The sequence below is a fragment of the Archocentrus centrarchus genome, chromosome 3, assembly GCF_007364275.1.
Source record: "Archocentrus centrarchus isolate MPI-CPG fArcCen1 chromosome 3, fArcCen1, whole genome shotgun sequence".
NCBI classification, from domain to species: Eukaryota; Metazoa; Chordata; class Actinopteri; order Cichliformes; family Cichlidae; genus Archocentrus; species Archocentrus centrarchus.
In genome coordinates this window covers 20,799,190-21,042,982 of record NC_044348.1, presented here as the reverse complement: position 1 = coordinate 21,042,982, position 243,793 = coordinate 20,799,190, and the positions used below count along the sequence as shown (strand labels likewise).

The 243,793-nt window shown below is 39.2% G+C and overlaps 10 protein-coding genes and 1 pseudogene across 18 annotated transcripts in view; 3 read left to right on the top strand and 8 right to left on the bottom strand.

Annotated features, from left to right (window-relative positions):
* Window positions 1-5,450: 5,450 nt before the first annotated feature.
* tacr2 (tachykinin receptor 2) lies at window positions 5,451-18,747 on the top strand. Its single transcript, XM_030720203.1, has 7 exons — window positions 5,451-5,585; window positions 6,706-7,001; window positions 15,831-16,025; window positions 17,574-17,724; window positions 17,823-17,942; window positions 18,022-18,098; window positions 18,265-18,747. The coding sequence occupies exons 1-7, from the start codon at window positions 5,451-5,453 to the stop codon at window positions 18,575-18,577; spliced, it is 1,287 nt and encodes a 428-aa protein (XP_030576063.1). The 3' UTR covers window positions 18,578-18,747.
* A 2,576-nt stretch (window positions 18,748-21,323) lies between these two features.
* LOC115773447 (hexokinase-1-like) lies at window positions 21,324-40,601 on the bottom strand. The gene is made up of 21 exons (XM_030720191.1): window positions 40,539-40,601; window positions 34,058-34,220; window positions 31,026-31,174; window positions 30,818-30,937; window positions 30,563-30,658; window positions 30,343-30,442; window positions 30,013-30,196; window positions 29,663-29,818; window positions 29,465-29,552; window positions 29,077-29,222; window positions 28,683-28,875; window positions 28,482-28,593; window positions 27,914-28,062; window positions 26,665-26,784; window positions 26,324-26,419; window positions 26,137-26,236; window positions 25,862-26,045; window positions 25,596-25,751; window positions 25,321-25,408; window positions 24,896-25,041; window positions 21,324-23,210 (listed from the first exon to the last, which is right to left on the bottom strand). Exons 1-21 carry the CDS (start codon window positions 40,599-40,601, stop codon window positions 23,063-23,065), a joined length of 2,757 nt encoding a protein of 918 aa, XP_030576051.1. The 3' UTR covers window positions 21,324-23,062.
* A 7,213-nt stretch (window positions 40,602-47,814) lies between these two features.
* Window positions 47,815-69,653, bottom strand: hkdc1 (hexokinase domain containing 1). Of its 8 annotated transcripts, XM_030720122.1 has the most exons (37): window positions 69,202-69,653; window positions 68,897-68,974; window positions 68,494-68,601; window positions 68,285-68,399; window positions 68,021-68,189; window positions 67,695-67,806; window positions 67,291-67,368; window positions 67,076-67,167; window positions 66,759-66,939; window positions 65,835-65,928; window positions 65,441-65,560; window positions 65,266-65,365; window positions 65,093-65,173; window positions 62,948-63,124; window positions 62,181-62,329; window positions 61,762-62,017; window positions 61,672-61,692; window positions 59,013-59,175; window positions 58,721-58,878; window positions 58,502-58,624; window positions 58,270-58,365; window positions 57,975-58,074; window positions 57,036-57,219; window positions 55,631-55,786; window positions 55,319-55,552; window positions 54,358-54,499; window positions 54,042-54,198; window positions 53,718-53,866; window positions 53,416-53,535; window positions 51,870-51,965; window positions 51,608-51,707; window positions 51,444-51,497; window positions 51,114-51,243; window positions 50,764-50,919; window positions 50,553-50,640; window positions 48,107-48,252; window positions 47,815-47,956 (listed from the first exon to the last, which is right to left on the bottom strand). In XM_030720122.1, exons 1-37 carry the CDS (start codon window positions 69,479-69,481, stop codon window positions 47,821-47,823), a joined length of 4,899 nt encoding a protein of 1,632 aa, XP_030575982.1. In that variant the 5' UTR covers window positions 69,482-69,653; the 3' UTR covers window positions 47,815-47,820. The 8 variants fall into 8 exon arrangements, with proteins under 8 accessions (XP_030575982.1, XP_030575991.1, XP_030576000.1 ...); XM_030720131.1 differs by lacking the exons at window positions 61,672-61,692; window positions 61,762-62,017; window positions 62,181-62,329; ... (12 more) ...; window positions 68,897-68,974; window positions 69,202-69,653 and adding an exon at window positions 60,375-60,437 and having other exon boundaries at window positions 51,114-51,280; window positions 51,385-51,497; XM_030720140.1 differs by lacking the exons at window positions 61,672-61,692; window positions 61,762-62,017; window positions 62,181-62,329; ... (12 more) ...; window positions 68,897-68,974; window positions 69,202-69,653 and adding an exon at window positions 60,375-60,437 and having other exon boundaries at window positions 51,114-51,277; window positions 51,385-51,497.
* Window positions 69,654-71,749: 2,096 nt separating this feature from the next.
* Window positions 71,750-84,155, bottom strand: vps26a (VPS26, retromer complex component A). Its single transcript, XM_030725265.1, has 9 exons — window positions 84,061-84,155; window positions 82,934-83,083; window positions 81,618-81,693; window positions 81,031-81,187; window positions 79,777-79,941; window positions 79,564-79,670; window positions 79,288-79,389; window positions 79,026-79,135; window positions 71,750-73,708 (listed from the first exon to the last, which is right to left on the bottom strand). Exons 1-9 carry the CDS (start codon window positions 84,061-84,063, stop codon window positions 73,592-73,594), a joined length of 987 nt encoding a protein of 328 aa, XP_030581125.1. The 5' UTR covers window positions 84,064-84,155; the 3' UTR covers window positions 71,750-73,591.
* Window positions 84,156-85,640: 1,485 nt separating this feature from the next.
* On the bottom strand, window positions 85,641-92,183 carry srgn (serglycin). Of its 2 annotated transcripts, none has more exons than XM_030722505.1 (4): window positions 92,026-92,183; window positions 90,221-90,362; window positions 86,474-86,709; window positions 85,641-86,379 (listed from the first exon to the last, which is right to left on the bottom strand). In XM_030722505.1, exons 1-4 carry the CDS (start codon window positions 92,078-92,080, stop codon window positions 86,279-86,281), a joined length of 534 nt encoding a protein of 177 aa, XP_030578365.1. In that variant the 5' UTR covers window positions 92,081-92,183; the 3' UTR covers window positions 85,641-86,278. The 2 variants fall into 2 exon arrangements, with proteins under 2 accessions (XP_030578365.1, XP_030578369.1); XM_030722509.1 differs by having other exon boundaries at window positions 86,513-86,709.
* Window positions 92,184-98,605: 6,422 nt separating this feature from the next.
* On the bottom strand, window positions 98,606-106,793 carry kifbp (kinesin family binding protein). The gene is made up of 13 exons (XM_030722474.1): window positions 106,284-106,793; window positions 105,833-105,931; window positions 105,646-105,725; window positions 105,485-105,543; window positions 105,165-105,289; window positions 103,559-103,652; window positions 103,191-103,303; window positions 102,737-102,886; window positions 101,598-101,672; window positions 100,709-100,871; window positions 100,412-100,586; window positions 100,152-100,337; window positions 98,606-99,942 (listed from the first exon to the last, which is right to left on the bottom strand). The coding sequence occupies exons 1-13, from the start codon at window positions 106,791-106,793 to the stop codon at window positions 99,804-99,806; spliced, it is 1,968 nt and encodes a 655-aa protein (XP_030578334.1). The 3' UTR covers window positions 98,606-99,803.
* Window positions 106,794-107,924: 1,131 nt separating this feature from the next.
* mpc1 (mitochondrial pyruvate carrier 1) lies at window positions 107,925-111,405 on the bottom strand. The gene is made up of 5 exons (XM_030722477.1): window positions 111,203-111,405; window positions 110,314-110,317; window positions 109,734-109,830; window positions 109,200-109,332; window positions 107,925-108,792 (listed from the first exon to the last, which is right to left on the bottom strand). Exons 1-5 carry the CDS (start codon window positions 111,271-111,273, stop codon window positions 108,768-108,770), a joined length of 330 nt encoding a protein of 109 aa, XP_030578337.1. The 5' UTR covers window positions 111,274-111,405; the 3' UTR covers window positions 107,925-108,767.
* A 1,865-nt stretch (window positions 111,406-113,270) lies between these two features.
* Window positions 113,271-116,447, bottom strand: LOC115778212 (globoside alpha-1,3-N-acetylgalactosaminyltransferase 1-like; annotated as a pseudogene).
* Window positions 116,448-123,203: 6,756 nt separating this feature from the next.
* On the top strand, window positions 123,204-134,677 carry ddx21 (DEAD (Asp-Glu-Ala-Asp) box helicase 21). The gene is made up of 16 exons (XM_030722468.1): window positions 123,204-123,366; window positions 124,241-124,465; window positions 124,690-124,827; window positions 124,928-125,000; window positions 125,300-125,478; window positions 125,568-125,685; window positions 128,877-129,062; window positions 130,196-130,341; window positions 130,691-130,840; window positions 130,992-131,153; window positions 131,455-131,574; window positions 131,957-132,030; window positions 132,585-132,744; window positions 132,992-133,126; window positions 133,654-133,698; window positions 133,845-134,677. The coding sequence occupies exons 1-16, from the start codon at window positions 123,283-123,285 to the stop codon at window positions 134,109-134,111; spliced, it is 2,262 nt and encodes a 753-aa protein (XP_030578328.1). The 5' UTR covers window positions 123,204-123,282; the 3' UTR covers window positions 134,112-134,677.
* A 2,607-nt stretch (window positions 134,678-137,284) lies between these two features.
* chs1 (chitin synthase 1) lies at window positions 137,285-162,147 on the bottom strand. The gene is made up of 34 exons (XM_030722467.1): window positions 162,101-162,147; window positions 157,742-157,877; window positions 156,392-156,577; window positions 155,966-156,167; window positions 153,430-153,590; window positions 153,226-153,301; window positions 152,172-152,284; window positions 151,158-151,335; window positions 149,991-150,087; window positions 149,633-149,729; window positions 149,315-149,436; window positions 148,710-148,805; window positions 148,029-148,193; window positions 147,796-147,943; window positions 147,622-147,687; window positions 147,352-147,527; window positions 147,091-147,149; window positions 146,190-146,390; window positions 145,883-146,051; window positions 145,557-145,672; window positions 143,941-144,120; window positions 143,742-143,846; window positions 143,512-143,629; window positions 142,298-142,379; window positions 141,982-142,217; window positions 141,614-141,723; window positions 141,384-141,465; window positions 140,944-141,097; window positions 140,676-140,780; window positions 140,210-140,320; window positions 139,248-139,385; window positions 139,038-139,117; window positions 138,665-138,731; window positions 137,285-137,365 (listed from the first exon to the last, which is right to left on the bottom strand). Exons 1-34 carry the CDS (start codon window positions 162,145-162,147, stop codon window positions 137,285-137,287), a joined length of 4,260 nt encoding a protein of 1,419 aa, XP_030578327.1.
* A 51,007-nt stretch (window positions 162,148-213,154) lies between these two features.
* LOC115773049 (CUB and sushi domain-containing protein 1) overlaps window positions 213,155-243,793 on the top strand; it is a 454,304-nt gene continuing 423,665 nt past the window's right edge. The window contains exon 1 of the mRNA XM_030719557.1: window positions 213,155-213,290. Coding sequence (XP_030575417.1) covers window positions 213,155-213,290 — 136 coding nt within the window. The remainder of the gene's footprint in view (window positions 213,291-243,793) is intronic.

The window sequence follows — 243,793 nt, the reverse complement described above, 5'->3', positions numbered from 1 at the left end:
TGTTTATGCATGTCAGCACACAGATGCAGTCTTTGAGATGTGCTCAGGTGCAACTTTTAACAGAAGTGAAAATTGACTGAGCCACTGCAGGAATCTGGTTTTATCTTTGCTAGTTCAAGCAAGTGAAAATGAATTTCATCCATTTCTGATTAGTTTTTAGACCCCTGATAGCTATCACTGTGATTCTGGGTCAGATTCACTCAGGAGACCACATTTATGAAGTCCTACTACACCTTTTCAGAAACATTTCATTTCTTGGGCCTGCATCCTTCAATGCCCTTCACTAGGCTAACATGCTTGTGTGATCACGTGAATGTACACACAGCCTGTGTACACAGTACACAATCAACAGACTCTACATGTATCCATTCTTTTGTGCAATCACATGTATGATCACATACAATAGAGTTTACTGGCAAGGGAGGAATGTGAAGAGCAGGTATGCAACAAGAAGCAGGTAACAAGGTCAGAAACTGCTGTAAAAACACAAATTAGAAAAATATACAACAGTAATAGAGACACTGAAAAAATATTGCAAGTGTCACCGTCTACTTGTTTACATTATAGAGTATGCTGTTGAACTGCTTCAAGGATAAACTCAAACTCAGTGCAATAACCAGAAATTTTTCCAAACAGTGTAAAAGAAAGTGTACATGGAGTGTCCTCAGAGGCACCATTTAGTTGGTGATAAATAATGTGGATAGAAAGCACAGCACACACTCTTAGCAAGAGGGGCAGGGAATAAAAGTCAGTTTCTGTAACTACACAAGCCTATCCTCGAGGGCCGAATATTTGAGCACAAGGTAACTATGTGTATATTTTTCAGAGCAAAAAGATTACATATTCCCAGGTGGTACATGGTACATATTTGCGGTGTTGCTTTGAATTTTAAGGTGCAGTATCAGAAGACACACTGAGTGGAGATAAATACAAAAAGAAATTCATCTATCTATACATTTTACTTTGAGGTTTTAAGGTTTTTCTGTTTAAGCATTTAATACTGAATACAGTTTCATTATATATCTGTTTTTGTATCAGCAAGAAGGTCCGGTGTTTGATTATTACTGTGGCCTTTGTTCTGTGGCCTTAGGTGCAGATGTGAGATAAATAAAGCTTTGAATTGCCAGCAAGACTACAGAAGTGCTAAGAAAATGTCAGTCTTATGAATGAATAATAATATAAATTAATGGTTACTTTATTTTGCACCTTTTCTTAAAGGTCATGTTTTGTACTGTTGCATTAGGGAAACAATTTTCACCAAAGGTTAAATACTGATCCAAATAAATACCCCCTGTCAAGAACCTGCAGGGGCCAGAACAGTAAAACTACTTCATGATAATATAAGCACATATAAGTACACATAAGCCCAGTCTCAAAACTTCTACAGTACTGTTTAAAAGTTATCCACCCCTCATTTCTTTATAATATTGATAGGAAAATGGGTGCAGCAGTTTATTGAAGCATGTATAAACATACATGCAAATATAGTATATAAGGCAGAGACAAAGTCTTCACAATTGTAACAAGCTTGAAAGTCAATATTTGGTACAACCACCTTTATTCTTCAACAGTCTGAACTCTCTTATAATTTCTTTCTTATAATTTCTTTAAGTAGTCTTCAGGAATAGTTCTCCATGCTCCATTCAAAGGTCCTCTTTGGGTTTTGGCTGCATTTTGTTCAGTTCTATTACATTTTATTTATACAGCACCAAATCACAACAAACAGACACCTCAAGGTGTTTTCTGTCAAAACGATCTCACTTCAATAATGTTGAGGTTCGGGCTCTGGGGAGACCGATCCATGACTGATGGTGTTCCATTGTGAGTTTTTTCTATTTAGGAATACTTTTACTGCATTGACATTGTATCTACCAAACAGATGTTTTCCAGATGGTACTGCATGGTGGATCAAAAGCTGATGGCACTTTCATGTGTTCGTAATTCCATTAATTTCGACAAGATCTCCAGCACCACTGGCAGAAATGCAGCCCCGAATCATGGCAGAGACTCCACTGTGTACCTCTCTCCTGACTTCCTCCATACATACTGACAATGATTTCAAAAATTTGGCATGCCTTTTCTCCATGTTTCCCTTCCTTAAGAAGGGTTTCCTGACAGCCACCTTTCTACGGAGACCATTTCTGATGAGGCTTCAGTGAACAACTGATGGATCAACTGAAGGGCCAGACACATCACTCAGGTCCTGTGTCAATTCTTTTCTGGATTTTCTTCCCTATTTCACAATGACATTACTTTTAGATACTGTTTATCTGGCGCAGAAAGTTCTTTTAGGCCAACAACGTCTTCTTTTGTCCTCCTCTTGTCCAGTGCACTTCAAAAAAGTGTATTGCCCAGAGAGCAAAACCGAGATGCTTAACAGTGCAATTTTCAATGCAGTTCAGTTCAGTTTTATTTATATAATCCTTCAATAATACAGAGAAACTTCAACAATCAGATGGCCCCCTATGAGCAAGCACTTGGCAACAGTGGGAAGGAAAAAACTCCCTTTTAACAGAACAAAACTTCCGGCAGAACCAGGCTCAGGGAGGCGCAGTCATCTGCCGCAAATTTTGACAATACATCTCAGTTTTTCCACATTCACTGAGTTAATGGATCACTGGATTCATGTGCATTACCATTTACAGATTGCAGTGGGTTTATAAAGGCATAAATCCTTCACATGGAGTTTTGAAACGCAAACAATATGATTCAAACTATTTATCTAGATGGAAAAGTACTTTGAACTTTCAGTACATTTTCATTCTTGTGAAGAAATCCTTGCATCACATCAACACACCAGGAGCAGCAGTAAATCTTAATGAAAAACACTGAGTGCACAGCAGTGTTCAAACTTTGCAAAGCCAAAGCCATTCAGTGGGCCAGATTGGATCTTCTGGTGTTCTGGCAGCATGTATGACACCCCTACCACCCCAGGGACAAAGTGTTGTACTCATTAAAGTACTTGATTCCTTAAGACTGTATATTTCTACTGTCTAAACACAGATAGACAGTGCCCGGCCTTCACGTGAAGAGAAACTATTTCAGACCAACACACAGACTGTTCACAAGAACAACACTCACGCACATTTAAATACTTTTATTTAGGTTTACATTATCCAGCAATCCAGCAGTTTGGAGGTGTATCGATCTCTTGGGGACTTGAAAGTGTTTTGTCATGTTTCAGAGCCACAGTTCTAACTGAAAGTAGACAACTGCAGCCTGTTTTTTTTAACGTGTGACATTTCAGTAACTGCAAACACAGAGTTGTACTTTGCAAGTATTTCGGCATGGGTATTTAACCCCACTTTCAACTCTGCAGTCAGTTTACCTCTGATAACAGCAGTAGATTGCATATCAAAACTGCTACTCATTGGAGCACCTTTTTGCTTTTCACTGGGAGAAAGTGCTCATTAAAAGACAGTGTGAACAGCGTGCTGGTAAATACTGGATTTCTGTTGTGCTAATTTTTAATAACTAAGAGGTAAAAACAACGTGAAGTATGACCTCAAATAAATTTATAGATGCATCAAATGAGACCACATTGCTCAAAACTCAACAAGACCAGCAAAAGGATGCAAAACACAAGTGAGCAGACAAGAGAGGCTCACAATCCTTGCCAAGTATTCATGAGCAAAGAAAAACTTTACAGGCATGCCAAAACGCACAAAAATAATTGATTGGGGAGGATATTCATGCTTAAATTGATTTCTAGTGGTTGTAGACGATGTTTGTGTGGGTATGCAGGTTGAACACCTCAAGAATCCAAGAGATTTTCTGTTGTTTTCAGAGTTGCATTGAAAACTTAATTGAAGAATAATTTTGCTTAAGAAATTACATTCATGTGGTTGTGTTTTAGCACAGTTAAATTTACACACACACACACACACACACACACACACACACATATATATATATATATATATATATATATATATATATATATATATATATATATATATATATATATATATATATATATATATATATATATATATATATATATATATATATATATATATATATATATATGAACAAGCACAGCTCTTACAAGCTCTCAGTCTGACAGCAGGAGACGCAGCATGTATCTCCTGCATGCTGTTTTTTTGTAGACATAGAAGATGGGCCGTGATGATGAGTTCGGGCAATTTCAGAGAAACCGTCACAAAAGTGCTTCAGAGTCTAACAATTGATGGCTGGAGAAATTACATGTAGCTGTCGAATTCAGGAATGAACTGTCCCTTTCCTTTTTCTTGGCCCACCTTAGCTTTCTCATTCTCTGTCCACGCTCTTAGTTATTTTTTCCCCTTCCCTTGTTGATATTCAGCTGTCTTAGAGATGAAGTCATAAAATTATGCACTGTCTCCGCTGCTCCTTCACCCTCTCTTCTTTAAATGTTTAAATTTCTGTTTTTTTTTTTTTTCATCGCATTTCTCGTTCTTGTAAGACGTTTGTTTTGGCAGGATATTACAGTTTAGATTTTACAGCTCACACCTGTCTTCATCTCTCTCCCTCTGCTCCTGAAGGAGCTCTACGCGCGTTGGAGCGTGCCTAAACGGCTGCGCTTCTCACTCTCAGATCAACATGAGCAAGTCACACATTCCAGCAGAGACAGGCAGAATATATGCGTCTAAGAAGGAGAGAGAGTAAAATCCGGTGAAATGCCTTAATGGATTATTGGATGGACCTGTCCTTTACGCAGAAGGAATCTAATTTTCGGACAATAGCCATGGACTGAGTTTAGAATTGACCACTTAACCGCGTAAATAGAGAGGTAAGAAATTTGAAACTAATAATTTGATTTTTCTTTATCCTTGGAAAGAAGTTTTTTTTTCTCCTGCTGTCGTCCAGTGCATTAATTTATCACTTGTGCAGTTACGGCATATTGTGTGTGACAAATGTGCGTAATGCATGCTCAGTCATGCATGCATTCGGCTAATCTTAAAGCACTTAAAAAAGACAAAAAGAAAGAAACTAAGTACTTTTTTAATTTGATGTTTTAAAAGAATCGTTTTCTACTGTAAAGATTAGGCTATCCGGAGAGCGGAAGTTGTCACCACAGTGATACTTGCATGCTGAGCCAAATCCCGTCACAACGACTGATGTCGTTGGCTTAAATCTGATTCAAAAACTTTAATATAAATTAAAACCGTTCAAAAGACGATATGAACGCCAAAGAGATTCTCACATTCACACCTTGTTTCGGACTTAAATGTGCAGCTTAAATGTAGTGCGTAATATAGTGTCAGAATGAGTTGGTGGCTTTAATAGTTGCTTTTATAGTGCAATTATTTTATAGACATAATGATACACAAACAATATCTTTACTTATAAGCCACGTAGAAGAGAATAGTTTTTATTTAATCTGTCCGTCACTGTGGCTTATTACGCACGACGCACAAGGTACATACATTTATACACAGGTTCTGTCACCAGCCAAACAGAGAGCCAACATGGACGCTGATAGTCTGATACAACATATTGAACGAGACACGGAGACCACTTCATGGCCATTATCGATGACCACTGAGTGGTTGGAGGACGGGAACGAGACAACCTGGAATCAGTTCCAGCAGCCCGACTGGCAGGTGAGAGAAAAATACTGAGATAAGAAATGAAACTGATTAAAATCAGAACTGGAGAATTGAATTGAAGTTTGGCATTTACATGAAATCCTGATAATAAAAGAAGAGGAAGAATCAGTGAAGGAAACGGGTCTATTATTTTTTCCCCTTATTTTTAAAATTGTATGCTTGAAGGACAAAAAGCATGTCTGTGACATCACTGATGTGAAAGCCAAGTAAAGTGGCTAAAATAGACAAAAATGAAATGGAAAGAAGATGAATGTGATTTGTCTTAAAGACAAAACAATATTTCCACTTTATATACTGTATATTAGTTAAGTTAGCTGAGGGCTTTTTGTCCATGTGCTATACTGTCACACTGTTTAAACATGCACCACAGCCTACAGGTTACTGTGCTCTCCTCTTATCTGTGCTTGGCTGTCTAAAGTAGCTCATCTCTTTACATTACTGCGACAGTGGTTGGCTGGGTATGGACAGGTGATGGATGGCAGGGTTTTTCATTTTTGGCTCCAGATAAAGTGCAGCATGCCTGTCTCATTGATTTTCTTATAGGTCAGATAATGAAAGAAACAGGGTCTACAGATATTGAATGTTGTTGAAGACTGGTGGCTGCTTGTCTCAGACTAGAGTTTGCCCATTATAAATTGGATGCAGACTTGGATTCTGGTTTATCTTTGGAGGGACGAGATAAACTAGGAATGTCCTGTGTAAAGTAACTTAGAAGTCAATTTCTGAAAATGTTTGTTGCTTAGGGAGGCTGTCTTAGGAGGTAGTGCGGGGTATCTACTAAACAGAAGGTTGGTGGCTCAATCTCCGGCTCCTCCAGTCTGCATGTTGAAGTATCCTCGAGCAAGATACTGAACCCTGAGTGTTAGGTTAAAATCACTTAGGCACAGAAAAAGGTGCTTGTGTGAATGGGTGAATGAGGCTTCTAGTAAGAAAATGCTTTGAGCGCTCAAATAGATTGGAAAAATGCTTTCTAAGTACCAGGCCATTTGTTGTAGGTGTGCTGTGCAAGGATGGGTTGTGGTTTGTAAACATACATATACATGAATTCTGTTTTTGTGCATTTGTCCAACTTTAAATAAGAATTTGACAATAAAGATCTCATCTCCTCTCCCAGGTGGCTCTCTGGGCTATAGCGTACTCCCTCATCATCCTGGTGTCCATCACTGGGAACGTCACAGTGATCTGGATTATCCTCGCTCACAGGCGAATGAGGACTGTGACCAATTACTTCATCGTCAACCTGGCTTTCTCTGATGTCTCCATGGCGAGCTTTAACACCCTTTTTAACTTTGTCTATGCGCTTCACAATGACTGGTACTTTGGCCTGGGTTACTGCAGGTTTCAGAACTTCTTCCCCATCACCGCCATGTTTTCGTCCATATACTCAATGGCTGCCATCGCAGTGGACAGGTGAGAAAGCTCTCGTACAGACTGAGTTCAGAATATGTGAGTACAGACGACGATCTACAGTAGAAAGTGCACAGGCAGATTTAAACCATTAGACTGAATCACGAGCTGTTGGCTAGCACAGGAGGTAATCTGGTAATCTGGAGTACAGGGAAAACAGTGGGAGCACATAAAGTGCCACAAAATCACAAAGAGCTAGACTTGAAAATACAGTCGAGTCTGAACATGTCTACTGGAGCTGCTGAAGTGTAAGTTCTGCTAGAAATTATTGTAGGTGAGTGTGTCCAAACTTTTGAGTGGTACAGTAGGTAGCAGGGTTGGTGGAGATGAGAGGAGAAAAAAAGGGGGATCAGCACTGAAAGCATAGCGATCATGTGAAAAATATGAGGTCAACTGCTATTAAAATGAACACGTCACTACATGAGAGAAGCTTTTGTACCATCAATCAGACACTAATGGGGTGACTGATCTCCATCTTATGCAAACACCCATTTAGGAAGTGCATTATACAGTCAAAAAAGGATTCAATACTACTTAATGAAAAATTAAACTCAGCAGCATATTGTGATTAGCAAATAACCCTGTGTTGCATTTCTAGCCTGTGATGTATTTATGCTTATTTACTTAACTTTAATCATGGTGCATTAATGTGGCAAACATACTGGGTTGATGAGGACAAACTATCCTGAAAGCCACTTGTCATTCCATGGTCTTTATTGGCAGACCTAGGCATGCCCAGTACACTGTATTTCATCACTTTGTCTGCAAGAACATGGATCATTTTCAAAGGGTCTGTGAGAGTCAGGGATTTGGCATTTGAGATCAAACAACAGCTCCTTGAGTAGCATCATTTGCTCTCATCCTCAGAAGGTGGTACAGATGAAAATGCTGCGTGAAGGAGATATGGGTCAGCAGGCGAACACAGATGAGACACAGATGCCATTATTGCTTACTAGAGCATGAATGGTCAGCCTGTTATTAGTATAAAATCTGTGCTCAGTACATGATATATGTAGATAATGAGCTACAAGTTTATAGGACCATGTGTACAACCTTATGGCAGATGAAACTTATACAATAAACACTGATGTGTTTTATGTTTATTGTGAGGCTCAGCATTAAAGAAGGGTGTTTCTGATGTTTTGTCCATACAACCTCACCCTAACAACTTAAATGACCATAGAGTTGAAATTACACAGTGGAAACACAAACATTATACATGTTATTAAGATCTTATTGGCTTTTATTTTGTTAGTGTTTGTTTGTTTTGTTTACCTTGGGCACACATAATAAACTCCTAAATGCAGACCTTTATATCATGGTCTCTAAACCATGTGGACAGTTAAACTAATTTCAAACTCATATGAGTTTAATAAGACAGCATCATAAAATAAACTAGTGTGGAATCCGGAGAAACTAGAAGATATCTGAGTCAGAGTGGCCCTCTCAGAGGCCTGACCTAAATCTCATAGAACACCTGTGGGCTGTTGAAAAATGTCAGATCATTGATGCTTTGGTGAGGTTGAGCTGACAGCTTTGCTGACTGAAGCATGAAGGAAACCACAGCTGTCACACAAACTGTTTGATTCTGTGTCCAGGTGTCTTCAGGTAGTTTAGCAACGATGCTGAACTAAATACTAAAACATTATAACAGCAATCTTTAGTATTAATAGGGAAGGTCTGGACAGCTATGCTTAGACTGCTGCTCTTGTGACCTGGGCCTGAATAAGCAGTATAAAATGTATTAAGAACTCCCATTTTAATTTTAATTCTGAAAGTTTGTATTTAAATAGCATTAATTCATGCACAACCGTCTTCTTTATTTGATTATGGTGCTGTATACTTTGAAAATAAATAAGTTTTGGTGTGACATTTTTTTTATCTGATGCAGTTAATGCTTTTAACAAAGCATTGTATGTTGCAGTACAGTTGTTCAAGGAAAGGGAGTTACATTAGAGTATTTCATTATGCTTTCATGTGAGAGTACAAGATTTACACACTCAGTTTATTAAGTACACCTTTTTAGTACTGGTTGGAGCCATTTTTGCATTCAGAACTGCCTTAATTCTTCATGGCACAGATTCAACAAGGTGCTGGAAAATTTCCTCAGAGATTCTGGTCCATATTGGCATGATAGTGTCATACAGTGGCTGCAGATTTATTGTCTGCAAATCTATGATGTGAATCTTCCATTACACCACATCCTAAAAGCTCTGTCAGACTGAGATCTGGTGACTGTGGAGGCCATTCAAGTACAGTGAACTCATTGTCATGTTCAAGAAACCAGTTTGGGATGATTTGAGCTTTGTGAAATGGTGCTTCATGTTGTTGGAAGCAGCCAGAAAATGGGCACACTGTGGGCATGAAGGGACAGAAAAATATGGAACAATGGTCAGCAACAATACCCAGGCAGGCTGTGGCTCAATTATTATTAAGAGGCCCAAAATGTGCCAAGAAAATATCCCCCACACCATTACGGCAGAATGGATCCATACTCATGTTGTTTAAGCCAAATTCTGATGTGTAGCCTAAGTTTCCTGTTTGTAGCTGACAGGAGGGGCACCAGGTGTGGTCTTCTGCTGCTGTAGTCCATCTGGTTCACGTTTGGACATGTTGTGTGCCCAGTGATGTTCTTCTCCATACCTTGTTTGGGACAAGGGGTTATTTGAGTTACTGTTACCTTCGTATCAACTTGAAGCAGTCATTCTTCTGTGACCTTTGGTATCTATGAGGCATTTTCAACCAAAGGACTGTTGCTCACTGGATAGTTTCTCATTTTCAGACCATTCTCTGTAAACCCTAGAGATGGTTGTGTGGGGAAATCCCAGTAAATTAGCAGTTTCTGAAATATTCAGATCAGCCCATCAGGCACCACCAACAATGCTATGTTCACTTAAATCACCTTTCATTCCCCGTTCTGATGCCTGGTTTGAACTTCAGCAGGTCATCTCGACCATGTCTAGATGCCTAAATGCATTGAGTTGCTGTGACTGGCTTATTAGATATTTGCATCAATGAGTAGCTGAACAGGTATAGATAATAAAGTAGAGGGTGAGTATATATTTTACACAACTCTGTATGCTGAGCAGAGATGTAGTGACAAGTGAGCCATATGCTAAGAGCAGTCCAGATATAAAATCTACTTATAATATAAAAATTCCTCCTCATGAACTTCTCATTTATTAGATCAGTGGCTTGTTCAGGCCTTTTGTTTAGTACCACTACAGCGGGAGAAAGCAGGAAACATGTTCATCCTTGGCCCCTGTGGGACATGGTCATGAAATCTGCCTCCGGCTACCAGGGGGCATTGTTGAGGCTTCTCACCCTCGTTATTAAGTAGGGTTCACGACAAAGGCATGCAAACACCCCCAAAGTACAACACAACACAACATGATTGTCTGTGTATTTTTCTTTCTCTTTCAGAGGCTGTGTGCTTGTGTGTGTGTGTGTGTGTGTGTGTGTGTGTGTGTGTGTGTGTGTGTGTGTGTGTGTGTGTGTGTGTGTGTGTGTGTGTGTGTGTGTGACAATCCAGCACATAACAGCAGGGTATAAGATGCTAGCAGGCAGGGCATAGATGGAAGGCCATATCCAAGTGGCTGGCATAGTATACAGGAACATCTGTGCTGAGTATGACCTGGAATTCCCAAGGTCAAAATGGCATACGCCTCCACGGGTGGTGGAGAATGGTGGGAGCTACGATCCCGTAGCTAACCAACCGGACATAGTAGTGGTGGACAAGCAGAGGAAAAAACCTGTAGCAATACCAGGTGATGGCAACATCAAGACGAAGGAAGACGAGAAGCTCAATAAATACCAAGGGCTCAGAAAAGAGCTAGAGAGGATGAAGAAGGTGAAGGTAACAGTGGTCCCCGTGGTAATTGGAACACTTGGGGCAGTGACCCTCAAGCTGGAAGAATGGCTCCAGCAGATTCCAAGGATGACAGCCGAGAACTCTGTTCTGAAGAGTGCAGTCCTGGGAACAGCTAAGATCATGAGCAGAACCCTAAAGGGTGAAGACCTGGGGGACAAAGGCCGTCCACAGGGCGAGTGGGATTTTTTTAATTAAATTTTTTTTTTATATTTAAAAATAGTTATTATTATTTTAACAGGCACTGCAGTTGGTGAACCATTTTATGTTTCTACCTGTGCTCTGTCCCCTTATTTCTCCAGTTTTCTCCCCCTTTTCCTTTTTTCTCCTTGCTCTTTGTTCCTGCCCGTCCAACCTGGCAATATTATATTACACATGCACTTGTGTAACTAATATTAGACATGAATAAATAAAATAAAATAAAAATAAAAACGTTAACAAGAGGAGCGTATAAAGAATTTATAGAGCTCTTATAGTAAAAGAAAATATGTATGGCACAATAGTGCATTCAGATCATGATTCTGATAGCAAAAGCTGCCAGACAGGATAGGCTATATAAAAAAAAAAAAAAAAAATACATACAGTGAGGAAATAATTATTTGACCCCTGCTGGATTTGTAAGTTTGCTCACTTCCAAAGAAATGAACAGTCTTTAACAAGGTCTCCCATCCCATGCATGAAACTGTTGCTGAGCTGGAGAGCTCCTTCAGTGACAGACTGCTGCATCCTAAATGCACAAAGGAGCGTTACCGCAGATCCTTCCTCCCAGCAGCTGTAAGACTTTATAACCATCACTGCTCCCAACAAAAACCACAATAGCCTACACAATGTAGGATAATATATAATATACTGTAAATAGTCCGGCCTGTTAAGGTTCAACACACAGGCACATCATGTACATTGTATATAGTGTTATTATTAGTAGTATTAAGGTTAATCTTGTTTGTTGATTTTATATATATTTTTATTCTTTTCTTAATAGTGTGAATTATTATATTTTTACTTATATTTATAATAACTGCGGCTGCTGTTACACCCAAATTTCCCCTCTGTGGGACAATAAAGGCTGTTTCTTCTTCTTCTTCTTCTTCTTTTACAGTGCCTTGCGAAAGTATTTGGCCCCCTTGAACTTTTCAACCTTTTGCCAATTTCAGGCTTCAAACATAAAGATATAAAATTTTAATTTTTTGTGAAGAATCAACAACAAGTGGGACACAATCGTGAAGTGGAATGAAATTTATTGGATGTGTCAAACTTTTTTAACAAATAAAAAACTGAACAGTGGGGCGTGCAATATTATTCGGCCCCTTTACTTTCAGTGCAGCAAACTCACTCCAGAAGTTCAGTGAGGATCTCTGAATGATCCAATGTTGTCCCAAAAGACTGATGATGATAAATAGAATCCACCTGTGTGTAATCAAGTCTCCGTATAAATGCACCTGCTCTGTGATAGTCTCAGGGTTCTGTTCAAAGTGCAGAGAGAATCATGAAGACCAAGAAAACACACCAGGCAGGTCCGAGATACTGTTGTGGAGAAGTTCAAAGCCGGATTTGGATACAAAAAGATTTCCCAAGCTTTAAACATCTCAAGGAGCACTGTGCAAGCAATCATATTGAAATGGAAGGAGTATCAGACCACTGCAAATCTACCAAGACCCGGCCGTCCCTCCAAACTTTTATCTCAGACAAGGAGAAGACTGATCAGACATACAGCCAATGGATGAACTGCAGAGATCTACAGCTGAGGTGGGAGAGTCTGTCCATAGGACAACAATCAGTCGTACACTGCACAAATCTGGCCTTTATGGAAGAGTGGCAAGAAGAAAGCCATTTCTCAAAGATATCCATAAAAAGTCTCGTTTGAAGTTTGCCACAAGCCACCTGGGAGACACACCAAACATGTGGAAGAAGGTGCTCTGGTCAGATGAAACCAAAATCGAACTGTTTGGCCACAATGCAAAACGATATGTTTGGCGTAAAAGCAACACAGCTCATCACCCTGAACACAACATCCCCACTGTCAAACATGGTGGTGGCAGCATCATGGTTTGGGCCTGCTTTTTGTCAGCAGGGACAGGGAAGATGGTCAAAATTGATGGGAAGATGGATGGGGCCAAATACAGGACCATTCTGGAAGAAAACCTGTTGGAGTCTGCAAGAGACCTGAGACTGGGACAGAGATTTATCTTCCAACAAGACAATGATCCAAAACATAAAGCCAAATCTGCAATGGAATGGTTCACAAATAAACGTATCCAGGTGTTGGAACGGCCAAGTCAAAGTCCAGACCTGAATCCAATCGAGAATCTGTGGAAAGAGCTGAAGACTGCTGTTCACAAGCGCTCTCCATCCAACCTCACTGAGCTCGAGCTGTTTTACAAGGAAGAATGGGCAAGAATTTCAGTCTCTCGATGTGCAAAACTGATAGAGACATACCCCAAGCAACTTGCAGCTGTAATTGCAGCAAAAGGTGGTGCTACAAAGTATTAATGCAAGGGGGCCGAATAATATTGCACGCCCCACTTTTCAGTTTTTTATTTGTCAAAAAAGTTTGACACATCCAATAAATTTCATTCCACCTCATGATTGTGTCCCACTTGTTGTTGATTCTTCACAAAAAATTAAAATTTTATATCTTTATGTTTGAAGCCTGAAATGTGGCAAAAGGTTGAAAAGTTCAAGGGGTACGAATACTTTCGCAAGGCACTGTATTTAATGGAGAGAGAAAGAATATCAAACAAAAAATCCAGGAAACACACATTGCTACTTATTTAATTTACTTATTTATTTTTATTTGCCAAGGGACTGCAGATGGAAATTATCTAAGAGCTAAATCAGGTACAGAGCATATTTTCCATTTATGTCATTAATGTTTTTTGTACCTGGTCCCTGAAAGAAATAAATTTTAAAAAATGTAGCGAACCCCTTGTTTATAGTGGTAAGACATTTATTGTATTTTGTCACCAGGTTTGCACACATCTCAGGAGGGATTTTGGCCCACTCCTCTTTACAGAGACTCCTTTAGGTTTCTTAGCTGCTGCTTGGCTGTGGAGGGAGCTGAAGCTTTCTGTAGGACTGAGGTCTGGAGACTGGCTTGGCCACTCCATGACCTGAATGTACTTCTTCTTTAGCCACTCGCTTTGTTGCCTTGTTGGTATGTTTTGGGTTATTGTCATGCTGCGAGACCCATCCACGACCCATCTTCATTGTTTTGTCTGAGGGAAGAAGGTTCTCATCCAAGAATTCATGGCAAATGGCCCTGTCCATTGGCCCCTGAATGCAGTGAAGTAGTCCTGTATGTTTAGCTGCAAAAGGCCTGAACATGTGCCTTCTTGAACAGGGAGATGATGATTTCAATCCATTACAGTGTAGTGTGTTACCAATGATGTTCTTGTTGGCTGTGGTCCCAACTCCTCGTGTAGCTTTGGGCTGATCCACCACCTTCCTAGTGATCATCCTCACCCCATGAGGTAAGATCTGTCATGGAGCTCCGGACCGAGGCCGACTGATGGTCATTTTATATTTCTTCCATTTCTAAATAATCACACCAACAGTTGTCACCTTCTCACCAAGCTTCTTGCTGATGGTCTTGTAGCTCATTCCAGTCTTGTGCAGGTCTACAATCTTGTCCTTTGACAGCTCTTTGGTCTGGCGCCCATGATGGTGGAGAGGTTTGAATGGAATAAATTGATTCTGTGGACAGTTGAGATCAGGAGTATCTGTAATTGACTAATTGGTTGTAAGCAGTGTGCCACACGGGCACAAAGCCACTCTGTTGGAGCCCGAATTCTGGCAAGGTTGCACGCACATGTACTTATTTCACTTAGTGACATGCAAATCAACTTATAAAATGTAAGTGTTTTTTCTGGATTTTTGGTTAATATTCTGTCTCTCTCCATTAAAAAAAATTAGAGACTTACAAATTCAGCTGGGGATCAAATCATTATTTTCACCCCTGTATGATTTTTCTGTTGTTTCAACTATGCAACATCAACCTTGAGAGTTTCTGAGCCCTTTGATCTGACACGTGACCGTGCCAGTCAAAACAAGTTAAAACGTGGGGCTGCTGGAAATGAAAACAACTGAGAACTGGATAATAAGGTTGACATAAAAGTAAATAAAAAAATAACTTCATCTTTGTCTGAATGGTTTTATGGAAGATCTCATGAAACAGTTATTATCCACAAAACATTCACAAAATCAATGCATTATAATGTAAATTTATGATTCATAACCACAGCTGAAAGATTTCACTGTAATGGTGACAGTACTATGTAACACTGCTAAGCATAAAAAAGCAGACTGCATAAGAGTCAAGATGGGTTGTCATGGCTACCACATTCATTGGCATTTATTCATATTATTACACCTTCATTAGTACTTTGAATGAGGCAACCTCTGTATTATACAGTAGAGTGCTGCAATGAGGGGAAGGAGCTTTAATATATTATTATTAACTCAAATCACAGGAAGTCATTGATAAATAAATTATTTTCTATTTCATTGTTTTTCAGTGTTTAAGAAAAAAAGAATATTGTATACTTGATACTAGTATCAAGTATACAATCAGTATCAGTATCAGTCTAATGATACTGGGCTTTTATCCCCTGACAATTAGTGTATGTTTCACAAATAATTAAATATTTTAAATACATTTTGTTTGTTCAAAATATGAAAAACACTTTTGAAACAGGCTGTTAAAAAAAAAAGACACTCAACATGAACCTTTTGATTAGTGTTGAGAGACACACTTTGAAACTGTTGTTGAGTAGCTAATGGTTTGATGGATGAGTGGGTAGTTTTCTGTCATAAAAAAAAAACAAAACACTTTTTTTTGCGTTATTGTGCGCATTGATGAGTGCTATCAAGACTTGCACTATTTTCCCTATCAATGCACCATAACTGAATATCTTTTGACAATGGCACATGAAGGTGTAACTGCACAAAGTTTCTATCTTTTTCAGGTACATGGCCATCATCCACCCTCTGAAGCCTCGCCTCTCCTCCACCTCTACAAAAGTTGTGATTGCCCTGATATGGATTGTGGCGGTATCACTGGCTTTCCCTCAGTGCTATTACAGCGTGACAAGATTCTATTACCCCAGAACTGTGTGCATGGTTGACTGGCCTGATGATTATGGAGGAACACATCAACTAAGGTAAAAGAAAGTTTTTACACACACACACACACACACACACATAGAAAGATAGACGGTCACATCTCTAACATTGCCTTTATTTTCCTGTAATGCAGTATTTAAAAGTGGAAGAGGTTGATTAGATTTTTACATTTACCAGAAAAGCAGGTGAGGAGTGGGTATGTTAAATGTTGCCATGGCTGCTGAGGTTAAATCAATCTCTTGTTCATCTAAAACATTAAGAACTCCAAGTCACTCTTTTTTTAAATAAATTTTTTTAAATTCCCTAAATGCCAGTCATGTTAACTTTACAACTTCAAATTCATTTCAGCATATAAGACTTTAAGAAGAACATATTTCTTTGAACAATTCATCTTTTCCTGTGGTTTTTCCCCCACTGGCAAACTTTTAAAATTTTTCTTTAAAAAAAAAAAGAGTGACTTGGGGGACAAGGGTAGACTCAGACAATAAATATACGCCAGAAGGTAATTAGGCAAGGGGGAAACAGCTGGTGAGAACGAGACACAGGTGAAATAAATCACAGCAGAAGAGACAAAGGAAGCAAAACTAAAGGCAAAGCACAAGAAATACAAACTGTCAAACCAAAGCAGAAAGTGCAAAGTAAACAGGGAAACCAGACACATGAAAGAACTTAACATAGAAGACTTGACACAAGTGGAAGGGACACTAAACTCTAAAGAAACCAGACTCTAGAAATAAAACTAAATACACTAAAGAACACATGAAGTAAATATAGACACTAAACAAACCAGGAATCACAAGGAATTAAATAAACAGAACTAAAAAGTCCAAAAAAATTGAAATGCTGGGTACGCTGACACAGGACACCTTCTGCTAATACAAAAAATATTTTTAATAACATGACTCATTCATATTTTATCATTCAAATAACCCTTCAGTTTAAAAGTGTGGCAGAAAGTGGGCCCACAACTTCCCAATATGTGATGGACATAAGTTAAAGCTGCAGCAGGCATACATCCAGGAAAGCTGAGAAAAACATCCCTCCCACTAAAGAAGAATTGGCATATGCATGTGCTTCATACATGATGAGTTTTGGCTTCATCATTGAATGACTCTCTCCTTGGAAAACTCCCTCTCCCTAAATGCAAATTTTTTTACTCATCTGATCTCTGTGAAAAGATCTGTGATCAGCTTAAGTCGCCCATAACAAGCTAAATTCTCTAAAGCTGGAAAAAGAAAGACAAGCTCAGAGTCTAGGTCTCTCTCGGGCCACTAAAATTAAAAGAGCTGGAAGGTTCAAATGGTTTTTTTTTTCTTGCCTGATCACACCAAAAACATTTGCCCAGCTTTAAACAATTAAGCATTCACTCATGTTAGCACATTTTTTCTAAGCACATTTCCAAATTTGATCAAATGATCAAGTAGTTAAAGGGAAGTTATTGCTGAATGAAAGGCATGCAGAAAAGCATGAACCGAAACTAGATCACTGGTATTTGAACACATGACATGGGATTTATGGTGCTGGCCGTGGTGATAACAGCTGAAGGTTGAATGTTGTTATTTTATTGTCTCTCCATCTCAATGCAGTTATCAGTTTGCAGTTATATTGCTGATCTACTTGCTCCCTCTGCTGGTGATGCTGGTGACCTACAGTTTAGTCGGCCGATCGCTGTGGGGTGGACACATCCCCGGAGAGGCATCAGACCATTACCACAGCCAGATAAATGCCAAGAGAAAGGTTAAACTGTTTTTTATTACTACTCAGTCTGACAACCAATCTTCTGAGCTGACCTGACCTTATATGTGCTGGCTTATATGTCTTCTGATTTTCCATAGGTGGTGAAGATGATGGTTGTGGTGGTGGTGACCTTTGCCCTCTGCTGGTTGCCCTATCATATCTACTTTATACTGGGCTCATTTAACAGAGACATTTATAAGCAACATTACATTCAGCAGGTTAGCGGCTGCCTCTCTGTTTTATATTCTTGAGTCTGTAATTCTGTGTTTGCTCACTATTTGTTTGTGTCTTTATCAGGTGTATCTGGCCATATTCTGGTTGGCAATGAGTTCAACTATGTACAATCCTATTATTTACTGCTGTCTAAACCAAAGGTAAAAAAAAAGAACAACCCCAAAACAAAACAAAAAAAACAATAACATATTCAAATGCACACACACACTGTATTGTCTTATATCCTCATTAACTGTGCCAAATTAAAACAATATTTGTAACTTATATAAATCAGTAAATCATACATAAATCAAACTCTCCCTGCAGGTTTCGTGCTGGTTTCCGTCGTGCATTTGCTTGGTGTCCCTTCATCAAAGTGTCAGAGGAGGACAAGATGGAACTGCAGCACACACATACCTTCAGAGTCACCATGACACGCATCCACCATAATGACACATCATCCATTAGAATAAACAACACATACACCTCTAATACGCTTGCCACCAGTGACCTGGTCACAGAGAGAGATGCTCGCAGGCAGCTTAAGAAGAACACATACAACACACACAACACACATTTGGTGAAGAAGTTGGACGTTATTAAATCCCCAACTGCTGTACTTATGGAGCATAATGAGTGATCGCTGACAGACATGATGATGACAACATTCTCAAAGGGAAGGCTGAAGGCTTTTCTGGCAGAAGAGCTGTGAATAAAAACACTACAGCCAGTGGAGACAGAGGAGGGCCTCCTGAGTACTGGACAGAGTTATTTAAGACATTCATTCCTGTGGAAATCATTGGACCACTAACTTTGCTTTGGTGATATAATACATGATAGATGAATGTGACTATCAAACTAATGCAGAAGATACAGCCATGTGAAAATATACTTCTGTCATTGGAGCATTTGCTGCTACAGTGTGTAGATTAATCCAACCGTAGTTTGCTGACACTGCTCCAAAAAAATGAAGGGAACACTTAAATGATAGATCCCATCTTGATGAATGAAATATTTAAGTTAAATAATATTTGCTGATACACTTTGTGTAATTCATTGAGAACAAAACAATGTAAGTCAGTAGCGTTTACGGCCTTCGTGTACTCCCAACTCTGTCTGGGCATGCTCCTGATGAGAGCAGATTGTGTACAGGACAATCGCTGCCCAGATTTGGTTCAGGGCGTCAGTGAGTTACTGAATAGTCTGTCTGGCAACGTTGGATGCACCATCATACATAACATCTCAGAGGTTCTCAACTGGAGAACCTGAGGGCCAGTCATCCAGGATCTGCATTGTCCTGCACGGGGAGGGATCCAAGGCTGACTGCACCAGCGTAAGGTCTGACAGTTTCATTCTGGTATCTAACAGCAGTCAGGGTACCATTGGCTAGCAAGTGGACATCTGTGCAAATCTTCAAGGACCCACCTGCCCAGATCATCACTAACCCACTACCAAACCTGTCATGCTGGATAATGCAGCATCATGTTCATCATGGCATCCCCAGTCTCTTTTCCATCTGTCACATGTGCTCAGTGTGAACCTCCTCCCATCTGTAAAGTGAATGGGGCACCAGCACCAGTTCTGGTGTGTTCTCTGGCAAATGCCAGTTGATCTGCATGGTGCTGGCAGTGAGCACAGATCACACTACTGGACACTGGACCTTTGGGGAGTCTAATTCTAACAGTTTGGTCAGCAGCATGCACATCAGTAGCCCACTGAAGGTTATTTTATTGGGCTCTGGCAGTGCTCGTCCTGTTCCTCGTTGGAGCAAAGGAGCAGATGTCGTTCCGGATGTTTGGTTGTTGCCCTTCTATGGTCCTGACCAGCTCTCCTCATGTTACAGCCAGTCTCCTGGTATCTCCTCCTCACTCTTGTGACTGTGCTGGGATACACAGCAAACCTTGATGTGCCATACTGGAGGAGCTAGACCTCTGCAACCCGAATGGGCTGCAGGCATTGCCTCATGCTACCAGTAGTGACAAGGACACTAGCAAATAGCAACACCAGAGACAAACCAGTGAGGAGGCATAAGGAAAGAGCAATGATCTGCGGCCACCACCTACAGTACCATTCTCTTTTGGGGAGGTTTCTTGTTGTTGCCTCTCCAGTGCACATGTTGCCACTTTCATTTGCACCAAAGCAGGCGAAATGGATTTACACTCATTTATGCTTCCTAACTAGACAGATTGATGTCCCTGAAGTTGAAGTGACTTTGTATTTTAATGCAATGATTGAGTGTTCCCTTCATTTTTTTAGTAGTGTATTTCACCGCAAAGCCTCCTCCTCCATTGCTTTTCCAACCTCTTAATGGTTTCTTTTCTCTATTTAACTGTAGTTACTGGTTTTCTTATACTGACAAAGGATGAACAGTCTGAGGCACAAAGCCTTATTACAAAGCCAATGTTGTATATGTGACTTCTTTATTTGATATGGGACTTCTGTCAAAATACTACTCGAGTTTTCTCTTTCATTTCTCTTTCACGTTAATACTCGGAGTAATTCACCCATTGTTTCAAACTTGCTGAGATTCTGAACTTTCAGAATTAGCAACAAAAGCTCAGCAACTCCTTTAGTCTGGCTTTAAGTCATATTGATGACTCATAAAAGATTAACTGTTAAAAAACCAACATCTCACCAGTTTCAGAGACCAGTTCAAGCTCAAGTTAAAAATCACTGGTAAAGCCCCCCCTTTCTTGCCTTAACTGAATTCTCAGTTGTCTGTTTGCATGTATTTGTTACTGTGCAGTACTTTTACCCTTCACACATTTGTTCCACAGTGCGAATTAATACTGTATTTTGGTTTAATATTGTGATTTCACTGGATCATGCAGCTGTAACATTTTTAAGTCTACATTAAAAATTCAAGTGCCGCTACTTAGTACAATCTAATGTGAAATGTAATGATGCTATCTACTGGATACATTAAAAAATATATATGTTGATGATGTAAATATGAAACTTGTGGTTGTTGCACAGTTAAGAGTCAGATCATGATGCTTTAAATATTGTAGCCAGTGAGCATTCAATTTCAGAACAAAGTGAAGAAAAAAAGAAACTTTTTGATGTTTGCACTGTGACAGCTTGAAACATGTTTTTGTTATCCAGTACTGATGAAGATTTTTGTCATTTGTGACCAAAATAAAAATGTTTAAATAATGTGACCATGCTAATAAAGTTCCAGTACAGTAAATACCTATACACCTTATTTGTGCCCCACTTAGGTTCTGTGAATATGCACACGACCACCTACGTTATAGCTGCACTGCAGGGTTATTTGGAGCTTTTGTTTACATTGAACATATTTGTAACACCACAAAACAGAGCCTCAAGTGTACGAGTGCTAAATCGCTAATGCACAAAAAAAAAAAACCAAAACAAACATGAGATTGTTTTGATAGGTCTGATTTTATTTAGCGACTGATTGACAGTGTTGAACAGATACATCCCTCGTGAACAGAATCACACAGATTAAGGTGTTTGTGCATGACTGGACATTCTGGGGTTAATCTGAAGGCATTTGGAGTAAATTAGAGCTATGGTCTTCTTTATCATACAATTTAAATAAAAGGTAGCAAAGGACATTCTTCTAGCTTGGTTGGTATCAGTTTAAATATTTAAAATACACTTTCACATCTCAACCATATCCCACCCTCCATGGGCATCACTGATCTTAGAACAGATATTTTTCTTCTTAAGCTCTCTAATAGATTCATAATGGATCATCGTTGACTTAGTTGTGATATTTTTTTTTGGCTTTTAATACAGCAAAAATAAATATTAATTTGCATAAATTATGCTACATGAATGAGCCTTACAGTAGTTACCTTAGACATTCTCCTGAGCTTTTAGGAGCTGGTAATCTAAAAGGGGTACAGTATGTGCCTTTTTCCCAAAACATTAAAAGCCCTCTTAAAAGTTCTTTATTTGTATATATATATATATATACAGAATATTGCTGCTGTTGTTCCTCTGGCATCCATGTTAGCACCACATTCCTGTTTCATGGTTAAGTAGCTGTTAACGTCTCATCGCAGTGATGACCGCAACCAGGTCTTCTTAAGAAATCAATATACTGTCAACAGCTGTCATTGGTACCAATGACAGGACACAATTAGACATAACTTACAACAAAGTACAGACAATAAAAGAGACTGCTCTATTAGATCAGACCAGTGGTTCTCCAACTGGATGAGCATGGAGCCATTGCAGGTCAGCTGTATTGGACCAGAGGAAAAATATGAAGTAAAATCCAGGTGAAATGTTTGGGTTTTTTTGTTGATGAAAGCAGTGTAGGCTGTGGGGCATTAACTTTGAAAACCACTGGATCAAGCAACATGAAACAACAATTTCCTGCTGATTAAGTCATTGTAAAAGTCCCTCTGCTGTCATGCTTCAGCATTTAAATACAGGACAGGTACCATCTGAGGGAACTTCTTCACTGGCTTCCTTTGTGTGTATCATTTTTGCAACAGTAACACATTTCTTCAGCATATCCCAGTATATAAAAATACAATAAATAACAACAATGTATGTATAACATATTGTTTTATATGTGGGTAAGATATCAAACACCAAAAAAGCAAAAAAAAAAAAAAAATTCCCTTTCATCTCAGGACACATGAATATAATCACACCTCTACAGCAGACACACTTCAGTGACTTTGGTCAAAAAGAGTTTTTATGACTTTGCTTCAACTAAACATGCTGCAAAAACCAATCTGTTTCTCTGCAACTGGCGTGCTGACCTGGAAGTTTTAACAGAATGCAGTTCCAGAGAATTCCTCCAGATGGAGACAGAGGAGGGTTTTTTTTTTTTAAGAGCACGTGACTGTCCTGCATTTAAACGAGTTGAGTGTGCTTTTATCCATAGAGAACACAAACCTGCAAAAACCTTAAGAGTCTGGGTGGTGTCACAATTGTTAATAAATCTAACTACAACAGAGAACCTCTGCCATTCAGCACAACAGAGAAAATCTCCCTTTTTCTCTGTGTCACGTAGACGGACTAAAGCAGCTATTGGAGCATGATATGTCGGCTGGACTTGTTTGGTTTAGGAGGAAAGAAGACAATGGTTGAGAACTGGGGGAAGAGGGGGATGAGATAACAGTGAGACAGAGAAAATTTTCTATTTGCCGTTCAGTTCCTGTCTTAGCCGGCAGCCCACGGCTGTGATGAGTGCGGCTCCTTTTCCGCTTCCGTCCTCTGACAGCAAGAAGTTGACGTTACAGTTTGGAGCCAGTTCTTTAACTGTCTGGTGCATGATCAGGGAGAAACTGCACAGAGACAAAGGATTTGATATAACGTTAGGAGAAAAGTGAAAAGGAGCCAGTCTAAATGTGATGATAAGGTGAAGGAGTGTGACAGCGACACTATACTGAACTTACTGTGCAATATTATATTATTCATACTGAACAATATCTGACATTCCTATATTGTGTAATATCCAGTATTCATTCACTAGTGCAATATTCATTCACCAAGTGCAATATTCATCATCTTCATTATTATATGTATACACATATTTACTTTTCTTACAATGTACAGATGCACCAATGTATGTATATATTTTTATACATTCTATTTTTTGTATATTTTACACATTGTTTATTTCTGTATATCTCTTGATTATATTGATCATACTAGATTATAATATTTTTATTTTAGAGAGTTTGATTTTCTGTTACATGGCACTGAACAGGAGTGGCCCTCCAATCTCATTGTACATCCTGTATAATGACAATAAAGGCATTCTATTCTATTCTATAGTGAGAGAGGTCATGGTTTACCATCTTTCACCTAAATAAGATAAAAAAATTTTAAAAATCTGGAAAAACTGCTTCCTGTTTAACACGTTTAACAACAAACAACATCCAAAACTTCCCTATCTAACCAGGAAACAGGCTTTTCTGCATAGCTTAGCACAAAATAAAGTTGTTCTCACACTTAAGCTCCAAAAAACATAAAGTGCAGAAGAATCAGGTATGAGCACTGTGTGAACTTTTCCTTCCTCATTTTTAGCACAGCAGGAAATAAATTTGTGTCAGCTCCATTGTCACGATGGAGATGCCGGGTAGAGCGTGCAGGAGGCACAACACGGGATGACTGCTTGATAGCTTTGAATTCACTTAAGTATTATCTGTACTACTTTCATAAATCTATGCAATTGGACATCACAGACTTTCCACTAAAGGCTAATAACAATATAAAGTCTGATCCTACTGCATCATACATTTGAGTCCTCACGTGCACCACTTGATAACTGTCTAGGAAAGCTCAGACCTGCAGTGCATGTGTGAAAACAGCTAATGCACAATACAGCAATTTGCTCATGATTTGTTTTCAAAGATGTCCAAACGAATCACAGATTAACGGCCATGTAAAGTTAGTAGTGCTCTTGAGGTGACACTGGAAATAAAAAAAAAAAGCTCATAAAGTATTTACTTAACCTGAGTTATTTCTCTTGTATTGTGCAACACATGCACAACATTTATGACATACCTAAAGCTAGACTCAACTTGACACACAAGACATGTACGATAAATTATTATAAATTATAAATTTTTGCTAAAACAGCCTGCTTGCTTTCTTTCATACTGTGATCTCTTAGCATCGCTTAGCACAGCATCATTTTATTAGCTATAGTGACTCAGTGGGTAGCTTACATGCACTTAATTTATCACCATAGCTGAGAAAAAAATTCTTTCATGTCACTTTTCAAAAAGTAGAAAACAAAGATGCTTTTGTTACCAGCCTGCAGCTCTTCCCATTAACTGGATGAGCCTACTTTTGTTTTTATTTTTCCATGTTTTGTGTAATAATTTCACCACAGGGATGCACTCCTTGTGAAAATAAGGTGAATATATGAAGCATTAGCTAATGAGATCACCATATTCCACTTTGCTTCAGTTGCCAGTGAATTATTTTTAACATTCATTTTTAACAGCTGGATTAAACTTACTGTGGATGTAATTTGTACAATGTCCCGTCTACTCCTACGGTGATGTCCAGATGGTCCAGTCCACGGTTCTCTCTAATCTTATCGACCACTGCCGCCATTCCTGCGCCACACAGCTGAGCGGCACGACATGATACTGTCCCACATACCTGACAATAAAGACCATTATCATTATTGCAACAGGTTTTTGAGACACACAAATGCATATCAGTCATCAAACTTTGAAAACAAATACAACTTAAAAGTATCAGTTTCGCTCCTACTCCTCTAACGTCACATATTTCTGTGTTTTTCATAAGATCGGGCTAACAGAGTAGTGCTGTGGTTCTCTTCCAGTGTCGGTGTTTAAGTATAAGGCTATGACCACCTTAAGAAAAAAAAAAAGCACTTTAATCTTTGTTATTCACACTCTGCTCTGTCTACTTTACCTCTTTGACTATGATACTGTCATCACAGGTACTGTCCAGCCCTAAGTGCTGCAGGATTGATCGCACCTGTAGCAAAGCCAATCTGTCACTGTGGAAAGACACACACAAAAAGGCGTTAAAAGATGAGAAATTAAGATTAAAAAAAAGAAAACAGTAGCATGTTATCATTAAATAGAGAATGCAGTGCCGATGGAGTACAATCTCCTGTCAAGATGACTTCTTATCTTCTTGAACAATCAACAGACAATCTTATAGACACAAACTCATTTTTTTACCTCTCTATCTGTGAGAGGAACTTTGTTTCGAAGATGCTTCTGGTCTTCAGTGTTTCAGAAATCTGTCCTCTGAACAGGAATCCTTTTTTGGTCATGTCTATAAGGATGTTCCGCACAATTTCCCCGAGGTACATGCCACTGCACATTTTCTCATACCTAAAATATAAAATTCAAGCAAGGACATAAATATAAAAAAGTATATATCCTCAAGATATGAATGAATGGACTTCTGTCTTTAAAAGGATGGAGTGGTGTGTATGGGGCACCTTTGTTTGCCTGGATTGAGAGACAATTCATCCACAGTCCGGTCATACTCTGTCCTAATATCGTCCAGACACCCGTTGTCTCCAAAAGCTCCCCACTCCATGTTGACACACATCTGTCCCTCATCACCCTCTACCATCTCAATGTTCTTCATCTCCTCCATGTAACATGCATTACTGCCAGTGCCTGTAATCAGAGAGCCGCATTATATGGATAGAGCACAAAAAAAGCTGAAAATTTTATTTTTAAAAATTATGTTAGTATAAGGTGAACTAACCAGCAATAAGTCCAACCTCACAGGTGGGTTCTTCGTAGGCACAGGTCATCATGGTTCCCACCGTGTCATTTACAACGGCCACCACATCCAGATCAAATTCCTTAAGATCAGATACACAATATGATACACCACAAAATACCATGATTTCATGTTGTACTGAGAGGTGTTGCTCCTCATGTCCTCATACCTCTCTCCTTTTAATGGCCTCCCTCAGCAGTCCCACCACATCTTCCCCTTCACAGTCTGTTGCCTTGAAGCCTTTGGTCCATGTCATCAATATGCCCTGTGCACAGACACACACAGGTTTGGCATATCATTTGACAATTTCACGAATGGCTCAGGTGTCAGTTCATGAAACAGTTACGTTAATATTCAGGAAATTTTGTTTGGCTTATGTGTGCTTATGAGCGGACAAATTATGCAGCAATCACAGGTTTAGTTTGCAGCGCAGCAGGTTTAAGACTCTAAGGGATTTACAAGAAAGTACAGTATTTATATAAGAGATGAAGAAGCAGGTGTGTTACTCACAGCATCCAGGCTGGTTTGTAGGCAGGGGAACGAGAAGGTGAAGCCCAGAGGAAGACGAGCATTCTTCATCCCCATGTAGTCCAGGAAGTCACTGATACAGTGTACAATGTGATCAAACAACTGGAAGAAGAAAAAATATGCAAGAATGTAAAAAAAAAAAAAGTACTGGTATTTATAAAGTGCATCTGTAGTCTTGCTGACCACTCAAAGCACTACGATTCAAGCCATATTCACCCATACAGCACTTCAGCTCCTGAGCCACAGAAACCAAAAAACAACCTCTTTGCATGTACTGAAAGTAGAGTAAGTGATATATATTAGTGCTTTTAAATGTGTGGCACTACTTTGTAATTTAGATATGTATGACAGAGAATGGTACGCTTTAGAGAGTTGCTGTTAAATCTATTGTTTGTGTGAGATGCAGGGCGTGACACACAGAAACAACAGCACTGCCAAGCACAACCACAGTCCATCAATACTGGCCAGTAAAAGAGTGATCACACACTGAATCACACGGGCAAGAGAACTGCTGCTGCATTTTCCAGCATGCTGTACTCCCACCCCTATTAGTGGTTTTGGAGTTACCGACAAACTAAAATGGGTGCAAAGAAAGAAATTATTAAGGCCAGATTAGTAGATTATCACTGAGAAACTTCTAATTTGATGCATTGTGTGTGAAATGCATAGTAATATTCAAAGAAATTTGAAATGATCTGTGTCCAAATGAAATTCTGCATTTATTGGTAAATATGATCATTTAAATTATTCAGTGCTTTGGACAATGGGGCCTTGAAGAATTACTGTGAAATGTGTGATGGCAAAATATATAACAGACTATAAAAATGATTTCAAAAATTGTCCTATTGGTTGTCCTAGAGGTTTAAGTGCGCCTCCAAACATCAGTCAAATATTGCAGTGAATTAGGTTAAAGCCTGACTGTTTTGATGGTGAGTGAGAGTGAGGCTAGAGGTCAAAGGTGACTGGATTAGCCTGTTTTAAAGATTGTCAACTCGATGCTAATCTCAGCCAGTCCACTTTTCTAATTGCCAGTCTCTAAACTTTTGACCTTCCTCCCAGCTTCTATCCTGTTTACTTATCTCTTAAGCCAACAAGCGTCAGATCCTAATCTTTACTTTACCCTCAACTTAACAGAGATTACATTCAAAGATATTCACCAGTCCTTCTTTCAGTCCAGTTACCTGCTGGTATAATTTTACTCAGTTTAAGGTAGATTAGAGATTTATCTCACCTCCTCTCCTGTCCCCTGCATTACTTCGAGAGGAATAGCATAGATCTTGTTGTGCATCTCCACTGATCTCCTCTTCCCAGAGCGAATTTTGACCAACAGAACTCTGAAGTTGGTTCCTCCTAAATCTAAAGCCAGGAAATCACCATTCTCTGGGCACATGAACAAAAAGAGGAAAGCATAAATAACCAGGTGCCAAAACATTAAACCTTACAAGAAAATGACTTAGTAGGCCCGATGATGTAATCTTGTTAAACATTTACTCAAATCGATATCCTGTGGAAAAATGTTTAACATGTCATTTATACAGTTACCCAGCTTGGTTATGTGTATGTTGCCATGTAAGAACAGAGTTGTTATTTTGTTACAAAAAAAAAAAAAAAAATCTGTGTGTTAAATAATTGAAAAAAGAAAAAAAAAGCTGCTGGAAAAGTTGCAGGAACAAAAGAAGAGGTGGGCGATGTGATGCCACGTGGAAGCTGCTTCTTACTAGATGTGCAGTCAAACTATCAGGTTACATATTTTCATATGATGAAACGTGTGTGTGTGTGTGTGTGTGTGTGTGTTTTACCTGTGCCGTCAGGAGTGCTTCGTACAAAGGTTGGCAGCATTTTGACAGTGGCAATGTCCTGAGTGCTCTTTGAAAGGCCGTTTTGGATCTCTGTCGTCATTCTCTTCTTCACCTGGAGAAATGAACATTATATTGTCAGTGTCATCTAAATTCTGCACTAACACATGGTGATACAATAAACACTGCAGGATCGCTTCTTACCTCCAGCAGCTGTTCGGTTGTCAGGGAAAACTCAGAAAGTATTTGGGCGATTTGTCGTGATTGTTCGGCGAGTCTGTAGGCCACAGCGGTCACCATGGCGGCACCCTTTCCACTGCCGCTCTCCGAGAGGAGGAATCGAACGTCGCAGTCCGGGACCAAACGTCTGACTGTCTTATGAAGACGACGAGAATATCTGAAACAGATATATAACTCTGCTGAGCTCATTTTTTAATATGATATGTGGCCTTCTGTAGTCACGCTCAGACAAAGACGATAGGTGCAATGAACCCCAGAACGCCTGATAGCAATTCAGTTACAAAACTAAATAAAGAGCGAGAGAGCAGTTAAATAAATAAAAGCCCAACATCCTGTTTTTAAACTTAACAACACTCACTGTGGGTGCATCTTGTAGAGAGAGCCATCGATACCAACAGTGGTTCGAAGACGTTGCACCCCTTTGTTCTCCTTCAGCCTCATCAGGATGCCAGCCAGTGTGGCAGCGACCAGGTTGGCAGAGCGGAAAGACACAATGGCACAAACCTGAGGGAAGACGGGCAGCGAAATTCATCAAGGAACACATCCAAATTTGTTATGTTGAATGCATATATGTGTAACTATCTTAAATAATTCACCAGCCCTAAGGTGTACCAAAACACAACCACAACGACACTCTTGTATGCCACATACTCTCCTTCCGTTTATATAATCTAATTAAATATACAATTTAATCCTCTAGGATTAAAACATGGACTAAAAGTGCTTTTTTCAGTAGCAATACACACATGTTGCACAGCGATGCAGTCATCCGCTGATGGCTCCAAACCAAGTTTGCTCAAAATCTCTCTTGCCTTGGTCAGCCCTTCCTTACTCCTAAACAAACAAACAAACAAAAGAGACACAGAAACAAAAACATGATTACAAATTCATTTGAAATTATTCAGCTTTGTGCCTACTCGATTAAAGACTGTGGTCTGACTTACTTCTCTATGGCTGAGATGTGCTTTGTCTCAATCTTCCCTTTAGTGAGCAGCTCAGGGGTGATCCTTCCCTCAAATAGCAAGCCTTCTCTGGCCATCTTCACCAGGATGAGACGAACCAGCTCCCCCATGTACATGCCACTGACCATCTTCTCAAATCTACAGCACAGAAAAGAAACTTCAGCTTGTGATTTGGATAACAGGTCGCTACCCTGTGCTTTTCCCAATGGATAGCTGTTAGGCAGCTCATGTTTTTCTGGTGGTCATTAGGATATTCTGCATTTTTGTTGCAGCTTAGGTCTTCATTTTAGCTAAAATATGAGCAAAGCTGTGATGTTTTCGGTCTGACGTACAGCTGCTTGCCCGGGTTGAGAGAGCCTCTGTCTATTTCCCTGTCAAACTCTGTCCTGATGTCTTCCAGCCTGCCGTCGTCGCCGAAGGCTCCCCACTCAGTGTTGACACACATCCTGCCCTCGTCTCCCTCCACCAGGTCAATGTGACGCAGCTCCTCCATGTAGCACGCATTAGTACCTGTACCTAAAAACACAGAAATATACATGGTTACAGTTAAATCAATTTGACTTAACCTGAGTACAATTATCCCCTTGCCTTTGTTTGTTCCATATATGTATCTAATTTCTATTCTGCTTCTTTGATTTCTATTGACAGTAAATGCGTAGTACCGATGATAATGCCGACTTCGCAGCGCTGGTCATCGAAGCCACAGGTCATCATTGTTCCCACAGTGTCATTTACCACTGCCATAATGTCAGCCTCATAGTCCTGAAACATAAAAAAGCCAAAATATGTAAGAGAGCCTTTTACCAATATTTGTGTCATACTCCATCCCAGTTTTAAAGCAACTAAAGTGTAGTACCAAGAAAGATAGAAGACGACACTCACCCCTCGTTTCTTGATAGCTTTGTTAAGCAACTGGACCACATCCATCCCCTCTACTCCACTGGCCTTGAAACGCTTAGTCCATGTTATCAGATAGCCCTGATGGCAACCACAAAAAAAAAAAAAAACCAGAGGAGAGAACAAGAGATTAAACTCTGAGTTTAGTCTTTGCTTCCTTGGGCTGAGTCTGGCAAACACAACTGTGAGGATTCATCATGTAACAAGACTGAAGTGTAGTTTGTTGAATGTGTAGCTTACCTCATCCAGTTTGGTCTGTTGGCAGGGAAAGGAGAAGGTGAAACCAACCGGGAGTTTCTTGTCTTTGATGTTGTGTTTTTCCATGAAGTCGCCGAGACACTCTGCCACATGGTCGAACAGCTGGAACAGAGGTGGAAAGAGGAAGAAGTTACCTCAGGTGGAGGTCAGAATTAACCGTTTCCACGTGTTTACTTCACTATAAACCTACTCTCGTTCCAGTGCCGTGAATAATGTCCTCTGGCGTGTCGTAGATTTCACTCTCCATCTGAACAGTCTGTTTCTTCTCATGGCTCACTTTGACACGGAGGATCCTAAAGTTACTGCCTCCCAAATCAAGTGCAATGAAGTCTCCTTTCTCTGTTGTGATAGAAACAGTTGGAATTTGGAAAGGGGAAAGAGCGGAAATGTCAATTCAATTCAGTTAAATTCAGGTTTATTTATAATAGCACCAATTCACACCAAATAAAGTAAAGACCCTACAGTGTTGGAGAAAACCTTAATAATCAAGCGACCTCCTATGAGCAAGCTCTTTGCAACAGTGAGAAGGAAAATCTCCCTTTTAAACAGAAGAGGTGAGTCAGTGCATTTAGGTGAATATAACTCAGTAATGTTTACAGCAAATATCATTTATTTGGTGAACGATATCAGCATTAGCGTTTGGGACTTCTTCCAAAGGAAAAAGTTGAATGTGCCTTGCATCATTGTATGATATGCCTTTTCAGTACAACTAATTTCTGTTAGCATAGTAAACAAATACAGCTCTCGCAGTGAATTAATGTCCCACAGTGTGTGACCTCTAGTGAAGATGAGGTAAAGATAAAGCTAGTCCAGAGAGCCTTTTAGCAGATTTATGTCATGTCTTTGGGCAAAAACTCACATCTATTAACTGATCCAAATATACGCGTATATACAAATTATGCGTTTTTTTCTTCTTCATGTGTATGAATATCTCAGGTTTGCTTTGCTCTATTCTGTCCTGCTATAGCTTCCTGTATATTCATTGGTTAATGATTACCACCACCAGGGGCATTATGATCAAGGACATGCATTTACAAGGTCAGCAGCTTATGAGAGATGGTTTTCATGAGTAAATTAAACTATTATACAGCAGGGAAAAGCAGTAAACCTAGTGATAAACCAACCCAAACCAAACATTAAACCTAATCCTAACTCCTAAGAATATCATGGAAAATAAGGCCTTGTTGTGTGAATACAGTGGGCTGTGCTGCTGTTGAATGTGTCTGTGACCTGTGAAAGAGTACTACTTATTCTCGCCACTGAAATACTTTAAAGTCCAGTGTGTATATTTAGCTCATGTTCATATTTGGCTGAATACTGGGACGGTAGATTTTTTGGTCTGTCTGAATAAGGAACATAATTGGTTTTCTAGCTTTCTGACTAGATGAACTGCAGCAATAATAGCTGATTCATCATGACTCGTTCAAATTCAAAGCATACTGACCCTTGACTGTTCTAATTCATCACATAAGGTCTGTTCCCGTCTTTTCCTTCCCTAACTTTTACTCCCCGGCAGTCCGCTACAAACAAATCAAGCTGTAACTCTAGAAAGTACAAACCAGAGACCACGTTGCGATGGGGTCACTCCAGCAGTGAAGCCAGTGAGTTCTCGGACCACATCCCTCTTTGAAAATGTTTTTTTGTTTTTACAACAGATAAAGATACATCATGTGGAGAGTTAAAAGCACATAAAGCATGCAAATAAAGGCTGTGGGACTGGCATGTGGCAAGGGACAGTTAACTTGGCTTTCATTTTGAGCTACATACCTGTAGAAAATGTTTTAACTTAATCTTACATGATTGAAACACTGTCACTAATTAACTAATAATGTTAATGGAGCTATCTGGTGCACCATTTAATTATCACAGCTGAGTTGAGCTGCATTTTTTTCCACAGCTGTTCAGTGATAGCTGTGCACATTCTAAAAAAAGCAGATGATGAAACAGCCTTGCAACAGACTGGTGACCTAGGGTGTCCCCGGCCTTTCACCCTACGACAGCTGGGATAAGCACCAGACCCCCAACAACCCTGAACTGATAAGTGGAAAAAAAATGGATGCAAGGGTGAAACGTTAAGCAGTGGCTTGCTGTAGAAATTAGTTCACTTACTACCACACATTAAGCTGCCCTTACAGGTGACTCTCTTTAAATACATGAACTAAAATTCCTGTCGCCTTTCTCTGTGACTCTGAGTTAACTATACTAAAAAAAAAAACATTTATTTATGAATAATATAGGTAGAAAACAGTGCAACAAATCAAAACTATTACACCTTGTCTGCAGGTGCAACAGTAAGCCATTTACCACAAAGGTGTGAATTAAAATCAACATTTTGTTATATAACTAATCGATTACACATGCATTTCTGTGATTTTAGGACTGGCTTTCACAGTCACTGTCTTCTCCAACAATGGCAGCAGGATTAGTGCTAATCTCTGATTTGTGTATAAACTGTGTGAGGACTCACAGCTCCTACACTGAAGAAGAAGAAGAAGAAGAAACAGCCTTTATTGTCTGTTTCTTCTTCTTCTTCTTCTTCAGTGTAGGAGCTGTAGACTAACACTGTAGACTAAAGCAGACTTGTTGCAAACTAGAAATTTTGTGTTCCTTTACAGAGCTTTGCTGTCATTAATGACAGCTTTGCATAAGTAATAAATTCTGTCCCTTCATTGGACGGACTGTCCCGGACGTAGAGCGTGTAAAAGATAAGAAAAAAAACCTCTGACTCACTTTCAAGTGAAGGGCAGAGTGACTGCAGTGAAGCAGAGTTAGACAGCAATGACACAACAACTGAGAGAAAAGGGATTTGACGCACAGCATTATACTGAAACAGCTCGAATAGCTGTCATCACTGTGAACAAATGACTAGACATGAATACTTAATACAGGCAACAGCAAGGGACCGTCTGTCACCTTCCCCCTCATATGGCGCGCTCTCTGCAAAACACCCTATCCCATGAGGGTTTTCTCTGTAATTCACTGGTTTCCATCATAAAAAGATCATTTCTGGAACCCCAACTCCATGGTCAGTGTTTCTGGATCCAAGTAGTAAACCTCTGTGCTTTTCTACACTCTCTTTGTTTTCTTCCACAAACCAAAAGTAAAGAAATATGATGTAAATAAGCACAACTGCATAAACTTTACTGAGTTCCTTTGCTGACTGTGGAGTCCAGTTCCTGTTCCCTGATAGGGTGATTGAAAAGTACGTTCAGAAGTACTAACCTGATCCATCAGGGATTGACCGCACAAATGTTGGCAGCATCTTCAGTGTTGCAGTGGCATTAGTATCCCGACCCAGCCCTGTGACCAGCTCCTTACGAAACCGCTGCGTGATGTCCAATAACGTCTCGTCAGAGAAACGCATGGAGTACAGGTATTTATCGATCTGAGAATAAAAATCAGAACAAACAAAACCACACACTTATTTTATTAATTAATCATCCGTCTGTAACAAAAATACTTTTAATCTGGATTTTTACTCACATGAATGCATACAGCACATACAAAAATACACACTCACTAATGACTACACATGAGGAGACTGTAAACATGACTAACCACCCATCTCATGATGACTGCACTCATCCATGAAGATAATGGATTTCAATATCATAAAACGTTGGGAATGACCTATAGCTGCATAATATAATGAAGATTTTTATATTGCTTTACTGCAAAATAATCACATTAATTTCTCTGATTGGAACCATTGCACTGTGATCACATTGCACAGTCTGCAACAGCATCACTTTAGTGACAGACACAGTGAAACTGGGAAGTGCAGGGTGTGTCCTGGCAAAAGCCAATACTGCTCCTTGTGGTTTTATTGCTTGAAGGACAGTGATAAGGCCAATTAGGAGATATACCGAGAATTCAGGCAGACACTATTCTGACCAGGAACAGGAGCCAGAAAGGTGTGCCATAAACCAAATACCATCAAGTCTTGAAATTATAATGTCTGCCTGTTGAAACTTCCCACTTTAGCAATTGTACACAAAGGTTGAGCTGTCTGACCTTTCAGGAACAGCATGTTAATCTGATGAAATCCAGTGCTGCATCAAACACTGTGATGAAGCAAAGAGATGCTTTTATGGTTTGAGAAACCAAAAGCAGAATATATTCACATACAATTGTAGTTAAAAATCACATTCGTGTTGGCATGACTTGTAAAGAGCAGGATTAGCTCTTGGAAGTCATCAGTAGGCCTCATGGATGGATTTTATACATAACAATCACACAGACATGGCACATAATCAAGCTCAGCCTGCCCATCAACATGTTGCCCCATGAATAGTACCAAAGAAATGTGTCCAATGGAGTTCCTCCATTGGCCATTTCAAGCTGGCGCCAAGAACAAGTCAGTTCCCATTGGCTCCATGTTAATACAGACCATTATTATGGTCTTCGGTGTGGCAGAAGATCATATCGCTGGAGTTAGCCATTAACCATGGAGGTGGCCATAAAACATGAAGTCTGAAACCAGTCGGTGGCTTACAACAAAGATGGACAACACACCCATCTTTGAGTTGTTTCTTATATTCTCAAGAGTGCTACATTTTGTCATGATGACACACACACACACACACACACACACACAAAAAAATACTAGCTACGGTAGTGTAGCTGGTAATTATTCACACAGCTTGTTGTACAGGGATGTTAATGCAATACGATAACTTACTGGCATCAGAAATTGTGCAGTCCCACAGGAATAATCACAGAGGAATGTTGTAACTTCCTCTTTTAGGAGTGTTATATTACCTGTATTTCCCTTATTACATAACAATGATGGTTTGCTGTGTAACAGGAAAAAGTCTGCTTGCCACTGAAATGGGTTTTATCCCATTTTATATCATATAAAACATGTGTCATGAAACTAAAGCGTAATCAGTAGACATTTGGCTTTCTTACCAGTTAGATTTCTTTACAAAAATGAAATATGTAATACAATTAAAGGGAATAGCCACTGTAAATTGATGGGAGATTCTGGATACTGTAAATCTAAACAACCGCTATCTGTTGTTTCACCCTGCAGCCAAGAAGCTTAGAGCTAAGTGGTAGGATAACCACATACATGACAACAGCACTATATCTACAGTAACTGTTAAGTACTCTAAGTGAGGTGTTACTTTCATCATATGGGGCCTAAATGTGGAGCATGTGGGATGAAAGCTCATTAACTGCGCAACCTCTTGTCAGGCAGGATGCCACAGCTGAGTAAATGTAACCTGTAACCTGAATAAACTTAGTACACAGGGACAGGAAACTTGTTGGATAACACCACAAACAAGTCCACACCTGTGCTGGGCTGTATTTTACACTTAAGACTAGTCAGCAGTTTTGCTAACATGAAAGGACTGTTTAACACCAGTGACATGTTGGTGCTTGACAAAACTCTCCCCTCGTACCTCTACAGTGTGTCCTCAGCATCTGTTATTTCATTTACAGCAGGAACAGACACACACACACACACACGCCTTCCATTCAGTTTTTCACATACATATTGGAAAGAAATATACAGGGATTTAAAATCAAACTACACAGAATTGATGCAGTTTACATGCATTCCACAAATACTCATGTATGCATGTAGTGTGAACAAATGTTTCTTCAAAAATCTTTATTTTTAAGTTTTTTTTTTGTTTTTTTTTTTAAACTTATTTTTACTGGAGAAATGTCCAAACATTGATCATTCTCCTCCATGCTTTCATGTACTTCTACACCCTGCTGGTCATTGCATTCACAAAGCTTTGAAACATGAGTCAGCCGTCCTTTCCTTAAGACGACTGTAAACAAGACACAACCCCAACAAGCTAAGTGACGAGCTTGAAGGTGAAAAGAGGTTGAAAAGAATTCTTGCTGTTTCACTTCATTGCTTATGGAGGTCATATGAATGCTATACTCACTAAACTATTCACAGTAAATTTTGACCTTGTGGTCGGGTTGCTCTGTCTCAGATCTGCTTTCATTTCTCCATGTTGCATGTCTGATCTCAAACCAAATGCAAGGACACCTAAAAAAAAAAATGCAACTTTTTTTTTTGTTTTGTTTTGTCTTCAGCTTTAAGTTATAAAAGTTAGGGCTTCTATACCACAAATTCCATGACAGACTAACTTAAGAGGGACGAGCTAAAGGTTTTGGGGTGGCTCTAACGGTCCACCAACCTACATATGACCAAAAAATATGAACCGCAGAGAGTGGGTGCAACAAGACAGCCCCAAAATCTTACTGAACTAGAAGCCTTTAGAAGGCAGCATGGGAAAATCTTCCAAACAAGAGCTTAGCTGCTACAAAAGGCCTAAGAAGGTTCATGCAGGGGGTCAAACCTCCTAATTAGCTTTAGGCTGTTTTCCTGTTCCTGTTCCTGTGATGGAAATCTATTTGTAATCTTGCTTAAAATATTGTGAAAATGTGCAGTCTTTAACTTTACACCTAATTCTGGAAGTCAGTTCATCTTTTACCAATTTTACTATGAATATATGTGTGTGCTCCACATGCCCTAAACTCCATTGATTATCAATACTCATTTGGCTGATTTGTGCTGTTTCTTTTGGTTCATTGTATCTAACTCTTCATTTTACCTTTGAGCATCATATTTCAGCAGAACGTGAATAACTGCTGAAAGGCTATGTGGCACTTTTTAATAATGAAAACTGCACAGGCCAACTTGCTTTCCAATAGAGTGACTCTTGCCATAAAACAGAAGCTATTTTCCCCAAATTATCTTTCATCCATTAGTGAGCCTGTTAATGTGTCCATAAAAATGCAATAAGCTGGTATTTAGAGTCTGCCTTCTGTGAATAAAGAAATGAAAGCATTTCTTTATTTAGTGCAGCTCATGTGCACCACACTGTCAGCTGATGTAAACAGATCCATTCAAGTTTGCAGCTCTGAGCTATTTAATCTGCCAACCTGCTGCCAGCCCAGCCAGTGTACCCGCACAGTGCTGCTCTGAATGCTTATATCTGTCCTATCATCACAGCATCTCCTCCTGTTCTGGTTTCTACTTTTTCATGACTGCTGCTGCTGGCAGAAACTTTACTGCAAATAGCAAAACATTTGCATAAGCATTCATGCTAAATTTTTTTAAGTGGTTTCAAATTATGTTCTCCACCACCTGGCCTTACTGTAAGTTTGCTCTTGGCTAACCTATTTGCATGAGACTCTTCCTATTCAGTTGACTTGTTTAAAACAATCTGCTCCCACTTTGCTAAGCAAATTAGAAAGCATTCTTGGGTCTACTTAAAAAAAAATGTGTCCTCAACTGTCCTGCTGGGTCCTTGTTTACAAAGAGGATTAAAAAGTTGCTTCACACTGACCTAACAAATATCCCCCCAAAACCCAGACTGAAATTTACCAATTCAGGTCTTTCCAAAGGAAATAAACGCCATCTCTGACTCAGCAATCTGCACCACTAAATCATGTCTAAGCACTTCAATCACAGCAGGGCACTATCTGATATGATATTGCTCATAAATAAAATATATCTACTTCTGTTTGTAGAGAAAATACTGTACATGGTGACTATGAATCTTTATAATTCATGGAGAACTTGATTTTCTTAGTTGTGCAATCTCATCTAGTGAGAGGAGACAGGAGGCATGAGTTTGTAAAGCTTTCTGCGACACCACCCAGAGGTTGAGGCAAGTTTCAGGAAGAGGTCACTCTCTTGTTCCCTCCCTCCTTCTAATTCTCCCCTTTGTTTGCATTCCTCCTCTCAACAATGCCACTAGGTGGCTCGAGGAAGCACTGAAACCTGACTCCACTGTGTGTGTGTGTGCATGTGCATGACACTGCGCACACTGAGCCTCACTATGTGGAAAAATACTGTCCTCTATACCCCCACCGCCTCCTGCAGGTTCCCTTATTCCACCCCATGTGCACCAATATACTCGCACGATATGCTTTGGATGCCCTAACAGGTCACTGTACAGTCAAGGACACGGTGGTGAATTGAATGGACAGGAGAGACACTCAGCTGATTGACCCTCTTTGGCAACCACAGGTCATCTAGAAACTCATTATTGATTAGATTGTTTGTACACTTTTAATTATAGCTGTTCAAATATTGAACTGCATGTTTCACAATTTCACAACTAGAGAAGCCTGGCAAGTCCTACACAAACCCTGCTCTTTGAAAAGCTACAAAATAGTTGGCATCGTGTATCTGTGTATGTGTGTGTGTGTGTATGTGGGTGTAAGCCTTCTCCTCCTGCTGTCACCTATGGTCACATGGTTCAAAGCTGGCCTATTTTAGGGAAGCAGGGAGAGGAAGAGAGCAGGAGTAAAGCGGGAGGGAGATGTGTTGTATTACACCAGATCCTGGCTGCTGATTAATGTCTTTTACCTTTACAGACTGTGCTCTTGAGTTTTGCACAGCACAGCAGGCACAGCTGGAGATGACAGGGCCTCAGTGTGAACAGCCCACACAGTTTAGACCGGCTCAGGATGAGAAAGTAAAAATGGAGGAAGGATGTGTGGCACCAGTGAACTTTTTTTTTTCTCTGCCACATTTGCACAGAAAAACGACAAGCAGCTGAATCTGCGGCTTATCTGTGACATCATCTGCGAGCGACCTTAAAGGGACACCATTCTGCGTGTGAATTAAGCACACGATGAGACATGGCAATTTCAAATTTAGACATGAAGACTCACAAAGATGGCTACAACACAAGTTGGTCTGACTTTACTTTAACCTCCTCTGATGCTGTTTTACATGATGAGGCCACAAGTCTGTCTGGTGACTGTGGCAACAACATCTTATCGTGTATTCAATCAAGAGGTGCTGGAAAATGAATGGAAAAGACCAACTTTTTGATCACACACACACACACACACACACACACACACACACACACACACACACACACACACACACACACACACACACACACACACACACACACACACTCTCTCTCTCTCTCTCTCTCAGAATCTGGTCCTGATGGACACCTTCCTGGTGTTCACATTATACCACTCATCTTTTATGCTTAGTTAGTGTTTAGACACAAAGGGAGCAATTTTTCCTCATTTTTATTACTACTATGCCTCGTTCTTTTTGCTGAGACACACATTAATATTACAGAATAAAGACTTTTACAAAGGCTGGTAATATGGACGTGTCCTGCTCTGTTGGGCTCCACTGAGGGAAATGAAAGTGTAAGCATCATTTTAACGAGAGCATACGAGAAACTTGGTGACCCATGAAATAACCTTCCTCACTCATGTTAACTTCTACCCTCATCCCTCTGCTCATGTGTCATTTCATCTACTCACTTCCTCGCTTTGCCACACCCCTCAGATCTTACATCACGGCAAAACCACACTCATACTGGGACTACCCCTGTGCAGTTTGTCACGTCTCACTAGGCCACGATTATTCTCATTAATTAAAAACACAGGTCCGTGATAATAACAGGGGTGCATCAAATCTGTCTGTTCTCGCGACAGGATAAATGTTTCATTCACTTCCTTGAAGAGCTGGATCAGATACCAACGGATCCCTGACACGCACCGCAGTGGAAGAGGTCACTCTGAAAAGTTATGATGGAGATAGCACGGTAAACTCAGTGACCTCTCTCATCTTTTATAAGCTCTGCTCCTTCTTCTTCACATCATTCTCCACTAACCTCTCTTCTTCATTTCCTTCTCTCTCACACAAACAGAATCAAAAATGGAGGCAGAAGAAACAGAAAGCACTCACCTTTTTAACCTGGTCATCCTTGAGCTCAGTGAAGTAATAGGCGAGTAGCTGGGCCGCAATCATTCTGGTCCTTGTTCTGGCTCTCTCACACACTCATACAGACTCACTCAAACACACTTTATCTTTCTCTCACACACGTTAAGCTACAAATGGATTTTTTTAAAAAACCCCCAAAGACAAGAAGATAAAACAAAGTAAACTCAGAGTCTTCTCTCGCACAACGCAAGAAGATATAAAGATATCCTGAGTCCAATCCAGTGTGGTTTAAAATAGCCAGAGCTCCTTCATGTGTGGCTAAGGCGTTGCGGGTCTTTCTTCTCTGTGCATGTGAGTGAAGCCAGGAAGCATGAGTGATACAGCAAGTTAGGCTGCAGGAGGCAAAGCGAGAGAGCGAGGGGGAGAGGAAGGGAGAGGGTGGCGGGTAGGGCCACAGCATGGGCCCCGCCTACTTTCTGCGAGCTTATTGGCTAGACAGGGCGAGTGCCATATCCTCTTGCCTGTCATTGGCTGGTCTGCTGATGCCTTGGAGGCAAACCCAGTGATGGAGGAAGAAGAGGGAGGGGATGCGTAATTACGAGCAGAGAGGAGAGGATTTGGGCTTTACAGCTTCAAGGAAGTAGTAAAGTTGCGTTCTGTTGAGCCTGTGTTAGTGAGGGAATGAGTCACACAATTGTGATATTACTCAGAGTGCTATGAGGTTTTATTTTAGTCGTTGCTGTCGGCTAGCTGTGAGGAAATTCAAGGGAAACCTGTGATCTTTGCTTTTCTAAGCTTCAGCTCAGGGACATATTAGGAAGATGAGGGCATAACAATGGAAATGTTTCCTGTGGGCAGGGTGTAGATGGAGACTCCTACAAGGGTTACATTGTGGGCCCTAAAGCCATATTTTACCCATTTACTGCAGATATGGACACATTTACTGCAGTGTGGGTGCATTTTGTCCACATATTATCTGTCTGCGTGTTTCTGAAGGAGCCTGTGGAATACACATTTATATGTGTGTTATAGAAGCTATTTTGCTAATCACTTCATTGTTTCCAAAAAAAAAAAAAAAAAAAAAAAAAATATATATATATATATATATATATATATATATATATATATATATATATATATATATATATATAATGTACCTTATGACCCCACGTTAATGATCTTTTTGCCTTTCTGCCCCAGTTAAAACATGTCTATTGTTCTACAGTTCCTTTGTTTTACTCACAATGGGGGTTTCTGTTTTCTGACCCACCTCCCCCATGGGCGAGGGTATTTGTTCTGTGTGACCGAGCAATAAGCTGGATGTTTGTGATGCAGATACGTGTGAGGTGATGCTTAACTTGTTTTTGTTGGCCTTTCTACCCCTTAAAAATGCTGAGTAACCCAACAGAAGGACACACACACACCTGCCACTCCTTTTGTTCACTATACCTGCTTGGCCATAATTTAAGTAAAATGAAGGCCATTCATTCACTCTGCCTTCTTTCTCAAGTCACCCATCAGACTGCTGCTTTCTTTCCTTTCAAACAGCTGTAACATTGCCACTGCAGCAACAACAGCTGTCTGTTGTCTGAACATTCTAGAGAACATCAACAGACACGGGAACTGTAATCTTTAGTATATCCAGTAAGTTGGATGTGAAGTAATTCTACCTTAACTCCTTTTCTTTAAGGTAGCAATGAAGTCCAAGTCCTCAAGTGTTCTTCAAAGAATCCCTGAAAAGTTTTTAAAGAAACTGGAAACTAGTTCTAATTTGAACTGCCTGATTTTTGACATGTTCAGCTTCCAGTGTATAGAGAATAAAAGAAAAGAAAATTGGGATTTTTTTTCAGCTGTTTTATGGCATTTCTGCTTTTTAAAGGCAGAAAACAACAGAGACATGAATTGGTAATGTTAATAGAAACTCCTCTTTGCCCTTTACAGCACACAGCAGCTGTAAAAGTTTATTAATTAATTCTAGATTCCCGCAGTAGTCTTCTTTGTTGTTGTATCCATCTGTCTCTACAGCTTTTGAATTCCTCATTCCCCAGGGTACATTTGACAGCCTGACTGCCAGCCTGCCCTGTCTTGTTGTACTCGTGTCTGCACTTAACAGCAGTGAGAGTTGTGCTGTTTAAACAAAAAATAAACTGCCTTGTTTGCATTGTATATATGACTCATGTGTATATCGAATTTGTCTATGTGTGACTGGTGAACACTGGAGAGAGATGGTGTGAAAGCAATAAATTTGGTTAACCTTACTGTTGATATTTTAGACATTAATATGGTTTCTTTGATGAAACTTTAGCTGGAGGTCAATTCTCTTTGTCAAAATCATTATATTAGTACAATAAAGTGCATGGATTAATTGGGAAATATGTTCAGATCCCATCAAGATAAGTACTTTATCCAGCAATGTGCTACATCAAACATAAAGCAGCCAGAGTAGCAGAATCATGTGGCAGTTATTTAAGTCTTAACCTGCATAAATCATACCACTGTTAGGTCTGTCACTGTAAACATTACAGGAACTGAACACATCGAGACACTAACGATTATATTGTAGGTCAAAGCATACCAAACACGGAAGGATTAGCATACAAAACAGTTTCTTTACTTTCCAGGCACGGAGAAACCAGTCAGCAATGATGAAATCACTGTTATTTGTCAACTGACTGTAAATATAAATTTAGTTTTAATTTTCAGTGTATAGTATTGTGAAATTTTTGCAGATATGGACAGAATAGCTCCTTGCTTCCTACTTACTTGAAATGGAGAAAAACTGAGATGATTTTTACAAGCTTCACAACAAATTAGCCGCAAAAATAATTAATTAAAAAACTTAAACTTAAAAATATTCTAAAAAAAAAAATTCCTTTAATACACAGGTCAAAGGATTCAAGCTTTAGCAAAACTTAAGTTCTACTTTAGTGGTGTAAATTATTTAACAAATGTGCAAATTATTTGGAACTGAATTATCTGACGTGAACCTGGAGTTTTTGGTGCTCCTAGACAGTCACCCACTTTGCCCAGCTGGTTATGCATTATAAATGCCAGTTAGCCACCCTGTTGCATGCTAAGACACATGACAGTGACATAAAGAACACGCACAATTTAGCATTAGCAGCACAGTAAATAACAACATATAATAATTTCAAGCTCTGTAGTTCAGGTTTGCCTAAACCTTGTGCCTTGTCTGCTCCTTCTTCGCTCCATCATCCATTTCCACAATATGTTTGTCACCTCTTTATTCAAACTTAGAGGTCTTTCAGCTTCCCATGGATAAGTCAGTTACCTTAATGGAAAAATTCTCCCCATGATCCAGCAGAGCTGCTGTCCAACAGCTGTCATCACACTGATGTCTTGATGCCTTGTGGCGTCTCATTCTTCCACGGTCTCTCCACTCCACTTCACACTTTGATTTACCGTATCTTTGAAGAGAATGACTCAGGCTGTGAAACTAAATGGAAAGTCTGTTTTCCCTGAAAACAAATGCATATGGAAAAAATGCAATACAAAATCCAGAATAAGATCAGTGCTCACCCCATTGTAGGCCGTGAGGAATCAGCAGGTCAGTTCTGCCCATCTACTGGTGAAAATGTGTGTGTGCGTGTGCGTGTGTGTGAGAAAGCTCTTATTGTTTGTTTGCAGGGGAGACAAAGACACATATTCACAGAACTTTCAAGTCAAAATACACATGAAAGACACCTTGCTCTCTAAGGAATGATCATTCAGGGAGCAAAAAATTCAGAGAAACATGACAGGAATATCTTAAAAAGAGAGAGAGAGAGAGACAGATGAAGCCAATTACTGAGGGGAAGTAGAAAGAAGAATGACAGCAAGCTTATCAGAAAAGAAAGCACACCAGCTTTTTTTGTTTTTTTTTAATCAGCCTCCACTTTATTCTAGGCTGCAGGAGCTGCAGTTTGAGGAGGTCAGCTGTGAATCTGCAGTATCACTGCCTGTGCAATTCTACTGTGAAGACAGTAGCGTCTTACAAGGACAGCGTGGGATTATTGCGTGTATGTGTTTGTGAGGATGACGTAGCCCTCAGCTGGTAGCATTCTCACATGTTAATCCCTGATAGATTAGCTACTATTTCACTCCCGTTCCCACGCAGCTTTTCCTTCTTTTCCTCCCTTACATTAACGCCTTTTCATTCATCATCTTCCTTCACTCTTTGTCTTGATTTGCTTTTGTTGTGCATTTTTTTCTTCTTTCACACTCCTCTACTCTCTTCTTGCATGTCATCTTCAACACATCATCTAATCTGTCATGAATGGATTAGCCTCGTGCTGATCCCTGCGCTTCTCATTACCCAGTGCAGTATCATCAGACCAGTAGTTTTAAATTATATACAGAAATAAACAAAAACACCTATTTTAAGTTTTTCCTACAGAGATGAATTTTTAAAAAGTGTCCTTAGACTGAAATTTCTATCAAAAATCAAACTATCAATCTTCAGTTCTATTTTTACATTGAATAAAAAATTGTCAGTAGAGGTCTGTCACTAAATTTCTTCAGGTTGTTGCCTTGACTGCTAATGCACCAAGCAGCCCTACAGATAAAGACACAGGAGATTGGGCAAAGCTCCAGCCAGACAGATAAAGGGGACAGAGAGAATGACTAAAATGGCACAGATGGACACACACAGAGACAGACTGCTGTGAGTCCAGAGTGACTGAACAGAGCACTGGTTGTTTTTATTGTCAGGAAATGTGAGGAGCGGCATTCCAGTCCTCCTCCTGCTCTTCATCAATAAACTGAGAAACTGCTGACTATCCCCCACAAGCACTCACACACACACACACACACACACACACACACACACACACACACACACACACACACACACACACACACACACACACACACACACACACACACAGTTTATCCATGCCTTGCATTCACTTCCTGGAGAAAAACCTTAAACATAAATACTAGAATGGGCAAAAATTTCAGTCACTAGATGTGCAAAGCTGGTGGAGACACACCCTAAAAGACTTGCAGCTGGAATTGCAGCAAAAGGTGGTTCCACAAAGTATTGTGGAACCATCAATACTTTTGCACACCACACTTTTCAGTTTTTTATTTGTAAATTTTCTTTCCACTTCACAATTGTATACCACTTTGTGTTGGTCTTTCACATTAAATTCTAGTGAAATATATTTATGTTTGTGGTTGTAATGTGACAAAATATGGAAAAGTTCAAGGGGTACAAATAGTTTTGCAAGCCACTGTTTCTTGATCAGAAATGGCAGTGACAAATTTAGAAGTAGAATATAGATCTTTAAGACATGCCTATAGTTTAACTGTTTTGTTTTAATAGACAGATGGATGTGTAAGACAGATAAGAACTTGTAGTTGTATAAATCTGATAATTTTGTTCCTCTCTTTTATTTAAACATCTAGAGACACTCTGCATCTATTGTATTGTATAACAGTCTTTGTCTAACTACTTTAATTTGCACAATTTTCAACTCTTTGAACCAGATGATTTATATAATGTAAGTCTGTGTAGAAAATATTTAATATCCTACAACAGAAAAAGTGTAGGTACACTCTGAAATTCCATAAATTCCAGTTTGTGGTTGTAATGTGACAAAATATAGAAAAGTTCAAGGGGTATGAATACTTTTGCAAGCCACTGTATGTCCTTCAGTGCACATGATAAACAAATATGTATGCCTGCATTCTTTCATCTGATAAATACTGCTAAAATTAGAAACATCCTGTCTTAGAGTGATGCTGAAAAACATCACACATTTGTGACTTCTGGGCTGGAGCTGGACAAATGTAACACATTATCAGACTGTTGTAAAAGCTCATTTAACAGCCTCCAGTTAATCCAAAACACTGCAGCGAGAGTACTGACAAGACCTCATAGTGCCATATTATCAAACTAGAGCACTTTGCTCTCAGACTGCTGGCTTATTTGTAGTTCGCAGAGTTTCTAAAAGTAGAATGGGAGGAAGAGCCTTCAGCTATCAGACCCTTCTTCTTTAGAATCAGCTCCCAGTTTGGATTCTGGAAACATATATACTCTCTAATTTAAAGATTAAGTTTGACACTTTTATTTTTGAAAGCTTATATGGAAGTTAGAGCTGGATCAGGTGGCCCTGAATCATCCCTTAGTTTTGCTGCTATAGGCTCAGGACGCTTTGGGACAGAGCATTTCTTCTCCACTCCCCATGTCTTTAAATATAATGTTTTTTCTTTTCTCTCATACAGCTTGGTTTTTGTTGTTGTCTCTCTATGCTTCTCCTTTTTCTCTTCTCTTTCCCCCTCAACACAAAGCTGGTCACAGCAGATGGCTGCCCTTCTGCAAGCCTGGTGCTGCTCGAGGTTTCTTCCTTTTAAAAGGATGTTCTTCCTTCCTACTTTCACCAAGCACACCAAGTTCATAGAGGATCATCAGATTGTTTGGGGTTTATCTCTAACATTTTAGGGTCTTTATCTAACAAAATAAATTGGCAACTGTTGTGAATTGGCATCATATTAATACATTTTAATTCTAATGAATTACACAGTTTCCACCACTGTCTCGTGTGAAGGGCCAACTTTGAGTAGGTTTAGCGATATTATTTTGCAATATTTATTTATTTTTTTTTTGCATTTATCAAAACCAAGTATTCAGCATTGGTGTTGGACACCCAGAGTTTAATCAGTGCATTGCAAACACTGGCATGTGACCACGCAGCTGTAACTGCCATGGTTTCCCCACAGCTAACTTGGTAATGACTGGAAAGTAGAGAGCTTTGGTTTGAAGCATATATTACACCACAGAGGGGGTGTCTTTTATGCCAGGTTTACATTTCACTTGAACTGAGAATGTCCATTTATTGCAAACACAGCTAACCTTAGACCAACATAGAAGGGCTTATCAAGTTACAAATATTTATTTATTTTCATTTTATTGTGAGCAGTAAAGATAATAGAAGAAAATGTCCTGGATCAAACTGTCAGATTAAGTTAATCAAGCTGGTGCAAACTCAGTGTGTTGGCTGGCACAAGAAAAACTGTTGAGAAGCATTTATTGTATAAAAGTTCCTGAAAGCCCAATGAGTAAGCACAAAACATTTACCCTTAATATAAATATAAATCCATTAAACCAATTCCAGTTCTTTAAAAATTTATTATAAACAGGAATTTAATCACTGACAACAATGCTCCCATCTTCCATCCACACAGGCTGAGGTTCAGACCAACACAGGATATTATAAAACAGCAGTGCAACTGAATGAAAACAGTAGAAAAACAAACAAACAAACATATCTTTGGACATTATTTCTTTTTCAGACATGTGAAGTTAACAGTTCTGCTTCTGTCTGGCTACAGCAGTAATGAGGGCGGCACCTTTCCCACTGCCTTCCTCTGATGGCAAGAAGGTCACATTACACTGGGGAGCCAAAGCTCTGGTTGTCTCTTGAAGGACTCCGGAAAAACTAGAAACAACAGGAAGTGTTCAACTTTTATCAGTCTATTGGAAGAATTATTAAAATAAAGGTTCAAATTAAAGTAAATCACACACCCGACACACACCCAACATATCACTGCACCAAAAATTAAATTAAATTTCAAATAAATGAACTCACTGTGGATGCAGTTTGTAGAGGGCACCGTCTACCCCTACAGTGATGTTCAGATGGTCCAGTCCTCGGTTCTCTCTGATCTTATCGACCACGGCCGCCATTCCTGCGCCACACAGTTCAGCTGCTCGACGTGATACCACCCCACATACCTAAACAACAATGGAAACCTTTATCATTATTGCAACAGTTACCAGTCTGGTGGAGCCACAGTTTTCTGAGCCAGACAATGCACCACTCGAATAATAGAAAAAAAAATCTTACACAACCTCTAGATAAGGTTGAAGCAGACGTGTTTCTATGGACCAGTTCCCAAACTTAATCTGGTGGATCCCAAAAGTATGGAAGCTTGTTTCTGCCACTGAATTTAAAAAAAAAAAAATTGCTGTCTGTGAGTAAAAATTTCAAGTTAGGTATCTCACAATTTAACTCAAAATTTTGAGTTAGATATCTTGAAATTTTGAGTTGAGTATCTCAAACTTGAAATTTCAAGTTAGGTATCCTGAAATTTTCCTAGAATTTTCAAGATAGGTATCTCGAAATTTTGAATTATGTATCCTGAAATTTATTTTCAGTTATTAAGTCAAAATTTCAAAATATTAACCTAAATTTTTGACTTATGGATGGCAAAAAATAAATAAATTCAGTGGCAGAAACAAACTTTTACACTAAAGCCAGATGGACTGAAGGTCCCCTCCAAAAACACCACCTATTGTTTGCTCATTTAAACTTATTTTAAACTGGATATCTGGACTGCTTTTATGGTTAGTAAAACTACTTATCCACTGATTATGTTGGTTTAGTGTTACAACTATTAGTCCACTATATTTAACAGCTATCTAGTATTTTTCAGCAGCTCATCTTTCATGTTTAGCCAACAGCTTTGTTTGTCATTCCTGTTTGCAAATAATTTCGACAGTTTATCAATTATTTTATTTGAGTTCTGCTTAGAACTGTTCAGGCCCCATCCAGTCAAGTCCAGGAAACTCTTTTAAATCTAATTAAACAAATCTGTCCTGGATCCTCTACTGTACCGGTACTCCTGACTGCTATTGAGGTTTTGCAGACTTGTGACCACCAACCATGTGACATTAACTTGTCTGCCATTTTGGACATGACAATCATGGTGACAATGTACGATCAAATGAATACGTCCCCAGTTACACAGGCCTAGAGACTGATATGTGACCATCTGGCAACCACCTGTCATGAGGAAAAATGTATATTACCCGACCAGTTGCAAGTGAATGCTGGAGGTTGAGGCCAGTCGCTGATTGCTAAAGCCCCAGTCACACAGGTCTAGTGATGGTCAGTTTGGTCACTAGCATATTGTTGTGGTCACCTGTAGTTTGCATGGATGTGACAGACGTCTCTGCAAACCTTCTCCATTTCCAGTTGTTGTTGTTTGAACTTTAAATACTGCTCAGCTAATAGTTGGCGAGTCTTTTCAGACAAACATGAAAAACTACAGGCAACTATGGCATTCTCTTAGTGACCAACACAATCACCAAGAGGCTTTTGGTGGAGTATATTCACTGCGACCAGTTTCACCCAGTAAGAGCCAGTAACCTCCAGGAACCACTGCTAACTCACTGGGGAATACATACTTTTCTCTAGCAACTGGTGGTTGTATCATGTTCAATGTGGCAAACAAATCTTGAGCCATGTGTGCATGGCAAAAAGTGAGAAACTTCAATAGACATAGCTCAAAAATAAAATAAAATGATTCTATCCTTTCTCTACTACTATTGGATTGAGACCAGAAGTAGGGATATAATTATACTACCTTCCATGTACAATGCTTAGCTTCAATAGTTGTTGTCAAGGTTCAAAAGTCTGATCGTCACAGTCCTCCAGTTTCTCCCTGAAATTAGACTTTTTCATGCTAACAAGCAAAGGTGTAACCAACAACAGTAATTCATTTCATGTTAGTGTACTCAGAGTTTGTCTAGTCTTTCTGTTGTGCATGTTGGCTCACCAGCATGGCTTAATGACAGACCTTAAAACAGGAGTTCCCATAATTTTGGTGACTGACTGTCAATTTAAGCCACTCTACATACTGTATAATTAAGAACCACACAAGAAAAATGTCAACACTTTCAGTCAAGGTAAAACCAAAGAGAAACGCTCCCTTTGTTTCTATCTAAGGTGCTACATCACAGTACAACATGAAGTTCAGAGCCACCTTTGGCCACAAGGTTGCACTTTGCAAAACCCTGCAAAACAGCCCGTTATTACTGGTTACACCTCTGCATTGTTTGCACTACATCAAAATATCTGCCAAAGTAAGCCTAATGGTCCAGGTCAAAATACATAGAGAGTGGCTTAATTTGATTTCTATACCTGTAAAGAGAAAAACACTGAATTTGCGGTGTAGTTTGTTAGAGGTTCCTGATGTGGTTAAAAGTGATGAGGTCTGATCCGTGTGAAATGTTGTTTTTCTGTCTCGTACCTCTTTGACAATGATGCTGTCGTCACAGGTGCTGTCGAGCCCCAGCTGCTGGAGAATAGATCTGACTTGCAGTAGAGCCAAGCGGTCACTGGAGGGAAACAACATAGTTACACACATAAAGGCAAAATACAGCCACACATTAACATAGGAGCAAATGCAGATTTAAGTTAAATATATGAATACTTTAAATCATACACATGTGTTGTCCTACCTCTCTATTTGTGACAGATATTTAGTTTGGAAAATTCCAGGTGTTTTTAAGGTTTCAGTGACGCGTCCTCTGAACAGCAAACCTCCCCTTGTTAAATCCAGTAATACCTGTCGGACAATTTCACCTAAATACATCCCACTGGTGAGCTTTTCGAACCTAAACGCACAAACAAAAACCTGTAAAATGTTGTGCGACCACTCCAACTTGCTGCAGGTTATCAGACAGCTTAATAAGAGTGTGAGACACATACCTATAACAGTATATCAGAAAACAGTATATCAGTCATCAAGCACGTTACTGCATGTGTGTTGACCAAGCAGGTGTCATCATATTTACACAGTGTATCTAACCTTTGTTTTCCAGGATTTACTGAGTTTTGGTCCACCTCAACATCAAAAGGTGTGATGATATCATCCAGAGATCCATCATCACCGAGGCCCCCCCACTCTGTGTTTATACACATCTTTGACATCTCAACATCTCCCTCCTTCTTATCTCCTTTCATTCCATCATCCTGCTGAGAGCAAAACAAACACACACGCGCACAAAGAGTTCAATTATGTTTTAACATATGAAAATGCATTTATAGCTCACTGACACACAGCAAGCAAGTTCCTCCACCTTATCTTCCACTGCATCTTGTGGCCCTTTGTCTTCTTGCGTTTTTCCTTTCTTTTGACCAATCTTCTCAATGTTCTTAAGTTCCTCCATGTAACAAACATTTGACCCAGTTCCTGTGAAACAGACTTGTATAGCTTATTTCTGTATTTCTGTATTACATTAAATGTTAAAATACTGTTCTTAGCATTTAAAAAAACATTCCTTCACTCCTAAGGTCACATACCAGCAATCAGTCCAACTTCACACTGAGGGTCTTCATAGGCGCAGCTCATCATTGTCCCAACTGTGTCATTGACTAATGCTACTATGTCCAAATCATACTCCTGTGCACAGACACGCACACAAATTACTGCAGGAAGTGTCCCTATAAGCCTGCATGCATTTAACTGATTTAATTGTTTAAGGAGAAACATTTATTTTTTTCACATTATCTGTTTAAAACCTGATCACCACCATCAGTCTCTACTCAGTTTTTACTGACTCACGTTACGTCTTTTAATTGCCTCCCTCAGCATGTTAACAACATCATGTCCTTCACAGTCTGTGGCCTTGAAGCCTTTGGTCCAGCTCACCAGGATGCCCTACAGAACATAGAAAGGTTGAAAAAGATTACAAAAATCTACAAAATAAAAGTTTGAGAGTCTGATTATGTATTTCTTTTACAGAACAGGTCTGTAAATTACATTGTAAGACAGTCTAATCCTCGGCTAATGGTGTCCTAGCACCTTTCCTAACCCAATATTAGCCTGCTGGGTTTTGATAGTGACATGATATGTCTTCATCAAGTGGTACCCTGCAGGGCTGAAAAAAAATAAGCAAAAAAAGAAGTGCCAAAAACTGCAGTTCTTCTAATGGCCACCTGAGGCTGGTTCCAAAAAGAGCCAATCCCCATTAAAATGTCCAAATTTACAGCATTAAAAAGCATGTATACAGCCTAGTACAACCTTTAAAGATAGTTTTGCATGTCAGAACAACTCCAGTGGGATGTAAAGGGAGGGTGGATTATTATTATTATTTTTTTTTTTTTTATAACTTATAGTTGTAGGCACTTTAATTGGCAGGCTACGCATTGTCTGCTAAGCCTTCCCTCCACTTATTGGATTCATGAAACCAGTCTCAACTATCTTTGTGTTGTTGGTCTCTTTTGGAGCATTTCTAATGAAACTATTGTAAGTAAGTAAAAAGGTATCTATAAAACACATTTAAATACAGCTTTCACTGATCAAAGTGCTGTACAGAGTATATATACCTATGTATACACACACACACACGAAACTACATTAAAAAAAAAAAAAAAGATCTTTGCCAGTAGCTCTGAGAGTCTTGGGAGCTGAATGAAAATTAATGAGATTGTCGATACAAATTGGGGAGACGGGTGGATTGCGTGATGTCTGCTATCCTCCTTCATCTATCTGACAAATAATATGTCTTCCTGGATGACATGAGCTTGTCTGACAAGTTTGCGCTTCAGTTTTCAATTCTGGTCTTCTATCAGATTATTAATTAGCATTTATATGTTTCCCCATGCAGGTTATAGAAGGAGCTTCCTGACCAACCTAGCTAGTGTTAACAGCTCCAAAATACTAACATGTTGGTGGCCAAAACCTTGAGGCTTCAAAATGCAGACTTCCAAAACCAGTGAGTGATCTCAGGTTCCTTCTACAATGTGTGACACTTAGTGCTTTAAAAAAAACAAGCTACTACGTACTACACTCCACAGAACAACATCCAGCCTAGAAGGGAATCAACTATGTGAACCAATGAAGTTTGTAGACACTGTTAAGCTACTTTTTTTTTCTCCTAATGAGCAATACTGTCTAAATATTGTATATTTTTATCAGCACTATATGACGTTTCTAATTAGAACAGGTGTAAGGTGTTTTTAATTCCCTAATGAAAGTGTTTGCTTACTGTCTAATAAGGATTACTTTTATCAATCCATCGCAGAGCATATTATTTCTTATTTAGTCTAATTTGATTCAAATAGTGCAGCCACGTTTTCTGTGACTGTGACAAACTATTCTGACGTACCGTATCAATCGCTGTCTGCTCACAGGGGAAAGAGAAGGTGAAACCTGCTGGAAGATGTGCTTTCTTAATCCCCATGTAGTCCAGGAAGTCGCTCACATACTGCGCTAAATGATCAAACAGCTGGAGACAAACAGAGAGAGAAAAAACAAAAGTGTGCAATTTTGATTTTGAAGATTAATTTGACCCTACCTCATTTAGACAACACTGCCAGCAGTGTACAACTTCTTATGATTAATTTCATCACTTAATCATTCCACTGAGTTTTATACTTTCTGTGCTGACAGTATATGCATGATTCTCACCTCTTCTCCAGTCCCCTGCATTATCTCCAGTGGTATGGTGTAGATTTTATGGTAAAGCCGTGTGTTATTCTGCAGACCTTTCTTGAATTTCACAAGCATAGCTCTGAAGTTGGTTCCTCCCAGATCCAAAGCAAGATATTTTCCACGCTCTGCATGAAAAAAAAGGATAATTATGATGTTTTTATATTTGAAAAGCAAGCTTTAAAAAAGTTTTTTTTTTTACAAAGAAGTTACTTCTTTGTGAAAACTAGAGGTGACATTGAATTTGTTAATTGTGTAGCTGCTGTTCGGCCTTAATTAAGGAGGTTTAAGAATGTCTGTGACCTGTGCCATCAGGTGTATGGTAAACATAAGAGGGCAGCATCTTGACTGCAGAGGGCCCTTTACTCTTCAGCCCTGCCTCCAGCCCCACTCTCATCCTGGCCTTGACCAACTGGAGCTGCTCTTGATTCAGTCTGAAGGGAGCCAGAGTGTCATCCACCTGGAATACCAGTCGTACTGTATGTCAGATTTTCAAGCCTTTTTTTTTTTTTTTTTTGCCTCTGAAGACAGACACACACACACACACACACACACACACACACACACACACACACACACACACACACACACACACACAAACAACTTGCAGCAACCTAACCTGTTGTTTCCGTGATGCCAAGCGTTGGGCAACTGCTGTTACCAAGGCAGCCCCTTTGCTGCTGCCGCTGTCTGAGAGGACGAATCTAACCTGGCACTCAGGAAGCAACCGACGCACCACTTTATGGAGACGTTTAGGATACCTGAAATAGAAGTAGCAACAGCATCACCGCCAAGAAAGTTTAAGACATTGTGGCATGCTGATTTAAAATGGGGAAGACAAGCTTTTAAGGGGTTTTTGTTTTTTTTGATTAAACTACCTCATAATGGCATTTCACTATATTGTAATTCAAGTTGTCTGAAGTGGAGGACCTCCACTAGTATATTAAGGATGTTGTGGTGCAGTGAGTTAAACAGATGAGCCTCACAGATGAGCAGGATTTGAATCTAAATCAGCATTAATTTACTTATGCATATAAAAAGCATGTGCCCATACACAGCTCACCTGGTGGGAGGGGCTTGGAACAGCGAGGGGGCACCTGCATAAAGAGGTGCATATTGATTTTTTTTTTTTTTAATCAACACCACCTTACCGTATGGGTTGTGCACCCTGATAACTGTTTATGTCTTTGTTCATTTAAAGGCTGCAAGGCACCTTCCTCTGCTTCATTTAGCAGCTGCCATTGTTGGACTAACAGTAGCCTGTGGAAAAGTTTTGACTTGTTTCCCAACCCTATTTTATATGCAAGGATCTTTGTCTGTGAAGTTCAAATGATTTTGGTTCAAACTTTTACTTATTTTGGATTTTTAAAAAAATGTCTGAAATTTTTTCAAAGCAGACAGTAGTCATAGTTAGAAAAGAAGGAGTACTATTGATAGTACTGGCTCATGAACTCTAATGGACCGATGCAACAAATTACATTCATCTGTCATTTGTTTTTATTTGTTTTTTCCAAAAATGGCTTATTAATGTGCAGCAGTAGTAAATGTGAGTTTGGGTGATTATGTCCACAATGACTTACTGTGGATGTGTCTTGTACACAGTGCCATCCACACCCACAGTGATCCTCAGTGTTCTCAAATGGCGGTTTTGCTTGATTCGGGTTAAGATGGCAGCCAGTCCTGCAGCCACCAGATTGGAGGACCTGAAGGACACGATGGTGCTGACGTGTTGAACAGCAATGCAGTCATCTTCTGATGGGTTCAAACCAAGCTCCACGAGAATGTCTCTGGTGTTCTTCAGACCAGTTTTGTACCTGAAATAGATGAACATTTATAGCATTGTGCTGTTGATAGATAGACACCAGTGACTCAGAGAGATAACAGTAACTTACTCCTCCATAGCTGCCACATGTGCTGTGGTTATCTTCCCTTTGGTTCTCAGAGCATCAGACACACACCCATCAAACAGCAGTCCCCGTTTAGCCATCTTTAATACAACCAGCCTCACTAACTCACCCAGATACAGCCCGCTGACCATCTTCTCAAAGCTGCAATATAGACACCAAACTGTTGATATGAAGTTGGACAGTACTGTGCACAACTCTTGAGCCACCCCTCATTTCTTTATATTTTGCTTCTAAGGAGATAGATTTTCTTTTAATTTTTAAAGTGGTCTTGAACAATAATTCTCCAGGCTTTCTGAAGGCCTTTCAGAGTTTTTCTTTGGACACACTGGTTGATTTTTCACTCATTTTCAGTCCAGTACTCATACCTGACCATTTTTATTGGTTTGTTTGTTTGTTTAAGCCATTTAACACTGACCTATGAATCATTCAAGTATTAAAAAGACACCTAACTCAAGAATGAGCCAATGTTGTGTCTACAAATAACAGACAACTTAGCAAAGAACCAGTTTTAAATTGTATCTTTAGGCACTTTGTTATTAGCAGTTTGTCAAAACAAACAAACAAACACAATTTGTTCCCATTTCTTTAGTGTAATCTGTGAGAAATACCAAAGATAACAGTTTTCCAGGCATAAAATACTAATTTTACACTAACAAGGTGAATCCCAAAGAGCTAAAAACTTGGCATGGTTTGCAGTGTGTCCTTAAAAAACTGAGGAAACTGGACCAGTGGAAGCCAAAGGTAGAAGTGGCAGGCCTGAAAGACTGTCTACAGCTGATGAACAGCATCTGAAAGTCATGTCCTTAATACATAGGGAAAAATTTAGCAAAACCCACAAAAACAGTGAATATCTACAGCCATCTATAAAATGTGGTGGAGGCTCCATCGTAGTTTTTGGCTGAATTTCAGCCAGTGGTGCTGGGGATCTTGTCAAAATGGAAGATGTAATTATGAACACAGAAAAGCAGAAAATGATCCCAAACACACTGGCAGTGCAGTAAAAGCATACACGGATAGAAAAACACACAGTGCAACACTATCAGTCATGGACCGGCCTCCATACAGCCTGGACCTCAAAATTATTGTGGGATCATCTAGTCAGAGAAGGAAACAAAAGGCAGCCAACATCCAAGGAAAAGCTTTGAATATCAGGAAGCCTGGAGAACTATTCCTGAAGACTACTTTAAAAAATTCCAAGAAAGTTGCCTAAGAGAGTTCAGGCTGTGTTGAAGACTGGTTGAAGGTGGTTATAGCAAATACTGAATTTCAGGCTTGTTGGAATTGTGCAAACTCTCTGCACCTATTTCCTGTTTATTAGCAAATATAAAGACTCAAGCTGTGCCACATGATGTTATATCATAAGAAACAAAGACCAAGCTGCTTTCCTCACATTTGTTTTCCAGGATTGATAGAGGCTGCATCAACATCCTGGTCAAACTCTGTTATGAAATCATTCAGGGCCCCATCGTCCCCAAAGCCTCCCCACTCAGTGTTCACACACATCCTGCCCTCATCTCCCTCCACCAGGTCAACATGACGCAGCTCCTCCATGTAACATGCATTGGTGCCTGTGCCTATAAGTACACAAACACACAGGATACATAAACGTACTATATTAACATTATAACAGGAAAAAGGTTACTTTAATGTTCTTTCTTTTGTTCTAGATGTCTACACTCAAAAACTGCTGCAAAACACAATATGCGCACAAAAAACTGCCTCATACATGTGCACAAACATAGTTAACCACTAGAGGTCGCAAGATGACTAAGGGTAAGTGAGCCTTCTCTTCCAGTATATTGTCAGGTGTTTCAGCCTGTGTACATAACAGCATAAATAAACATTGATCTAAAATATTTAAAAAGATATTTTCCAGAAATTACAACACAAAGTTGGGAGTAGATTTGCAGCATCAGTTGTCAAATGAAACACTAGTAGTGTAAGAAAAGGGAAGAAGAAAATAGAAGAAATTGAACTACTTCTTTAGTTCCAATAATTAATACATAGTTATCTATGATATTGTTAGATAATTGTACATCAGTGTTAAGAGGTTCGACCCCTCCAAAGGGGCAGATCAAATAGAAATAAGAAACAAGAATAAAACCTAATTTCTAATACAGATATTTGGTTTCAAATTTGTCTCTGGATTTAAGGTGAAATTTTTGCTTTGTTTTATTGAAATCTGGATAACTTTACCCTTACGGGAATTCACGGATATTTAAATGAATCTATAAAAGAAGTTTAGCATGAAACTACTTGTATACATGTCATAATTACACAAAACGCTAGTTTCTATGAATTATTCAATGAATTATGTGAATGTACTTACCAATGATGACTCCTACTTCACAGTACTGGTCATCAAAACCACAGGTCATCATTGTTGCCACAGTATCATTAACCATAGCTAACACTTCTATGTCCATGCCCTGCAGAGTGATACGTCGGGTTATACAGTTCAGTTTATATAATGTGTATTGGTTAGTCACATGGTTAAAGAGCTGATTGCATCGTTCACCTCTTTATTTTTCACTTCATTTTAACCTATATTTCTCCTCATATCTCAGTTTCTGCTAATAGTTCATGGGTAAAAAAAAAAATGGTAGCAAACACTGGCAACCTACCCCAGTTCTATCAATAGCATCTCTGAGAGCCTGGACCACATCTTTCCCCTGAAGGCCCCGAGCCCGGCAGTTCTTACTCCAGCTCAACAATAATCCCTACAGAGAGGAAATAAGTGGTTCGAAGGATTATGGGGTCTAAATCTAAAAAGACAGACAGATGTCAGCATGCAGAGTATAACAGACTGCAGGTTCGGCTCATGAAAACCAGATGTTTGGATATGGAGAGTCATACCTTATCCAAGCGGGTCTGTTCACAGGGAAAAGAAAAAGTGAATGCCAGAGGATGTTTCTTCTCCAAAATGATGTTCTTTACATGAAGAAAGTCCTTCAGAGACTCTGACACATGGTCAAATAACTACAGGCAAAGGGACAGAGACAGTGAAGAGGGAGAAGTTCAAACCTTGTTTTCTCTGTTGCTGAATTCTATCACTTGTAATTGTTTTATTTTTACCTCTGGTGCTCTCCCATTGAGCAGCTCCTTTGATATGGGGTAGACCTTCTCCTCCATCTCCACACCTCCCTTCCTAATTCCCATGCCCTCTCTCACTTTAACTTGGAGCACCTTAAATTTGGAGCCTCCAAGATCCAGTGCCAGAAATTGCCCCTTCTCTGAGGAGTGGGTGAAAGAGGAGGAGGATTTTTAATCCCTTGATTTTTCTTCTTAACTATGGCAGTCTTTTTTTTTTCAGGATCTACTCAGCAGCTTTAATGCAATAAACCAATAAAAAATTAAGATGAGTAACCTGAGCCATCAGGAGTGGAGCGGACATGTGTCGGCAGCATTTTTACTGCTGCGGCGGCTGAGCTCTCAGCTGAGAGCCCCTTCTTCATTTCTGCCTGGAAACGAGCTGAGATGTCAACTAACTGGTCATCATGTAGACGCATTGCATGCAGAAACCTGTCGACCTGAAAAAGGAAGACACCGAATACAGACAGCAAAATGAAGTGAGCTGCACAGCTGTATTTCCACCGACTGGGCTCTAACAAAAACGAGTCAAATAGAGAATAATATATAGTTCAAGACAGATTATGCCTCATCAAAGTTTCATAATATTACAAATGTACATCCGACAGCATCAGTCTGAGTATCTGATCAGCAGACAAACACAGCAGCTGTATGAGAAAGGCTTCTCAAACAGAAGAGAAAAAAAAATGAAATATGAGTGAAAATAAGTTTAGTCATGTTGGATGTTTTTTTTTATCTGTTTTTCTTTTTACATATGTTTCAAATTAGGGGTGTATTAATGTGAATTTGAAACTCAGTGAAAATTATAATTTAATGTATATATATATATATATATATATATATATATATATATATATATATATATATATATATATATATATATATATATATATATATATATATATAAAGCTAAAGATCATCAGCCGCACCCCGTAGACTGTATTCTCAGCTGAATTGTCACTGTGGAGCATGTGCTCGTGGGACAACGCCCTGAGGAGTTTAAGCGTGAGTGTGTGTAGTGCAGCGAGTGTTGATACTTTGTCCCTGTGAGAATGTGTGATGATCCAATAAGAGGAGCAGTGACACTGCCAATGAAAGATGTTAATGATTGCTCAGATAGCAATAAATGTTACGCAGTTATGCAGTGACTAATGATCTCACATTTCACCTTGATTGGTTTTATTACTGTACTGACTTTTCTCTTTGACTTAGTAATGTTCATGTCTGCAAATCCTTAATTATCAGAGGTTGGTCATTTTCATCACTTAATTGCCTAAAAAGTAAATCATGAAACAAATCAGAAGTCTCCTCTGGGCTGTTCAGTAAATGTTTAGCATTCACTGAATGAGATCAATGAAAGCAGATGTTTGGATGTGGAGAGTCAATGAAAGCAGATACGTCTTTAATGGTGAATGTGGCCTGAGTTGCATATAAAATGTAATTTACAATCAGAAGCCAAAACAAGGCCATAATCCCAGTGTATTAGCAGTTTGCACATTCATAATTAACAAGGCTTTAAATAATTGGGGAGCTTCAAACTCCATCATTACCAGGGCATAATAATTATATGTAATTTTTCAAATATTCAACATATTAAGTCAACCTTTAGTGTTTGACTTGCGTGCAAAGTGGCACTCACCTTCTTCGTAGGGTCCTCCTGAAGTTTGGAGAAAAAGAAGGAAACAAGATGAACAGCCAACATCTTGATTGATTAAAAAAAAAAAAAAAAACAGCACAAAAACTCTTCCAGGTAGTCCGTGTTACTGTCAGTATAACAGGAGCATACGCCTCAGTGAAATAATGAAAAAAGGGCTTTTCCAGATACTTTCCCCTCTGCTAGGTACTATTTTTTATGTTTGTGTTCTCATTGTCACTTTCCGAGTCCACTGAGCAAACAACAACCTCTGCACTAATTCAATGATTAACAGCAAGCCAAACCCCTTTCTACAATCATTTTCTTTAATCTGCCCAACACGGGCTTCCTCAGTCTTTTCAGTCACAGCAGTTCAGTTGACATCCCTAAACTCTGGGCTAAAGATTTTAAGAGTCTCTAAAATATTTGAAATTCATGCCAAAGTTACTGATCAAAGGTAACAGAAACAAAGGCATCGATTATTTTTGCTCTATGATGCACAGTAAGTGATATACTTTCACCTCATAAGACAAATTAATGATGCATCTTTTATCTCCCTTGCATGATCCACTTAATACACTATGAACATCAAGACATTTAAAATATTGTTTTTATTAACATGTCATCATTTTAAACATACAAACAAGAGAAAAAATAAGGAATCTCTATAATGACAACAGGCTTGCCACCCAGTTCAATTTGTTATCTTCTCGTCTATGATGAAACGCTCATAGGAACAACATATTAGAGTGCACTGTCTGAACTGAAGGTAAAAGCATGCAGTCAAACAGCACGTTTGACACTCATGATGTTTGACAGTTACTGGTTTCTCAGAGAGGACATTTCTCCCACTGATCCATCACAATGCGCCCATTTCTTTAAGGAGAAGTCAGTTAGGTTTGTTGGCAGGTGATGTGACTGCTTCAAATAATCCTTCATGGACAGAGCGGCTCACAGTAGCTGGAACTATAAACATCTTCCAGCTTTAGTTGATTTGCCCATTTGTTGATTAGAAGTAAACATATAGTGAGAGTAGCACAGGGAATAATGTGAGAACCTTAAATGAGCGATTATGTTAGAAATCTCCATCCATAATTACAGCACTGCTGTCATGTAGGTGTTTTTTTTATTTTTAAAGCTTATTTGGAATAACTGCGTAAAACTCAGGTTCAACAAACCACCAGACCCTTTCCGAGGCTAATATCAGTTTTTGTTCTCCATTGGAGCGAAACAAACAGGTCCTTCATTTCTTCTTTTTTCTTCTTTTCCCTTTATTGTTATTGTGATGCTCTGCACTGAGTGCCCTCTGACTGCTGTTGTCATGCTTCTGACCTTTAGACCACTCCCTCTGCAGCTGCTGGAGCAAATCTGGTGTCAACAGCCCGTCTCTCACCAGACGACTGGTCAGAGAGCTGTCCATCATCTGTTCTGAGGCTCTCTGTCCCCTTTGACTTCTGCTTCCAGTCCCACTATTGCTACCTGTCCAGCCATGCCTGTTGCTTTGTGTCTGTAGTGTGTCAGTGATTGTTGGGTCAGAGGCTCTGATGAGCCGGGTGATATTTCGGACACCCTGCTGGATGGTATCGTCAAGTTCCCGCTGGATTTCTCGGATTGAGGCCGTATCTGGAAACATGTCCATAAAACGGTAGCTATAGAGGGAAGCAGATATCAACAACAAAAATCAATGTGAATAAAGAAGAGTTCATACAACCAAAATCACGATGATTTAATTAAAAAAAAAAAAAAAAAAAAAAAAAAAAAAAGGTATAAAACAAAAGACAACCTGCCAGAAAGGTGGAAATATAAAGTTACCTCAACCAGAGGTAGAGATCCAACACGTCATGAACAGCTTCCAGGTGAACCAGGTCTTTTATGTTTTTGGGTGGAGCCAGAGGCCAACCGACGTGGCGACAGACCCAGTCAAACGTCAGCGGTTCGTCTCGACTGAACTGACGGGCAAACTGGAAAAGAAGCAAGATTCAAACATCAACGGTGCAGATGAACAAGACCAGACGTGATAGCAATCAAAGCTTAACAAACATTAATTTCCCATCAATATTTACACCTAATCACAAATAGCTTACATACGCCAATTTACTCCCTATAAGTGGATCATTACTGCTCTAAACAAATGAAATGCTCTGGTTTGTATTTATACTGTAACAACCCTTTGCAGCCATGAACAATAGGAATATGCAGAACTTAATCCAGAATCTCAAAGGTTGCTCATTCATGGCAATTTTATCTGTTTTATCTAGTCATTTTATCAGTGTGATATGACCACAAAGGGCAAATCATGAGAGCATACAGGACGGTTTTTATGACGCTCTCAATGGATGAATTTTCTGAACAGAAACCATTCAGTGTCAAACTGAAAATAAATCTCTACTAAAAGAATTAAATGTAAAAATCAAAAGTGTGTCTCATTTTTCAAAGTCTTTCCTTCACCAATAAAATTCTGCTGTTACCCTTATTTAATCATTTTTACTTTCCCCATCAGCACCCTCTACTGCTCACTTCTGTCCTTCCACCATTTACCTCAACTCTCAAGCAGCCTTCTCATTCATCCACTCACTAACCTTAAGGAAAGAGGTGCAAACAAAGGGCTGTTTTTTGTTGATGGGAGCAGTGCAGAAGACGTAGCGTGACCTCAGGTTAAGCGGTATATGCTGAATCATGTCGGCCAAAAACTTAAAGTCGTCGATGTTGCAGACAAAATACAACCCATCCACCTGAGAGAGGCTGACAAATATGTCCTGAGAAGGAAAGAAGAGGAGAGAATGAGACCAATTACAGACTTTGGCTGGATGAGAAGATCAGGCTACAATTAACAAGCTGATTTTAGGTTTCTTTTATTTGTGACATATGGCTATAACAACAAGGGCCTGTCAGGATTTTTCAGTCAGCATTTTTAATTTCCAGTTATGACCAGTTAATGTGCAACTCTCCCTTCTGTTGCAATATTTAAAATGTCCAACAATAAAGCACAAAAAGAAACAAAACTGAAATACACAACATCTTGTGTTTTCTTTGATGTACCTACTCACACCTTTAAAGCATTTCTATGATGATTGTTTAGCTTCATTATTAAAGCATGCATGCTGCAACTCCACTTTAAAAAGAAAACTTTGTAACTTCTTCATGAAAAGTAATGACATAGCTTGGCTTTTAGTCTTAACAAGCCTACACAGAAACACATATTCAAATGTTACTTCAGCTATAACAGGAAATTGTAGATGTTCTATGTTGTGCCATTCGTTTGTGAAGAGGCTGTTTGGTTTCACCAATGTAGAGGTCCGAGCACTCTTCACTGCACTGAACAGCATACACTACATCGCTGATCTTGTGTTTGGCGGGTTTGTCCTTGGGATGAACCAGTTTTTGTCTTAGGGTGTGACTTGGTTTGAAGTATACTGAGATGTCATGCTTGGAGAAAATTCTTCTGAGTTTCTCTGACAAGCCCGACACATATGGGATGACAATGTTGTTCCTCTTGTCCTTCCCATTCTCTGTAGTTTGTGTTTGGCCTTCATTCCTGTGCATCTTAGCTGATTTGATGAAGGCCCAGTTGGGGTAACCGCATGTTTTGAGGGCTTTCTTAATGTGTGTGTGTTCCTTATACTTCCCTTCTGCCTTAGAGGGAACACTTTCCGCACGGTGTTGTAGGGTCCTGATCACCCCAAGTTTGTGTTCCAGAGGGTGGTGGGAGTCAAAGAGGAGATACTGGTCTGTGTGTGTGGGCTTCCGGTAAACTTCAATGTTGAGGCTTCCATCTTCCTCGATAAGCACCGCACAGTCCAGGAATGGTAACTTGTTATCTCTGGTGTCCTCCCTGGTAAAACGTATGTATTTATCCACTGAGTTAATGTGACGAGTGAAGGCTTCTACTTCTTGGGTTTTGATTTTGACCCAGGTGTCATCTACATATCTGTACCAGTGGCTAGGTGCCATCCCTTTGAAAGAACCAAGAGCTTTACTTTCCACTTCCTCCATGTAAAGGTTGGCTACAATGGCTTACAGTGCTGTCCTGAGCTCCCTTCCCAGACGTCTCAACCCCCATTCACACCTTTGTTCCAGTGACCTCAATAGGCCACAGGAAACAATGGAGCGGAGTCCTAAGTTGGTTTCAACTGAAACCACTGATTAAATATGACCCACGCCCCCTTCACACCTGGGCACATGTGTTCAAGCACATGATCAATAGAGGGTCATAACCACCTCCAGGGGACTACGCCCACAGGGGTTTAAATACCTGGGTCTCTCCACCATTTGGTTGAGAACTGAAGAAGCCTTTCGGATGAGAGGTGAAACGTCTTCAAGAAACAAAAAGAAGTCCAGTCGCCTTTTTCAAGCTCCAGAGACTACTATGACCTGGATAACTGAGAATCTACACAGACAAATAGAGAAACCTTCAGGAAGCTGCACAAACCTTCTCAAATGAACAAATGCAGCTCCTGAGAAATACCCCAAACTGATGCTCCAGTGAAATTCCACCAACTGTTTCAAGCAGCATCTCTAAAGATTGCTCAGGTATTGTTTTAACACACTACCAATAATTTACCACTTACAAACTCAGTAAACTGATGAAGACCCTGAAATGTGGCTGGAAGACATTTTTTCCCCTTTTATAAAAATGTATTTTAAATGCTGCTGTTTGAAGGTCACGAATGAATGTTTCAGTTCTCGCACTGTGCATGGATCACTGCATGCACAGCTCTACTCACAAGAAGGTTGGACAGCGTTGCATCAGGCAGATGATAAGCAAACATCTCTATCTGCTCTGCAGTTGGATGGAGTCCTGCAGTCTGAGACAAAGAATAAAATTTGAAAAATCATTGGTATGTGTTATTGAAGAAATGCTGAACCTCGGTTTTGTGTCTGCGTGTCAAATGACCACCTCTATAGGATCGACAGAGTGGCTGAGTATTTCCTTGAGGACAGGCAGGTCATCTCTGTACATGGTTGTAACTTCTCCCTCTTTAAACTTGGAGGAAAACCTGCAGAAGATGAGTTTAACACATCAGCCGACAGAAACTCAAAGGGCGTGTATCAGACATAGAAATGAGGCTGACCTCCCAGCACGACCAGCAATCTGCAGAGCCTGAGAAGTGCTGATGGTCTCCATCTGTTTCTCCCCTTTCTCATTAACATTAGGCTTCACCAGACTGTTGAAGATGATGCGTTTTATACTCCTGGAGAGGGAGTGGGGAGGAAGAACAGAAAGGCAAGTACACTGATGTGAGCTAAGTGGATTCAATATACCCACACTAATGATTGTAATTTGTCACTGTAGCTACAGCTGGAACCATTGAAAGATATTAGAACTTGATGTATTCTAGTGCTACGCGCTGAATCTCCCAGCAAACAATAGTTCAGACCTCATTACATATGTGAAATAAAGAATAGCTAAGAAAAGAAAAGCTACTTGATATGGCTCTAATATTAGTTCATAAAGTATGCACTTACAGGTTAAGGCCCATGCCTATAGCATCTGTAGCAACCAGAATTTTGCAGGGGTCATCGGGGTCATTAAACTTCTTGGCTTGGGACAGCTTGGTGCCTGTAAATCAAAGATTTAACTGTTTTTGCTTCTAAAAACTGATTAACGGGTCAACTCAACACAAAGAAATCCATTCACTGGCCACTTCATTAGATATACGTCTTCAGCTGCTCATTAATGAACTGTTGCCATCACAAGGCACTAATCCATTAATGAGGCACATACACATGGTCAAGACAACCAGCTGAAGTTCAAACTGAGCATCAGAAAGAAGAAGGTGATTTAAGCCACTTTGACTGTGGCATGTTTGCTGGTGCCAGATTAGCTGATCTGAGTATTTCAGAACCTGTTGATCTTTCTAGGATTTTCCCACACAACCATCTCTAGGGTTTACACAGAATGGTTTGAAAAAAAAAAGAAAATATCCAGCAGTCCTCTGAGTGAAACTGTCTTGTTGATGTCAGAAGAGGATGGCCAGACTTCTTTGAGCTGACAGGACAACCAAGGTATGCAGAAGAGCATCTCTGAACACACAAAACATCAACTTTGGGGTCCTTAGTAACAAATGAGCACCATTTGAATATTGCTGCTGAACATGTCCACCCCTTTAAGACCACAGTGTACCAATCTTCTGATGGCTGCTTCCAGCAGGACAAAAGGCACCATGTGACAAAAGTTCAATCACAACTGTGTGATGCTATCATGTTAATATGAACCAAAATCTCTGAGGAATGCTTCCAGGACCTTGTTGAATCTATTCCATGAAGAACTGAGGTAATTCTGAAGACAGAGAGTAGTCCAACCCAGAATTAGAAAGGCGTACTTAAAGAAGTGACTGGTGAGTGTAAGTATTCATGTGACAAATAGACCTTCTCCTGACAACCACTCACCTGGAGGTAGGCTCCCATAAATTACAGCACATTCTTGCCCTCTAGCCTCAATCTGCCTGCTTATAGAGTAGATGTCATTTTTACTAAAACACACAATACAGTCTCCTGGTCTCAGGTTGTCTAATGACTCCACAGCATGATCTAGTATTGAGAAAGGTGTTAAGCGTTGGTAGTTGTGGACCTGCAGAGAGATGGAAAGGGAGACCAGGTTAAGATGAGATAGAGAGAGACAGAGAGAAAGAGAGGGGAGCGCCAAAGATGAGGTTAAAAATATCCAGAATATTTTCTTTCAGATGTTACATATATCACAGTCTCACCTCCACTTCCTCTCCAGTGGTGTACATCAGCTCTCTGACAAAGTCTATGGCTGCAGATTCCCCACACACGTGGATCTCCTCTGCACAGAGTCCTGCACAAATACACACAATAACAAAAGAAAGGCTTAGAAAATGCTCAATAATTTAGCTTTAGGTCAAATTAATCATAGGATGCAGGAAAAGGAGAGTGTTCCGTGTTTCTGTGTTCTACAAACCCAGCAGGGCTCTGGTCCACGCCCATCCTCTGGAGGGATCTCTGATCATTTGAATTTCGTCAATTACAGCCACCTCATCTATAAACATTAAAAAACAAAAAAACAACATCATTATCTATCTTTAATCAGTTAACAGACACAAAATTTCCAATGGTGCCTAACACGAGCATCTCTAATTAAAAAGGCAAATGTATCCTTTCTAGATGATTTCAATATAACTGCAATCATTTATCAGTGATATGCTTTATAGTATTGATCAGAAATGTTTATAGCTGTCCTATTTTCTGTGAGTGACTATTTATATCACAGAAACTCAATCAGACAAAGAATATCAGAACAACTCTTAAAAAGTTACACTGCATGTAAACAAAAAAAAAAAAAATCATGATCATAGGTGCACTTACATGGTGTGGTGACGCTGCACATCTCAATGGTGCAGGCCACATGACCAGACGCTCGACCTTCTGGGTCTACAAAGGTCCTCTCCTCTCCAGTAACTAGGTCACATGGTACGCCCTGAGAGTACAAATGAAGAGACAAAACACATTTAATGTCAGTAAAGACATAAAATAAGACAAGATGATTGTATGTATTCTGCATTAACAGTCTGCTTGGAAATCTAGGCAACTGAGATTTTGCAGAATTCCTTCTAAAATCATTTTTGCATGATTTATTCCATACATATGAACTCCTGGAAGTACCAGCACTGTATTCAGAGAAGCACACTTACAGCATCATTGCTCTTCTCAAAGATCTCGTGGGCCAACAGTTTCAGAGGGCCACAGTACACTCCAGACTTAGCAGCCAGGTAGCGCTGGATGGCATGGTAGGTTTTACCACTGTTAGTGGGCCCAGCGTGGAAAATTACCTTCCTCTGGATGGCACGAGCTTCAGGGTACCTGGTGAACACACAAACGCACATGCAGGCTATAGCACTGTAGTGGAAGCCAGAGAGTTAAACGCGATGTGTGTGCTCGAACTCTGTAATACACACCAGTTGGCCGGGACTCTGAGGTCTGAGATCTTTCTCAGGTCATCCATGCAGTCCAGCATGGGAAAGATCTGCTTGGCGTGACGCATGAAGTATGGATAGATGTCATCTATATGACCTGAAGAAAATCATACAGAAATATATTCCTTTATATAACGGTTACTGAACAAAATGCTTCAATTAAATAACAGTTACTATATGAAGTGAGGAACCTGCTCCGCAACAGATGTCGTTGAGGATGATGTGCAGGTCGGCGGGGAGTGATGTCATCTCCAGGATATACTTCCTGAAGCTGATGAAGGCCTGGTGGAACAGACGAGCTGCATGTGCAGACAGAGAAAACATGCAAAGGAAAGACGTCTAGTCTTAGATTTCTGCTCAGATTTCTGACTGATGAGCAGCAGCTTCATGCTAACCTCGGCTACATTTTTAGAGGCAGCAACTGAAGCTGTGCTCTACTGATTTTGTCAGTAGAGCACAGTTAAAATTGGGGTATTTTGGGCATGAATGCAATGGTAATTGCGGACTTTTAATGATTTCTTTGAATCAGCCCCCATGCCTGGGTTATTATGACACAGTTATAATGACAAACAGATAAATAGTTGATTTTCTCACCGTCCAGGCCCTGGTCTGCTGCCAGCTTCTGCATTTCCCTCCTTTTGTAAAACCGATTCAGAAGCTTCAGAAGCTCATCTGAATCACAGACACACACACAGCAGACACACGCAGCTGTTACAGCACTCTGAAAAATTCACCCCACCTATATAATAATTCACACGTAACAGCACCAGCTGCACACTCCGTAATACTATTTTATTCACAAAATCTGAAATCAACATCAGTGGTGTGTTATCCATCACATCATTCCCTGAAGTTCAGAGTAGTTCCACTAACACTCAGCGTAGGTTTCGTTTACTCACTTTTATCCAGCGGCTGGGTGAGTTCCATTCCGACGCCGCCGTCTGCCGAGGGGTCTGCCTTCAGGGAGACGGGGACAAACAGCGAGGTGTCCGGAGATTTCGGAGAGGAGCTGTTAGACGAAACATCTCTGATGCAGACCACGGAACCAGGCCGGTGCTGTCCGTGTAACAAACCAGACCCAGAAGACACATGACAGATGCCGGCGGTGACACGATGAGTTCGGGAGTTAAAGTGGCGCTGAAGCCGTGAAATAAAACAAGCGCAACGGTTCATCGACATGGCGGCTGTGGGTTAGACCCTCAAGGAGAGCAACCCCTGTAGACTACACAAAAGGTGTGACGGGCTCACTCCATACAGTCCAGCAGGTGTAAATATGTGGATTATAAACTGGCAGAGGACGATCAACGCACTTCTCTTCCTAAACTGCTTGTAACACAACGTGCTGCAGGACCAGCCGTTTTATAGGTGCCCACATATACGCCTGACTGAAATTGAGCTACAAAAAAGGGCTTTTATTCAAGATTCAATAACCGTTGTCGAGAGACACGAAATTATACACAGGCAAACTGCAGGACTCCTCCGTAACTGAACCCGAAGATCGTATATGTATGGAAGAGGTTTGCCTCTCTATCTAAAAGAAAGTCCTGGTTTTTGTGTCTCTGTACTCTGCGCTGCTTTATCTTAACACGATGTTGCCATGGATACAAATGCAAAATTTCAAGTTAGTAAAAAATAAACCGAAATTAATCAAAAACGTAATAACGTTTATTGCTTTTTTTAAATTTATTATTATTTAGGTCCGTTAAAGTGGTGTCATACTGCAGGTATAAATGTACAAAAAGTCGGATGAAGTTTGTCCATCTCTTTCTGTGAATGTCTAATAATAAAGTTTATGTAAAATAATTTCCTATTTTTATATTGTGCGAAACGTGGACGGAAAAAAAGAGTATTTTGATGAAGCAAATGGCTGATTGCTTCTTCTTACAATCCAGATAATTAGATGTGCAAAGCTGGTGGAGACATACCCTAAAAGACTTGCAGCTGTAATTGCAGCAAAAGGTGGTTCCACAAAGTATTGACTGAGGGGGGCTCAATACTTTTGCACGCCACACTTTCCAGTTTTTTATTTGTAAAAAGTGTTTTGGATCATGTAGAATTTTCTTTCCACTTTACAACTGTATACCACTTTGTGTTGGTCTTTCACATGGTTGTAATGTGACAAAATATGGAAAAGTTCAAGGAGTATGAATACTTTTGCGAGCCACTGTGTGTGTGTGTGTGTGTCATATATATATATATATATATATATATAGTGGCTTGCAAAAGGTCTTTTTTTTACCATACATAAGCAGAAATTTTGATTTAATAAACTGAAACTTTGAGATAATAACCCAAAATCTGTATTTTTTTTTTTTAAAAACCCGAGCAAAGAGCAAAGAACAAAAAGCTTTCAGTGGTGTAAAAAGCTTCCATATCCAAAAACAACAAAATACATGGTCCCAACCATTCCCTATCCTGACTTCTACTACAGTTCACGAGACAAAGTGAAGTAATTAGCTACGTTTTAAGGAGTTATCAGCTGGCTTGTAGGCAGAATTCATCACAACTGCAGTCTATAAAATGTCTCCGACTACCCACAAAGAAAACACAAGTGATTTTATTTTTTTGAGCTTTATATTCCTATGGTCCCAATCATCCCATTCATAACTTTTAGTTACTTCTCATTTAAATTACCTAGTGTTTGAATCACTATCAACTCTATTCGTATACACCCTGGTATATTTGTACCCAGGAGAGCAGCTATATACTTTGAGGTGTTCGCGGACACATCTCCAAAAAAAGAGCAAAAAAAGTAGTTCAGTATAAATCAGCTTTATTCATGATTAATTTTTAGCTATATATCTGTGTTTAGTGTATATATATATACACACACACATTATCATACACACACGCACACACACACGCACACACACACACACACACACACACACACACACACACACACACACACACACACACACACAATGGCATGATCAGACATTGTGTGAAGATAAAACATGCAGTAGATAAGACGGGGCAGAGTGTTTTGGCTTTTAAGTGTTTCTCCTCATGAACTTTGATAGTTCTTAAAGTAAACCAAAGAAACCCTACTTGTACAGTATTCAGAAAGACAGCAAATATTCCTGACAGGCAAAAAAACAAAAAACAAAAAAAAAAAACCAGACTGCAAGGCCGAACAAAGAAAAACTGTAGTGCAGCTCTGCATTCAGACTTTTCTCAAGTGAAAAGCAGCACATCAACATGATCTACATATGAAAGATGGAGAAAAATCAAAAGTTATTGTACATGAAATAAAATAATCAAAAAATGTAGTGAAATATAAATGAGTGTATAATTGCTGTTACAGACTCAGGAGATCTCTGAGGTGAAGTTGTCTTTGAGTGATGTTTAGTTTCAGCGTCCATGCCCCTTTAGTACAAAGGTGAGCATGGCAGGGGGAAAGTGCAAATGGATCAAAGCTGAAGGGCAAAAATCACCCAAAACATGGGACTGATAACAGTGTCTTTAAAGCAGGACCTAAACTGCAGGTCTGAGCATCACAGTGGAACATCGTTGGATTTTACAGTATATCCATACTGCAACTCTTCCGGTGCTTACAGCAGCAGACATGAGCCGTTTATCACATTAGTATTTCAAGCACAACAATTCAACAGGTTAAAATAATAAGAACAAAAAGCAGCATGAAGAAGAACAGTGAATCTTCATCATTAACCACTTTGTTTCTGATGAATCATTCAAGATGTCAACACAAAAAGTGGTTTTGTGGTAACAGAACCGTCATTGTTCAGTCATTTTTCTGAGCTTTAAATATTACAAATTTAAAAGGTTCAATTCACCCAAATTACAAAGACCCATATTTCCTTCAAATTTTAATGCATCTGACTGCTGAGTTTCTTCCTCCAACCCAATATTAAAGGAGGCCAGTGGAATTTCATCACAGTGCACAAAACACTGAGCAAAAAAATGCTTTTCTTATTCGGAACATGGGTGAACAAAACCTTAAAATATCAAAGATTAAAGTTTAGTGACAGAAAGCACTGTAACAGTTGAAACTGAACAATGGGTGCCAGTGCAGCCTAAGACACAAACAGAGAAATGACACCTTTAGATATTTGTGGAAGAATTCCTGTTCTAAGTTGCTGAAAACAGACATCCTCAGTGAAATCTGCATATATTACGACTGAAATGTTGTACTGATGATGCTTGTGGTATTAGTCGATCAATCAATGAGAGAATCAAGAGGAAAGAGAATCAGTTTTGATTATCAAATCTCCAATGTGAGGATTTGATGCATTTTGCTCTACTGTATGATAGTATATTGAATATATGTGTGTTTTAAAAGCTATAGATGCTAACTCAGGTCTGGGCATTGTGTGGTGACGTCGATATTTCAGACTTATTGTAGATCAGTAACAAAAATTAACCGTTAGCCAAGGTGCTAGGTGATGGTTCTATGAATAAGTGAACCTGATATGATCATGTCCATGTAGAATGAAAACATTTTCTTGAATGAAATGGAGCTAGAAATGTGTAAAACATCAAATATGGGATCAGGTTATCATTTGGCCAGAAGAAGCAAAGTTACAGTAACAAAAATGCTTTTCTTGGAAAATTCTTCTTTTCCCAGCTCGGTGGATGAATGAGAACTAATATTGTGAATAAATACAGATCCTGTGTGCTGACTCACATTCTTTGTTTGGGCTGATCCCCCACATCATGAATACTTTCACTTACAGGGTCCATCGAGACTCTGGAAAGTGCCACTCTGCAGAAGATGTGGGAGAGGGGATGCTATAGAGGAAGTCCAAGAGAAGTGCTGTTCAGTATGCAAACAAAAGAAGCTCCTGCTGCAGAAGAACAAGATAAAATGGTGCGAAAGTCTGTAGCAGTCTCCTCTTTTCTGTCTTTGCTCCTGTTTCATTCTGCATTCAGCTAACCGACTGTATGGCTTCACTTGTGTGTGCTCGAGTGTGTTTTCAGTCTGAGACGACAGGATGAAAAAGGCTGTCTCATTGTTCGTTACTTGGGTTGGTTTGTTTTGCACGCTTGCCTTGACATGTAGCATTCAGCAGACTTTGATTGTGTGCATCTGTATGTGAGTGTCTTTAAGTCCGGGGGGAAGGGGGGGGGGGGGGTCGGCAGCTCACACCTGAAGCTGTGAAGTGGTGAGGGGGGGGAACGGGGATGCCTGAAGGTATGTTATGTGTATTTATGAATACAGACATTTCTCAGTCCAGGGAGACAGTGGGGCAGCCCTCACACCTCTGGCTGTTCAGCAGTGACGAGCTGTGGTGCGTCTGCGTGTATTTTCAGTTCTTAGTCCGGCCTTCACATCTCTGGCTGCTCTGCAGTTACCGGCTGGGTTCGGGACTCGGGAGACTCATAGCGCTGGTGGAAGTTTCTTTTCCTCAGCTTCTCTGGAGCTTTTCGCCATAAAACAATCTCCTACACACAGAGACAGAGGGATAATTAAAAAAGAAAAAAACTTACAGTAATAACTATCAAAAGAAGCATGATAGAAAAAAATAGATGCAAACGAAATATTATAAACAATCTGATGAAAAAAAAAAAAAAAATGTAGGAATGTATGCTTGGATTTGTCATATGTAATGTCATATGGAATACGGTGAATGCTTCAAAGCATTCACAGTATTGTTCTTCAAAATAGATTTTTTCTTACATACGTTTTTTGGTTATTAATAACTTCAGCACCATTTGTGCTATAGAAACCATTTTGGTATCAAAATGGAGATTTATGCTATTACTTTTCTTGTTTGTAACTTTTATAATTTTTTAAATACTAAGCTTTTTCTGAATTTTTTGCCCCATTTAAATGAATGGAGAAATCTTCAAATCTCTTCAAACCCACCCTATTTGGAAATGTAACTACTTCACCATACTTTCATCTAGAGATACCATTCAAGCTTTAATACTAAGCCAAGACTTTGAACTGTTTAGGTATTACTCGTTTTGTTGATGTCTTTTATAGTTTTTGAATAGTGACAATTTAAGTTTAAGGATGTTTTTCACCATTTTCAGAGTTTATAATGGGTGTGTATTGCATTGGCTACAGTGAGAGCTCCAACTGTCAGAGTGGGAGACTTCAAATCTTCATCTTAAAAATTTCTATTTAAACTGCCGCTGTGTCCACAGTATTCGGTCTACAGTCATTATTTTACCATCAATACGTAGAGCCGCTCTTCTACTTTCAAACAATGTGTGTCTCGACCCTGACAAATGTAAACTTTTTAAACTGTGAGGCTTCAAGCAAAGGGAGTACCCTCCACCTCCTCCATTAAGCTCCATAGTAAATTTCGGGAGGAGACTTTCTCAAAACCTGCAAAGAGCCCTTTTTTAAACTGCAGGGCTTTCAAATTATGCTGGCGCCAGGTGCATTTTCCACCTACTCCACCACTCTGCGCAGTCTACTTTTTAATTTTCCTAAAAGAAAATTTTTGCGCTGTCCACCGTCTTCATTTCCAGCGCCATGTGGACGCACATGGCAATATTTACATTCTTTCAATCTGAGCCATTTGATTGGTTCACGACTGCCATGTGACTATTCATATCATCTGCTGCTGTCATGGCTTCCTCGGTCATAAGGTGCCTGCTACTTTGGTATGCCCCCCTGCTACTCCAAAACAATTTGAAAGCCCTGAACTGCTCCCATGACCACATTTTTTAATGCAGGAAAATACAGTGTTGCCAACTTAGCGACTCTGTCGCTAGATTTAGTGGATTTTCAGACCCCCCCAGCAACTTTTTTTCCAAAAAGTGACTAGTGACAAATTTAGCGACTTTTTCAGGTTACGTTGGTGACTTTTGGAAACCTGAAATCCTCCGCTGTCGCCTTATTTTGTGCACATTCGTACTACATCCGTTCGTTTGCTTTGGCATCGTGCAGACCCCCAAGAGTACCTGGCTGTTGGTTTGTACCATAAGTAATGTTACCTTAATAGCAGAAGTGGGTCTTATTTGTGTTCAGATGCAGCCGGCGGATACTAGACGCCACATTGAGCAGGTGTCTGTGCTAGTTAGAATCACAATCCTGCTGACTGAAGGATGGAATTTTGTTCATTCAGTCTGTTTACATGTTTTGTTATTTTCACAGAGTACTAGATGTACAGGAGTACACACAGGAGGAAGCACTTTGGAGAAGTCTACTTCATTGCAGACTAGCTTTTTAAAGAATAAGTCAGCCTTTTGTTGTTTTTGCTCTTTATCTTTTGTTTACAATTTAATAGCATAGCTGTGAGTCTTTTGTTATGAAGGAAAAAAAGCATTAATTTATTTGAGGACCATTATTATTTAAATAGGTCAATAGTTTATTTTTGAGCAATTTCTCATGTACATCTACAGCTGAATGTTAATAAATTTTTGTTAATGTTAATATTTTGATATCTGTATATAGTGTTTTGATGTGTGTGTATATGTGTAAATGTGTGTATTGACATTGATATATATATTTATGTATATAGTGCTTATGTATATGTGTATAGTTTTTTTTGCTATTTTATTTTATTTTATTTTATTCTATTCTATTTTAGTTTAGTTATTTGTTCTTACTCATCCTTTTCATTTTTCTCTGTACTGAGCTGCTGTAATGCGCAAATTTCCCCGTCGTGGGATCATTAAAGTTTTATCTATCTATCTATCTAAAAGTGCCTGTGTGATATTTGGGACATGTAGTTTTTATTTAGAAGTGCCTTTTTGTTTATACCTTTTGGGAAGGAAAAAATATCGAGATACACACTGCTCAAAAAAATAAAGGGAACACTTAAACAACACAATATAACTCAAAGTAAATCAAACTTCTGTGAAATCAAACTGTCCACTTAGGAAGCAACACTGATTGACAATCAATTTCACATGCTGTATCAGGTGGTTGATGAAGGACCTCCAGCTGTTTCCCAGTAAAGGTTTTAAGGTGGTCACAGGAGCAAACACTACCGCTTTGGACATCTTTGGATCCACCTGAGTGCACCTCCTCAGTAAAGACTCTGCCTCTTTGTGCTACATAGGCTGCCATGACAGACTGCTACTTCCCCTGTCCGGTTTTATATTTCCGGTTACCCAAAGTCAGAGCCAGAGTTAATGACAAAATTTGGTTACTTTGTGCTGTAACAGGCGACTTTATTAATTGTAACATGAGCTCGGGTTCAACTTGTGCTGTTGTCAGTTGTCACTACACCAGTCTGTACATTTTTTCAAATCATTTTATTCTGTAAATTTGTTCTCTTCCCCAAAATTATACTACCCAGTTGTGCATCCTATTACTGTATTTTTTCCTTATGTTTTAAGTTTTCTTTTAATGTAAAGCTTCTCATTTTTTTTTTTTTTTACATTATTTTAGTTATAGTGTGACACTACAGCATACAGCCTACACAAAGCTTTAACAATGCGTGGCTTCCACATGTAAACAAGTAGCAGTTAGCAAGATGTCTCCTTGATCACAGCCTCCGGCCAGGACAGTGTTTGTTTCAGTGATCTGAACCTTCTGATATCCAGATAAGTGATTTACCTTCCACAGAATAGCTGCCGCATCACTACATGATTTCTCTAATCGGGCAATGCAGGAACAGCTGACTGTCTCCACCACTCCACTTTCCCTTAGCATGCCCCATGCTAAGTGCTAAGCTTGGCCAATGCTCTGGCTCGGCTCTACAGCTGCTTTAAGGAAAATAACGTTGCCTTGTTTGTTCAGCATTCCTTTAAGATTTTATTGCTTTTAAGGTAATTATTCGTCCCGACGCTCTTATAATTAAGCGATTCCTCGCCATCAACACCTTTGGAAAAAACAAGCATGCATTTATGAGTAGATAATAATCAGGCACAATTGAAATCCAGTTCACCTTTTTATGCATGACATAATTGAAAAATGGCAGTATTCGAGAAAACATGATCCTTTTGTTGCTGGAGGGCTGCACCAAAAAATAAATAAATAAATAAAAAAGAAATGTACAAGTTGCATTTTTCCCTATCAGCAGATAACTTTTTACTAATATCACAGCTAAGGCGGACTAAATCATTCACTGCTGTATGTGAATGAGATCAGTGCTCTCCTGCTGGTATATACACTCACCAACCATTACGGAACTGTTGGTTATTGCAAATACTGTACCTATTTAGCCAAACATACGGAAGCAACTCATTGCATATATACATGTAGACATGGCCAAGATGACCAGCTGAAGTTCAAACTGAGCATCAGAATGGGGAAGAAAGGTGATTTACGTGCCTTGGAATGTGATATGGTTTTTGGTGCCGGAGTGTCTCGAGTATTTTAGAAAGTGCTGATCTACTGGGATTTTCCCACACAACCATCTCTAGGGTTTACAGAGAATGGTCCAAACGAGATAAAATATCCAGTGAGCAGCAGTTCTCTGGGTGAAAATGCCTCGTTGATGTCACAGGTCAGAGGAGAATGGCCAGACTGCTTGGAGCTGATAAAAAGGCAGTTGTAACTCAAATAACCACTTATTCCAACCAAGATATGTAGAAGAACATCTCTGAAGGCAGAACACATCAAATCTCGAGGCAGATGGACTAAAGCAGCAGGAGACCACACCTGGTGTCACTTCTGTCAGCTAAGAACAGGACACTGAGGCTACAATTCACATGGGCAGCAACAGAAGATTGGAAAAAATATTGCCTGGTCTCCTGAGTCTCAATTTCTGCTGCAACATTCAAATGGTACTGCCAGAATCTGATGCAAACAACATGAAATCATGGATCCATCCTGCCTTGTATCAACGGTTCAGGCTGCTGATGGTGGTGTTGTAATGGTGCGAGAGATATATTCTTAGCACACTTTGGGCCACTTAGTACCAACTAAACACTATTTGAATGCCACAGCCTACCTGAGTATTGCTGCTGACTATGTCCAACCTTTATATTCACAGTGCACCCACCATCTGATGGCTGCTTCCAGTAGGAAAACGCACCATGGCATAAAGCTAAAATAATCCTAAACTAGTTTCTTGAACATGAGAATGTTTCAGCTCTGGGGAATGTTTTCAGCACCTTGAATGAATCTATGAGACGAAGAACTAAGGCAGTTCTGAAGGCCAATCAGATCCAACCTGGTACTAGCAATTTGTACATAAAGAAGACGGTGAAAGTCAAAGTGAAAATGGAAGGAAAATCAAAGTGGGGATTAAAACTTCCTCATGTTGCTCTCTGCCTTGCTTGTCTCTTTTCCTGTGTACACTGCACACGCAGCCCTGCTGTTCTGTCTGTGCCACTGCATATTTAGCAATTAATGTTACAGCAGTGGCTGAATCATGCACAAAATTATTTTGGTACCGAATCCCCTCCTCAATCTCCCGTTGCAGCTACAGAATCTAATAAAAACCCTGCCCCTCTGTCGAGAATATGCAATGCAGCTGCATCTAATTTCAATATCACACATATATAAATGATTGATTAGGGAATATTTCAAGCATAAATCCCATGAGTGCAATACCAACACAATAAAGCAGTCGTCGTACTTTTAAAAAAGCTTGCACGCCTGGTTGCATATTCTTAGGATGCACAGTCACACAATGTCTATGTAAAAACAAGCAATGAAATAAACAGTATCTTAAAGTCAGTATTTTAATTCAGGTAAGACCGTGAGTAAACAACAAACAGCTACTACTGTAATTCCAAATATCTGTGCAAATGTTTGTTACGAAATGTTCCCTATTAATACTCTAGGAGGAAGATACAGACATTAGCTCAGTGATGTTGAATACATTTGCTGGATGTGGTGGTGAGTTACCTGCTGTTTAAAGTATCTCCTGTCCTCCTCGTCCACCAGCACCAGATTAAGGAAGTAGCGCACAGAGAATTTCTTGTTGACATCCCTCATGGTGGGTGTCAAGTCATATCCTGTAAGGAAACATAAGTGTTGCATGAAAAAAAAACAAAAAAAAAACAGGCCTGAGTGAATGTTCTATCATGAGGGAAAAATGATATCCTGATGATACAAGTGTGGATAAGCACTCAAGATAATCGCTGCCAAAGAGGAGGCCAGTTCTTACCAGCCAGGAACAGTCTGATGGGGATTGATTCTCCTTTAACTGGAGCGCCGTCCATGATTTCATACTTAGCAACTGTCTCTGTCTCTGTGGTAGTACTGGGACCTGAAAAGGAGGACAAGGATTTCATAAAGTAAAACAACATGTAAAGTAGAGCAACGCAGACAAAGGTTTTGATAGCTCTTAGTGGGACCCAATTATTCTACAGAAAATAAAGTGGTTTGAAAAACTGAGAGGTTACATATTTTATTTTTATATGTAGCTGCCCTGGATTCTTACCTATGCCTGTTATCTCCTTCTTGATGAGCTGTAACTCCATGTGCTGGATCTTGATTCTGACCAGCAGGAAGTAAATCTTCCCAACAATCACATCCTTGAGATGGTATCTAACAGAAAGACACAAAAATACAAATAAGGGCAGCTCTTATTTGGATTTGTGGTTCTGCACAGACTGAGAATTAATTTGAAAAGTTAAAGTCCTATTGCTCTTACTTGGATTTATTGTATTCAAACTCGATGTGGAGACAGTCTTCTATGCCAACCTCCATTTTGATCGAATTGTTGACATCAGGGTAGGTGGCTAACTGGTGCACGATTAACTCGTACTCCTTCACCAAGTCAGACAGGCGCCGAACTATTGTCACCCTGAGGAAGTATCTGCAAGTCGAACATGCCAACACGGCAAGCTATAAAAGTCTGACTCAAATGATGCAGAAAATTTTTATTTATTTATTTAATCTTTATTTTACCAGGTAAAATGTTTGAGAACCAGTTCTCATTTACAAGCATGACCTGGCCAAGAGGCCCCAATAGAATCAGGTTCACCACACATAAATACACATAAACATAAACCAAAAATGAATAAATAAATTCGAGATTAACATGGAGCAAGCATGTAAATCATGACAACTGGATAAAAAAGCAGGAATGAGGAGAAGAATAGGTGAGTTAGCATAAAGGGGATAGCAGAAAATAATTTCTCTTTTACAAATAAAATGTAAAAAAAAAAAGAAAAAAAAAAGAAACACCTCCAGTGGGGTGGCTGCACAAAATGAGCTAAAGAAAAGTTCTCCTGACAACTGTTGGATTTCCTGACACAGAACATGGACACTAGATGCTGTAAGTCCTCACTATGTGTGCACAGAGTATTCAGAGTGACAGCCAGTAGTTGGCCAGCTGAGGCATTACTCAGCATGGTTTTTTTTTTTTTTTCAATTTATGTATTTAGTTAAAATTATCATCAAGACCACAACAGTTTTACATCGCCATTCCCCACATATGACAGATAGTTGTGTCACAAAACCCACACACGCACATCCGGACTCAGACCATTAAACATTTTGACGTGAATGTGCATGTGAGGAGTGGCTACGCTGATCTATTACAAGATTAGAGTACACAAAGGGTGTGTCTGTCTGATTTTTAATTAAATCTCACATGCACTGTACTCTCCACATGCACTCCACTCTGCAGTAGAGAACAAGACAGGTAAACTGAAAATAGCACAACCTGAGTTGATGACACTTCCTTATTTTGCTGTAAGTGGGGGGGAACCCCCCCCCCCCCCAAAAAAATGTTAGTCTGTCCCACAGAGATGTCATGACCCCTGCCCCCAGTCAGGAGTACTAAGTAATGGCAATCTGACAGAGTAGGACAATCATGCAGAACTACACAACCATAGTGCAAACATTACATAAAAACACTACAAGTGAATTAGAACTTAACCTGCTGCTTGAGTTGTGTTACCTTAGCCTGACGTTGGCTCCAGTATAGGACTCGTAGGGTTTCTCCACCTGCATGAACTCAAAGTCATAACTTCTGTTCTGGGTGAGCTCTCCTGGTAAAGCCAACTCTTTGACAAGGTCCACAAACTCATGGGTGTTGCTCTTATCAGAGAAAAGCTCTAAAATGTAGCAGAGAGGATTCAGAGTGGATGAAGGTCTGGTAGGTGTAAATTCAAGACACTTTAAAAACCCTACAGAAATCTGTATTTATTAGTTTTATCTCAGGATTTCATTCTCTTTCAACACACTGCACTCTTTATCCTTGTCCTAAGGCAAATTCAGTTGGAGGAGGGTTAGCTCCACTACGGCAGACCGCACATGACGGCCACATGCCCTGTTAAACCTTTCAGTCATGTGGGAAAGCCAACAAAATACTGATGACATTTTAAATATTTCATGTTAGCTGAATGAAGTATCTTTGAGGTTTTACAACATTAAACAGAATATATTTGGCAGTTTGATCCAGCTAACCTCACAACAACAGGGAAAAGGCAGGAGAACAAAGCGGCAGCAGAAAGGGATAAATGCACCACTTTCCAACACACTCACCTATCTGTCCAACAAACTCAATGCGGATCCCCTGGTGCTCCAGTCGCTTTCCTCCCTGCTTCACATTGAGATTCACCTGAAGAGGAAACATTTGTTTACAACAAGTTTCTTATAAACCAAACAGCAGTTTGTCGCTATCCCAGTCCAATAATCCCAATCTTTAAAACAGCTGCAACCAGCTCCGAGTTTGGATTCAGGAGATAAGACACCACTACTTTTAAGATTAGAATTAAAACTTTCTTTTTTGATGAAGCTTATTGTTAGGGCTGGATCTGATGACCCTGAATACTCCCTCAGTTATGCTGTTATAGGCTCAGGCTGCTGGGAAACTTCCCAAGATGCACTGACCATTTCCTCTCCACTCACCTCTTTTCATTCCTGTTGTGTTTATATGCCATTAGAGCATGCTGTTAACTATTGTCTAAATTCTTGTATTTTGTCCTTGTCTCTATTCTCTCACTCCCCAGCTGGTCCCAGCAGATGGCTGCTCCTCCCTGAAGTCTCTTCTTGTTAAAAGGGAATTCTTCCTCCCCGCTGTTACCAAGTGTTTGCTCATAGGGGACTGTATGACTGTTTGCAATTTCTCTCTAATTTTATAGTGTCTTGACCTTACATTATAAGGAGCCTTGAGACAACTGTTGTTGTGAATTGGTGTTATCTGAATAAAAGTGGTTTGAACTGAAAGTTAAGATTCTGATATGCTGCTACCAGGGAAATGTTCCTTTAAAGATCAAGAAATGGTTTTTGTTTTATGATTAATGTGCACATGTAGCACATATTCCTACTGAGCTGATTTTCAACAAACCTTTAGAGAATTATAGTATTTTCTTCTCCCCACAAGTCAGTCTCTCTGGCTTTCTCTGTCTGACAATTTGTTGGGCAATCAGTGAAATTTAAGCCATAACAGTTTTTTGAAGCCAAATATCAATGTTGAATATCTCTCTACGCAAACCTGCTGCTACCGCACTAACTGACCTTTTACTTGAATTTGTTGATTCTGAGTTGTGTTGGGTAACAGAAGATGTCAGCAGTCAACAAAGTAAATATCTGACTGAGCTGACGCACAGTAACAGCAGACATATGTATTAGTCAGATCCTCCTGAAGCCGAAGCAAGCATTTCACACATAAAAAAAAAATAAAAAATCGTAATTTCCCACTGGACTTAAAGCAATGTACCCGAAATAGAGCAAGAAGTCCATTATGCACTGACTGAGTGAAAGTAACTGCTAAGTAAAAGTGAGAACAAATGGAACAGTGTTTCATGTGCACAGGACCCACATGATGGTGTTTTATAAATGATGGAAACACAGTTTACCTTTCCAGACACGGACTCTCCATCGTAGAACAGGTAGTGTTTCTCCACTTTCCCATCTTCTGTTTTCAGCTCAGCCGTCCTTCTGTTCTCTGCATCATTCAGCAGTACGTCTATCTCACAAACCGGTCCAAACAAACCTCCCAGGAAACTCTGAAAACGCAAAAACATTCAGCGCAATCAACATGTGACCATTGCGATCAACATATGCCACTTTTAAAATAACTGAAAATAAGAAGAGAGCAGAGCTGTGTTGTAGCTTCCATCAACATTAATCATTAATAAAGGTAAATGAGTTTGTTTATACACACAAAAGGATATGGCAGTAACAATGACAATCACAGCCAGAGATGCTAGATTAGCGTCCTCCACTGTTCAAGCATGTCAAAACACACTAACCCACTTCCAAACCACTTTCAGGACAGCATCTGTTATTACCGTAACAACCCATTCGCCAGTCAGCAGCTGCACAGTCGCATTACTTTCCTCTGAGCTGGCACAAAGTCACAACCACATGCTTCAACATGCAAGAGCAGCAAATCTAGAGCTCAGTCATCAAGATGTCAGGAGAGACTGGCTCAAGGCAAGTTTTATAAGTGAGAGAATGCATCTAGAATACAGCAAACTCTGTGCAGAGCCCCCCACAAAAGACCTCTATCAACTATACAATCACCGAGTCAGAGCTAATCCTTGAAAATCAATAAGCGTAAAAGTATTTGCGTAATTTCTCCGGCTGTTGCAGTATTTCAACATGCATGTGACGGCACAACTTCACTAATAATCAGCAACGTCTGTTAACAGTGGCATTTATTTCAGTCACCCATCAGCTTCAGCTACCGCAAACACGGACCAAATTCAGATACTTGACTTGTCAATCAGCACGTATACTTGCTGCCATCATTAACCAAAGCTGCTGGGCCACTAGCTAACCAAAACATCATCACTGAGAAAGACGGCCTTGTGCCGCTGCTAATTCGACCAGCCCAGCTAGCTCTCCTGTCAGGTTTCAATATTAAATATATGCTACAACAGAGAAACAGGAACTTGTGTTAATGCTGTGTTTTCAACAGCAAAGGCCGCCTTTCATTTTAGTGTAAACTGACCAGCCTGATGCTTGTTTTTAAACTTACCATCTCGGCCGTCTAGACAGTTGAAGCTAACAGCTATCCTCCCTCGGTGTAGCCAGTCTGTCTGAACTAGGGCTTACTGTCATGTGACCTGGGTCATGTGTTTGTGGGCGGCCACACACAGTGAGCACTGGGGCATCTGCGGGGGCTGTATTCCCCGAAGATACCAGCAGCATTACAATTACATCCTAACAATAAGAAAACTACTCAGCAGCTGTCTAAGTAAAGCTGCTGGTTGGCTTCATGGGTTTGCAGTCGGTGGTGCAGACTTTAAAGGTGCATTTTGTAGTTACCCTCTGCACGTTTTAACTGCCTTCACCACAAGGGGGCAGCATCCCTCTGCTAATTATTGACACTTCTTTTTAACTACCTCCATCCAGTTCCTCAAGTAACTTTGCCTTTTGCCCAGCCACCACTGTAAATATCATAAAGATCATAAAACTTAATTGTTTCAATTGTTAACTGAGGATTATACTAACTTGCACATACTGATGCAATAATCACTACAGAAACATAAAAAGATTTCAGCAATGATTTTGGTAATTAGCAATATGCTAATTTAAGGCAGCTATGGCCTAACCTTATATTAGGTGGTGGTTTAATAAATTTGTTAAGCACTGTATGTTGTGGAATATTCTGTAGATAGCTTTAGTTGATTTATTAGGCATACGTTGTAAATGCAAAACAAAACTTAAGATTATGCAATCTAAGTGACTAAGCGGACATGGTGTGGATATGGCCTAAGCACTGAGATAACAGGCAGCAAGTTCACAGGAAGGCAGAGTTTAAATGCCTTCCTATATGGACAAAAGTACTGGGCTACCTACATATTATACTCTGTAGAGGACACGGACAGCTGGAGACCTGATGACCGAGTAGTCATTCCTGTTATATTTCTTTGAAGCTTGAAATCTGCCACCTGGAGCACATGTCAATTCTCCACAGACAAGTCCACAAAGTCACAAAAAGCAGGCAGGTATGCAACTGTCTGCACAGACCCTCGCGCTCACTGTTTGATGATGAAATTTATGTCACTCAGAACCAAGTGGACCTAAGTGGATTTGTAGATGTGGAAAGTATAATCCCTGGCTAGGTATGGCTAGGTAATTGACTTCAGCAATGGGACTAAAAACACTGGAATTCAAGGATTAAGAGATGCGTGGCCCTATACATTTGTCCATATAGTGTATCTGTGCAGAACAGAGGCCAGGTTCTTTGTATTTCCGCCCATCTCACTCAGCTCCAAATAAAAAAACAACATTGCAACAGTGGACTAATATTAGCAGAAGATTTATCAGTCAAGCATCTGAAGATAACCTCTAATGGAAGCTCGTTTCCACTACTGAAAAAAAGGCATGTTTTTGTTATCTGTAGTTCAAAATTTCAGGTTATTATCTCAAAACCAGAATGCAAAAAAAAAATTCCATGGCGGAAATGTTTTTAAGCAAGTAAAAAATAAATAAATAAATAAAAGGCTTGAGCAATAGAGGGTAGCTCAACTTAAATTACTAAAGTGACTGAAGATATATGACAGCAATTATGGGAACAGGTATCACAGTAGTCGGAATAAAATACAACAGAAACACTGCTCAGTATAAATCCTTTATTGATAGAAGATTTTCAGATGCAAATTATACAATGCAGAGCTTGTAGGTTTATAGTACATATTTTGAATACTTTGCAGCTCACTTAGGTTTGGACTTCCTGAACCCATTTCTGAGGGGTTTGCATCTCAAAGATTATCTTTTTCAAACATAAACATGTTATAATATACTTGCGGTTAAGCAAATGTTGCAGAATTTGAGAATAAAGGGATCAAATAATTTAAATAAGTGTTTGTGTGTTTCTAAGGAACGCATTCCTTAAAGATTCAAAAATGGATGAAACTGCCCAGAGTAAGGGGCAAAGGCATTATTTTATTGCACTGGTATTAAAATGATTTGAAAGAATATTTGTATTTAAGTTTAAAAAGCATTTTAAAGCTTTTTTTTCCATAGGAAAGCACAATACTGGCATATTCATTTTCACACTGTTTACAGTTGTTTTGGCAATGAAGAAAATAATAATAATAGCACAGAGAATACAAAAAATATATATATATATTTGGCCTTTGCCAATCTCTCAGTTTTTCCAGTAGGTGGAGTTTTACAATCAGACTAGAAAGGGAATTAAATTAGATGCCAGCCTTTTTTATGTGCTTTGGAGTGGGTGGGGGTCCAATCTACAGCTGCAGAAGGTGGTCTTCTTTGAGCTCATTCTGTGCCGGTTTGGCCTCATCTCTGACAGAACTTTTGGAGAACAGCCTCCACGGGCCACTCATATCTTCAGAGAAGAAAGATAAACAAAGAGAGATCAAATTACATGGAACAGAAGAAAAAGAAAACACAAACCTCATACATCTTTTCCTAAAAAATACCTGTACTTTCTGTCCAGAACATGCCAGAACCAGTCTCACCAACATTGCTCTTATCCGCGATGTAGGTGTCTTCACCTGCAGAGCCTTCATAACCACCAGATCCTTCCTCAGCCACGTCCATTACAGGTAACTCATTCTGTGGTGATTCGTCCTCCTCTGTCTCTTCTTCCTCTTCCTGCTCTTCCTCATCGTTCTCCTCCATCATTGGACTCTCATCCTCCACAGGCTCTGCCTCTCTGAAAACACAATAAATGTCAAATTTTGAAAAAATGTTGACTTTGGCTTTTGAGTTGCAGGAATTAGCCGATAAATGCATCTTCTTCTTTTGGCTGCTCCCTTTAGGGCTCACCGCAGCACCGCATCACCTGCCTCCATCTCACTCTATCCCTTGCATGCTCCTCTGTCACACCAACCCTCTCCACATCCTCCTTCACTACATCCATGACTCTTCTCTGCAGGTTTCCTCTTTTCCTCCTGCCTGGCAGCTCCATATTCAACATCCTGTGTCCAACATATCCACTATCCCTCCTCTGCACATGTCCAAACCATCACAGCCTTACTACTTGCTTTGTCTCCAAACTGCTCAACCTGAGCTGTCCCTCAGAGGTACTCATTTCTAATCCTGTCACTCCCCATGAAAATCTTAACACCTTCAGCTTTGCCACATCCAGCTCGGCCTTCTGTATTTTTAGGCAGTGCCACTGTCTCCAAAACATACTTCATAGCCTGTCTCACTATCTTCCCTTTCACTCTTGCTGCTATCCTTCTGTCACAAATCACCCCTGACACTTGTCTCCACCTGCTCCACCCTGCCCGAGCTGATGAATACATCTGCCGATTAAAAAAAAAAAGATAAATTATAAGTCCTTTGTCATAAATGCCAAAACTTGCTTGTTCCAACACCTCTGATGTGAGAATTTCATGTTTGTGTCCATAATATTTGACTCTGCGAGGCATCTGAATAAAACCACTTGAGATGTATTAAAACATTAGGATTTTATTTTTTCTGCATGTTTTTGCACATGTAACGAAGGTTTTGGATTTTACTCTTTTTCTTTATAATGAAAAGACAAAGATAATACAAGCTGCAGAGAAAGTGGGATGCTGTCTGATAGCAGAGGGTGTGAAGACTGTATCACATCTTTGTGACAGCAAAGTGTCTGATGAATTTACAACTTTGGGCTGCTGTTGTTAACTCGCTAACTATAGGTCCAACACTTCACCCATGTTATTTCCTGCTGTCTTCTGCCTTTAGCCACACCACATAAGCTACATTTCACTCTGACTGCACCATTAAGATGCCATGTACAGTCTGAGCTTGCTTGTTTATTTGCTCTGTGCACATGTTTATCATATGTATTCATTCATGAAATGTATTGACCTCATATTTTAACCACACTAGCAAGAATAAGTGAAACCCCTCTGTGCTCAGGGCCATTTTTTTAAGATGAAACACTAAAATGATGCTCCCAGTGTAAAGATACAGATGGCTTCAAAGTAGTTAAAGGTAAATGTGTCCTTTTTTTCTGGAGGAAGTCTATAATTCACACACAGCGAAAACCTTCAGAATCTAACTTCAACTGCTTTATCAGTCGGCTTCCTTGTTCAGGGTTGTTGAAATCAGTTACATTTAGATTAATTAATTACTTAACGTATAATGTTTATATATAATCTTGTGCTTCTCAAATAGGATTATCCAAGGACTTTGGCACATACAAAAATACAGAACAATAGGCGAGAAGCAACAGCCCACTTCCTCTGTACACTTCCTTGTGACTTCCCGTTCAAGGCGTGCTGAAAAAAGGATGGCTGCTGCGGAAGCAGTGGTGATTATAAGCACGCTTTGACAAAAAGACTTAAACAAGGCAGATAGTGTTCATATTTTGAGGTTATTCACATTTGCGCACTTTGTCAGCAGCCAATCCTTTTTAATCTGTTATCTTCTTTGTTTGTGCGTCTGTGATGAGTTTATAGCATGCTGTCTCTACAGGCTCTGGACCTGTGTCATTGTGGGATATGCCAAATACATCCAAGGTTTTTGTAAAGTTATCTGGAAGCTTGTGTTGTTACTCATATGGAGGGAAGATTTTGAGAACAGCGTAGAAGCACTCTTCGTCTTCCTCTTAAGTGAACTTTTGAAAGTTTTCCTTTCCTTTACAGTATAATGTTGTTAGCTGAAAGGATTGATGTTAAGAGGAACTCTAAAAGAGGAAGTTGAGTGTGAAGACCAAGATTGTGATACTCTTACTTTTTTTTTTTTTAGAAGTCACACATATTAAAAGATAAATTATTTCACAGATACATTATGTGATAATCAGAAACATACAAATATGCTACTTTCTAATTCCTGAAGTTTAATAAAGTTGAATTAAGTAGGTCTAAATAAGAAACTATTTACAAACTATTCAACTACTTTTAATGTTAAAACATAAGTATACATGTATTCTTAGTATAAGAAGTATGTGCACTCATTACACGATAATAATGGTCAATTTTAACAAAGCAGTGGCGAAGCTTGAAGTACCTGCCAGCTCATTTATGCAGAAAGTGCAACTAAGTAACAAATTAACTGTTGTGAATATCAGCAAAAACTAGATGGCTGATTTGCCCACCAAGTATATCACATTCAGACAAATCAAAAATTAAAATACTTGATACTCTTCTTTCATTTTCCATTTTTAAGTTTGCCAGCATTGATGCCATCATCAGAGGCGTTCACACAAGTCACTGAGGGCCTCAGTGAGTTTCATTTTTAATAGACAGACTGTTTATAAACTGAACACCAGAAACTTGCTTGATATATGAAAGATAAAAGTCATGAAATGAGTAAATTTTCACCCAAACCTACCACACTGTCTCTGCATCTGTCTTAATGCCCTGTTGCAATGAAGGCTGACTTCCTCTGTTGTGCAGTCTGCAGTAAGCAGCGCTCAAGTCTGCCTCATGTTTGGAAGCTCTTCACCACAATCAAGCACACACTCCAGTTTTATGATCAAATATATACGCGTTAATGTGTTGATATCTTGGGGAGTGCTTTTTTTTTTTTTTTTATATTAGACATTTTCTCTTTACACCATTATATACAATATATTTTAAAGTGGCCTTAATGTTTTGAGCGTGTGGCAGCTCTGATTTCTCTGTGGAATACACATTTTCAAGACATGTACACTCTGGATAAAGTTTTCTGCGCAGAGAAGGGTCCAAAATTCCTCACATAAATTCCAGACTATGTAAAGGTGAAGCAAAACAGACCAAACATTAGCTGATTTAAGTTCTAAATATTCGAAATATTTCTATGTCTGTGTCTTGTGACAATAAGAAAAAGATCATGAACTATTTAGGGCTTTCTTACGCCAGCTGTAACCTCCCTGCCCTCTCTCTGTCTTTCTTTATCCCTCCACGTTGTCTTCTATTTTGGCTTTTCTTGGCCACCTACCTCACACTTATATACTCTCAAACACACAACACAAGAAAACACACAGGCAAGCACACAGAGAGAACCTGCACTGCTATAGTTTTTTTTTGACCAAGGTGCAGCATCAGCATTTTTCACATTTAAAGTCAGCTTTTGTCTAAAACCAGCACTCTATCTTGAAGATGTTTGTTTTTTTTTTTTTCAGACTCAATTGAACATTTATGTGAACTCGCTGCCGCCTCCTTCCTCTGAGCAGCTCACAAATCAAATAAATCTTCACATCCCAGATGTGAACAGTCTCACACAGACATGCACACGACACATGAACTTACAGATCCTGTGCGGCAGAAGCAGGCAGTTTGGATGGCAGATCTGGACTCCACTCCATCTCTGGGCTTTGTTGAGTTACGCAGTTGGCCTGGTCACCATCGGGGCTACATTTCACAAACTTATACACAGCAGTCCGTGGTGCTCCTGGAGACAGACAAGTGTCAATCTTTTTACATTTTCCACCACTAATAGTACATTTTACTTTTAATCATACAGTTCTTGGGCAACATTGCTTGCACCACTGGATCGATTTAGTGACAGTGTGTGCCATCTCCATATTTGGAGGGTTTCAAAAGATTATTCTGCAACAGTGTAAAGTAACAGTTGTCTTGATGGCCTTCCCAGGTGTTTATTTTCTTAAGGAATGAGTTAAAATAGGAAGTGCTAGCATTGCAACTTTTTCTTCACACATTGCAGCAAGTTGAGTGTGGAGGTTACATTACACTAAAACCATGAACAGTTGTTTTCTACCAACTAATATAACGTGTTTCTCAGCTACAGCAGGCAAGGGATGGTGATCAGTTTGGGTGAATGCTTCATCAAACAAAATTCACAAGCCCTCACTAACACGTCTATTTGGTACTTCCTACTCTTGTTGGAATTTTGTAAAAATTTGCTTAGAAAAGTACCTCTTCGATGTAGAAACATATCATCGAGGTACAGGAATTGTTTTAAGAAGCTGTACTGGTAATTCCTTATCACACTGATACTACTGACAAAGATCATCTCTCACTGTATTATTCAGGCAATCAATATGTGGATGTTAGACAGCTGGATGTTTTGCATGACAGGCTTCCTGTCATAAGGCAGTCAGTAAATATGCATGTGAAAAGTCAGCAGGTCCAATATGCACTACCATGTGCCTATAGTGCTTTTGGGTATGGCATTATTGAACACCCACAATTAAATTAAAGTCTAATATTACTGTCCTCATCCAGCCAAAAATTAAATACATGAAAAAACTATTTTCCATTTTGATTTAGGTGTAAGTGACAAATCAAATTATTAAATGATCAACAAATGAAGTACGACAGACTAATGTTATGTCTAAAATTTGTTATAACACTGCTTAAGTCTTTCCATGAGACCATAAAAATATGGGAAAGTCTTACTGGTATTATAAATAGAGAATAATCACAAGTACACAGGAATATATGTTAAGGTGACCGATTAATTAGGGCCAAGGAAGTTAAAATGTTTTTATTTAGTATCGAATATATTTTACGTAAAAGGATTTGCCCATTCGGTTTTACAAGTCTCTATTAAAAAAAAAAAAAAAACACTCAAAGTTCAACAAGTGTCGTCGAAACTTAAGTCGGAAAACGAAACGCATTTGTTCCTTCCGATACCTGAAGTCGAACATCACCATTACATCATGGTCTGTTATTGTAAAGTACACATTATCTAACTTATGTATATTTTTATATACATACATTAGATTTGACATGGGTTTTGTAGTCTATTAATCAACGTGAAAGGATGCTGATCTACTTTGAGAGCCCTTGCTTCATCAAATGAGTCATAGTGACTTACGGTAATCAGAGCATGCTGACACAAAGAGTTGTATACCAGTGAAGTGGAGCAGTTCCTATTTTTTTGCTTGTCAATCAGATACCTTGAGGGCTCTGGAAATCCCAGCAACTTTTCTCCCTCTGTGCGTCAGGATGTTTCCCCGAAACGCGCGTAAGCTGTCAGGATGGTAAATATGTCCACTTGTTGTTTCTACAACAACCTGATCAAATAAACTATACTGCGCCACAATTCCGCCGCAACAAGAGCCACAAAATAGATTTAACTGTCGACTTACCGTTTGCGTTGTATATGGCGAGGCAGGAGATAACGAGGAGCAGAATCAGTCTCATCTTCAACTTTGTCTCTTTTTAATAAAACAGGAAAATGTGCTGTTGAAGGCAGTCCCTTTCTGAGATGGAGCTTCTTTGCGTAGTGAAGTATAACTGTAAACCGCCTCACACAGCCCAACTCCCCCTGAAAAAGCTCAGCCCTCCGAGTGCGTCATGGTTTCCTGAGTCTTCATATGTAGAAAGTGGCTGAAACATCTTCCTGAGTGGAAACTTTTGCATTAGCATCAGATATCAGGGTTGAGTTGCACAACTGCAAACTTGGACTGAGGAAATACCAGAAGATAGCAACAAAGATTCAGATCTGGGGTTTTTTTTTTTTTTTTTTTTTTTATAATAACGGCCCAAAGGAAGCGACAATTTGCCTTAATTGACTGTCGAGTCAGTTCATGTAGAGATAAACGCGATAGCATCTAAGAGCTTCTTCTTTCGCACTATCACCGTTCAGTTCAGCTGAATTTGTTCTTTTTACCATTCTTCAGTCTGTGTGTGTGTGTGTGTGTGTGTGTGTGTGTGTGTGTGTGTGTGTGTGTGCGTGTGTGTGTGTGTGTGCGCGTGTGTGCGTGTGCGTGTGTGTTGTGTGTGTGTGTGTGTGTGTGATGGCGCGTCACCCCATTACTTTCTCATTTTTTATTTCACCCAGCTTACTTTGCTTCACCTAATTTCGCAGAAGCAGAGAAATGGAAACAGAGACAGAGGCATCATTCAGCAGCTTTAAACCATTAACATAACCTTTGCCGTGTTAAATTATTTACACTCCAAAATGCCACAGCAACAGCATCATCTCCTGAGATACCAACAGTACGCCCATTATCACTGACCTGCCTGCTCTTCATACGCTTGGCTGGGCTCCTGCAGTGTGGGTCAGTTTAGTCTGTGATAAGCATTCTTTTGATTCTGTGCCTTTTTGCCTTTTCTGTGCCTCCACATGTCCCGCACATTCTTATGTTTGTCAGTAATGCAGTTAAATACATTGACTGTTCTTGTTTCAGAGTTACAGGTTTGAGGCAATATTTTTCTGGAATCCAAAAGTCCCAAAGCAGTCCAATAACATAGATGTCACTGTGCCGCATATGCGGTGGATTAAATCCACTGATGATGACTCTAAATTGTCTCCAGAACTGTAGGCAAAACATAAAAAAAAAAAATAAAAAAAAATGCTGTTGTAAATCATGTTGCAAGCTTGTGATGCAAAACATGTAATTTTAGGGAAGTATTCACAGAGATGTGACAGAGATTTTTATTTATTTCTTTTTTTAGGATTCCACAAGCTGACATCAGTGAATACATTTTGGATCAGGATGAGCAGCTTTCTGTCAGTTTTTAGTATTTCTAATGCAGGGATTTGGGGAAAGAGCCATCTATTAAAAACACAGGCAGTCACTCAATTAAGCACTCAGTCCCTATGCATCTGTCAAAATATGATCTTTATCTTTTCTGTTAATAAAGGAAGTTGAGGGGAGTTTAGCTGCGGCTTCAAAGTGTAAACTAAATGAGAAATAAACTAGGGATTGTTAACTTTTAGGTTATTTTATCATCTTAAACTAGTAAAGAGTGGCATCAGTACAAGAAAAAAATCCTCCCTGTTTCAGTACAGTTAAAATATCAATTTTATTTTTTATTTTACTATTTATTATATAAATTTTATTATAAAGGAAATATTCAAACATACTATATATATATATATATATATATATATATATTTAAAAAAAAATAATATATATACACACACACACACACACACATATATATATATATATACACACACACCACACACACACACACACACACACACACACATATATATATATATATATATATATATATATATATATATATATATATATATATATATATATATATATATATATGGACCATAACATTAAGCTTAATTTAATCCCATGTTATACTGCATATGCTTGTTTTGAACACTGAGTATATTAAATGTAAAACCAAAGTCAGAGACTTTTTGGGTTTTGCCTGCACAGAGCTTGAATTCTGGGTAACTGCTGAACAGCTTATGGGGTTTTATGGCAATTTCAAAATTTTCTTGATGGAAAGAACTCTGATAACGTGAATGTGGTATTGTCAGCGTTACATCATCAGCATATCACTCCACCTTACTGTGGTGATCTAATGCTATACACTTTTTAAAAGCAAAAACAGCCCTCAACTGAATTTGAGAAGGGAAAATCTAATTGATTCTGGATCTATGCCATTAACAAAGAAATCTTCTATGAGAGTGCTGACTTAAAGATTCTATTTCCTCATGTGGGTTGTATGAAACACCACACTGAGCTGAATCTGTGACGTCTGGGTGGACATTTTCGGGAACAGTCTAACCTGGTGACACAGTGCGTATCTGTGTGGGTGCATCTGTTCATGCTACTGTCAGCGCTCTCAAATATTTGTTGAGTTCTTCCACAAAGGCAGAGGTGATGAAGACTGCACTCGTCTCTTTGACTGTGTTGTGTCAAAAAACAAAGAATCAATCATTCTAATTCAACAGGTGTTATTTTCTATCTTGTCTTTTACTGTTTAATGTATACAAACAACTTTACAACAGTTTCTTTTTCTGCCCGCTTCAGCTGACACATCAGTACTATGCCGTCGGAAGTGGTAACATTTGCTCATTTTCTTCAGGAAATGACACACTCGCCTGCCCAGCCTTTCCTCTGTGCACAAGCACACATACACACAATCAGACATGAACTTATTTATGAGGCTCATATGACCATCGCCCTTCTCCACAATACTAGATATTCAAGTTATCTGAAACAAGGTAACGCCTATACAATCACTAATATTTGTTGCAGTGCATGTGTTCCCTTGCAGCAGTCAGTATGAACTATATATATAAACAGTCAATGGTTTCCATCCCCACCCCATCACATTGTGTGGGATTCAAGTCTATTGTCTAGGAAGCAAGACTTTATGGCAACACTGACTGTCTTATTTTTACACTTTCAGACACAAAAAACACAGTAAATGCAAACATAGCAATTAACATATGTACAACCCCACCACGATCCTTTTACCAGTCAAAGTTGCTGGTTAAGTAGTTACTGATAACCAGATGAACCAATGAAATCACTTTCTTTACAGAAACGGTTCTGCATGTGGATTTTTGAACTGTCTCTGAGCCACAGATAGCCAGCCACAAGAAACCACAGTAACATACGGCCTTCCACTCCTCCTGCTTCATCTGATCCTAGAACTGCACATCGGGGCTGTGAATTTGTTTCAAGCTAATTGAAACATCACAGTTTGATAAAATAAAGTCCTAGTCAATTTTGCAAGTTCATATACACATTAAAACACACAAATTTGCTTTTGTTTGTAGTAATGGGAATTGCAACCCCCCTTCCCCCCAAAAAAGAAAGAAACAAAGAAACTTTAATAAATAAACCAGACGTGAGCTCAAGACCTTCCTTGTAAGCTTCAGTAGCAAAATAAATGTGGACCACAAATAGAGCCACTCAAAAACGTCAGAGTTGATCACACGTTTTAAAGAGTACAAGTGTAAGTCATCTATTAGGATGATACATTTAAATTAAAAAAAGTAAACTCTTCATTTTTGTGTATCACATTTTTTTTTTCATAGCATGAATTTGTAACAGAACCCACAGGCTTGAGTTTTTAAAACAAGCATTTTTTCTATTTTATAAAAAAAACAACAACTTTTCTTTAGGTATCTTAATTTACATTCTAATGCCTTGCATTCCTTCAAATATAGACCATGTGAACAAGAAAGTTACCACAGGACTGCATAGAGTCTAAATACACCCCATGATTCATTAGCTTGCAGAGCCACCTTTAGCAACAATAATTTGAGGCAATTAATTACTGTATTACTTTATCAGTCTCTCACATCGATGAGGAAGCATTTTAGCCTACAATGTTACTTCAGTTCATTGAGGTTTGTGGGCATTTGTTTATGCACAGCTCTGTTAAGGTCCCACCATTGCATTTCAATCGGGTTGAGGTCTGGACTGGATCATTGCAGCACCTCGATTCTTTTCTTTTTCAGCCTTTCAGCTTTAGATTTGCAGTTGTGCTTGAGATTATTGTCCTGTTTCAATTTCATCCAAGCTTTAGTTGTTGGATAGGTGACCCTACATTTCACTGTAGAACACTTTGGTATACAGTGGAGTTCATGGTTGACTCAATGACTGCAAGGTGCCCAGGTCCGGTGGCTGCAAAACAAACCCAAATCGTCACCTCTCCAGCCACCACTGTGGTTTACAGTTGGTATGAGGTGTTTGTGCTGATATACATCAAAGTTGGTACTGTGCATTATGGCCAGACATCTTGACTTTGGGCTTGTTTGTCCAAAGAATATTATGCCAGACATCTTGTGGGTTGCTCAGATGCATTTTTGCAAACCAAACTGTGCTGCCAGGTTTTCAAGAGGCTTTCTCCTGGCAAAACCTTCCAAACAAGCCATACTTGTTCAGTCTTTTTTCTAATTGTACTGTCATGAAATTTAACACTTAAAATGCTAAATGCATGCTAACATGCTTTGTATTTCTTGGATGGGTGTTCTGTTAACTGTAATTAATAAAGGTATTCGTAACTTTGTAAATGAGGCCTGTAGAGTCTGAGATGTAGCTCTTGGATTTTTGGCAGTTTCCTCTGAGCGCTGCACAGTCTGACCTTGGGGCAATTTGGCTAGACCGTCCACAACTGGAAGATCATGGCACACCGGAATGCTCCAGAGGAACAAACTGCCAAAACATCTGCTTTTATAGAGGTGATCACACTTGCTGATGATCAGTTAATCAAGGTCATTTGGTTAGCAGCACCTGGGTGCTGCTTACCCTCTTAATTTCTGTTGAAGCAGTAAGGGTGTGCTTAATTTTTCACAGGAATGCACAGAATCCTGTGAAAGCTTTCTGTAACCAAGTGTTACCAAATGTAACCAAGATCCTGGAATTTATATGAATCTGTTTATTTTTCCATGAGTGCTCATTTTCCAGTAACCTTCTCTTCAAAAAAGATTTTACTCACAGTTATTACAGCAAATATCATTATGCACTAATTTAGACAAATGGAAAGAAACACAATAAATGCATGAGTCCTTACAAAGTTGTGTATTGCAACACTTTATCTCAGTTGAACATAGATCACTATACTGCTCAAAAAATAAATTAAAGTAACACCTTGAAAACACATCAGATTCAATGGAGGAAAAATAATCATGCTGGATTTCTATAATATGGACTGGGTAATGCATTAGGAACAAAAGGATGCCACATTGTTTGATGGGACTGAAAATTACCAACCCACAGAGGGCTGAATTCAAAGACAGCCTGAAAATCAAAGTGAAAAAATGATGCAGCAGGCTAGTCTATTTTGCAGAAATTTCAATGCAGCAACTCAGAATGGTACTCAGTTGTATGGCCCACACATGCTTGGATGCATGCCTGACAACATTGGGGGATGCTCCTTGAGACAATGGATGGTGTCCTGGGGGATTTCCTTCCAGATGCCATGGCATCACCGAGCTCCTGCACCGTCTGAGGCGGAAACTGGCATCGTTGGATGGACTGAAACATAATGTCCCAGAGGTTTTCTGTTGGATTTAGGTGGTCAGGTGAGCGCGGGCGCCAGTCAATAGTATCAATTCCTTGATCTTCCAAAAACTGACTGCATACTCTCACCACATGAGGCCAAGCATTGTCATGCACCAGGAGGAGCCCAGGCTCATCAAATGATGTTGGGCCCTCAGGCCACCCTCATGAAGTCTGTTACTGATTGTTTGGTCAGAGATGTGCCATCCTGGAGAACTTGGACTACCTGTGCAACCTCTGTAGGATCCAGGTATTGCCTCATGTTACTAGTAGTGACACTGACCCTAATCAAATGTAAAATTACAGTCAGACAAGATGAGGAAGAGAAAAATGTCAGTGGCCCCCCAACTGTAAAACCATTCCTGTTTTACAGGTCTCATTCTTGCCTCTCTAGTTAATTTCGTTAAAACCAAAGCAGCTGAAACTGATTAACCCTCTCTGCTTCTTCACTGACTGATATCGTAGACATTTTATTGACTTGGCTTATACTCTGATCGATGTGTTCCATTTTTGAGCTCTGTAGTTTAAGCAAAATATGGAATCATCAGTTCTGTGGCCTATGCCCTGCTGCATTACTGCTTAACCACAACCCCCCAATGCCTTCAGAGGAAGTAGCGTAGCTTAGAGGGAAGACTCCTGACCATACATTTAGTTGGAAATTGATGGTGGCAATCCACACATTTGACCGCTATTGCAACAGAATCTAATGATTCAGCTAAACTCAGTTAACCTCAATCCAGCCAGTTTACAGACAGTGAACGTGACAGTTTACTGTAAATAGGACATTTATTTCTTCAAACTAACACATTTTAGTTTAGCTGCGTTTAGTGGTAAATATATAACTCCATAATATGTCGTACAGATTGTGGAGCCTCTTGAAGTAAATTTGTAATACTGATATAAATTGACTTGACTGAAAATGATAGAAGTAGCTATGAAGAAAACATGAGAAGGATATATTCGAATGAAAAAAGTTGATATACACTTTAATGTTATAGGGCATCACATAGACACAGCTAATTCAAGATTTGATTTCAACACACAGTTTTAGCCATTTCGCTGCATTAAGTAATTTAATAGTCTTGGAAAAAAAGTCTCTGAACTCACCTCCACCCAAAATTTAGATAATTTTATCCAGTTACTCAGTGCCCCATTGTCAACAACAACAAACCCAAAAACTCCACATGCTGCTAATGTGGCATGAGTGTGGATTACTTCATTGGTTTAATACAACTATTTGCTATATATGCTATGCATAAAACAGGGTGACAGTTCCTCAGACAGGAAGAAAATACACAAGCAGAAATAAATGGAGGTGACATCATGCAAAGTATGACTAATTAACATCAGTATGACCAGTTCCTGTTATTCATGGTCATCCTGTCAGTAGCACAAAATGGATAAACTTTATTAACTTTACCTCAGGCTGTTTCAGTAAGCCGTCATTTATTTCACGATCAGAGACTTAGCTAATTGTAATGCACTGAATGCTTTATAGAAAATAAAGCCACAATAAATGAAAACCAATATGATTAACATTAGAAAGCATGTATTAATCAGACTAGGTTAAGAGGCCAGGGGGTGCTGGAATAGTAAGAAATAATTAAAAACAAAATACAATTTAACAAAGTGAAAAAAAAAAAAGACACTGTTGCACACACTTTTTTGCAGTAGCAGCTTCTGACATTTTAGTTTTAAACCTACAAAGGCTGTGGGTTAGTGGTTTATATTCAACTGTGGTTAGAAAGAAATAGATCTAAAGTGGAAAATGAGACTAGACTGACGCCCATCCGATTCAAACTTTTCATAACATAGCCAACCATTCTCGGCTTCTTAGTACCATGAGAGAGAGAGACACTTGTGTTTTCTTTTTTATGTTAAACAGAGTGCAAATTTTTGCAATGAGAATTAAAGGTAAATTAACCACAAAGGTTACTACACAGTGGTGAGCACGTATTTACAGCCAGGAATGTATTCAGCAGTCTTGTGAAAGCAGCATGCCCACTGCACAAAAAGAAGCCAAGAGAAATGGAAGCTAATCAGTATGCCATTCAGTTTCTCCAATTGTTGAGAGTGTCAATTGAGCAGCTCGAAATGATGAATTTAACAGGATTAGTCAACCGAGGAGCCAGTGAAGTAAATATTGGAGCCTTTCAGTTGTTTGAGGCCATCCTTGCTTTTAGGCGGTTGATTTTGAGAGGGAGGAGGCCGACCATCTCCTTGCTCAGCTCCAGCTCAGTCTCCACGGTGGCCTCTGCCTCAGGGTGGGCCTCACAATACTGCACCACATACCTACACAACAGGTGAAAGAAGAAAAGTCAAACATGGCAGTTGACAAGATGTAGACTGCAGTCACAAATCTAAGCAATTGCTCTAAACAAGTTCCTTTATATTTGATCAATTACATCTCTTTCATTTTTTGTGATCAAATATTAAAGTCATCCTGCTGAGAGCAACTATTTTTATGTGCAACTGGCAAAGTGCTGAATGTGTATCTGTACTTGTAGTTTTCCAGAGATTTGTTAAGGTTGTCCAGCTGAACAGTAGGCGAGGAGCTGATGAACCGGCTGTGCAGTCGGGCCACTCTGAAGCGGGCAACCAGAGCTGGTCTGAGCACCTCCTCTTCTAGGTGCTCTGGGTACTTTCCTTCTGGAGAACACAGAGAGTCTAGGAACATCTGAAAGTACCTGGAAAGAAGAGGATAGGAAATTACTCAGTCATGAACAATATAGACACACAGAGAAAGCATAAAGATACTTACTTGGCAGAGGCAGAGCAGAGATGGTTGAATTTCTTAATGGTGTGGTTATCTAGAGACTGTGTGTCTGCTTGTCGGTTGGCCAGTGTGAGTTTTAAGTCCATCATTTCATTGTAGGTCTCAGCCAATTCAAACATCAACTGTCTGCGGATCAATAGGTAGTACTGTGCGTTCAAGTCTACAGCCAGAAAACAAAAACAAGCCCAATTAAATCAACTAAATGTTATTTTCCTTTGTTTTTCTTCAACTGAACTTGATTAGAAAAGACACCATCTTTAAATAAAGAAACAAACTCAGTACCATTACAGATTGTCTCCAGCATGTCAACCCTTCGTTTGTGCATTTTGCAGCGCCGCTCCATATCCTCTTCAAAGAAAGCCAGGGCCCGGAACAGAGCACTGTGATCCTGCAAAATCTCTATGTGGTCTGTCACATAGCCATCCATCTGAAAGAAGTCCTTGGCCTTTTAGAGTGAAAGGATAAAGAGAGAGTTTTAAAAAAAAAAGAAAAAAAAGAAAAAGAAGAAGATCACATACCTACATTATAAACCACAAAAGAAAAATGACCTTTCTCACACTTTTCTTTATGAGTGTGTATGGGGGGGCTATTGGTTTCTTAAAATATATGAACAGCATGAGTAAGAGCAACCTGAAAACCAACCTCACACATTAACCACTTGGCCTCATAACAACCACGCATACATTTCAGGACCCCCAAAACATACAGCTTTAGATGCATGCTGTGGATTCAGTGGTTGGAGTTCCTTTCTAAAATGTGTACAACAGGAAATGTTTAATCGAGAAAACTTGTTAATTAAACTACACATTTTTTTTGTGTAGACTCAAGATTTAAGATGAAACTTTGACAAGGGGTAATTAAACTTAAGATTTTTGAAGTTTTAAAGAGCAATACTTAATTTCTGCATTAGCCAGAAACAAAATGACACATCAACTGTAACGTTAAATCAAGTCTCATCACGTACAGCATCTCTGAGGGCTTTGCAGTCCAGTCTGGGCATATAAATGCTACATTTGCAAAAGCTCAAAAATGTGTATGCTTATAGAATACAGTTTAATGCTTATTTGTATTGCTATCCACTAGTAAGGACTTGAATTATTGAACTGTGCAGCCCTGTTGTGTGTCTGTTTACTTGTATAATCTTTTCAACACTCTGTGTGTATGTGTGTACCTGAGTGACATAATTCTGTCCCACCAGGAATACAGATCTGGCCTCAGTGAAGTCCAAGGGGAACAAACACATCACCTGCAAATAAGAAACCTAGTGAGTTTGATTTCTCCTACGTCTGACATATGGACTGATCTCATCACAGCATTACCAAATCAAAAACATTAAAACAGTTAATGTTATCATATCTTGTTAATAAAGGGAAAAATTTTCTACGCGCACTCCACTCATCAACGTCTCTGCTGTGGAGATTGTACCAAGTCCCTCTGCGTGCACATAACTGACGACCTCACATGGACAAACACCACCACGTCCTTATCAGTGAAAGCCCAGCGGATAATGCACTTCCTGATACAGCTGAAGTGAGCAAGCCTCCCTACTCGCATCCTCACCATGTTCTATAGCGGCACCATCGAGAGCAATCTGATCAGCTACATTACTATGCAGCACAGCAACTGCAACATGTCTGACTGCAAATGCATGCAAAGATTAATGAATACAGCAAAAAAACATTATTGAGGTGCCTTTCTCCTCACTAGAAGATATATTCAAAAGCAACAGCTTTTACCCCCAGGCTGTCAGGCTCCTTAACACCATGCTGCCTTTGGGGATCCTCCTTACTCCCCCTCTGCACCCACTTTAACCAGTGGACTTGGACTGGAAATCATACACTAAGAATGCACACTGCACTTGCAGGTTAAGCTACTGTTTCTTCTGTATGACACATTTTTCAACTGTATAGCACCTGCAATTTATCCCTTGGACAGTACTGTCCATGCACTCAGGACATGTTTGATCAATTCAAGCATCCATCGGTTTTCTCTGTAAACATTAGCTATATGGTTTAATTTTATTTTATTGGGATATTGCCAACTTACTTGTATTTTTGTTTTGCACTGTTCTCAATATCAAAGCATAGTGTCTTAATTGTGTATGTAAACACTGTTGACACCAAGCTGTGCAGATCTCTCTGTATACTTTTATATGCCTGAGATGATAAAGTTCACTTCTTCTACTGTGATGTTGATGTATCAATATTGGTGATTTCGGTTAACAAGTTGCATTATTCTTTTAAACAATAATACCTACAATACTGGCATTTTTAGTAGCAGCAGAAGAATTATCTGACACAAAATATGGACCTTCTCTTCAATGCTGGCAATCGAGTCAAAAGTGTCTTCAGAGCCAAACAGCAGCGCACTCTTCCTGCCCTTTTCTTCCTCCTCCTCCTCACGTCTTCTAGCCATCTTCAGTTCATCTTGACGATCAGTATCTAGCTCACCAATGTTGTCCTGAATAAACACAAACACATGCAAGCATACTGTATTTTAAGGTAAACATAAAACAACAATGTCAGTTTAAGATACACAAAGAGATACATGCACAGAAAAACAGATGCTCCATACGACAAAATACTGTATGTTGATCAAGAATCAGAACAAGAACAGTCAACTTAAAATGACAGTCTCTAAAATGCTTTTACCGAAGCATTATCTCTAATGTGAAACTTATTTTTTCTTCGGCTCTCTGTTTTTGTGGTTGGTATTGCCATAAAGATTTCATTAGCAGCCAAAGCCACAGAAAGTTATGCAATACCTCTAGCTGCTTTCTGGCATCCTGCAGGAGGTTCAAACAGTATTTTATCCAACATCTTGCAATTTCTGCTCTCTTCTGTCTGAGATGTTCCCTGCGCTCACTCTCTGCCTCACCTGGGTCACACCAAAAGAGAAAGAGATGTTAAGATATGCCACAAGAGAGGGAATGAATGCCAGTTACATCTGAATGATGAAAGAATGGTGAGAGGAGAATGTGTGGACTATGTCAAAGACAAGAATCTTTAGTTGGCTGCTTTAGGACACAGTTATATTCTCGATCATTTGACTCAATGTAGCTGATGACGGCTACAGAACAGAAAGGAAATGAGCAATAATAAGCATTTTAATTGAATAAGTATAGATTCTTACTCTCTTGTGCTGCAGCCTCAGAAGGAACCTCGCCTGCCAAATCTGAAATGACAGTAGCTGCTGAGAGGCAGTGTCTGCCTTCCATGTATCGGCCCTAGAAAACACACAAGTATATAAATATATACACATTCCTACTTATTCTAAAACAAACTGCTGTGACAGGGATAATGTTCAAGTAAACCAGATCTTATATGTTTCTAGAAAACTGAATCACAAGAAAAAATATATGAGATGGTGAACACTTTGTAAAAAAAAAAAAAAAAAATCTTTTAAAAATCAAGGTAAAGGTTTATTCTCTTTAAATGTAATAGATTTATTCCCCTTAATGTTTATTCATTTATACAATTTTTGAACATCTTGAAAATTTGTACAGCAGTGAACAGAACAACTACTGAATGTAAAGACTATGCGTTAATCTTTATTTAACAAGGAAGTGAAACTCTTGAGATTAAGAATCTCTTTTGGTGTCCTGGGTGGCAATAGCGCTAAACTAGCATGTTTTATGATGTCAGGAGAAACTTGGAGCTCCTGGATACAGCACTGGGAGAATATGGAAACACGGAACAATATGGAACAATATGGAAAGGTGTCGTGTCAGGACCTTCTTGCTGTGTGGCAGCAATGTGGACCACTGAGTCAGTGTGCAACCCAATGTTATGATACTGTGTAAAGAGCATAGATAAGAATAGTCCTTATCTGTTCTATGTTTTAGCTAACTGGTCCGACTGCGTGTGTACATTAGTGTATCTGAGTCCCTGTTAGCCCTCCACACAATTCTAAAGAGACCAGAGAGCGACCTCACACCCCACACTTTAAAAACAAGATGGCAGAGTTCAGCCCAGGAGGCTAAAAAAAAAAACACAACTGGACTAAAAAGACACCCAGCTATCAGTGTGATTAGCTCATAGACTCAGAGGAAAGTCTGGCTTCTGAGCTGCTAAAAAGCTGCCAATTGACCTTTCAGTTGGTTCATTTTCGGTTCTGTTTGTTTTGATCTGAGATGATAAGATGCTCTGACACTTTCTTCTTCTTCTTCTTTCAGTTGCTCTTTTTAAGGGTCACTGCAGCGGATCATCTGCCTACATCTCATTATATCCCTAGCATCCTCCCATGTCGCACCACATCCTCCCCTTCACTACATCCACGAATCTTCGCTGGGGTCTTCCTCTTTTCCTCCTGCCTGGCAGTTCCATATTCAACATCCTTTGCCCAATATATCCACGATCCCTCCTCTGCACAGTCTCATCCTTGTCTCTTTAACTTTGCCTCCAAACCACTGAAGCCGAGTTGTCCTTACGATATATTAATTTCTAATCCTATCCATCCTCCCCAGTGAAAATCTGGGCATCTTCAGCTCTGCCTGTCTTTTTGTTAGCACCACCATCTCTAAACCAAACTTCAGAGCTGGTCTCACTACCATCTTGTAAACCTCCTCTTGCTGCTATCCTTCTGTCACAAATCACCTCTGACAACTCTAGTGTGACATCCAGTGGTTGTGAATGTTTTACAGGCAAAACATTTTAGATGACAACATGCAGAATATGTTTAGATCTTAGGTTATAGATTGCATGTCTGTAAATCACTTTAAATTGGGTATATGCCCTACCTTAGTGATGTAATACTGCGATAGTGTGGCAGCATTTAGAGCCCACTCCATTGGAGTAAACTGATTTAACTGTAACTGTCTCTGTAGGGTTGTGTGGCAGTAGGTAGCGGCACGCTCAGTTTGACCTGAGAGACAAAACTATAGTTATTACAAGTAATGTATATCAATGCAACATACTGACATACAACACTCATCTTCATCATGTTTACATAGCTAAATATGTATCAAATGCAACTTCATACAACCCTACATCAGAAAAAACTCCAACAAATATCAGTTTAAATATTATTTTTAGGTATTATCCTTTCTTTCTGACTCACCCAGGTTTTTATAAACTTGAGCAAGGTAGTACATGGTATGGGTGTAGGCCAACTCAAACCTACAAACATGGAAAAATGAGAGCGACAGAGGTGAAAGGGACTAAATAAAAGCAAGGCAATAACAATTCTCTGTAAATCTGCTGTGGAAGATTACAAGTTACCTCTTTGTCCTTTCCTGGTGAGTTAGCAGATTCTCCTCAGTAGTAAAGTACTCTGTCATATCAGTGGGAGGACTACCATCCTGAAAATTACAAAAAATTGTGAAGCGTTTACAACCACACTGTGGGGCTGGCACTGCTTTGCCAAAAAAAACCCTAATATTTCTTTCACTCAGGAAATCAGCCTCACCTCCTTCATGTAACGCTGATAGATGGATTCTGCGGTTTCAAGGAAGCCCTGAGCAGTCTCTGTCTCATCCCGGCCTGCCCAGAGGATACCCAGCTGGTTCTGATAACACAAGGAGACAACACATGAGCATCAAATGATCTGCATCATCTGACGCTGCTACACCGATGACTCTGAAAATAGAGAACTGCAAACCTGCTTTGTTTACAAGGTTTCACAGTCTGATGGATTTATATGTACATTTTTGAAAAATTACCCTGAGCGTTATAATCACATGTAATAATTTATAACCATATCAGTGAGTTCCTTTGTGATAATATTAGCTGCTCAAGGAAATATTTACACGTTACAGTTTTGATTTGTAAGTTTTTGGTTTGCTTTTCATGTCCTCGCTCTGAATGTAATGTAATATTTAAAAAATGACAGCTTTGTATTACTATTGATCAGCGTTTACCCTAACGTGGATAAACAGGGACACATTCTGGGACGACACCCTGCATCTCTCCAGCAGCTTCATGCAGTTCATCAGATGTTCCTGCCCGGCTGACAGCTCCTCCGTGTCCACATGGTTGACTCCCAGGTAGTACTCCACAGCCCCGAGTCTTGCGGCCCGCAGCCCGGCTGGCGAATCACCGCTGAAACCCTGGCCGAAAACATCCTCTCTCTGCCCGTCCACCGGCTCCTCTGTCGGCCGCTGGTCGCCGCTCTCCCCGCTGCTGTCCTCACCTTCGCCGGCTTCGAAACTCTTCAATGAGCAGTATATCTCTCTGAGAAGGTCCCTGGCTTTGTATTTCGAGCGGAAGGGGTCGTTTTCTGGGTCCTTTCGTGATTCGGTTTCTGTGAGGTTTTGGGCGTTGGTGAATTTGTCGCAGATGGCTCTCCACTCGTTGCTGTTGAAGGACGCCATGTTGGTCCTCTTTGACGTTCTGACGCAGCTGCGTGCTTCTCGTTGTATTGCTGCCATCTCCTGGAGGTTGCCCTCTCCGGCGATGTGAGTTTCTCTTGTACTGAACAACAAACCAACATAATTTTGAGGCACATAACGCCTTACTCATTTCCGTTTTATTCTGTTTTGAGCTCTACTCTGCTACATTTCGGAGGAAAGCCTTAGTTACACTGCAGCTTTACATTTTTATTTATTTATCTTTCCAAAATAGATAAATAAATAAAAATGTGGTTAACCACAGTTAATTCATGATGTAACAAAGGGGGGGAATTATTTTTTTCACACAGGGTCAGGTAGGTTTGGATAGCTTTTTTCCCCTTAATAAAAAAAAAATCTTTTAAAAACTGCATTTTGTATTTACTTGTCTCATCTTTATCTAACATTAGAATTTGTTTGATGATCTGAAACATTTAAGTATGACAAATATACAAAAAAAAATAAAAATAAATAAATCAGGAAGGGGGACTTTTTGACTAATCATTTTTTTTTCATGTCACTTTTGTATAAAGATGTCAATTTCATCCCAAAAAATTGTGTCTAGAACAGTGCATAACTTGAGTAATGCAACAGCAAATATAAACATTACTTCAATGCTACCTGCCCCCCATGAGTGCTCACATATGCCCCGTCTTTCAACCGGCTTATATTTAACAAATTTATTCAGCTTAATGGCCACTATGAACTGAATTAAGCATAATCATTCCTAATAAAAATATGAAACTACAAAAATCAGAAAGCTACTTCCACCACTATTTTTTTATAGAGCAAACCAGCTATTTGATAATCAAATATGCACAAAATGTTATGGTTTAATATGTTTAAGCTCTCATCAACTGTTTTCACTTAAAACCTTGGATAGACACAGAAACATGAAACAGCATATGGAATAATTCATGTGCAGTTATTCAGATTCGTACTTTCTAACTTTGTTGGAAAAAAAAAAAAAAGCCTTCTGTTTATTCAACAATGCAATATTGAGTGTAAATAGAGGAGATGGCTTTCTTGACTTTGCCATAGCAAAAATATCTGACGCAACTAAACATCACCTGATCACCAACAGTCACAGGAGAACATGACAGACAAACAAGAACGGTGTGAAAACTCGAGCTTCAAAATCAAAATTCAAGAAAACAAACCTCAGAAAAGAAATCAAGTTTGTTATAGCTAGTTTATTTTAACAAACCTAGAGAATCCGAATATTAATCAAGGAAAATAATGTGAATTATACAGTGACAATAAATTAATGGGAATGACACATAACACAGTGCATGTTCAGAAAGCACTGACAGAAGCAGCAATTCCTTTTGTCCAGTCATGTAGGACGGCAACCTAGACAGTCTCAGCTTGAACCACTATACTGCTTTAGTGTGGGCAGTTTCACCACATAAAAAGGTCAATATTGATTTTGTTTAATTTAGACATTTGTTTCCATTTTATTGCTTATTAAATGGTTAAACTTTTCAAACTGGATTCCCACAGATATTCATATATACATTTAATAGAATAATATCTCATTCAAAAGACAATCAGCTTAGCCTTGTGCGTACTGAGTTTAACACACACAAAAAAAAAAAAAAAAGTGTGGACATTTTTGCATAAAGTGACCTCAACCTTTGCAGATATTAGATGAAAACAAATAACGACTAGTTTACAGGTGTGCAAACACTAGAACCTGTGTGCAAGGACTGTCAGGCTGCTTAGCTGTGTGTACATTCTCCCACATTGTATTCTGGTGTGTCATGTTGAATGTTGCAAAAATCTACCAATTCACATCAGTTGACCTTAATTCATGGAGGTTTTTTCCTATCTTTAGTAAAGTGGCAGAAACTTAAGGAGGGTGATCAATTATGATAATGGTGAATTTTAAAAAAAAAAAGAAAAGAAAAAAAAAAAGATGGAAGTGCAGCAATTTTACAGATGATTACTGATGTCAAGGTTTAGGTGGGTGCTGAAGCAGCACAGTGGCACTCTGTAGTTCATCTGCATCAGCCACTAAGATCCCATCTTCTTCTCCATTCTGAAAAACCGAAACAGATTTTATTATCATACATGAATGTTTTTATTATCATACAGTGCTCATGTCACTCTAAGGTTATTTTTTTTTTACAATAGCTCTGCAGTCAAGTGATGACATACTGATCTGGGTGAAGAGTTATGGTGTCAAAGTTGCCGTTTATGTGAACCTGCTTTGAACAGCCAAACTAAACAAGTATTGTTGGGGGGGGGGGGGGGGGCTAAAGACTATACCCTCAACCAGGATTTGGATCGGAGCCCTGATATATGATGGCAGGTGTACAGGCATTGCCACAAACATAGCTATGTTTTTCTATGAACAGGTTATTGAAAATTATAATTTATTATTTTAATGAATACACCATCAGTCCTCAGTGAAAACAGAAAAATGCAGGAAAGAAAGTGTATTACTTGTATTTCATGAGGCGGCCACCCTGGATTAGTTGGGCTGTCTCATTGGTCACATGGCAAGCGAACAGCAGCCAGTTGCGAGGCTGCACTTTGTAGGCAAACCTCATGAACAGCAGAGAATAGCAGGACAGAGCTGAGGACAGGAAGAAAACATGTAAGCATATGACACCATGTTCTTATAAGACACCTAGTGCTGTATGCTACCTACTACAGCTTTAACCTATTATATAAATGTCTCACACAACTGTATTGCGTCCCCTCCCCCTCCCTTAAATGAGAAGTGAAATGTTCAGTTTTGATATATGAATATTCAGCATAAGAGTACATATCAGAAAAGAAAAGAAAAAGATCTTAAAGCAAATCAAGATACCATTGCATAAATTATTCCTCCTGTCTAAATCTAAGTAACCTTCTTAGTGGCCCTGAGATAAAAGAACTACTTACAAGCTTAACTGTAACAATGCCAACTAGAAAATGATCAGCGTATTGTGTTTATGTTGGATGTATCTGTACATGTGTCTATGGCCATCTTACCGAAGGTCATCCTGCCACTGATAATTTCAGGGCTCTTCTTCATATCTGTGATGGCAGCGATAGGAAGACCCCAGTTTGCTACAGGACCCCAGAAGTGCTGCAAAAGTGACAACAGTCATCTTAGAGTACAGATGGTATAGATACTAATAAAATATGCACAGCAAGAGGTAATTATGACAGTAACAGTTTTTTTAATGAATTTAAAAAAGAAAGGGAAGAAAAAAAAAAAAAAAAAAAAAAAAAAGAACTGACAAAATTACTTTTAACCAGTTTTTCTAAAGTGGAGTTTAACTTACTCAGGCACAAAATACATTTGTTTGTCAAATGGACAGAAAATGTACAGACTTATGTAACATAAGGTAACAAACTCATTGCCTTAACTATATATGGACCATTCATGCTTATATGCATTTTTTGAGCCAGGAAAACCCTTGAGCTAAATCTGAAAACTGGAGTGTCATATTTTTAGATATCACTACACAGAACGCAAAACAAAAACAAAAAACAAAACAGTATGGTACTGATAACCCCACAGCCTATCACAGAAACAGATATACTGATGGAAAAGATGGTGACTTACTGTACTGTTTTTGTTTTTTTTGGTTCCACATAGAATAGAAGAGAACATAAATAAATATCAGTGACATGGATAAGAGCTAGGTCACACATCATTACAGCTTCAGGCAATTTTCAAACCACATTGCATTTCTGAAGGACATAAGGTTATAATGAATGAGGTAGCACATTCACGCCTATATAATTAGCTGTCAGCCACAAACCGTCAAACTTGCTTGTGCAGTCTGACACCAGAGTAACTTTGAACCAAACGAAGAAGCAGAGGATATATCAGACATCACAATGCCTGCCTTTCTACTGTTCTGAAGCGTTAAAATGGCCAACGAGCTTCAATATCAGCGATAACCACCGTATGTATCTGGGACAAATGCAAACAAAGATGGCCTGTTGCATCAGGATGTCAAAATTTGGCCTTTACCCCAAATTTCAGATATGTGGCTAATCTGCGGGAGGTAAATAAACAGACTTATCTCATACTCATTAACCAATGTCTTGACAAGTGGAAAAGCAGTAAGAGCCAGCTTCTGACACCGACTCAAACTTTAAAGCGGTTCACTACTGTTTTAAGAAGATAACTTGGATTCTCCGTCGGTTTACGACCTTCTATCGCTAGGTCTCCTGTTTGTTTTTAGGTGCTTCTCACCAATTACAGTCAATCTCACAACCTGAGGAAACTACAGGAAATACGATCGCCCTTGAAAGCAAGCCGTCTTAAAACGAACCAGAAAACGATGCATAAAGAGCGGTGATAAACAAAATGTTGCTGAAGAATGCTCATGAAGTTTTGTTGAGACCTTCAGTCAGCGGTTGAACATTAGCTAACGCTGCTTCACTAGCTGAAGCTACATTAGCTTCCGTGCTAACAGAGAAATGTTGTAGCTTCTGACACAGACCTCGTCAAATAGTCCCTGAACTCTTTGCTCTTCAGGTGGTCAATAGCTTTCCGCGCAATCGTCCCTGCCATGGTTTCGCGTTAGGCTGGTGTCGGTTTTAGCTGAGAGGACCGCTCTTTCTTTCCCTTTCTGTCGGCTGAAGGGCGACTGGAGGTTTAGCTCAAAGGACGACTTCCAACCACAACACTGCGCTTTGCGACGCTGCCGTAAATACATGGCGCAACCTCAGACGGCGAGGTGCTGCCCAGCGTAACAACCAATCACAGGAGAGTGCCAGTCCAGTTAAATAGACCCCATCACCCACCATATTAAGAAGATACTAGTAGTGTAAAACTACTGCTATGTGAAGTAAGTCGATAAGATTAAGGCTGCAAAACTGAGTAACCTACGAATATGTTTAATATATTTATCGTGCATACAGCCCATGAGTGTGAGATTTCCAGGTAAGTTGTAATCATTAAAAAGTGGTTCAGTGTCACCAAGTTTGGCTCACACTGGATAAACTATATGGTGGTCCTCCTTATTCATTATTCCAACTATTGCTCAAATTGATTGAAGAGAGCATCGTTACAAGCCATCTTGACCTTGAGAACTTTAGACCACCAAAATATAGTTAGCAAAATGTTGGTTTATTACAGGTCTGTCATTTTCTGTTTGGCTGTTCATGGTATTCTTTAAAAATGGCCCATTTGAGATTTCAGTGTTCAGATTTAACTTGAACTGGTCAGATGTTTACATACACTCATCGTTGTCATGAATGTCATGCTAATTTGGGGGTTTTAATAATGTCTTTGAATGGTTCTTTTTGCAGGCTGGAATTATTGTACAGCATGCATCTTTAATGACTTTTAAAAAAGAAGAATTGGGTACACAAGTTTGAATTTATCAGAGATTTTAAATTCTTATTTTGGGACACAGTTATGAGAAAAATGATCAGTGACAGCCACAATCTGGTGTTTTTAAAATAATTTTTTTAAATGAAAGCCTTCTTAGCAAATGGTGCTGCTGTTGTGTGCAGAAGTTGGTCCAGGAAAAGAGAAAAGAACAGATGTTATTTTCAAACTTCCTCTCATTTATAAAAAAATATCCACATAAAAACACAGTGCATTTTGTGCATGCCAAAGCAGTCCAAAATCATTTGCTGATTGCCATTCAATTTAAACAAGCTTTTTTGTTGCTAGTTAAATTTACATTATCATAAAATCGTAAATTAAAAATCACATTAAAACATCTTCTCTTATTAAATCCTAAAATCTGCTCTATTCATAAACATTATGAGTCTGAATTAGGAAACTATTCACAATCATCAAATACATTTTACCTAAATCTCTGCAACACTTTCTTTACAGGTGTATTAACGTAAACATGCACACACACACGCGCAAATATTACACATGCTGCACACACTGATAATTTTCAGAGAGGACCTTTGTAGATACACAAAAGAGATATATATCTTCAAGATCTAGCTTGATCAATGAATGGATTATTTAATGTGCTCAGTGTAATGAGTTAAGACATTCTGACTCATAGTATGTTAATGATGCCAGCATCCCACTGCAGGGGAGGTCCTAGTGTTGTACGTGCTGGTTCACCGTTGTGGTTTAGAGACTGACTCATGCCTTTCCTGCTGTGAGGATTCAAAATATCTGCTGTGAAGAATCCTGATTAGGCCTGTGCACTCAAGCAACACCAGGGGGCACTATGTGAACATTTATGTCACATCTTAAAGCATGAAAATAAAGGTTAGAGAGTTTGCCATGAAAGCCTAGATTCTGTGTTTTGTACCTTACAGAATTCCCCAACCAAAAAACAAAAGCAAAAGCAAAAAAAAAACAAAACAAAAAGGAGTAATACAGAGTACAACAAAGCTGTAACCAATACTGACTTCAGAGTTACTCATTCTTCCTGCTATCAAGCTGTAACATGGCCACCTAGAAAAGGAGAAAACAGGCAGTAATTAATTTGTCAGCTACCTGCATGATACCTACATTTAAAGTCACCTTTGTTAAACTGTTAACCCACTGTTTGAAGAAGGCATCTGACAACTACAGCCCGTAATAATTTCTATGTGGCCGTGTTATAAAACAAGAACATAGAGTACATTTCAGGATTCAGTTCTTGAATATTTTTGACATCATAATACACCATTGCGCTACACCTCCACATAGTTTTCGACCAATTGGGAGAGTCTGATGCCTTTAATGTCTGCTGGTAGCGCATCATAGCCTGACCACAGGTACTCTGGAGACAGCAACTTGGTTGGCTTGTTGTATAAATGGTACCTGCATGTCAGAGAGATAGGAAGGTATACATTTTGTTTCTGCTCTCAGTATGAGTGGAGATGAGGTGTAAGGTACCTTTTCAAGAGTTAAGGAATTGCAATTTTCTTTTCACAAATAAAAAAAAAGCAACAACACAAAAAGCATTTTGCATTAATGTTGATGAACTTGTTGAGGTAGTCTCTTGTTAAGGTACTTGTTAAGGTGACTCTCTTCCTGCTACACTGCCTCAGTGTTGCTCTTTTTGTCCTCTTCCCACTGTTCATAACACAGAAATTACAAGTAATAGAAGTATTAGATAAATCATTACTTATTCCAATGTAAAATCGTGACTATGGTTTTTAAAAACAGACGGTGTTTTGAAGGCAAAGCTTTTTTGTCTTTAAAAGATCTCATTCAAATAAAAAATGTGTTTTGGTTGCTTGACCGGCTTGTACGTACCCTCCAGGTATCACAGACAGCACAGACAGCTGCAGTGTAATAACAATCTCCTTCTGCAGGAGGGATGTGGGCCTTGGACTGGGGCGAAGCTCATATGGAAACCAATCCCTGTGTGTGCTAAAAAAAAAAAAGGAAAATAAAGAATTATTAAACCAGTATTAATGCCTCAGGTTAAGTCTAGTTTCCAGTCAAACTTGCCAGACTTGATGTTTGACACTTTGGATATGAAATGTCATCAATTCATCATGTTTTGCTATTGGAGACATTTAAAATCTTGTCATATAGTGTATGTTTATTCTTAAGTTATGGCCAAATGTATCTATGTGAGGTGATAGTTATTTAACTTTTGATCACCAACTCTCGATCCCTTCATCCTTGGGACTAAATGACTAATTTGATATGGAGATGATGGCTGGACGGAGATAGCCGAAAAGCATAATGTTTCTTGCCGAGACTATTACTGACACCGAGGCATAAAAATGATCACAGGACTTTGCTGTAGATCGCAGCATAGCCTTGGATTGTATTTCGAGCATGGGGGTAGATAATGATGTGGTAGATCACACATAGTATAACAGGTGAAACTAAAAAAAACAAAGACTTCCAAAAACTTGAGCTGAAAATTATGTAGGAAAAAAGATTAAAGCCCTCTAGTAGCAACAGTGAAGTACAGCAGAAATCCAACTGAGTGACTCAGCTTCTAAACAGTTATGGAAGACACTGTCCGTCATAAAAAGATAATCCGCCTCATTACAGATCTGAAAACATGCCGAAGACTGTGCAAGATTATATAAATCACAGAGAAGCTGCTATAAAATGTCCAATAAAGAATGTTTAAACACAATGTTTATTTTTATGCTTCTCAGAGAGTGAATACAGAGCTGTTTATTAAACCTGCTTTATGTTTCTTTTTTGTACCAGCTGAGTATGAGTTTTTTTGAAGCATCAGAAATTTTTGAAGCATCAGAATACTAAAAAAAAAAATACTAAATACTACAGAATACTAAAAAAAAAAAAAAGACTGGCTTTCTTGTTGTGTGTGGCCTACCTGTTTCTCAGTGCTGATAGTGGCCTATTTCATCTTCCTAGGCACCATATGCTGCCAGCACTTTGCATCGGGTACACACACAGCAGAGATCTCCCTGCCCTCACCAAGCTGAATCTGAAGAGGTTACAAAAAAAATATGTAATTAATAAATAAATAAAACATTTAATCCCAAACAAACAAACGAATTAGGCATGTTCTAGCAACATTTACAATAATAACTTAAGTCGTCACTTTATTAGTTACAAATTGCTCCCATTGGGTTGAACATCCTTCAGATCTGGCTTAATTCTTTCTGGCTTAGATTCAACAAGATATTGGAAACATTCCTCTGAGATTTTGATCTGTATTAACACGATAGCTTCACACAGTTTCCACAGTCCAAGCCAAGAAGTACCTAATAAAGTGGCTGGTGAGTGTATACTGAACTAACTAACCAAAGATATTCTAGGAATAGTAACCAAATAACAAACCCTCGCTCTAAACCAGCACTTTTCTCAAAAGGGGGTAATGTACTGTATTTCCAACAGTAATGCAAAGTTATGCAAAGGAGATCCAGCGTACACCTCAGATGCAGGATTCCCTCAGAGCGATCTAAAACTAACAGGAGTGTTTGAGGAAGTGCGCACTGGCCAAATTTAAATAAGATATGCTCAATACTTTTTATGGATGGAGTCACAGAACTTTGTGACTGCACCTCTATGCACTAAAAGCAGTGCACAAACAGTACTGTACAGAGAATACATAAAGTAAATAAATACAAAAAGACAGATGACAATAACAAAACCGTAACTGCATCAGAGAAAACTTTTCCATTGTCATCATGTGGTGGTGCATCAAAAGCACTGTGCACTGTTTCTAAAATTATCATGCCTTTAAAACTGTGCCGTCTATTTATCGCGTGCGGATTGAAGTTTTTTATCAGTCACTGCAGCTGTCAATCCCTGTGCAGGGATTTGGGAGTCTAAAGCCTTCCCCAGCAAGAATTAAGTTCCAACCACGCACGCATCCACAGGTAGTGTGGTAGAAGGGCATTTTTTTTTGCCTGACAACTATCAAAGCTGTCACTCCTGATTCCAGTGAGTGCAGATGCAGGAGAGTGTAGTCACAGTATGGAGTGCAAATCTGTAATGAGGACAAACAAGCAGCAGAGGTGCACAAGTTTGTATAGTGTAACAAGCAAGAAAAGTGTTTTTTTTTTCATATATATTGCTATATTATACAGTTATGATGTACTTTAAATTCCTACACCTTTTATTGCTTGTTTTAACAGCAGTAAAGCAGTTTATGTAGATGTTTTACAGCATGACAAATAATGCCAACCTTATGAGTCAAGTGTATGTCAGCCTGCTACCACCACTGTGGATTCTCATCCAGTTTGCACTGTGAGGTCTCAGAGCTTCCATCTGCAGCTGTCTGAGCAACAATTTAGGTCTTCATTCTTGGTGAGCTGCCTCACATCCGGCCTGGGGGTCATCGTAAAATGTTGTGCAAAAACTTGAAAAGGAAGCACAATATTTTTTTTTATCGTATGACAAGATATCATTGATAAAATATATAACAGCAAATTGTTAAACTGGTTCTAAGAATTCATAAAATTTCTGGAATGATTTAGCAGTGACTGTGATAATGAATACTTTTCACAGTGTGCAGTTTCATTTTAAAATATTACATTGCCTGGTGGGTGTTTGTTTTATTAAATTATAGCTCTGTGCTGCACAAACCTCCCTTTACGTACCCGACGAATGAGATTGTATTTCCTGAGCAGATATAGAGCGCCTTATGAAGACACGCAGATAATATTGTTATAGGTGAACGTCAATAGCACTTGGGTGTTATGATAATCGTTATTTTTACATGTGTGCATTCGGCAAATGCTTCTTTAGGAACATTTGTCTTGTGTCAAAGCAGTCACCAAAGAGAACAGTTTGTGCTTGCATTGGCTGCGGTGCGTCAAGGCACTGAAGCCCTGGCATCTGCATTATTGGTCCCAAAAACCAATTGTTGTTTTTTTTTCTGTATTGACACAAGCTGGCAAACTGTACAGGGCGTATCCTGCCTTTTGCCCAATCCCTTTTGGTATAGGCTCCAGCCTGAATGAACTGTTCAAAATATACTGACATCACAAACATTTTTAAAAGTAACTTGTTACAATACAAAATTACTGCAATTCAAAAGTAACTAATCTTATTTCTATATTGTCCTGAGGACCTGTATGGTGCAGTATTTGTGTAATTGTGCAGTAAATTTATCGAGTTTTGAAACAATCTGACACCCATCTCCATGGTGACACCTACTGGCCACTTTTTCTATCATCACATTTTGATACGGATATTCTGTGAAATGACAGACATGTGTTACACTGTTGTAAACAAGGCTACATGTTATACCAGAGTATAAATAATTTGATCAATGCATGTTTTGGAGAAATCTCCATCAAACAAGTCAAGAAAAAGAAATTGTTAAGGACAGCAAACTGTGACTGCAATGGACTGTGTCTTTCTGTTTTGCTGGGCTAACATATGTGAGGCTGTTTCATTTGCTTAGTAATTCAATGCAATGCACAACAAACCAATTTATAAAATATATTTAAAAAACGGCTGCCATGTTTATTGTGATAACTGCATAGGTTTTGTGGATTTGATTGTCGCCTACTTTGTAGGTAAGTGTAGGCCTATAATCTTTGTGGAAGATGTTTTGTCTATGGTAGAATGAAGTGTGAATGAATGTAGCCAGTTATGCTTATGGAAAATTAAAATGAATAAGAAAAAATCAAGTAACAATGTCTACATCTGTCATATATATTTTCCATTTTTCAGCTGTTTTTGGGCTGAGTTGGCTTTCTTTCTTTTTTTTTTTTGGCAAATGATCTCCCCAGTTTTGGAAATAATCCATTCAAACATATATTTGTTTTTGTTTGTTTTTTGCCAAGATATAAAGCAGGTGTACTGCTGTCAAAAACGTGTATTTTGCTGTGGTTGCTGCTGCCATTTCTGTGACTTTTAAGGTATCTTGGAGTTTGTGGTGCCATCAGGTTGGTTTTGCACTCTTGATCAAACCTAGAAACAGCAGGTAAGCCACCTGTCAAAACTTGAGTTAAACACACCAAGACTGTTAGTGTAACCTTGACACTGTAAAGTACTTTATATCCAGCATTAATTTGGGCGGGACTGTCTGTGTCACATTCACTCTTCAATATCATTTGGGGATGCTTAGCATTACCCATCTTCAACAGTATTTGCTGTACACTACTTAGCTAACATTGTCACTTGTGAATCATGGGATTTCCCTTTTTGATGTCATGTATTTTGTGCATAGGGAAAGAAGGTGACCATATGGTGTCTGCAGCTGAAATATTTTTTCAGTGCTGATGATCTACTACATGTGCCACTGATATCCAGTACAGTGCAATGTTAAGCAGTCTGCTCACACTGCAGTAGCTACAGAGAAGAGACCATGGACAGACTGTAGGAAAGTCCTCTGCAGGCATCTTACACAACCTGATTTTTGTTTTTTTGATTGAGTATAATGCTGGCTCCATTTCTCCAGGGTGCTGAATAACAATCACTTACGAGTAACCAGGTTACGCAGGCTACTTGCAAACATTATACAATTATTACACCATAATTAATTAAAACAGATATCATTGTTTGTGCTCAGGTGTGCCCTCAACTTGGGTCATGTAAGAGTCAGTGAATATGTAAGTTCAACAAAGAAAGCTTGTAATAAAGAACAATGAAGTGTACACTAAAATTAGGCTAAGATAATGTTACAGATACTGCATTATAGCAAATCCATATATTTGCTATAAAGGTGTAAGTGTTGAGTGATGTGTGTTCTAGTGATCGTTTTGGATTCTATAAGTTGTACTTTGTTGTTACATACCACTGAGAAGATATTTTTGCAGCTTTGTGTCCAAATTGTGTTGTTGTGTTGGGACAGTTTTACATTTATCTGATTTTGATACCACTTTAGAGTTCACAGGCAATTTACTTTTAAGCCTGCAACTGTGCATTTTGTTAGTACGCTCATTTTCATAATTTCATGTTCAGTGCATGTGCCGTAAGGGTGGGCAGAGAGGCATAAACAGATTAAACTGCCATTCAAACAACACTGTGGAAGAGATTTGTTGAACAAGCTCAAATTTAAATACCTAAGTAAATTTGCTCCAGGTGTCTTTAGCCCAAGTAGGGGATCAAAAAATTGATACTTGGTGTTCTCTGGCTCCGTATAGCAGAATGTCCTTGAACCCCAAATTACTCCAGGTGCGTATTTGCAGGGAAAACAATGTTTAATTGGCAATCTGTAGGTGATGACACCTGCTCGTTTGGTGGAGGAATTCAGAGTGGTATATGAAAAAGAGTGCTTAGAATAAATTAAATTTAAACCATTTCTAACGAGGTTTGTTGCAGGTGCAAAAGAAGATTATAGCTGTTGGCTGACAGTTAATTATGAACATGACAACATTAACGCGCTGCCTCTCCTGCTAGAACGGTAAAACTTTTATGACATTTTTAAACATCATCATGCTGATAACCTTAAGATTAATATACAGCCTGGATCTGTGCATGAGGTGTGAGTTTGTCGCTCTGGTTCTCTGACTATGCCTGTTCACATTTGCAACCACTTGTGTCATGTAGTGCAAACTTATGAAATTAAAAAAATCTTAATATTTTAGTTAACTGAACACACACACACACACACACACACACACACACACACACACACACACACACACACACACACACACACACACACACACACACAGGGTTCAGATGAACAACCATCCTGAAAGTTGAGAAAAGAAGTGGAGGCTGCAGCATGTATTTCATTGCATATTAAAGTTTTTCATTTACTCATGTTTTGGGGGAAAAAAAAGAGCAAATTGACAGTTAACGCTCTTTCCTTCTTGGATGTGAACAAAGTAGAAAATGTGAAATAAACAGTCCAAATACACAATAATGAAAAACACATGCTGGCAATGTCAATTATCATAACATATCACAAAGTGCTGCTGGCCCATTTCTGTTCATACCTGCCTTAGGCTGGTCACTGGGATTGGTCCCATGTTTTGGAGGACAGTGATGGAGGTGTAGAGGAAGGTTTCCAACTGTGAAGTTAGCCAGAAGACCTGGTCAATTTCTTAAAATCCTTCCTTTGGTGTTTCCTTTCTTATCTCCTTAGGATACACAGGACTATCCTTTATGAGAGAAAAGGGGATAATGCTGTCCCACAATTCAAAGTGATTTGCTATCAGATCATTCACAAAAAAAAAAAAAGATCAACATGACTGTCAAGAAACACAGATCAGAGGATTACTCCTTCATTTTCTGCTTCGCAGCCAGGGAGGATCTGTTTGTATGTTCTCCCAGTGGTTCCTCCGGTTTCTCCTGCCAGTGTAAAATGTGCCAGGTTAATGCTCCCCGTCAGGGCCCAGGACACACTCACAAAACAGATAAATAAAATGACAATTACAAAATATAAAAAAATATCTTTTGAAATTTTAAAAATGTATTATACATACATTCAAACGGTGAACAGAACACTTACTATCTTAAAATCTGCTTCTGATAAGACGATTGCTTTGTGTAACACTTTGTGGGTTTCGAAAAGTGACGTCTACATAAAGATAATTAACTATAATAAGAGAATTAATAAGAGAAGTAAAGTTTTTAATACTAATAAGAGCAAGGGTTAAGGTGGATAATTTTTGGTGGGAGGAGAAAAAAAAAAAGTGGACAGCACTCATATTTGCCTCACTGTTATAATTACCAAGCTTTAATCTTTTATTTATTAATTTATTGCCAGCCTAGGCAAAGAAGTTTTATTTTCCACTGGGATATCCAGGTTTATACTGCTTCACAACACAGTGAAGTTGCATAAAAATCTCGTGAAGATTTGCCTATTGTAGTTCATCTTCAGGAAAGTGGACTTTCAACACAGCAAACCCACATAATGTATGTGTAGTGTGCACTTCCTGAGCACCACATTTCTCTTTTCCTAAGGAGCCTAATCATGAATTCTCCTTCACATCTTTCCTTCACCTCATGACATTTATCGAGGTCAAGGAAAAGTGATTAGGAAAAAACATGGGAGGTAATTTTCTTTGCCTAGGAGTAGTGACCCCTCAATGACAAGGTTGCCATGCCCTAAAGCACCCGGTCTTATTGTCTGTTTTACTCTAAATGGGATCATAACAATGGAAATCATGCTGCACTTAAAAAGACTTCAAACTAGAGTTATACTGAAGTTATAAATCAAGTTAGAAGTGGGGTTATTTTCTATAAAAATCTGACTTATTTTTTTCAACCAGTGGCATTACAGGGGTGGCTGTGGCTCAGGAGGTAGCACGGGTCATCTACTAATCAGAAGGTGGTTTGATCCCTGGCTGCTCCAGTCTGCATGCCAAAGTATCCTCAGGCAAGATACTGAACCCCAAGTTGCTCCCGATGTGTCCACTGGAGTGCAAATGTTAGAATGTTAAATAGAAAGCAGTTAGATGTAGGAAGTGCTTGTATGAATGTGAATGAAACATGCTGTATAAAGTGCTTTTAGTGCTCATTTATTTATTTAAACCTTCATTTAACCAGGCAAAACAGATTAAGAACAATTTCTTACTTACAACTGTGGCCTGGCATGTAGAGTAGAAAAGCACTACATATTCACTCACCCATCCAAATCATTGAATTCAGGTGTTCCAATCCCTTCCATAGCCACAGGTGTATAAATCAAGCACCTAGGCATGCAGACTGCTTTTACAAACATTTGTGAAAGAATGGGTCGCTCTCAGGAACTCAGTGAATTCCAGCGTGGTACCGTGATAGAATGTTACCAGTGCAACAAGTCCAATCATGAAATTTCCTCACTACTAAATATTCCACAGTCAACTGTTAGTGGTATTATAATAGAGTGGTAGTAATAGGGAATGACAGCAACTCAGCCACAAAGTGGTGGCCCACGTAAAATGACAATGCTGGCTCAGCAGATGCTGAGGTATGTAGTGTGTAGAGGTTGCCAACTTTCTGCAGAGTCAATTACTACAGACCTCCAAACTTCATGTGGCCTCCAGATTAGTCAAGAACAGTGCGTAGAGAGCTTCATGGAATGTGTTCCTATGGCTGAGCAGCTGCAGCCAAGCCTTACATCACAGAGCGCACTGCAAAGCGTCAGATGCAGTGGTGTGAAGCACTGTACTCTAGAGCAGCATGTTCTCTGGAGTGACGATTCACATTTCTCCATCTGGCAAACTGATGGATGAGTCTGGGTTAGGCAGCTGCCAGGAGAACGGTACTTGTCTGACTGCATTGTGCCAAGTGTAGTTTGGTGGAGGGGGGATTACGGTGTGAGGTTGTTTTTCAGGAGTTGGGCTCGGCCCCTTAATTCAAGTGAAAGAAACACTTAATGCTTCAGCATACCAAGACATTTGGACAATTTCATGCTCCCAACTTTGTGGGAACAGTTTGTGGATGGCCCCTTCCTGGTCCATAAAGACATGGATAAGTGAGGTTGGTGTGGAAGAACTTGACTGGCCTGCACCCTGATAGAACACCTTTGGGATGAATTAAAGCAGAGACTGTGAACCAGGCCTTCTCGTCCAATATCAGTGTCTGACCTCACAAATGCGCTTCTGGAAAAATGCCCCAAATTTCCCATAAACACACTCCTAAAGCTTGTAGAAAGTCTTCACTGAAAAGTTAAAGCTGTTATAGCTATAAAGGGTGGGCTGACATCATAATGTCACTCAAGTTCATATGCATGTGAAGGCAGACGAATTAATACTTTTGGCAATATAGAGTATGCAAAAGATTATTAATAGACTGGAACACACTGCGCCATCTGCTGGGAGGCTATTGTCACTACTACAGACTGTCAGTATGTAAGTAAGGTACAGCTATTGGGTCACTACTCACCGGAGATGAACAAATTAAATACTTTTAAGCCTATTTGATTGTGTTTTCACCAGCATTTTAGTTACTTTCTCTGCACTTATTCTTCCAAGATTTTCTCCTCAGAGGCAAATAATTTTATAGAATAAAATAATACTTGACTTTGACTTAAGTATAAAATATCTAACATTTTAGTTTACCTAATTCATTGCAATTATGCACTGTAATTATTTCTTGTTAGTAGGAAGTTGTTATTAATGCTCTTGCCTGCGTTGTGCCTGTCCATAGATTGCATACACGTGTCTCTATTTCCGTACCCGGATCGTGAACACGCGCCGGCGCTCCGCCCTACGCGTTCCTTTCCATCCGCGTGCCCGAAGGTTTTGCCTGTGTGTCTACGCTGAGGGGTTCCAACAGGGAAGAGAAATGCCATCAAAGATCATTTTTGAAACCGAGGATCAAATCATGGACGAAGATGTAGAGACTGTCGCAGAGGCTAAAACCGTAAAGGTGAGCAGAGCAGGTCGTCTCGATCTGAAAAGAAAGAAAAAACAGTTTACTTCCGCGACGCTTCGACTCGGCTCCTCCGTGTTTTGGCAACATGTGGCTGAACATGCTAACCGGCTAACCAGACAGCTAACACTACTTAACTGTAAAGAAAACGGAAACAGGGAAGATAAGCTTATGTAGCGGAATTAGCAGTGACGTATTAGTACTGTAACATACTGTACTGTATTAAACTTAAATACTGTAATGAACAGCAGCAATGTGACCCAATGCTAACCTATTGCAGCATACTGTTTCAGTGTAGCCATTTAACCTAGCTAACAAAGATCACGTGGCGTGCCCATGTGTCGCGGAGATGGAGTAATGTACCGTGTGACGACGAGTCTGTTTACATTTGAGTGTACATCCGCGCTTTAAACGCGACCTGAACTCATTTTGTTTAGTTCATATCCAGGTAAACAAACAAACAAAAAAAAAAATCCATAAAACAGGAAAAAAAAAGTCCACTTATGGTTATAGCTGCTTTTATTTTGCGATTATTATTTTGTGTGTTATTATGTGCTCATGTTCGATTGTTTAAGTCATTTAAGTTTGTTCAGCTTATAGAGAATTCAGAGTTTAACTTTAAACCTCAGATTGGGATTACGACTATTAAAACTGGAAACTACAGTTCGACAATAAATGTGTCCTTCGTTTAATCTGTACACATAGTATTTTTAATCTGCTACAGCTGTTGTGAAGTTCTGGGTTTACACTGGTGTTTAAAATAACAATTTACACCATATCTATATAAAAGTATTTTCCCTTTTCTCTTGTTAAATACTTTTTTTAGTTGGATTTTCTGAATTTCTTACTATTGTTGTATCTTAAAAAAAAGAACAAAACCAAGGAGGGCAAGAAGCTGAAGAAACAGCAGCAGCAGGAGGAGCAGGAGGAGCCTGACTGTGAGCCTCCGGCACCAAAGAAGAAGAAGAAAAAAGACAAGCTGGCAGCGGACCAAGTGAACGGATACATCGATGGTGCCACTGACATGAATGGCAACAGTAACGGTGTTGAAACACCAAAGAAGAAGACTAAAAAGAACACTGAAGAACAACCAGAGGTCAGTGGTGTATTGTTTTCACAGAAAATCAGACCTTTCCTTGCCAAAGGTCTGATTTTGCAACTAATGTACAGCAAACAGTTTATGGGCATATTGAGATCTCCTGGTTATATTGATAGAATATAATACTTACTCCTGTAAGGTGATTTCTCAGTGCTCTTGTAGACACTGTATCACTCTGTCCCTTGTGTAACACTTTGTCCAATTCTTTTACTGGGATTTAGAAAATAAAGAAGCAAAAGAAAGCAACTGCAGAGGCAGCAACCAATGGACATTCCACCCCAAACACCCCCGCTCAGACTCCCACTCAGACGCCATCCCAGTCAAGTGAAGACTCGGCCAGTGACAGCGAAAAAGAAATGGTAAGATTTGAAGGAGGATTGTTTTTAGCTTTTCTCAGCTTATCTCCTAGCTTCAGTTAGTTTCCGATTACAAAAATCTGACTCTTGTTTTCTTGTTTAGGAGACACCGGAGCAGAGAGAAGGGGCATTCTCCAACTTCAGAATCTCCAAAGTCACTATTGACAAACTAAAAGGTAAGCATGTTAGAACCACAGCTTGTTGGTAAATCTGACTTCAAATTAATCACTTTTACGTGATTAACCTTTTTTTATTGAATGCACATAATTTATGTGAATGTTCCGAGACATTTTGAGCTTTTCACGGGTATCCTGCCATACACCGTGCAAAGGAATATTTGCAGTTGTGCTTTACTATGGTGACAGTGGGAGTAGGAGTTGTTGAGGTGCTTCGAGGTGTGCTAAATAATTAACTAATAATGTAATTGCCATTGATTCGCTTTCTTCTGGGTCCCTACTATCACCATCTTTCTCAGCTCGAGGAGTCTCTTACCTGTTTGACATTCAGGTAAAGACATTTGATCATGTATATGATGGAGAGGACGTTATTGCCCAGGCCCGAACAGGAACAGGAAAGACTTTCTCCTTTGCTATCCCTTTGGTGGAGAAGCTCCAGAAGGATTCAGTGGACATGGCCAGAGGCCGTCCTCCCAAGGTACACATCCATACATGTTTACACAGGTTACTGAATCTTTATAGATGCCATGTTTGTGTGTGACTGAATTTTTTTTTTTTTTTCTGTAGGTTCTGGTGTTGGCTCCAACCAGAGAGTTGGCTATCCAGGTTGCTAAGGACTTCAAAGACATCGCCAAGCGCCTGTCTATCGCCTGTTTCTATGGAGGCAGCTCATACAACCCACAGAGTATGTCTCACACAACAACTCAGTTGTCAGTTATTTCACATTTAATTTAGCATAAATTATAGATCCACGCATGTTATTTGTTATGTACTGAATGTGTACATAGACCAGGGATACTCAACTTGATCTAGCCGAGGGCCACATTTGGAAAATGAGAAGTGGCTGAGGGCCAGTCATTAAACTACATTCATATAAAATGAGCAAACTTTAAAAAAGACTGATAGCTTGTGCTCATATTTTGATGCATTTTATTAGCTCCACTGCAATTCAGCAAGATATATTTTGAACCATCTTGAACAGCATAGCTGGAATGTTTCCTATTATGCAGGCAAATATTGGACAAATTCAAAAATGAAAATGATTATTAACAATTCTTTGGCATAGAATGAACATATTTCAGCTCTTTTGGTGTGAAAGCTGTTTATAAAATATATTAAACACATAACTGCACAGTGCAAGCCACCAAATGTTGGAATAGTTCAGAAATACAATTAAAAAAAAAAGCTGCTTTACTATATTTCAGTTATTTTAAAGTTTGGAACAGACAGCACAGGTATGTAATCAGATGTTTATGTTTTAACCTCTTCATGCATCACATACTATTAGTTATTGACTACATGCTTAATGTGAGGTAACACATCTCATTTCCTTTGAGAGCTTACTGAAGTTTGGTTTCTGAGAGGTCAAGGCAATATGCAAGCACTGGTTGAGATGTGAGTCGGTGAGTCTATTGCGCTTTTTGTCCTTAATTAGATTCATCACTGAAAACCCCGACTCGCATATGTAAGTGGATCCGAACATTGTCAAAATGTATATAGCGAGTCTTTTAGAGTTCGGATACTGATGAACAGAGTGTGCCCAAAATTCACACAGTCTCTCCTCTCTGAACTTGGCTTTTAGGACATCATTAGCCTGCATCTGGACCAGTTCCAGCTGGAAAGCGCCCTCACTGATAGCAGGCACAGCGTTTTTTGCCTCTGCTGGGCAGCTCCCGGTGACAGCAACGGCGAACGGGTTGCGCACAAACAGTAGCAGTTGCTGTGGGATTTTGAAGTTGTGAAACCGCGATCTGAAGTTCTCTGACAGATTTTTTAACAGTGCTACCATTCGTGACATCACCAGGGTAGGGAAGTGAAGTTTTTTCCCCTCTATGTCCGCCACGAATACGCCCAAGGTTGTCTGAAAAGCGCTCACTTTTTCAAAGAGCTCTCCCACATTCGAATCCCCACCTTGGAGCTGCAGGTTAAGATGGTTCAAGTGATTAATGATATCACACAGAAATGCAACCAGAGCCACAGATTCCTGATCTTGCATAAACTGAGAGAACTCATCTGCTTTCTTTGTTTTTTGACCGGAAAGAAATTCTGTGATTTCTTTGCGCAGTGCAAAGAAGCGCTGTAGGACTCGCCCCCTGCTCAGCCATCTGACATCATTGTGCTGTAGTAGGTCTGAATATTGAGCTTCTTGCTCCTGTAGTAGCATTTTGAAAAGCTGGTGCTGTAAACTTGAAGTTGAGCGGATGTGATTTACAATTTTGATCACTGTGTCCATCACTCCTTTCATTTCACCAGACAGTTTGGCACACAACACCGTCTGGTGAATGATGCAGTGTAGTGAACTAACTGTGGGGTGGTCCGATATGAGACGTGATGCTTAGCCCCTCTCTCGTCCTATCATAGATGGCCCACCGTCAGTTACAAGGAGGTTGATTTTATCCAGCTCCAGAGAATTCTTATCAAAGATACTTTTCATAGAATTGTACATGGCCTCACCTGTTGCATTGCTCTTGATGGGCAAAAGGCACAGCAGCTCCTCTTTGAAAAGCTCCCCGTTAATATATCTCACAAACACGGACAGCTGTGCAGTGTCTGTTGCATCTGTAGACTCGTCCATAGCTATTGACATGTAATCCACACACTTCAGTTCAGCAAGTAAAGTAGAAAAACTGTCCTCATACAAAGTTTCTAGTCTCTGTGCCACCGTTGAATCCGAAAGCTGAACCTGCTTCACGCGGTTAACGATGTCATCTTTGTGTTTGTCACCGGCAAACAACTCCTCCACGATTCCTAATGTGCACACTTTCACAAGCTCAGCGTCCACAAATGGCTTGCCCTTTTTAGCCAGCTCCCAGGTTACACGCAGTGAAGCAGCGGTGGCTTTTTCAGCAGCAGTAGTGGAAGTCGTCAAGATTGTTGATGTGGTAGCATAAGACAACTTTACGGCCTCAGTCTTGTCTTTTCGTGCAATGCTACCAACCGGGAAAGCTGCACTGAAGCTAGCATGTTTTGACTCATAATGCCGCTTAATGTTAGCAACTTTGCATACAGCAACTGTCTTTTGGCAAATTAAACACAACGGTTTTGCGTTGGCATGAGGTGGCAAAATGGATGCAAAATCAATCTGTCCATTTGTTATTAAACTGTCTGTTTTCAACGTCAACTTTTCTCCGCTTACTAACCTCACTCATTTTTTGCCAAGATATTCATTTAAGGACACGTCTTTTCCTCGCAGATCAGCAGTGATTCTTGACCTGCGCAAACTGTTCACTACCTTAAAGGCCCAAATCATTAGGACCTAAAGGGCCGTGTACAAACTAATGATTCAGAGGACTCGTCTTACAGACAGTTCCCTTTGTGAACACAAGGGGGAATTATTCAGTATTTGTTACACAATAAAAGGGAAAACGTGTAAATTATTTTAATTTTGAGCAATTACAAGAAATGGCCGCGGGCCGGTCACCAGCCAATCACGGGCCGGATTTGGCCCGCGGGCCGTGAGATGAGTATGACTGACATAGACCCTTCTTTTAACCAGGTGCTTTTCTGCTGCAGTAACTCAGGTCAGACACAAGGTGTCAGAACCATATGTAGGAAAAGGCTTTGGGCTTTTTTTCCCTTTTTTCCTAATTGCAGTGTGATTCACAGGACTCACAAATTAACTTAATAACTGGGATCGCTTTAATCATGACTGTAAAGTGCTGATAAAAATCACTGTAACTGAGATCATTCCTACACTGCAGTTCTTTTGTTATGTTAATTATTAAGTGATTTTTAAATGGACTTGTACTTTGAACTTTGAAGGAATACAACAATTTGTAAACAATTTGTAAATATCAGAGTGAATTTTTATTTTCACAGTGTGCTTTATACATTAATACCAATGATAACTTCCTTTATTCCCATTTTCCTTTCCAGTTGATGCTATCCGTAATGGTATTGATATATTGGTTGGTACCCCCGGTCGGATCAAGGACCACATCCAGAACAATAAACTCAACCTCACCAAACTGAAACATGTTGTTCTTGATGAAGTGGACCAGATGTTGGACATGGGCTTTGCAGAACAGGTTGAAGAGATTTTGGGTTCGTCATATAAGAAAGGTAAGGTAAATCTGTGTGTGTTTGTGAGAGTGTACTTACTTATTTATTAATTATATGCATGTTTTAGTATGTGTATATGTACAATGGGCTGTTTGGATTTGGATTTTGGTTTGTCTATCATGCACAGTCTTGGGGAAAAAAGTTTTCTTACAACTATTGCATAGCGGTTAAGAGGGTTCCATTTTCACTGGATTAACTGATCATCAGCAAACGGCACCTCAGTAAAAGCACCTGTTTTGACAGTTTGCTGGTTGATCTTTCAGGTGTGAGTCAACACACCACAATCTTGCAAAGAGTGGACGTCCCAGCAAATTCACCCCAACTCTGCAGACCTCATTGAGCATTTTAAATGTTACACGTTCATTAAGTATTCTGCAATGAGAGAAAGAGTGGGCAAGTGTGCCTTTTTTGGAAAGGAAAGCCTCTTCTCTCTAAAAAGAACACGGCAGCACAGCTTCCTTTTGCAAAGTTGCGTCTGAACAATCCACGGGACTTCTGGAACAATGTCCTTTGAATAGATGAAACCAACCACAGCTTATCAGCACAAACACCTCATACCAGCTGTCATGTACAGCGATGGAGAGGTGATGATTTGGGCTTGTTTTACAGCCACAGGTGATGGGCACCTTGATTTGACCATGAACTCCTCTGTCTATTAAACTATTATAGAGTCAGATTTGAGGCCACCTGTCTGACAGGTAAAGCTTGGTCCAAATTGGGTCAGAATAATGATCCCAAGCACAGCAGCAAATCTACAACAGAATAGCTGAAAATGAAAAGAATCCAGGTTTTGCAATTTTCCAGACCTCAAAAGACCTCAATTGTTGTGGGACCCATAAATGAATGCCCACAAACCTCAATGAACTGAAGCAGCGCTGTAAAGAAGAGTGGGTCAGAATTCCTCCAGAACTGACAGACTGATAAAGTCATACAGAAAACAATTATATCAAGCTGTTGCTGAGAAAGGTAGTTCTACAAGGTGTTGGATGATGCGGTGTACTTGGTTTTTCACAGGACTGCATAGAGTTCTGCAATAACTGCCTTTTTCACATGACTGTACTTTGAAGTAGTAATCGTTTTAGTCTGGTTATGTATGTGAACTTAAAAAGTGTGTGTGTCTGTCTCCTGTCTAGACTGCGACGACAACCCACAGACTCTTTTGTTTTCGGCCACCTGCCCACCTTGGGTGTATGAAGTTGCCAAGAAATACATGAGAACAAACTGCAAACATATTGACCTGATTGGCAAGAAAACACAGAAAGCTGCAACAACTGTGGAAGTAAGTGTGCTTGTGTGGGAGGGGGCGTGTACAGACTGAGATGGGTGCAATTTAACGAGCATTACAGCAGTCTTGGTTCTTTGGTTTACATTGCTCAGAGATGCTTGCATGTGGGGCCAGTTAAAGTAACAGACTGTAAAATGAGCTCACATCTCCACCAGGAAAACTCAGCAAGTTCATTTGCAGTAAAAATTACTGTATTTATCATTATCCACTTCAGTGAAGTTGTAATAAAGTACAAGTTTTTAGCCTGCCACTTGGATTAATGAAAATCTCTCTTCTCTCACTCCCTGGTTTTTCCTTTCCTTGGTGTGTCATTTGTCACTGTGTGTGTCTTCTCATGCTGTAGCATCTGGCCATAGCGTGTCATTGGTCGCAGCGTGCGGCAGTGATAGGCGACGTGATCCAGGTGTACAGTGGCAGCCATGGTAGAACCATCGTCTTCTGTGAGACGAAGAAAGAGGCCAATGAGCTTTCCATGAATGCATCCATCAAACAGGTAGACACACATTTGCATAATGTCCTTGTAAACATCATGTAGAGAATTTTGGTAGTGTTGACAGAAGATATATTTTTTTTTTTTTTTAGTCATAGCTGCTGCTTTGCCTGTTGAGTGTTAATTTTCATTCATTTTGTTTGCATGTTTTCAGAGTGCCCAGTCCCTTCATGGTGATATCCCCCAGAAACAGAGAGAGATGACGCTCAAGGGATTTAGAAATGGATCCTTTGAGGTTCTGGTTGCCACTAATGTTGCAGCCCGTGGATTAGACATCCCTGAAGTCGATTTGGTGGTCCAATGTTCTCCACCGAAGGTGAGTAGAGTTGCCAGTTATCTGTAATTCTTTAGTTTAATTATACCTTTGTGTTCATGGGATTTACCAATTTTTTTTTTACTATGTTGATTTTATGGTTGTATAGCCTGTGTACCAACAGCCTTGGTTGGTGCGCTTGTGTAAAGTGGCTGATGGATTCAAATTGAACAATTAAGTCTCGGTACATGGATGTTACCCGCACTGTTTTATAGCAATTATTGTAATGTGTTGAGGTCTCAAAACTTTACTTTGTCTTAATTTTTTAATTTTTAATTTTTTGTGTGTGTGTGTTCATTCTCAGGATGTGGAGTCATACATCCATCGTTCAGGACGTACGGGCCGGGCAGGGAGGACGGGAGTCTGCATCTGCTTCTACCAGAGAAAAGAAGAGGACCAGTTGCGCTTTGTAGAAAACAAAGCGGTAGGTATCTTTTCAAATTCTCACTTGGGAATAAAGATGGGCAAAGAGGAGTGACGGGTTCACTTCTTTAAAAAGCTGTGTGAAAATAAAAAAGTTAAAAATAAAAAGCCCAAAAACAACCCTACTCATATGTTCCGCACATGAGAGAAAGAATCAAAGGGAGAGGGGCAGAAAGGTAGAGGAGGGTGTTTAAGAGGAGCTCGAGGTAAAGGAGGTGCTATTCTGCTACAGTGCTTAGAGAACCAGAGTGAAGGTCGTCTATTTCATAGAGTTGGAAATAGACTCTAAAATTGCTTCCTAACATTTTTACACAGTCTGTATGACAATGAGATCTTCCTATGTGACTGTTGAACTAAACACCTTTTATTTGGTATTATTTCAGGGCATCACATTCAGGCGAGTTGGCGTTCCCACTGCCAACGATATCATTAAGTCATCAAGCAAGGATGCTGTCAGGTAGGTAATTAAGGAGAGTGAAAGCCAAGGGCAAGCAATTATATTTTGTTACGGGAGTATGAAACTGTCTTAATTGTTTACCATTTGAAGCCTTGCATTCAGTCAGCCACAAGGTGTGATTAATAATCAAGGGGTATAGTTTATTACTTTGGCAGCTTATTGGTTCCACAAAGCCTTTGCCTTAACTCTCTGCACCCCAGAACTACCACGGCTGGCTGCCTTGCATTTCCCCATAACAGCTGTGGCCAGCTGGTGTGTTTCTACTACTGGTTTATTAATATCAACACTTAGCAATAAATGAGACTGTTACTTGTAATCTTTAAATTAAAATGAAATTATAATTGACACTTTATAGCAGTTTTTTTTTTAAAGCTATATTTAGGTGTTTAGGTGTCTTATCAGATTTCCCATTTCTTTCCACATTCTCGGGAATCTGGAACAGTCCAGTAGAGTTCTGTTGGGGGTATAGAGGGTTAATCATGACACTGCTGAATGTGAAAAATATTTCCTGACTGTGAGAGTTTGATTGTTGACTCGTCCTTTATTGTGTTCAGGTTTCTGGACTCCGTTCCAGTCACAGCTATCGGGTATTTCAGAGCATCAGCTGAGAAGCTGATTGAGGAGAGAGGAGCAGTTGATGCACTAGCTGCTGCCCTGGCCCACATTTCTGGTGCCACAAGTCTAGAGCAAAGGTCGCTGCTCAGCTCAGATGCTGTAAGTTTCTTATGCATACATAGAATAAGTCTCACTGTATCAGGCACAGTTCACCCTCACATATAGTTTATCAAAAAGAAGATAGATTTGTGTCTGCCCGTAGGCGTGCACATGCAGACCGAACATGTTGCCCCTGCCACCCACTAAGTGTAGTGCTTGTCCTTCATCTAGTTAGAAATGTGCTCTGCCTTTAGGTGATGTATAACTGTAATTCCGCCTAATGTGTTGTTTCTGTTTGTTTTTGCAGGGTTTCACCACAATGCAGTTGGTGTGTTCCCAGGAGATGCATAATCTGGGTTACGCCTGGAGAACCATCAAAGAGCAGCTAGGAGAGGAGATTGAGAACCATATTAACAGAATGACCTTCCTCAAAGGCAGAACGGTATGTACACATCCTAACATAGATATGTGAGCTGCAGCTGGTGTAGATATAGATGCCAGACCTTTGTGAAATAATCGGTATCTATCTGCAAAAGAGGTTGTATGTGTGGATGTTTGCGTGCAAACAGTTTTGATGTATGTTACAAAGGATTGGGCTCAGTTTATAGACGGTGAGGGTTCTACTTTTCTATAAATTGTACAATCTTGCCAAAAAAAAAAAGGGGGGGGGGGGGGGGGGGGGCATACAATATGAATGATAGCAATTGAGTTGGCAAATGGAAATGTGAATTGGAAACCCACTGGTAAATGAAAATGCAAATTAAGAGAAGTAGTCAGTGAAATGTCTTTTTAAAATGTATTTTTTTGTTTGTGTGGGAATTGAGCCTCTCCAGTCACACAATAAGCACAGAGCTAATTATCCACAGCATGTAAACAGAAAGACATCTGTTAGTAAAAGTGAACATGTGTAACCATACCTGTTTGACACACTGAAAACTCACCCTATCGCTCTCACTGTTTTTGTAACAGGGAGTTTGTTTTGACGTCCCAGCTGATAAAGTCAAGGAGATTCAGGTGAGAACAACAGCAACCTCCACATCTGTTCAACATATGTGGTTGACTTTTAGAATGTCTTCGAGATTAATTAAGTAAAAATAAAAATGATGACAGACTGCGGCAATCTTACTGAAACCCGTCGCCCCCACTTGTATCTTTATCAGGAGACCTGGACGGACGGCCGCCGTTGGCAGCTGTCTGTGGCCACCGAACTGCCAGAGCTGGAAGAGAAGCAGTTCAGTAACCGCGGTGACAGAGGGTTTGGTAGCGGTAACCGTGGTGACAGAGGAGGGTTCAGAGGCGGCAGGGGACGGAGTTTCGGTGGAAACCGTGGCAGCGGCTTTCGGAAAGGTGGCGGCGGCGGTGGCTACAACAACAACAGCAACAGAGGGGGACACAAACGCAGCTTCAGCCAAGCGTTTGATTACTGAAGTGCCCACATGTGGACTGATAGGACAGGCTGTCACTCAGCTGGGCTGGCAGTGGTTTTTATTGGCTGGGTGGTGAACAGTCTCCATCATGATACAAGTTTAATTGTAATTTAAAATACGATTCATTAAATGAGTTTAAATGAGTTTCTGACATAATTTAAAACATGCTGTCTGAAGAGAAATATTAAAGGGGCAGTTCACCCCACAGCTATATACATGGTTTTCTTCTAGTCTGTTGTGCATGGCATCCATCGATTTGTTTTGGTATGATCTACACATGCTTGTTGCTATCTGCAGCAGAAATGTCTGCCTTCTCATGAATATAATGGGTGTAAATGCCACTTGTGGGGCTTAAAACATGACCCTGGTCACTTAGCAAACCTTGTTGTGAGCTGTTTAATTTTTTTTTTTCCTGTTGAACTACACCCACCAGTCTACATCACTTTGCAGAAGGTTCGCATGTGTGTACCTGTAACAAGAGGTTTGTTCCCATGATGATGTGTAAACATTGTCATCCTCAGCTGAGCTTTAATGTTGGCTGGGTGAATTCTTTCTGTAATTGGCTCAAGAGAAAGAAAATTGTTTCTATGTGAAACTGCTCAAAACAAAAATTGTAACACTTTTCTTTTAAGTGTCTTGATTTCTTAAAAGAATAAGAAAGAGGACAGCACAGTGGTGCAGTGGTTAGGACTGTTACCTCATAGCAACAGTGGATTCAAAGCCACCACTGGGACCATTCTGTGTGGCGTTTGCATGTTTTCCCTGTGTTTGCATAGGCGTTCTCCATGTTCTCTGGTTTCCTCCCAAAGTCATTTACTTAGCGGGGTTGATTAATTGGTAATTCTAAATTGGTTGTAAGTGCGAGCGTGAATGTCTGTCTCTGCTAGCCCTGTGACAGGCTGGCAACCTGTCCAGGGTGTACCCTGCCTCTCGCTCCCACCCCACCTCCAGACCTCTTTTAGTCCCATTATGTTCAAGAAAAGGCAGAAATCTTTACAGCGTACATTTTCAGAATTAGACAAAACACTCCAAAATATTCCAGATGGATAAGTAGCACAACAAAGCAGAGGAGATTTTTGGGGTGAACTGTCACTTTAATTTCCAGGTAGCTATTTTAAAAGGTGTTAGGTGAAAATCTGTGTGCGGCATATACAAAACAGTAAGACTGGGAGCCATTTTTGCTGTTCCCGATGTGTGCTTCTTTAATGTGACACATTAGTTGAAACTTTTGGAATGACATTTCAGCTAAATAAGTACTGTAAGCACCAAATTTAGTTGGCATGCCTTCTATGGGCAAAATTAAAAAATGCTGGTTAATTGACCTATATTGAAATGTCAGCATTATGCAATGCCATGACTTAAAGTTGGAACATGTCATCCATTGGGTTTTAGGTAAAGTGTTACTTTTTTTAATGGGTGTTTGGGGAACATTGGCAGCAGTCACACTGGAGCCTTTTGTCCAAAACTGTTCTGATCCAGCAACTTGTTTGACATTTGTTATATGAATATGCTACAAAATGTGCTGAGTTTGTAGTACCATGATGGTGTGCTATAATGCAGACACCATGTGGGATACAGTGTTTGTACTCTGCACTCAGAACAGTGGTGGCGTTGACCTTTACAGATGTGCTCAGTGTCAGATTGCTTCATTACCCTCAGTTGAAACTCCTCCCCAAAAATATATTGGATGATTGCTTTGCAATTGCCTCTATTTAATACCTTTTGTCTACTGCTTCCATTCATTTGAATGAAATGACTTATTGATTAAAAAGGTCAACTCAAATTGTGTTTGTTCATTCCAATGCGGGTAAAATAAGTATTTAATATGAAGTGAATCCCAATGGTTTTAATACTGAACTACTTGCTAATGCATATATCTTAGTAGCCAATCACATGGCGGCATTTCAGTGAATTTAGGCAACGCAATATCCTTGATTTACATAAACAGCAGCAAAAAAAGACAAATTTGACATTTTCACAATGTAAGTTTAATTATTTAAATGAGTCAGATGTTGCTATTAGAAAATGAGGTTGAGTCACCACATAAAATATTCATTTTATTGTATTGAATAGTTAAACTAGAAGCTGTAAGCTTAAATTGTTTGCAGGCAACTTGGCAGTTTGTGATGTTGTTAAATAATGTTTTTCTTTTTTCAGTACAAGCACATTGTCCACAAAAATTTAAAAGTATTTAAATTTTTAAAATAATTTTTCTAGTACCAGTTTTTTTTTCTCCACTTTATCTGGTGCATTGTTGTAATTGGCATACGCAATTACACTATCTTGATACAATATTACTAAGGCAACACAGTCCAAATTACACCACAATATAAAACAAGGCTTAACAATAAACTCTTAAAAGAATTTCTGAACAACAGTTTATGTGCAAATATTGCATTACTGCCACTGCATCCTGGCTGCACTTCCAAGTATCTGTTTTCATGTTGACGATGGGTTCAGATGTACATTTTTCACAAATATCCAATAGATGAAAATGTTACACCTCTCTCTTCATCCAGCTCAGTATTGTAGTTCCTTTTATTGAGTTTGATGAAGAGTTGAAAAAGAACAATCACCAGATTTACACAGATTTTTCAGTAAACTTAAAATGCGTCTTATTCAGAGAGCTTTTTTTTTAAATTTGTTTCAGCCAGCATTGATTTGTATAGTTGGATGTAAAGTCAGTAAACCTGATGGTTCAGCCATAGTTTCGACAGCAGACATACAAATATTAGGAGCAATTATATTAAAATGAAACAGTTGATCATTAAAACCACTCCATCCTTTGATATTGTGTTAGATCCCATTCTCACATGTTAATAATTCATTGTGCAACAGCAAACAAAGTTTATTGGATCTGTTCTGACTGATTTCCCCTGTGCCATTTGGCCTCCCCTGCTGGATTATACTGGGAGGCAAAACAGCTGCTACACAATAGATAAAAAGTAAATTATTTCCTGTGATGGAAAGCCGAAGACATGGCATGTCTACAAGGACTGTGTGACAGTGTGTAGTATAATCATGACCAGAATGTACAGTGTTTAATGCATATTGAAAGCAGAGGAAAGTGAACTGCAGTGGATGAAAACAGGCCTCAGGTGGTAAGAGGCTTGCAGATGATGCCAGTGTAGGCTGGTTGTTGCGTTTCTGTAGGCACATCTCCTTGTTACTGACTACAAGTCTTCAGTTGTCATAAAAAGTCCATTAGCTGTGGGGTTCTCCAGAGTGTAGACATCATCATCATCAATGTCATCCTAGATGATATACAGACACAGAAACATTTTTTTTTTGTGGGCTACACTGACAAATAAATCAATATTTTCCACGACACAGGAGTTTCTATGTTTCTAAGAGTGAGGGCGTCTCAGCTGTGAAACATTTTGCTATCATCTTTGTTGCATCTAGCTTCATTTGTAATTAGGACTCATTTAAATACCTAAAATGCATATTTTAGATAAAATACTAAGTCGAGATACTTTATCTGTGTTAGGGTTAAAGAATTGTATGTTAACTGGTTTCACTGAGACTACATTGTTGGAATCTTGAAATGGTTTGAGGCACTAAATTCATCCTCTATGGCAAGGCTCCTGTGATTTGGCTTCACCTGAGCTTAGCATTGCACATAATTGGAACTTGAGGGATTTATTGTAGATTTCACTGTTTGTCTGTTTTATTTTGCACGCCTGTATCGACCTGCAAAGGTACTGCAGGTGGGAAAAAGTGTTACATTTTAGGGTAGTTTGAGGTTCCACAGTAAACACTTCAATTAGCTTAATTTAAACTCTTTAAACAGAATAATGAAACAAATAGAGATCCAAAGAGGTAAAATTATCAAATATTTTACAAAGTTTTAACAATTTGTGCATGTGAACTTTGCTTTTCTTTGTTCCTTTGATATCACGTCATACCATCAGATTTATCCAACCCTTTGAAGGTGTATGAACCCATAGTTTTGGATCACTGCTCTAAATTAATTACTATTAATAATTAATATAAGTATATTCTTTGCTAGCCACTTACATGTATCTAGTAGATACTGCTATACTTTCACTTTATCCAGTAATTAAATGCACTGATGCTCAAGCAGAATTAGTCAGTATTAGTACTTTTACATAAGTTAAGGCTCTGATTGCTTCTTTCACTACTGCTGTTTTTATTTTCCCCAGAAGTTTCATTTCCTTCTCCAGTTTATGCATTCAATGAGCCGCTCTGTGTGCCGCAAATGGACCCCTTATTTTTTCTTTATATTTGTTTAGAAAGATTTTGTACCCCAAATTAGCTATTAAGAGCTAACAGTTAAAATGAGATCCTTATGCAAAAAAACAGCTGAACAGAAAAAACTCTTCAGGACTCGCTGTACAGTCATCAGATTTTTAAGATTTCATCAGTATTAAATCTATCTATCTATCTATCTATCTATCTATCTATCTATCTATCTATCTATCTATCTATCTATCTATCTATCTATCTATCTATCTATACAACTCGTGGCATAGTACCTGAGCATAATCAATCCTATTGATTATTTGTGTGTATGTTTTTGAGTTACTTACATCATCTTTCTCTTTGTAGTTTTTCTCTGAGCTGCGATAGGAGACCACGTGGATGAGGGTGTAGACTCTGAAAACAAAGAGGCACGGGGATGAACATGAGGGGAAAATGTGGAAAAATTTAAATGAACAAATTGATGGACAATAGCGACAAGGGCAAAGTCATTATAACTATAAAGACAGAATCATGAGCATTCCCTGCTCATGATGGGGGGAATATTCAGTGCCAGATTAATAACTTTGATTACGTTTCTCTGCTTCTCAATCAAACCAGCTGGATTTCCCTGCCTAGTTTTCAAAGTCAGTGATTTTGTCAAAAATAGAACCTGCGAAAAAATGTTAAATCTGAAGCGATGTGAAATCAGCATATGTTTACCTGTGATATAACATGGCAAGAAACTGGACAATGAGAAGAATAGCAAAAGACAGCAGAAACATCAAAGTGAGAGGCTCCACCTGTCAGAAAAAAAAGCAACAACAGTGTTGGAGGAGTACAAACAATTATTTAAAAAGATGTCACAATCCTCCTTTAAGTCTTTTTTAACTGCAGTGCATGCATTTAGGAGTCTCTGTTGTAGGTCCCAACCTTGAGGTATTCTCCACTTTCAGTTCCATTTGGATATAACTTTGGGATCTTGATGCTGATGACATCATTTCCAATGGCCTGCAAGAAGAAGGTAGCTACCACCCAAAGCACGTTGATGATGAAATAGAGGAAGACCGCCTGTGGGGAGGTAAGAGAATGTCACTCGCCACCTGCAACTTGGCCATCAGGGTATTTTTTTCTTAATAATTTGTTATCTAACAAGGTAACCAAATAGATTTCTAATCGCAGCATGACTGAGAAAACAGCCAGCCATTACTGCATAAGTGGTAATATGCAATTCATAGCCATCATACAGCATGAATTCATTCTGCAGCAAAGCAGCTACAGCAGACATACAGCCTGAAACATAAAGAATTATCCCAACAACGAGAACACCAAGGAGCCCTGCTGCAGGCGTCATTCAGCCGGTCAGTCTGGTGTTAACAGACAAAAACTGCTTTTTATAATTTGGTTGGCCATGAATTATATTCTTTATCTTTAATACTGTACACTGAGGAAAATAAAGTCTATGTTAAGAAAATCAAAACAACTTCCCAAGAAAGATAGTTTGGACAGATTTTTGGCTCCTAGAAGAGAAGTTATCTCTTGGCAAACTACCATAAACCCACCCCTCAAAAGGTGCTCTTCCAACTATCAACAGATTAGAGGAGGGTGTCTTTTTGCTCTCATGTTCTCTAGGTATGTGTATTTAAGAGAAACAATGGGCTTTTATGCACATGCACATGGATGACAACATGTTGCATTAGACCAATGTGTGGCTTGGACTTCCCCGACTGTAGGAGATCCAGTTGTTTGTATTGTAGTGAACAAAGCTCGTCATTGTCAGTATTTGAACATCAAAACAATCAAGACACAGAATTGATTTGAAACACAATTCATGTAAAAAATAAATAAATAAGAGAAGGACACATTTCCTGAAACAGTGAATGCAGATTGCTGACCTTGTTTCGCAGTGACTTTAGTTCTTTGGAGACCATCTCCTTATGTTCTTTAGTTTCCATGATCGGTGTCAGGTAGCGGTCGATTAGCTTGTCCCAGAAGTCTTTCTCATTCTAAATACACACAAATATAAGCATACAGTATTATTTTCTTTATTATTACTTATTTATTAATTGCTCACTCATTCAAAGCTCCATTTAACAAATATTAATTTAATTTTCTTGAAGCCATCAGAACTTTGATAATGAAATAACATTTCAGGATGGTTACTTTTATGGCTATACCTTAATTACTGAAAACAAAAGGTAAACTTTAGAAACTCTTACATCTACCATGCACAGTAATATGTATTTTTAAAATGCCCATTTTGAATACATTTCTTTTATCTGTAAAATTTTCAGCTGTACAGTTGATCCTAACCAGTCCGTGCTAACAATTGTACAACTGGGGGCTGAATAAGCATCTTACCTCATCTAGTCTTTGCACTTGTGGGGCAGTGAGTGTTTTCTCAATGGCTCTCTTCACTCTCTTTTCTAACTTCTCCATTCGATTGGTCTTAAGGGTTTGCCGAGCCTGAGATAGAGAGACGTCAAGTCAGTCATTCCTTTTCTGCAGCAGCAGTTTGGTTTTCAAAAGATTAAAAACACTGGAAATAGATTTCCTCTCAAACTCATCCCATTTCATTTTAAAAAGCAGCGCGCCACTATTTTATTTGAACCAAATCAATTGCCATCACCTGTCTGTTCAGTGCATGTTGTAACTCCTCCAGCTGAATGTCTGACAGAACATCTTCAGGTCCCACTGTACTGAGCTCTACATTGAGTGTGTCTGTTAACATTAGGACCAAGTCTTCACACACATCATCATAATCTTTGTTACGGAGCACATATCTGAGGAGGAGAAAAGCAGTTTAATTACACAGTTGCAGCTCTACCATCAGAGTAACTGTACTGTGCTTTGAGAACAGCTCAGGGCAGAACAGTGTGCTTCAAACTGACACACATGCACGTACATGTACAGGAAATAATACAGTTTTTCTTCATTGGGTATTAAAACACTGGATATTTGTTTGAAATTTACCAGTAGAAATATATACAAACAAACATGTTTTCCATGAGTTTTTTTTTTTTTTTTAAATCAAAACATACAAATACTTGAATGATGTTTATTATTTACCGTATTTGTTCTTGCAGATTTCTCTTCATGTTGGCATAAGTCAGCTTCTTCAGAAATTCTTCTTTCACCGGGTGCACCCAGTCTACATACACATAAACACACACACAGATCAGACAGATGGCATCATTACTCTATTACATACACTAAGTATACTGTGATGTACATAATGTATAGTTGGAAATTACAGCATATTGTACTTGGGACCAAAATAAATTTAAGGTGCTTCTCACCAGCAGCAGGAAGCTCTTCTACTGGCTCACAAATCATATAGTTGTCATCATCATCGTTGTCTTCTTCATCAGATGAACTCATTATGCTGTTTTCGTCGATACTGTCGTCACTGCACACAGCACATGCACTTGTTGCGAATGGTTTGTTGTATGCGCATCTGTTTTTGTCCTTAGATGAGGATGCTGATCTAAATCTAGGACTATTTCTTTTTCACTGAAACGGTTGTGCTCTGTTTGAGACTTGAACTGGACTGTATCACAGATTTGACCATTACTATGTAGGGTTTTTGACTAAATGGCTGCAAAGATTTCTTGTGGACTAGTGAAAATAATTATTGACCAAATAAAAGAGAAGAAAAAATTGGCACCTTTTACTGGAACCCAGGTCACTGCTCTTTGCTGCTTTCTTCTTCTGTTCCTCAGCTAGATGTTTAGCAGCCTCTTCCTTAGCTTCTTCCTTTGTGGTGTCGAGTCTGGTTTGAGGCTCCAACATTAAGGCTGGGTGTGGAGGTATTTCATCTTTGGGGGTTGTGTTGGCTTGGATTTGCTGTGCAGCCTGACCTGTGATCTGCTGAATTATCAGATTCTCTGTTTCCTGGGTTATCTGTAAAAATAACAGAATTCATTAATCCATTCGTCTGCCACCTGCTGACAGGTATGCCAGGAGTTGTCTGGTGACCATACCTGTATCTTCATGTCCCAGCAGCAGAGTTTACAGGTTTTGTCACACAGAAGATTGTGTTTTTTCTTCTCTGCTCCTCCTCCCCTAACAGGGAGACAGACAGATATCAGGAAGGACGGTCAGAAAGATTGATTACAGGGATTACATGAATAGAAAATAAATCAATTCTCTGTTGTCTTGTGTGTTTATGTGAGCTGTTTATCGATGACGCAGGAATGAACCTCAAATATGCAACAGGGAATGGATGAGCTGATGGATTCTGTCAGTTCTACATGACTAATCATTTTCATACCCCACAACTGTGTGTATACTTTTCATTACTTTCAGGTGAGACTAGCATATTTCTTTAAAATCATAAGGCTTTGGAATTATAAGGTTTTTCTTTATATTCTTTCTTTACTTTTGTTCATATGTATTGTATGTAGTGTTAGAGTGGTAGATGCTCACAGTGCTTGCTTTCAACTTGGATGAAATTTAGGCAAAAAAATTAGTTTAGTGTATGTGTAAGTGGGGGGGGTGGAGTGCCCACTCCAGCTCAGGGACAGTTGCTGCCCCAAGTTGAGGTTAAGTATCTCCAGGTCTTGTTCACGAGTTAAGGGAGCGGGAGATTGACAGATGGGTTGGGGCTGCATCTGCAGTGATGCGAAAGCTGCACCAGTCTGTTGTGTTAAAGAGCTGAGCGTATTCAGAGTTAAAAAAAAGAAAAGAAAAAGAGCTGAGCGTGATAGCAAAGCTGTCAATACCTGTCAATCTACGTCCCTAACATCACCTATGGTCATGAGCTTTGGGTAGTGACCTAAAGAACGAGATTGCGGACACAAGAGGTGGAAATGAGCTTCATCCAGAGTGTGGTTGGCCTTTCCCAAAGAGAGGATGAGGAGTGCAGTCATTTGGGCTTCTTTGCTTTTAGGCTGCTGCCTCGGTGATCTGGCCCCAGATAAGCAGAACAAAATGGATGGATTGATGTGTAAGTAGTTCTTATGAGCCAATGACTGAGGCTCAGAGTCCTCTACAGGCTCAGTTTCACAGTTTTTTCTACTCTTGGGTCTTTATGTCACCAGTACTTATAGAAGAAGGCAGGTTATGAACTTGCAGGGTAACATTATTTGATAATGAGAGTCTTAATTACAGGGTATTAATTTCTCCCTTTTTAATGCTAACAAATTAAACAAGTGTTGGTCTAAAATACTACTGCTCTAAATGATAACTGCATTACTTGTTGGATTCTCTTGTGCCCCAGGAGACGTTGTCCATGTTAACCAGTGAGTAGATGATCAATAGGAGATATCCACTGGGGATGCAGATGAAATACATCAGACCATAGCCAATCAATACTGGAAGAAAAAACAAAACAAAACAAAACAAGAAAATGTTACATGACATAAAAAAAATGCTGTTAGCATAACATACAAATGTGAAATAATGTTTACAATAATATAAACATACAAAACTCCTCAGGGTGGAGGAGAGCTGTTATCAAGTACATGATTGCCATTGAAATTAAAAACAGTCCAGTGGGGGTCAAGAAGGTTTCCTGAATCACCATGTCACCTAAAATGGAAAGTGGCATTTGTACATTTATTATACATTTATTTGAAAAATATCTGAATACAGCAATATAAAGTCAAAATAAGATTTTACCCACCAATGATGGAAAAGAAGGATGCTGTCATAAGGAATGCATACAGAATACTCATAATGGCAGCAATGGTTATTTGGGTATTAGCCTTGGTTAAGAAACAGACAAGGATGTAGAACACGGGGGGAGCGCACGCGATGATGATGGAGTTTGTACCCGAGAGTTTGAAGACGAACTGGAGGGCACCTGGAAGGAAAGGGTGGATGGAGATAGAAGACAAAAAATAAATAACTGATGCAGGTAGATGCATGAAGTTATTAATGCAGAAAGATTATTAATGCAGATGGGCTCAGCAAAGTGAGTTTCCCTGTAGTCACCATTACAGGTTATTACAAAGCCGGTCTTTGGCTGGGCCGTGTCCATAAGTGTTTTATGAAAACTGGTGTACATAGTTCCCTCCAGTGAAGCTGATGACTGATGACTGCCAAAAATGCATCACAGTTCAGATTATAAATTTGTAGTTTTTATAAGTTTTGCTCCCAGGATACATGTTTACAGACCACTAGAACTCAAATTCTTAAACTCACTCTGCAGAATGAATGTTTTCATCCTTTTTTGGTTGCTCTTTTTTCCTGTTTTTTTTTTTGATGGATAAAAGTATTATCATTAGGAAATGTAGTGCTTTTGTATATTCCCTAAAAAATTTAGCACAAACATCTGGTCAAAGAGTGAACTGATTTGAATTTGGTCGGCAAGCTAATGGCCTGATGATATTTCACATATTAAAACAGGCAAAAGTCAGCTATTTTTAGATCAATATTCAACGCTATTACTGCTTCACACAGGCAAAAACCATGAGGCAGTATTCTAGTCTACCATACTATACAATGCGACTGGCCAATCAATCTGGCCCAATCAAAGAGTAAAATTAACCTAATAACTTGTCAGAGAATTTCAGACTTGCAAACTCAATATTTTCTTCACTTCTCAAAATGAACCCTTATAAGGCACTTTGTAATTGTGGATTCTAATGTTGTTTAAAAAAGTTTACCTATATTTGTTATAATGTGACATACAACAAAATTTATTCTGTACAGTAAAGACATTATTGTGTGAAATGCAGGGAACTTGGGTCAGAAGAATTTTTTTTTTCTTGTGTGTTTCTATTTACTCATGATGAAGTGAAGTTTTTAGGAACAATTAAGACATCTGAAGTCTTTTAAATCAAATCTTTAAACAAGTTATTATGCAACTTAACATTATGTGAGCAATCTTAAAATTAATCTGCACACCATAGCTACTGTACATACTGGAGAAATATGACTTTTTCTGCCAGGATTTGCTTAGTTATTGTCATTCTATTGTGAAAAATGATTTCTGTGTTGCAGAGTAGCATTATTTAAAGACAGTCACAGGTTTCTAAGGACATCTGTAGGACACACTTCACAAAAGCTGAGCTAAAACATTAAAAATAAGCATTTAAATATTCCATCACTAATTAGCAAGTTAGTGATGGAATATCTAACTAGCAAGTTGGATGAAGTGAGGCATCACAAAGGATATGAGATAAGCTGCAACTTAACTTGGTACAGGACATGAAAATATCAGCCTTGCTGCAAACACTGAGACACTGAAACACACCTAATAATTTTAGTAGAGTCATTAACTACACCTAAACCTACTTGCTATCATGAGAGTCACAGAAGCAGGTCCCAGGATAGAAGATCCAACAGTAAACATCTGGTAGAGGACGTAAAGCCAGGAGATGGACTGGTTTCTCTTCACTGTCTCTGAACCGCTGAGATTCACAACCACAAAAGAATTAGTATGACAGTAGAAATCCTTTTAGGAATTATAGCCTATAAACATGACCTGGAAATCACGAAATAAAGAATTCAAATAAAGATGAAAAAAAAAAACGATTTAATGTTTTATTTAATGTGTGAAGTAAAAAGCTTGATGGTCGTAAAATGATACCCTGCTATTATTAATAATATGTAACACTAACCTGTGGAGAAGGTCCAGTGTATTAGCCAATGTTGAAGGTCCCCATCGTCTCCTCTGGTTGTAAAACTCTTTAAATTCCTGTGGTGAGTTGGTGTATGCATCTGATGCAGCATTGTATTCGACACGCCAGCCTTGCTGCAGTAGCAAAGTACACAGCCATCGATCCTCCCCTAGAAGAGTGCACACGCACAAGGAAAATTTTTAAAAAAGATGTAAAAAATTGGACACAGAGTCTGAATATTAAGAGAACAAACTAAGCAAAGTAAAAAAAAAAAAAAATTGCTGATCTTGTGGTTTTGTTTACCAACCTTGATCATACTGCACATATTCTTGAGCTCTTTGTGCAGTTGTTGAGTATCTCTTTAAAACATGGTCATCCATCAAGGCAGAGCCTCTGAACAGACTGAAGCATCCTGGACTGCACAGCACAGAACCAAACACGTGCTCTGCTGTCTTCTGGAGCCAGTGACCTACTGCATACTCAAACTTCTGGTACCACACCATGGGACCTGGGATGGAAAAAAGTTTATTATTTTATATTATTCTATTATTTATATATTATTCTATTGTTTTATTCTTCCAAAACTTTTACACCAAACTAGTTGGACACTGTTTGTCAAAACTCAGAGACAACTGTCTCGGTTGCGTGTTGAATGCTTTTATACAGTTTTGGTTTATGTTTTACAATTTTCAAATTATTAAACAATTTCCCAGCTATCATAAGGCCAGCCTGTTGCTGGGATAACACAGAAAGACAGACAACCATTCACACTCACACCTGTGGGCAATTTAGAATCACCAATTAACCTAAGTACACTAAGTGCATGTCTTTGGACTGTGGGAGGAAACTGGAGTGCCTGAAAAAACCCACGCAGACACGGGGAGAACATGCAAACTCCTCACAGAAAGGTCCCAGTGGAGGATTTGAACCCACTGTTGATATGAGGCAACAGTCCTAACCACTACGCTACCATGCTGCCCTCATGCTTAGCCTCATTCAAGAAATCAAGACACTTACTAAAAAGAAAAATGTTACCAAAGTGGATCCAAACCTAGACCTTAATGCTGTGAGGCAACAGTGTTAACCACCATGCTGCCCTAAACATTTATTTATTAATTTAAATATATTTAAATGTATTCCCACATCTGGTGGAATGCATATGCATCAAACACACAGTTTTAATGCTTTTAATAAAAATGTTTACTTACCCATACCAGTAGGATGGATTCTACCACATGCGGCACCTACATTGTAATACATCCTCAACCTGTGAATGCAAACATTTTTTAATTGTAATATTTGATATGCAACAATGACTGAAAACCTATTTTTCTAACTGGTTGAATCACAAAATTACATGAAAATTAATTATTAAGTATTTATTTTCTACAATAGTGATTTATGGTGGACAATGGGCTCAATTCTCAGCCATGACAGAAATCAACAAGTTAAATTCAGCTGCTACTCACCTGTCTACAAGCAGAATCACAGCTTTAGGATGGAAGTCGGTGTCTCCGTCAAGAGCCAGAATATATGTGTTGTCATCTGAGATGAATTTGCGTTTGTTGTCATTGTCATACTGAGGCAGCACGAAAGTCTCACTATCAAGAGAGACCAAACTTGCTCTGGAAAAGTTATTTAATTGCTAGGGGGAAACAAAAAAGATATGTTATTGAAAAATTATATTAATTTATACACAATGTTAAAAGAAGTTGACTTAAACAGCCGAAAGGTCTCACCGGGATCTTTTGAGGGTTCTTGACAATGTAGCCCTTCCAGCCAAGCAGATAATACATGTACATTATCTAAGAGAAAAAACAGCAATATTTAATATTAAAATCCAAGTGAAGCCTTTTGGTGACACAAGGTATAATTTACATGCCCCAACTAAACTAAACTAAACTAAACTGTACCTGAGACCATCTTTTTTTGTTCCTGATGAGTGCTTTGTCTTTTAGGTGAACATAGAGCATGTTGCCTTCCGGCAGAACAAACATCAGCCTGCCACCGTAGGGGGTCTCAATGATCGACACATCATCAGGTTCTTTGTTGGTAAACACCCTGAATGGAAAGATTCATAGGTGGTTAGTTAAAAAGAGAGATATATAGATGTGTAGACAAACATTTGATAGAGGGATAATCTCACCTGTAAACCTCAATGACAACTCGGGTCAAGTCATTAACGTAAGAATTCACCAGCCTCTTCCCTGTGCCCTCCTCAGTCATGAAGGCGTCGTCTACGTAAATGTGGCACTCAAATTCGAAACAGTCCTTATGTTCCTCCTTTGGGTCCCCTCGGTAACGGTCCAACCTGAAACAATAGCCGATGACTGTAGCAATACTGCAAAAGCCTTTTCATTTAGGTCTTTTTTTGTGTGTTCAAACAGTCAATGCACAACAGGAAATGACAGGAATGAGAGGAAAATGCATTTTTAAATGTTAAGCAGCCCAAGCACTTTAGATTTTTTAAGTCCTTGAATATATTAGGTCATAAGCTAATGAATTTGACCTTTTATTTACATTTTTAAAAAAAACACTTTACATCAGCTCTAACTGCCTCTCTGGTTCAAAATCCCACCTGTGTACTGACACCTGCCTGATGAGAAATTAAGGAGGTGGAGGTGAATCAAACCAAGATTTTAATATGTCTTTAATTTGCTCTTTAAAGACATGTAAAAGAGAAATTAAACCAATGCTGTGTGATGCTAGTACACCTGGGAATAAATGCATTAAACTCACATGTGTTATTGTCATCAGATTTATATAGCTGTGCCTACGCATGCTTGCACATATTGCCCCTGATGTCTTCAGAGGTACTGGCTCTAACCTGAACATGGAGGTGAGAATCTTCAGCATCTCGTCGTAGGTCTCATGCCACATGGTGGCGCAAAGATAGATCACACACTTCTGCATTTCATCATTGCTGTTAAGGAGAGGGGAAGGGACAAGTTGTAGCAGAATTTTAAAGCATTTCATGCTGTGAACATGCACGTCTTGGAAACATCTGCTATGGAGGCTCATTAATGTTACACACCCATTGTGGCAATGGTTTCATAAAATATACAAACGTGCAGCTGCAACGAATTCGGTAATGCAAAAAAGTGAGTTTCCAATTTTGCTGTTGTTGTACATCAACATCATTTTTTTTTTGTCACAACAGTGTGTGTGTGTGTATGTGTCATTACACAAAGAAATGCTCTGTTAGAGACATCCAAGTTTGTATGAATTCAACTTCAAAAGCATATCTTCTACACACACTTTAAATAAATTATGCATCGCATCTGCATTTCCTGTTGAAGGAATGTTTGTGTCTCCACTGCATTTGCACACAGTTATCACCCTTTGTGAATTTTCTTTTTTCATTCTCCCACTTAATTTATGACCACACAGAAATGATTTCCAACAGGGAAACTATTCTCAGATCACACTCACCTTTCTTGGGTTTTGGCTTTTGGTACTTTCATCTTGGTGTTGAGTAGAAGAGACAGGTCAATGAAAGCAGATTCGTACAGTCGACGAACAAAGAGTTGAGACGTTCTTTCTATACGCTGGACCTAATAGAAGGTACAGCAGAGGGGTATTTAGGTGTATTTCTTTGGTGTATGCATCTGATGCAGCATTGTATAATAAATGAAAACTGGAAACTAACATCTTTTTAGGGATTCTAATCATCTAAAACATATTTCCTCACTTCTTCTCATACCTGATTAAGTAAAGGTGTATGCGTGTGTGTTGTGTTTTTCCTGATACCTTGATCTTCCATACGTAGTAGGTAGCTGTGACAAAGCCTGACCACATGCACACTCCCTCCAGTGCCAGCATGGAAAAAGGCCATTGATAGTAGTGGCTGTAAATCAAATGGTCCGTAAATATTTTGAGCTAAGCACAGATAAGTTGCTAAAATACCAAAGCTATCTGTACATTGGTTTCTTAATATATTGCTATAGGATAATGCACCAGAAATTGCACAATAAGTACTTTTAAGGCATTTTTTTCACATTTGGAAAATGCATAAATGACCAAACTGCTTGAAATGTAATTAGAAGTAATCACTTGAAGTACTCAGGTGGTACATTTCATTCACACATTTATCAGCACACAAACACACCTGTTCAGTGAAGTTCGACACATGCTCCTGGTAAGCTCGAGTAAGACCACGGATGTTGTGTTCTTGTGGCTTAGAAAGACCAAGCTGTCGCAAAACTCTGCAATGAAAACAAACATTTTTCTGCTTAGTTATGTGTAGTTTAATTTTTTTTTTTTTAGATATATACAAATGATACAGTGCCCCTGAAGGGTCATGGTGGAATATTTTTCAATTTTTAATTATTTTGCAATTAATTTTGCAGTTCCAATTATATACAGGAATACTAGGAGGTGTATTGTCATATAGCATATCTCCTTTGGTACACAGTTGTGTACATCACTTTCTGTAGTTATATATTGTACTGTAATATTAATTTCTGTCATCTCCTACCTAAAAAGATTATGTAAGCAGAAGATTAATTTTTTTTCCACCAAACTTCCTGTATTGTGACCAAATGGGTTAAACACATAATGTAGAAGTCTGTCACTGATTGGAACCAGTAGTAGGTGCAGCCTCAACTGTGGCTGCTTAGCAGCAAATTCCTGCAATCGTGGTTAGATTCGCTAGTAGTGAAGCAGGGATGTGTTCAGCAGGGGCATGGGAAGACAACAGAAGGGTATATGGGGTGGCACCCCTCTCAAATATGATTGCCCCCAAATACTGTACTTTGTACTTCATAAGATTTATTTTAAAGTTTAAATACCATATATCTAATAACTCTACTAGTATATCATTATAGATAAACCTACCCATCAGCATGCAGGTAACTGAAATCATGTCCACCTGCAAAACCAAAGTGATCTATACAATAATATATCAGTATTGATTATGATTCTGAGAGGGTCCGCTCTGCATATGAGTATTTTTGTTTTGGGTACTTTAAGTATATTTGGATGCTGAAACTTACTTACGTACTATTTGGCTACTTATTAAGTAGACACCCCTATTAAAAATCCTGGAAACACCCCTAACTAAAAAATTATAAAGTGAATGCAATATATATATATATATATATATATATATATATATATATATATATATATATATATATATATATATATATATATATATATATTTTTTTTTTTATACAAGGTAGTTCAATTTCACTTGACCTTGTCCTTATAAACAAATTATATATAATGCATGTAAAACTGACAATCAAAACAAAACAAAACAAAAAACCCTCACCTAAAATGTCTCCTTTCGCTGCGCCTTCCAGTTGTTCTGCCTGTGTTATAAAAAGTAAAATTCCTAGCAGCAGCATTGCAGGTCCTGTGCAACACAGAGGTAGGGCAAAACTCATCCTGACAGCATGAATCTTGCAGGCTACCACCCCAAACCAGTGACAGGCTGCTGCACAGAAGGCCTGGGACAGGAGATAAAGGAAATATTTATTAGACCAATTTTAATTTATTGTCAGAGGCACACAATTAAAGTTTTAAAGCAGCCATTTGCTCAGACTGCAGTGCTACCAATAAGATATGTTTCTGAACCAATTAAGACATGTCTTTAAAAAAAAAAGAAAGAAAAAATGTAGTGCAAAAAAAGTGCTTCAGACTTCAGAATTTGAATCATAGTTGGAACATGTTATAATTATCATGCCTCAGGCGAGTAAGTAGCGGATAACGAGACCCCTGACTGATTAAACCTGCAGCTACTAAAGAATCAGTGTGAATGAGTTTTGGTTGATTTCAGTAAGTTCTGTCATATTAAGTAATTAATCTAGACTAAACCTGCTGTGAGCCATCAAAAGTAAATTATTAAATGTAATAATGTAATAAGTGTTTTTCTGCTAAATCACCTTCAGACACATTTATTCTTCCTACAGTAACTTTAATACATGTTGCATGAGTCCAAAAAGATATTTTTAAATCATGCCATGTCTGTTTTACTATTTCACCTCAGAGATTATTTGACTTTATTTATACAAAGACATAATTCAGCGGAGATAGGTTGGATGTTATTCGGTGCTGTTTACTGTGCACCTGTAAACTGTAAAGCAAAGCTGCACACTTAAATATTTTATTTTTTATCATATTCTATGAAAGTTGTAATTTTTAGGGAGTATCTCCCCAAGTGAATCAAGGGAAAAAAGAACCATGGCTCATACATGTATATAGTAAATGCTCACACACTCTACTGCTTATATACCACATCTGTCTGTCTGTGTCTATGTGAGTTTGTTCTCTTCCTTCTACTTACCTGTAAGAAAAACACCCCCAGTCCTATTGTCAGGAGTTCGTCATTGTGCAGGTTGAAATCTGACCAGATGATGTTCTTTGCAATAAGCACGTGGTAGATCAGGTATACAGCCCCTACAACAGAAAAGGCAGGCTCTATACTTGCTAAGTTTAAAGATGCACCCCTCCTGCATTTCAGGACAATTTCAAAAATCATTTATTCCACAATAAAACAATATTTTCTAAATGCTCTTTGTTTGGTAACAAGCAAATATTGTTACAATAGGGAATATATTTATTTTGAAAATACTGTAAACAATAAGAGTGGTAACTTTCAAAACTCCACAAGGATAGAAGACAAAATTTGATCTGTCACAGGTACAGAGATGCAACACAGATAACACAGATCTGTGCTGTACCTCCTGAGCACTGGCCATGGGTTGTCCACCAATCAGAAGGTTGGTGGTTAGCTTTCTGCCTCCTCCAGTCTACATGTTGAAGTATCCTTGGGCAAGATGCCAAACCCCAAGTTACCCCCATCCATCAGTGTGTGAGTGTATGCATGAATGTTAGACAAGGTGCTTAGGTCTAGAAAAAAGCACTTGTATGAATGTGTGGGTGAATGAGACTTGTAGTTGAGTGCTCAGTTAAAGTAAAAAAGCACTATATAAGTGTCAAATGTGTCAAATTTGGAATAATAAATATAGATGTTAAAATAAAATGTAGTTTGCTCATTTTATTGGATTTTTAACTAAGTAAAAGAAAACTGGAATAGATTGATAGTGGTGTGCTGTGCAGAATAGATGGCTTAGTTTTACATATATTGAAAACAACAAATGAAGAATTCATCACAGCTGGAGAACATCCTCCGCAATCCATCTGCACCCCTGACATCTCAGAAATCTGTTTGTTCTCCAGTGAATATGGGGGATGAGCTTTTTCATCATGCATCCAACGCCGTTGTGTTGGACAATAACAATATACTACAAGAGCATGTGTAATTTTGCCAGCATGTTTTTTTTTTTTTTCCCCCTCTGCTGTTTGCATCAATACAAACATTGTTGGCAAATAATTACCTATCACCAATATCCTCAGAATGCTGCTGATGACAAACACAAAGTCTCTGAAACCATCCAGTTCTGACAATGTGTCCTGTGGGGTAAGAGATGAAAAAGGATCCTCACTGATCATGTCAAATAAATAAGTGTCCTCATCATAAACATACAGGCTTGGAAAAGTTTAACATCCAGCTGAAGCTCTGTTATGGAAAAACAGCAAACCTGCATGCGGTTGGTTGCTTGTATTGAATTTTCCCACCAGCACAAAGAGACAAGTAGGGAAGAGAAAATTCCAAGTCCCACGTAGATATAGCAGTCAGAGCCTTGTCTGTCCACAAATGATGTTACACGGACGTAATAGTCAATTCCCAGGAGGCAGTAACCTGTTGGTCAAATTAGTCAGTCAATAAATGCATACCTAAACTTCATTTCTCTTTCTGTTATATCCATGTATGCCTTTTCAACAATGCGATATTAAAGTGGCTGTCAATGATTTCCCCTGGTTGTTGACTTAAAAAGAAGGTAAACTGCTCAGTTATCAATGCCATTACCTGGACAATTACTTAAACATGTAGAATGCCACAAAATTAAGACCAACAGGTTGGTTCTTTTACTTTCTGACAAAATGCTAATAACGTCCACTTGTACTGACTTATTTTTTCCCCCCTATTGCTCTCTTTAGCCCCAGGCATCATTTGCCTTTGCCTAATCTTTACAAAAGTGATTTCGTAGCTTTGCATTCCTCTTTATATATATTTTCTCTTTATTGGATTTGCTACTACAGTATAATTGGACAAACAATTTATTTCTATACATATATTTCTGGGAGATACACTAGTAGCTTGTTACTTAGGTGGTTGTCTATGCAAATGGCACTGAAACGGCACCTATTATGTTTATTTCCAGCTCCATATTTTTATTCTTGGGCTCTACTAGAGTAGCTTTACAGTTCAAAATAATCCCTATTTATCTTATACTAGGATACCCTCTTTCTTTTACCTTAATACTTGAAACTTTGGCATTGTTTAAAACAAGCGTCATTGCAACACTGTACACGTATGGAAGAAATATATAGGCCCCCTTTTAATGAACCACATACTTCTCTCTTTAGTTTATATCTACACTGAATCTTCAACTTTGTCAATATTTATACATGTTCTGTAAAAATCATAAAATCTGAAGCCCACAAACTACATGCAGATTTGAATCTGAAAGCTCATGTCAGAACTTGACAGGATTGTCTTGACAGCTAACAAATTTTACATCATTTATCTGAGATGGTTGTTGTAATGAGGGTGGCGGAATTACTGAGACAGAATCGGGTAAACAAAGCAACAATGAAAAGATAGCTAAAAAAAAAAGAGCTGACTGACAATTAGAAGCAGATCACTTCAGTCAAAACCTGAAAACACAAACCTTGATTGAGAACTGTTAATGTAACTGGGAGAAACAGATAAAAACAAGGAACGTGATGTAAAGGAGGAAGAGAATAACTGTCGGCTCTATCTTTTTCTGTATCATCCACATCCTGCCCTGAATTTGTGAGTGGGAAAAGTTTGCTAACATGGCTGCTAAACCTCCTACTATAACTGCTCTGAACTAATTACGTGCTACCATGTGCCACTTAAAAGGAAAGACTCCTACTCAGTGGCACAATTACTTAAATGCCTAGGTGACATTAAGGCATGGCTGCCTCTAAATTTCCTAAGTTTTAATGAGAAAAAAACAGAGGTGATGGTTTTTGGCAATAACTCAGTGACCCCTCTGGTAGATCTGGGTCCTCTGGCACAGTTTCTCAAATCAACAATAACAAACCTAGGAGTCAAAATAGATCCAGACATGAAGCTTGATAGCCACATAAATGCTGTGGTCAAGTCAAGCTTTTTCACCTGAGGCAACTTGCCAAAATAAAGCCAATTCTCCAAAGGCGAGACTTTGAAACAGTAATCCACGCCTTTGCCACCACTCGCCTGGATTACTGTAATGCACTTTATATGGGGCTTAGAGGGTCCGCTATTGCTCGCCTTCAACTGGTGCAGAATGCTGCTGGGCGGCTTTTAACTGGTGTCTGCAAACATGAACACATTTCACCTGTTTTAGCGTCACTTCACTGGTTAACCGTTCGTTTTAGGATCCATTTTAAAATTCTTTTATTTACTTTTAAATCTCTAAATGGTCTTGCCCCACCCTATCTCTCTGAGCTTCTACACACTTACATTTCTACCCGGTTATTCAGGTCGGCAGACCAGCTGCTTCTGATCGTGCCTAAAACTAGGTTTAAGCTCAGAGGGGACCGGGCCTTTGCAGTGGCGGCACCAAATCTCTGGAATGATCTGCCACTGCATATTAGACAGGCCTCATCACTCGCGCATTTTAAATCACTTTTAAAAACTCACCTTTTTTCTTTGGCTTTTAACACTAACACTAATTAAACATTGACACTGTGAGCTGTGTACTTTTTTTAATGTAATTTTCAAGTATTTTAATGCATTTTATTGAGCTGTTTTATGTATATTATTGTTATATTATACAGCACTTTGGACCCTGTGGGTGATTTTAAAGCGCTTTATAAATAAAATTGGATTGGATTGGATAATTATCATAAAATGTAATAAACAATTATATTATATTTGATTTTTATGGAGCAGTTCGTGTTTTTTGTTTTTTCACCACACTGAATCTGCGAATGTTCAGTGGCAGACTAATGCTGAAAAGAAAGCCAGAGAAACAGTCTCGCAGTAATTTAAAAAAGAGTTACCAATCCCGGTGAGAATGAGGGAACAGATTGGGAACACAATTTTCCAGGTATCTTGCTGTAGTCTGAAGACTATCTGCATAATTGCAGACACAATGCAAACTCCTCCACTGATGAAGAGATTAGTCAGGACGTCAAACTGAGGCATAACGACCAGCACAAGGATTGAAGTACCAAGAGACACCAGGCACTCAATGAAGCAAATCTGGAAAAGATGTAAAACCAAAATTATGTCCTCACATATGCAATATTTCTATTGGCTGCAGATGAGTGAATGCGTTGTGAATGGAAACCAGTCAAAAATAATACAACAAATATGGTGATTTTGGATACTTTTTTGAGGAAATTTCATAATCACTTAAATAAGAATAAGACAAGAAGTTTACTTGTTGGTGGCATAAAAAAACTGTAAAGTGTAGAAAAACATACAAATGCCATGGTCTTCATTTTGGGTGGTACAAAGCTCTTGAAGGCACATCGCCACAGTGATTTCAAAAAGACCAGGAAGTTGGGGAAGACCAGGCAGAACACCAACATCAGCATGTAGAACTGTTTTTCCTTCGGACTGCGCAGGGACATTGGACTGGTCATTGTTGACAACACCAGCAGGGAGCCCTGAGAGGAAACATGATCATTACGTTATAAGAAACTTGTGATTGCTCAACTTTATGAAGTTTTATTTTCATCGGTAAGCAGGTTGATATAATGATATAATAAAAGTTTAAGATGTTAGATGGAATAGGAGCTAGGTGGGGATTGCCAGTAGGGAGAGCATGAGAGATAAAACAGGAAAAAGGCAGTGTTGGGTACAAAGGCATTCGGTACTGTAAACTCTGCCCTCCCATAAACAGCATGAATGTTATTCATGTTACTTTATGATCAAGCAGGCAGAGACAGATAAGGCTGTTTACACGTTTTGTACCTTTTTTGTATCAGAGTTCTTTGTCGAAATGTCTAAACTATGAACACTGCACCAAAATCATTAAAAAAAAGCCTGGATTTTAAAATTCCAAATCAATTTTAATCAAAGACAGTTTGTTTGAATATTTTGTTTTTGTTGTACTCATGCTTGATACAATATTAAGCATGCAAGTTAAAATAGTATTTGGTTTTCTCATCGCTGGATTTGTTTAAACTCCCCAGAAATGATACAGCTATAGTGCAGTTTCTTTGTTTTTTCCCATTTCAAAATGCCAAAATGCAAAATGTTTAACATCTAATTTGCCACTAAGACATAAATACAACATATTTTTGAATAAAATTAATTTAAACCCCTTATCATTACACCTATAACATACTCCATATTGCATAGAGTTTTCCCCATAAATGAATTTTACGTCTGATACCATATTAAAAAATCTGATATATAGCCTGAAAATTTTTTTACCTTTCTGACACATGAAACAAACAGATTTCTCTAATATTTGTTATGTGCAGTTATTTATGAGTCCTTACTAAGATGATATAACACTGCAGTTTAAAAATAAGCTAGTTTAAGATCAGTTTATCCAAATTGATCAATTTAACCAACCCAAGAAACAACCCAAAGCACTTTCTGCAGAACTGTTAAGTATACAAGACAAATGGCTCAAATATCAACTGTTTACGTCTGTCTGCTTATGAAAGAAAAGGCTATACACATGTCTCCAAAGTGAATGATTTTCAGCCAGAGCTGGGACTTTATGGTGACATCTCTACCTCTGTTGCTCAACACCAGTGATAAACAGATAAAACACTTCATAGATAGAAACAGATAATCTGATAAATAAATGATCCCACCTTAGCAAGAATAGCAGTGGTCAAGACTGCTATCCCCACAAAAACAGCCACCAGATACTGGGCAAGCTGAAAACATCTTTTCTTCTGTTCTTTCTCAGCTCCTGCGGGGTTCAGCTGGAATGGATCCCACGTATCCCTGAGAAATACACATTGATTGACCATGAACACAGGAAACTACAGTGACACTTTAATAATGTGTAAAGAAAATGTCTGCCTAATAATCTGATACAGTCAGATTAAAGATGGCAGAGAATGAGTACTGGACCTTTATTTTAGAAGATGAAAACACCATTTAAAAACTGCATTTTGTATTTACTTGGGTTATCTTTGTGTAATATTAAAATGCATTTGATGATCAGAAGAAATCAGGAAGGGGGCAAGTGTTTTTTTTTTTTTTCACAGCACTGTATCTGGGCACAATTCTTTAAAATTTGCATGGTCACGTTTGTGTAAATGAAATGAGTGATCGTAACATTTATTACATGCAAACTGACTGCAGAGAAGTTGTCACATGTAAACGTCATAAACTAGTGGGTGCTGGTTTATGACACTGTGTGCATGAACCTGTAACAAGGAAACCAAGAAGACTGAGCAAAGCTTTTTTATAGTAGTACACTTTAAAATATTCATTGTGATCAGGGTCTGTTGGATGCTGGCTACATGTAAACGAAACTCAGTACAAAATGACGATTCCTGCCATTATAAAACAATTCTCAATACAGATAGTACTGTGCTCCAAAAGGTCAGAGTACAGGTTTTATTGGACACTATTTGTATAACCCTTCCAGAAACTTACAATATGCTGCATCTCTCTCTCTCTCTCTTTTATTTTCTCCCTTTTTTGGGTATTTTTATTAGATTGCCAGTCTGAAATGTAGTGAAACTTTTTTACCACAAAAGGTACAGTGTATGATTTAGGTTGATGTGTCCAGGTTAGATTCTGACTGACACACAACAGGCATCTCAGCCGATAAAGCCTCCAGAAAACCTCTGGGCCATACCTGCAACGCTTTACTTGACTAAAATGTCATCAGCCTCTCTGAAATCCTCCACTGCAGGATGATTAATGCAGAGTGCAGAATAATTGTCAGGGTGTTGGTTTTCTACCTTGAGATTATGAAACTTAATGACACTGTGAGCTTTGCCATAGCAACGGAAATACTGGTAAATTAAGGTGTGGTTCAGAATGGCCAGAGTGATGCTGGCAGAAGATTTTTATATAATGAATAGTGTTGTTAAATTATTACACGTGAAGCTAGACTGCTGATGGGTGGATGACAGTGACAGATTATACAATATACTGGATATACTGGATGATATCATTCATCTATGAACAATAGTCAGAGGGTGGAAACAAAAATCTTGGGCTAGATATTTGCTGGCTTTTGGCCTTTCCCCCCATAGGCTAAGTGAGCAGACAAGCTAATGTTTTTTAGCAAGTTTATCAAGCAAATAAGTCTTCATTAGACACGATATTGATGGAACAAATTTATCTTTTCAGATTTTTCTATCAAAACTCAGTAGGACGTGTTATCATAGCCACTGCTCCTGAAATCACTGACAGAAAAATCCAACGAGGAAGTGCCTCAAAGCTACGTTTTTGTTTTTAATTTCTTTCTAGTTCCGGGACATGGCCTCTCCTCTGGTTGCAAAAAGATTTCCTGCTGTCTGGAAAGTTATGGGAAAATAGCTCTCTCTCTGTGACCTTCGTAAACCTGTTCCTGATGAGTTTATAGGGAAGCTGGTTTCAGGTCATGCTGATTAAAACATGAAGTTCTTCTTGTAAATTACGGTCATTGTAAGAAAGGAACATTATCCGGGGTATGCACATTAGCTTATGCCTCATCAATCACAAGCCATTAGCTAAAATAGATCTGATCCACCAAAACACCAAGATGGTAACGTGGAAACACTCAGCTCGAAGCTTTAAAATGGGACTTTGTTAACTCAGTCTAAAAAGAGCAGACAAACTGCATATAAAGCTGTTCGCCAACGTGTGCAGATTGGAAAGGAATACAGACCTTATAACTAAATACACAGGAAAACGCTTGGGACCGTGAATATAGATGCACATGTAGAGCAATTTGTTCTGAAAACAAATTTTCAGAACAAGGAGGAAAGGGGTATAGTTTGAGATCCTCTATTACAGTTGCCCAGTCTCAAAAAGCCTTTATAAGAATGACTTATAATGAAGAATAGAATATTTACCTGTGACACTATTTGATTATTTGCAGACTGCAAACTCAAACAGACCAGTTCCAACCTGGTCCCATCCCTTGATGCAGGAATCATATTCATAACTACCTCAGCATAACTGCCATAATGTGTGCCCCTGTTTAAGAGTGCGCTCGATTACATGGCTCATTAAAACTCACAAAGTTTTCATTTCAGCCATGCTTTTTTAAAATTTTTTTTTTCATAAAAATTAAAGCAGTTACACAGTTTGGCTGCTGTTGACAGTTTAGGAGCTGGTGTCCTGGTTCACCTTGCTGTGACTGAAATTCATGACCCTCTACTCATCTTACATTACTCACTATATTTGTGTGACATTTGATAAACTGTCCAACAACAAACTGGAATGACTGATATAAAAGCAGTTAATATTTAAAAACGTTATAGACACTGTTCCACACATAAGCTTTAGTTTTTTGTTGAAGTTCAGAGGTTTTAAAATCAAAAGTTGTTTAACGTCATAATCACATGAAGGGCAGTGGGAAAATGAACTAAACTCAGAAACAACATCATAATTTTTTTATGTCAGATATACCTACATAGACACTATAATTACAACTGCAGCATGTATTTAACATTTTAAATGGAGCGTCTAACAGCAGGCAGTAACAGTAGAGATGATATCAGCTACAGCAATAAAGAAAAGCACAGCACTGCACAGAACAAATTAACTGTTTCCTTGGCTGTGAATTATATCAAATGGAGACCTGGTAACACAATACTTTATGTATACGTCTACATATATATATATATATATATATGTGTGTGTGTGTGTGTGTGTTGGTAATATCCATTACCAACACATATCTCACCAACTATTAACCTCCTAACAATGATGGAGAGGTTAATAAAACTTGATAGCGTGCCCAGGGACAGGAAATTGAATAGCTGCCTGGTTCAAAGCAGCATGTGGTGTTGAATGTATTTCTGTCTCATTCTCAGTGCAGCAAATAAGGAACAACTTTAAAGCATGATTCCATGAAACCTTTCCCTCCGCAGCTTGGTTAGTTAAAGAATAACGCGCTGTCCCTGAATCAGGAAAGAAATTCACTAACTGTCTGACTTCCAGTGAGTTCCTGCTGTAAACAGAAATACCAGCCAATTTTTTTACTGTTAAAACTTAACATAGACTAAAACTGAAAGGCTTTACTTATTCACTGTTCAACAGAAAGGGCAGGGGAAAATATTTTAGCACTGAAAATACAAACATGCAATGCTTACCAAATTTATTAGACCACCACACAATGTAAAGCCCTAAATTAACAGTATTGGTAAATACCAAAAAATTTTTTAATGTTTCTATAATGGTTAATCCACCAGTAGGCGCAAGCTCTTTAATCAAAATTATGCTTTTAATGTTAACATATAATTATTGTTTTTAGCTGTGACTTTTCAAATGTGCTGTAAAAATCAGAAACAATAGTAAATAAAGGATGTCATTATTTTTTGATTAAGATGCCAAATTACAGTTATTTACTTTCATTCTTGAACAGAAAAAAGTTGTTTCAGTGGTTTAATCATATTTGGGTATGAAAACATGAATTCAGTTTGTTTAATAAATGACAATACAATTTTCTGTTTTTGACAGATTTCTAAAATATTTGTATTTTCTTGTTTTTATGACAGGTGGTTTAATAAATTTGTAAAGCACTGGTTGTCCAACAACCTTTGGTGTAAACCTACACCCCAGGAAATCAGATATTACTTTTGATTTAAACAGACGTAATTTCTTTTCTTTTCTATTCATATTTTGTTTTTGTTTTGTTTTTTTCACCACTGCAAGTTATCATGCTTCCACAGTACAGGGCCAGTTTTATTAAACACTGCATGGGTCACAAAGCATAAAAGCCCCAGCGAGGAAGATGGATTTCTACTGCCTAGAAAGAAAGTGTCGGCAAGACCGCTTTTTTCCCCTCCATTGTATGTATTTGATCAAGCAGGTTAATTAAGATCAAAGCGTGGTTGGTGGACTCCTGGCCTGTCACTCATATAAATGTGATTTCCATATTTAAATTCCTCTCATGTCACATATTATGCTAAGTTTCACATCTGTGCCATTAGTTGAAGCACAAATGAAACCACACAACCTTATGATGCAACGCACACACATTCCTGAAGAATTTTTACCTGTGTCTTCCTTCTCTTTTCTTTCCTCTGTCTTTCAGCTCCTCCATTGTGGTTATCTACTCCACTGCATCAACCAGGGACCTGAAATAGATAATAGTTTTATGAACATGTGTTACCTGCTTTTTAAATTAAAACACAGGATAGAGAAAAAAAAATGTTCTTTAAACAATATTCACAGTGACATAATTGACACATGTTTAAATGTAAGAAATCAGAGCTACTGTACCTCGATAACTGCCCAGTGATGAGATCTTTTTATTAAGTCTCCACAACTTTGTAGCTCTTAAAAAAAAAAAAAACTGCCTTCAGTGCCAGAAAATTCTAAAAAAATCAAACACCAGCTACTGCTTTAAAATGAAGTAAAACATCAATATAATGATGCAAAATGCCAAATCAAGACTCCACGGAGGTTTTAAATTCAGTTTCAAAATGCCCGTACTAAAAATTGGCCTGATCCAGCTGCCTCACGCTGTTGGTCTGTCAGGCAATTTGTCCTTTGTTCATCTGATTTGTTTTGTGCCCTATCACAGGTTATGAAAGAGATACTCATATAGACAGTAAGACACAGCCCACACATGCAAGTGTTCTGATTAGCATAGTTTATAAAAGCTACTGAGACCAGGAAGTGTGGATGTGGATGTTGCAGGTATTGATAAGTAACCATGAGCAAAGGTTACCATAATCACTCACCATAAGTAAGCTAATGTGACTGGGAATAACTTTGGGTGTGCATGTGATGGAAAATAATCAAAGTTTGTCACTGATCAAAAATCTCTGGTTATCTATTCAGTTTTTATGAGGGGCAGTAAAATGGTACAAGGGTCATTTGCACTGACATACACACCCAAATGTGGACTCTAACTCGCTAATACTTCTCACACATCTGCTTAGGCGCGCACACACACACACACACACACACACACACACACACACACACACACACACACACACACACACACACACACACACACACTCACACAGACACACACACACACACACACACACACACACACTGTTTCCAGGGTCTCACCTAAACACTGCAGTACATGAGATGAACAAGTACAGGCTTAATACAGGCAAATGCCATTAGTGAATATGACTCCAAGATGTCTTCTTTAGTCTTTTGGAATGAGTTTTGTGTACTTACTAGTGTTAAACCTGAATATTTGGCTATATTTGGCCTGTTCTTATTTATTTTATAGGTACTTTACTAATGAGGTGATCTCTGCTGTCAGCTCTCTCATTGATCACCTGCTTCAGTTCCTCTTAATGTTCCCAATCTAGCAAATATAAAAGAATCTTGATTTTTCTGGAGCCTGAAGTGATCATATTTAGAAAAAAAAGGGCTGGAGTGCAACATTTTCAGTTAGCTGGCTAGACTGGTCAGTGAGCTGCATCCTTAGACTGTTAGCTGATCTTACAAACACAAATACCCACTAATTAGTCCTAAGTAACAGAATAAGAAAATATTAGAAGTTAACTCATCAAACTGAAGCACAGACTTTTTTGGGCTGTCCCTTAGAGTGGGCCTTACTAGTTGTCAGATAGTAAAAACGCTCAAAAAAAGTGGAGGGGTTCAGTTAAGTGATTAAATTTATGGAGGTGAGCAGATGAAAGTGATGGCTACAGGTGCCTGTGTCTGCACACCTGTCAATCATTGCAGCCACACCCCTAACTTCAAACAGCTGAGTTAAAAAAAAAGTTGAGCATTTTAACATGGGAGCATATGTGGACCGAGTCGGATACAACTAGTGGCTATTTGAGGAACTGCAGTTTTGGGCACTTCCTTATTCTTATTAGTTGTTACCGCAGCAACAACCAGAGGTGGCAAAAGTACTGACATTCTGTACTTAAGTAGAAGTACAAGTACTTGTGTTAAAGAATACTTTAGTAAAAGTCGAAGTACTGGTTCAACTTCTTTACTTAAGTAAAAGTAAAAAAGTACAGGCTCTGAAATTTACTCAAAGTAAGAAAGTAAAAGTAGTTCTTTGGAGGACGTTTCTACCTGCCTTTTTTTGTGTAAAGCTAACTGAACCTTATTATATATTATTGTAATAATATAAAATAATACATGAGAATACAAACATTCCAATCTAAATTTTAATTCTAATGAATGCACTCAGCTTGAATCTGTTATGCAGGACACAAACTGTCAAAGTTAATTTAAACACAGCTCTGTTCTCTGTGTCCTCCATAGTAGAGGGTGACTGTGCCTCCACCTAAACACAGACATGAGGATACTCAGGGATTACAGTGGGATTCAGAAGGTGGAAGAACCCTAAGATCAGCTGTAGTGGCTCTGCATGGGGAGAAGAATCACAGCTTTCTATTGTGAGCTCCAGTAAATGATGTTGGTGTGCAGGCTGTGATCAGCTGACCTGCTGCTGCTGCTCTGAGGTTTACTGCTCTGTGTGGATGAACTGAATTCACAAAGATGTAGATGCTCGCTCCTCTTCAGTACCGCGCTAAGCTGTTTATGTCCCACGAGCACAACTTACGGACTCGGTCCGGCCCACTGTACCCCCTGATTATAGAGCTATAAATGATATATTAATTATATGGGTTTGCGTATTTAATCCCTTTGTACCCGATACACCCCGGTGATGGAGGATACGCCAGTACGATTGTCTCTTATCTGTTATTATTCCTCTGTTTAGGCTCAGATCATTTGATGTTTGACGGCGCACTGACCGGAAATGCAAACTTCTCTCTGACGTGTTAAAAAGTAACGAGTCTGTTTTGAAAATGTAAGAAGTAGAAAGTACCGATACTTGTGTAAAAATGTAGGGAGTAAAAGTAAAAAGTACTCAGAAAAATAAATACTCAAGTAAAGTACAGATACCTAAAAAATCTACTTAAGTACAGTACCAAAGTATTTGTACTTCGTTACTTCCCACCTCTGGCAACAACTATTCCTCCTGGGGTCCACAAATAAAAACAGTACAAGCCATTCCATCTGTCACACTACAGACAATCGACAAAGAAAATGAAAAGAACGCGATGAAATAAAAATTTTTGACTGCCCCTCAAGACGAGATATTCTAAAGGTGGAATCATAAAGTCCACAAACCAGTGGGTGATATCATGAGGGTGGCTGAATCTATCTTTTATATAAACCAGCCTGATATGTGAATGGTGGTCTTGTAAACGGCATTACATATAACTGGTAAGCAGGAGCCCAGTAAATGTCTAAAATACTGATGTTTATCTTGTACTTGTTGTAAAGCCTTCAGCTAAAGCTCAGTCTGCACCACAGGAGCCAGAACACTTTGAGATGACTGTTGCTGTGACTTGGCGCTCACATAAATTGAACTGAACTGAATTACACTGTTGTAATATTCTAACTAAACCTAAATACAGGTTTATGTTTTCACACTTGGTGTGTTCCAACACTAGTAGGTCAGTTTTTAATCTGATTTGGGCCCACCATGGTTCAAAATGCACCATTTCTAGCAGTACGTAACAGCACAGAGCTTCTCTGCTTTTGCTGGACTTGTGTGAAAGTCTGTTTGACTGCTACCACTGGGTGTCAGTACAGGGCTTTGAGTTTATCCTGTGCTTATGGTTGAATGATTTTCAGTTGGATGTGCGTGCGCAAAGAAATGGATTCTATCCATGAATGTTTGTTTGGGTCAATAGTTTCTCCATGCCACTTTCATCTTCATGTGTGTTTTTTTTATGTATGTGTGCAGCTATGAAGCCGTGTACTTGCATGTTAATGTGTTTGTGTGTGTCTGTGTGCATTTGGTCCATATGTCTGCATAGTGTGAGCTCAAAAGAATGTGTCTGTCAGTTTGTGGACTCTCATTAAGATGCTTTGCCAGTGCATAATAAGCTGGCCATATGGTCAACATGGCAATGGCATCTCCCCCCACCTTCAGGTGGTGGAGTTTGAGAGCAAAGCGGTCCCACAATAATAACAACACACAGCAGCCACAGGGCAAGGCAGGAGAGAGAGCAGATTTTATGGGTTTAATTTGGTGAAGCAATGTAAAATCTTTAAAAAATCTCTAATTTTTCCATAAAAGGAACAGGCATTGCTAACAGACCACAGGAAGTTATATCAGGCATGAGTTTAGCCTTTCTCAGTAGCTGTGATCTCAGCTCAACAGTACTGCTCCATGATCTGTGAAATGTGCTTCACATCACAGAGGTGATGTCACAGAGGGTATTGTTAGTGCTATTCGCAGCTGATGCCTCTCAGATCTACAGAAAGGTCAGTGACAAGGTATCCATGCCTGACGCTAATGTGGACTCACTTAACTCTTCAGTGCCAAACTATAATTAGCAGCCATATGGATTGTGTGCTGAGAATAAATACCTGCTGTAGACACACATGGACACACATGACGATTTTGACTATTTATCAGTTGTTCAGCAGTTGTAGAACTGCAAAGTTGAGCACACTAACTAATGAAAACCTAGGACTGAACCATCCTCTTCAAAAAGACAGTTGCTCATAAATTAGAATCTTAACACAGAGATTCAAACACTGTAACATGAAGGGTTCTGATGCCACTGTCTATTCTGCAGCTGTAGCTTTCAGTTTTCATCTTATTGTTTCTGGTGTGTATAAAATTCCCATGTAAGAATGAGAGCAGTCACTCCCGGCTAGCTAGCTCATTGTGCAGTATCTGTCCAGAATGAAATGGTGCTGCAGTAAATGAGGTTGTTGTGATAAAAGTCACACATCCTACAAGCCCAGGGGACTTAGATAGTTTTCTCAGCACTCCCAGCAGTCGGTAGACTAAACTAGGGCTAAAATGCTTTTAAAGAATTGAAGTACATTTGAAAGTTATAGACAGAAAGAGGACTTCCGCGGGATGTCCATGTTGCTCCGTTTCTGTTTGATGTATCCAGTAAATATTATCAGGCAGTAATTTGGTGCATTTTCCATGAAAAAGTTGATAAAAGGAATCTCCAGCCCTTGTTGTATTTTCTTCCCTCTAGTAGTCAAAAATTATTGCTTTGAAACTACCATTTAATGTGTACTTGAGAAAAACATTTAGCTTCCAACTGTTTCAGCAGATATGTTCAAAAGCCAAAGAAGATTGTACTGCCACTGAGCTGGATGAACGGCAAAGTGCGTATTGCTGATCAGCACACTAAGGGAAAATAAATACAAACAGAAAGAAAGCTACGAACAGCAAGAGCTCCTTGCTGGCTTGAGGGCAACGATTTGTTCTGATTGTGCTAAAAAAAAAGAAAAAAGCATTTAAGTCCGATTCAGTTGAGGTAAAGCAACCTCAAATCCATCCAACACACACCGAATATTTTTCTCACCCTGTAACCACCTTAAAGGGAAGTCCCATAAAACAGTGTATACTACAAGACACTGTATAAACTGTGCAAGATATTGATTTGCAGTTCCATCACCTATAAATATTTACTTCCCATTTGACTAAAACTGAAGCTTTTGGGAAAGCATATTCTCCTCAAGTCCATTTATTTATGTCATAACACAAACACTTTAAAAAAAAAAATGAATATATCTTTGTCATTGATTTTCCTGCTTTCCTATTGTTGCTCTTTTTCAGGCAACATCTTGATGAGACAGAACTCATGACCCTGCTAACTAACAAATGCATGAGCCACGCCTGCTATAAGCAATACAATGGAGAAGATTCTGGTGCGGGTATATTTGAACTAAAGCCATTATATTTTACAACTCTATAGTTTTAAAAACAAAAGGTCTAAAACAGGGGGAGCTCAGTGGAGAAGTGGTTAACAGTGTCACAGCAAGATGGTCCTGGGTTTGAATCCGAGGGCTTGCTACATCCTTTCTGTGTGGAGTTTGCATGCGCCCCTGTGTGGGTTCTCTCTGGATGTCCGATTCCCTCACACATCCAAAGACATGTATGTTAAGTTGGTAGTTGTCTCACAGTATGAGAGTTCTGGGTTCAAATCTGTGCAGGGCCCTTCTGCGATTTCCTCCAGTTTTTTCTGCATCTAAAAAAACACGAGTCACTTGACCAACACCAAAAATTGGACAATAAAGAAGAAAAGAAGTACTTCTTAACAGAAAGTGTAATGGATAAGGGCTATTAGGGTAAATAAACATCAGATTCAATGTCAAAGATTTAGAACTACATTCTGCATATATGGCTTTTAGAAAAAAAATGGCTTTGATTTGGTGCAAATTTACGTGACTAAAAATGACACCTTTTACACTGGAGATGCATTTAAATCCCAAATGTGAATGAAATAGGCTGATTGGCACAATCCTTATAACTGAATGGCAACAGAAAAATGCTATGAAATCTTCATTATGTGAAGCTTTTTTTAATGTGCAGTTTAATTCAAATAGGTTGCAGGCTGGGGAATAAAATTACTTGCAATGAGATTACTGTAATTAAATTGAACTGAATAATTTTATACAAGGATCAACACAACCCAGTCCAAAAGAGGAGTCAGGTGGGCGAAATTTCTTGTATGTATCTATTTGTTGAGTCTAATTTTACAACTGACGAATTCCTGCAAAAACAAAAGAAAAAGTTAAAAGTTAAGCCTAAAGGATAGAGGCACGTACTAAATAATCAGTTTGGTCAAAGATGTGGTGCTGTGCAGCAAATCCTTCCTTTGTAAAAGAGATCTGAATAGCGTTCAGTAACATATGTGGTTTATTCAGTTGGTATTGTGTATGACATGCTTATTTTATTTTTTGAACTGGACACACTAGATTAAGGAAAAATAATCATAAATATCAACCAACAGCTCGCGGAAACAAAATTTACAGTAGTGTGCAAAACTCTTGAGCCACCCATCAGTTGTTTATATTTTGCCAAGAAAATGGCAAATAGGGGCAGTAACACATAGAAATGCAGTGTATAAGGCAAAATCAGAGTTTGCACAATTCTAACAAGCTTGAAAGTCAATATTTAGTATCAACACAGCCTGAACTCTCTCAGACAAGCTTTCTGGCAATTTCTTTAAGTAATCTTCAGGAATAGTTCTCCAGGCTTCTTGAAGGAATTTCAAAGCTATTCTTTGGATGTTTCTGCCTTTTGTTCTGTTCACTGTCACGATGATCCCACACTGCTTTCAATAATGTTGAGGCCTGGGTTACACCAGTTAGCAGTGTTATGTTGTGTGTTTTTCTATCCAGGTATGCTTTCACTGCATTGGTCGTGTGTTTGGGATTATTGTCATGCTGAAAAATGAAACTGCTGCCGATCAGATGCATTCTAATTTTTATTGTACAGTGGATCAGATCTGATGGTACTTTTCTGCTTTCATAGTACCAACAATTTTGAGGAGATCTTGAACACCACTGGTTGAAATGCAGCCCCAAACTATGACGGAGCCTCCACCATGTTTTACAGATGGCTGCAGACACTTATTGTTTTATCCCTCTCCTGACCTCCTCTGTACATATTGATGATGATTTGTACCAAAAACTTTGAATTCAAATATGGATCAACTGAAAGCTCAGATGCATCTCTCAGTCAGGTCTTCGCTAGATTTTTTTTCTCCTATTTCTTAAGGACATGACTTTCAGATACTGTTCATCTGGTATAGATAGGATTTTAGGCCTGCCATTTCTTCTTTTGTCCTCTACTTTGAGAATCCCCTTGTTGGTAGAAAAACAATATTTTATGCCTGTCAAACTGTGTTATCTTTGCCATTTTTCATGGATTCAACTAAAGAAATGGGAACAAATGATGTGTTTTTGCAACAGTCTGCCAGTAACAAAGTGCCTAAAGATAAAATTTAAAATCAGTTCTTTGCTAAGTTGTCTGTTGTGTGTGGGTTACAGTAGTTTACAGAACAGGGCAGCTAGCATTAGCTTTAAACGCTCTGAAAGCAGAAAGGCCTCAGCAAGAGACGACAGACAAATCAGTAAATGAATTAAAAACTAAAAACTCAGCAATTTGCCATCCTTAGTGCTTCACTCAAGAACAGCCGCTGTACGTTTCACTAATTTGTTGTGGGAAGTGAGTCCCTCCCTGCCTCAGAGTTGCTGCAGCAACAGAAAAGTGAATCCCTGTACTGTATGGCTGATCTATTATAGACAAAATCTTAATCATAAGATACATATTTTGGATCATTATTAGGATCGTGATTATTTGACATGTATGCACTGAAAGACAAAACAAGCAAACAAAATGTGCCAAAATAAGCCAACATTGTTGTTGAAATCAAAATTGGCTGTACTACACAGCCTTGCTATCATATCTGTATTCTTTTAAAGGTGATACACAGTTACTGTTACTGTTCTGTGGATGTCTCGGATCTCCTGGTGACTACTGCTGCCAGCTACAGAACAAGATGGTAGGGCTAGAGTCTGTTTGCAGGACACTAGAGAGAAGCAGCCCAACTGTGACCTGGCAAGCCTTAAGGTACCTTAACACAAGCAGTGTTAGAAAATTCCCAACAGTAAAGTGCTTTTTAATAAACTGAATTATTACTCTTAAAAGGAGATTTTATGCCAAATAAATGGCCCAGGATATAAGATGGTCAATTTACCCACCCCTATGTATCAGACTATACAAAAGCAGTGAAGTGAGGCCATAAGGCAAGTGTTTATCATAAGATAGGCTCTTCAGTGGAGCAAAAAACTGTCCATTCACAGTAGCTAATGGCTCATATATATACTAGACACTATTACTGTTCTACCAGTCAGACTGAATTTCTAGTAGGGCTTGCATCTTGCTGTTTATTTGAGATGCATGGAGACAGGCTCTGTTGGCTCTTTTGTATCATTACAAGATACTGCAAGATATTACAAGATAAATACCATAATTGTATGAATTAATGTGGTAAAATATTGGCTGCGAGATTGACTTCTCTGTGCTGACTTATTGAGAAATATTAATTGGATTTGGGTGGCTGACAATGCCATTGTCCTGATCATGTAGTAATAAATTATACAGTCAGCAAAGTCTGGTGGTCCAGTGGGTCATCTGTTAATTGCACGTTTGGTGGTTCGATTCCTCACACCTGACTGCCTGCCAAAGTGTCCTTGAGCAAGACTCTGTACCCCAATTTGCTCCAGACGAGCTGGTCAATGACATTACCTTCTCGTTAGAGTGAGATGCACTCTCAAGTTGGTGACCTAAATCCGCACTGCCTCAGATTTAATGTGCAACTCATCATTATAGACTCCAGACTCGCCGGGGACATTACATTACTCAGCCTCGCAAATAAATTATCAATGAGTGCAAAGATCTCCAGGTCACCTTCAGCAATAGACAGGGTAAAGTTTAGATTTCTTTTTTTTATAGAACAAGCTAAAAATATATATGCATAACAGTTAATTAAGCGTGCTTTCAGTAGCTGTTTCTTGAGCTAGTTGCAGCACATCTTCTGCAGGATGTGTATACCTCACTTTGGTCTTCTTTAAGCCTGCTTTTTTCCCTAAACAGAGAAACATTGTGCAATGACAGTTATTTGTATGTTCAGCATAACATTTGTTTGGTGTTTATTTGAAACTTTTTCTAAAGTTATATGATAGCAGGGTGTGTTTGAAACAGTTACTAGATGTATTTCTACCACATAATGTTCTCAATACTAGTAATACTGTTTTTAAAATAATACTGAAAGGATGCAGTCTTAAGGAAATAAGTGTCCAATATTAGTTCTAATATAAGTGCCAATATTTTTTGTACCAAAGTACAAAAAATATTGGCACTGTTTGCAGCCTCAGTGCAAGAAAATTAAGTTGCCATCACAAAATATGTAGTTCAGGAGAGTTGAGATTTTTCCTTTCTAAACAAACAAAACAGAATCTCAGGAATGTTTGGACAGAAATCCTGCAATAAAGCAGAGAGCTTTGATTCCGTTCACTTCTGTTTAGGCGTGCAACTGGACATTTAGTTCAAAAAGGAAATAAAACTTTTTCACATAATACAAAAGACTTTCTGAGAATGAAAAAAAAAGATACAAAAGTTTCATTTGGATAAGATGATTGAAATAAGTGAAAACTCATCTCTAAAGAACAACTTGGAGGAGACTGTAATGCTGCATAACAGCGGGAATTACTTTCACTTTTCTTCTCATGCCTCGCAACTTCTTGTGCATTAAGTTGTGAATGCGTGCTATTAGATTTTGTCATTGTGAATCTTTAGAAGAAAGATTCTGAAGTCAGTGGAAAGCCAGCAAAACAAGCTTCTCCTCTCTTTGAGGTTTCACAAACTTTACTTTAAACTGGCTCATAGACAAAACAATACAAATGCTTAATTGCCCATGGTGCTGAGGGGCATTAACAAGGCAGCACTGCATTTACTACGTCATTAGAGCTCCAGCCACAGATAATACAGCGCACTGCGGATAAAACATTTAATTTAGTTAGTCTAGAGTTTAGCTCTAGCAGTACTTTTAAATAATAAAGATGCACCAAAGGCAACTTTTGTTGTTATTGTCTAAAAAGGTGGCAATTAAGTTTGTGTTTAAAGATACTGGAAACTCCTAATATGTTGCCCATGACAATGATGGTACAGTGATTATTGTTCTAACTTACACCTTGTGGTGTAACCTGGACACATTGTCAGTGATGTACCTGCAGTCATTGGGTGTTTCAGGTTTTAACATCACCTGGGCGACCCATCAGGGGGTGATCAGGCCCTGGTTTGTGTCCACATTTCACCCCTCCTCAGCCAAAGTCATCCGGAAGACTTCTCTGTTGCTTCCAAGATGTTTTTGATGGCTTTACTCCTTTGCAGTCTGCAGCTCTCCGAGAGCACTAGGACGTGGTGTAGAGATTGACCTGCAAAGCCCTACACCTCACCTCTACAGGCTCAAAATGCATCTTCCATCCCTGCCAGGCAGCCAGTTGGCTACCAGGTCCTCATATTTTTCCCTTTTTCTTTCCTGGGCCTCCTCCAACTGGTTTTACCAAGGGGCAATCAATTCCAGCAGGATGACTTGATTCGATTCCCTGGACAACAGGACTATGTCAGGCCCGGGTGTGCTAGTTACAATAGTGTCTGGGAACCTCGGGTGTCTCCCTAGGTGTTGCCAGCAGCCCACCCTGTACCTTGTATCGTGGCCGCAGCTCCTCCCCTCTGTGGACAAAATTGATGGTGCCCTTTGTCGGGTGTTGCTGCTTCTGTGGTTTCCCAGCACAGATGGAGTCTGCCAATGCCTGAAGATCTTGATCATGGTGACAACATTACCACCCCTCTTCCAAGCTCCTTGGGCAGCTGCTGAGAATGTTCTCCAATATTGTCATCCACCTTCCAGAACTCTGTCCAAATTATTGTGTGCGGCCTGTAGCACGCTCCCACTTGGTCCAGGATCCTTGCTTGCCCGTGCCCACCATCCTAACATAATGCTCTTTCACCTGGGTTCTGCTGGAACAAGATGGTGGATGACTTTCAATCCCCTGTTGACTGGTTGCCACTGTGCACACCAAACTGTTGTCCTGCAGCCTAACCCCTGCCCATTCTACTGCCTTGTGTGCACACCACTTCCTCGCTGATTACATTATGATGCATCAATACATCATAATATTTGTGCAACTTGAGAATAAAGAAAAAAATCACTGCACTGTAGTGTCAGTGTGTGCATATATATTTTGTAATTTTTTAATCACTTTTAATGTTTTAATTCTGTTAAATAGTTTCTTCTTTTTCTTTACTGCATGTTAGTTAACATCAGATTACTTTTCTTTTAATGAGGTTTCCCCATGAGGAGTCATGATGTTGTGACTCTGGCAGATAAAAGTGGCAGTCAAACCTCCTGAGAGTGGGTAAATATTCTTAGAAAAATATCAATATATGGCACCATTAGTTATCGAAGTCTCATTTTGAAACTTCATGCATCATGAGCAAAGTGTTCATCTGACTGAGAAACTGATGCTGCTCTCTAGGCTAGCGACTTATCAGTGAGATGGTAAAAGCGTGCATTGCTTTGTCCTCCTTTTTTATTGTAATGGAGACCATAATATATAAATTGAACATTATGTTGTATTCAACAAGACTTAAAACTAGCACTTGAGATCTTAAACTCATCAGAAAATGTTTACTGAGGGCAAAGAGGAATGGAGCACTAGTCTGGAGCATAAAAACTGCCTCAATAAACTCGTCCTCGCCTTTGGAACAACTAAAAGACTTGACGTCTTGAAGGTCCATACTTATTCTGGTGTAAGGCCTTTGAATAGGTGTAATGTATTCTCTCCTTCTGGTCCTGGTCAGCACCTGGGAGTAGAATTCTGAATTAATTGTACCTTATTAAGGCCAGACTATTACAGTAGTCCAGCCTGCTCAGTGAAAGCATTAGTCCCACTGATGCTCATAGTGAGAGAAAAGCAGAAGCATGCTTTATTTACAAGATAAAAGTGAAATACCACATGCATTTTATTCTCTGACAAAAATGGCACCATAGTTTCTTCACCATGGTACATAAAACAGTGTCTTCAGCTAATATGAACATAGAACATGACATTTTATAACAAAGGTCCAGCAAATGTCATATGACCCTGCGCGTACTGTCGGTGGACTCTACTGATCAAGCCACGAACAAACTCTGAGTGTGACCCCCGGTCTGTTTCCGTCTACTCTCCCTGCCATTTGCAATTCTATCAAGTCCCAGAGTGGCATATTCTACTTTCTGTTCATCTCGGGACAGAATTGCATTAAAACACTGCTGGTGTCCTGCAGCGAGAGATGCTTGAGGTGGTGGTGTGTTCAGAGGAGGATGTGTGTGGGTGTGTGTACATATGTGCAACAGCTGTAATGAAGAACAACAAGACAGATGGCATCAGCTTCTTTGTTCTGCTTTGTTCCCTTGCTCACTCACCTCTGTTTTCTGTGTGTCTTTCCTGTTCTCGTTCTGTCTTTCAGTTTGGAATGAGGTTTTTTGTTCCTGTCATACACGGAAATTAGGTTGTATATTCCTTTTGAAGCATTTGGATGAATGATATTATAGTAGTTGTGATATACTCAAATAGGATATTCATGTCACATCCTGAGCTTGCCATTGTTTTGCTGTTATTACCTGAATTGCCTTTTCTCTTAAGTTTTTCCTCTCTCTCTCTCTCTTTTTTTTGACTCAAACAAATAACACCAGTGAAAGGTATGAAGACTGTAAACACTTCAGTTCCATCAAATAAAACATTTTCAGTAAATTATCTGTATGTCAGATCAATAGAAGAATAAGAGCACAGGTGTGAAGAGAAGTTATTTTAGCTTGGTTGTAATGTCACTTAACTCTAGTGTTCATAAAGAATAATACCATGCCACTACAAATGAATTATGAGACTGCAGAGAGCCAGCACTACTACTTGAGGAGGTCAATATATCTTGATTTTCAGTGAAAAGAAATGTCACTTGCATTAAACTGTAGGGCAGTTGGTTCTGCCTTCATATAATATATCTATCACTCGCAGTCTGATTGTTGCCCACTGGCTCACACTCCGTCTTTCTTTGTCTTGCCAAAAACTTTCCTTACTTTATTTAAAGTGAAAGGAAGAGCATTGTTTCAGCTTTTCTTTCCCATTCCTTACCTCCTACATCCTTAATTCAGTACACGCTTTTAATTTTTTATGAGCAAACAGTCAAAGTTATGAAAACCTGGTAAGAATTTTTTCTTGGTTGTCATCTACTTGCTACCTTTCAATGACTTTTTTTTTTTTTAACTTAGCTATTTTCACTGTTACTCATGAATTTATTTGAACTAAATGACACTGTGCTATAAGGCAGAGATCGCATCAACAGATCAAAGCAGTAAGTATAGCCTATAAACCCTGGTAGCATTCTTTGAGCTACTGTAAGTGCAGACTGCAGCACTGTCAACATCTCAAAATTGCTGTGCTGCTCACACCACAAGACATTATTTGTGCCTGTCTGATGTTGACATGAAGATGACGGATCACAAGATTATTCCACTTGGGAGAAATCCACAGCTGGAGCAAATAACTGCAATATTCAAATGCCCAAGAAGTCACAGTGGGGCAGATATAATGCATTCTGGCCCAGACACTTGTATGTGTATGCACAGATTCCAATAACAGAGCTGTTATAGAAAAAAGCGTAGGTGGTTGGTACCATGTCCAACCTCACTGCGGCATTTAGAGCTGCTAGACATCCTGTGGAGCCTCTGTTGTGAAAACAGGCTAATCATGGCAAAAGGCTTGTAGACTTTACCAGACAGCACTGTGGCTTCATGGTTTCAATATGTATCGAGCTCTATGTGAAATCCATTCTGCTTTGACTATAAAACAACCACCACTGTTGTGTTCTTTTGCTGAGTTTGTCGCTTGTTTTTTTGTCACCTTCTGAAGACACTTCAGAATGCGTGGCGCATGGAAGGAGTGAGGATCCAAATACAGGACGTGAAGGCAGACAGAGCTGAACTCAAAGCGAGCTGTTTATTGATGGCTGATGGCAGGTTCTTAGAAGCGTAAAATAAAAAGTACAACTAGGGACAGAAAACTATAAACTTACAGAAACCTAGAACTAAGTAACACACTAGGAGGTACTGGAGCTAGGAAACACTGGGAAGGAGAACAGGAACATAAACTGACCCTCTGACACAGGACATTGGGAGACTGAGACAAAAAATACACAGGAGGGGGATTAGGGGAAGTGGAGACAGCTGGGGAGGATGAGACACAGGTGAACTGATTCACAGAAGACAAGACACAATAAACAAAACTTACGGTAAAGCATAGGGAACATTAACTCTCAGAGTAAAAAAGGAAATGTGGTAAAATGGGGAAAACACAGACACATGAATGAATTAAATATAAAGGACTTGACACAGGCAGGAGGAACACTGGGAGAAAGATTCAACTAGTGCAATTAAGAACTGAGAGCTAAGAATACTGAGCGATGCATGAAGAAAATATAAGCATTACACAAACCAGAGATCACAGAGAATGAATAAATAACCAAAACTAGAAAGTCTAAAAAACTCAATAGCTGGGTAGGTTGACCCAGGACCATGACAGTTTGTGCTGCCAGGTAGGGCCGAGCAATAAAGATGAAAGATTCATGATCATTAAAGGTTTTACTTTAGTTGATATCCATAATGATAGATAATTTAAAATGACCTCATTTTAATAAATAACAATTTATCCCCTGTATTTATCAAAGCACGCAAGTAATAATTTGGATGTTGAAACAGCATTTCACTGCTGATGCTCTTAAACTGCAAACCTCAACTGCAACCAGGTGCTTTTATGAGATGGCTTTTCTGGTTAAAAACATACCTTAGTCTGGGCTTCGCTCCCAATCCGAGTTATGCATTTCTTGGTGGCTTGCTCTGTGAGCCGACAGACATGACGCTGGGATGCATGAAGAGGCCTGAGTAAGGTCCCCATCTGTCAGTCAAATGTAGTGACTTCATCTTGGTTGCCCATTGTATGGTTTCAATGTTGAATTAACTCTTACTCTCTTCTTTTCAATACTTTGTGTGTGTGTCATTTTTTGAGTAGTTAAATATTTAGAATCACACAAACAGTCGCGCTCTCTCACCTCTCTCTCACATCTGCTAGAAGATGTTGCTTAATTAAGGCACACAAGGCAGCTACAAACCGCTCTGAACCGACTTAATCTGGCGTTCACCTCCGGAGAAATGTGACGCAGCCGCAACATTGTGATGAACCTGTTCCGTCCTTGTGCGTTTTCGGCCACTTTATCAGGAACAATCAATACAAGGACTCACAAAGGTCAGCAAATTCCTGGAGGGAGCTGCTAAAACTGTCGGAATGGACACGAGGGAATGAAGAAAGTGAAAAAACAGGGACAAATATGTTTGCAGCCAAAAAACTGAGCACAAAGAGCGAGGACCAAAACAAGTCCCAGCCGGCACCGCGTATAAAACACCAGCACACGACCGTAAGGTAATGAACACACACAATCCAGCTACACAAGCAGAAATGCGACATGAGGTCGGCCACATATGCAGCATCTAACCAAGCTAGCTCCAAAACAGAAGCTGTTGTTAATCTGCTGCACTGACGCTGAACTTTATTGGGAGTTTATTGTAGAATTTATTGAGTTTGGGGAGTTCATGTTTTTCTTTGTTTCTCCCTGTTGATGTTCATGTGTGTCCTTAATATTACACACATTCAGCAGGTAGTGCTTCTGTCTTGTGAACAGTTGGTTGTTGAGTATATTTCTTTACGGTATCTTTTGTTGAGTTTTTATTACACAGGAGTTGCTCTTGTACCTTGAATCTTGCACCTGACAAAGTATGAAAAACTAAAACTAATACTGAAACTAACGAAACGAAACTAAAACTAAGCAATAAATCAAAAATAAAAACTAATAAAAATGAGCAAAACCGCTCTGAAAACTAATTAAAACTAACTGAATTAAAGAAAAAAAAGTAAAAACTAACTAAAACTAAACGATAATGTAAAATCCAAAACTATTATAACCCTGCCTTGTATGGTAGTGTTTATGTGCAGAACTTTGCAGATCTATGTCCCTGTGTTGTTGTTGTCTACTGCCACCTGTGGACAGTGTCATGTATGTATGGGCCACTTTGTTCATGTTTGCGCTCTTGTTGGACTCTCTAACACAGAGAAGAAAGAAGGCATAATAGAAAAAGAATTTCCTTGTAGTTGGGCGGCACTTCCTGTTCAAGGCAACTTTACAACCAATATTTGCTCAGTTTATGAATATTGTCACTGCTGTGGAGTGCTGTGCTATTGGCTTTTTGGACCATTGCCTGCAAGTATGTCTGTGTCTGTCTGTCAGTGCCTCTTTGTTGGTTGTATTAATATAATTCTTCTTCTCTTTGTAGCGACACAAATGTGGGACCTGGTATGATGGCGGTGGTCTGCCGGAGGTGTGAATGACTCTAGGACTAAATAAGCACCAAAATGTCTGGGTGGAGTTACATATCAGAGAAGCTGAAGTAACTATTTAGTGTTATAATCAATCTTTGAGAGTTGAAATCTGAAATGTTTAACCCTGAAATTTCAGCGCCCCCAATATTGTTTGCCTTGCCTTCAGAGGAAACAGGAGGCTCAGTGTCTTGGCTGCTTTGCTTGTCATGTGCTGATGGTGCAGCTAAATGAAAAGATCTGTTAAATGATTAGCTATTGCCAATCACTTATGGTTACTTCATTTTTTATGGTGATAAAATAAGCTTTTCATGATCCGGAAAGGGAGTACTTTCACCTCTACCTACCACTATACACTACAAGACTACTATCAGATGCACTTATAAATTAAAATGTAGCCCACATAATTGCCTTTCCTGTCCTTGTAAAACTTATTAAATTATCTAAATTATTATTTGTTATAAAACTGTTGTTTTGGTGCACTCCTGTTGTCCTACTTTATTTTGATGCATTTTAATATGGTTGTAATAGTGAGTGTCCACCTGCATTTGCATGCACAAGCATAGCAGGATATTTTAAATGTCTCTCATCTCTCTTGTATAATAAAATCTATGCAAATAAGAAAAAGAAATCTACATTTTTGCAGGTTCTCTTACCTACTTGTACTGTGAAGGATCATTGAGGACAAAATTCAGTCCAAACATGCTTTGGAAGTTGACAGGGGACAGGCAGTGTCTGTCACACACTAGCCAAATTCACACATTGTAAAGAGGACTGTTCACCTGCAGTACTGTGCATATTTTCACTCTTTCAAATATCTAGAGACACTTTGCAAGACACTGAAAACCAAAGAGAAAGGTCCCTGAATCCTTTTTCTGTGAGGTGACATTAATGGCAGTTGATCCTCTGTGCTGACTAGAAACAATATTAGATTTTTGGAAAAACAAAAGCTTTTTCATTTTTTAAAATTCCTCTTGGGGTTTGCTTTGCTTTAGAACACCAAACTTACTCAGGAGAGAATTGACAAAAGAAAGAATGAAGAAGTGAATGGTTGGATGACAGTGCAATGATGTGCAAATAGTAAATCAAGACAGGTGGGTGGGCAGAAGCAGAAAGGAATGAAAAACAGAATGAGGAACGGGGGGGGGGGGGGGGGGGGGGGGGGGGGGATAGACTGACAGATGAGAAGAAGAGAAAGATAATGAGGCAAAGGGATAGAGATGAGAGAGAGGAGTTGTGCCAGCAAACACGGAAAATCAAATGGGGAAAATTAAAAAGGAACCTTGGATTGAAAGGATGAAGGCAGAGAAGGAGGAATTAAGGCCAGGTGATAAGAAATGGACAAGAGGACTAATTGAAAGCAAGTGAGGGAGAAAAGTATGGACTTGTGTTAGTGGAAAAAGTGTTTGAGAGACAAAGAGAGAATGTGCGAGAGGGAGATAGGGTAGCAAAACAAATTAAGAAAGGAGGGCAAAAAGGAAGGGAAGGCTGAAAGAGTGACAGAATGAAAGAGTGAAATCAGATGGAAAGGCCTCTTTTGTTCATGCAGGCTGAAAGTTGAATCACAGTTTACAAGCTTCTGCCTTCAGAAAACCACGTTTGTGTGTGTTTTCATTAGGCGCCGATACAGGAACAGAAGCATCGTACCATATGTTCGCCATTCTATCTTGTACTTCAGTGGAGTGCACCCAAATCAACATCTTTTCTTGGCCTAAGTTTTTGAAGTGCATAGTTATATATTCTTGAACAACCTGGCTCATCTGTGAAGGAGAAACTTGACTGATTAGTGTAACGAACAAATAAGTGCGTTTTGATGTGATACTTGCAGCACAAAATATCCTGTTAGTCTACTGTAGTGGTCGCAAGTCATACTGCTTAAGAACATACAGTAAGATGATGAAATGTTTGTGAAAGGATTGAATGCAGGGCAGGCTTGTGCTCTTTTGCAACTTTAATTATTCCAGGACCTCTTTGTACCACATAATTCATTGCTGACCACTTGCAGTCACCTGATATGGCACTTGCATTTGCAAACGATCTCATCTGTCATAATGATTCCCACAGAAAATTGCAATGAGCTGTCGTAGAATGATATATAGGATAGGGCACAGGTCCACTATTCAAAGTCTGGCATTCCTGCCAGACACAGCAACCACACAATAGGGGATTTTAGTAGATGCAGGGACGGGGAACCGTGCACCCTGCTAGGCCCAGATGCCCACTGTAACTACTGTACAGTTATTACTGTTGTATACACAGTACAACATATGTAAAGGAAGATAAGGAATGACAGATTTCATACCTGTGGTCAGCTTTTTCTGGCAGTAATAGCTTATAAAAAAGATGAAGTGTAATGTCATTCAGTTTGACCTTTTCAGTTAAACTCAAAGCTAAGGGAGCAGACTTTAGAGACCCACTGGACTTCACAGCTTTGGCCATTCATTTCACCTGAAAACTGTTTGAAGAAAACCAGATTTATTATCAGCCTTGATAAACTCTCTCTCTCTTCCACAGTTGGTGGCTGATCTTGTTTTTCTTTGTGCCTTATGTGAGAGGAACTCGTCGCAAACTAAGGCCTGAAATCCAGTCAAAATATAGAAAATACCATTTCTCCACAACTCTGGAGAATCATAACAATATTTGCACCTTTTAAAAAGAGCCTTTCCTTGATATCTGTCTTCTTACATTCAGTAGTTGCAGTAAGTTGAATTCTTCATCACTGCAGGTGACCAGCTACTGCCAGGTGCTGGGCCTAACAATTTTTCTGGTAGAAACCCAGGACTTTATCCTTGTTCGTCTGTCTTTCATTCTTGCTATCTCCAAGATAAACGGTCAGCATAAAGATAAATGATGTGATGAGGACATGATGGACGATGAAAAAAAATGGATGATGATAAAGATGACAGAAGGATGAAACATGGTTTGAGGGAAAGTTTGTTCAAGGTCTTGTGTGCAGTTTTACTTTTGGGAAGCAAGGGCACAGATGCAAAGTGCAGTCAGCTGTAGAGATCACACAGGGCATGGTGTCTATGTCTGGTATTTCTGAGGCCAGAGACATGTGGTTCACCTGCCATACAGTGAGAAACTAAGTGGGATTTTGAGGAATAACTTTGTGAGTGGGCGTTCTACTGTGGGAACTGGCACTGATCCATCTCCTCTCACCTCTTTAAAAGCAATGCACTCCCCATGAAGCGATGAAGTAATGGCTGTTTGGTAAAGTAGAAGAGTGTCTTTTTAGTAGAATTCACATTTCGTGAAGTATTTATGAATAAACATAAATCATACATAAAAGGGTAGGTGATAGTGGCTGCTTTTGCCACGAAATAGTAAAAATAGCACAGACTAGAGCTCTGCTTTTTGGGTTGTGAGACAGCAAGCACCTTCCTTTCAGGCACAGACACCAGTGTGCCTGTCCTCTTTCTTTGACAGTGCAAATTCTAGCAAGAAATGAGCTGAGATGCAAATCCCCCAATGCCTTCCTGAAGAGACTGCCTGAAAATGTGGGCCCATTATCCCAACAATTAAAAAATACGTCTCAACCCTCTCTCTGACGGCCAGCTTTATGTTCGACCTTTGAGTGTGGCAATTAGGAAAAGCTGTAAAGTTCTGCATTTTAGCATGGCCAGACAGTACACATATGAATTAGTTCTTTTAAAGCATATCTTTGCCCCAAGGAGTCTAAAATCTTCACCAAGGACAAAAATGCTTTCAGTTGTAGCTGTAGCTTTTCCCACTGATGTCTTCACCCTCTCATTGCATTTTACCTCGTACCTTTAAAAAAAAAAAAGAAAAAAAGAGACACCTCAAAAAAAGCACTTTGGCTGCAATTTAGCCCGTTTTCTTTTAAATTACTACTTATTTTTTTAATTTGTCAAATATATTTTGCCATATTTGCCATAGACACACACACACACAAACACACACACACACACACACACACACACACACACACACACACACACACACACACACACACACACACACACACACACACACACACACACACACACACACACAGAGAGAGAACCCTGTAATTGGCAACCCTGACATCTTCATCCTGGATGTTTCTGTGAATCATCAAGCTGGCCTTCATTTTACAGCACGCACCAGTACCCGTGTCAGTGTGGTATACACACACACACACACACACACACGTTTGGAAAACCATCAAAGAGTATTTTTTTCCTACATTTTGTATGTTTGTGAGTACAGAAGAAGGGGGGGAATGCTGGAGACCTCAGCCCCTAAAGAAAGATGGGGGAATTGGGGGGGGGGTAATCAGTATTACTGCTGCAGACGTTTAAGGTTGAACACATTTTAAATACTTTATAATCTGTTTAACTGACAGCAATGCATCATAATGGATAAAAATCATATCTCTGTAATTTTGGTGTCCTGTGAGGACCATGTCTATAAATATACACAACTTTAAATGCAGTCAGAAAACAGGCCTATGCCTTGATTTAACAAAGTATGATAAAATGTATTTATATAACAAAAAACAATCACAGCTGACCACTGTTTGACATGGTTAACTGTGGGGGTGGAGTGGGGGCTGTTGTTATATTGCTCCCCTGTCACACCTTGGATGGTCCAGTGGAGAACATCTTGTCTATTCTCCTGGCTTCTGTCTGTCTGGTATACCTTTTCAAGCAGTTAGCCAAGGCTGTGGGTCTTTGCTTGGTAGTTTTTAAGGCCTCAGGTATAGACAGCTTGTTGTACTTCTTAGGCACCCCTTTCTTCATCACACCTTTCTGCAGCTCTGACAGTTGGCTACCTTCACTCTGTGCTGCCTTGATTTTTTGCCTTTTAGGCAAGCATCTCAACAATCACTGTTGCTGCTGTATTGATCAGCTGGTTGGTTTCAGTGATTGTTGCAGTAGGGATTTACATCTCTTAGTAGACTTTCAGAAGATACTTCATGTAGTCTTGGTAATCATCCATGGAGGGTCCAGGTTTCCAGCTTAGCCATGGTCTTCTTTTTCTGGTCAGCAGCTCCTACATCTAATGTACCAGTTGTTCTTGGGGCTTGGTACCCAATCTCAGAGTGTGAGGATGATGACAGTATAGATGCTGGGCTTGTGCAGAAGTATGTGTTTGATGTCATTTATTGGATTGGATTGGATGGCTGAAGTCTGAAGAAACAAGACATTGGCATATTGGCAATTTTACAGTTTTTTCATTTAACAAACAGGGGCCTCTGTAGCATGTGGAAGAACCATACACAGCCACAACAGCCTGGCACCCCCACTTCGTGCTGGTCACCAGCTTGGTCACAGACTGCTGTGAGATGGCATCGCATTCTTGAAACCAGCAGCTGACCCATGTGCTGCAAGGGTGTTGCAGAGGCCGGAGTTTGATTTCGCCCTGGGCCATTTTTTTTTTTTTTTTTGACTTGTCTTTGTCGATTCTCTCTCCCACCTCTCCTGCTCACTCTCGAAAAGTCCTGTCATAATAAAGGCTACAAGCCCCCCCCATCCCCTCCACCCCTCCAAACTATTTTTGTATTTATTATATTTTTTCACTCTGGGATTTTCTCACTGACTCTGATGATGTTTCTCTGGCATAGTGATGAAATAATTGAACTGTAGTTGGCTAACTGGGTTTCACAATTTGCTTCAGTCTTTGTGCAGTCCAATTTCAGTAATATGTAATCTGATTTTAGATGCGATAACACAAGATCTGATTACACTTTGGGAGGTATAAACCTGTTATTACTGTAATGCAGCACCTTTGTGTGTTTGTTTCAGAGAGGGAGGGAGGGAGGGGGAGAGAGAGAGCTAAAAAAAAACAGAGGACACCAGGCTTACAAGAATTCAGACAGGTTTTATAAGAGAGAGCGGTGTGCACAGAGAGGTATGCAAGAGAGTTTTTGTTCTGTTGGAAGAGAACTTGATTAATTTCATTGGGCCTGACCCCCTAAACAAATCCAATATAACTGTCTGATGTTCATGGTGCTTGTGTTTGTGTGTGAGTGTGTGTGCATGTGTATTTTTCTTAGTATGTCTGTGTTTGTGCGTGTGTATGTGTGTATGTTTGTGATTGTGTTTTTGTTTGTATGCCTGATTGTGAGTGTCTATTCAGTTAGTAGCTGATAGGTCACAGTTTGGGTCAAGGTGACTTAGTGAATCAAAACAAGCTAATTAGCTGCTAACCTAATTAGCTTGTCTAACAACACAGGTAAAAAAAAAAAGAAAAAGAAAAAAGAAAAGGCAACATTCACCCCTCCATAAGCCTCTCTCCACCCATTCCTTAATGAAATATGTGTCTCCTCTCTCTCCTTTCTTCTCCTTATCATAATCAGTCTCTTCTGGGCATAGACTCAGAGTTTAACCTCCTCAAAGTCAATTTACCTTCCTACCTCTCTCTCTTCTTTGCCTCTCTGTTTTCCTTCCCTGTTCCTGTCCTCAGCACACCCCATTTTTCTCTGTCTGACTTTTTCTTTCCTGTCTCTTCTCTCCCCTGCAACTTCAACTGCCCTCTGTCTCTCTCAGTGGGTGAGCTACACTCCTCCCGGGGGCCCAGGAGGAGGTAATACTGAAATAAATCTATTCCACTTTACCCCTGCGGGCCCGTTCTTGTGGAATTTTATTAATGACAAAATACTGAATGAACACATTAAAACATTCTAAAGGTCTGAACGAGCTCCTTTTAAAACTCCACTGGCTCAGAAAGATCATGTGATGTGATCACATTTCCATACCAGCTACTAAATGAGTCTTAAGACAAGATTATTTTGACAGCAGCTGCTTTCAGTGCCAAGAAAAAAAATCTTTAAAATTGAACTCCTAAAACATGTTTTGCTCTTACTGATCTGTCTTTGCTCAATGTTAAATTACTTACATATTGGTTAGCGGCTAAATTAGGTTTTGTATGTCTAATCAGATATGGGTGTGGTGTTGTAGTTCATCAATCTATTAATTAACTCCACAATAACTGCCAAGATGTTAAGTGAATAATAATAAATTTTAAAGCCTACAGTCCAAAATGCTGGAACTGTTCACTGTTTTTAGGCTTCTTTGATCAAAAACAGGCCAATCTTTGATTTTTTGTCAAAAAAAACCAAACAAATTTTCCCTTTTGAATTACAAGTTCACTTGTTGGTTAATCAGTGCTGGACAGCTGGAGTCAAGTAGTTTAAAATCAATTAAATATTAAACCTCAAACCTCAGTAAAAACAAGTGCAAAGTGCAGGCTTTTGGTATTTGCCTTGTTGAAACCCATTTTAATATACTTGACATAATTTTGAGTATAATTATTTTCTTCATGTGGATTCATTCTCTTTGTCCTGACAGCACTTTCTTTAAAGATAAAATGCATTTTGGGGTCCGCTTGAAAGAAAGGCAGATGTCAAATGTAAATGTGAAACTAGAGGTCAAATGTGACATGATATCTGGATGAAATTATAATGTGGAGTTAAGAATCCCCATATATCATTCCCTATATGCCTACATGTTATCAATACAAACAATGGCAGTATGAAACATAGTTTTAAATAGCTCTGTATAGCATTATTATCACTTTGACCTTTAGATCAATCTATTGACCTTGAAGGAGAGGTCAGAGGTCAAATGTGACATGATATTTCAATTTTTTTTATATATATGTTTTATTTGTTGACAGTACACACCACAGTTGTACAAATCATAGTTTCTAAGTTATAAGACTTTTCAGTTTTTGACCAATAAATCATGAAGTTGACCTTGAAGACCTTGGTGGATGTAAGGCAAATTTGAATGGATTCTTAACATGACCCCACTCTACACCCCTACAACATTTTATCAGAGTTCATTCAAAACTTTTCAAGCTATCGTGTTTACAGACAGAATGACATGAACATTTTTGTAATCGGCAGAGGTATTTACAAATAAAAAAGAGAACTATTATGCTTTTCCTTAATTTTTTGTCATATATACATGAGTTGTGATCAGAAAGTTCAGAGAAAAGGTGGATACTGAGATGTGCTTAAAGAAAGGCAAATAGGAGCTAAAATGGGCATCAAGGCCCAGTATAAGATAAACACTGAATATTTTCAGTTGTGAAACATGTTATTCTAGTATGGTCCAAGAATGAAAGTTTACATGATTAAAATCTGGTCTCACATTCAAGATCATCTTCTTGGGCTGTCCAGACATTTTCCACTATAGCTGCTATTTTTAGATTGTTCCGATCTTTTGCACTTTGCATCCCATGATTTCACCATGCGCATCAAACTTGCAAAAAGAGAAAACATCAGCATCTGCTTTGTGTCTCCTCAGAACACACTGAAAAAACAGGAGTTTCTTGGCCACATAAACATAATCTTTGCTCACCACCTGGGCCACTCTTTGCAACTTTATCTCTCCAAAAATGACAATCATTTGAAAATACAGTGTTCATAAGTAAGAGTAGCTGTTTTGTTAATAAACCTAATTTGGTATATGAAACAGATACTTTTCATAAACAAAAGTGTTCCAAAGAATACATGTGTTGTCTGCTCAAAGACTTGTCAAATAGTATATTCATGTATATGAAAGTAAGACAGACAGAAGGACAACAGAAAAGTGATCCCTAAGTGTCTCCCTGCCTCTCGACAGTGATACAAAAATTCTAACCATGAATATGAAACTAAGAAACTGGTGATCTTGTTTGTTTTTTGGCTGTTCCCAGGCAGCAGTCACTCGCTGCCCCATCCTGGTTCCATATTTGACCTTGACTTCACCCTCTTCCATAAGAATCAAGTTAAGAGGTTGCCATTTTTCATACATATTCGGCGCACTGCAGATCAGTCTTGATGTATCAGTCTTGACAAATTCCACAGGGCATTCCAGAGCGTTTGTTTTTTGTTTTACATAGGTTAATTTATAGAGATACTGTATGGGAAAGTCCCCATTGTAACACACATGTGCAACGCAACATCTTACACCATCTTACACCATCTCTCAACGGGGATACAGATTAATGCAGGTCAACTGACTAATATTGACCATTGTCACAAAGTAATATTTTGCTCCAAAACCTTGGGCCCTTGGCATTTTAAAAGTTTTTTTTATTGATGTTTCATTGTGACGTGTGTGACCACATAGCAATAATCACCAATAAAGAGCCTCCAAACTCCACAGATACTATTCAGATTGAGCATCCATGCAATGTCCTAGAACAATCCATCGAGGCCCCACTGTGCAGCCAACAGGACCCAAAGGACTTTCTGTCAACTTCCTGGTGCCAGACACTACAGGAGGTCCCATATGTCCATGCCCTGAAAGGTCAGAATCGTTTTGGCAGCATGAGGGAAACCTACGCAATATTAGACAAACTGTTTAAATGTTGTGACTGCTTTGTGTGTGTGGAAGGGAGAGATGGAGGCAGTGATGAAGAGCGCGAGAAAGGGAGAGAGTGAGTTAAGGTGTCAGCAAATTTTAATTTACGACATTTGATTTTGTTGTTTGAGCTTCATCCAAGTTATGGAGCTACAGCATGCAATCAAGACTCAGTCAACATTCAAATGGAGGCTTCTTATGATCTTAGATTACATGTGTTATTTTACTTATTTATTTTGAAATATTATGTACACATGGGAGATTAGGGGATATGGAGAAAGAAGGGAGGATGAAAGACAAGTGTGCAGAAAAAGTAAAGACAGAATGTGGAATAAAGAGAGCGAGTGAGACAGTCTGAGTTGTGTGGTTAAAAGAGCTCCAATCAGACATTTGAGACATGAAAATGGTTCATCGTGGATTTCACTGAGGATTAAATAGTATTGGAGATCCTGTAAAGATATGGTGCATTACTTTTTATTAATACTGCCAGCTAAACTTTGTTGGATGTGTAAAATTGTGGGTAATGATCACAAAGTCTGAGGCACAAATTTAAATTAAAGGTTCATTTATTAAAATTTGACAAGCCAGATTAAATCAGCATTAAAGCAATAATTCTACACTGTGAATCCGATATGAGTCAAACATTAGAGCAATCAACATCACAAGCAAAAATGGAATTCAAAAAAAGAATTCATGTTCCTTTCATGAAGTAACTGCTAGTATTTGTACATAGCAACTGTTAAACTATATGGAGAACTGAGGTTATACTATATAAAGTCTATTGAAGGTGGTTTATGGAATTTTCTTGTATTTAAAATTATGTTCAGTACTTCTCACCAATACTATGTGTACTTGAGGTCTAACAGATGTGGTACCATGAACATTAAACAGGTATGTAATGAGTGTGAAGTCCCATTTACCAACCTAATATCCCCATCCCACCCTTAACCTTTTAAAGTGCACAGCACACTCTCTTATATTGGTGACAGTCTTTAGCTGCAAATTGAAGTTTTTGAACCAGTAAATTCAGAGTTATGTCTTCACTAGCATGCATTTGAATCAGTGAATTTATAATGAACCCAAATCCATGTTTTTTTTTTGTTTTTTTTTCAAAATTCAAAACAATTTAGTGAATTTTGCATCATGTTTTGGTTTCTGATTTGATGCTATACAGTTGTGATGAAGAGAAAATACAGCCTCTTTCAATTTTAAGGTTTTATGTATTTAAAACAATCCTTACCAGATCTTAACATTAAGTAAATATGACCTCAGATGAATAACAAAACATGACATATTAAAATGTATTATTATTTATTTAATAAAAATTAAGCACAAATGCTGAAGCAGTGTGTGGAAAACTAAGTCCTGCCTTACGGTTTCCATAGGAATTAGGAAGGTAAGTAGCTGCCAGGTGCTGCTAATCAGATGCATTTGATAAACTGATCATCAGCGAGTGTGATCACCTCTATAAAAGCAGAGGTTTTGGCAGTTTGCTGGTCTAGAGCATTCGGGTGTCTGTTAACACAATGCTAAGTAGAAATGATATAAGCATTGATCTTAGAGAAGCCGCCCAGCAATCTCAGAAAGGTTAAAAAGGCCAGTCCCAAACAGCCTGAAGTCCATCATTCTACAGTAAGAAAGATTATTCACGAGGGGAGAATGTTCAAGACAGTTGGCAATCTTAGGACTGGACCTTCCAGCAAATTCACCCCAAGTTCAGACCATGTCCATATAGCACAGCACCAGATTTGCCAAGATTCTAACAAAGATATCAACACAAACACAAACTGTCAAGCACAGAGGCGGAGGGGTGATGATTTGCAGCTACAGGACCTGGGGACCTTGCAGTCGACCATGACCTGTATACCAAAGTATTCTAGAGTTAAATGTGAGGCCATCTGTTAGCAAAGATTAGGTCACACAACAGGACAATGATCCCAAACACACCAGCAAATCAAAATTGTGAGAGGATCTTAAAATGCCTGCATACCTGCCCCCAATGTTATAGAGAAGAGTGGGCCAAAATTCCTCCACAGTGATGCAAGACAAACAGAAAATGATTACTTCAAATTAATGCTGCTAAAAGGTTGTTCTATGAGGTATAGTTAATTTTTCACACAGTGCTTCTCCATTTTGGCTCAGTTTATTTATTTATTTTTTAAATAAATAGTGACACGGTACATCATGTTTTGTTATTCATCCAAGGTTGTATTCACCTAATTTTAAGACCTGGTAAGGATGCGATGATTTATTTTTCTTTTTATCATATCCTGATACATAAGAAAAGGGGTGTATTTTCTTTTTACCATAACTACATTTATTAACAGTATGAATCTTATATCATGACCACAGTTTGAGCAACAAAGTACAAATGCTCTCGTATTAAAAAAGAAAAAAAAAGGAAAGAAAAATCATCGATTCATTTCTTTCACTTTCCATGGACAAAGTGCAAACATCTATTAGCATTGTCATATTCAGTTCTTAAACTTCTCCTTTTCCTCCCGCATGTGAAATCTTGTTTATAGTGCATTTAGACTGTGGTGTGAGGAAAGCCACAAAACTAATGTAGCAAAAGTAAGGTAATTTATATAGCCATAAATCTTTGACAGCCTTCTACAAAATAAGTTTATGTTTTCAGCCACTCAAAACAGGCATTTCAGTTGTTGTGAGTTTATTGTGTTTAATGGTCTTTTTCATGGATATCAGACTTAAAGTGTTTTTAGGCCACACAGACGCACAAGTCACTTTTTGGCATATGGCTTCCTCTGAGGCTGACCTGCTTTGAACAAATGTTTTAATTTAGAAGGCTGTCATATTTCATGCACACGGGCCATTAGCCCAACCCAACAGGGAACCTTACAGGCCCTCGCTAAGAGTTTGATAATAAGCCAGAAAAGATACACAAAAATAATGTTTTGAAATGCTGTCAGGGATTTAGTGATTGTTCTTGTTTACATTATAAACCAATTCATACATAACATTCCAGAACAGTTGGAAAACTACAGAACAGTTTTCTGACATGAGATTGTGGAGGCTTGATCATATCTGCAAGGGAATGCCAAACGTTAAGCTTGGTCACTTCACTCACTTCCATCTTGCTGCATACCTGCACTAAAATCCCACCAGCATCGCACACTTGATGACCTTGCTTCAACATCTTTCACATCCAGCTCCGTTCTCACTTACAAAGAGGTCAAAATGCCATTGCAGCCCTTTCTCAAAGGCTTTAGAACCCTGTTCCTTTCAATTTTATGAAAGCATATGAATTATCTTCCCTCTGAAAGCCACTCTGTATCACCTTGTGCATCATTACACCAGTGGTTTCCTCTCCATTTCATATCAATTTCATATAAGACTGCATATTGCTTTTTAATAAACTGAAAATGATCAGATAGGAACAAGATTGTGGTGGGCTCCAAAGGAGGTTAGTTATCTGAGTGTCATATTGATCACAATGATGGTGTATCAGACCATGCTAGATTATAATTTTTAATCTGCTAAAAGACTTTTCTGCTCCATTGTAACCCAGGTCTCCACATCTAGTTGACAATAACTGTGGGTGGGAGGAAACAACAAGGTAATCATCACTCTGTAAAACAATTAGGCTTAATATTTTGTCAGGAAGTGTCAGCGTGACACTACTTAATTCAGTGAAAAACTCGTTTGTCTTGAAGCATGCTTGTGGTGATTTGGAGACTTGATTTCCACATTAGGTTATTCTGATTTGGTCAGCTTCACATAAACATCAGATTGTTGTTCTGACATTTCTGTTTCACCTGACTCCAGTATCTTCCAGCCTTCCTATTTTTGTTTATCAATGTGGGTGCATAGTATGGTGTCATTAACAGCAATTGTACTTAAGCAATTTCACTCTACATTACATAATTCCATATCCATAATTGTGTTTTTGTGAGGAATGATACCTTAGTCCTTTTGTGCCTCATTAATGCCACTGAATACATGAAAAACAGAAAATTGCATGCAAAATATTCCAGAAGTTTCAGTTTCCTGAAAAGAAATGTGGCACTTTTTACATACGATGGAACAAACAAAGTCTCGATAGCTTCCCCACTGCCAGTATTACAAATTGGCTGTACGGCTGTCAAAGAAGACTCGTTACATGAGTGAACTATTGTTAAGGACAAAACAGACAAAAACATAAAGTTCAAAAGCTGAAACAAAAACAGCAGAACATACGGAGCATAAACAGTTGAACTTAAAAGGACAAAAAGAGAAATGTGAGTACACTATATTGCCAAAAGTATTTGCTTGCTTTGTGCACTGGTGTGCAGTCATTTTGGAACAGGAAGGGGCCATCCCCAAACGGTTCCTACAAAGTTGGGAGCATGAAATAGTCCAAAATGTCTTGGTATGTTGAAAAATGAAGAGTTTCATTCACTGGAACTAAGGGGCTGAGCCCAACTCCTGAGAAACAACCCCACACCATGATCCCCCCTCCACCGAACTTTACACTTGGCACAATGCATTCAGAAAAGTACCGTTCTCCTGGCAACCACCAAACCCAGACTCGTCCATCAGATTGCCAGATGGAGAAGTGTGACTGTCACTCCAGAGAACACATCTCCACTGCTCTGGAGTCCAGTGGCAGCTTGCTTTACACCACTGCATCTGATGCTTTGCATTGCGCTTGGTGATGTAAGACTTGGATACAGCTGCTCAGCCATGGAAACCCATTTCATGAAGCTCTCTGCACACTGTTCTTGAACTAATCTGAAGGCTACATGGATTTTGGAGGTCTGTAGTGAATGACTCAGCAGAAAGTTGGTGACCTCTGCGCACCATGCGCCTCACCATCCGTTGACCCCGTTCTGTGATTTTACATGGCCTATCACTAAGTGGCTGAGTTGCTGTCATTCCCAGTTGCTTCCACTTTATTATAATACCACTAACAGTTGGCTGTAGAATATTTAGTAGTGAGGACATTTCATGACTGGACTTGTTGCACAGGTGGCCTCTTATCATGATACCATGTTGGAATTCACTGAGTTCCTGAGAGTCACCCATTCTTTCACAAATGTTTGTAGAAGTGGTCTGCATGCCCAGGTGCCTGGTTTTATACACCTGTGGCCATGGAAGTGATTGGAACACATGAATTCAATGATTTGGATGCCTGAGTCAATACTTTAGGCTCTATAGTATATACACACAGAGGATAAAATGAAACACAGGTAGAATAGTTTGCATAGTTTGCACTGTGTGCATGGAAGACATCCCATTGCAACTGCAACAACCTCCAATAACTGCTCAACAACCAGTTGGGGAATACACATTTTCCCTAACGTCCTGTGGTTGCCAGGCTGTTGCCGACCAGTCACTAGGTCTGTGTGACATGTTGACAGAGATAGAAGAATACAGAAAAACAAGCAAAACAAGCTAAGCAATATAACAGGAACTGTAATCCCATGCTTTGTACATTGTGTAGAAGTTTGAAGAGCCAAATGCCACTAAATGTGAAGCGCATTTAATGATGCAAATGCAGGCGTATTTTGTAAACCCTTCCTACTGAATTGTTTAATGACATTTAACTGATGTTGGGCTCATTCGGATTGCAGCATTAGCAGACCGTGGGCATATGCAAACTCCTAATTACTCAAGCAACCCTTTGTATTGATGTTATCTAAGTTGAAAGTGTCATCATAAACAAACCACAATTTTGTTTTTGTATTTTAGTGTCTTAACAACAAGTCTTTCAAAGGGTCAGCAGCAGATTTCCATAATTACTATTTCTCTCTTGCTGCGTGTCTCACTCTGTCAGTCATTCACACACACTTGTGCACACACGCACACAAACACACACATTTTGGCTGCATTTGCTTATCTTCCAAAAACAAAGCGTGGGCATGCAGAGATGTTATTAATTTTTTAGAATTACTTCAAACAATTGATGTGTCTTTACTGTTAACATTTCATTTCACATTCAGATGTTGTGTCATTTTTTTTATAAGAAGTTCCTTTATGAAGTCTGTGTTCATTAAAGGAGGCCTATCCCTATTGCTCAGAGGCACTGACAGCCTCTTCCTCCTAAACATTAGATTCTTGTTTGAAGATTTTATTTATGACATCCACAGAAGCAGAGGAAGGTTAGCACTTAAGTATGAGCCACCATGGAAATTTAAACACGATCTCCATAAATGCATGTAAAAAGACATCGCTGTAAACTTCCATTGCTGACTAACAGGTGATCTAAGGCATAAAAATCACAGCAGTGACAGTTAATCACCCAAAAAATATGCCAAAAGAGAAAAGAAGTCAGGGATTACCACACTTAGGTAAATAAACTCCACCTCTCTCATCACTCATAACCTCACATGTAATACTGTACATATAGAAGTCAAGCTGACATGTTGCAGGACAACTAGACAGATCAAAGAGACAGTCAGACAGGCATACAGGCAAATGTGCCCTGTTCAATACAAACTGACAATGTGTGCAACCTCTACAGAGACCCAATAGCTTTTCATGGATCGGAAATTAACTTCATTTAATGAGATGTGTGTATGTGTTGGGGTTGTGTGTGGGTGGGTATTAGAAAGAGTCAAAACACAGATGGGTGAGAGGGGAAGCATCATCCAGGGAACTAGAAAGTAGAAAAAAAAAGGAGAAAAAAATGTGAAATGGAAAGAGTCCTCAACTAAGAATTTACAAGTAGGTGATGAAGAGGAAGAAATGAGTCATGGTGGGAAAACAAAAGCAAAAAGAGGAATACAGAGAGAGAGGAAAATGGGAATATGTAGAATGGGAGACGGAAACCAAGACAACAAGAGAGTGACAGAGATCAATAGTGAGAAGTGGGCAGTGTAGAAAAAAGTGAGCTAAAGCTAAATAGATGAAAGGCTGTCTGCAGATTTGTTGCCTAACTGGAGAATTGAAATTGATCTCAGAGACAAGTGTGTGTGTGTGTTTTGTGATTGGCATGTCAGGAAGTGTGTTTACGAGCATATAGGTGCCCTGTTGAGTACACCTGTGTGAACTTTGTATGGCATGTGTATTTGTTTTTGTGCAGGTATATTAGAGAGAGACAGGTCATCAGGCTGACTGATTAAAATGGGGCAAAACAGAACAGATACTATGTAATAGGGGTCAATATGTTCTATTAACTGTTACTGCTGGGTCAGCTCGTGACAGTTTTAACTCTGGCTGATCTTGATCTCCCTTTAAATTACCTATAAAGGGAAGAAGAAGAAGGACTTGATTTGATTTGCTATCAACATGGTAACACCCCTTTGTGCTATTAAAAAATTAATTTGATCAAAACTGTCCACATTAATTCATGATATGTTCATCTGTATTGCATAAAGATCACAGTGTAATCATCATCATACCCAGGGTTTTAGAGTTTTCTAATTCAGTAGTGGTACAGATGGGTTGAGTATAAAGACGCCAGTAAGTAAAGCACTGAAAACATACTTGGATTATTATGAATTGTGTAAATTGTTTTCCACAACGCAGCACACCTGGTGTTAATAAAGGATGAATACTTTTGGAGGCAAATGTTTATTTTACAAAGCCAGTGATTATTTAGGTAATTATAGTATGGATTTATTGTGAAACACCTGTGTTCATTTATTCTCTGGAATATTGTCATATTATCTGTCTGTCTGTCTGTCTGTCTGTCTGTCTGTCTGCCTGTCTGTCTGTCTGCCTGCCTGCCATGTCTTTGTAAGACGCAGAAAAGGTGAGCAGATGGTTCCTACATGTGTAGTTCCCACAGCAAAGTATGGAGACAGAAGTGTGATAGTATGGGGATGCTTTGCTGGCGATTTATTCAAAAAGTATATTTTCAGAGGGTACTTCGTGTAGTCTTGGTAATCGGGGGGTCCAGGTTTCCAGCTTAGCCATGAGCTTATCTTTCAGGTCAGCTGCTCTAGTATTCAATGTACCAGTTGTTATTGGGGCTGGGTACTCAATCTCCGAGTGTGGAGATGATGATATCTCCCTGCTGTCCTGACATACTGGTTCCCTTGCCATTGCCTTTGTGTTGTACTTTGTCAATCTCTAGTTGCAGTTGCTTCTTGCGGAGCTTCCCATTCATATGGGTGAATGTGTCCAAACTTTTGACTGGTACTGTAGTTGTTGCAATGTTAGTATGGCTATAGGTCCCACATGCTCTTCATGTAACCCCTTTCACTGGATTACATGTGTAGTAGTATTCCAACAATTCCTGATACTCATGTCATATCCACTTATGCTGTATCTTTCTCGTTTCAGTAACCCACTTATCATCAGAATGACTATGAGAGAAGACTATGAAGGAACACACAAGGAATTATGTAGTAAACTTAAAAGTGTTAAACAAACCAAAATTTATTTTAGATTTTAGATTCTTCAAAGTAGGCACCTTTTGCTTTGATTGCAGCTTTGCACACTCTTGGCATTCTCTCAATCAGCTTCATGAGGGAATCACCTGAAATGGTTTTCCAACTGTCTTGAAGGAGTTCCCAGAGGTGCTGAGCACTTGTTGGCTGCTTTGCCTTCACTCTGCAGTCCAACTCATCCCAAACCATCTCAATTGGGTTTAGACAGGCAATTGTGGTGGCTAGGTCATCTGAAGCAACACTCCATCACCCTCTTTTTTGGTCAAATACCCCTTACATAGCTTGGAGGTGTGTTTCGGGTTATTGTCCTGTTGACAAACAAATGAGGGTCCCACTAAGCGCAAACCTGATGGGATGGCATGTCGCTGCAGAATGCTGTGGTAGCCATGGTGGTTAAGTGTGCCTTGGATTTTGAATAAATTACCAGCAAAACATCCCCATACTATCACACTTCTGTCTCCATACTTCGCTGTGGGAGCTACACATGTAGGAACCATCCGCTCACCTTTTCTGCGTCTTACAAAGACATGGCGTTTGGAACCAAAAATCTCAAATTTGGACTCATCAGACCATAGAACAGATTTCCACCGGTCTAATGTTCATTCCTTGTGTTCCTTGGCCCAATCCATTCTCTTCCTCTTGTTGTTCTTCCTTAGAAGTGGCTTCTTTGCAGCAATTCAACCATAGTGTCCAGATTCACGCAGTCTTCTCTGAACAGTTGATGTTGAGAAGTGTGTGTTACTTGAACTCTGTGAAGCATTTAGGTGGGCTCTTATCTGGGGTGCGGTTAACTTGCGGTTTCTGAGGCTGGTAATTTTGATGAACTTATTCTGTGCAACAGAGGTAACTCTTGGTCTTCCTTTCCTGGGGCGGTCCTGATGAGAGCCAGTTTCATCATAACGTTTGATGGTCTTTGCGACTGCATTTGAGGATACTTTCAAAGTTCTTGAAATTTTTTGAATTGACTGACCTTCATTTCTTAAAGTAATGATGGACTGTTGTTTTTCTTTACTTAGTTGAGTAGTTCTTGCCATAATATGGATTACAGTATTACTCAAACAGGGCTATTCATTGTATGCCAACTCTATCTCTTCACAACACAACTGATGGTCTCAAACACATTAATAGAGCAAGAAATTCAAGAAATTAACTCTTGACAAGGCACAGCTGTTAACTGAAAGACAGAAAATGCCAAGATGTGCAAAGCTGTCACCTAAGCAAGAGGTGCCTACGCTAAATGCCACCTCGTCAAAAATGAGATAGGATAATTACGGAATCCTTTCCACACATTCTATACGCCAATCAAATTATTTTGCGTCATAACCCACTAAATATCTGTTTCTGCCAGCCTGAATTACCCGTGTTCTGTCAAAAGCCTCTAAACGCCACTTCCCATTGCCCTTAAAAGCCTCCACATCCCTAGAACCAATCAGAACGCAAGATCGGATCACGTGACTTCAATTGGATTCATCGTTGCAGCGCACCAAGCGGCCAGCTTTTTTAAGTGGTGATCAGATTGTAAACACAGCTTTTAGGTGAGTCTACAATGTTCTGTCTACAATGTCTACAATGCGGATGTTCTGTGTGTAGAAAAAATGTTCCGTGATCAAACTTGACTATTTAGAGAGGAAGTAAAAAAAAGTCGTAACGAGATTTTCGTTGGTGAACCTGCGGAAAGATCTGGCTACCGAATGTACTTACTGGCCAGCGCAGAGCCAGAGACACTCCCGTCTCATTCGCGTACCAGGGTCTCTCGGGGAACCAGGTAGCGGAGCAAGCCAAGCGGGTCGGTGGCTCGGCATGTACCCACATGCGGGTCGCGCCGGTGAGAGACCCAAGTTCATGTCCCTCCATCCAACCCGAGGCTAGTAGCTACTATTCTGTTATTGTTAAAATAAATGTGCTGCTATTTTGTTCTATTGCAGTTGTACTGTGTGAATTTATGTAGAAATCTTTTTAATCACAGTCTGATATTTGGGCCTTTTGCCTTTATTCACATTGTGCAGAAAGTGGCATGAACAGAATGATCTCGTCTTATCTGAAAATGTATGGCACATAGGTATGGATATGGATGAACCTACCCACCTCCTTATTCATTAGAAATGGTGACTGTTGGATTTATTCTGTTATTTCATCATTTCCAATGTTTCCAGTTCCATCCAAGGTCATTTTGCCACTCTTAATTATGTCTGTGTGGAAGAAGTGGGCTTAGAGGATTTGTTAAAAAGTAGGGAAATTACTATATTTACATTTTTGTAAAAAGGCAGTTTGTTCTCTCAGTAATAACCTCACCATTGCATGTAATATGAAACTGCTGAACTTAAACACAAGAGCCAGATAAGGAAAAAAAAAAAATGCTTTTTTAAAAGAAAAGTGTCCAGGTGGATTTAGTCAAAAATTCATGTGGCCTTCAAATTAGCTCAAGAACAGTGTGCAGAGAGCTTTGTGGAATGGGTTTCCATGGCCGAGCAGCTGCATCCAAGCTTTACATCACCAGACATAATGCAAAGCATTGGATGCAGTGGTGTAAAGCATGCCGCCACTCTAGAGCAGTGGAGACATGTTCTCTGGTATGATGAATCATGCTTCTCCATCTGGCAATCTGATGGATGAGTCTGGGTTTGGTGGTTGCCAGGAGAATGGTACTTATCTGAATGCATTGTGCAAGTTTGTAAAGTTTGGTGGAGGGAGGATCATGGTGTCAGGAGTTGGGCTCGGCCCCTTAGTTCCAGTGAAAGGAACTCCTCATTTTTCAGCATAGCAAGGCATTTTGGACAATTTCATGCTCCAACTTTGTGGGAACAGTTTGGGGATGGCCTTTCCTGTTCCAACATGACTGCACACCAGTACACAAAGCAAGGTCCATAAAGACATGGATGAGTGAGTTTGGTGTGGAAAAACTTGACTGGCCTGCACAGAGTCCTGACCTCAACCCGATAGAAAACCTTTGGGATGAATTAGAACGGAGACTGTGAGCCAGGCCTTCTCATCCAACTTCAGTGTCTGACCTCACAAATGTGCTTCTGGAAGAATGGTAAAAAATTCTCATAAACACTCCTAAACCTTGTGGAAAGTTTTCCTAGAAGAGCTGAAGCTCTTATAGCTGCAAAGGGTGGGCAGACATCATATTAATTGGATTACGAATGGGGTGTCATTCAACTTAATATGCGTGTGAAGGCAGATGAGTGAATACTTCTGGCAATATATAATGTATGTAGATATATTTCATGCCATTTGTCACTAAGCTGTGAAACAGGTGCAGCAATATTTTCTCTGCTAATATAAGGGAAACAAAATTATGTTTCAAGATTTGTTTGCTGTCTTGTTTCATCCCACCACTCACAATTCACATTCCCTGAAATATGTAATTTTTTTTAAATGTCATGTGATGTGTTGAATAGTGGCCTATTTTATGCAGGTTGTGTGGATCTGATGTGACCGTAGGGTTTGAGCAGATTTAGTACAGAACTCCTGAGAGTGTATCTCTCCGGCTGTACAGTGGTTTTGTTTTCATAAAGCCAATGTGCCTAACTACCAAAACATTGCAACCACTGACAGGTGGTTACACCATCTCTTGAGAAGAATACAGCTGGCACAACATGAAAACCATGTGAAGTGAAAACCATTGATCATCCTTTAATATTGCAATGGGAAACCTTGTAACCATTAATATGGAGGTTAATTTGACATACAGTACCCAGAGGTTCACTACACTTTCTTGTTGTTCATCATTATGACTGGCAGGGTCATAGAAATTACATCATATTGTAATTTTATCCCTCATTTTTTAAAAACAATAGTGACAAATATTCAATAGCATTATAATTTCAAAGGCAACTCAATCCAAACAAGTAATGCATAGAAAAGATTGTGCATTTATGAGGGGATGGAGAGAAAAATGAATAAAAGCACAGAATGTAAACTCACTTCTCATGGCAACAGCACAAGATGCAGATGAATGATTTGCAGATGATCTGCACTTAGAGCAGAGGCAGTAAAACACCATTGTCACTGTGCCTAAACAGGCAAATATGAAGTAAATGGACTGAAGCTGAGTGTTTGCTTGACTGTAATTAAATTTATCAAGGAAGGTTAATTCAGAGAAGATACTTTTTCCTTTTTATGTCTTTTCCCCGGACAGGCAACTTTTCATATAAGAAAGGCTGAACCCTCCTTCTGCTGCCACACTAGACACTCACATTACCAGCATAATTTCAGCCAGAGTTTTATAGTTGGGGGGGGGGGGGGGGGGGGGGGGGGGCATATTTCTAACAGGGAAGTTGTCAGAAGTTATTAAAAGTCTGTGAATGTGGGACTTTCTAAACCTGCAAGCACTCACTTTAAGTAGAGGAAATATCACAGCATGAACTTGCAGTATGCACTCTGCATTAAAGGACTGCTGCACCTCACACTGGCTGCTTTGTTAGGTACGTGTGTTCAGTTGCTCATTAATATCAAATCAGTCAATTACATCTCAGCAATTCAATGCATTTAGGCATGTAGACATGGTCAAGATGACCTGCTACAATTCAAACTGATCCTAAGAATGGGGAAGAAAGGTGATTTGAGTGACTTTAAATGTGGCATGGTTGTTGGTGCCAAATCGGCTGGTCTGAGGGTTTCAGAAACTGTTGATCTATGGGGGATTTTTCCACACAGACATCTCTAGGGTTTACAGAGAATGGTCTGAAAAAGAGAAAATATCCAGTTAGCATTAGTCTCTTGGCAACAATGCCTTGTTGATGCCAGAGGTCAGAGGAGAATGGCCAGACTGCTTCAAACTGATCGGAAGACAACAGGAACTCAAAAAACTCATTATAACCAAGGTATGCAAGAGAGAATCTCTAAATCCGCAACACAGATGGATTATTGCAGCAGAAAACCACACCGGGTGCCACTCTCAGCTGAGAACAGGCAACTGAGACTGCAGTTTGCACGGACTCCATAAAATTAGACAACAGAAAATTGGAAAAATGTTGCCGGGTCTGATGAGTGCCAATTTCTGCTGCACCATTCATGTTGCAGGGTCAGGGTAGGGTTATTTGGCATGGCTCCATCTTGCCTTGTATCACCAGTTCAGGATGATGGTGATGGATATTTTCTCTTAGTACCAACTGAGGATCATTTAAAAGCCACAGCCTACCTGAGTATTGTTGCTGACCATTCCATCCCTTTATGACCACAGTGTACCCATTTTCTGATGGCTACTTCCAGCAGGATAATGCACCATGCCACAAAATCATCTTAACCTGGTTTCTTGATAGTGAGTTCACTGTACTCAAGTGGCCTCCATAGTCACAAGATCTCAATCCAGTACAGCACCTTTGGGATGTGGTGGAACAGGAGATTTGAATCAGCCAACAAATCTGCGGTAACTGTGCGATGCTATTATGTCACTATGGATCAAAGTCTGGTCTATACTGTTTCCAGCACCTTGTTGAATCTGTGCCATGAAACAATAAGGCAGTTCTGAAGGCAAACGGGAGTCCAATCCAGTACTAGGAAGGTGTACCTAATAATAAAGTATCTTTTGAGTGTATGACCTTGTACTGGCCACAGACATGCTCAAAGACCTTTTTTCCTTTACATGAGGAATAAAATATTTTCATTGATGGTAATGGTTTTATGTTTTTTTGTTTTTTTTTTCTTTTCAAGAGAGCCACTAAATACAAACTGAAGGATCAGGGATGTCAAACTGATAAAAGTGTTTAACAACATCAACGTTGTCATTGACTAATGTACACGAAGTAACCCGTAGCTACAGTACTTAGCAAGTAAAAATAAAGTGCAGCAAAATATCCATCTATATAAGTTAAGCACAATTGGAAACACTGTTTCTTCATTCACATCAACACTGTATTTCAACTTATTAGGTATCCAGTCTACTCCTAGCGCTGGCCCCAACTATGGATAAATGGTGAGGATTGTGTGAGGAAGGGCATCAATCAAATGTGGATCATCAAAGTATGAGTTCCGCGTTGTTGTTTTTGTAAGTTGTAGATGTAGGTATCTAAAGCATGTATGTAATACATAGGCAAACAAATAAGTTTGCCTGAACTACTTAGTGTTAATCCATGTAACACAGTTCATATCCTACAACTCATCCTTTCAAAACTATGATATAGATTTCTGTATTAGTCAAATCCAACACAATTCGAGTGCCTAGTATCCACAAAAACATGGCAAGTTTTCTGTCTGTGTGTTTCACAAATATTTTTAATGTTTTACAAAGGTTTAAGACTGCCAGGCATCTTTGTTGGATGTGTAAACAATTCTTCTCTTTCATATGTTGGTGTGCTGGTATTTTCTCCTTTCCTTTAATGACTAAGTAAATGGGGGTGGGGGTGGGGGGTGCAGTGAGTGTAATGAATAAGAATATAAATTCAGGGCTGGCTCTTAAGTTTCTGTTTTTAAAATTTTTTTTAACTCCTATGTGTTGGAACTCCTTTGGTCCTGCTTTAGTCCTCATTGAATTATTGTACAGTAATAACTGTTGGCTGGATTCCTGTGAAATTTTGCACAGGCATTCCTGATGCCCACTGAGCATCCAAAGGCTCTTTAAAACTACATTTTTTTCCCAGTGAAATAAACATCTACTGCATGGACGTTGTTTGGTGCAGATATTTCACGGTGCCCAGATGATATATCACGATGATAGGCAGTCCTCCCTGACTTTTCCTCTAGTGTCACCACATTTGTGGTCTTGAGTAAAATGTTGCAGCAGCCATTGGATTGATTGCCATTAAAATTGCTGCAGACATTCTCGCTCCCATATTCTGTCTCCTTGTCTTTTCCTTTATGTTTAACTCATCCCTGTTGCTGTCTCTCTCTGTCTGAAAGAAACGAGTGAGAGAAAGTTATTCTCATTCAGCACCATATTTCACAGTGCAATCACAGGGAATATGCAATTAACAAAGAAAGCCTTCAGTCAATAGCACGTTGTGTGTATTCATACACCTTGTCTATCCTCCACTCTTCCCTCCACATCCTCCAACTCCTTCCCTCCATTCCTTCAGCATCCTCTTCTCTTTAGCTGACTACTTTCTCTACTCTCCTCCTCCATGTTTAAACCGAGCTCATCATCACATAAGCCCCTTGCTTCTTCTCCTTCCCTCCTAATCTTGCAAATCATTTTTTATTTAACCACATCTCATTGTCCCTTACCATCATCATTACCCCCCCCCCCCCCCCCCCCGCCCCCCACCCCCCTGCATCTCTTTCCTGTTTTCCTACCACTCTCCCTCCCACCAGCCCTCACGCTCACCACACAGCTTTCATCATTATCATCACCACCTCCTCCCAATCTGTTTACTCTCCCCACCCACACTCCCTCTCCACCTTACTACCCCCCTCTTCAGTAACTCAGTTGCATCCTAATTCACAAGTTCCTCTCTCCTGCTTTTCTACACCTATTTTTCATTTTCTCCCCGGTGTTTGGTGCAAATTGCTCAGAAACTGAAAATGTGCCGATTTCCCCTCAAACAGCTTTTTACCATGGTGCCGATGAAGCTGTTCTCTTATTCATTGTCAATGGAGCCAGTTCAGAGATGGTCTGTTAATGACAGCATCAAGAGAGCATTGACTGTTTGGTTCCTAGTTACAAATGAACACTAATTCCTCTACTTCCTTTTTAATATGCTCTGTTCTGCACCTCCCTGGACTTTTTCTCTGACCTATTTCATGATAGCTGCCTCATCTGAGTCAAGATAATTCTCTGTTCCCAGCCACCTTTGCTCTGTCCTTTCTGCCCTGCTGCATTACTCAATATTCCATCATTATTTTTCTTTTGGAATCCCACAATGATTATTTTTATCCTTCACTCATTTCTTCCTTGTGAACTATAATGATAAAATGGCACATATTCACATTTGTATATCAAAGCATGATGTATTAACATGTTCTAAGAACTACAATAACCAACAGGGCAGGAAGTTCACAGTCATGCACGATGGTTGTCTCTAGTTTGTATGAATAACACAAAACAATTACCTAATGTAGCCCACTCATATTTACAAGTAATGCTTGAATGCTTATATGTTGCAGTAATACAAAGTTTTCTGTTCTTTCCATTTGCCGATGCTGCATGAATCTACCCTTTATACTCATTCAAGTTTCACTTCAGGGATTGTGCATATTGATTGGCATTATAAATTTGATCTATTTATCAGCCCCAGATACATTTAGATTTCATGCCTAGCCATCATTTTCAGTCACTTAAAGCTACGACTTTAATTATTGCAGCCTTCGAGCCAACAATTAATAATAACCTGGATAGAGACGAACCTGTAGGGCAAAAATAATTTGACATGGAGTGTCAAACCAGGACTTCGATCCTGGTGCAGTAACTTTTTTTTTTCCTTTAGCTAATTAAGGGTTTTATATCGTATTTAAAATCAGCAGGTGTCTTCAAGGTTGATAAGTCACTAAGGACTTGTTTTATTGCTGGAAAAAGAAGAAAAGGCAGTAACAGAGACACAGAGCTGAAGGTTTAGTGAGGAAGCCAGATGTTTTGTTGAGAATTTGTTGGAATTACCAGCAACTTCTCCTCATCTTCTTCTTCTTCTTTCTTCAGTCACTTGTCCTCTTCTAACCCTTTCCATTCTAATTTTTCCCAGTTCTTCTTTTACCTTATCTTACCTTATCTTAAATAGTAACCTTCCCTCATCATAATTGTCTCTGTTTCCTTACCTCAGATTTCCTTTGGTCCTAGTATCATCCCACTTAATTTTTTTCCAAATGTCTTTTTATTTTCTTGACTCTGTCCATGTTTTTGTCTTGGTATCTCCCTGTGCTCTGTATTCTCGCTCCTCTTCTGTCATTTCCTCTCAAAGGCTTCATGTTTGACTTTTAGCTCTCTTAGGAGAACAGGTGTGTTCTCTATTAACGCACGTGCACACACACACACACACACACACACACACACACACACACACACACACACACACACACACACACACACACACACACACACACACACACACACAAAATCCACTGAACATAGGGCCTTGTATTTGATTGGGGAGACACTTGAAGACAAGTCAGGTATGGCACAGCACTGCAAAGTAGTTCTATATTTCTCATACGAATTAGATGTTTTAAAACTTCTCCCGTCAAGTTGAATAAATATAGTGGCTCACCTTGGACCTGCACTCATTAAAATGTGCTGGTTTTCATAACCTGTGGGGACTCAAGTTGAGTCAATTAAGGTTCTCCTCTGTTGACCCTGCCTCAGTAAGACACACTGTGTATACCTACTGCTTCTCTTGGTGATTTAAATATAATAGGAGAAGGCTTTTAAACATGGCACATAGGCATGCTGCTGTAGTGCTTCTGACATTTGGGTAACCATTGCAATAGGTTCCACAGCCCAGCGTGTACAGCAAAATTAAAATAGTACACTTTGTGATTTAGAAACACAATAACTCCTCAGTCATACTCAAAGGTCTCTGGGACACAGGCTAAAAGAAGATGCCATGACAACTGTCATTGTGTGCTAAGACTGGTAGCATCCCATAATTAAGGTCAATAGTTATTTGTTTAAAAGGTTATCTTTTCAGTCATTCTTTTTGCCAAAATGTCAGCATTTACTGGCTGCAGTGCCTATTTTTTTTTCCTGCAATTTTTGCTTTTCTTTCTATTTTAGTATTGTTTTTATATTGTCACAAATTAAATTGCTCTGGATTTGGGTTTAATCAGAAAGTGAAACTTCAGATTCTCCATTGCAAGAATGTCCTGGGCAATGATGGGCAGCATTGATGAAGCATGTTTTTAGACAGAAAGAAACTGGAGCTCCTGGAGAAAGCCCACACAGCTGCTATGCTGAAATAAGATATTGCCTTTTGGTAGGCCGGTCTCGTAGATGCTACACAAATAGACAAGAAGATAAATCATTAGACATATTAACAATTTGATTGAGCTCAGGCTTTGTTCTTAACATTTTACTATTGGCTATTTATATCAGTGAGACCGGATGTCCACAGACATAGCATCCCCACCCATCTTCTGGTCAGACCTCCTGTTTACAGGGCTCAGCCAATCAGAAGAAAGTTAACTTAAAGAGAGGGAGAGCTCAAACTTCTTGTTTCAGACAGAAGATGAACTGAGGTCATGAACTGAACCCAGTTTAAGAACATATTGGTTATCATGCAAGGCTTGTGTAGCAGAATCCATACATAATATATACAGTACTGTGCAGAAGTCTTGAGTCACCTCTCATTTCTTTGTATTTTGCTAGGACAAAAGTGCAGTGATTTATTGAGACGTGCAAACATAAATGGAAATAAAGTATATAAGACAAAAACAGAGTTTGTACAATTCTAACCAGCCTGAAAGTCAATATTTGGTATGCCCACTTTTATTCTTCAACACAACCTGAAGCTTCTTGTCTACAAACTGGGCCCAAGACCCAGGGTTTTGAGTTGTGGTTTCATGATTTTATTGTGATTTATTTTCAAGTTCTACATTTAATCCTTTCAGTATGATATTATTTCCTTGTGCTTCGGAGTTTTGGTAACTTTAGTTCTTTAATTCTTCTGTAACATTCAGGTCCATGATCTGGGGAGGCCAATCCATTTAAAAAAAAAAAAAAGGTTTTACTACATTGGCTATGTGTTTGGGATCGTTGTCATGCTGAAAAATAAAACCACTGCCAATCAGATGTTTTCCAAATGTTAATGGATGGTGGATCAAAATCTGACTGTACTTTTCTGCTCTCATAATTCCATAATTTTTGAGAAGATCTCCAACACCACTGGCTGAAATGCAGCCCCAAACCATGGCAGAGCCTTAACTTTTTCTTAACGACATGACTTTCAGATACTTTTTTTTGGGTTTCGATAGTGTTCTAGACCTGCCATTTCAGTTTCCTCAACCTGTCCAGTTTTCTTAGATTTTTTTTTTTTTCTGAGGACACACTGCACACACTGCACACCAACATATGCCAAGTTTTTGGCCAGTAGCACTTTGGGAATCCTTTTGTTGGTGTAACAATACTCTTTTATGACTCTTAAATTGTGTTGTCATTGGTATTTGTCAGCTAAAGAAATGGGAACAAATGATGTTTTTGTGACATGCTGCTGGTAACAAAGTGCCTAGCAGCCTGCCTGAAATGCCTCAAGATACAATTTAAAATAGGTTCTTTGCTAAGTCGTCTGTTATCTGTAGACACAACACTGGTTCATTATCAGGTACTTTTTTTGATGCTTGAATGATTTATAGGTTAGTGTTAAGTGGCTTAACAAACAATTCCTCTGACAATGGTCAGGTACAAGGACTGGACTGAACATGAGTGGAAAAAGCTGCAAATGTCCAAAGAAAAACTTTGAAAGACCTTCAGAAAGCCTGGAGGACTATTGCTTAAGACCACTTTAACAGATTACAAGAAAGTCTGGCTCCTTGGAAGCAAAATATAAAGAAATGAGGGGTGGCTGAAGACTTTTGCACGTAACTAGCACCTGCTACCTAATGAAGATATTGCTGTTAGGTTATGGGTGTAAACTACAATATGTACAAGGTGTTAAAATTGGAACACAGGACTATAAATAGTAGATACTTTTTTTTAAGCTGTTGTTGAGCTGTTTGGTGGTGATTACAGAAGAATCTGAGCACAAAAACTCCCTTGCTGTCTTCTAATGTTTGATCAAGGGTTCTTCAGAGTGCTTTTTTTTGTTGTTGTTGTTGTTCCTGCAATTATTACGCTTGATGAAATTGAATGTTTGGTGTGCTTCTACTAATGTAGTCAAAGCATTCTTAAAAGATAGATTTAGGTGGATAAAAAGATTTTTTTTAAGTCTGAAGTAAATTGTTTATTTCTTCATTTTTTGTGAGAGGATGATCTGACATGAATGTAAAGGGAAAACTCATGTCTGCTTGCAACACTTGATTTGAAATGGAATTCAACGCACTCTTTATTAACTGGGAAAAATATTTAATTGTTAAACCTTTTATGCTTTTCTGACTGTTATTACTGGTCTAAAAAATAGGACATTTTAACACAAAAGAGAGAGGGGGGGAAATGTGTGACAAATTTTGACTGACTCATCCTCAGTTATCCTGTGAATCTTCCAGCAGCTAAACAGATTTTGGGGCAAGTGCTGATTGTGGCTCCTGCTGTTGCTCAGAGACTTTCGAAGACCCATTTGAAGTGGAGTGCTGTTTTACCAAAAGTTGAAATATTTCAACTTCTGGCCCTCTGTGGTCTGAGCTCAAAAACCATGCTAAACTCTAAAGCTGCTGGAGACACAACAGTGCTTCTTTCCCACTGAAGAAGAGAAGAGCAGAAAACAGAGGTCTCCAGTGGAAATGCAGCCTTTGTGCCTCTGGGAACTTTGAAGGAAGTGATTGTAAAAACAATGGGTTTGCCTTTGATTAGTGCCTACTCTTTATGTTACAGGCTGTAATTATCCGTGCATGTTATCATGACTACAGTGAGCAGCCTACCGCCTTGATAAACTTAGTGCCTCTATCTGAGCTTGTGTGGATGTTCCTCCTTTTTTTTTCACATCTAATGTAAGAGGAAAAACAATAATGTGTTCTATTTTAAAATAGATGAGTGCAGTGGAAAAACTGGCACACCTCAGACGTAAGTTGCAAACACCATTATCAAAGTGCCCCATCTTTTTTTTCTTCAAGAATCATTAAAGAAGAATGCAGTTTAGATCTAGATGTTTTTTGAGTTTTTGCATAATGAGGTCAAAAATAAAGTGGCAATGAATATTTCTGCAGTGGTAGGCAATATTTTCTTCTTTTTTTGTGTGTGTGTGTTTGCAGATAATCATGTCAGTGGAGACATTAGTTTAAAATGCAGTTTTCTTCTACTCTGACTCACATGGTAGTAGCTCCTTATGGGACAAATGAGAGTACCCGTTTTTCTCTGTTCACAGTGAGGGAAAAAAAAAAGACTTTCAATGATTTAATTAGCTATTTGTGCAAATGTGTTTGTAGAGAAAGGGTTTATGGTTTTTGTTCGAACCCTACAGCAGTAAACCTCTAGAGTCACATCTCAAACTTGATCCTGCTTATTCTTGGCTGCACCACATACCCAACTGGATTACCGCTGTAACCATATAATTACAGCCTTGGCCCTATTTTTTTTATTTTTTTTTTAATGAAACCACTGTTTTACACTTATTGAGACATATCCTTCACAGCAGTACACACAACCTAAACTATAAGCCTAAGCTGCATCTGATGACCAGCGTTTCCTACACTTTCTTTCCTCAAAAAAAAAAAAAAAAAAAGTTCAAGCAATAACGTCAAGGCAGCCACGTTTGAAACAACTCACATACATTTGGAGAAAGAGGGTTGCAAATCATAGATTTGATTGTGATTCATTCTGTACGGGTTCATAACCGGCAGTCAATGCACTTAAACTTCAGTGGATTATACATTCCTTTCCCTCCTCTCTTTAGTCACGTTCTCTTGCAGTCTAATTTTGAGCAGTAGATGGCAGCCTCACTACACTGAGCTATAAACAGGAGCTCTTCATAGTGCTGAATGGTGCATGGTGCTGATGGTATCCTTAGGATCCATCTATTCATCTATGTGTTTGTCTTTCTATGTATCTGCCTGTCTTTCTGCTTTTCATATCAGCCCTCTTTCCCTCCCTGTGTCTGCCCGTTGGTTGAAGTGCAGCACAAGATGTGTGTTCGTGTCAAACGACCCTCTTGTTGGGGTTGAAAATGACAGTCTTTTTAGGAGCGTATGCTGTTATGAAGCCTCCCACCAGTAGATGTAAAAAATGTTTTTATAAATATATATAAAATGACTAAACTAGCCCAATGCACAGAGAGCTACCAGCTTGATGGATGACTCACAGTAATGCTGTGAAATGGCTCAACCCACACACACACATCCACTCACTGAAACACACTCACTAAAGCATGTAGCACAACAGCCGAGCACACACGTACTGTATAAACCCATGCGACAACACATGCATCTGGCATGCAGATATGCACGCGCAGGATGTGATGTCAAAGTTTAGGTGGTTCACTGTGTGTACAGGAAGGAATGCAGGGTTTGTGTCAGACAGGACAAATGCAATGTGAAAAATATTTGAAGAAACAGAAAACAAGCTGCTGTAGTCGACAGATCTCTGTAGCATGTGGCCAAAGGACCCACGGGAGTTGCTCTGGGGGTCTACAGCAAAATGAGGATTAGTTTGAATTCAGTGTTTGTTCATGTTTTAGCAGCTAGCTGCACAAGTTATTTACTGGTTAATCACTAAAACAGATTTATCAGCAAAAAATATTCCTTACTAGATTAATTTATGGGTCTCTGTCCTTCATCTCTTACTGACAATTGTTTCAAGATAACCTATCTCATACAATATAAGCTTCTTTCAGCTTTTCTCTTATTTGGCACAACTTTTTTTTAAAACACCCAGCACAACCCTCCCAGGTATTTGCCTCTCCTCCCAGTCTCAAACTGAGGATCTTTTGTATGTTAGGCAAGTGTGTTAACCACTACGTTAAAATAATCCTCCAAAACAAATATAATGTAATATATTGCAAAAATAACTTCATATATAGCATGTAGTGTTGTTATGTGGGGACAATTTAAAGAAAAAAAAAAAAGACAAACCATTAAGAACATCTTAAGGTCTTGGCGTGTGATTGGCTCCGTAGGTGCCAAGATTCATCTGAATCCCAGAAAATCTCTGACAAAACTGAGTGATGTCACCAAAGCTATGTCAGTTTGCTGCATATTTACTTTGGGGAACCCACTCACAAGCTTCTCTTTTCATAGTATGAAAGTACTGGGTGACACCTGCTCTGAAATACTGCAATGGGACAAATTTGGAGTGACGTGCATTTGCCTTCAAATGTTGCTGTGTGTGTTGGTCGTCTCCGTGGATCAGCGGGCTAAGTCTCCACGTCGTGTTTGGAGCGTTGTAATCTTGTTAGTCTGATCCTCTGCACATGCCACTGGGGACTGGGGATCAATAACTGGCTCCCGACTCCATTTGGGGTACACACTCACACACACACACACACACACACACACTTGCTCTTAAAGATGAGAGAATCAAAGTGGTGTTTATGTGACACTGAGATTGATTAACAACAAGTAGAGTGAAATTATTTTTTGTGTGTTTAACATCAGGTGACCTTCTCAAAGCACACAGTCTGAAAATGTGATTGAAAAATATGCTGTAGGTATTTTCTGGTGTGTGTGACTTTGGTAGGCTGGCCAAGAGCACTACGTCTCTTAAACACCCCACTTTCCTCTTTCATTCCTCCCTAACAGTCTTCTTTTAGTTTTCCAGTTTTCTGTAATAGCTCTACATCAGCTTCTCAATTTTAAAACTCCTTTTTTTCGTTGTTCCCGTCAGCTTTATTTCAGCAACCATCACTCCAACTCTCTGTCTATCCCTTTTCTGTTGCCTGTGTCTTTTCTCGGCCTGCCCACATTTCCAGTCCCCTTCTCTCACTTTACACTTAGAGGCTATTTAACCCCACTTGGCTCTGTAACTTACCTTTCCTGCTTTGTTTCCTGTTCCCTAACTTCTCTCTCTCTCTCTCTCTCTCTTTTTTTTTTTTTTTACATTTTTTAACATTTTTCATTTCTCTCCCGTCACTTTAATCCATCTTTTCTGGTCACCTTTGTCTTTCTTCACACTTTCTCACTTCCTGCTTCTATCATGCCTCCATCCTCTCTCACTGCCTTCACTTCCTCTGTTCCTTGCACTCCATCTTTACCTACCTATAGCATCTTTCTTTGGTCTCCTTCATCTCTTTTGCCCCGTCAGTCTTATCCTCCCATTCTTCTGTTTTTTTCCTCTCCTCTGACTTCTGCTTGCCAAACCTCTACAGTTCTCCAAACATTTTATCCACACTGCCCTTTCTCTTGTTCCTTTCATCCCCTTTCGTCTTCTCTTATGACTTCTTTTATTTCTTGCTCCAGCTCTATTCCAACGTTGTGCTTTTATCCTCCTTTTCACGCTTCCTTCCACACTTCAGGTTTCCTGAAATTTCTGCCCCCCACCCCTCTCTTTCCTAACTCTGCCCGTCTATTCTCTTTTCTTCAAACATTTCCCCCTCCCTTTTCATTACTTTCCCCTTTTTTACTTACTTCCTCCTTTCCATTCATCCCCTCATCCCTCTTTTCAGCTGCTTACCTCCTTTCTTCCCTCTCCAGTGGCTCATTCTTTCCTCCTCCCTCCTTCCTTTCCTCCTCTTCCCCATCACAATCTCCCACTTTTCCTGTCTCCCTTTTACTTCGCTAACTAACCCGTCTATCTTACTCTTTCAGTCTGCCTCTCTCTCCCATACTCTCTCTCACTCTCCCCCCTCTCTCTCCCCCTTTCTCAGTCGTCGCTCGCTCGCCGTGCTGTGCGGACCTACCGACCATCTCTCTCCTCTCTTTCCCTAAATCTCTTCATCTCTCTGTCTCTCTCCTCCGGTCCTCCGGTCTCTGCTATGACAGCTCACACCAGCGGCGTGTTGCCCGATCTCAGACCATCAACCCGTCACTGGTTGTCCTGTCCAAACGTTAACATGGACATGTTTGTGGGGGATATTCGTGATTGATCTTCGGGTATTTTTGTATAAAAACGAAAGAAAAAGGAGGAGGGGGGGCGGCCGTCCTCTTTTACCCCCCTCCGCTTCCTTCAGCCAAGCAGAGCGGCAAGGTGGGGAGAGGGCTTTAAAATTAAGCCAGCTTGGATTTATTTAATAGCAAAATGACGGATTTAGGAGCGCCAGAGATGCTGCTGATGTGGAGGAGGCTGAACGTGAAGAAAACGGGAAGGCTGAGACGCGACCTCCCGCTTCTGCTCCTGCTGGGGCTTCTCATGGGGGATTTCTCCTCGTCCAAGGGTGAGTTTTGGAGGTTTTCAATTGCCTGCGTGTTTGCGTGCGTGTAAGCCCGCTTGCGCGCAGACATGCATATGTGCGCGCGCGTGTTGGAGCATCGTAGTGTTCGCAGGTTGGACTTTACGTGCGCGCGCGCAGGCGAGAGAGGGGGACAGAAAGGTAATGCATGCAGTTTCATTGCTGCAGACAGCGTCGGTGTGTGTGCAAGAGAGTTGTGTGTGTATATGCGTGTGTGCGCGCACGCTGTCAGCTGTGGGTATTGCATGTATGCGTCCTATTCTGCGTGCGTGTTTGAGATACTAACATGGACAGAGAGTGTGTAAAAGAGGGAATGAAAGCTACATCCTATATTCAAGCACGGGGAGTTATAGTGTGCGTGTGCGCGTGAGAGAAGAGAGCGTGCAGCGGCCAAGTTGGGCACACTATTTCATCTGGGGAGTGTAGGCATGCTCACTTTCAGGCCTCTGTGCTGTCCCGATATCCTCATCTAAGTAAATAAACCAATTCAAAACGAACCGCAGGCCAGTTAAACCAAACTCTGCGTTTGAAACTGTTAAAATTCGTGCTTGGTGTGAGGCACAGCTCGGCGACTAACTCAGTTTGCTGTCTACAAATAAGCAGAGAGAGATTTTCATGTGGAGGGCATGTAGAGAGGAAATCCCATGCCCATAGTTGAACATGATTTTGTGGAGTCGAACTCACACAGAGGAGCAGTTTTCTCAAAGGCTGTGGAGTCTGATGGTAGAACAGGGGATTGATGCTGCATGTCAGCAGCCCAGCAGGTCTATGTTGGGGGGGGGGGGGTTTTTGTGACCAAAGAAGTCCCTCGTGCCACAGATAGAAGAAGAGAGAAGAAAGTGTTAATATTCTCCTCGTTTCTCTGTTACTTGGGTCATCAATAGCTTCTCTGTGTATGCTTCTCCCTCTCTTCCTCAGTGCTGGTCCCTTTGTATTTTCTTCCCAAACTCCCCTTCTCACACATGGACCCATCAGATCTTTCGCCCTCTGATGTAGATTTCCAGCTGTGTGAAAATTCTTGATAAATGCATGTGTGTTCAAGTAAGCTCATTTTGTTCTCGTGTAATCTGTGCTTTCCCTCAACTCTGATCTACTCCTGCTCTTACATACTGTGCATTATAGTGTGTGTGTGTGTGTGTGTGTGTGTGTGTGTGTGTGTGTGTGTGTGTGTGTGTGTTGGTGGTTGTATGCCTATCTGTATTCCTCTGCCATACACACAGGCCGTCAACCCAGAAATAAAGGGATCTGAGTAAATGTAAGATTGCGTGAGATTTGTGTATGTTGATAAATATGACAGATGTGTTTTTAAGCGATTTCTGATCGAAGCAACTGCCTCTTATCACCTGCGATTTATCTTTCGTTCCAATCTGCGTCTGCCTGTGTGTTTGATGCCGTGTTTATCAGCCTTGAAGTCTGTACATCTCTACATCTCTCTTTGATTATGCTACTCAATTTAAACAAAACATCACATGATAAATTCAATAAAGCCTTTCTGTTGCTGAGGAGTTAATCACACATAAATACAAAGAGAAAATTAAAGGGCAGACAGACATCTGGAAAGACAGACGGAGGGTAGCAATAATTTATTTTGTCAAACCTCAAACCCCAGATGGTTGCCAGCCTTTTAAATGTGATGTCGCACTTTAAATTCCAACACAACTAATTATTGATTGACTGGAAATGTCACTTAAAATGTCATAAAAAGTCACATATGACTGAAGCATAAAAAAAATAAATAAAATAAATGCCCAGGTGAAAGACATGGGTTTTTTTTTTTATACAGTCCTTGAGTTTTTTTTTTTATGATGGTGGTGATTATTTTCATTATTATAATTTCAAAGTAATTTAGTTAGTTAAATGTTAGCTAGAATCTCGGTCCATGTGACATTTGGTATTCTTTTCATAATCCCTCCACTTTTTATTTTTGTAATTACTACTCCTCTTTTTTTTATGATTATTATTTTTGGTGCTGCGAGTATTTGTAGTAAGAGACTCAATTTTTAACAGATATGCCCAAGATCAAAGCAACTTTTAACTGACCGAAATCTTCTAGTAATATGTTATTTATTAGTAGGTTCTGTCTGTCAATAAGATTAAATTTTTAACACCCAAATTTGCATTTGAGGAACATCGGTTAATTAATAAATAAAATAAACATTATGTTAATTGTGTATCAACATTATGTTAAATTGGAAGCCTGTCAGATTACAAAAATTCATATTTTTGTGGAATGTCCAATTCAATTACTCACAGTCATTACATTAAATTTACCTGCCAAATTATGTTTCCTTATCAAAAGCTCAAGCAGGAATAAAGATAAATAAAAATAAATAAATAAACTCAGCCTTTTCATCAACAGGTTGTTACAGCCAAGAAATGTCCAAATGTCCAACTGTGATAATAATTCCCATAAAACCCAGCTACTGCTTATATAATTGATATATTGTTAACTACACTCTACAGGGGACTGTACAAAAGACATTTTTTGGCACACACTCAGAAACACACAAACAAACAAACAAACACACACACACACACACACACACACACACACACACACACACACACACACACACACACACACACACACACACACACACACACGCACACTACTGAGAATAACATGTCTGAGAACTTCATTTTAGACTCCCACTGGGACTATGAGGCACTTGTTTAATCACTCGCATGCACACTTATACTCTTACAGGAGCGCGCGCACACACACACACACACACACACACACACACACACACACACACATGCACACATGCACACACACGGGCACACACAGATTCTGACACAGAGGACATTCCAGTGACTTATTTCTGCTCCCCTTTCAAAGTGAGAACTGATTAAAAGTCTGTTTTTTTTTTTTTTTTAAAGCTTTTTAATGTTTATCAGGACATTTACCCCTAAATGCACATACTCACACCTTCACACATACACACTCATACACACAAATGAAAGTATATGCGCACGGTGACAATTAGCTGACATTGAATCATTGCCAAACAACAAGATATTGGAACTAGCTGTCTGTCCTCCTGCTTGGCATACTAATATCCCACACGGGAGATGCACAAATGGACACACACACACACACACACACACACACACACACACACACACACACACACACACACACACACACACACACACACACACACACACACACACACACACACACACACACACACACGCACACTGTGAGAAGGTAGCTAATTAAAACAGAGCTATCTGCACAATCCACATTCACTTTAGGAACAGCAAACCAGGGGAATTAGATGTATAGAAAAAGTGTGAATCCTCTTCCAATAAAATGTGTGAAAATCCAGAAAGCATAAGAAAATGTGAAAGAAGAAGTGGGTGTATATGTCAGATGCCATTTAATATTATATTAACAGTATTTTAGAAGACTTGAGCATGGAGTTCTTTATTTTTTGACCTCGGGGACACAGATGTGCCTGTGGTAAATGTTCCTAAAGCAAAAGTGAACTTAGGTGTTCCTAAATCTTTCATTCATGGCCTACATCATCTTCAGTGAATACATTTTGCCCAGGTGTCATCCCAGGCTAATGATTTCTCGGCATATGCAACCACCTGTTATCTCATTACTGAGGCATAAGGGTATGACATAAAGATGAGGGGAATAGTTAAATAAGTGAAACTAATGTCTGTAATAGTTATCACATGCATTCATGATGCATGTAAATGGTAAAAAAGTGAAATAAGTATTAATGTATAAAATACAGGCATTGAATATGATTTAATAAGGGAAGTTGTAATTGTTGAAGAATGCAGTACCTTAATAAACAAGATATATTTCTCAGCTGTGTAACTCTATATTATAATGTGTAAATATTCATGTTCCATTTATGAATGATAAGTGGAGTGATTTAAAACAAACTGCTACTGATTTTGCCTGGAACACAGGTTTTCATTGTAGGACAAAATTAAAATTAAAGGGTATATATTGAAAACCAGTGGTTGACATACTCTGATTAGTACTGATATTGTCACTCACAGATGCTCTTCATTTGTCCAGATTGTCATTACTACATCTCAGTGACTATGCATATGCAAAAGCATGTGTGTGTGTGTGTGTGTGTGTGTGTGTGTGTGCAAGTTTGTGTCTCTGTGCTTGTGCTGTTAATCATGAAAGAAAGAAAGGAAAAAAAAACAAAAACAAAAAACACCACCCTACTAAATTTTTGGCTTTTTGATATACTTGGACAAGGAAACATTCAAGCCTCTTTGAAACAGTAGCTCAGGATAAAAGTAATGTACTTGAATAGCTCAACAAGAAAAAAAATTGCTTTTTCAACTATTTATACAACAAAAATAAGAATAGATGTAATTTTGTCTGTGAAAAAAGTAGGTACATTTATGGCTTCAGAAGCTGTTGTCCCATGTAATAGAAATAACTTCTTTTTGCTGTTTTGGCCACCAGTTTCTGACATGCATTTTTGCCCACTCTTGAGCTGAATGATGTTTGAGGGCACTTGCACTTTCTTGTACTGCAATTTGCCAAATATTTCCACCACCATTATAGTTGCTGATACGCTTTTCAGGAGAAAAAACTATGTTTGCTCTGTCACTTTGGCGAAGGAAATAACTTACATTTAATTCATCTGCCCAGAGCACATTATTTCAAAGGGCTTATTAAAACTTTTGTGGGAGCCATACTAAAAATATAGATGCACACAAAAGCTGAAAATGGTCTGCGCCATAGATTGATCATGTTCCCATTTCTGGAAATGTACACATGTGGATTAGGCTCATATCTACAAGCCCAGCGTCAACTGTAATTGGTCAATACAATGCAGTTCATCAATGCAGATGCATCTAAATGAGCATGCAGTTCTTCCATTCCTTTAGTTCATCCATGCAAAACAAATACTCAAGACTGGTGTATTTATATGTTTACAGCGTTCACACTGGTTGCTTAACAAGTTGCCAAATTCACCGTGACAATCAGTGATCTACCACACCCTGAGATATTGTTTGAAAGTTAAACTGTTGCAGTGACAATGGCTTGCATTATGACCGTGAATCATAATGACCATATCCAGCACAATGATTTTGTGAGAAAGGTCAATAATTAATTCAGTCTGCGGATTTTCACAAAACATATGAGTATATGGTGAAAAGGTGACTGGCATGGTTGTGCTTTGGTCCCATGCAGAAGATGTGCACAGCCTTGCACAGGCTCTCAAGCTGTTTTCTGTCACCAGGGGACAGTGTCAGAAACATGTGCTGTCTTTGGTCCTTAAGCGAACTGTGGAGAAGACTGAAGTTAGAATAAATATATATATATGTATATATATATATATATATATATATATATATTTTCTGCACTTTTACATCTATGTGGTGAACTCCGCTGTCACTCCCTTTCTTGTTCAGGTCCACATTTGAACTATGCACAGCATCATCCTCGTCAGGCTACACGCTGTTGATTTTTTTTGGAGGACTAACCACCGTACCACCGTGATGCCCACAAATAACTCTGCTGGTTTTAATGCTAGCGATAAAGTGAATCCAAGTGAGATATGCTTGGATTCACTTTATCACTTGAATTAAGTGATCAACAGTAAAATTAAATGTATGAGTTGACACATTGTTATAGGTATAATGATTCAGTATTTTTTTTACAGTCCCTCTTAGATTTACTGCCTCACTACATGCATTATCAAATTTCCCTTTCTTCTAAATGTTTGTATGAGTGAGTCATGATTCCACACAAGTGAGCACATTGTCCTTTTCAGTTTATCTTCATAGATGGCATGGGGCGTACGCCTCTTTCAGGCCCCATTTTGTGCATATAAAACAATTATAAATGAGGTCACTAGTCTTTGGGTGTACTGGGAAACTACAGCTTTGCTTTAATAAAGCCTTTGGAAAGCAAATGCTTTTTTATGACTCACCTGCCTTTCAGGTCAAATTTGTGCGTTCTCTTCCAAAAGACTTCAAATGATCTTCCCCATTTACTGGGGTGTTCAGTCCTGGACAAACTTGATGAAATCTATGCCACTTGTAAAAGATTTTCCTTACAATTGAATGATTAATTTCTTTGATTTCCTTCCTAGGATGTGAAATCACCTTTTTTAGAGGCCCTAAAGTATTTTTTTTAGGCAGGATGACACGTCACCCTTCAGTAGCAAAGAGAACACCAGACTTTGGATGTCAGAGGTTTAAATAGGTCACGTTCCACCTGTTACTCCCTAAGAAATTCAAATGACAGAACTTTTAACAGAGCCATTGCTTTGTGGTTACAATTGGTCCCAGTGAAATTTCTGTCATTACATTTTGAAAATAAATAAATAAATTGGTAACAATTTCCATGAGATGTACTTTTTTTTTTCCACATGACAACATAAATTCATATTGTACATTTACATGTATGTCTTTATAACCTGTTGCTTCATTTGTTTGAGGAGTACTGGAGCAATTATGACTTTGAGCTCTATGTGTGAAATGAACTAAAAAGACACACACACACACACGCAGACACACGCACATGTTGAGGTGAAGAAAGAGAAGAACTCTGTTCAGTGTTCTCTGGTGTTTGTTTTGTAATTGATTCCCCTCAGTCACACCAAAGACCACACACATTTTAAATAATCCAAGCTTGAGAAACAGCAGAAGAGACCCATTACGTGTCTGTGCACCTGCAACAGACAGAGTGAGACAACTCATTGAGTGCTGATGATTTTCAGGTACTTAAGAGTCCTTCAAGATGGTCCAGTGAGACCAGAAAACACACACACACACACACACACACACACACACACACACACACACACACACACACACACACACACACACACACACACACACACACACACACTCTTCAATACACTTGACTACTTGAGTACACACTTCAATGGAGAGCAAAGAGGTGGTGTGTGGATGCGTTTAAAGGAGAGAGGATGCATAGAGATGCAACAAATACTGAAATCTGAAATTTAAATATATATACACACACACACACACACACACACACACACACACACACACACACACACACACACACACACACACACACACACACATCTGTGTAGAACATCTACTGGGTCACGGTAGAGTTAATTATGAGATAACATACAAAATAGATGTTAACTATATATGGGTCATTATGCTTGTTATGTTGGGGAAAAGTCTTTTATAGCCATCCGTCCTGGTTTGAGCAAAATGAGCAAGTAATCTGTCTTTATAGTGTTCAAATGACAGAACTTTTAACAGAGCCATGGCCTACATACAGTACACTAATTCAGGGGGAGAGGGCAGTGAGAAAAAGACTGAGTGGAAAAAGATGTGAAAACAGAGAGAGAGAGAGAAGTTTAGGAAGAAGCAGAGAGCAGAACAAGTGTGTGTGTGTGTGTGTGTGTGTGTGTGTGTGTGTGTGTGTGTGTGTGTGTGTGTGTGTGTGTGTGTGTGTGTGTGTGTGAGATTAGAACAGAGAGGAAGGGGAGGCAATGCTATGCAGGGGGAGAAAGTGAAAGAGAAAATGAAAATGTATTCTCCAGCAGATGCAATTAATCAGGAATGACTTTTCCATCTTGTGCTGCTCGGCTAGTAATGTCTGGCATTAAGTAATGACATCATAACCATGTCTGCTCTGAATTTATACCTTGGATACAGAGGGAAATCCGCCAAACTGACCTAAGGGCACGGACACACAGGGCTCTGAAATCTGTTGATATTAATGACTGGACTCAAATATTTCATGCTTGTAGTAAATACTGCGTCACACACAGTAGAATCTCACATCTATCTGTCATTTAGGATCTGAGAGGACAGCATGAAAAAAGGGAAATAAAAGCCCATGTGTATATCACATGAAATAGCTTGACAGAGTTTGAAATTATGAGTACTATAAAAGCAGTGTTGCATAGCTGGCCCAGTTGTGTTTTACCATCCATTTGTATGCAGGGATAAATGCCATGTCTAGTGTAGTTTTCAATCTCTTTTTCAGAACCACCATGTTAATGTTAGTGCTATCAGAAACTACTCAATTCATCTTTTCAATACTATGTTGCCTGAATAGATTAAATAAATCTAAATAAAGTTCTGCTGCATGCTATTAAAACTCCAGATACAGCTACAACAAACTATAAGTCCTTCAATTTACATCAGGGGTTAAACTTTGCATTTGGCTGCTGTAGAGTTTTTGATGCAGCCACTTTTGACACAGCAGTTTGTTGCTGTTTTCCTGCACCTTGTGGTGCAGACGCCTCGCTGTGGTGGGAGCTGAGGGTTATTTCATAACACAGGATTACTCAGCCAGCCAGCTCTAAAAATAAGCATGAAATGAACCTCTCAAATAGAGTTCATAATGAAAGATCTGTCGGCGTGACTACAAGACACCCATGAAAACTAATATCCAAATTTAATTTGACAGATTATTCAGTACATCAACAGTTATGGTACATTTTTTTTTAACCAATTCAAATAAAGTACATAATTTCCACTGCTTTCCGTTCATTTGCCGTGTTAGTGGCCGTGCAATGCATGTTGGTAGCGGTGGCACGAGTAACCCCACACCACACTGACTGCTTCTTGTTTGCGATAAATTGAAATAAAATTTCAGATCACATCTTCTAGAAGTGAACAAACATCTCTTCCACAAATGCAAATGCAACTTATTAAATGTTTTTAGTTGAGTGACGCATTCTCACAGCGGACATGCTCCAGGTGCCATATGACTTTCTTGCTGGGCAACCTTTTTGTATTTTTTGGTCCTGCAGCACAGCATCAGCACTACTTGAATTGGGATTCTGAGATTTTTTTTTTTTTTAATCTAGGGCCTTAGCTGGTCTGTGGAAACTATTCTACTGCATGATTCCCTGTGGCTATAAAGCTTAAATAACTCAGATAAAAGTAATATGGTAATTACTAAACCAGGTAGGGAGAATCACTTTTAGATGACAGTGCAGGGTCAGCTGGGAAGAACTGGTTTGAACTCAGTGATATGCTCAAAGGCACTGGTTTGACTAACTATCCTATATTGAATATAGTGTCAATCTGCTATACCACCCTGCAGCTTTAAATCTGTTGGTCTGGTGATGCCATTCGTTGAATATAAAGGCTAATGGGTCTGTTAGTGCAGCACGTTTTCTGTTTTATTATTTCCGCTTTGCCTCTCTGTTAGCATGACATTTTCTATAAGCTGTAGGCTAATAGCTGGCTAGCAGGCTAACATTAAGCTGGCTAATGTGTCTGTTAATGTTACATTAGTGTTATTTCAGTTTTTCTCTCACTTAGTTCCATGGTTTAGGGGCAAAGTGTGTGTATATGTTTTTGTTTGACACTAGGAGAGCGCACCTACGCTCCTTGTGTGTGTGTGTGTGTGTGGTGGTTTTACGTGTGTTGGGTATTTTATGAGTGTGTGTGTGTGTGTGTGTGGACGTGCATTCTACATATGGAGCCAATGAGTTACATTTCCATTTCAAAGCAACGAGTCAGCAGCAGCAGAAGCCACTTTCATCCATTAATGTGATTTTAGGGAGAGAGCGAGACAGTGAGACACACACACACACACACACAGGGAACTACATAGAGCCACAGTGATAATTACTCTCCAGGTTGGCAAAGGGTTCAGATTGTTTATTAGTGTCTCTGTCTCAGTGTTCCTTTTTTCCTGACAACCGCCTCCCATCTCCCTGTTTTTCCTTGTATTTTTCCTCAAATTATGTGTACCCCACTCATCTGCTGAACAGTTCAGTGTTTTAATGCAACTGTCACTCACATTACCGGGCTCGCTGAGTGTAGTGGTAAAACTCCCTGTGAAAATTTAAAAAAGTCTGCAGAGGATGAAATGTTTTGAAGAATAAAGAGTCCGCGTGTGAAAGTGTTTGTCTTTGCCTTGAAGAGAAAAATGCTTAGAGTTAGGGTTAGAACCGTGTGTGTTAGGGGGATCAGTGAGGGGATTACTTCGTGCTTGAGTGCCCTTTTGTGTGTAAATGTCCATGCGTAAGCTAAAAGAAAGCATGTGCCACAGTGTTTAGAAATCATTTGGTGTATGCAGCTTTTCTGGGTCCAACCATGCGAATGCTGTACAAGCTGTGTGTCACATTAATGTAGTATTGTGAGTTGAAAGTGAATGTGTTAGTTTTGAATTTGTTGTATATACATTTGTGTTTGCTTGTGTACACACACTTGCCTGAGTGCGTGTGTTTGCTTCTGTGAGTGTTTCCATGTGAAGAAATTCATGTTTATGTATTTCCATAACCTCTGGAAGTTTGTGTGTGCAGATGAGCACAGGAGCAGTGCAAATGTAAACCACGTGGCTGAAGATAAGAATGCATTTTGAATAATTTTGTGTGTTTGCATTGATAACCTGCGTTTTTGTGTGTGAACTTGTGTTTAGACATTTTCCACTCAGCGTGTGTGTGTGTGTGTGTGTGTGTGTGTGTGTGTGTGTGTGTGTGTGTGTGTGTGTGTGTGTGTACATTTGAGAATAAATGCATTGGCCACAGGCTATCATTGCTCCAGTAGCATCGTTCTTATTCTATCCATTTTTAATGATTGGTAATGGTCGCTACAAGTGTTGAACCTACATCATGAGGACACAGCAAAAAATGGTCCCGTGGTGCACAAAGTGTGCAAGGCAGAGGAGACAGACATAGGGAGGTTAAAAACTAGTGCTCAAAGGAGAGAGAAGAGATGCTTGGAGGGGGTGTTAATAGATGTTAGCTTCTAGACGCTAACATCATAGGGGGTACTGCTGAAAAGGTCCCATGATACAGTGGGACACTGCAGAACAGCCCCGCAGGAGGAACCGGTGGGTGAGGAAGAGTGAGGCAGGAGGTGAGAAACAGGCCAGAAGGCTTACTGACTGACTGACTGTTTGATTTACTGACTAAATGATGGACTGCTTGTTAAACTGACTGACTGACTTGCTGGTTGATTGGTTGTGATACAGACTAGCTACGTGACTGACTGCAGCAATTGCTGATTTGTTGAAGGCTTTTTACAAGGTACCTTTGTAATGGCAGAGCAGGAGAGAAGAGAAAGCTGGTGGAGAGATAGCAGAAAGGAAAGGCCTCTTAACTGGGTTTAAATTCCACAAAAAAGGTTCAAAATTAGTTTCCATAGTCCAAAGGCCAAGACACCTTCTTACCACATAATGACTGTTGAATTGTTCCTTGTTAAATTTAGCTTTTATTTGTTTCAATTAAACACCACAGTGCCATTCTGGAAGGAAGGAGCAGGATTTTATCAACCAAAATGTTGAGAATCAAATAAAACTAAATCAGATCAAATTAAATTGTCAGCACTTTGGAAACATTTGAAACAATTTCTCAGTTCAGGTTAAGAAAAAGATTAAAAAGGCTTACAACTGATGTTCTAAGGTTTTCATGCTATGCTGACATCTGAAAGTGTAAACTGAGCATTATTGCCCTGTCAGCTGAAGAGGCAGAGAGAGGAATGGGGAGATGCAGGAAAAATGGAAAAGAGTGGGAAAAATATGAGTGAGTGAGGAAAGCAGGGAGGGGGTTAAGGAGAAAACGGTTGAATGAGGAGAGGGGAAATAGGAGGAGGAGGGAAGGCCTTAAGCAGTGTGATAAGGAAATAATAAAGGGAAGGTTGTAAAACGCTCCAAGACTCCAGCTGTAGCAATATCAGCTACACACATACAGACGCATGCACACACATCATGTACTCCTATATTTGTGGGGACCCTAGGGCCTTAGCCTAACCTTAACCATTGCAACTGAATGCCTAAATGTACAGTTCACGGTAAATACAGACGAATACTGTAAATGCTGATGCCTTTGAGGGGAAAAAAATATTAACAGCAGGCTACTGCATATAAGGGTGTAATACCATACTCTCTTTGAGTTAAGTTACACTTGAATGTTGAGTCATTTAGCGCACACTCAATATAAAGAAATAACAAAGTAGGTGTAAATATTGTAGCAGGAGGCACTTGCTCATGTTATGAACAGCTTCATGGTGTGAACACACAGACTCATGGGACCATTAATGTGTGAGTTCATATCCTAAATTTAGTTTAGTAATAAAGTGTTGTGGCTGATATAGCTGTGGCATGTTTCACTTGTGTTGTGTTTAGATCTGGTTGTTTTGGAAGTGTGATGTGGTTTCCAGTGGTCCAGATGTTCATTAAGTAAGACTCCTGTAGGTATTTCTTAATATGTCAAAGCTTGTCTGGATACAAGTCCTGGATTTTCTATCAGCCAAAAGGCATATTTTAATGAACTGAACTGAAACAGTTGTGAAATGCAAACATTTTAAAATCATTAGCATGTTGCAGTATAGTAGGTTATTACAGCTTACATTAAAAAAATATAGGTGTTTGGGTCTTTTATTTTGTTAAATAGGTTCATGAACTTTAAATAAACTCAATTATTTTGATGTATTTCAAGTTAATTCTTTACCTGAACAGCCTTTAAACGTCACAGTTCTAGCATGCTAATTAATATATCTTTACTTAATGCACCTTTCTTAAGTGATTTCTCGGATCAGTTCAGTAATGAAGCAGCAGCCACTGTACTGTGTGCTGCAAATACTTGTCTTCTTCTTCTGGCTGCTCCCTTTAGGGGTCGCCACAGCAGATAATCTGTCTCCACCTCACTGTCCACTGTTCCTAGCACCCAGTATCTCATTTTTGATGAACTGCATGTTTGATTTGCTGAAAAGTTTATACCACATGCCCTTCCTGACGCAGTCCTCCCCATTTATCCAGGCTTGGGACTGGCAGCAGGAGGATACTGGCTTGTGCCTCCCATGGTTGGGTTAAATGAAGTTCATCTGCTGTGACATTATTTCACAATGCTGAGACCCAGATTTGAACCAGGGTTAGCTGTGGCCCCACCGCAGAGTATTAACCACTATACAATGAGCTGACTGTGAATGTTTGTATCATGATATTTATCCAATGATATATTATTAGATGGCAGTTCAGTTAGATGCCATTAAATCCTTGGTGATGATTACAGTAGGAACACTAAAATAAAATACAATGGCTCACAATAATAAACTGTAAGGCTCAATATCTATACAGCACAGTACTGTAATAGTTTTACAGTAATAACCACAGAACAGTTTCATGCCAGACTGTCTTCGTCCCCGGGGTGTCAATTAGTGCCGTTTCGTCAAAACTGCTGGTGCTCATTTACACACAGCTTGGTTATGGCATTAGAGTGCTTGGTCCCAACTTTCTTTGTTTGTCAACAAGGAGTGTTACTACTGTGAAGGGGTTTGTTTTAGCCTTTGCTAAACATCATCATGTAGCTTTTGTGTTCTAAACCTTCCTACAATTAAACTTAAAGCAAAAGCTTATGGGAAACAAAAAACCCCTAAAACAAACTAAATGCAAAGCACAAAGGTCCCAATGGGACTCAAACCACAGTCCACTGACTGGTAACCCTATAAATTTTGCTTCCAATGCCACTCCAATCTCCTGGTGTAGGTCTCTAAAAAGGAACCATTATCTCTGTGGTTGATATAGCTGCAGCCTGTTAGTCAGAGCACCAGCACCAAAGGACACAGGTGGCATATGCGAAAACTGCACTGGGATTAGAATGCATCATTCATGTGAGGAATTGTAGCTATTAGTAATGTAATATAAGAGAGAAATCTCAATGACTCTGTCATGGTCCCATGACAGAGTCATTGAGATTTGTGAGTTCATTTGAGTTTTGCAAGTTCATGGTTCTTTTTTGTTTTGAGTATGATTCATATTTGAGCTTTGCTTCCTTGTTCTTCTTAAAATTTAGGGTTGTTGATACTTTTCCTGGTGTTTTATTTACTATACCTCTGCTGTGTCCTGTGTATGTATTTAGTTTGTTCTTTGAGTTTTGGCTATCCTTTTTTATTTTCTCCTTGGGTTTCTTAAGTGCTCAGTTGTTCACTTTTATAATTGTGAACTTGAAACTTATAGCTCTGGAGTCTGCATCTTGTAAAGTTTCCCCATAGAACTTTTGTCCTTAGTTTTTCTGTATTTATCTTTAGTCTCACAGAAGGATTTTGTCTTTTTGTACTCTTTGTGAATATACACTATACTGCCTAAAGTATTCACTCATCTGCCTTCACACACATATGAATTTGAGTGGCATCCCATTCTTAATCCATGAGGTTTAATATGATGTCAGTCCACCCTTTGCGGCTATAACAGCCTAAACTCTTCTGGGAAGGCTTTCCACAAGTCTGTTTAGTCTGTTTATTGGAATTTTTGACCATTCTTCCTGAGATGCATTTGTGAGGTCAGACACTGATGTTGGATGAGAAGGCCTGGTTCACAGTCTCCACTCTAATTCATCCCAAAGGTATTCTATAGGGTTTGAGGTCAGGACTCTGTGCAGGGCAGTCAAGTTCTTCCACACCAAACTGGGTCACCCATGTCTTTATGGACCTTGCTTTGTGCACTGGTGTGCAGTCATGTTGGAACAGGAAGGGGCCATTCCCAAACCGTTCCCACAAAGTTGGGAGCAAGAAATTATCCAAAATGTCTTGCTATGCTGAAGCATTAAGAATTCCTTTCACTGGAACTAAGGGGCCAAGCCCAACTCCTGAAAAACAACCCCACACCATTACATTACATTACCATTGGTAATGTAAGGCTTGGCTGCAGCTGCTTGGCCATGGAAACCCATTCCATGAAGCTCTCTACGCACTGTTCTTGAGCTAACTTGAAGGCCACATGAAGTTTGGAGGTCTGCAGAAAGTTGGCAGCCTCTGCTCATTATGCACCGTGGCCTACTGCTTTGTGGCTGCCATTCCAAATCGCTTTCACTTTGTTATAATACCACTAACAGTAGACTGTGAAATATGTAGTAGTGAGGAAATTTCATGATTGCACTTGTTGCACAGGTGGCATCTATCACAGTCCTATTCACTGAGCTTCACTGAGTATTCTTGGTTGAGGTTTTCAGGTTTTGGAGTTTAGATTCCCATTTTGATTTTTAAGTTAATAGGGCCCGAGCACGAACTGTACGAAGGCCCTATTGTAATTGCTCCATTTATTGTGATTATTTCTTTAGTAGGTTCATCTGTCTCTTGATGTAGGGGATCAGTATCTTCCCGAAGGATGTTTCCACACATATACAGGAGGACCTGGGAATCCTGATAGGTAGACAACCCACTCAGCCCGCTCAACCACAGCTGCCCACAGCAGTGTGGGGAAGACTTGACGCAGTTTTGCCCTGCATCAAGTTAATCACCTTCTCCTGTTTGGTTGTGCCTTGTTTCCTGTTTTATTTTGGTAGCTGTTGGTCTTCTGTATCTTGTTTAGTTTTACCTTGCTTGTTGTCTTGAATGCTTTCAGCTGTTTAGTTCACTCCCTCCTTTCATTTCCCTCATTCTTGTGTGTATATATTGCCTCAGCCTTCCTTTGTCCTGTGTTGTGTTGTCCACTTAGCTGTGAATCTTCCTGTGGTTCCTGAGCTTTTGTTCCAAGTTATTTGGATCCCCTGGCTTTGCTCTTTGTGTATTCTTAGAGCTAGACCTTATAATTCTTTGGACTTACAGTATTAGCATGAAATGCTCACTCTGTGTTTGACTTCTGTTTCCTGTGTCCTGCTCTTGGGTCCTCAGAATTAATCTACATTTCACACAGCTGATTATAACAATGTCTAATGTGACCAAACCAGGTCTTAATCTTTAAACAGCCCTTTAAGCTGAAATGCAGTCTTTTGGTATATACCAATGTAGTCATACCCTGTATGTGTAATAAAACAAGCCCACACACACACACACACACACACACACACACACACACACACACACACACACACACACACACACACACACACACACACACACACACACACACGCACACACACACACAGATCAGTGTGATGTTGCAGTGTCCTTTACAGGCCATTAAGTCTGAACAATAGCTTTTGCTTACTTCATGTCTGACAAACGATAGCTGAATTACTGGGCTTTTCTGTTTGTCATCCCGTCTGTTTGTTTGCCTATATTTTAAGTCAAGCAAACAAACCATCCTACATTTTAAGGAGTCCAGAAATCCCTTCCTAATATTGGAATCCATAGAGAAGGCAGAGCTGAAGAGAGAGAGGATGAAAGATAACGCAGGGTAATGGATAATGAGCAAATCCCGATTGCCTTGTTTTTTTATTGATGTATAAGTCTAACTTGTTTTTTGGTCTTTTTGAAGTCAAATTTGTTCTAATTCTGCCAAAACTTACCAGCAAAGACATTATCAAACCCCTTTAGCACATTAGACAATAAGCTGCTTCTATAACGAGTTTCAAGTACTGCTTCCTGAATGTCAAGAAGCAAGCAATTCTCTCCTCTCTCTTTCTCTCACCCCATTTTCTTCCCTTTGCTTTCCACTCATCCCTTATCTCATCTCTGGTTTCATCCCTCTGCCCTTTTCTCCCTCCTCATGTCTTTTCCCCTTCTTTCATCCGTGACTCTGATTCTTATCTTTACATTTCATCCTTTGCTTTGTGCATCGTTTGTCTGCTTTCTCTTCTCCCTGCCACTCATTCTTCTTAATTTTTTTCTTTCTTTTGTCTCCACTCTCTCCTCCCTTTCATTGTTGTCCCCTTCCTCCTCCTCCTCCATCTAGTCCCTCAATGTCTGTCCTCCCTATCTTTTCCATCTCTATTCTCTCTGTATTTCCTCCCTCACCAGCTTCCTTCACCTTGTTCCTTCTCATTCTCCTCTCCATTTCCTTGTGGTATCTCTTACCCCTGCTCTCTCTCTGCCCTTTTGAGTCCTTTGATTAGGTTGTTGGCATTTTCATTGAGATGTCTATATGACCACTGAAATAACTCTTCTGTCACAGTCTCATCTGCTCTCTATCTACTTCTCCTCTTGCTGTCTCTTCATTTTCTTTTACATCTGTTTATTTCCTCCCTCTCTCTTCGCCAGTTTGTTTTCTCACTCCATTTTATCCTCTTCCTGTGTTACTTTCTGCTCCTCTCAGTTTCTACTTTCACTCCCTCTCTCTGCCTCAGTACCTCTTTCTTGTTTTTGCCTGCTCTTTCGTTTTCTGTGCCTTTTCCCTCTCATTTCCTCTCAATTTCCTCTGCTGCTTCCATAGATCGTTTGTCTAAATGTCAGATGCCCACATCAGCCACTGTTGGTATTATAAACAGCTTTCTGGTCAGTAACACAGACACAGGGAGCAAAAGAGTGAGGTGGGGTGGGTGTGTGGCGCTGGTGGTGGGATTGGGCTGACGCTGCAGTTTTCTCATGTTTGTGGCTGTAAAGAAAAAGATGTTTGAAAATAGAGTGAACAGGTTTAAAAATTATGTGGGGTGTGGGATGGGTGTAAGAGGAGACAGAGTGAGAGCTTATAGAGAAGAAAAATTAGATAAGAGGAGTGGAAGGAGAGGACGGGGGAGACGCGAGAAGAAAAAAGCAGGAGGAGAAGAGAGAAATAAAGAGAAACTGAAAGGGAGAGCCTGCATGTCTACATGCCTCTAATCTGTTGATGGTTGAGGAGAAGCAGACAATAACCCATTATCTCTCTAAGACTTAGCTACAGCCGTATGGCACTGCGCACTGCCAGTGCCAAAGCAGCTTACAGCACAGTTACTTTTCTAGGATGCACCCATAAAGTAACATGATAGCATATCAAGACAGAGTATAAATAGGGAACGTGATAATATATCAAAACACCCAGTTTAACAATGATAACAATAGAATCTGATATGAAAATCCAACATGTAAGAGAATGAGCTGAAGCTAAGAAATTTGCATTAGTGATTCAGTGAATTGTTGCTATAAATTATTAGTTAGCCCTCAGTCATACAAGCCTAGAGACGGGTCCCCTGGCAATAACTGGTTGTGCATTACCTGACTGGTTGGTGAGTGATTGTTGAAAGTTCCTGGCAGTCAAGTCAGTGAAGTTGGTTGCAAAAAGGCATATTGTGCTTCACCAAAAACCTCCTTGCAATTGCTTTAGTTGCTAGTAGATTGCTGTTGTCACCTGTAGTTTGTATAGAAAACATAGATGAATGTAGTATGCCTTCAAAGTAAAAGTTCAGCTACAGAGAAAACATTTCAAAAGGTGGCGCTTTTACTTTGAAGGTGCGTCACATTTTTCACAGTTTCACTACTGTTTGGTGAGTAATTGCAGAGAGTTTACAGACAAATCGGTGTCTTCCATGACATCCGGATGGTAATCTGCTAGCGACTAAAGCAATTAACAGTCCTCTTTGTGACCGTGACCTCCAGAAACCACTCGACAAACAGCTGGGGCATTTTTCCTTAGCCACTGGTGGTAGCCAGGAGGCCGCTGACCAGTTTTTAGACCTTATAAAACACGACAAGAAAATATGAGACACAGTACAGGTTGATCGAAGTTCATGGGTTGTGACATACACAAAAATTTCACACATAGTTTAAGATTTATATACTGGCATTCCTGTCAGCTGAACATATCATTATAATGAACTGATAACAGCACAAAGAAGGCTATTTCTTTATGAAGACCTGGCATTCAGTATCCACTGCTCTAATTCTCCTAGAGGAGTCAGGATTGATGGGCTTGAAGGACCCTGGAACTTTGTTCTATTTCTCTGTTGTTGAATCCACTTTCCTTTTCATATTTATTATTGTAGTCACTGTCATTTCGTGTTAATTAAAAATATAAATAAAAAAGCAGCTTATCCGTCCCGTATGCCTGTGAAAGGAAGGATTGAAAAGATGGTATGTTACAGGAAAAATTAAATTTGTTTTTGTTTCAGCCTTTAATGCACTTGATGTTGTGCATCAAGAGCTGTAAAGCTTAGTTTCCCTGTACTGCCATTAATATTTAATTGTGAACTTGATGCACTTCTATATGCAGTCAAACCTGAGTGATTTGAAAGTTCATGTACTTCCTGTGGTTATAATGTTTGCATTTGTTGCTGTGTGGAGATGCAAAATATCTGCAGAGGCCTTTTAGGTATTTTATTCGTAGTATCCCCAAAGTTTTCGGGGGCATTAGTTAGAGTCTTTGCAACATTTAGTACCGATATGGGCTGCATAATACTGTATATTGTATATATGATAGCTTACCTTTATATCCACACTGCTCCTTGCACAAATGAGTGAGAAACACTGACAAAATGGTGTTGTACAAATGCAATTGCCAAAATCACTGTAAGCTGCTCTTTAAAAAGCAAAGCAATCCTTCCCAGTTTGTTGTTCTGCCATTTTCCTCAGTAAGTGGGAGTGCAGAGAGAGGTGAGGTTACAGTACAAAATTAAACATTTGAAAGCTTCACAAAGGTGACATTAAATTGCACAGATGTTCTTTGATATTGTGTCCATCCTCTTTAAGAATGCATGTGTTTCACAGTGATCAAAAAGGATAAATGTCTCATAAATATACATGAAATATACTGTCTTATAATCTCTTTCAGGCTGTCTTCCTGGCTGTAGAAACAGGAGGAAGGCCAGATTTGACACCAGTGCTGTTAAAAAGCTGACGTCACTGCACTGACTAAGACAGAGAACAGAGAGAGGTGTCACATAGCCAACCTGCTCCTCTCCTCTCCTCTCCTCTCCTCTCCTCTCCTCTCCTCTCCTCTCCTCTCCTCTCCTCTCCTCTCCTCTCCTCTCCTCTCCTCTCCTCTCCTCTCCTCTCCTCTCCTCACCCTTTCTTTTCTTCTGTCCTTTCCCTCTCTTTTCTTTTCTCCCTCCTTCCTCCTTTCCTAATTGCACCAGGCACTTTGTGGCATCCAGTAGCCTGCTGGTGTGGAGTTGTTTAGGAGACATGAAGAGCTTTCTAAATGATGGCTAAATTTAACTAAATGACTTCCTCCACTCAGATCTGATATAATGTTCTCCCCTGCTCCTCTCCCCTCTCACTGCCTCATCCTTTTTAGCTGTTGTCCTTTTCTTCTCCTCCCTCTCGCTCTCTCTGTCCTAAAGTGTGATTCTATTTCTCAATTTCTCTCCCAGCTACCGGCTGCTTCTCCTATTTACCTTTTTACATCTCATTCTTTCTCCTGCTCCCATCAGTCCCTTCTGCTTTCACTTCCTTTCTACTAATCGTTTTGTTTCATCTATGGTCTCCTTGCTTAAAAGGGTTAGATTGCTCTCTGTGTGAAGTCTTAATAAAGGGGCTCTGGTTGAATTTTCTTTTATTATTTCAGGTAAGTCGACTGCCAGTTGTCAGTCTGCATGTCTGTCTATCTGATCGATCCACTTTGTCCCCATTTCTGAAATAATGTGCCTTTGACTGGAAGCAGACTAATTAGATGATAGATCCTTTACCTGTGAATTATGGTCAGTACATTGGAAAAGGATAATTGCTTGTAGATCAGCAGTCAATTGTGACTCAGCCAGCCAACCAAAGAGCCTTTTTGTGGTACTCTATTCATCCACTAACCTCAATGCAATATCCCTTAATTACCTAATTTATTTGTATAAGGCATATTAATCATTAGACTACCAAGTATATTTTGTTACCATGTAATTATATCGTAATAAGAAGTAATATAACGTTATGTTGAGGCACTAATTCATATTTTCTAATCTGTGTAACCCAATTACCACATTTAAAGTTTTTTGATTTATATTTTGATAGTTTTATATATTATTATGGCCCAAGATAATATAATGATACTATTCTTTTACAATATAATATAATATAATATAATATAATATAATATAATATAATATAATATAATATAATATAATATAATATAATATAATATAATACTGTTTGTTACCCATGTGAAACAGCGCATTATTTGTGTGAAGAGGCGATCCATTCTAATCAGACCCATTTCCACTGTAGCATATATTAGCAAACCAAAGTGCTTTAATTTAAAATTTACCCTGAATATTGAATCGCCACTGCTCAACAGACACCCAGCAAAAATCCAGGTGCATTTACTGTGCTTGTGTTTCTGGTTCTGATGCTGAAAGTTGACAGATTTCACTGCCAGCTCTGCTCTGCTTTCCTATATTTGGGGGGGAAAGAGGCATAGAAGAAATAATTCTGTGAAATAAATTTAGATTGTGAAGATCCCGTATATCTTACAGGTTGATTTGTGCATCTGTTACATACAGTAAGCCACAAGGGAGAAGGGAATCAATCTGCACACTCCGACTCAGCAAGCTATTTTCTGTTCTCACAGTCTGCTCTGTCAACATGACTGATATGTTAATCAGAGTATTATTTGTGGTTAGACATGGAAATCATTTATCAATACATCATATCTAGGACGTCATTTAAAATGTGTGATATGTTGTCTTGTTTTAATAAACCACTGCGTACCAACTTAGATTGCTTCTGACTAGATCCTATTAGTAATCTGTGTTTAAGATGACTGTGATTAGTCATCTTGCTTTCCATTTAAAAATTCTACATTTTAAATTGCCTTTAGACTCCATTGTAGTGTAAAATAATCTTCTAAAAGCTGAGGAGGTTTAGCCTCTGAAGCCATCATGTCACATGTATCAGGAAAACGGAAAGAAAGAAACATCACAAAATATATCATGAACCAAAAGGCGCCAACTCACAATGTTTGCTCAAAACATACTTTTGAATAGCCTCCACCTTACATACTCATGCGCCATGTCACTATCTCCTCCTTAGAATCAGGATATAAAACAAAGCATTACCAGAGACCACGTAGCCTTTTCTCGGCACTATTATTACACTGAATTTGGCATTTTATAGATGTGGTGATAAATTTTTACCATAAAATAGAAGATGAATACAGTCATTAACATGGCTCTTCTTCTTAAATGTCACATCTGAGGAGACCATCCCTGCATTTCCATTTCATATTTGCATGCTAATATACTTATTATGTCATACACTACACTCTAGAAGCTCCACATCTTCAGTAGTAATAATTGGGGGCTGAACATGACACAGGAAGTACACATGTAACAGCATTACCAAACACATAACTTAAAGATATTGCATATAACATAGCAACCCTGTGACAAAGTTAGAAGTGACAGAAAGTATTTTTTACTTTTTCACTCAGTATGCTTTCCCCAGTGGATAACAGATCACAAGAATAACACTAGGCATGTGCAAACAGCTTATTCCCAGGTGCTTCTGCTCTTTGCTTCTCAGTCACTAGGCCAAGAACGAGGTGTGCTTACAGAGATCACCTTCTTTTTTTGGAAAAAAAAAAAAAAAGAAGAATATAGTCACCAAAGGGTTATAAAGAGCTCCTAAATATAGTGACAAACTGGCAAAGTTGGCAAGGTCAACTAGAGTGTGATCATCACTGCTGTCAGTGAAAAGGATGTCAGGCATTCAAGTTGAAATGATATATATTTAATTCATACTTGCATTTTCCAATAGTCTGATCTTTTTGTCTGCCTGTCTATTTGCGTGTGTCTTTAGTTCAAGTGTAATTCAAGTGATATGAAAATTGTCACAGATGGGTCAAGGTGAAGTATTAGCGCTGAAAAACATTGCATACAAAGCATATTACCGGCGCATACCTCAGAATGCATGCAAAGCAAGACAGAATAGTCTGAGAGTCCACCCCCTGCAAGAGTACCAGACCATGACTGTTTACTTTGTTCTTGTCATCCAACTGCTTTTTCTTCCAATCTGGTAAGATATTGCATAATGAAAGAATCAAAGACCTCTGACCAGCTGCACAGCTACTCAAAATAAAACTGCCAGTGGCCATATGTAGTATTTTCTATTCTCTCCACTGATTTCTCTTTATTTCTTTGGAGTAGTCTATAGCTGAGTGAGTGACCTCCCTTACTGTCAAAATATTCTGCATGTTTGGCATATCACTAAAGACATACTTACCTTGAGATATGATACTACTCAGAGCATAGATGTGAACTGTAAAGTTACTGCTTACAAAACAGCAATGACATAATCACAAAATAACCACTGATGCATGAATTAAAACAACTGCGTACCCATTGCTTTTTTTGGAACTTAAACCACCACTGACTTCATCTGCTCAACATTTTTTGCTGCTTGCTGCTTTGTTTCAGACTGAGGGGTACAGCCCCTCAGTCTGAAACAAGTTATTTGAGTTTCTCCTCTTTAACTCCCCCCTTTAATCAAACCGTTTTCTAATTGGCTGCCACTCACAAACTTTCTGTTTGTGGGAGGGGCTTCTGTGTTCACAGCCAAAACCTGTGTGGCTGAAATTACCACATTATGGACAAAGTGAAACATAGAACCAATATGCCCACTGGTCTTTAGAGATGGATGTTGATAAGATTTTATTGATACCAATTCACTGTAGCCAATGCTTATTGGTCCCTTATTGGTTTCTAATCAATTTTCGGTGCAGAAAAAATCAGCCTTCACTGCATTTCAACTGTTCAACTATTAAATTATCTCTGAGCATGATCACAATGTAGAAAAAAGGCTTGCAAAGGGTCTCCACTGAGTGTTTTTTGAATACGCCCCTGTCAGAAAATACATGGAAGTGTTATTAAAAAAAAGGAATTGAAAAGCATGGAGGTATACCATTTGGAAGGATTGGACAGTCCTTTATAATTTACTGCATTGTATGAGTTGCTGTCCATCCTGTTCCAAATGGCCACACCTTGAAGGCAGGCCAAAAAGCATGGAGTTATAGTTTCCCCCCTGTCTGAATCATACTGCATCTGTGATTACTGCCTTCCCAGTACAGTCTCTTGTGCACATCATTGTATTATCAACACAATGAATCATATCAAGATATTTCTTACAGGCTCTCCTCAAAGGAATTTATGGTGTTGTGCAAAATTGACAGAAGTACTTGTGTGAAGAATGAAAAAAAAAAAGACTTTCACACCTCTGGACCCTTACCAAATGCTGCTTTACAGCACTGAATGGGATTTCAAGAGTGGGAGGATTGTTGAATTCAGACCCCTATTTTTTAGTCAAAAATTGGTTATTACCATTAGAAATAAAGGCATTGCTTTAAAATGGCTGAACAATTTTTGCTGCAACTCTACCCTGAGCTCAGAGTAGCCACAGTGGAGTCAAACTTTTTGTTCTCAATTGGTTTGGCACATTTTGTGCAACACTTTTGAAGCTTTCAGCACAGAAGATGCATTTTCCCAAACAGAGGCTGTAACTCCCCTAAAACCTTTCATCTGTGTGTCAAAATGAAGCTATGGTATCAATGAATAATCATCTCGCATTCAAAGTTCTTTGACACTGTGTAAACCAAGGTGGTTAAAATATTCATATATTTTTCTCAGAATGACAGTGGACTGTAAAAGTGTGATTTGCTTTCTTCTAAAAATCTTTTCCTATATGTTTTCTCTAACACTAAAAGCTTGGACTGTAATTTTTCATGGGGGTGTTTGGATGGACGTCTGGATGGAGCAGAAGGTTTTCCATTTTATCAAAAGTGCTCTTATAATTGAGTGTAATAAGAGGGGGAAATATTTTCATCCAGTGGTCACACAATAAAACAAAAAACCCCACACTGAACATAATGAAAACATTTAGTCTGCCAGTGCTGAAAAATACCATGTACACAGGTATACTATATGTAATAGTATATTAAACAACAAAATAGCCGGAATTACAAGGCATCACTTAGAAACTTCACAAACCCATACACAACCTGATCCTTCTTCAGATTGTAGGCAGTTGTGCTGAGTCATTTGCCTCGATGTGCTAATACATTTTGAAATGCTAACAAAGAATGAGAAAAGCTCTTTGTCTTGTACAAAAGTAACAAAATGTTGTGAATGATTTCACATATTGTTTTGACAAGTTCAACTGACAGTTGAGTACTGAGCCAAAGCAACGGAGAAAAACTGTAATTTTCTCCTCTTTTTTTTTTTTTTATTTTAAATAAAGTTGAAATACAAGGCTTAAGTTCAGAGGGAATCTCTTGAATACTCAGCACTGTGTAACCAAGGACTCAGTTTAAACACTGATGGCTATTCCAGCCTTGCTGTTTCAGAAAGCAGCTTCATAGTAATTTCTATCCAGGATGCTAAATGTGGACATGCGGTGATAGTTATGCATGTGACATGTTCTGTCACGGATATCTTACCAGCCTACACCTTCTGGGCCCACGCATGACAGCATCAGTAATGGCTTCTCAATTGTTCTGCTCCATATCTTGAGGATTAAGGGTACATCTTCTGGTTTCTAATTGATAGCATTACCATAGTAACACCAGATGCCTTGGATGCTAAACACTGGAAATTCAATAGAGTGATATCATCCATCTTGTGTTGTCATGAATACTTATCTCTCCTCTCTCCTCCTCTCCTCTCCTCTCCTCTCCTCTCCTCTCCTCTCCTCTCCTCTCCTCTCCTCTCCTCTCCTCTCCTCTCCTCTCCTCTCCTCTCCTCTCCTCTCCTCTCCTCCTCTCCTCTCCTCTCCTCTCCTCTCCTCCTCTCCTCCTCTCCTCTCCTCTCCTCTCCTCTCCTCTCCTCTCCTCTCCTCCTCTCCTCTCCTCTCCTCTCCTCTCCTCTAACTTGTCATCCTTATCAGTGATTTACTGACTCGGCAACATTAATTCTGAAAACTGACATAAAACAAATGAAACTACTTCTCAGGTCTATTTAAGAACATCTCAGTAAATGTTAGTAGACTTCATTAATTAACATATGATGGCCTCGTCATGAGCGCTGCCTCTGTTTGTAAATGAAACTGTGCCAGTATGCAGGAGGATATTTCACAGCACTCTGAACCATGATGATAAGGCAGATTTAAGCTGGTCCAGATTTTTTCTTCTAATTTGCCAGAGTAAGTTGGTTATGGACATAATTCAATATATGAGATTGGATTACTGTCTGTATTTGAGTGGGTTACTTTACTGATTACACATTTAAACAGGAAAATCGATTACATTTCAGCATTCCTTGAGTTTTACAGCTGGACACTTATTATATTCTGAAACATAAATGTAACAGTACCTGGGATGTTTTTATACAATACAGCTGCTGCAGCAGCATGATAAAAAGATCACTTGGATGTAAAATTCTGCCTATACAGTTGGCAAGAGCATCATGTTGCTAGCCTACTTTTGGTGAATCCTCACATCATAAGATTAGTGATCTGATTTTATGCTTCTTTCCTTTTCTCCCCTCCTCTCTTGTAAATGCTAAATTATGTATTGTGATACTGCTTATTAAGGGACAGCTAAGGGCTGGTCGTACAATGGAACTATTGCAGTAACTCATAGATTTAAATTCAGTGCTACATGAAGCAACATGGCCAGTTTGTTGTGTCTTTCTGCCCGATTCTGTTCCAATTACTGTATCATGACTGTGTATAAAGCCATGGAGTCTGACCTGGGAGAGTGTAGCGTTTGACATGTACAGTTTGTGGAGAGTGTCTCACCTCATGACTGGCGATTCATGTCACCACAGTTTTAATGTCTCTCTCAATAATTCATCTAGTCACTTAGGTTTTACAAATACGGATTGTTACACAATTTCAACTTAAAATATACAATGAAATCCTTTTTGCAGCTGTCACAATATGTTGCAACTCAAAATAGATAGCCACTTTTGGTAAACATTATGATTAAACAAACATTGTGCATCTTCATTTTACATGAAGCACCACATTTAGCTGTCATTTTTTTTTGTTTTTGCTTTGCAGCAGGAGCTTTGTCAACCATTTTTAGAATTAAGATCAGTGCATCTTGGACAACTGCTCGTGGTCTGATACACAGCTGAGTAATAATTACAATATAATATTACAATAAAACATTAGAACAAATAGCTTCTGTTGCCATAGCTCAATTTATTGGTGAGCTGATATTAACGGTCGATTTTTCTTATCTGCCAATCTAGCAGCTTCTGCATTTATAATGAGTGATAAATAAAAATTGAAAAAATAAAGAAGAGACAAGAGAAACACCCTTAAACCACCTTGTGAGTGGACATTGCATAGTTTGTCCACCAGAGGGGATTCTGCAACCTCCCTGTTGGCCACACCTGTTTGGAAACACAACAACCAGCCGATCCAAGCAGAGTCAGCCTACATGTCAAAATATCAGATTTTTAAATCACCAAATATTGGTATTGGTATGAGCCTTAAAAATCCTATATTGGTTGGGCTCTATCTGGTACATAAGCAGATTTGCTTTAATGTGGTGTGGTGGCTATTCTGACATTTACTTCAGCTGTCCATTCAGCCATCCTTTATTAATACCAAGAGAACAAAGACTAATCATATTTTTGCAGTTTAAGTCTTTTATTGCATACTTGACGCCTGCAGCTGACAGTTATTTTCAGCACTGATCTAAAAATTACTGTCTCGAAAAATCTATTGATAGTTCGGTCTCTAAAATGTCAAAACTGAGAAAAATTCCGTTTTTTTTCTACAAGGCACAACACTTGTTGTGTTCCCATTATTAAGTAGATCTTCACACTTGAGCAACAAATAGGACATTTAAGTTATTTTTGTTGTGGTCATTGATTTATCCTTTCAGCTTTACTTTTTTTTTTTTTTTTTTTTACTTTATTGGACAGTCGGCAATAAAGAGGCATACAGAAAACTAGGTTGGAAAAAAGGAAATGAGATACAAAACAGGAACCAGGTTGGTATCCTACTATTGATGTTTGCAGTTTGCAAGGTTCCAGTTCTACACATTATAATTTTAGTCTGGCAAATGAATTAAAGCCTTAGTTGGCTGCATTTGAAATAGAAAAAAAAAAAACATGCTTAGAAAATCCAAAAAACTAACTTACTGTTTTCGTAATTAAATACACATGTGGCCGTCTTCTGTCTGAAACCCATTGTATGAGAGAGGCATTGTTCAAATTTCGAGCCACTTCTTTGTAAACTTGGAACTTCAACTGCAAAGTGTTTTGCCAGCAGCTAAGGGGGTCATGAGTGTGAAGTTAAGCTTATCCTTCCAAGGCTTTTATGAGTAGGACATTAGGCAGGCCTGAAAATAGTAAGAGAGACAACACATTCAGTCTCCTCTCTGACTACCAGCTCTTTCCTTCCAGTGGAAGATTGAAGGACCCAAGAGGAGTGAACAGATATAAAAACTAATTTGTTCCTGTACCCAATAGGATTTTTAATGCAAGGAACTAATACTCATGGGTGCAGGCTCTTTACTCTTGAAATGCAGAAGCCTTTATAGACACACAGGTGCTGTGCACTCAGTTGAAAGCTTGCTGCTCCAACAGCTAGGTTGCCTGTTGTTTGGATGATTTTACCCTTTTTTTTCTCTACGTTGTAAAAATGGCAGAGTCCAGGCAAGTTTCATCTTAAAAAAGTCTGGAAGGCATTTCGGTGTAGGTTTGCATCTATCTTCTACTGTGATAAACAGACATAAAATTATTAGCTGCAGAACAACAGAGCAGGACTGAGGAGCAGCAAGACTATTAACGAGAACTGAAGGGCTGTTTTCAGTGTGTGTGTGTGTGTGTGTGTGTGAGATGGGTGTGTGTGTGTGTGTGTGTGTGTGAGAGATGGGTGGGCTAAAAAGAATGACAAAGAGAGATAAATTTGTCTGTCTTTCAGACTCGCAGTGACTTGGTCAGAATCATAACAACTCAAAATCAATGATCAAAAAAAAAAAAACCCAGAGAGAGTGAGAGCGGGCCTAACACAGACATCCGCCAGTGAAAGAGGATAAAAAGAGTCAGAGTATATTGTGGTGACTTTGTCAGAAACTTGGCTGACTGGATAAATAAGAATGATAAAAAAACAACATAAAAGAATAAGAAATAAAATGAAAATATAAACAGCTCCACCTCTGTCTCCAATCGCTGAGGACAGTCCAGCCCAGCAATATATCAGGCTGGAGTTGAACTGGAAATAACAATTCGTTTAAACAAAACAGTCGAAATACAATTTGCAGTGGCCCTGCAGTTTTTGAGCGATATCCATTGGGGTGGCTCTTTACTCTTAAAATGCAAAGCTGCTGTTGCAGTTCAGTGGTGTCTTGTTTTAACAACCAGGGGCTGGTGCAAAATTAAAGGAAAAATCCACGGAAAGTGTCAGTAAGGCGTGTCAACCACGCATGCTCCCAGAACAGCTTTAATACACCTGAGTGTCTTGCACTCTGCTGGACGGATGGGACATCATTCTTTGAAAATATATACCTTCTTTTGGCATTTGATGATGTGGTGGTGAACACTTTAGCCTACAATCTCCCATAGGTTTTCAATCACATTGGACTCTGTTCACTGTGATGGTGGTACCATATGATTCAAAGCTTTTTCATACTCATCAAGCCATTTGGTGATTCCTTCATGCCCTATGGATGGTGACAGTGTCATCCTCGAATGCACCACTCCCATCAATTGAGAAGTGTTTCATCATAGAATAAAAAGGTTACTGACTTCAAGCGACTTTTTCCCTCTATGGGCACAAGTGAATTTAAACCATGCCAGCAATATGACCCCACTGCATAAAAGATCCACTAAATCCTCAGTTTAGGGGGTCAAGGGTTCCAATTGTCCTTTATTTTGTGTGATCTCTGTTGGTGTGCCAATTTTCAATGCTTTTCTGTATTATAGAAAGGTTGGGTGCAGTCATTTTACTATAAAAAAAAATGCATTTCAGCAGGTTGAGATTTACTTGTATCTTCCACTGAGATAAATGCACACAAAATTGTTTGCTACCAAACAACAAACAGAAGGGGACTGAGGAGCAGCAATACCATTAAAGACTGGAGGGCTGTTGCTTGTGTATGTGTGTGCATGCACAGTGGGTGGGGGTATTATAGAAAGGAGAAGCAGAGACAAATTTGGCTGTGTTTCATTCTTGTGGTAATTCTGTGGTCAGAATCATAACAGCTCCCAAATCAATGCTGAAAATAAACTAATAAAATAAAACTGAGTGGCAAAGCAAATGCAGACTGCCAGAAAAAAAAGAAAAGAAGCAGAGAATATATTATAGTGACTTTGTCTGAAACGTGACTAACTGGAAAAATGGGACCCCCCCCACCACCACCACCATAGAGCAGTAATTAAAAAAGCACCCCATGAGGAGAAAAAACCCTCAACCTCTGCTTTTCTCTCACTGAAGGTGTTCTAACCCTGCAATACATCAAAAACATGTAAGTAAAAATACTAATACTTAAATATAAGAGCAGTGTTTAAGTCAGTCAATCACCAAATTTCATTGTCCTGATCATTTGTAAGGGATTACTTAAAATAGCTTTCAAGTCAGCAAAAACAGTGCTTGATATTGGGAAACCTCTGTAACCCCTCCTTTGTTCATTTTTTTCTGTTAGCTCAAAATATATCTGAGTTACAGAGACATTAATGGGTCATCTCAGAAACCATACCTGCTACTGTGTTTGTCCGTTTTGCAGGTAGCCGCTGTGCTGCATCTTCTTTTAACAAAATTGCAATCGGTTTGCCTATTAAATGCCTTTTTGCAACGCAGGGGAAATAATGGGCACTTAGCTAGCACTTTAGTATGTGTCTCAACCCATTAACTAGCAGTGCAGATTTACAACCTAGCACATTTCAATTACCAGGTACTTCACGCTGCAACATAACATATTGGACAGCTTAGCTCACTTGAATTTGTCTGAATTTGTTAACCAGTCTCTTTCTATAGAAGATCATTTGTTTTCTGCTCGTCTTGTTGGGTATTTGCTTGGTGAAGTAGCATTCACT

What these genes read in the sequence shown, in the direction of transcription:
- tacr2 (XM_030720203.1), top strand. Translation starts at nt 5,451, where the DNA reads ATGGACGCTGATAGTCTGATACAACATATTGAACGAGACACGGAGACC. An exon ending in GGAGGAACACATCAACTAAG is followed by an intron (nt 16,026 to 17,573) that starts GTAAAAGAAAGT and finishes ATCTCAATGCAG; the next exon opens with TTATCAGTTTGCAGTTATAT. An exon ending in AGCAACATTACATTCAGCAG is followed by an intron (nt 17,943 to 18,021) that starts GTTAGCGGCTGC and finishes TGTCTTTATCAG; the next exon opens with GTGTATCTGGCCATATTCTG.
- LOC115773447 (XM_030720191.1), bottom strand. Translation starts at nt 40,601, where the DNA reads ATGATTGCGGCCCAGCTACTCGCCTATTACTTCACTGAGCTCAAGGAT. An exon ending in GTCAATCCCTGATGGATCAG is followed by an intron (nt 31,175 to 34,057) that starts GTTAGTACTTCT and finishes CTATCACAACAG; the next exon opens with AGAAAGGAGACTTCATTGCA. An exon ending in TGAGGTTGGACTTATTGCTG is followed by an intron (nt 26,046 to 26,136) that starts GTTAGTTCACCT and finishes CTCTGATTACAG; the next exon opens with GCACTGGCAGTAATGCATGT.
- hkdc1 (XM_030720122.1), bottom strand. Translation starts at nt 69,481, where the DNA reads ATGTCGATGAACCGTTGCGCTTGTTTTATTTCACGGCTTCAGCGCCAC. An exon ending in TATCTGTCACAAATAGAGAG is followed by an intron (nt 50,641 to 50,763) that starts GTAGGACAACAC and finishes GTTTCCCTCCAG; the next exon opens with TGACCGCTTGGCTCTACTGC. An exon ending in ACAGCATCATTGTCAAAGAG is followed by an intron (nt 48,253 to 50,552) that starts GTACGAGACAGA and finishes ATTGTTGTTTAG; the next exon opens with GTATGTGGGGTGGTATCACG.
- vps26a (XM_030725265.1), bottom strand. An exon ending in GAGAGTCCGTGTCTGGAAAG is followed by an intron (nt 81,694 to 82,933) that starts GTAAACTGTGTT and finishes TTTCCTCTTCAG; the next exon opens with GTGAATCTCAATGTGAAGCA. An exon ending in GAAGGAGATAACAGGCATAG is followed by an intron (nt 79,390 to 79,563) that starts GTAAGAATCCAG and finishes CCTCCTTTTCAG; the next exon opens with GTCCCAGTACTACCACAGAG.
- srgn (XM_030722505.1), bottom strand. Translation starts at nt 92,080, where the DNA reads ATGAGACTGATTCTGCTCCTCGTTATCTCCTGCCTCGCCATATACAAC. An exon ending in CGCCATATACAACGCAAACG is followed by an intron (nt 90,363 to 92,025) that starts GTAAGTCGACAG and finishes GTCTGTCTCCAG; the next exon opens with GAGCACCACGGACTGCTGTG. An exon ending in GTTCTGGACAGAAAGTACAG is followed by an intron (nt 86,380 to 86,473) that starts GTATTTTTTAGG and finishes TCTTCTCTGAAG; the next exon opens with ATATGAGTGGCCCGTGGAGG.
- kifbp (XM_030722474.1), bottom strand. Translation starts at nt 106,793, where the DNA reads ATGGCAGCAATACAACGAGAAGCACGCAGCTGCGTCAGAACGTCAAAG. An exon ending in TGAGGCTGCAGCACAAGAGA is followed by an intron (nt 103,304 to 103,558) that starts GTAAGAATCTAT and finishes GGTGTGACCCAG; the next exon opens with GTGAGGCAGAGAGTGAGCGC. An exon ending in GCTGGAGACAATCTGTAATG is followed by an intron (nt 100,587 to 100,708) that starts GTACTGAGTTTG and finishes TTCTGGCTGTAG; the next exon opens with ACTTGAACGCACAGTACTAC.
- mpc1 (XM_030722477.1), bottom strand. Translation starts at nt 111,273, where the DNA reads ATGGCAGGGACGATTGCGCGGAAAGCTATTGACCACCTGAAGAGCAAA. An exon ending in CAGTGGCAGGATGACCTTCG is followed by an intron (nt 109,333 to 109,733) that starts GTAAGATGGCCA and finishes TCCTGTCCTCAG; the next exon opens with CTCTGTCCTGCTATTCTCTG. An exon ending in GGCCGCCTCATGAAATACAA is followed by an intron (nt 108,793 to 109,199) that starts GTAATACACTTT and finishes TCGGTTTTTCAG; the next exon opens with AATGGAGAAGAAGATGGGAT.
- ddx21 (XM_030722468.1), top strand. Translation starts at nt 123,283, where the DNA reads ATGCCATCAAAGATCATTTTTGAAACCGAGGATCAAATCATGGACGAA. An exon ending in CGCTGCTCAGCTCAGATGCT is followed by an intron (nt 132,745 to 132,991) that starts GTAAGTTTCTTA and finishes TTGTTTTTGCAG; the next exon opens with GGTTTCACCACAATGCAGTT. An exon ending in CCTTCCTCAAAGGCAGAACG is followed by an intron (nt 133,127 to 133,653) that starts GTATGTACACAT and finishes TTTTTGTAACAG; the next exon opens with GGAGTTTGTTTTGACGTCCC.
- chs1 (XM_030722467.1), bottom strand. Translation starts at nt 162,147, where the DNA reads ATGGAGGAGCTGAAAGACAGAGGAAAGAAAAGAGAAGGAAGACACAG. An exon ending in AAAAGAGAAGGAAGACACAG is followed by an intron (nt 157,878 to 162,100) that starts GTAAAAATTCTT and finishes TGTATTTCTCAG; the next exon opens with GGATACGTGGGATCCATTCC. An exon ending in TGTCGAACTTCACTGAACAG is followed by an intron (nt 149,730 to 149,990) that starts GTGTGTTTGTGT and finishes TTTGATTTACAG; the next exon opens with CCACTACTATCAATGGCCTT.